A 288,358-nucleotide genomic window follows, 5' to 3' on the forward strand; every position below is an offset into this window, starting at 1 on the left:
CGTCTCCATTGGAGACTTTGTTGTTACTGTGTCTGGCATATCGAATACTCTCGGTCGCTTGCCGGGCTCTCCGAGAGGGACGGAGGAATCGAACTCGGGTCGGCCATGTTGGCTGCTTGTAAGGCAAACGCCCTACCCGCTGTGCTATCGCTCCAGCCCAAGGTAAAGGCCCTCCCGTTGATCATCGATTTGCTTGAGCGGGCCCAGTAACGTCTCCATTGGAGACTTTGTTGTTACTGTGTCTGGCATATCGAATACTCTCGGTCGCTTGCCGGGCTCTCCGAGAGGGGCAGAGGAATCGAACTCGGGTTGGCCATGTTGGCCGCGTGTAAGGCGAACGCCCTACCCGCTGTGCTATCGCTCCAGCCTTACACAACAACAAACTTATAAGGTTCACAATATCTTTCACACTAAAAGTTTTCAATTAAAATTAGCATACAGAAAATTCTCCTTTGATGTACAGTTCTATGAATGTTTATATTAGTATTGTCACTGTTATTATTTTTAATTACCCTCCTAGTTATTTATAGAGAATTGGTGCAGGGGTCCTTTTGGGTTTGGTGTGTCTCCTACCACTGCAGTGACAGGTTGTGCTACCCAGGTAGGGAAACTTAATAAAGAACTGTAAAACTCTGACCGAAACTTAATAAAGAACTGTAAAACTCTGACCTTTTCTCCCTCCTCCTATGGAAGCGGGTAGAGAACTAAACAGAATTTTGAATCCTAATTGTCTCCCTAGCTGTGCTTCTAAAGATAGTGCACCAAAGTGAGATCCCATGTCACACCTGTATAAAGCATAGAACTTTTATAATTATAAACGTCAACTATAGACTTGCCCTTTGGAGAAACCTACCTTGCCACCATCATGATTTGCTTTGGTTTTCTCCCACTTGAGTGGTTATTTCTCTCTTAACATAAAAAATAAGCTATATGGTATTGTCATATCTGATATATAACATTATATAACATTATATGATATATAACATTTAAGACTAGAATATTTTCCTTCAAGAATTATCCAAATTTGGGTGCTGAGATGATAGTACAGCTGAGTAGGGTGCTTGCCTTGCATACAGCTAATCAGGGTTTGATTCCCAGAGCCCTATATGGTCCCCTGAGTCCACTAGTAGTGGTCTGTGAACACAGAATCAAGAGTTAACACTGAGCATCAAATGGTATAGCCAACCACCCAACCCAAAGCAGTCAACTAGCACATAAAAATGTTTAGCATCACCGATTGTGAGGGGGAAATGTAAATTAAAATGGCAATGAGATAGATATTAACTCATACAAAATGATAGATACAGGTTGTTAAGGGAAAGTAGGTGTGAAGTTACCCAAAGAACAGCTCTAATGGCCTCATACTCTTTTGTTAGTGGGGATGTGGCAGAGAAGAAATCTCCCATCAGTGTCAGTGGGAATGCTATCTGGTTCAACCTCTAAAGAAAACAGAATGGGTTACACTCGGTGATGCATAGGAGTTACTCCTGGCTTTGCACTTAGGAATTATTATTGGTGGTGCTCAGGGATGCTGGGAATTGAACCCGGGTCAGTGCATGCAAGGCAAATGTCCTACCAGCTGTACTATTGCTCCAGCCCCCTGAAAGATCAATTTAATACAAATTACAATTACATCTATAAGAAATAAAGGTATACACAAAGAAATGAAAACATTCATTCTTCATGGATGAATGAATCAAATTATTGAAATGAACATCTTATCTGATATAATTTGCAGATGAAATGAAAATCTCATAATAATCCCCCAGGAATTTATCAAGGACATGGAACCTTTAAAACTTTCATGGAACCATAAATATCCCAGAATAGCCAAAGAAATCCTAATAAAAAGAAGATGGGAGACACTGTATTCCCAGACTTTAATCTTAACTTCAAAGCTATATTAATAAAGATGCATAGCACTGGAACTAGACAGACACTCAGATAAATGGAACAGAATTGAAAGTAGAGAATAACTCTGATGCATGGACAACTAATCTTTAAGAAGGACTAGGTGCATGAAGTAGAGCAAGGAGAGCAAACCAGTGGAGCTGGGAAAAGTGGATAGGTACACGTAGAAAAAGTGAAATGAGAGCCCCATTTTACACCACACACAAAGGTTAATTCATAATGGATTCAAAACCTCACCATCAAACTTTTTTTCAATGACTACATTGAGAAAATCATAGGCAGGACTCTACATGATTTTGACTTCAAAGCAGTTTTCAATAATATAACTCCATTGGCAAATAAAACAAAAGCAGAAATAAATAGGACTACATCAAGCTAAAATGTTTCTGCAATATCAAAGAAGTGAGTCCTAGTTTCTTTATCTGGCTGTCTGTTCTTGGGCACTCAGGTTGTTTTCAGATTATGGCTATTGTGAATAGTGATGAAATGAACACAGAAGTGCAGATAGTGTTTCTGCTGTGTGTTTTGGGATCTCTGGTGTATATTCCCAGAAGTGGTATCTCTGGGTGAAATGGGAGCTCAATTTCTTTCTTTTTTTTTTTTTAGGAATGTCCATATTGTTTGCCAAAAAGGCTGGGCCAGTTAGCATTCCCACCAACAGTGAAGGAGAGTCCCTATCTCCCCACATCCACGACAGTACTGGTTTTTCTTGTTCATCTGGATATGTGCCAATCTCTGTGGTGTGAGATGATATCTCATTATTGTTTTCATTTGCATCTCCCTGATGATTAGTGATGTACAGCATTTTTTATCATGTGCCTTTTGGCCATTCTAATTTCTTCTTTGAGGAAGTTTCTACACAATGGAATACTACACAGATGCTAGGAAAAATGAGGTCATGAAATCTGCCTATAAATGTATGGACTTGGAGAGTATCATGCTGAGTGAATTAAGTCAGAAGGAGAGGGAAAGATAGAATGACTGCACTCATTTGTGAGATATAAAAATAAAGCCCCCCAAACAGTATGAAACTAATATCCAAGCCAGGAAAAATCGGCCAGGAGGACTAGCTCATGGTTGGATATTAGCACATGGGTGTGGGGGACAGAGGGTAGTTAAAATAGAGAAGGGTCCATTATGACAAAATTAGTTGGAAATGATCACTCTGGATAAGAACTGAGTGTTGAAAGTAGGTAAAGGGATACACATGATAACCTTTCAGCATCTGTACTGCAAACCCTAATGCTTAAAATGAGAGAGAGAGAGAAAGAGAGAGAGAGAGAGAGAGAGAGAGAGAGAGAGAGAGAGAGAGAGAGAGAGAGAGAGAGAGAAGAGAGGTATCTGACATAAACACAGGCAGGGGTGGTTTTTTTTTGGGAGGTGGGAGGGAAATTGGGGACATTAGTGCTGAGAAATTACACTGGTGGAAGGATAGGTGTTGGAACATTGTATGATTGAAACCCAATCATGAACAGCTTTGTAATGCTCTATGTCAGAGTGATTCAATAAAATAAAAAAGAATGCTAAAATAATAAATAATAATAAGATAATAATAAAAATAATAATAACAATAAAAATCCATGGATTTGGGAATAAATATTCACATATACACACTAGAAAAAGGGCTGATCCTCAGGATGTCACTAGTTGTCGCTTGTCATCCCGTTGTTCATCGATTTGCTAGAGCAGGTGCCAGTAACGTCTCCATTCTTCCCTGTCGCATGATAGTGTAGCCCAATGGCATACTGGGGGCTCTTTCAGGGTCAGGAAAATGAGGCCCATTCTATTACTGGTTTTCGCATATTGAATACACCACGGGCAGCTTTCCAGGCTCTGCCGTGTGGGCAGGATACTCTCAGTAGCTTGTCAGGCTCTCCAAGAGGGTCAGGAAATACTGCTGATACTCAGAATAAATAAAACAAAAAATCTCCAAGCTCAGCAGCAAAAATATTTCATATTAAAAATGGGGAGATGAAATGGACAGTTCCTCGAAGATGACAAAATAGGTCAATAGGTATATAACTACTCACCATTACTAAGAATCAGGAAAAAAGAAATGGCAATGACAATGTGATCTCATCTTACATCAGCTAGATGATCTATATCCAAAAGTTCAAAACAATAAGTACTGGCAAGGATGTGGTGAAAAGGGCACTCCCAGTCACTGCTGGTTGGACTGCAACTTGGTCAGTTTCTTTGTAAAATGATTTGGGGGCTTCTCAAAAACCTAAGATTAGAGCCTCCTATACACCTCTGTGATTCTACTCCTGGTCTTCTACTCCCCAAACACAAAAAATTAGTTTGAAAGGACATATGCATACCTACATTCATCAGTAAGTTATAGCCAAGGAGAAATGCCCAACATCAGGAAAGTGGTTAAAAAACTGTGGTGTATATACTTAATGGAATAATACTCAGCTATGAGAATTGATGAAATCTTGCAGTTAGTTGCAACTTGGATGGTATTGGAAGAAGTCATGCTTTGTTAAGTGAGTTAGAAAAGAAAAGACAAGCACCAAATGATCTCAGTCATATTAGGAGTGTAGAAAAACAAAGCCAGGGATTAGACAACTCTCAGTGGAAAAAAATACTGAGATACGTGATGTGAGGGTTCTGAGGTGGAGTGGGAGTGACTCCTGGAAAAAAGTGGAGGGGATCTGGCATTATATTGGTGGGTCTGGTGCAGCATCACTGCAAGTACAAAACACTACTGGTATTATTGTAAAATAAATAAATAATAAAAATGCAGCTGAATATTTGGAATAAAGATGTAAATGGATTAAAGTTGTAAACCTTCGGGGGCTGGAGCGATAGCACAGCGGGTAGGGCGTTTGCCTTGCACACGGTCGACCTGGGTTCGATTCCCAGCATCCCATATGATCCCCTGAACACCGCCAGGAGTAATTCCTAAGTGCAGAGCCAGGAGTAACCCCTGTGCATCGCCGGGTGTGACCGAAAAGCAAAAAATAAAAAATAAAGTTGTAAACCCGAGTCTCTAAAACTTATAGAAGAAAATATAGGACAAATGGCTTTGGTTTTATGTAGCAAGATAGCATTTATAGACTGAAACTTGCAAAGAAAGATACGAGGAGAGTAAGAGAGAAAATACATGTTTAGGAGAGAACACGGGCTTCTCCAGAGTCAAAAAAAATACAAAAAAGATACATAAAGATAAACAAATAAGATATGTTCAAGGGAGAACAGGACTTGAAGAGGAGGGTAGAGAAAAGCTTTTTTGACATTGATTTAATAGTTGCTTTTTGGATGTATTAACAAAAGACCGAGCCCAGTAAATTATATCATCTTAAAGCTTTTCTGTATCAGAATGGAAATAATAAACAAAATGTAAAAGCAACCCACAGAATGGGAAAAACATTTGCAAACATATATCTGATAAGAGGTTACTATTCAAAGTGTATAATGTATACAATCACTAACCAAAAAAAAAGTCCTGACAAAGGAGCAGTTTTCCATGGAAGACATACAATTGATCAGCAGTCATTTAAAAAGGTGTTCAATACTACTAATCATCAAAAATGCAAATCAAAACCTAAGTGAGTTTATCATCTCATATCTTTTAGGAGTCCACGCCAGGCTGTTTTCACTCGGGGAACCCCAGAGTGGGGCAGGTGAGAGCCCTCCCAACCCCAAGGGATCCAGCCCCAGCAGCTGACCTCCACTACCCAACAGCCGCCATGCTCCAGGCCGCTTTCCAGACTGTGCAGCCGTGAAGAGACACATTATAAGACATTCCTATCCATTTTCCATAATTTACACAGCATATTTGATGGGGTTCAGACAGAAGGCAACAAATCATAGAGAGAAATATATAATTATATGCCTCTCAGAGAGCCTGGCAAGTTAGTAACCTGCCCGCACAGGAAGAGCCTGGCAAGCTCCCCGTTGGCGTATTTGATATGCCAAAAACAGTAACAACAGGTCTCCTTCCCTTGGTCCTGAAAGAGCCTCCAATAGTTGGGAAAAGATGAATAAGAAGAGAGTGCTAAAATCTCAGGGCTGGGAGGAATAGAGACGTTACTGGCGCTCGCTCGAGTAAATCAAGTAACAATGGGATGACAGTGATACAGTGATCTTTTAGGATGGCTAATGACAAAAGTAAAAAATATGACAAGCATTGGCAATTATGTAGAGAAAATAATTATCACATACTTTGATGAGTTACAAATTATTTGGTAGAGCCACTTTGGAAAAAAGTCTGGTGCTTCCCCTAAACAATTGTAAACATACATATTGAAACAAATATATGTTCTGAACTAGAATATATCTATTTATTGCAATAACATGGTTTAACATGGTTTTACATGTACGAAGAAATACAATAATGTATAATCTCTCTTGCATGTGAATTATAAAATTATAACATTCAGAGGTGCACAGAATAGAAAAGTGACTAGCATGGGTGAGGGTGTGGTGGGAAGAAAAATATAGAGATTCTGGTGAAATGATATAAATTTAATGTTTTACAATAAATATTTTATGAGTACTTGATAAAAATATGATGCTGATTATAGATAATAATGTAATATAAACCGGGAATTTGCTAAGAAAGTATGACGAAATTATCACCTCATACCTAAAACATGGAAATAAGACAAGGGAAAACAAATGTTATTTAGAATGCAGATTAAAAAACAGAGCCCTGGGCTGGAGCAATAGCACAGCGGGTAGGGCATTTGCCTTGTATGTGGCCAACCCAGGTTTGATTCCCAGCATCCCATATGATCCCCCGAGCACTACCAGGAGTAATTCCTGAATGCCTGAGGCAGGAGTAACTCCTGTGCAACGCTGGGTGTGACCCAAAAAGAAAAAACAAACAAACAAACAAACAAACCAAAACTGGAGCCATTTCTCACTGCATTTGAAGACCAGTGTGGAGATTCCACAAACAATTGCATCAATGAAACAGTAATATTATCCAACAATCTCACTTTAGAATATATGTATATACATATATATAAAGGAAATTGAAACAGTTTACTGAATAGAGAAATGCAGTTCTATGTTTACTGCATATTTGTTCACATAAGACAAAGAAACAGGGGCTGGAGCCACAGTACAGAGGGCAGGGTATTTGCCTTGCACGTGGCCAACCCAGGTTCAATTCCCAGCATCCCATATGGTCCCCCACCACCACCAGGAGTAATTCCTAAGTTCAAAGCCAGGAGTAACCCCTGTGCATCACTGGGTGTGACCCAAAAAGAACAACAACATCAAAAAAGACAAAGAAACAGGGTTGGGTAGATTGCTCAAAGAACTGGTTTGTATGCTTGCATGTTGAAGCCCCAAGTTTGTTTTCTTTGTGGGGTACATCTGGCATTGTTCAGGGGGTAAATATTCGTTCGGCACTCAGGAATTACTTCTGGTGGGGCTCTGGGGATCATATGGGATACCAGATATCAAACACAGGTTGGCTGTGTGCAAAGCAAGTTCTCTATCTGCTGTACTATCTCTCCAGCACTGAAGTCCCAAGTTTGACCCCTGAGCACTTAGCAAGGAGTAATCCCTAAGAATTGTTGCGCATAACCCAAAAAAACAGCAGAAAGTTATTGAAACAACTTATATGCACAATAACATTCGAGTGGATAAAGGTTATATCTGCATATAAACTTATATATGTGCTCATATGGGCATACATATATACACACACACATACACATATCTTCAGCCAGGAGCAAAGGGGAAATTCTTCCATTTGCAATAGCGTGAATGAACCTTGAGGACATTAAGTGAGATTTCATAAAGAGAAAGGCAAATATTATATCATATGTATAATGTGGAATCTAAAAAAATTTGAAATTCTAAAACCAGATGTAAAATGTAGGTTATCAAGGAATGAGTTCTACGGGAATTAGAAAGATATTGTCTAAGGGAACATACTTGCAACAATTAGATAAATAAGTCCTAGAGACCTAATACATAGTACACTGTTTATAATCAACAAAAGTGTATCATAAAAATTAAATTTGTTGAGACTAAATCTTACTTGTTCCCCAAATTAGAAGAAATCATAATTATATACCCTAATAGCTAACATGATAATGGCAATCATATTAAAATACAAATGTAAATATAAATGTATCAAATTGGTATACTATAAAACTTAAATGTACAAAATGTATGTTAAATATACCTCAAAACTATCAAATTAGTAATTATATGAAGTGATGAATGTGTTAATTAACTTGACTTTTGTAATCATTTTAGAAAAAAGTCACATCATACACCATAAGTTTATACGTATTTTGTCTGTTGTCAATAAACCTGGATGAAAAGAATACTTATGTATACAAGTCAGACCCTTAGTGATCGAATACTTAATCAGGATATTGATATAAATACTGCAGTAGCTTAAATGTTTTCATTTCACTGCATTATCAATTTAACTATCTGACATGAAGTATTTTCATCTGAAACGAAACAAGTTCTTATGGAAGTTTACTGCATGTAACCGTGTTAAAAGAACAGAGAGCATCATTCTTAACACTTTTCCTCCCAAAATGCAATAACAGAGAAAGTGAATTAAATATTGACCTCAGTAAAACCACACTTTTCTTCATGTTACAGATCTTTTAAACACTTAAAACTAAATATTATCAAATCTGCAAATGCTAGAAGCCTACTATACTTCCATTATTTTATTTGAATCATTGAATATCTATTGCTATGATAACATTAGTTTCTTGGGAACAGGCCCCTGTTTCAACATCCTCTTTATACCAAATTGATCTAACACAAAGTAACCTCTTCAAAACATGGTTGAATTAAATAACCCCCTAACTCATCTACTTCTAGATCATTTTTTCTCCCTAAATCCTGCCAGTAATTTTACAAAAGTACATCTAATATAATGTCATTCCATTGCCCCCAAACCTTTCATAAATATACTTTAGAGGATTATCTCCGCACACCACAGCAGGGCATATAAGGACCTTCACACCCTGTCCTCAATCTATAGTGCCAGTCACTCCCAGTCTCTTGTCTTCACAAATCCATCCTGAAGTCAAACTAGGCAGGTGTCCTAGAAAAGTTGGGATTTCTCATTTTTATATGCCTTTGCAAATACTGTTTCTTTTGTCCGAAAATCCCTACCCTCTCATCTGTCTGGCACTCTTATTTATACTTTCGTAGCTCCTCACAGAATTGTTTTCCCAACATGTTAATTTCTGCAGAAAATGTACAAAGCTGATGAAGGGGGAAGGGAAGAAAAAAGGAAGGGAGAGTGCTGTCAATAGATATGGTCAAGCAGTTATTGTGGCTCTACCAGTTAAAAAAATCTTATTCAAACAGCAGTGGGAGAATGGGGTTGAGTGACCTTTAAGTGGGATGTTTGGATTTTCACCTTTCATGCATGTATGAATGATCAAGGGGCAAGGGTGTGAGGGAGTGAGAGAGAAATGGACACGGAGAGAAAGCGATCAGCGAGAAAACGAGGGAGGACGCAGTACAGTAAAAGCAGATGGGCGGGCTCAAATTTCTTTACAGTTTTGCTGAGTCCACCGAAGCCCTCTAGAAAGTGGGTGGGAGAGAAGGAAAGAGGACGGGCCTACACTCTCTTAGAGAGTGCCCAGCCTCTCTTGCCAGAGGGATTACCTTCCGCTCCGACATGACCAGTTCCTCCACGCCATGACTCATACCTATTGTGGTAGGTCACTGTGTTCTGCCGCCCCACAGGTGGTATCGCCTCGGTGAGAAGGTTCCCGCCAGGCTGGCCAGTGGAGTGCCGCTCAGCGCGCCAACCCGCCTCCCAACTGCAGCACCAGCAGTTCCTACCCAGAACCAGCAGGCCTGCTCGGTCGATCTTCGAGTAGAGGATGCGGCGGGGCTGGAAGATGGCTCTGTCCGGGGGTCTAAGGTGCTGCCGCCGAGTACTTTCCTGGGTGCCGGTAATTGTTATCGTTCTGGTGGTGCTCTGGTCGTACTATGCCTACGTCTTTGAACTCTGCTTGGGTAAGTGAAACTGGGCACTTAAAGTGGGGAAATTAGACTCCAGCCTAATCATCTGCCCCACCCTTTCACATGGGTGTCCCTTGTGTTCCCAGTCCTCACAATGCAATCCGCATTGTATTTCCTTTATCTTCCTGGATCTGTAGGCCTCTAGATACTGATTTACTGAGATCTTTCTGTGCCGGCTCATGGAGGGTGGGGGCTGTCCTACCACCGCACCGTCGCTTCCTAGTTACGATTTCATACACTGTTCCCTGGGCTTACCCATAAGAATTAACTGGCTCTTTCCTCTAAGGCACCCTTTTCTCATGCTGGACAAACAACTTGTGCCTTGTGTTCTTTCTGGAGGCTCCCACTATATCCAGTTGAGGAAACAACATATCTTGTCCCCTTGAACTATCTTCTTCATAGTGTGTTAATAATGTGGACATATGCATTCCACTAAAAGACCCATAACTTCCCAATCTCTTCTATGAGGAAACCCCCCAATTTTCCTGTATTCTTCTTTTTCTAACATTGGAATCCATTCTTTCCTCCTTATCTTCTTCACTGGCTGGAGTGCTTCAACCTACAATGCACCTTGTTTAAAAAGGTTCATCCACTTTCCTTCTTTCCCACCCACTTTCTAGAGGGATAGATGCTGCAGTGGACCTCTGGGGTCTTTATTTTTCATAAAATGGTAAGTTGTCCATAGTCGTTACCTGTGAGTTGCATCATTTTCTTATCTTCTCCAATAGAATGGGAGATCCGAAATATATCCTGGCCTATCCCATTACTCTAGAGGCCATAATTTTATCACACTGGGATTCCCATAGTAACTTCTTACTGCTTTAGCGTGCATTTACTCTTTTCCAACAGAGATGCCACACAAGAGTGCCCACAATTTCTTTATTACCATTCCAAAAGCCACCACTTACCTGTTTATGACTTCCTTTGTATTTTTTTAAAACCTATACCCTACGTCCTGCAGTCCCCCTGAACTGTTAGACCACATTTTCTCATCTTCCTTGGGATTCTTGTTATTTTATTTTCCTTTTCCCTGTTTCTGTACATGGCTAGTCTTCTCAAACGGAGGAAACACCATATTTTTCACTGATTTCTAAATGAGATCTCCACTGAAGAGATCTCCAATGAGAGCCTCATTCCTTGCACCTTGTCATTATACCACCTTTTAATATATTTGGTTTATCTCTCATACCTTGTTCTAACACTGAGAAGCATTCTATCCCTTCCTAACTGTAAAATGATTCCTAGAACTATGCTATGTTTTCAAAATCTCAAACTTAGAGTTGCACAGTAATTCCTAATTCAAACCCCAAGACCCTATTTTTAAAAAGTTTCTCATTTGGGTATTTGGGTTGATGGGATTAAATATGGACCACATCGTAATTACTTTATGATTACTTTATTACTTTACTTCATTACCTTATGATATTCTTTTAATTCACAACGAAGTTTTCCCAATATTGCCCTTTCTCTTTATAGCAGAGTCTCTGCTATTCTCACAATGAGATTTCTGCTTGGCATTATCTTCTCACCTTGAAGAATCTCTCATTTCAGTGGGATCCTAATAATATGTATTGCCATTTCTATAATAGAATTCTACTTCTAGTACACTTAAACTCATACTCTTTATCATCATATTTAGTAATTTTTTATTAGTGAAACACCGTGAGGTGCAGTTGTAGACTTACAAACTTTCATGCTTGGGTTTCAATTATATAATGATTGAGTACCCATCCCTCCACCAGTGCCCATTCCCCACCACCAATGGTCCCAGTAGCCCTCCCACCCCTCCACCCCATCCCCTCACCCCACCCCGCTCTCTTTGCTCTCTTTTTCCTTTAGGGTGTTGCAGTTTGCAATAGAAGTATTGAGTAGCCATCCTGTTTGGTCTGTAGTCTACTTTCAGCATGCATCTCGCATCCCGAGCGAGTCATCTAAACGTCCTTTACTTGGTGTTCCCTTCTCTATCTGAGCAGCCTTTTCCCCAGCATGTGCTGCTGGATTACAAGCCATGGAGCAGATCTCCTGGTGCTTATCTCAACTATTCTTGGGAGTTCGATTCCCATTCTTTTACTTTATATTCCCCAGGTGAAGTGTAGTCTCTATGTCAGTCCCTCTCTTTCTGGCTCATTTCACTTAGCATGATACTTTCCATGTAGAACAACTTATATGTAAATTTCATGACTTCATCTTTTCTAACAACTGCATAGTCTTCCATTGTGTAGATGTACCAAAGTTTCTTTAACAAGTCATCTGTTCTCGGGCACTTGGATTTTTTCCAAATTTTGGCTATTGTGAGCAGTGCAGCAAAGAACATAGAAGTGTAGATGTCATTTCAACTGTACTTTTTTTGCCTCTCTGGGATATATTCCCAGGAGTGATACTGCTGAGTCAAATGGGAGCTCAATTTCTAATTTTTTGAGAATCGTCCATACTGTTTTCCAAAAGGGCTGAGCCAGTCGGTATTCCCACCCAAGGAGGATCCCTTTCTCGCCACATCCGCGCCAAACTGGTTGCTTTTGTTCTTTTGGATGTGGGCCAGTCTCTGTGGTGTGAGATGATATCTCATTGTTGTTTTGATCTGCATCTCCCTGATGGTTAGTGATGTAGAGAATCTTCTCATGTGCCTTTTTGCCATTCGGATTTCTTCTTTGCGAAAGTTTCTGTTCATATCCTCGCCCCATTTTTTGATGGGGTTGGATGTTTTCTTCTTGTGGAGTTCAACCAGTGCTTTGTATAACCTTGATATCAACCCTTTGTCGGATGTGTATTGGGTGAATATCTTTTCCCATTCTGTTGACTGTCTTTGTATTTTGGTCACTGTTTCTTTTGAGGTGCAGAAGCTTCTTAGTTTAATTAGTCCCATTTGTCTATCTCTGTTTTCACTTGCTTGGCCTGTGGTGTGACATCTTTGAAGATACCGTTCGCTTCAGTGTTGTAGAGGGTTTTGCCAACCTTGTCGTCAATGTGCCTTATGGGTTCTGGTCTGATGTTGAGATCTTTAATCCATTTTGATTTTAGTTTTATACATGGTGTTAGGCAGAGATCTGAGCCCATTTTTTTGTATGTAGTTGTTCAGTTTTGCCAGCACAATTTATAAAAGAGGTTCTCCTTGCTCCACTTCACTTCTCTTGCTCCCTTATCAAAGATTAGATGATCATATATTTGGGGGTAGGTGTCAGCATATTCAACCTTGTTCTATTGGTCTGCAGTTGTGCCTTTGTTCCAGTACCATGATTTTTTTAAATTATTACTGCTTTGTAGTAGAGTTTGATGTTAGGGAGGTTGATTCCTCCCATTTTATTTTTCACAAGAATTGCTTTAGGTATTCGTGGGGGCTTATTGTTCCATATGAATTTCAGGAGTGTTAGCTCCATTTCTTTGAAGAATGTCATGGGTATTGCTATAGGGATTGCATTGAATTTGTACAATGCTTTGGGAAGTATTGCCATTTTGATGATGTTAATTCCCCTGATCCATGAGCAGGGGATATCTTTCCATTTTCTCGTGTCCTCTTTTATTTCCTGAAGTAGCATTTTGTAGTTTTCCTTGTACAAGTCCTTTATTTCCTTAGTTAAGCTAATCCTAGATAGTTGATTTTCTGGGGCACAATTGTGAATGGTTTTTTTTTAATGTCACTTTCTTCTCTCTCACTATTTGTGTATAGGAAAGCCATGGACTTTAGGGTATTGATTTTACATCCTGCAACTTTACTATACAAGTCTTTTGTTTCTAGGAGTTTCTTGGTAGAGGTTTTAGGGTTCTCTAAGTATAGTATCATATCATCTGCGAATAGTGGGAGCTTTATTTCTTCCTTTTCTACCTGAATGCCCTTAATATTTTTTTCTTGCCTAACCGTTGTTGCAAGTACTTTCAGTACTATGTGGAACAGCAGTGGAGAGAGTGGGCATCCTTGTCTCATCCCTGATCTTAGAGGGAAGGCTCTCAGTTTTTCCCCATTGAGGATGATGCTTGCTATAGGCTTGTGGTAGTTGGCTTTAACTATATTGAGGAAAGTCCCTTGTATTCCCATTTGGCGAGGGTTTTCATCATAAACGGGTGCTGGTTCTTGTCAAATGCTTTCTCGGCATCTATTGATATGATCATATGGTTTTTATCTTTTCTTTTGTTGATATGGTGGATTATGTTGATTGATTTCTGAATATTAAACTATCCTTGAATTCCCGAGATTAATCCCACTTGACCATGGTGTATGATATTTTTGATGAGTTGTTGAATTCTATTTGCTAGTATTCTGTTCAGAGTCTTCACATCCATTTTCATCAGGGATATCGGCCTGTAGTTTTCTTTTCTTGTGGTGTCTTTGTTTCCTTTTGGTATTAGAGAGATATGAGCTTTATAGAAACTGGGAGAATTTCTTTTTCTTCAGTTTCCTGGAACAGCTTGAGAATAACTGGCAATAGGTCCTCTTTAAATATTTGGAAAAATTCGATAGTGAATCCATCTGTACCTTGGCTTTTGTTTTTGGGAAGACTTTTGATTACAGTTTCAATTTCCTTGATATTAATAGGACTATTACAGTATTCCAGATCCTCTTGATTCAGCCTTTGGAGATTATAGGAATCCAGGAATTTATTCATTTCTTCTAGGGTCTCTTGTTTTGTGGCATACAGACTTTCAAAGTAGTCTCTGATGATCTTTTGAATTTTTTGGTTTCTGTTGTGATATCTCATTTCTGATTTGGTTTATTAGGGTTCTCTCTCTCTCTTTTTCTTTGTGAGTCTTGTTAGTGGTTTATCTATCTTGTTTATTTTCTCAAAGAATCAGCTCTTGGTTTCATTGATCTTTCGGATTGTTTTTTGGGTTTCCATGTTGTTGATTTCTGCTCTAAGTTTTATGATCTATTTCTTTCTGCTTGGTTTGTGGTTCTTTTGCCGGTCCTTTTCTAAGATTTTGATCTGTTAAGTCAAGTTATTTATTTATGTCTCTTCCTTCCTAAGAAATGCATACAGAGCTTTGAATTTTCCACTTAATATGGCTTTAGCTGAGTCCCACAGATTCTGGTAGCTCGTGTCTTCATTCTCATTTGTTTCCAGGTATCTTTTGATTTCTTCCTTGATTTCTTTCCTTATCCACTCGTTAAATATTGAGTTGTTTAATTTCTAGGTGTTTGATTTGGTTTTCTGCATCTGTACATGATTAACTTCTATCTTCAGTGCATCGTTTTCTGAGAAGATAGTTGATACAATGTCTATCTTCCTGATTCTGTTGAGGTATGCTTTGTGGCCCAGCGCATGGTCTATTCTGGAAAATGTTCCATGTGCACTGGAAAAGAATGTGTGTTCTTTTTAAGGGGGGTATAAATTCCTGTATAGATCTATTAGTCCTCTGTCTTCTATTTTTCCTTCAGAGCCATTATTTCCTTGCTGAGTTTTAATCTTCTTGATCTATCCAGGGGTAATAAGGCGATGTTGAAGTAACCCACTACTATTGTGTTGCTTGTAATGTCCTTCTTAAAGTCTGTTAACAGATGTTGTAGATATTTGGCTGGTCCCTCATTACGTGCACATACGTTTAAGAGTGTGATTTCTTCCTGCTGTGCATTTCCCTTTATTAATAAAAAATGGCATCCACTGTCTCTTCTAATCGTTTTCAACCTGAAATCTCTGTTGCTCGATACTCATAAGGCCAATCCAGCTTTTTTTGAGGGGATTGTTTGCTTGCAGGGTTGTTTTCCATCCTTTAACTTTGAGTCTGTGTTTGTTCTGATTGTTCAGATGTGTTTCTTGAGGCAGCAGTATGTTGGGTTCTGTTAGTGAATCTATTTTGCCACTCTGTCTCTTAATTGGTGAATTTAGACCATTCACATTGAGACAGATTATTGTTATGGGGTTTTGTGTCATCTTTCTGTAAGGTTTTGTTGTTCTAGTAGTTTGTCTCGTCTTATGGTAGTCCCTTTAACCCTTTTTTTAGGTTTGGTTTTGAGTCTATGAAGTTTCTGATCTGGTGTTTATCCAGAAAATAGTGTACTGTTACCTTCGAATTTGAGAGAGTTTAGCCGGATAAAGTGTTCTTGGTGAAGCATTCATTTCAGTGAGTTTTTTCACTATATCCCACCACTGCCTTCAGGCTTGGAGGGTTTCGTCTGATAGGTCTGTTGTGAATCTAAGGGGTGCTCCTTTGTACGTGATTTCATTCTTTGACCTTGCTGCTTGCAGTATTGTGTCTCTATCCATGGCATCCATCATTCTAACTATGATATGTCTCAGAGTGTTTTTGTTAGGTTCTCTTTTAGCTGGCACCCTTGGGCTCCTTGAATCTAGATGCCTGCATTGTCCAGCTCTGGGAACTTTTCAGCAATGATTTGTTTAACCGTGGCTTTTTCAATGGGATTGTTTACCTGACCTTCTAGTACTCAATGATTCTAATGTTGTTCCCTTGGAATCACCCACTAGGACTCTGATTCACTCTAGAGCTATTTTGAGGTCTCTTGCCATTGTTTGTTGTTTCCTGTCGGCTTCGTGCAGCTGATCTTACAGCTCACTGATTCTGTCTTGAGCTGTAGCCATTCTACTGTTGAGGGCACAGACTGAGTTTTGTATTTCATCTATCAAATCCTTTATTCATGACATTTCTTTGCATTGCTTCCAATTTCTGCTCTCAATTCTTCCTTTATTTTCTCCATTGTTCCTTTCATGTCTTACTTTAACATACTGGATATCTGTCTGACTGTTTCATTGAGTTTATTGAACATCTTCATTACTTCATATCTGAATTCTTTATCAGAGAGCTCCCTTATGTGAGTAACACCTACTGATGGTCTGGACTCTTTTCATCATCCTCTCCTTGTGGTGGGGATTTGCGTTGTTTCTATATGTTTGTGTGGTGGTATGAAGACTGAGATATTACAGAGGATTGCTTGGTATGGATAATTTACCTGTAGCTGCTTGAGCACCAGCCAGCCCAATAATAGGCCACATCCACTTCTAAAGAGGACACGCCTACTTCTGCAGAGGCCACGCCCTCTATGGCTACCTGGTGTGTTGTGGGGCTATAGACCTAGGAAAGTGAGAAAACCGGGCGCTGCTTTGGGACGAGCAGGAAGGGGCTCAGGGATGGTGGGTGTCCCAGTGTCCCAGAGCATAGTAAATATTTGGACTTTCATTTTTCCTGTTGGGTATCCCCAACTCTAAATTCCTTCTAGACTCTTTTATTTGTGCATACCAGTTTTTGCATATTAAAAATTATCGATGGGGTCCTGCTTTTCTTGATCTTGTGTCTTCACTTACATACTGTCCTTCTATTACACATTTAATAAAGCAATCATTTCCAGGTAGATTTGAATTAACCAGGAAGCAGGAGATAATCCTCTTGTTAGTATTAATTTATTTAAATTTTAATCACAGCAGTAGGGCGTTTGTTTTGCATGGCCAGCCTTGCCGATCTGGGTTCGATTCCTTCACCCCTCTCATAGAGCCCGGCAAGCTACCTAGAGTATCTTGCCCAGCAAAGCCTGGCAAGCTCCCCGTGATTTATTTGAAATGCCAAACACAGTAACAACAAGTCTCACAGTGGAGACGTTTCTGAGCCCGCTCGAGCAAATTGATGAACAATGGGAGGACAGTGCTATAGTTCTTCTTAAGTTTATTATGTGAAATATAGAACGTATTTTTATTTATTTTATTATTTTTTAATATTTTATTGAATCACCGTGAGATAGTTACAAGCTTTCATGTTTAGGTTATAAACACCCATCCCTCCACCAGTTCGCATTCCCCACCACCAATATCCCTAGTATACGCCCCCTTTCGCACCTCCCCCTGCCTCCATGGCAGACATGATTCCCCATAGTCTCTCTCTACTTTTGGGCATTATGGTTTGCAATATAATGACCCTGAGATATTATCATGTTTGGTCCTTTATCTACTTTCTGTGCACATCTCCCATCTCGACTGATTCCTCCAGCCATCTTTTCCTTATTGATCCCTTCTCTATTCCAGCTGCCTTATCCCCTTTGTGCATGAGGCAGGCTTCCAGCTATGGAGCAATCTATCTGTCCCATGTATCTATTATCCTTAGGTGTCAGACTCATGTCGTGTTATTTTATATTCTACAAATGAGTGCAGTTTTTCTATGTCTGTCACTCTCTTAGAAAGTATTTTTTAAAATACATGTAAATGGGGCTGGAGCACAGCGGGTAGGGTGTTTGGCTTGCATGTGGCTGACCCAGGTTCAATTTCTCCTACCCTCTCGGAGAGCCCAGCAAGCTACTGAGAGTATCCCACCCACATAACAAAACCTTGCAAACTCCCCGTGATGTATTCGATATGCCAAAAACAGTAACAAGTCTCACAATGGAGATGTTACTGGTGCCCGCTTGAGCAAATTGATGAAAAATGGGAAGCCAGTGCTACAGTGCTACATGCAAGTATCTGCCTTTATAGACACAACTTTATGCCGCTTTACTTTTCTGAGGGTTGGGTGCCATTTCTGCCAGTGCTGAGGACAAACCTGGGGGTTCCTTCATTCAAAGGGTGTACTCTACTCCTTTCAGTCATCTCCTCTGCTCTGTTTTTGTTTATTTATTTTGTCTCAGTCTTGTATTGAGGTATATTACATGGGCTGTGCAATAAGTGGGATTTTTTTTCAATTCTCAGATGTCAGCACCTTGCTTATTTATTGAAGCTAAATTTGTAACATATAGGCTTGAGGGTATATAGTTTTATGAGTTATCATCCATATATACTGCATTCTTTTTGTCACCAGAACTCTAGTTTCCATGTACATATAATAGAATGACACTCACCTATTAAAAGAAAAACTTTGCCACTTTCCAACAACACGAATGGCCTAGGGGGTATTATACTAAGTGAAATAAGACGAAAAACTAACACTTTTTGAGTTTACTCACATGTAATACATGGACAAAATAAATGAACAAAATTTCAAATAGCCATTAGTCTATACAACCAAAATTACAGTGATCAAAGAAAAAGGAGACTGCCTGCTTCATATTCAGTTCTAGATTTCATCACCTTAAATCATTAAGGGGAAAATGGGTGAAAGTCCATCTGAGCTTCCTTACAATGACAAAAGGATTAGAGGGGTGAAGCCTCATGCTACTTTAATTTTCATGGAGTCCGGGCAGTGCTTCATTGGATTTTACAGTTGCCAATCTGAAAATAGAGAAGAACATAATTAGAACTGGAAAAGTTAAAGGCCTTTCTTCAGTCCTTGGTAGGGCATCATGGTTTACTGTTTTAGAAAGCACTCTAGGATAATGAAACAGAAGTTAAAACAACAAAAACCGAAGCAATATGGCACTGTCCCCATTCTTATGACTGACCCTGTCACTGTCCACTGTCACTGTCCTCCCATTGTTCATATATTTGCTCGAGCGGACCCAGTAACGTCTCCATTGGAGACTTTGTTGTTACTGTGTTTGGCATATAGAATACATCACAGGTAGCTTTCCAGGCTCTGCTGTGCGGGCGAGATACTCTCGGTAGCTTGCCGGGCTCTCCGAGAGGGGTGGAGGAATCGAACTCGGGTCGGGCATGTTGGCTGCATGCAAGGCAAACGCCCTACCGCTATGCTATCTCTCCAGCCCATTCTTATGACTATAAGAACAAAATAATAAGTTTCTTAAAGAAAAGGACTTATGTACACATTCTTTTATGGACATCCAAACATCAGGCCTTTCACTTACATTGGACCTAGTAATAAAGACATTTAAAGAAAGGAAATAGTTATTTATAAAGATTTATGAGCTCCTGAAGAGCTTACCAATCTGTTCCTTGAAATGGGTTATGTGCCTGGGCAACTTTGATGTGCTAGATAGGGCCATGAGCCCACATACACAGCATGCACTTTGATTACTTTCTTTTGCATACTGGTGAGCCCCCCTGAGATACATGCTAGACCTGATTTTTGTCTACTGCATACCAATAATTATTATTAGGAGCAGTTTATGGTGAAGTAGTAAAACCAGTAGCCTTAAAGCCACTAAAAATCTCAGGTTTACTTGGTGCCAGCACAGACCCAGAGAAGGATAGACCCCACTTGGAGAGAAGTTCCAACAGGAACAGAGGTCAGGGAAGGAATATCAGAGAGAATGTTCAACTACTACCAACTCTTCCACTTGGCAACTACCCTAGAAAAGGACTCTTACCTAGGTAGAAAGCCCTAGGTGAGGCATCTTGGGAGAAACCATATAAAAGCCAACTTAAACAAAGGAAGAGTGAGCAGATGCTGCCAGAGTGTATTGCTGCTGACTGTATGTGGTGATGTGCTGCTTTAGCACATCTATCATCCACATCTCCCCTGTTGAAATATGTACCTTCAGACTTTCACACTTTTTTTAAATTGTCACACCTTTATTTTATTTTATTTTATTTTATTTTTTTTATTAGTGAAACACCTGAGGTACAGTTATAGACTTCTAAATTTTTGTGCTTGGGTTTCAGTTATACAATGATCAAGTACCCATCCCTCCACCACTGACCATCCTCCCCCACCACGGGTCCCAGCATCGCTCCCACCCCCCATCTCCCCGTCCCACCCTGCCTCTGTGGCAGGGCATTCCCCCTTGTTCTCTCTCTCTTATTTTGGGTACTGTGTTTTGCAAGAGAGGCATTGAGTGGCAATCATGTTTGGTCTATAGACTACTTTTAGTATGTCTACCCCACCCTGGGAGGGTCCTCACAACACCCTTTATTTGGTGCTCTCTTCTCTATCTGAGCTTCCTTTTCACCTAGCACATGTGGCTGGCCTTCAAGTCATGGAGCAAAATTCCTGGTACTAATCTCAGCCATTCCTGGGTGTTAGTCTCCCGTTTTGTTGCTTTATGTTCCCCAGATGAATGCAATCTTTCTGTGTCTATCCTGCTCTTTCTGACTTATTTCGCTTAACATGATACTTTCCATGTAGTACCACTTGTATGTAAATTTCATAACTTCATCTTTTCTAACAGCTACATAGTACTCCATTGTGTAAATGTACCAAAGTTTCTTTAACCAGTCATCTGTTCTCGGGCACTTGGATTTTTTCCAAATTTTGGCTATTGTGAGCAGTGCAGCAAAGAACATGGAAGTGTAGATGTCATTTCAACTGTACTTTTTTTGCCTCTCTGGGATATATTCCCAGGAGTGATACTGCTGAGTGAAATGGGAGCTCAATTTCTAATTTTTTGAGAATCGTCCATACTGTTTTCCAAAAGGGCTGAACCAGTCGGTAATCCCACCCAAGGAGGATCCCTTTCTCGCCACATCCGCGCCAAACTGGTTGCTTTTGTTCTTTTGGATGTGGGCCAGTCTCTGTGGTGTGAGATGATATCTCATTGTTGTTTTGATCTGCATCTCCCTGATGGTTAGTGATGTAGAGAATCTTCTCATGTGCCTTTTTGCCATTCGGATTTCTTCTTTGCGAAAGTTTCTGTTCATATCCTCGCCCCATTTTTTGATGGGGTTGGGTGATTTCTTCTTGTGGAGTTTAACCAGCACCTTGTATATCCTTGATATCAACCCCTTGTCGGATGTGTATTTGGTGAATATTCTTTCCCATTCTGTAGGCTGTCTTTGTATTTTGGTCACTGTTTCTTTTGAGGTGCAGAAGCTTCTTAGTTTAAGATAGTCCCATTTGTCTATCTCTGTTTTCACTTGCTCGGCCAGTGGCGTGACATCTTTGAAGATACCATTAGCTTCAATATCATGGATAGTTTTGCCAACTTTGTCTTCAATAAACATTATGGATTCCGGTCTGATGTTGAGGTCATAAATCCATTTCGATCTTACTTTTGTGCATGGTGTTAGGCAGAGATCTGAGCCCACTTTTTTGCATGTAGCCATCCAGTTTTGCCAGCACAATTTATTAAAGAGGCTTTCCCTGCTCCATTTCACTTTTCTTGCCCCCTTATCGAAGATTAGATGATTATATGTTTGGGAGGAGATGTCAGTACATTCAACTCTGTTCCATTGGTCTGCAGCTCTGCCTTTGTTCCAGTACCATGCTGTTTTGATTATTACTGCTTTGTAGTAGAGCTTGAGGTTAGGTAGGTTGATTCCTCCCATTTTCTTTTTCCCAAGAATTGCTTTAGCTATTCGTGGGGGCTTATTGTTCCATATAAATTTCAGGAGTGTTTGCTCCATTTCTTTGAAGAATGTCATGGGTATCCTTATAGGGATTGCATTGAATTTGTACAGTGCCTTGGGAAGTATTGCCATTTTCACAATGTTGATTCTCCCCATCCATGAACAGGGGATATTTTTCCATTTCCTCGTGTCCTCTTTTATTTCCTGAAGTAGCGTTTTGTAGTTTTCTTTGTACAGGTCCTTTACTTCCTTAGTTAAGCTGATTCCCAGGTACATGATTTTCTGGGGCACAATTTTGAATGGGATTGTTTTCTTCATGTCACTTTCTTCTCTTTCACTGTTTGCATATAGGAACGTCATGGATTTTTGGGTATTGATTTTATAGCCTGCCACTTTACTATACAAGCCTATTGTTTCTAGGAGTTTCTTGGTAGAGGTTTTAGGGTTCTCTAAGTATAGTATCATGTCATCTGCGAATAGTGAGAGCTTGATTTCTTCCTTTCCTACCTGGATGCCCTTAATATCTTTTTCTTCCCTAATCGCTATTGCAAGTACTTCCAGTACTATATTGAACAGCAGTGGAGAGAGTGGGCATCCTTGTCTCGTCCCTGATCTTAGGGGGAAGGCTCTCAGTATTTCCCCATTGAGGTTGATGTTTGCTGTAGGTTTGTGGTAGATGGCTTTTTAACTCTAAGATGTGTACCCAGGGCTCTCTCTCCACTCTGAAGAAGCCCATGTTCTCCCTTGACTGTGATATTCTCTCTGCCTCTTTGTCTCTGTATTTATCTCTTTCTCCTTCCTCGAATCTTCCAAATAAAATCTATTATACTGTAAAAAGAGAAAGAGACCATGTGGCAGATGTTTGGTAAATCAGATAAAGGCTGTTGATTTTATGATGTGGAATAGAAACTACTTTGCTGTTTTAAAAAGAAATTTTAGAAATTCAGTTCCATTATTAAGGTATGGACTTTGCTACAATGTCATTACCATATTACCAATGCTATTAAATATATTTTGAAGTTTTAATACTGATCTCTATGAACTACAGCAATAAATCTTTCTTAAAATTATTAAGTTAATGGTTAACACTTACATTGAGCTTACTCTGTGCCAGACAGTGTTCTTATTGCTATAGATATATTAATTACTTACCACCTATCTACCTATTAAGTCCTTTGAGCTTCACAGTAAATATGCGCTGCAGTTACAATTTCTGTCCCCATTGTACATATGTACAAATTTAGGCAGATACCAAGTTATAATCTATGCAAACAATCATAATTCTATAAACACTATACTGTCATGTAATATTCAGTTTTGAAAGAAAGCTTTGAGCTTATTTATTTTGTCTTATGTTTTTATGTCACTTATTACTTCCTGTTTAGAATGATGATACTCACATATGCACTTAATCCCCATAATAATCTTATAAGGTGATGCTATCATTATGCCTATTTTGAAGACAAGAAAACAAAAGCAAAGTTATATTAAGAAGCTTGGTTAAGGGCATAGAGTTAATATATAGCCAAGCTTGTATGGCAGCCCAGAGAGAAAGGCCTCACATTCTAGGCTTTAGCCATCATAACATCCTAAAAAAATTGGGGATCACACCCAGCAGTGCTCAAAGACCACTTCGGGATCAGGTGTCATTTCTTGCTTGTGGTCAAGGAACTGTATGCAGGACCAGGATTTGAACAAGTGTTGTGGTTGCAGCCGAATGCTAGGCAAGCACCTTAACTTTTTTCCAAGGCATTTTTATTGAACCACTATGAGATAGACCCTTACAAAGTTGTTCATGATTAGGTTTTCAGTCACAGTGTTCCAAAACCCATCCCTCCACCAATGTATATTTCCCAGCCCCAGTGTCTCCCATTTCTCTCCCATCATACTTCACCCCCAGCTTGCCTCCATGGCAGGCACTTCTCTCTCTTTTTTTCTTTCTCTCTCTCACTCTCTCTCCATTTGGGCATTGTGGTTTGTAATATAGATACTAAAAGATTGTCATGTATACCCCTTTACTTTTATTTTTATTTTTTACTTTTTAATATTCAGTCTTTGTCCCGCGTGATTATTTCCAATGATTATTGTCATACTAGTCCCTTATCTTTTTTATGTACTCTCCTCCCCACACACACTTGTGGTAGATCCCAAGCATTAGCCAGTCCTGTTAGCTCTTGTTTTCTCTGAACTTCGATATTACTCTTTTACCATATATATTTTTTATATACCACAAATGAATGCAGCCATTCTCTCCTTCTTACTCATTTTATTCAGCATGGTACTTGCTATGTCCATCCATTTATAAGCAAGTTTTATTTTTCCTTAAAGATGCATAGTATTTCATTGTGTAGATATACCATAGCTTCTTTATCCATTCTTCTGTGCTCAGGCGCTCAGGTGCTATAATGAATATATATGGATATATATGATGAATATATAATATATAATGAATATAGAAGTGAAGATGGTGTTTCTGCTGTGTGTTTTTTGGGCTCCCAGGGTATATTACCAGAAGTGGTATTGCTGGGCCAAATAGGAGCTCAATTTCTAGTTTTTTGAGGAATGTCCATATTGTTTGCCAAAAAGGTGGACCAGTGCGCATTCCCACCAACAGTGAAGGAGAGTCCCTTTCTCCCTGCATCCATGCTAGCACTGGTTGCTATTATGCTATTATTCTTTTGGATGTGTGCCAGTCTCTGGTATAAGATGATATCTCATTGTTGTTTTATGTTCATCTCCCTGATGATTAGTGATGAAGAGTATTTTTTCATGATCCTTTTGGCCTTTCAAATTTCTTCTTTGAGGAAGTTTCTGTTCATCTCTCCATTTTATGATGGGGTTGGATGCTTTTTCTTGTAAAGTTCTACCAGTGCTTGTATATCTTTGATATTAACCCCTTATCAGAGGGATATTGTTGGATAACTTTTCCCATTCCATAAACTGTCCCTGTATCTTGGTCACTTTTTCTTTTGACGTGAAGAAGCTTTAGTGTTGTCCCATTTGTTTGTCTTTGTTCTTGCTTGTTTAGTCAGTGGAATTTGATGTTTGATGACGACTTTAGATTCAACATCATGGAATATTTTGCCTACATTTTCTTCCATGTATCTTACAGATTCTGTTCTGATGGTGAGGTATTTAATCCATTTTTATCTGGCTTTTGTGCATGAGGTCAAAATAGAGGTCAGAGTTAAATAGAGGTCAGAGTTCATTTTTTTATGTAGCTGTCTAATTTTCCGAGTACCACTTGTTGAAGAGGCTTTCCGTGCTTCACTTCACAGTCTTTTTCCTTTATCAACTATTAAATGATCATAAATGTGAAGGTGTGTGTCAGGATTTTCAACTCTGTTCCACTAGTCTGCAGAGTCACATCTATCCCAGTATCATTTGGTTTTAATTACTACTGCTTTGTATTACAGTTTGACATTGGGGAGAGTGATGCCTCCCATCTTTTTTCCCAAGAACTGCTTTAGCTACTCGTGGGGGTTTATTGTTCCATATAAAGTTCAGTAGTGTTTGATAAATTTCTTTGAAAAATTTCATGGGTATCCTTAAACGGACTGCTTTGAGTCTGTATAATGCTTAGGGGATTTTTCCATTTTGACAATGTTAATCCTTCTGATCCATGAGGGATTGTGTCTCCATTTCCTAGTGTCCTCTTTTATTTCTTGAAATAGTGTTTTGTAATTTTCTTTGTATAGGTCTTTCACCTATTTAGTTTAGCTGATTCCAAGTACTTGATATTCCGAGGCGCTATTGTGAACAGGATAGTTTTTAAAAAATATCTCTTTCTTCTCTTTCATGATTAGTATATAGGAAAGTCATGGACTTTTGGGTGTTGATTTTGTAGCCTGCCACTTTACTATACAAACCTATTGTTTCTAGGAGCTTTTTTGTTGAGTCTTAAGTATTTTCTTAGTATCATGTCATCCGCAAACTAGTGATAGCTTGACCTTTTCCTTTCCTATCTGGATGCCTAACTGCTATGGCTAGAACTTCCAGTACTATATTGAATAGAAGTGGTGAGAGTGGGAAACTTTGTCTTGTCCCTTATCTTAGAGGGAAGTTTTTTAGTTTCTCCCTATTGAGAATAATACTTGTTGTGGGCTTGTGGTAGATGGCTTCAATTATATTGAAAGCTCCTTTAACTCTCATTTTGTTGAAAGTTTATTTTAAATCATGAACGGGTGATGGATCTTGTCAAGTGCTTTCTCTGCATCTATTGATATGATTATATATTTTTTATCTTTTATTTTACTGCTCGAGCGGGCCCAGTAACGTCTCCATTGGAGACTTTGTTGTTACTGTGTCTGGCATATCGAATACTCTCGGTAGCTTGCCGGGGTTTATTCGGAGAGCCCGGCAAGCTACCGAGAGTATTCGATATGCCAGACACAGTAACAACAAAGTCTCCAATGGAGACGTTACTGGGCCCGCTCGAGCAAATCGACGATCAACGGGAGGGCCTTTACCTTTACCTTTACCTTATTTTATTGATATGTTGTATTATGCTGATTGACTTGTGAGTGTTGAACCATCCTTGCATCTCTGGGATGACTCCTACTTAGTCAAGTTGCATGATCTTTTTGATGAATCGTTGAATTCGGTTTGCTAGGATTTTGTTGAGGATCTTTGCATCTGTGTTCACCAGGGATACTGGCCTCTAAGTCTCTTTCTTTGTTGTATCTCTGTCTGTTTTTGGTATCAGGGTGATATTTGGCTCATAGGAACTATTTGGAAGTGTGTTTGATTCTTCAGTTTCCTGGAAAATCTTGAAAAGCATTGGGAGTAAGTCCTCTTTAAAGATTTGGAAAAATTCACTAGTGAATCCATCTGGACCAGGACTTTTGTTTTTGGGGAGACTTTTTATTATCGTTTCAATTTCCTTGATAGTGATAGGTCTGTTCAGGTACTACAAGTCCACTTGGTTCAGCCTTTGAAAGCTATAGGAATCAAGGAATCAATTATCTCTTTCCTCAAGGTTTTCTTGTTTCATGACAAAGATTCTCAAAGTAATCTCTGATGATCCTTTGAATTTCTGTAGTTCCTGTTGTGATTGTCCCCTTTATATTTCCAATTTTGTTTGTTTCCCCCGTCTTTCTTTGTGAGTCTTGCTAGAGGTTTAACAGTCTTTTTTATTTCCGCAAAGAACCAGCTCTTTGTTTCATTGATCGATAAGATTGTTTTCTGGGCTTTCATCTTGTTAATTTCTGCTCTAAATTTGATTATTTCCTTCCTCCTGCTTGGTTTGTGCTCCTTTTGTTGGTTATTTCCCAAGCTCTTAAGCTGTGAGGTTAGATTACTTATGTGGGCTCACTCTTCCTTCCTGAGGAATGCTTGTAGAGCTATAAACTTTCCTCTTAACACTGCTTTTGCCATGTCCCATAAGTTCTGGTAACTCGTGTCTTCATTCTCATTTGTTTCCAGGAGTCTTTTGATTTCCTCTTTGATTTCCTTTTTAAGCCACTTGTTGCTCAACAGTTATCTGTTTAATTTACAGGTGTTTGATTTAATTTTCTGTTTCTGTGTTTGATTCACTTCTATTTTCAGTGCATCATGGTCTGAAAAGATCATTGATACAATCTTTATCTTCTTAATTTTATGGAGATAGGTTTTGTGGCACAGTTTGTGATCTATCTTGGAGAATGTCCCATGTGCACTTGAGAAGAATGTGTATTCAGCTTTTGTGGGATGATATGTCATATATATATATACACATATATATATATAGATATTGGGCTGGAGCAATAGCTCAGCAGTGCATTTGCCTTGCAAGCGTCCAACATGGCCGACCCAAGTTAGATTCCTCCGCCCCTCTCGGAGGGTCCGGCAAGCTATTGAGAGTATCTCACCCGCACGGCAAAGCCTGGCAAGCTACCTGTGATGTATTCAATATGCCAAACACAGCAACAATTGTCACAATGGAGACGTTACTGGGCCCACTCGAGCAAATCGATGAACAACGGGAGGACAGTGACAGTGACAGTGATATATATATATATATATATATAGAGAGAGAGAGAGAGAGAGAGAGAGAGAGAGAGAGCCTCTTTTTTCAATTTCTTCCCTTAGATAAAGTCTGTCCTTGCTGAGCCTGAGTCTGGTTGATCTGTGGAGATGTGATAAAGTGGTATTGAAATCTCCAGCTAGTATTGTGTTGCTATTGATATCTTTCTTCAAGTCTATGAGTAGTTGTTTTAAGTATTTTTCTGGTCCCTCATTAGTTGCATACACATTTAGGAGTGTGATATTTCCTGATGTACAGATATCTTGATCATTAAGAAATGACCTTCACTGTCTCTTGTGACCTTCAGTCTGAAATCAGTGTGGTCTGATACCAGTATGGCCACCCCAGCTGTTCTGAGGGAGTTGTTTGCCTGTAGGATTGTTTTCCAGCCTTTGACTTTCAGTCTATGTTTGCTCTGACTGTTCAGATGTGTTTTTGCAGGCAGCAAAATGTTGGGTTCAATTTTATGATCCATCCTGTCATTCTGTGTCTTTTAATTGGTGCGTTTAGCCCATTGACATTGAGAGAGATTATTGTTATGGGGTTCTGTCCCATATTTCTGCCGAAGTTTGGTGTATTTGAGGGACTTGTCTGTCATCTTTTATTTTTAATGCTTTTTCCGTCACACCTGGTGAATCACTGGGGTTACTCCTGGCTCATGCACACAGGAATTACTCTTGTTAGTGCTTGGGGGAATACATGGGATGCTGGGAATTGGACCCGGGTCAGCTGCGTGCAAGGCAAACTCCATACCTACTGTGCTCCAGCCTGGGCTTGTCATCTTAAAGTAACCTGTTTAGTTTATCTTGTAAACATAGTTTTGAGTCTATGAAGTTCCTGAGTTGTATGTCTGTGAAGCTGTGTATTGTTCCTTCTAATATGAATGAGTCTAGCTGGGTAAAGTATTCCTGGTGAGGTGTTTATTTCTCTGAGTTTTTTCACTATATCCCACCACTGTCTTCGGGCCCTGCCTGAAGTTTTAATCAGATAAGTCTGCTGTGAATCTTTTTTTTTTTCTGTGAATCTTAAGGATGGTTTTTTATAAGCAATTTCTTTCTTTGATTTTACTGCTTTCAGAATTTTCTCTGTCTGTGGTTTGCGTCATTCTGATATGGATGTGTCTTGGAGTATTTTTATTTGGATTTCTTTTAGCTGGTACCCTTGGGGCCTCTTGAATCTGCTTGCATGTGCTCTTCAGCTTTCAGAATGTCTCAGCAATTATGTCTTTGACAGTTTCTTCTTTACAGGGTTTTCTTCCTGTCCCTTTGCTACTCCAGTGATTTTTATGTTTTTCCTCTTGACTTTGTCCTGATTTTCTCTTGATATCTGTTGGTTTATTTTGAGGCTCTTTCCCATTTTCTGTTGTTGTCTGTAGATTCTCTGCACCTCATCTTGGAGCTCATTGTCTTCAGGTAATTTTTATTCCTATTTGATTTTTCACTATATTTATTTTCACTAAAATTTTTGTTTGTTGATTTCCTCTTGTTTCATATCATTGTTATTGAAAATTGTATTTGATTTGATGTTAACCTTCCACACTTGTTGTATTTTGTGCTCTATCATAAGATTTGTTCTTTAGAAATTCCATGTGTATTTGAAAAAGATGTATTAATTTCTGTTGAGATGAAAGACTCTATAGACATCAATTAAGCCTCTTGTATGCCACAAAAGCAAGTGGAGGGATGTCTTTGGCACTTTTGTGGTAGTGATAAAGGTGCAGTAACTTTGTACACTAAAAGCATAAACATTAACTGTATTGTATCCAATTTTCTAAGGAATGTTCCCAGTTCATAAGGGATGCTGAGGATTGAATCTGCGTCAGTTACATGCAAAGCCTTTCCCTCTGTATTATCTCTCCTGCTCCTTGGCAGTGGATTTCTGATTGTATATTAGTGGGAGAACTTTTCTTCGTTTTTCCTCCCAATGTTTCAGTAGCTCATATCTTTTAATTCTTTCAATATATCATTAACACAAATTTATTTATAAGAGTAAATATTTATGTTTGAGGGTACAATGTTGCCATATTGTGCCCACCACCACAATGCCAATATGCTTCCACCATCTACTGCAACTTTTCTGCTCATTCCCTCCTCCCAAAAAAATAGTTCTTTAAGGATTTTGTTGGCACTGTTTGTTTTTCCCTTGTGCGGTTTCTTTACACATAACATGAGTGTGATCATCTATTCTCTTTCTTCTGACTTGTTAACTTAATATAATACCCCTTAGATTGATCCAGGTCGCAGCAAAACAAAATCGTATCTTTTTGTATAGCGGTGTAGTGTTCCATTGTGCATATATTTGACATCTTTTTTACCCAGCTACCTATTACTGACATATTCGATATGCCAAACACAGTAACAACAAGTCTCACAATGGAGACAATAATGGGCTTGCTCGAGCAAATAGATGAACAATGGGAGGACAGTGACAGTGACAGTGACCTATTACTTAACATCTTGGATTATTTATAGATCTTAGCTATTTTACACACTGCTATAATCTATATAGGTATCATATAGTTTTTAAATTAGTGCCATTATATTCTTGAAATCTATACCTAGGAGTTGGATTTCTAGATCATCTTGTAATTCCATTTTTAATTTTTCAGTCTTCCACATAGGGGAGCTACTTTACATTCCAACTAATAGTCACTGCAGATTACTTTATCTCCATACATTTGTTAGTTCTTGTAGTTACTGTTATTTTCTTATAAAGGATATGCTATTTGATTGATAGCTAATTTTCAGTTTGATTTTCAGTTTCTGTGCTAAAAATGATGATTGTTTCTAATGTGACTATAGGCTATTTCATGAAGTATCTATCATTTCTTTACATTTATTGGGCTTCATTTTTTGTTGTTAAGTTTTGATAATTCTCTGCAGACCTAAATATTAGCCATTTGTCAGATTTGTTGTCGGCAAATACTTTCTCCATTCATTAGGTTACTTACCATTTTGGTTTGGTGCCAATTTCCTTTGGTGGCTCAGATGCTTTTTAGTTTGATGTAATCCATTTGTGTAATTTTGCTTTTTAATTGCCAGTGGAGTCAAATAAAAGACAACACTGCAAAAGTGAATATAATGCAGTGATTTGCCTATGTGCCATTGATGTATTTTATGTATTCAGGCTCAATATTGAAGTCTTCAGTCCATTTTGATTCACCTTTTCTACATGGTGTGTGATGGCAATTTCCTTCATTTAAGTGTTTTTATAATTTCATTAAGTAGGCTAGTTTTTTTTTGGAGACCAGTTTTATTTTGAATGTTTCTCCTAGTATTGGGTTTGATGTACCCATTACGTTCCGATAGCTTGTTTCTTTACACTCAAATATTTCCAGGAAATTTTAATTTCCTCTTCGATGTCATCATTGACAAATTAGTTATTCAATAGCACAGAGTTTAATCGCCCAATGCTTGAGTGTTTCCCAACTTTCTTTTGATACAACTGTTGTTTGAATTTAACATTGTGATCAGAAAATATAGTTTGGAAAAGACTTCAATATTTTTAATCGTTTTAAATTTTTATTTAGTTTTCAAATTAAATTAGTTACAAATTTGTTCATGATTGGATTTCAGTCATATAATGTTCCAACATCCATCCCTTTGCCAGTGTACATTTTTACCACCAATGTCCCCAGTTTTCCTCCTGTCACCCTAATGTCCCTATGGCAGGCACATTTCTTTTCTCTCGTTCTCTTTCTCTCATTCCTTTTGGACATTATGGTTTTCAACACAGATACTGAAAGCTTATCATGTATTGTTATGAATACACAACGTATATTCTCTTACCTACTTTCAACACACAGTTCTTGTCCAGAATGATTATTTCCAACCATCATTGTCATACTGATCCCTTCTCTATCTATCCTAACTGTCCTCCCCTCTGCCAAACACACTTGCGGCAAGCTTCCAACCATTGACCAGTCCACAAACTGAGTGCCTGAGAACAGATGACTGGACAAAGCAAATATGGTACATCTACACAGTGGAGTTCTATTCTATGGAATTCTATTTTTCCTAATAATGAAAAATGAAGTAATGAAATTTGCTTGTAAATGGATGGACATGCCGAGTGAAATGAGTCAGAGAGGGACAGATGTTGAATGACTGCATTTATTTGGGAGATATTCTAGCTTTTCCGTCCTCTTTAAATTTATTTTTAGGTTTGTTTATTTGGGGGCCACACCCAGTGGTGCTCAGGGATTAGTTCTGGCTCTGTGCTCATGGATCACTTCTGGAGAGGCTTAGAGGACCATAATATTCTTACATTCATTTTTAAATTCATCCATATTGTTTCCTGAAACAACAGTGAATATTTCCACCAACAGTGAATGAGAGTTCCTTATTCATCGTATCCTTGCCAACAAATTGTTTCCAGGCTTTTGGATTGTACCATTTGCACTGGTGTGAAATTATATCTCATTGTTTATTTGCATCCCCCCGGTAATAAGGAAAATGGGCACTGGTGGAGGGATGGGTACTAGAACATTTTATAATTGAAACCCAAGCACAAAAATTTGTAAGTCTACAACTGTACCTCATGGTGTTTCACTAATAAAAATTAAAAAAATAAGTAATGATTTGAAATCTGTGTATGCCTATTGTTTGTACATATGTCCTGTTCAGGTATGTGTCTATTCATATTCTCTTCCCATTTATTGGTGGAGTTTGTGAATTTGTTGTTGAACTTTGTGTTTTATATAACATATATTATCTCCTTACCTCATACACAGTGTGCAAATATAATCTCCCATTCTCTAGGTGTCTTATTATTTTAGACCAGGTTTCTTGTACCATGAAAAACTATTAGTTTTACATAGTTTTATTAATTTGTTTTTTTTAGATTACATTTTCCAATGGATACAAATTACTGTAGACACCCCTGAGGGTCAGTATCCTGGAGTTATGTTTTACTCAGTGTGTTTCATAGATTCTTGTCTAATCTTTACATATTTAATTCACTTTGAATTAATTATGTTTTACTTATGTTTTACTCAGTGTGTTTCATAGATTCTTGTCTAATCTTTACATATTTAATTCACTTTGAATTAATTTTCATGTACATGTGAAATATATATCTGGTTCCATTTTTTGTAAGTGACTATCCAGCCTCCCCAACATTTATAAAATACACTTTCCTTTTTTCCAGGCCATGAATCCAGTTCCTTTGTCATAGATTACCCACCCATAAATATGAGTGTTTATTTCTAGGCTCTCATGGTCTGAAAGTCTGAATTTATCCCTGTACCACATAGTTTTGATTACTTTAGCTTATAGTACAATTTAAAATAGGGAAATACAACACTTCCAATATTGCTTTTTATTCTCAGATTAGCCTTGAATATTTGGGGAGTTTTATGATTCAGTTCAAATTTTAGTAGCATGTTTTCTAAGTTATTGAAGAGTATCATTAGATTTTTTTAATGGGAATTGCGTTGAATCTGTATAATGCTTTGGGTAAAATGGTCAGGACTGGAGCAATAGCACAGCGGGTAGGGCGTTTGCCTTGCATGCGGCCTACCGGGTCGGCCCAGTTCGATTCCTCCACCCCTCTCCGAGAGCCCGGCAAACTACCGAGAGAATCTTGCCCAAAGGGCAAAGCCTGGCAAGCTCCCCGTGACGTATTCGATATGCTTATCATATTTGATATGCCAAACACAGTAACAGCAAGTCTCACAATGGAGACATTACTGGGCCCACTTGATCAAATCAATGAAAAATGGGAGGACAGTGCTACAGTGCTACTACTTCTTCCAATCAGAGAACATAGAATATATTTTTATTATTTGGTTTCCTATTCTATTTCTATCAGTAGTTCCTTATTTTTTTGAAGTACAAGTTTTTCACAGCTCTTGTTAAGTTGATTCCTAGGTGTGTGATATTTTTGGATACTAAATTTATTAACGCACCATGATTTATAGCGTTATTCATAGTGGAGTTTTAGATTCAGTGTTCCAGCACCTATCCTACCACCAGTGTTAACTTCCCTCCTCTTGTATTCACAGGTTTCTTCCCCTGCTCTCAGCCCATCAGCTTGCATCTTGACAGGCACCTTTTAAAGCTTGGTTGTTATAGTTTGGGTCTCATGATTTTCAGTGTTATTGATTATGTGGTTTGTATATTTATTTATACCATTCTATCTTTAATGATGTTATCTTTTTTATTTCTTTCTAGTCTAGTTTGCTCTTTATGTGTAAAAAAGGCAATAGATTTTTGTGTATTGATTTTGTAGCTTGATAATTTGCTGGATTAGTTTACTTTTAAAGAGATTTTTATTAGAGTCTTTAGTGTAGTTTATGTGTATTAATATATATTCTGAAACAGTGAAAATTTAATTTTCCTTTTTCCAGTTTAGATTCCTTTTGTTTTTTTTTATCACCTGAATTCTGTTAGTTCGAAACTATATTGAATAGTGGTGTAGAGTGGACATCCTTGCTTTGTTCCTTTTTCCTTTGTTCCTGATTTTGGAGGGAAGCTTTTTTTTTTTTTTTTGGTTTTTGTAATGTCTTTTTTTTCCCCTTTATTTTATTTTATTTTTTTTTACAGTTGTAAATTTACAATTTTTTGTGCTTTGGTTTCAATTATACAATGATCAGATACCCATCCCTCCACCAGTGCCCATTTTCCACCACCATGGATAATATCCCTCCCACCCCCATCCCCCCATCCCCCCTGTCTCTGTGGCAGGGCAATCCCCTGTGTTCTCTCTCTCCTTTTGGGTGTTGTGGTCTGCAAAAGAGGCATTGAGTGGCAAACATGTTCAGTCCATAGTCTACTTTCGACATGCATCTCCCCTCCTGGGAGAATCCTCCAAACATCCTTTATTTGGTGCTCCCTTCTCTATCTGAACTGCCCTTTCCTCTAGGATACCCGGCTGGCCTCTAAGTTATGGAGTAATCCTCCTGGTGCTGATCTCAGCTATTCTTGGGTATTAATCTCATACTTTGTTACTTTATATCCCGCAGATGAATGCAATCTTTCTATGTCTATCCCTCTCTTTCTGACTCATTTCGCTTAGCGTGATACTTTCCATATTGTACCACTTGTATGTAAATTTCATGACTTCATCTTTTCTAACAGCTACATAGTACTCCATTGTGTAGATGTACCAAAGTTTCTTTAACCAGTCATCTGTTCTTGGGCATTCAGGTTTCTTCCAGTTTCTGGCTATTGTAAAGAGTGCTGCAATGAACAAACAAGTGCAGATGTCACTTCGACTATACATTTTTGCCTCTCTGGGATATATTCCCAGGAGTGGTATTGCTGGGTCAAATGGGAGCTCAATTTCTAATTTTTTGAGAATTGTCCATACTGTTTTCCAGAAGGGCTGAACCAGTGGACATTCCCACCAACAGTAAAGGAGTGTCCCTTTCTCGCCACATCCACGCCAGCATCGGTTGCTTTTGTTCTTTTGAATGTGGGCCAGTCTCTGAGGTGTGAAATGGTATCTCATTGTGGTTTTGATCTGCATCTCCCTGATGATTAATGATGTAGAGCATTTTCTCATGTGCTTTTTTGCCATTCGGATTTCTTCTTTGAGAAAGTTTCTGTTCATTTCATTGCCCCATTTTTGGATGGGGTTGGATGTTTTCTTCTTGTGGAGTTTAACCAGTATTTTGTATATCCTGGATATCAACCCCTAGTCAGACGTGTATTCGGTGAATATCCTTTCCCATTCTGTAGACTGTCTTTGTATTTTGGTCACTGTTTCTTTGGAGGTGCAGAAGCTTCTTAGTTTAAGATAGTCCCATTTATCTATCTCTGTTTTCACTTGCTCGGCCAGTGGCGTGGCATCTTTGAAGATACCATTAGCTTCAATGTCATGGAGGGTTTTGCCAACTTTATCTTCAATGTACCTTATGGTTTCTGGTCTGATGTTGAGGTCTTTAATCCATTTTGATCTTACTTTTGTACATGGTGTTAGGCAGAGTTCTGAGCCTATTTTTTTGCATGTAGCCGTCCAGTGATGCCAACACAATTTATTAAAGAGGTTTTCCTTACTCCACTTCACATTACTTGCACCTTTATCAAAGATTAGATGACCATATGATTGAGGGGAGCTGTCAGTGTATTCAACCCTGTTCCATTGGTCTGCAGTTCTGCCTTTGTTCCAGTACCATGCTGTTTTAATTATTACTGCTTTGTAGTACAGTTTGAAGTTCGGGAGGTTGATTCCTCCCATTTTCTTTTTCCCAAGAATTGCTTTAGCTATCCGTGGGGGCTTATTGTTCCATATAAATTTCAGGAGTGTTTGCTCCATTTCTTTGAAGAATGTCATGGGTATCTTTATAGGCATTGCATTGAATTTATACAATGCTTTCGGTAGTATTGCCATTTTGACAATGTTAAGTCTCCCGACCCATGAGCAGGGGATATCTTTCCATTTCCTCATGTCCTCTTTTATTTCCTGAAGTAGCGTTTTGTAGTTTTCTTCGTACAGGTCCTTTACTTCCTTAGTTAAGCTGATTCCTAGGTACTTGATTTTCTGGGGCACAATTGTGAACGGGATTGTTTTTTTCATGTTGCTTTCTTCTCTCTCACTGTTTGCGTATAGGAAAGCCATGGACTTTTGGGTATTGATTTTATAACCTGCAACTTTACTATATGAGTCTATTGTTTCTAGGAGTTTTTTGGTGGAAGTTATTGGGTTCTCTAAGTAGTGTATCATATCATCTGCGAATAGTGAGAGCTTGATTTCTTCCTTTCCTACCTGAATGCCCTTTATATCTTTTTCATGCCTAATCGCTATTGCAAGTACTTCCAGTACTATATTGAACAGCAGTGGAGAGAGTGGGCATCCCTGTCTCGTCCCTGATCTTAGGGGGAAGGCTCTCAGTTTTTCCCCATTGAGGATGATGCTTGCTGTAGGCTTGTGGTAGATGGCTTTAATTATGTTGAGGAAGGTCCCCTCTATACCCATTTTGGCTAGGGTTTTCATCATAAAGTGGTGCTGGATCTTATCAAATGCTTTCTCTGCATCTATTGATATGATCATATGCTTTTTATCTTTTCTTTTGTTGATATGGTGGATTATGTTGATTGATTTCCGAATGTTAAACCATCCTTGCATCCCTGGGATGAATCCTACTTGGTCATGGTGTATGATCTTTTTGATGAGAAGTTGGATTCTATTTGCTAGTAGTTTGTTGAGGATCTTTGCATCTGTGTTCATCAGGGATATCGGCCTGTAATTCTCTTTCTTTGTGGTATCTCTGTCTGCTTTTGGTATCAGTGTGATATTTGCTTCGTAGAAACTGTTCGGAAGTGTTTTTGATATTTCGATTTCGTGGAAAAGCTTAAAGAGCATTGGGATTAAGTCCTCTTTAAAGATTTGGAAGAATTCACTAGTGAATCCATCCGGGCCAGGACTTTTGTGCTTGGGGAGACTTTTTATTACCATTTCAATTTCCTTGATGGTGATAGGTCTGTTCAGGTATTCCAGGTCTTCTTGGTTCAGCCTTGGGAGTCTGTAGGAGTCTAGGAATTTATCCATTTCCTCGAGGTTTTGATGTTCCATGGCATAAAGTTTCTCAAAGTACTCCCTGAGGATCCTCTGAATTTCTGTGGTTTCTGTTGTAATGACCCCCTTTTCATTTCTGATTCGGTTTATTAGGGTTTTCTCTCTCCCTTTCTTTGTGAGTTTTGCTAGAGGCTTATCGATCTTGTTAATTTTCTCAAAGTACCAGCTTTTGGTTTCATTGATCTTTCGGATTGTTTTTTGGGTTTCCATCTCGTTAATCTCTGCTCTGAGTTTTATTATTTCCTTTCTCCTGTTTGGGTTTTGCTCCTTTTTTTAGTCCTTCTCCAAGCTCTTAAGCTGTGAGGTTAGGTTATTTATGTGTGCTCGCTCCTCCTTCCTGAGGAATGCTTGTAGAGCTATAAACTTTCCTCTTAACACAGCCTTTGCTGTGTCCCATAAGTTTTGGTAACTCGTGTCCTCATTTTCATTCGTTTCTAGGAATCTTTTGATTTCCTCTTTGATTTCCTGTCTAATCCACTCGTTGTTCAATAGTGCACTGTTTAATTTCCAGGTGTTTGATTTAGTTTTCTGTTTTTGTGTGTGATTTACTTCTAATTTCAGCGCATTATGGTCTGAGAAGATTGTTGATACAATCTCTACCTTCTTAATTTTATGGAGGCATGTTTTGTGGCTCAGCATGTGGTCTATCTTGGAGAATGTTCCATGGACGCTTGAGAAGAATGTGTATTCAGCTTTTTGTGGATGAAGTGTCCTGTATATATCTACTAAGTCCCTTTCTTCCATTGTTTCCCTCAAATGAAGTATGTCCTTGCTAAGCTTGAGTCTGGTTGATCTATCAAGTGGTGACAAAGCAGTGTTGAAGTCTCCCACTAGTATTGTGTTGCTATTGATGTCTTTTTCCAAATCTATGAGTAGTTGTTTTAAGTACTTTGCTGGTCTCTCATTAGGTGCATATACATTTATTATTGTAAGTTCTTCCTGTTGTACAGATCCTTTGATCAATAAGAAATGGCATTCACTGTCTCTTATGACCTTCCTCACTCTGAAATCGATGTGGTTTGATATAAGGATGGCTACCCCAGCTTTTTTCTGGGAGCTGTTTGCCTGTAGGATTGTTTTCCAGCCTTTGACTCTGAGTCTTTGTTTCCTTTGACTATTGAGATGCGTTTCTTGCAGGCAGCAGAATGTTGGGTTCAATTTTCTAATCCATCCTGCCACTCTATGTCTTTTAATTGGTGATTTCATCCCATTGACATTGAGAGAGATTATTGTTATTGGATTTTGTCCCATTGTTCTGTTAAAATTTGGTGTATTTGAGGGGCCTTTCTTGTCTTAAAGTAGCCCATTTAGTTGTTCTTGTAACCATGGTTTTGAGTCTATGAAGTTCCTGAGCTGTTGTTTGTCTGTGAAACTGTGTGTTGTTCCTTCTATTATGAATGAGAGTTTTGCTGGGAAAAGTATTTTTGGGGAGGCATTTATTTCATTTTTTTACTATGTCCCACCACTGTTTTCGGGCCGTGAGGGTTTCATCAGAAAAATCAGCTGTGAATTTTAAGGATGCTCCTTTGTAAGAGATTTCTTTCTTCGATCTTGCTGCTTTCAGAATTTTGTCTCTGTCTAAGGTTTTGGTCATTTTGATCAGAATGTGTCTTGGGGTATTTTTATTCGGATTTCTTCTAGCTGGTACCCTTCGGGCCTCCTGAATGTGGTCACAAGTTTTCTTCAGCTCTGGAAATGTTGTAGCAATGATTTCTTTGACAGTTTCTTCTTCATCGAGGTTTTCTTCCTGTCCCTCTGGGACTCCAATAATTCTTATGTTACCCCTCTTGGCTTCATCACGATCTTCTTTTGCCATCTGTTCCCGAATTGTGAGTCTCTTTTCCATTTTCTGCTCTTTTCTGGAGAGTCTCTGAACTTCATCTTCGAGCTCACTGATTCTGTTCTCAGCCGCTCTTACTCTGCTGCTGAGGCCTTCCACTGAGCTTTTCAATTCGCCTACGACATTTTTCAGGTCTGATATTTCTGATTGCATTTTCCTCATTTCTGCCTTCAGATCCTCTTGTCTTCTGTTGGCATTGCTTTCCATTGTTTCTTTTAATTCCCTAAGCATCCTAAGTAGCTCCCTTCTGAATTCCTTGTCAGAGAGGTTGTCTAACACTACAGTACTGTTGGTGTCATCTGGGCTAGACTCTTCAATATGAAAGTTTGGTGAGCTTTTGCATTGCTTTACCATTGTGAGAGGTGTGGTTTAGTCCTTCACGTTCACTGTTACTATTCTGCTTGCTATGCTGTGTGAGTTAAGATAGGCTTATGAGTTATTGGCTACTGTGTTTCTAGTGGCTGAGCTAAAATAGAGAATTTTCCATCTAAGAAAGTAGCTTATGGTTCCTATGGCATACGTAGTGGGAAAATATTTCGCGGCCGCGTGAGCGGCTGCGGCTAGAGGGAAGCTTTTTTTAAAAAAAAACCATTAAGTATAGTGTTGTATATGGGTTTGTTGCATATGGTCATTACTATCTTGAGGTAAATTTCTTATATACCTGTTGTATGGAGGCTTTTTTTGGGTCATGAATGGATTTTGAATCCTTTTTGACACTTTCTGTGCATCTACTGATGTGGCCATATGGTTTTATCTTTCTATTTGCTAGATTACATTAATTAATTTACATTCATTAAATCCTCCTTACATCTGTGAATGGATCCCACTTGATTATGTTATATGATGTTTTTATATATATTTTTTGTGTCCATTTAGTTTTTTTTAGTTTTCATTTTTTGGGCCACACCCAGTGATTTTCAGGGTCTACTCCTGGCTCTGGACTTCATATATCACTCCTGACTGGCTTGGAAAATATATGGAATGCAGAAGACACAACTCAGGTTGGTTGAGTGTAAAGCCAACACCTTCCCTGCTGTACTATTGCTCTGTCCCCTAACTAAATTTTAGAAATATGATCTTTGCATCAAGGTTCAGCAAGAATATCACCAGGGGGGACTGGAGCAATAGCATAGCGGGTAGGGCGTTTGCCTTGCACGTGGCCGACACGGGTTCGATTCCCAGCATTCCATATGGTCCCCTGAGCACCACCAAGAGTAATTCCTGAGTGCTGATCCAGGAGTAACCCTTGTGCATTGCCGGGTGTGACCCAAAAAGCAAAAAAAAAAAAAAGAAGTATATCATCAGGATTTTAAGCTCATTAATGTCCATAATCCAGAGACTCACAAATAAACCTCACAAGAGCAAGAGAGCAACACACCACAGAGATCCTTCCAGACCCCAACATCACCACCCAGTTAGAAATTCAATTCTAGCTGTATCACCCTATTTAAAATCTAGAATTCGAGGAGCGCAGCCTCAAATGCAGTGGTGTGACATCTCCTGCTTTATACAAGGGCTTAATGGACCCAGGGTGATACAACAATCTTCACATGCTTTCCTCTAAGGAAAACTTTTTCTATCACCTTTAATGGATTATTCATAACAAGCAATACAAAATAAATTATTACGTTCTGCATGTGGCAGGCTTGGGGGATCAGGGTGAAATAATTCAAAATATGTTGGTGGGAAGCTGTAATGGTGGTGGGATTGGTGTTGGAATATTTAATATAATCAATTATTGTGAACAACTTTTAAAAAATAAAATAAAATTTTAAAAGAATATCATTTTTTATTATTTGCATAATCTGAAGATCTATGCATCAATTTTATCAGGAATGTCAGTATGTAGTAACGTGTCTGCTTTTAGTATTAGCACGATAAACTGGTGGCTACATAGAGGCTTTTGGTACGGATTCCTTTTTATTTGATATTTTGGAGGCACTTGAGGAATATAGAAAGTAAGACTTCCTTGAAGTTTGGCAAACTCACTAATGAAACTGTTTGGGTCTTGTTCTCTTGTTCGAAGAGTTCATGGGTTCAGGGTTACATCCATTACAGCCACATGCAAGGCAAGCACCTTGCCTTCTGTACTACCTCTCCAGCTTCCCCACCCCCGCCCCGACCCCAATCATCTATTTGAAAACATGCAAGTGCTGATATATTTACTTAAACAAGTTTTGGTATATTAAAATGGATTCAACTTCAATTAACTTATTTAACAAAAAAGATTACTTTGATGGGTAAGGTAAAGGTAAAGGCCCTCCCGTTGATCGTCGATTTGCTCGAGCGGGCCCAGTAACGTCTCCATTGGAGACTTTGTTGTTACTGTGTCTGGCATATCGAATACTCTCGGAAGCTTGCCGGGCTCTCCGAGAGGGGCGGAGGAATCGAACTCGGGTCGGCCATGTTGGCCGCTTGTAAGGCGAACGCCCTACCGCTGTGCTATCGCTCCAGCCCTCTTTAATTTATTAAAATTTTCCCACTTTCACTGCAGTATAAAATAAAACTACATATTTAGGTAGAAAACATGAAATCATCACAAACTAAGAAACATATCACCTCATACAAGGAACCATTTTCTTTTGATGTCCACAGTTAAGATTTACTGTTCCTAGTAAATTTCAAGTATAAAATTTAGTATTATTATAGTCACATGGCTGTATAATAGATCTCCAGAACTGAATCATCTTCTGTCACTGTCCTCCTGTTGTTCATCAATTTGCTCGAGCAGGCCCAGTAACGTCTCCATTGGAGACTTTTGTTGTTACTGTGTTTGGCATATCGAATACATCACGGTTAGCTTGCCAGGCTCTGCCGTGTGGGCGAGATACTCTCGGTAGCTTGCCAGGCTCTCCGAGATGGGCAGAGGAATTGAACTCGGGTCGGCCATGTTGGCTGCATGCAAGGCAAACGCCCTACCGCTGTGCTTTCGCTCCAGCCCTCTTAATCATCTTAATCATCAATAACTGAAACTTCATATACTTTGACTAACATATCCCATTTTCCCCACCCAACAGACCTTAGAAACTGAAATTCTATTTGCTCTTATGAGTTGGACTATTTAAGACTCCACATGAAAGCCAGATCCTTCAATATTTGTCTTTCTGTATAATCCGGATATTTATAAAAATAATTAAAGAGCCATGATTCACAAAGTTACTGACAGTTGAGTTGTAGGATGCAACAATTCAACACCAATTCCTCCACCGGTGTCAACTTCCCTCCACCTGTGTTCCCAGATTCCCTCCCCACCCTAACCCCACTCCATCCCTATCTGTCAATTTGACAGGCACATTACCAAGTTTCAGTGGTTGCTGCTTAGGTGTCGTGTTTTTAGTTCTGTTGAATCTGCCTTTTGGATATATGGTTTTATCCCTCACTGATATCACTGGTATAATTGAAGCCCTGATGCCTGTTCAACCATTACTTTTCATGCTCTTCTCCACCTCTCCCCATCCCTGGCTCCGGCTCCTTGATTTCTTTCCTTATCTATTCTTCTCCTTTCTAAACACTGGTTTCAAGGGTGATATAGACTTCCCCCTTTTACTATAGTAATTTTCCTCATCCAGTTTCTATATTTCACAAATAAAAGAGACCATCCTGTGTTTGTCATTCTTCTTCTGACTTACTTTGCTCAACATGCTCAACGTGATATTTTCCAATTCCAACCATGCTGTAGCAAATTGAATGATTTCATTGTTCCTATCAACTGCATAGTATTCCATTGTGTATACATACCACATATTCATAATCCACTCATCTGTCGTTGGACACCTAGGCTGATTCCATATTTTACCTATTGTACTGAGTTAAGCAATGAACTATGGTGCTCATATGTCCTTTTGAGAGGGTGTTTTTATTTATTGTGTTTAGTTGCCCAAAAGTGAAATTGCTGTGTCATATGATTGTTCAATTCTGTGTTTACTGAGAACTCTCCATGCTGTTTTTCAAAGGGGTTGTACCAGACAACATTCCCACCAACATTGGATGAGACATTCTTTTCCACCACATCCCCACCAAAACAGATTGTTCCTACTATTTTTATATGTGCCATTTTCACTGGTGTGAGATGTCATGTCATCGTTGTCTCGATTTGGATTTCTCTGATGATAAGTGATGCTGAGTATATTTTTCATGGCCATTTACCTGTTTTCTTCTGATAAGTGTCTATTCATTTCCTCTTCCCATTTGTTGATAGTGTTCTTGAATTTTTTTGTTGATAATCTGACTTATTAGCATTATATTCTCTAGGTTTATCCACTTTTTCCTTTTATTTTATTTTTCCTACTTGAAACACCATGATTTACAAAGTGTTTCGTGAAGATTTGTTACAGGCATTCATATTCCAACACCAATTCCACCACCACTGTCACTTTTCCTCCACCATTGTCTCCATTTCTGCAACAATTCCTCAAGCCTGTCCCCATAGTAGGCCCACAATAATTTCTTTGGTATTGCTTATTACCACTAACTGGTTAATGGAATGATTCAAAAATATTTCTGTGAAGAAAATTTGTGAAATTTGTTATATACCACCATGGGGACATTGAATTCTTGTTCAGGCGTTTACTAAATTGTTATCGCAAGTTAATCCTTCTGTGTTAACGTTTTTCAGTCAAGATTGTTTGACTTCAATGTGACATTTCATTCTATCTAACTACTACTGGGATGTAAGTGTTGGTTCCAGAATATTTCACTGGGCAGTCTTTGGGGCTCAATCCTGAGGTGGTAGAATCTGCCCTGAGTCATGGCAGCCACTATAGAGTGTGGGAACAGTTGCTGGGGCTTTGGTAAGGTACGAGAAGCCAGCACCCTCTTGAGATTGTCCCGGACAACTCAGCCAGGAATGGGTGTCCTAGAAATTTTAGCGGCTTGTTGATATCTTTAGATATTTATTTTTGAATCTCTGTAACAAAGCTGGTAGATGAACTTACATGGCTGCGAAGGTAGTTTGTGAGCACGGTTTCTGGGGCTTCTGGAAGTATGGGGAGATGGGGGAAAGCTGCCCATCCCGACTCTTGAGTAGGCCCAGAATTTTCAGCCACAATATCCCATGTACCTGGAGTTTTCAGCATGTTAGATTCTTTGTGAGTCTCAGTCCTGAGGCAGTAGATTGTGGCCAAAGGTCTGGCAGCAGCTTTTGAGTGTAGGAATAGTTGCTGGTGCTTTAGTAGACCTGAAGTTAGCTCCTCCCAAGATTGCCATGGAGATCTCAGCCAGAAATGGGTGTCTGAGAAATTTTAGCCTGGTCTTGGGGAGATTTTACATTACTCATTCAATTTCTTTATTAATGATTGCTTGATTCAGATTTTTAACTGCTTCCTAATTTAATCTTGGCAGAGTGAATGATTCTAAGAATTCACCCATTTCTTCTAGGTTCTCCAGCTTAGTGACATAGAGATGTTCGTGGTAACCTCTTGTAAAAGGTAAAGGTAAAGGCCCTCCCGTTGATCGTCGATTTGCTCGAGCGGGCCCAGTAACGTCTCCATTGGAGACTTTGTTGTTACTGTGTCTGGCATATCGAATACTCTCGGTAGCTTGCCGGTCTTTTATATTTCTTCTTTTTCATGTTTGGTTGGATTTGTTTGGGCTTTCTGTTATTTTTTTCCTCATGAGTCTAGCTTAATGTTTGTCAATCTTGTTTATTCTTTTTAAGAAAACCTCCTGGTTTTATAGTTTTATTTATACTTTATATTGTTTTCTTGACTTGTATATCATTGTTTTCTGCTATAATTTTTATTATTGTCTTCTCTCTACTTACTTTGGAATTTTTTTGTTGTTATTGTTGATTTCTGCTTTATTTTGCTTTTCAAACTCTGCCATTAGGTTATTTATTTGAACTTTTACTTATTGCCTCACAAGAGCCTTTACTACTATAAACTTCTCCCATAGTATTCCTTTTGCTGTGGTCCATGAATTCTGACAGTTTGTGTCTTCATTCTTATTTGTTTCAAGGAATCTGTTTCTTTATTTCTTCCTTGATTTAATCATTGTTTAACACTGTGTAGTTTAGTTTCCAAATGTTGGATCTTTCCCCAATTTTGTTTATGTTAATTTATATCTTCATGCCATCGTGATCTGAAAAGTTACTCATATAATTTAATTTTTGTAACTTATGCACACTAGAATTATGCACCAGCATGTGTTATATGCTGGAGACTGTTCCATGCCCATTGAAAAAGAATGTGTATTTAGGTTTTGAGGGGTGGAGGGTCTGGTATTTGTATATTAATTCCTGTTCTTCCAGTTTCCATTTAGCACTCTTCTTTGCTCTCTGATATTGGTCTTATTGATGTCTGATTCTTCTGTACAATCACAAAGTTTGAGTATTAAAAACTCACCCTACTAGTGTGGTACTGATGATGTGTCTCCTCAGGTCTATTAGTAAATTACATTACTAATCTTGCAGTTTAAAGGAGTTGTGGTTGGACCGTCTTTCAATTAACTACTTTGAATATATAATTTCATTCTTGCTTGTAGAGTTTCATTTGAGAAATAGGATATGAATTTTATTTTCTTTCCATTGTATTTCAGGCTTTGCTTCACTCGTGGTGACAGAAGTATTTTATATCTTTGGTTCTTGTCACTTAATTTTTTTAACTTTGCAAGGGTAAAATAATTGAAAACTGTTTGTTCTAGATAATCCACTCTCAAGTAAACCTTTTTGTGAAAAAATTAAAATGTCTTTGTGAAAAAGGTGTCAAGCTATATTTTTAATCATAGAAGGAAGTAGAATTCATAGAAAAGACAATTAAGAGAAGAACAAAAATAGTTAAGATTTATTTATTGTTTTGTAAATATTATAGTGGGACTCAAACCCAGAGCCTCACACAAGGCAAATGAAACATCACTGAGCTACTCCCAGCCCTGTTGTGCATTTTTCAGAGTATTATGACACCTGTTATTTTTGCTAGATTTATTTTACTTTGCACTTATGTGGTCACCATTTTACTTTATTTTAGTACTTTAGCTACACATGGGGCTGGAGCGATGGCATAGCGGGTGGGGCATTTTCTTTGCACGAGGCCGACCCAGGTTCGATTCATGCACCCCTCTCGGAGAGCCCGGCAAGCTACCAAGAGTATCCCACCACATGGCAGAACTTGGCAAGCTCCCCATGACATATTCGATATGCCAAAAACAGTAAAAACAAATCTGGAGACGTTACTGATGACCGCTTGAGCAAATTGATGAACAACTGGTAAAGGCCCTCCCGTTGATCCTCGATTTGCTCGAGCGGGCCCAGTAACGTCTCCATTGGAGACTTTGTTGTTACTGTGTTTGGCATATCAAATACTCTCGGTAGCTTGCCAGGCTCTCCAAGAGGGGCGGAGGAATCGAACTCGGCTCGACCATGTTGGCCGCTTGTAAGGCGAACACCCTACCGCTGTGCTATCGCTCCAGCCCAATTTCCCGCTTGAGCAAATTGATGAACAACTGGAGGAAAAAAAATCTTTTTAATTTTGGGACCACACCCAGTGGTGCTCAGAGTATACTGAGGGGCTACACCTGTGCTAAGGGGCCTATATGTGGTGCCAGGAATTGAACTTGGGTTGGCCACGTGCAGCGCGAGAAACTTTTTTTTAAAAATTTTGTTGAATCACTGTGAGATAGTTATAAGCTTTCATGTTTGGGTTACAATCACACAATGATCAAACACCCATCCCTGCTCCAGTGCCTGAGTTTATCTTTAATGTTTCCTTTGTGCTTTACCTCTCATTGTCACAATTCTCCAAGTCAGTCTTGGTTACTTATAAGCCCAAACTTCTGGTGATTCTGTGCTTTGTATTTGAAGTGAATTTCTTGCTTTTCTATTTCCTCTATAGCCTTTTCATATTTTACTATAGAGCAGTGTTCTTTGCTTAAACACAAAAAGACTGTTAATGCTGTGCTCCTAATATTTGGGAGTTAATTGACTCAGAAAAATATCTACTCCTGGGCATCTGGCATAAATACTTGACTCAGGCTTCTGTTGCTATAGTTTCTAACACCCCACAAAGGGCAGTCCCACCATGGGACTGGGATGGACCTGGGGCAAGCGACGAATATACCCTGGCATTGAAATGGGACAGTCTAGAAAGCATGGTCTTAGTGCAAGCTGTTATGACTTAAAAGATAGGACCCCCCATTGGGAAGGACAAGATGAACTTGCCTGCAGACTTAGTAAAAGCCTTGCATGTCCTGGGAGCCCAGAGAACTAAGTTTTCGAATCTGTGTCTCTTACTGTGTTTATCCAAATAACTGCAACTCGTAATAAGAAGTAAATTTGATTGTTCAATATGTACAACTAAAAGGAAGAAGAAAATCAATATAGCTGTCCCTGGGAGACAGAGTGTCTCCTTAAGTTAGTCCTCCCAAAAGAATTGCCTCCACAGAAACACTTTATCTCTGTAAATAATCAGTCACACCTACGTGCAGTCCTATACCTCAACCCCCTTCACATGTTCAATAAGTATTCTAACAGCTCTGCATTAAACAGACCATTTTGAACAACAGTCCGTGGTCCCGTCTCTTTGTTCCTCTGATGGGGAGGCCGGGGGGGTAGTTGCACTTATTGCGCCCCCACACTTTTTGAACTCACACACCTTATTTATTTATTTATTTATTTATTTTTAATTTTTATTAGTGGAACACCATGAGGTACACTTGTAAATTTACAAATTTTTGTGCTTGGGTTTCGATTATACAATGATCAAGTACCCATCCCTCCACCAGCGCCCATCCTCCACCACCATGGATCCCAGTATCCCTCCCACACCCATCCCCCCATCCCACCCTGCCTCTGTGGCAGGGCATTTCCTTTTGTTCTCTCTCTCCTTTTGGGTGTTGTGGTCTGCGAAAGAGGCATTGAGTGGCAATCATGTCAGTCCATAGTCTATTTTCAACATGTATCTCCCCTCCTGGGAGGATCCTCCAAATACCCTTTATTTGGTGCTCCCTTCTCTATCTGAGCTGCCCTTTCACCTAGAGTGCCCAGCTGGCCTCTAATCCATGGAGTAATCCTCCTAGTACTGATCGTGGCTATTCTTGGGTATTAATCTCCTGTTTTGTTACTTTATGTCCCCCAGATGAATGCATTCTTTTTATGTCTATCCCTCTCTTTCTGACTCATTTCGCTTAGCATGATACTTTCCATGTGGTACCACTTGTATGTAAAATTCATGACTTCATCTTTTCTGACAGCTACATAGTACTCCATTGTGTAGATGTACCAAAGTTTCTTTAACCAGTCATCTGTTCTCGGGCACTCAGGTTTTTTCCAGATTCTGACTACTGTAAAGAGTGCTGCAATGAACAAACAAGTGCAGATGTCACTTCAACCATACATCTGTGCCTCTCTGGGATATATTCCCAGGAGTGGCATTGCTGGGTCAAATGGGAGCTCAATTTCTAATTTCTTGAGAATGGTCCATACTGTTTTCCAAAAGGGCTGAAGCAGTCGGCATTCCCACCAACAGTGAAGGAGTGTCCCTTTCTCACCACATCCGTGCCAGCATCGGTTGCCTTTGTTCTTTTGGATGTGGGCCAGTCTCTGAGGTCACACACCTCATTTTTATCGATGATGTTGTGTGCCTTGTCTTTGAGGTCTCTGATTCAATTTTCTGTTTCTTTTATTCTGTTCCTGAATCCTGAATATTAATTTTTTACTTCCTTAATTTTTGTTTGAATGACTTCTTAGATTTTTTTCGTTCAAACTTTCTTTGTGCTTTTTGAAACTCTCTTCCACTGGTTTTCTCACTTCAGTGAACAACAAGGGAATTATTTCTCTGAAGTCATTCTCAGATAGCATTGCAAATTCACATGTACTTGAGGACTTTCCTTGGCTTCTATCCCCACTTTTTATTCATGCTGTTGAAATTCTCTTTTTATGTTTTGTTATTCCTGGTGTTTTCTCAGAGCTTAGGGTGGAGTTTTGAGTTCCAGATGGTATGACCAGCATTCCAGTCATCCATTAACAGTATTAAGTCAGTGCCTTTGATCCTTCTGACAGTCATGAATGCCTTGTGAGGTTTCATAAAATACTTATAAGAATGAACTGATGCCTGTGGTTCTGTATTGTGCACATCTGGGTGACAGAGGATTCCCCCCCCACCCCATAATGGCTGTGTTTGCCCTGAGCTCTAACCTAGAATTCACAGTTTCTTGCAAATTGATGTGTTATCACATTCACCAGACTTAGTGATTTGAGACTGTGGTCACTTGTACACAGTAGCATTTGTTTAGCAACCTCACCTTTTTTTTTAAAAATTTTTAATAGTGAGACATCATGAGGTACAGTTGCAGACTTATACATTTTTGTGCTTGGGGTTTCAATTATACAATGATCAAATACCCATCCCTCTACCAGTGCCCATTTCCCACCACCAAGGATCCCAGTATCCCTCCCACCCCCCATTCCCTCCATCCTACCCTGCCTCTGTGGCAGGGCATTCCCTTTTGTTCTTTCTCTCTTATTGGGTGTTGTGGTTTGCAAAAGAGGCAATGGGTGACAATTATGTTTGGTCTATAGTCTACTTTCAGCATGCTTCTCCCATCCTGGGAAGATCCTCCCAACACCTTTATTTGGTGTTCCCTTCTCTATCTGAGCTCCCTTTCCCCCTAGCATGTGTGGTTGGCCTCCAAGCCATGGAGTAAAATTCCTGGTACTAATCTCGGCCATTCTTGGGTGTTAGTATCCTATTTTGTTACTTTATGTTTGCTAGATGAATGCAATCTTTCTATGTCTATTCCTTTCTTTCTGAGTCATTTCGCTTAACACGATACTTTCCATGTAGTACCACTTGTATGTAAATTTTATGACATCATCTTTTCTAACAGCTACATAGTACTCCATTGTGTAAATGTACCAAACTTTCTTTAACCAGTCATCTGTTCTCTGGCACTCAGGTTTTTTCCAGATTCTGGCTACTGTAAAGAGTGCTGCGATGAACAAACAAGTGCAGATGTCACTTCGACTATACTTTTTTGCCTCTCTGGGATATATTCCCAGGAGTGGTGTTGCTGGGAGCTCAATTTCTAATTTTTTGAGAATGGTCCATACTGGTTTCCAAAAGGGCTGAACCAGTCGGCATTCCCACCAACAGTGAAGGAGTGTTCCTTTCTCGCCACATCCGTGCCAGTACCGGTTGCTTTTGTTCTTGTGGATATGGGCCAGTCTCTGTGGTGTGAATGATATCTCATTGTTGTTTTGATCTGCATCTCCCTGATGATTAATGATGTGGAGCATTTTCTCATGTGCCTTCTAGCCATTCGGATTTCTTCTTTGTGAAAGTTTCTATTCATTTCATCTCCCCATTTTTGATGGGGTTGGATATTTTCTTTTTGTGGAGTTCAACCAGTACTTTGTATATCCTTGAAATCAACCCCTTATCGGATGTGTATTTGGCGAATATCTTTTCCTATTCTATAGACTGTCTTTGTATTTTGGTCACTGTTTCTTTTGAGGTGCAGAAGCTTCTTAGTTTAAGACGGTCCCATTTGTGTATCTCTGTTTTTACTTGCCTGGCCAGTGGCGTGACATTTTTGAAGATACCGTTCGCTTCAATATCATGGAGGGTTCTGCCAACTTTGTCTTCAATGAACCTTATGGATTCTGGTCTGATGTTGAGGTCTTTAATCCACTTTAATCTTACTTTTGCACATGGCGTTAGGCCACTTTTTTGAGCCCACTTTTTTGCATGTAGCCGAACAGTTTTGCCAGCACAATTTGTTAAAGAGGCTTTCCCTGCTCCACTTCACTTTTCTTGCCCCCTTATCGAAGATTAGATGCTCGTATGCTTGGGAGGAGATCAGTATATTCAATGCTGTTCCATTGGTCTACAGCTCTGCCTTTGTTCCAGTACCATAGCAACCTCATCTTTATAGCTATTAGTTATTTTTTCTCACCTTTGCCATTACCTGTTTGGGGATAGCTGCTCCAAACTACAGTCTGATTAGTGGGGCTCACCTCTAGGCTGTCCGCTACCTACTATAGCCTTTAAGATGGCAGCACACAGTTGCTTTGTTTTGAATGACTTCTCCTAGCTCTGACTTAGGGCAGCTGCATTTTGTCTGTGCTGAGTATTTCCACTTCCCAGTTTGTGTCTGAGAAAATGGGTCACTGTCACTGTCACTGTCCTCCCATTGTTCATCGATTTGCTCAAGCGGGACCAGTAACATTGCGAGACTTGTTACTGTATTTGGCATATTGAATACATCAGAGGTAGCTTGCCAGGCTTTGCCCTGCAGGCTAGATACTCTTGGTAGCTTGCGGGGCTCTCTGAGAGGGGTGGAGGAATTGAACTCATATCGGCTATGTTGGCTGCGTGCAAACGCCCTACCCTCTGTGCTATCGCTCCAACCCGAGAAAATGGGTACAGGCACAAATTGAACCTGTTGGGGGGATGGTTCTTCTTAGTCCTGAATTAGCTACAAACTTGTCAAATTGCCAGAAGGGAGGAGCCAGTACTATGAAACTGTCAGGGTCAGTGGATTTTTACAACCCCTGGTGGGTGGAGCAGAATTTGCCCCTGCAGAGTGGGACTCATCTCCAGAATGGCTCCTCCACAGCAGAGCCAAATGTAGCAGCAATTCTCAAGACTATGTAATTGATGATTTAAAGTACAAAATTGAATTTTGTGGAAATTCTAAGCGGTCAGCAAGAACTTGTGGAGTTTAGATAAGGAGCCTGTCGGGGCAGAGGTGAGACTGTCTATCTATGGTGTGTTTCCCTTTGGTATGACTGTTACTTTCATAGGAAGAAGTAGCTCATTGTGTTGGATTAATTAAGTCTGTTTTCAACTTAATTAGTGCTGGTAGTAAACTGATGTTCTGTAAGTCAACCCCGCCCCCACCCCTTGCCACCTCATCCTTTTGCATGCGCCAGGCTCCCCAATATTGCATGACTTACTGAGTTTGATCCCTGGCACTGCATGACTTACTGAGCACCTTCAGGTGTGATCCTGTAACACCCAACACTATTGGACCTGTAGCTATGCTCTTTTCGACCTAAGCACCTAGTTGTTAAAACTCTTACAGCTAGGCTGAATAACATTAAGACCTACTTCTGGGCTCTATGAACATTTCTTGTGCATCCTCTAACCCCTAAAGAAAGAGGAGGCTGGGATCTCAATCACAGAGCATTCACAAAATAGGCAAAATAACGGGCACAACATGCAGTTGTGGACCCTTACTCAGTATCTTCAGCTGGTCTATCGGGCACTTTCTGACAGCATGGGACTGCTTGGTAGCAGTCAGATGTAATGTGGGAGGGGCTTACATCTATCTGCTAGGGTAATACAAATGTCACCGAACCCATACTTACCTCAGTTATTAGTTTGCAATGAGCAAAGCTTAATTCAGAAATGTTTTTGAAGGATCTGTTGCAAAGATGAGCGATCCTATATAGTATCACCATTCAGGCTGCAAGAATTCACCCGTATGATGCCTGTTGCTAATTTGTTTCACTTAACATAATATCCTTCAGATCCACCTATGCTGCAGTAAACAGCAAGATTTTTATCTTTTCTTACAGTTTTATAGTATTCTTTTCTGTATATATATCGCATTTAAAAAATCTATTAATCTGTCATTGGATATTTAGGTTGTTTCCACATTCCGGCTATTGTATTAAGCAATGCAATAAACATAATTTATGCATATATCTTTCAAATTAGTGTGGGGTAGTGTGTGTGTGTGTGTGTGTGTGTGTGTGTGTGTGTGTGTGTGTGTGTTTGGGGTTAGAGGCATAGAAGTGAAATTGTTGAGTCATATAAGAATTCTATTCTTCCTGGTGTGAAGTGGTGGATATCTTACAGCTGTTTTGGTTTACATTTTCCCAGTAATAAGTGAGTAAGAATACTTTTTTATATGCCTGCTGGTCATCCTTTTCTGAAAAGTTCATTTCCTCTCCCCATTTTTTAAATGGAGCCATTGGGTTTTGTTGTTGAGTTCTGTAATGATTAATATATCTTAATTAGCCCTTTAGCTGATATATTGTGTCCAAATATTTTCTTCCACTCAGTATGGTTTCTTCTTCATTTAGCCTGAGGATTTTTTGACATGCAAGACCTTTTAAATTTGATGTTGTTTCATTTTATTTTTTACCTATGATATCAAATCACTGAATACACTGCTGAGGTCAATATCCTGGGTGTTTACTTATATTATCCTCAGTATATTTTATGGATTCCGGACTAATCTGAAGTTCTTTAATCCACTTTGAGTTAATTTTGAGAATGGTGAGATACAATTCCAGTTTCAGATTTTTGCATGTGATATCTATTTTTCCAAACAATATTTGTTGAAAATACTTTCATTGCTCCACTTCATACACTTTTTTTCAGGAATATTAATTTTTCACTAATATTTATTTAGACACTGTGATTTATGAAATTATTCATAGTAGTCTTGTTTCATCCATACAACATTCCAACACTTATCCCACCAACAATATCCCCTTCTCCCCACCAATATCCCCGGGTTCTGTCTTATCCCCTAGCATACTCCCTTGAGTAAATAAATATAACAAATTTATTTCATAATACTTGATCCAATAAAACTTAAGGGAATCACAAATAGAATTATCCGAAAATGAATCAATAAAAGTCGTTTTTGATGATGAATTTTTATATATTTTAAAACTTTTTTCTTCACCTAGTAGAGGACAAATGTATGCACCATTAGTGAGTGCCATACTCAATACCACATGATGGAAAGTTTTTTCTGTCTTTTATAAGAACTCTTTTAACATTTCTTGCAAAACTGATTTCAAGGTTACAAATTTCCTTAGCTGTTGCCTGTTCATTAAGCTTCATATAAGTGCCTTCAAATCTGAATAATCTAACTGGATAGAGTAATTTTGGTGGGCGCAGCAGGTAGGGCACACGGCCGACCCAGGTTTGATTCCTTGGAGAGCCCAGTAAGCTACTGAGAGTATTCTGCCTGCATGGCAGAGCCTGGCAAGCTCCCCGTGGCATATTCAATAGGCCAAAAACAGTAACAACAAGCCTCACAATGGAGATGTTACTGGTGCCCGCTTGAGCAAATCAGTGAACAACGGAGGACGGGAGGACAGTTTGGCTGATTGAGTCTCATTGGATAGATCTGCTGTTCATCTAATGAGCTTTATTTTGTATATATGTTCCTTTTCTGATCTTGCTGCATTCAATATTCTGTCTCTATCTTTGGACTTTTGTAATTTTGAATATAGTGTGTCATGGAGTGTTTGAGTCTGTTTTCACTGGGACCCTTTCAGTTTCTTGGATCTCAGTGCTTGTAACCTCAACTCTGGGAAATTATTTTCAATGATTTAACAAATGTTTCTTCATCATATTTGTCTTCCTGTTCTCCAGGGAGTCCAGTGACTCTGATATTGTTACTTTTGAACTCATCCCATAATTCTTTGGTATGCTGTTAATTTTTTTTTCAGGCTATTTTATGCTTTCTGCTAGTGGTTTCCTCCTTGTCTTGAGCTCCTTGATCTATTGCTCCCAGCTTTTGTTCAGAGTTTCTGTTGACTTTTAAAATATCACCTACCATATTTTTCAGTTCTGACTGTCATTTCTGTCTAGTAGTTTTAAATTTTCAACTCTCATACTTTCTTGTGCTGTGCTCACAACTGTGCTATTGTTTCTTTGAACTCATTGAACATCCACATTATAGTTTCACTAAAGGCACTGTCTGAAGACACTGTTTGAAGACTTAAAGATTTACTAGTGTTCCTTTCTCCCCAGATCCACACCAACACCAGTTGCTTTTGTTCTTTTGGATGTGGCCCCATCTTCGTGGTGTGAGATGATATCTCATTTTGTTTTGATCTGCATCTCCCTGATGATTAGTGATGAAGAGCATTTTCTCATGTGCCTTTTGGCCATTCGGATTTCTTCTTTGAGAAAGTTTCAGTTCATTTTATTGCCCCATTTTTTGATGGGATTGGATGTTTCTCATTGTAGAGTTCAACCAGTGCCTTGTATATCCTTGATATCAACCCTTTATCAGATGGGTATTGGGTGAATATTGTTTCCTATTCTGTATACTGTCTTTGTATTCTGGTCACTGTTTCTTTTGAGGTACAGAAGCTTCTTAGTTTAAGATAGTCCTATTTGTTTATCTCTGTTTCCCTTTGCCTGGTCAGTGGTGAGTCATCTTTGAAGATACCTTTAGCTTCCATGTCATGAAGTGTTTTGCCAACTTTGTCTTCAATGTACCTTAGGGATTCTGGTCTGATGTGGAGATCTTAATCCATTTTGATCTGACTTTTGTGCATGGTGTCAGGTCTGAGCCGCCTTTTTTGCATGTAGCTGTCCAGTTTTGCCAGCACCATTTGTTAAAGAGGCTTTCCTTGGTCCACTTCACATTTCTTGCTCCCTTATCAAAGATTAGATGCTCATATATTTAAGGGTGTGTGTAAGGATATTCAACCCTGTTCCATTGGCCTACTGCTCTGTCTTTGTTCCAGTACCATGCTGTTTTAATTATTACCACTTTGTAGTACAGTTTGAGGTTGGGAAAGGTGATGCCTCCCATCTTCTTTTTCCCCAAAATTGCTTTAGCTATTCATGGGGGTTTATTGTTCCATATGAAATTCAGGAGTGTTTGATGCGCTTCTTTGAAAAATTTCATGGATATCCTTATAGGGATCGCATTGAATCTGTATAAGGCTTTGGGGAGTATTGCCATTTTGGAAATGCTGACTGGTTCAGCCCTTTTGTAAAACAGTATGGAAGCTTGTCAAAAAATTAGAAATTGAGCTCCCATTTGACCCAGCAATACCACTTCAGGGACTATATCCTGGAGATGCAAAAAAGTATAATAGAAATGACATGAGCAAGTTTGTAACTGTACCTCACAGTGATTCATTAAAAAATTGTAAAAAAAAGATTTATTAGTGTTGTTTATGCCTTTGGGGATATTTTTTTGCTCACTGGGTTTGTGGGATTCTACATATTTTCTCCATTGTTTTCTAGTGTTCTTGTTGTGTTGGCACTGAGTCTTTGCAATTTTCCCCCCTCCCAGATATTTAGGGATTAAGCTGGACATTGCTCTCTGTCTTCTCTGCTCATCTTCACAAAATGTTAGGAAGTATAACTGTGAGCAGGATGCAATTTGTTGTGTAGAGCTGTCTATGTGACCTTGAGCTTCAGGAACTGTGGTGAGTCCTTAATATGGCATAGGTTGGATGTGTAGGCTGTTGGGGCCCACCAGGGAGGAAGGGGCTCTAATTAATTCTGTTAATTATAATAGAAACAGTGGTATCAGCCAGAGGCAAGTATCACCTGATATGGTGGTGCAGCAAGCTGAAGGTCAGGCAGGAACTGTGGCGTAGGCCTTTAAAATGGCTCAGGCTGGGTGTGGAGGCTACTGGAACTCACCCGGTAGGGAGGGGTTCTACCTCTTATACTGGAATACAGTGATATCAGCTGGAGGCGAGCCTCACCTGGAATGGTGGAGCAGGAAGTAGAGGGTGAGGCAGAGCAGAAGGTCTTATTTCTTTTTTGATCCACTTGTTATGTAACAGTATGATGTTCATACTTTTGAAACCTAAATTTTGGGTTTATGATTAATTTGTAAGTTCATGGTATTGTGGCCTGAAAAAATACTTTATTATTTCAATTTTCACTACTTTATGGATACCCAAATTCTGTCCAAGCACATGATCTATCCTGGATAATGCTCCATGTGCACTAGAGAAGAATATGTATTCTGTTCTTTTAGGGTAAGGGTCCATCCTGCATATATGTGTATTAGACCCAGTTTTTGCAGTTCCACATTGAGGACTCATGTTTCTTTATTGTGGTTTATGGTTAATCTGTCCAAAGATGGAAGTGGGGCATTAATGTCTCCCAGTAATTTTGTGTTGCCATTGATGCATCTCCACAGGTCTCTTTATTAGCACTTGCTTTATGAACATTGCTGGTCCTTCATTTGATATATATATATATATATATATATATATATATATGAGTTAAGTCCCTTAGCTAGTATGTGATGACTATCCCTAACCCTTATTATTTTGTTTAGCTGAAATGCTATTGCCATCTCTGCTTTTTAAAAGTTTTCATTAGCCTGTATGATTATTTTCCATATTTTTATTCTGAACCTGTGCTTATTGTGACAATTCAAGTATGTTATTTGTTTGTATTTCTTTTGTATGTTTTGTTTTGGGGGGTCACACTTGGCCGATTCTGAGCTCAGAAATCACTTGCAGGGCTCAGGGTGCCAGGAATATATGTGGTGCCATATGTGGTGCCAGGAATCAAAACAGGGCTGGCTGACTGTAAGGCAAGTACCTTATCCACTGTATATTTCCCCAGCCCCCAAATGTGTCTCTTGTAAGCAACAGAAGGTTGAATTTTGTTTCCTTATCCATCTAGTCACTGTGTTTTTAAATGGAAGAGTTCCACTTGATAATATTTAGATAAATTACTGATTGAAGGAATATTTTGCCATGTGACTATGAGAATTTTCATTGCTTTTGCTTCTTGAACTTTACTTTTTATTATTTTTTATTTTTTTCTAACTTTATTTTTTATATAAGGCCTTTCTGTTTCTCTAATAGCTGATTTGATGCTACAAATGATTTCAACTGCTGCTTGGCTGAGAATGTTTTTTCCTGTTTTTTTTTCCAGCTCTAATAACCTTTCAGGGTAGAGAATTCTTGAATGAAGGTTATTTTCATTCAATACTTTGTAATATGTAATTTAATTTTGTTTCTGTTTATAGAGTTTAGTTAGAAAAAATTGTGAATCTTATCTTTTCCCCTTGTATATGAGATTTTGCTTTTTCACTGCTTTAAGAAGTTTTTCTCTTTCTTTGGTTTTCACTGTTTTGAACAGCGTGCCTTAGTGTTCTGTTTAGATTTACTTTGATTGGCACTCTTTCTGCCTTTTTCCATTAGTGTTCCCAGGTATTTCTTCAAAACTGAGAAATTTGCTTCCTAGTATTTTAATTAATCATTCTTACTCACTCCTTTCCTCTCCTACTGGAATTCCTATGGTTCTGAGGTTGTTCCTCTCAACTATCATTTACCAATAATACTTATATTCTTGTTTTATCATTCTATTATCTGTTGACTTTATTCATGGAGCTGTGCACCATATTTTTGTGACCAATGATTCAGTTTTTAGATTTCTTTTTTGTTTCATGGCTGAGATCTGCAGTTGTATGCTTCAGCCTTTTATTTGTATTTGAATGAGTTCTTTCATTTTTTTCCATTAGGCTTTCCTCATATTTATTGATTCTCTTTGAGAATGTCTTTTTCAAATCATCAAAGCATCCATATGATTATGTTCTAAAATCTTCTTCTAGCAGATTTAAAAGGTTTGTTATATCCTGAATATACCCAAAGAGTCCAAAACCACATTGCAGAAAAGACATTTGCACTCATATGTTCATTGCAGCACTACTCACAATAGCCAAAATCTCGAACCAATCCAAGTTGGAAACTTCCCCATAAGGATTCTGCTGATGAAGCTGCTTGTTTATTCTGTGCCCGAGCTTCAGAAACTCACCTTGTGGCTCCTGCTGGGCTGGGCAAAATGATGTTAGTGGTGCGACAATTTAATCCATGGACAGCTGTGTGGTAGTCTTGGCCAAGAAGGTAAAAAATCATCCTGCGACCAATGTTGGGCTTAGCAGCTATCTGGATCGGGACTATGGGATCTCATCCTGAAGTTAGTGTTGTGTTCAACGGGCATCTAGCAGCACCGAGGGCTGTGATCAGGTCTTTCATCTTTGTATTTGCTTTCATAAGTTGATGTGCTTGACATTTGATATAAAATACAATTTGAGAAGAAAATTCAACCTTTTCATTTCTTTGGACTAAGAAGCTTTAAGTAGTTTTCTGCTGGCCATTCTCTGGCACATAGACACATATGCAGGATTTCGGAAGAAATAACCTTATTACATTTTATTTGATTTAACTTTGTTTTAGGGGCCACACCTGACTGTGCTAAGGCTGTATTCCTGGCTCTGTACTTAGAGTTCACTCCTGGCAGACCCAAGCAAACTGTGGGGTCAGCTGTATGCTATGCAAGCACCTTTGCTAATTTACAATCTCTCTGGTCTTATTTTTTAAATATCAAATTATATCTGTGTTTGCTATTTACTACTCATAGTTTAAAATAAAGGAAAATATTGAAAGTAGAATTGAATCTTTCTTACTTTTATTCATGCTAGCTGGCAAGTAGTTTCCTAACTAACTATTGACTACATTTCTCAAAATGATGCTGTAGAAAAGTGGATCACAGATAGGGTCAGAGAGATAGTACAGAGAGTAAGGCCTAGCAGCCAGTCTCAGTTCCATACCCAGCACCATATAGTCACCGAAACACAACTAGGAGTGATCCCTGTGCACAGAATCCTGAGGACTGTTGAGTGTGTCCCCTATAACCTCACAACAAATTTATTGCAAATATATTTTAAAATATGACTAATTTTCATCTTTGTCTTTTCACAGTGACTATTTTGAGCCCAGCAGAAAAAGGTAAGAAAATAACAATAATTAAATTGATGAGAACTGTATAATTTTATCTGCCTTTTTTCAGAGGAGAAGGGGGATTCTGCCATATTGAACTCACATCTTCTGCATAAATGCATATATTTTATCTCTAAGTCACATCCCCAACACTCAAAATGAATTATATTAAACTTTATACATTGAACTGCTATTCCAGAAATATAATAATATGAGTGGAAAGTTTACGAAAGCATTTTCCAGAACACTTATACAGAGTATAGCCAAACCTGGTTTTGCTGACCCATTTGTCTGTTGGACAGAGATTGTAAAATGGGCGGGGTTTTTATGGAGAAGGGAATAGTCAACAACTCTGCCCATTACACTATACTTGGTTTCTTTCTTTCTTTCTTTCTTTCTTTCTTTCTTTCTTTCTTTCTTTCTTTCTTTCTTTCTTTCTTTCTTTTGTCAGACCCGGCTTTGCACAGGGGTTACTCCTGGCTCATGCACTCAGGAATTACTCCTGGCGGTGCTCAGGGGACCATATGGGATGCTGGGAATCAAACCGGGTCAGCAGCGTGCAAGGCAAACACCCTACCTGCTGTGCTATCGCTCCAGCCCCTCTACTTGGTTTCTTATTGTTGTCCTAGATATTGTCGCTTTCTGTCCAATTCTTCCTCTCTTTGAGGTAGCAAGTAAGGGCCCTATAGATTACTGCTAAATGAAAATTGTTGTAACAGAATTGTTAAGTGCTAGGATACCCCAGAGTTTTCAACTGTCAGGACCAGTGTTTCCATGAATTTTCACTGCTTGGTGTTTTTCTTCTGGGAGATTTAGTTGGTAATAGATAAAGCAGGACCAGGGGGTGAGTCAACATGTCCGTGGCTATGGGAGGTGGGTCAGTTTCTGTCTTTCATGGAACTGTAGCACTGTAGCACTGTCCTCCCGTTGTTCATCGCTTTGCTCAAGTGGGTCCAGTAACATCTCCATCGTGAGACTTGTTGTTACTGTGTTTGGCATATTGAATACAACACGGGTAGCTTGCTTGGCTTTGCTGTGCGGGCAAGATACTTTCGGTATCTTGCCAGGCTCTTCAAGAGGGGCGGAGGAATCGAACTGGGCTCGGTTAGCCAGCCACGTGCAAGGCAAATGCCCTACTGCTGTGCTATCACTCCAGCCCATGGAACTGAATCTAAGAAATTTTCAATGACTTAAAACCATTAGCCAAAAAACAAATGCAGAAATAAACAAATGGGACCACATCAAATCAAGAAGCTCTATACTGCAAAAGAAACAATGACTAGAATAAAAAGAAACCCACAGAATAGGAATAAATGTTTGTCCACAGTTCATCTAAAATCCAATATATATATACACACATATATATAAAGTATATGTAAAATGTTTAGGCAAAAACCAGAAAAACAAGCCCATAAAAATGGTAAGAACAGATGAAGAGAAACTTCCTTAAAGAAGACATTCTTCACATGAGAAAGTACTCTACATCATTAATCAACAGGGAGATGCAGATCAAAACAACAATGAGATATCATTTCACACCACAGAGACTGGCCCACATCCAAAAGACCAAAAGCAACTGGTGTTGGTGCGGATGTGGCGAGAAAGGGACCCTCCTTCACTGCTGATGGGAATGCCAACTGGTTCAGCCCTTTTGGAAAACAGTATGGACGATTGTCAAAAAATTAAAAATTGAGCTCCCATTTGACCCAGCAATACCACTGCTGGGAATATTTCCCAGAGAGGCAAAAAAGTATAGTCAAAGTGACATCCACACTTGTTTGTTCATTGCAGCACTCTTTACAATAGCTAGAATCTGGAGAAAACCTGTGTGCTCAAGAACAGATGACTGGTTAAAGAAACTTTGGTACATCTACACAATGGAGTACTATGCAGCTGTTAGAAAAGATGAAGTCATGAAATTCATATACAAGTGATACTACATGGAAAGTATCATGCTAAGCGAAATGAGTCAGAAAGAAAGGGACAGACAGAAAAATTTCATTCATCTGGCAAACATAAAGTAACAAAATAGGAGACTAACACCCAAGAATAGCCGAGATAAGTACCAGGAGGATTACTCCATGACTTTGAGCACACGCTAGGGGAAAAGGCAGCTCAGATAGAGAAGGGAGCACCAAATAAAGGGTGTTGGGAGGTTCCTCTCAGGATGGGAAATGCGTGATGAGAGTAGACTATAGACCAAACAAGATTGCCACTCAATGTCTCTTTTGCAAACCACAGCACTCAAAAGGAGAGAGATAACAAAAGGGAATGCCCTGCCACAGAGGTAGGGTGGGATGGGGGGGGGTGGAGGGGATACTGGGACTGGTGGTGGTGGAGAATGGGCACTGGTGGAGGGATGGGTATTTGATCATTGTATAACTGAATTCCAAGCACAAAAATTTGTAAGTCTACAACTGTACCTCAAGGTGTTTCACTAATAAAAATTTTAGAAAAAAAAGATTCTTATGGGGCTTGAGAGATGGTACGTACAGTGGGTAAGGTGTTCCCCTTGCATGTAACTGACCCAGGCTTCATCTTCTTGCCCCCTCCCCATATGGTCCCCTGAATCCCACCAGTATTGATCTCTGAGCCCAGTGCCAGGAGTATGCTTTGAACATCTCAGCCACTGTTGGTGGGAATGTCACTTATTTCAACTTATTGTAAAACAGTGTAAAAATATAAGTATTGAACTTCCATACAATCCAGCAGTTCCAATACTCAACATCTATCCCAAGGGCCCAAATACATTATTTCAAGAAGATGTTTGTGCCCTTATGCTCATTCCAGAACTTTTCCAGTCAATATCTGGAAAGAACTTAAGTGCCCAGCAACAGATCACTAAGGAAATTGTGGTACAGAATGCAATGCTACCAGCTACAAGAAAACATGAGATAATGCAATTTACCGCCAATTGGATGGAACTGAAGGGTATCATGCTTAGTGAAGTCAGTCATAAGGAGAGGACAAAAACAGAATAATTTTTCTCATTTGTGGGATATAAAGAAACACAGCAAGGGAGCAACAGGTAGCCAAAGACAACACAACAGGAGAGTTAGGCTACAGAACTCAGTTTATATGGGGGAAATAGGCTAATTAGGAAGGGTTCTTAGAAAATTAGTGGAGGAAAGCAGGTTCTCTGGTGGAGGGTGCTGTGTTATAATAATATATGCGTGAAACTATCACTAACAATATTGTAAATGAAGGCACCTCAATAAAAGGGCGGGAGGAAATTTATGAGTTATGGAACTAGATTATTCAAATTTAAATCCAGATACTGTTATTTGCTGGAAAATTGTGTGGAATCTTTGTGCCCATTTTATTCATTTATAGAAGAGATGGGCTGGAGTGATAGCACAGCAGTAGGGCATTTGCCTTGCATGCGGCTGATCCAACCGACCCGGATTCAATTCCTCCGTCCCTCTCGGAGAGCCCAGCAAGCTACCGAGAGTATCTCGCCCTCACGGCAAACCCTGGCAAGGTACCTGTGACATATTCGATATGCCAAACATAGTAACAACAAGTCTCAAAATGGAGACATTACTGAGCAAATAGATGAACAGCGGTAGGACAGTGACAGTGATAGAAGAGATTTATTTCACAGACTTGTGAAAAGTAGGTTAGTAAGTAAGTAAAGTAAAGGCCCTCCCGTTGATCATCGATTTGCTCGAGCGGGCCCAGTAATGTCTCCATTGGAGACTTTGTTGTTACTGTGTCTGGCATATCGAATATGTCACAAGGAACTTGCCAGTCTCTTTTTGAACTGGTAACATTGTTTATTTGATTGAAATATATGACTGTATAATGTCAGTGAAGTATGTTTGTTGTATCCATTTACTTCAATATGGAGAGTGTGTTCAGTAATAATCTCACTGTATGCTAACACAGTTTCAGGTTTGAGAAATTGAGTTGATGTTAGATGGTGGAACTTCTTGATCTAGGGGTGGGTTCAGCGAGAAGGGAGACCTCAGGGTCCCAAGTCTATTCCTGGCTTGGTGATGCTGACTTTAAGGAACTTTCGATTATGATCACAGTTAATATATCTGTTGATCAACATGTCTATTTCTTGCTGACACAGCTTGAAAGGTTGCAGGATTATAGATATTTTTGCATGTTTTCTAGGTTGTTAAAGGTTTTTGCAGATAGCTGATAATGGTGGTTATTTATGATCCTTGCATTTTCTGTAGCATCATTTATAACTGCTTTATTTCTGGTGATTTTTGTTGGACATTGGCTCACACTCATCAGGACTATTCACTAATTAACTTATGCTTAAAGATCTTCCCATTGGCCATTTGTTTGTCTGTTGAGCCATGTCTATTCAGATATTCTCTCTGTGTTTTTTGTTTGTTTGTTTGTTTTTGGTGGGGGAAGACAACCAATTTTGCTCAGGGCTTACTCCTGGCTCTGCATTCATGGATCACTTGGTGCTTGGGGGGCCATATGGGATGCTGAGGATTGAACCCGGGTTGACCACATGTAAGGCATCTCCCCATTTTAATGGGAACGCTTTTATGTTATTGTTGTTTTCTGAGGGCTTTATAATATCTTGGATAGTAGGCATTTGTCAGATGGATGGTGGGAAGATATTTTCTCCTTTAAGTGGGATATGGTTTTAAAATTAACTTTGATTAAATTATCGTGAATTACAATGTTGCAAAGTAATATATGTTTATTTTCTGTCATACAATGTTCCAACACCAGACCCTTCACCATTGTTTACTTCCTTTAACCAATATGTTCATTTTCCCCCATATCCTTTGCATGCCTCTGTGGCAGGCACTTTTTTCAGGCACTTTGTTTTACAATGGGAGTGATAGCACAGCGGTAGGGCGATAGCAGTATGGGAGTGATAGCACAGCGGTAGGGCGTTTGCCTTGCGCGCAGCCAGCCCAGCCGAGCTGGGTTCGATTCCTCCGCCACTCTCAGAGAGCCTGGCAAGCTACTGAGAGTATTCAATATGCCAAACACAGTAACAAGAAGTCTCACAATGGAGACGTTACTGGGCCCGCTCGAGCAAATAGATGAACAACGGGAGGACAGTGTTTTACAATACTGTTACTGATAGGGTATCATACATAGCTCTTTACCTCCTTTTAGCACCCTGTCCTCCTTCAGTGTATCCTCTTCACTCTACCATTGTCATAGTATTTCCTTCCCTGTCCTATCTACCCATTCCCCAGTCTTGAGCTTTCTACTGAAGATCAGTTCTCATGTTCTTCACTTCTGTAACCTTTTAGCATTTTTAAATACCTGAATATATTGCCTTATATCCCACATATGAAAGAGATCATTTTGTTTCTGTTCCTCTCACTCTCTCTTCGATATTCTCCAGATTAGGCCGCATAGTGTCAAATTGCATCACTTCATTTTTGTTGTTACTTTTTGTGCCACACCTTGCTACAATGCTCAGGGGTTACTCCTGGTGGTACTTTGGGGATCATATGGAATTCTAAGGATTTAGCCAGGGTGGGCCACGTGCAATGCAAGTACCCTACCTGCTGTTCTATCATTCTGGTCTCAATTTCATTGTTTCTTAGGGCCAAATAGTTTTCCATTGTATGTGTACTAGTATCTTTATCCAGTACCTATTTTTGGAAACTTGGGATGTTTACAAACTTGGGCTATTGTGAATAGTGATGAAATGATCAAAGGACTGCATGCTTTTCCTCCTGCATTTGTATTTTTTGACCCTTGGTGTATATTCCAAGGGTTGGCATTGGTGGGTGTCATCAAAGCTCAATTCCTAGTTTTTTGAGGACTACTGGAAACCTATCTGAAGAGTCGACATTCCTGCCAGCACAAATTGAAGGTCCATTTCCTCCCCTCTCCACATCTACACCAACACTAGTTGTTGTTGTTCTTTTTGATGTGTTCCTGTCTTTCTGGTGTGAATTGATACCTCATTGTTTTGATTTAAATTTCCCTGATGGTTATTGGTGCAGAGCGTTTTTCCCCCATATGCCTTTTGGCCATTTGTATTTCTTCTTTGAAGAAATATCTGTTTATCTCTTCTCCCCATTTTTTATTGTGTTGGATTTTTGGGTAAAGTTTGACCACTGCCTTATATATTGGGTATTAAGGCTTTATAAGATGAATGGTACAAAAACAATTTCTGTCTGTGGGGTGACTTTGTATTATGGTCATCTTTTCCTTTGATGTGCAGAAGTTTCTTAATTTAATGTAGTCTCATTTGTTTATTTTTCTTTCAGGTGCTTGGCCAATGACATTGTATACTTAAAGATATCTTTAGCATAAATGTCATTGAGAGTTCTATGGTTTTCTCTGTGTACCTTAGAGATTCTCACAATGGAGACTTTACTAGTGCCTGCTCAATCAAATCAATGGACAACGGGAGGACAGTGCTACAGTGCTACCTTAGAGATTCAGTTTTGATTGAGAGCTTTAATCCATTTTGATTTGACTGATGTACATGGCATTAGGAAGGGGTTTGAGTTCACTTTTTTTCATGTGGCTGACCTGTCTTCAATCACTTGTTTAAGAGGTTGCCTTACTGTTCTTCAGTTTTTGCTCCTTTATCAAGGGTTTACTGGCTAGATACCCGACGTTGTATATCTGAATTTTCAGTTCTGTTGAACTGATTGGAGTCTCTGTCTTTGTTCCACTATGACACGGTTTTAATTACTAACACCTTTTAGTACAGTTTGAAGTTGGCATAATTGATGCCTCCCATTTAATTTTTTTCCTAACATTGCATTGGCTATTCCATGGGATTAATTGTTCGATACATATTTAAGGAATGTTGGATATATTTCTTTGAATAATATCTTAAATATCCTTATAAGGACTGTATTGAATCTGTATAATGCTTTTAGGTACTATTACCATTTTTTAATATTGATCCTCCTAATACATGACCAGGCAATGTGTTTCCATTTTCTTGTTCCTTTTAAATTTATTTTACTAAAATTAGAAATTGAGCTCCCATTTGACTCAGCAATACCATTTCTGGGAATGTATCCCGGAGAGACAAAAAAGTATAGTATAAATGACATCTGTACTTGTATGTTCATTGATGCACTATTTACAATAGCCAAAATCTGGAAAAAAAAACCTGAGTGCCTGAGAACAGATGACTGGTTAAGGAAACTTTGGTAATCTACACAATGGAATACTATGCAGCTTTTAGAAAAGATGAAGTCATGAAATTTGCATATAAGTGGATCAACATGGAAAGTATCATGTTACCCTGGAAGCCTGTCTCATGAGCAAAGGGGAGAAGGCAGCTGGAATAATGAAGGGATCACTAAGAAAATGATGGCTGGAGGAACCGGTCGGGATGGGAGATCTGTGCTGAAAGTAGATAATAGACCAAGCATGATAACTTCTCAGTATCTGCATTGCAAACCATAATGCCCAAAAGTAGAGAGAGAGTATGGGGAATATTATCTGCCATAGAGGCAGGGGGAAGGTAGGAAAGGGGGGTATATCGGGGATATTGGTGGTGGGGTATGTGCACTGGTGGAGAGATAGGTGTTTGATCATTGTGTGGTTGTAACTCAAACATTAAAGCTTCTAACTATCTCACAGTGATTCAGTAAAATTTTAAAAAAGAAAGTATCATGTTATGTGAAATGAGTCAGAAAGAAAGGGAAATGCATAGAAAGATTGCACTCATCTGTGGAATATAAAGTAACAGAATGGGAGATAACACTCAAGAGTAGTAGACATAAGGACCAGGAGGTCTGCTCCATGGCTTGGAAACCAGCCTCACATGCTAGGGGAAAAAGCAGTTCAGGTAGAGAAGGGAACACCAAGTAAAGGATGTTTGGTGTTCGGATTGAAAGATGACTGCCAAAGTAGACTATAGAGTGAACACGAAGGCCACTCAATACCTCTATTGCAAACCACAGCACTCAAAAGGAGAGAGAATAAAAGGGAATGCCCTGCCAGAGAGGGGGAGGGGGATGAGGTAGGGGAGGTGGGAGGGATACTGGGATCATTGGTGGTGGAGAATGGGCACTGGTGGAGGGATGGATACTTGATCATTGTTTGACTGAAACGCAAGCACGAAAGTTTGTAGGTCTGTAACTGTACCTCATGGTGATTCACTAATAAAACATTTAAAAAATTTTATTTTAGTAATGCTTTGTATTTTTGTTGGCATACGTCTTTCACCTCTTTTGTTAAACTGATTCCTAAATATTGATTTTCTGTGGCACAATTGTGAATGGGATTGTTTTTAAAATCTCTCTCTCATCTATTTAATTATTTTCACACAGTAAGGCCATGTACTTTGGTTTGATGATTTTGTAGACTTTTGCTTTATTATACAAGTCTATTGATTCTAAGAGGCTTTTATGGAGATTTTAGAGTTTCTAAAATATAGTATCATATATCTACCAATATGGGCTGGAGCGATAGCACAGTGGTAGGGTGTTTGCCCAGCCAGCCCGGCCGAGCCTGGTTCGATTCCTCTGCCCCTCTCGGAAAGCCTGGTAAGCTACTGAGAGTATTCTGCCTGCACGGCAAAGCCTGGCAAGCTACCCGTGACATATTCAATATGCCAAACACAGTAACAACAAGTCTCATGATGGAAACATTACTGGGCCCGCTCGAGCAAATTGATGAACAACGGGAAGACAGTGACAGTGACATCTGCCAATAGTGAGAGAGCCTAACTTCTTTTCCTAGCTGGCTGCCTTTAATATCTCTTTTTTGCCAATTGTTATGAAAAGTACTTCCAATACCATACTGAACAGATGTGGTCAAAGTGGACAACCTTGTGTTCTGCCTGCTCTTAGAGTGAAGGCTTTCAGTTTTCTACCATTGAGCATAATATTTGTTGTGGAGTTTTGGTAGATGGCTTTGACTATATAGATAACAGTTCCTTCAACTCCCATGTTTTTGAGTCTTTATCACAAATAGGTGTTGGATCTTGTCAAATGCTTTTTCTGCATCTATTGATATAATCATATGACTTACTTTTTTTTGTACGGATATGATGTATTATGTTGACTGACTTGCATATGTTAAATCATCCTTACATACACAGGATGAATTCCACTTCTTGATGGTGTCTAACCCTTTTGATGTGGATTCTATTTGCTAGTATTTTTTGAGGATCTTTGCATCTGTGTTCATCAAGGATATGGATCTGTAGTTATTCTTTATTTAGGTGCTATATCTCTCTGCTTTTGGGATCAGTGTGATGTTTGCTTCATAGAAACTGCTTGGGGGTCTTTGTGTTTCCTTAATTTCCTGAACGAGTCAGAAAAGGATCAGCAGTAGCTCTTTAAATGTTGGGAAGAACTCACTACTGAACTGTCTGCGCCCAGGCTTTTGTTCATTTAGTTTTTTTTTTTTTTTTTGGTTTAGGGGCTACACCTGGAAGTGCTCAGGAATTATTCCTGGCTCTGTGCTCAAACATAATTGCTGGCGGTGCTCAGAGGACCATAGAGATTTCTGGGTATTGAACCCACATCTTCTGCATGCAGTGTGAGCACCTTACCTGCTGTACCTTACTTTGGCTTCTGTACTTACTGTACCTTACCTGCTTTGTCCCCAAAGGCTTTTATTTTAGGGGGGACTTTTTTTGGCTTTTTGAGTCACACCCGGTGATGCACAGGGATTACTCCTGGCTTTGCACTCAGAAATCACCCGTAGCGATACTTGGGGAACCATATGGGATGCTGGATATCCAACACCAGTTGGCCGCATACAAGGCAAACGCCCTACTCGCTATACGATAGCTCCGATCCCAAGAGGAGATTTTTGATTACCATTTTGATTTCCTCTATAGTAATTGGTCTGTTCAGATGTTTCATATCTTCTTGATTTAGCCTTGGGAGGATATAGGAATCTGAGAATGTATCAATTTCTTTTAGGTTCTCTTGCTTCATCACATAATTATTTTCAAAGTAATCCCTGATAATTCTTTGAATTTTTTAGTGTATCTGTTGTGACGGGCTGGAGCAATAGTGCAGTGGGTAGGGCATTTGCCTTGCAGGCGGCTGACCCGGATTCTATTCCTCCGTCCCTCTTGGAGAGCCCAGCAAGTTACCAAGAGTATTCCGCCCGCACAGCAGTGCCTGGCAAGCTCCTTGTGGTGCATTCAATATGCCAAAAACAGTAACAAGTCTCGTAATGGAGACATTACGGGTGCTTGCTCGAGCAAATTGATGAACAACGAGAGGACAGTGCCACAGTGCAGTCTGTTGTGACATCACTCCTTTCATTTTTAATTATGTTTATTAAGATTCTCTCTCTTTCTTTGTTTATTTTTTCAAAGAATCAACTCTTGGTTTCATTAATCCTCTGGCAGTGCTCCGGGGACCATATGGGATGCTGGTAATTGGCCTCGTGCAAGGCAAACACCCTACCCACTGTGCCCAACATCACTGTTATAACTGAAGCCCTGGTGCATGTTCACCCATCACTTCTCGTTCTCTTCTTCCCCTCCACCTCCTTGATTTCTTTCCATCTCCATCCTTGTCTCCTCTAAACACTGGGTCAATAGTGATCTACGTTACTTTTCTAGGAATCTTTTTATTTCCTCTCTGACCTACTGGTTGTTCAGTAATGAGCTGTTTGATTTCCTGAGGTCTGAGTAATTTCTCTGTTACTGCTGAGAATATAAGTTAATATGATTTATTACTATACTCTTGACTTTATGGAGATAGGTTTTGTAGGCCAGCATAGGATCTATCTTGGAGAATTTCCCATGTGCATTAAAGAATGTATATTGGGCTCTTTGGGAATGCAATGATATATATGCTATAATATATTATATTAATATATTATACTAAATATGTATAATATATATTATATTAATATATTATATATTGTTATATATAATGTATATTATTATATTAATAATATACTATATTATATTAGTATATTATACTAAATATGTATTATATTTAGCTCCTATCTTCCATTTCTTCCTTTATAATTAGTATTTCCTTGCTGAGTTTTGGTCTAATTGATCTATCAAGAGTTGGTAGAGTTGTGTTAAAATCTCCAACTATTATTATATTATTGTCAATATCTTCTAGTTTGTTAGTAGATGTTTTAAGTATTTTGCTGGATCCTCACTAGGTATAAATGTGTTTAGAAGTGTGAGTTATTCCTGATGTACATATCCCTTAATCATTAAGAAATGTTCATCTCTGTCTCATAACATTTTAAGTCTCAAATCTATGTTGTCTGGAATAGTATGACCACCCCTCCTTTTTTGTAGGATTTCTTTTCTTGAAGACTCGTCTTCTAATATTTGACTTTGAGTCTGTGGTTATTCTGGCAGTTCAAATATGCTTCTTGAAGGTAGAAGAATGTTGAATACAATTTTCTATACCATTCGGCCACTATGTGTCTCTTAATTGGTGCTTTTCAAGCATTAACATTGAGAAAGACTATCCTTATGGAGGTTTTTGGTGTCTTTCTGTAGAAGTTTGGGGTGAAATAACCCTCTCCAGTTCTTGCAAAGTTTATCTTGAGTCTGTGAAGTTCCTAAGATGTTTATTTATTTATTTATTTATTTATTTATTTATATTTGTGAAACTCTGTACTGTTCCATTGAATCTTAATGATAGCCTGACTGGGCACAGTATTCCTGGTGTGGTGCTGATTTAATTTCATTGAGCTTTATTTTATTTTATTTTTTTCTATATCTCACCATGGTCTTCAGATTCACAGGATTTCGTTTGATAAATCTGTTGTGGATCTTTTTTTCAGTTTTGGGCTACAACCAGCGGTGCTCACTGAAACTATATAGGATGCCAGGAATTGAAGCCAGGTTGGCCCAGTACAAGGCAAATACCTATCCAACTGTACTCTCTCTTCAGCCCCTGCTGTGAATCTTAAGGATGATCCTTAGTATTTAATTTCTTTGCTTGATATTACTGCTTTAAGTATTCTAGCTTTATATTTGGGTTTTGTCATACTGATTAGAATATTTTTGTTTGGGTGCCCTTTAGCTGGTACAATACCTTTGGGCTTTTTAAATCTGAATGCATGCTCTCTTAAACTCTGGAAAGTTTTAAGTTATGATTTCTTTGATTAATAATTCTTCATAAGGAGTGCCTTCCTGCTCCTCCAGGACACCAATAATTCTTATGTTGTTCCTCTTGAATTCATCCCAAATCTCTGCCATATGTTGTTCATTTATTCTAACGCTTTTGCCCACCTTCTGTTGTTTATTAGAGTTTTTCTGCATCTCTTCCTGGAGCTCACTGCTGCTATTGTATTGCTAAGTCTTCCATTGAGTTTTTTTCATTTTACCTACGACATTTTTTAGTTATGTCACCTCTGATTCTATTTTTCTCATTTTATTGTGTTTTACTTGCTATATGTACTATGGTTTCTTTGATATCATTGAACATCTTAAAAGTTTCTTCTCTATAGTTCTTTTCTGAAGGTTATATAGCTGTTTAGTATTGGTCCAGACTTCATAGCTACTGTCTTTGATCACTAAATGTGCTGGGGTGCTATGCTGTTTTCCCACTGTTTTCCCCCATTGTAGCCTGGGGATAAGTCTTTTCATTTCACAGTCAGCATCATCCTCACTGCCATGGAGGTCTTTGGGTGAAGTTGGTGAGTGCTGGTCTCTAACTTCCCTGTAGAAGTTTATTCCATTCCAATATGGTGTTACCATGTACTTGTGTAGAGTTTCTCAAGCTCATTCCAAGAATATGTTCTATGGTCTGAAACTGCTGCTACTCTGGAATTAGGATTCTAATATTTCTTGCTACTGCAGCCACTTTTGTGAGTTTGAGAGGGAATGGTGATTGGAGCTAGAGCATGGTATATTTGGAAGTAGCCAAGTAGCCACAGTGTGAGTTCAGTACAAGAGACCAAGGTGTGGTTATTATTTGATATGGAGAGGGAGATTCTTTTCCACCTATCTGCTTCAGAGAAATGCGGCTTCTTTGACCTGTGTGTGGCGCCAGGAGTTTTCTCCATCACCTCTTGTCATTGGATGTACTTATCTTTGAGTGAAAGTTTCTCCTGCAGTGCAGATGCTTTTTACTGGAAATCCTTTTGCATATTTTGTATACACAAATATAATAACATACAAATAATTCTTATACAAGTATAGTATTAATACAGTGTAATAATAAAAATATATAAATGTAATTCCATTTGTATGTTGTTTCTTGTTTTCCTTGCCAGTGAAACCAAATCACTGAAAACATCACAGAAACTAATATAATGAAATGTTTCGTCTATATTTTTCAATCTATTTTATGCATTTGTGTTAGCATATGTGTTTAGTCCATTGAGTTAACTTTTGGTATGGTGTGAGATGGTTTCATTTCTTGTTCTTTCTATACTTCCTCAAGATATAAGGTTAAATTATTTATTTTAGACTTTTTTTTATTTCCTGTTATAATCTAGATTTTGTTACAAATCCCTCCTCCAGTACTCCTTTTGTTGTGTTCCATATATTATGATAACTTCTGTTTGTATGCTTGTAGTATTCTAGGAATTTTTATTTCTTCTTTTATGCCTTCTTTGACTCAATAATTATCCAGTAGATGTTGCTTATTCTCCTAATGTTTTATCATTTCTGAGCTTTCTTTTAAAAAATGTATTTATTTATTTGGGGTACTCTCCCAGTAAGTGACCAGGAGGTCTTGTGGCAGGGAACCTCCTGGTGATTCTCAACAACCAGGCTAGCAGTTCAATGTAAGGGCCCCCAAAGATGCAGTACTGTTGGGCCCCATGGTGCTTGGGATTACCTGGGCTACCCTAGCAATGCCCAGTGTACTCCAGTACTTCATCTGGCAATGCTCAGGGGACCCAACCTGGGGTCAGCTGCTTGCAAATCATGTGCTAAACCCTTATATTACCTATAAAACCTCTCATATTTCATTTATGGTTTATTTAAACTATTATTTGAATTCAACACAGGTAAAGGTAAAGGTAAAGGCCCTCCCGTTGATCGTCGATTTGCTCGAGCGGGCCCAGTAACGTCTCCATTGGAGACTTTGTTGTTACTGTGTCTGGCATATCGAATACTCTCGGTAGCTTGCCGGGCTCTCCGAGAGGGGCGGAGGAATTGAACTCGGGTCGGCCATGTTGGCCGCTTGTAAGGCGAACGCCCTACCCGCTGTGCTATCGCTCTCTGAAAATATAGTTGAAATGTTTTCACACTTCATCACTATAATAACAATAGTTTGGTGACCAAGCATTTGGTTTTATTCTTGAAAAATATTCTATGTGTGTGAAAGAATTTTTTTGAAGTAGAAAGCTCTTTAAATATCTATAAATCCTAGTTTTCCCAGTGCCTCACTTAAGGCTATAGTTTTTCATGTTAATTTTCTGTCTGGTGATCTGTCCAATGGTGATTTTGGGTTAATGTCTTTCTGCTGTTGTTGTGTTGATTTCTATCCTCAAGCTATTAGCATATTGTCTTATATATTTTGATGCCCCATTATTTGATGCATCAATACTAACAAGTATTAATCCTTAAACTGTATTGCTCCCTTAATCACTATATAATGTCCACCCTTGTCTCTTATTACCTTTTATAGTCTGAATTCTATTTTGTCTGATATATGTCTGGCTGTCTCTCCCCCTTTTTAGGCTACTATTTCCTGTAAGATTGTTTTCCAAACTTTTACATTGAGACCATGTTTATCAGTGAAGTTCAAGTGGATCTCCTACGACAAGCAAAAGGGTAGGTTTGGTTTCCTAATCTTTCTGGTCACTGCCTTTTTTCATTGGTGTGTTCCATTGAAGTTAGTGAAAATACTTATATAAAAGAATTTATTTCCTTTTTTCTATACCGATTTAGCATTTTTCCAGTTTGTCATTGTCTCTTTGATCTTTTATTTTATTCCCTTGTACACTGATATCTGATGATTGCATAGTTATCAGGTTCCATATGTCAACTTTTATTTCTTCTAAATATTTTTTAATTGAACTTACCATCGTGCTTGTATTCAGAGTTCTAACTTATAACCCACTTACTGTTTAAACAAGCAAATATCAAGTTCATTCTGAGTCCCCAATATTGCTTTCCCATTTTATTTTTATGTATCTTACTAATTTTTCATTTTAAAAGCAGAGCTGACTTTAGTGGATGTGACTTTCTTTAACTATGGTTTATTGAATTTTTTTTCTGAAAAAGCATTTTTATTCCTCTTCAGTATCTTAATAATAACTTGGCTACAAATATTATTTATTCAAGTTTTTTTTCATTAAGCCCTTTGGACATGTGCCTTCCTCTGTAGCCTGTATAATTATACTTTAGAAGTAGGCTGTAATTCTTTATGTTACCCTTCACATCTCTTACTGCTTTTGAGATTTTTTGGTCTATCTCTGACTTTTGCTATTTTCGTGATAATTCTGTTCAGGATTTATTTTGTTGGAACTTATTCAACTCCATGAGTATTTTTCTTCTCAGTTTTTGGAAGGTCTGAGCTATTATTTTTCAACTTAATTCTGATCCTTAACTCCTTCTTTTCTTCTGGAATACATATGTTGAAAACATAGTTCCTCTTGATGCTTTTCAGTAAATCTCATATTTATTCAATTTTTAAGTCTCTTGTTCATGTTCTTTTTTATGGCTTATTCAACCATATACTTGACATCATTGATTGATATTCAGCTTCTGTTATGTTGCTTTTGAGCCCTTCTGTTATGTTGCTTTTGAGCCGGTTTTTAATTCAGCTATATTGTTCTTTAACTTAATTACTTCTGCTTGTATTTTTCATACTTTTTATACCCTTTTTTACATTGTCTTCCATTGCTGTCCTCAATTCAGAGAGCATTATTAGGATTGTTACTTTGTAATCTTCCTTAGAGAATTCAGAAAGTTCTTTCTGATCTGCAATCCCTTTTCTCCATGTCAATGTTGTGTACTTTAGAAATCTCTTCCAGTTACAGCTCTTTTTTCAAGAGGATATTAAATTGTTTATTGATTATCCATGACAATTGATGATACGCAAGCTTTTCCACCATTTTTAAGTTTTATATGGTTTCATAATTTCACTTAGATATATTGCACAGGATGTGCCAACAATCCTGAGCATCCTCCACCCAGATCCCCCATATTCCAGTAGGCAGGGTTCACACCCACCAACTGGCCCACTGGTGTCATGTAATCCGGATCCCGGAAGAGAACAGCACAGAGTCTCCTGCCCCCGCACCTGGCTGTCCTCGCCGGGGCCCCTTGGAGGGAAGCGGGTTGAGTTTCCCTCCCCACCCCGACCGGCAGCCAAAGACCTCCAGAACCAGCAACCACCATGCTGAGACCACTCTCCACTCGCATGAAGGTACCAGCAGAGGAACAAAGGCATGCGGGTCCCGGGGCTGAGATCTCCAAGCCTGCTCGGATCGGGTCTGAGCATCCACCACCCAGATCCCCCACCTTCCAGTAGGCAGGGGTCACACTCACCAACTGGCCCCCTGGCGCCGTGTAATCCCATCAATGGCCAAGACCCAGAGACTATAAAACCCAGATCCCAGAAACAAGACATCTTATTATCTCATTCTTACTTTGGACAAATTGGCAGGCTACCGAATGTAACCTGCTCACCCGGCAGAATCTGGCAAACTCCCTGTGGCGTACCCAATATGCCAAATACCAGTACCAATGATGGGTCTCATTCTCCTAACCCTGAAAGAGCCTTGAATATGGCACATTTTAAAAAATCTCAGGGCTAGGACGAAGGAGACGTTACTGGGGCCTGCTCGAGGCAATAGACGAACAACAGGATGGTCGTGATCGTGATCGTGCCAACAATCATTATAACCAAATCAATTCCTCTGACTCTGCTTGGGTGAAATTTTTACTGGTGAACTTCAAGCCATAACATAGTAACTATCAATTAAGCAACACAAAGATTTCTGAAAGCTAGTTGCTTGTCCTAGCAGGGTACAAATAAAGTTCAAATGGAATCTGGCATCACCCTGAAGAATTTTAACTGCATGCTGTTGAGATAAGTATACCAAGATGGAGCCAGTTTAAACTAACTTTATACAACACATTTTAAAAAGACACATTTATCCAGTGTTATAATCAGACTATTACATTTAGCAATTAATAGCAGGTGTTATTAGCCAAGTGGCACAAATGCTGGCCAACTTCGACTGTGAGTGTGGAAAGGAGGGACTACAGCTGAATCTTACGAAGACAATGTTTATGAGAAACGGCCTCGTTCCTGATGCCCATTCGCTCTCAACGGAATGACCATCTCCAAATGCAACAGCTATGTGTACCTAGGTCGAAAAGTCAACATGACAAATGACCAGGCACCCGAGCTGCGCAGGAGGAAGAGAGCGGCTTGGAATGCCTTCAAGAGCCTCGAGCAAATAGCCAAGAGGATGAAGAACCTCCGGCTCCGGGCACATCTCTTTGATTCCACTGTTCTTCCTGCATTAACATATGCCTCAGAGACCTGGGCCCTACGCAAACAGGATGAGAATGCTATTCGGGTCTCCCAAAGAGGAATTGAAAGAGCTATGCTTGGAATATCATGTTTCACTCAAATGAACGAAGGAATCCGGAGTTCAGACCTCCTTCGACGATCAAGAATCAGGGACGCTGTCTCCTTTGCCAAGGTGTCAAAAATCAGATGGGCTCGTCACGTAATGAGATTTAAAGACGACCGCTGGACTAGAGCTGTTACCGACTGGATTCCATGGGATGTCAAAAGACCGCGCGGTCGACCACCTACCAGATGGTCAGACTTCTTCATCAAGATCATGAATGGTCGGTTTGAGGCTCTTCGTGTTCCTAGAGCGAACAGACGCCATTGGGCTACACTAGCATGTGACAGGGACAAATGGAGACATTACTGGCGCCCGCTCGAGCAAATTGATGATTAATGGGAAGTCAAGTGATCAAGTGAATTAATAGCAGGGGTGCTAAAAAGGACATTAAAACCTTCTGTTGTATTGCTTTACACTTGCCACAGAATAGAAACTAAAACAACCTGTTATGCAATTACTCACAAACACCATCCTCAAGTCTTTTGCCTATACACATGAGAAGAGGGGTATCTCAAGAGAAGTTTTTCAAAGACCTAGCATCCATACAGCTGTGAAAAATATTTTTGTTGGTAGAATGAGAGAAGACACTTAAGGGGACAGGGAGATAGAACGTGTGTTAAGACACTTGCTTTGCTCATGGCTAACCCTGGTTTTATCTCTGGAACTGGATATGGTCTTCTGAGCACCATCAAAATTGATCACTGAGGACAGAGCTGGTAATAATCCCTGAGGTCTTCAAATGTGACCCAAAAGCCCAAAAGCAAAAGAAAAAACAGCACTGAAGAGCATTACCTAACAGATTATTTTGAATAATATGGAAAAACTGAAATGAATGAAATCATGACTGATCAAAACAGTGGCAAGAAGAAAGACTTTGCTTTTGTGACCTTTGATCACCATGATTCCATAGTCAAGATTGTAATTCAGAAATACTATCCTCTGAATGGCCCCAACTATGAAGTAAGAGAAACCCTTTTAAGGGCTGGAGAATAGTACACAGGTAAGGCACTTACCTTGCATGCCCCTGACCTGGGTTCAATCTTCCACATCCCATATGGTCCCCTGAACACAGTCAGAAGTAATTCCTGAGTGCAGAGTCAGTAGTAACCTTGAACTTTGCCTGGTGCCCCCTATCATCAAACAAATTCAAATCCCTATTTAAGCAAGAAATGGCTAGTGCTTTATCCAACAAAAGAGGTCAAAGTGGTTCTGGAACCTTTGGTGATGGTCATGAAGGTAATTTGGGTAAGAATGATGCATTGGTTCAGAGGAAACTTGTGGGTGAGAAAACTTTGGTGGTATATGGGGTGGTGATGGATATGGGGGCAGGGAGATGGCTATCATGGGTTTGACAGTGATGGAACAAATTTTGTAGGTGGTGGAATTTATCATGATTCGGGCAATTACATCAATCTATCATAAAATTTTGGATCCAAGACAGAAGGAAGCTTTGAAGCCTCATCACATTGTTAGAGGCCAATATTTTTGCTGAACCACAAAACCAAGGCGTAACTATGGAAGTGATAGTGTTTTGTTTGCCAGGAAATAAAACTTAGCAGGAAAGGAGAGCCAGAGATGTGACAAGGAAATTACAGGTCACAACAGATTAGTGAACTCAGCTAAGCTCAGAGGTGGCAGAGCCTAGTGGCTACAAGAAAACGTTGCAGGTTTTTGCTCCACTACGGCTCTTCTTTTTTGTGAGATTGTCTATAGCACCAACTCATCTAGAATTTTTCCTTATGCTTCCTGTTTTGGGGAGTTTTAGGTGTATTTCTTTGATGAATTTTAGGGTTTTTTTTTTGTTTTAGTTTTGTTATAGATTTTTCAGTAGTCCCAGGAGAATATAGACTCATTGTTCTGCTATTTGACTATCTAAGTACAACAGTTCCCTCAGTTACTTTTTTTGTTTTTTGTTTTTGTTTGTGGGTTACACCTGGCTGTGCCAAAGGCTCACTCATGGATCTCCTCAGGGATCACTCCTGGTGGACTCTGGAGACCATACAGGTTGCTGGGGATCTAATCCAAGTCATCTGCATGCAAGGCAAGCCTTCTACTCTCTTACTATAGTTTCAGCCATCAGTTACTTTATCTGTCTCATGTTTTTTACGTCTATTTGATATAGCTATAAGCTATACTCTAGTATTTACTGTTTCCTTTTTATCTTGTAACATTTGGTTTATTCATGTTTACTATTTCAGTTTTTAGTTTAGATCATTGATTCGTGATTTCTTAGTTATTAATATTGACCCATATATAGATGAACTTCCTTCTCAGTTCTTTTTCCAGATTCCTTGGGGTCTGAGAGCTCATTTCTTTGTTTACTCTGTTCTATCAGGTAACTTCTTAATTTACCCTTTGATGTTTTCATCGATCCAACAGTTTATCAATAGCATGTTATTAATTTCACTTTTTGGACTTTTCCCCCTCTTTTCTCTTTGTTGTTGGTTTGTAGTTATACTATTGTTATGTGAAAAGATGCTAGGAATGATTTCTATTTCCACATATTTATTAAGAATTCTTTTGCATCCCGTTATGTGAACTGGCCTTTACAGTGTTCTGTTACACTGGAGAAGAATATTCAATCACGTCTTTTGGGATAGAAATTTTGTATGTGTGTAATATTTTATTTCATCAATGAATTAATTTAATGCCATATTTCCTTATCAGTTGTTTGATGTTATGTCCATTGCTGTAAGTGGTATGTTGAGATTCCCTATTATAATTGCATTGGTATCAGTGAATTTTTTCTGTATTTTGAATCCTCTCATTTTAGATTCATATATATTGATAATAGTTTTCTTTTTGGTAATGTATACATGTATACATACATATTTTTCAATTGGGGTCATACTTGGCTGTGCTCAGGAGTTATTCCTAACTGTGCACTCAGAATTACTCCTGACAATGTTTGAAAGACCATATGGGATTCCAGGATTGAACCTGGATCAACCATTTGCAAAGCAAGTGCCCTACCTACTGTACTATTTCTTCAGCCCAAGTATGCATACTTTTATATTAGTCTCTTATTGCTTTTATAGTTGATAGTCGACTTTATCACTTATCAGAAAAATTCATTTTTGCATATAGATAATGCAGCAGGTTTCTGTGTTTAGATTTTGCCTCTTATACTATGTCTCCAGCTCCAGCCCCTCCAGTTAATTTTTCAGGGCCTTAACAGTGCCTGTTTTATATTAGACAGTTAGAAACGCTGTGGGAGAAGAAAATGCATGTGTAGATATCAAACAAAGGCGATGGTTCTGGGTCACACAATGGTGCTTAGGAACCACGCCTGTAATTCTCAGGACAATATATGTATTGTTCATCAATTTGCTCAAGCGGGCCCAGTAATGTCTCCATTGTGAGACTTGTTACTGTGTTTGGCATATCGAATATGTCACGAGTAGCTAGCCAGGCTTTGCTGTGTGGGAGAGATACTCTCAGTAGCTTGCCGGGCTCTCCGAGAGGGGCAGAGGAATCGAACCTGGGTCAGCCGCATGCAAGGCAAATGCTCTACCCGCTGTGCTATCGCTCCAGCCCATATACATACACACATATACATGTGTGTGTATATAAGCATATATACATTCATGTTATCTGTATATTGTGATGCATTAATTTCTTTTCCAATAATGATACCATTAATTTCTATTTCTTACCTGATTGCTATGACAAGGACTTCCAGGACCATGTTGAATAATAGTTGGGTGGAAAACTTTGCTTTGTACCTGATCTTAGAGTAAAACTTGTCATTTTTCAGAACTGAGTGTGGTGGTTTCTGTGTGTTGGTTTAATATGTTCTTTACTGTCTTGAGATAGGTTTTATATTCCGATTTCATTGAGTTATTTATCACTATTCAGTGTTGAACATTGTTTAAAATTTTCTCTGGCTCCTTTAATATGATTATATGATATTTATCTTTCCTCTCTTTGATACAGTGTCTCAAAATTCATTGTTTTCCATATACTGAGCCATCTTTATGTCCACTGTATCATGATGTATGATACTTTTGATATATTGTTGGATTCAGTTTGCTAAGGTTTTTTTTTGGTATATTTGCATTAATGTTCATTAGGGATATCTATATGAAATTTCCTTTTCTAGCTATAGTTATGCTTACTTTTGGCTTTAGTGTAATGTTGGCTTCATACAAACTGGTCTTTAGTACTTTGTAAGTATTTGAGTTGTATATTCAATAAATCTTTGAAGATCTGGCAAAACTCACTTTAAGCCCATATGGACATAAAGTTTTGATTTTAATGAAATTTTAAATTACTGTTTTAATTTTCTAACTTAAGATCAGTCTGTTTAGGTTTTCTACTTTTACTTTATTCAATCTAGGAAGGGTATATGATTCTAAAAGTTCATCCATTTCTCATAGGCTCTCCACCTTCGTGGGAACAGTTGTTCATGGTAAATTTTTTTGATCTTTTGTCTTACTAATGCATCTGTTATAAATTCTTCCCTTTTATTTTCTGGTTCATTAAGTTACTCTTTTTTTGATGTCCACATCCTGTGGCATTTACTCATGACTTTGAGTAATTTCTGTTACTCATTTTGAGATGACCACACCTGGTATGTTCAGGGCTTACTTCTGACTCTGCACTCAGGAATCATCCTTGGCATGTTTGGGGAACCATACAGAGTGCCGCAGGTCAAATCCAGGTCAGTTACAGCCAATACAAGTGCCCCACCTGCTGTACTAGTGCTCATACCCCTAGATTGCTATCCCCCAACCTTTTTAGTATAGCTAACTTTTTGGTTTTGGGCCACACAATGTGATGCTCAGGGATTATTCCTGATTCTGAACTCAGGAATCACTTCTGCTTGGCTTGGGGGATCATAGGAGATGTCTGGGTTCAAACTTGGGTTGGCTGCATGCAAGGAAAGTACCTAACCCCCTGACTCCTATAATTAATTTTTAAAATCTTATTCAGTCTTCATTTTCCTTAAAAAAAAGCTCCTGGTTCTTTTATGATTTGTATTATTTTCTTGATTTCTGCAACAATTTTAATTGTTTCTTTCCTTTTACATTGGGATTCATTTGTTACTACTTTTCTGTTTCTTCAGACTGTGAACTTGGATAACTTATTTGAGTTTTTTCTTGGCTGGAGCGATAGCACAGTGGTAGGGCGTTTGCCTTGCACGCAGCCAACATGACCGACCCGAGTTCGATTCCTCCACCCCTCTCAGAGAGCCCAGCAAGCTACCGAGAGTATCTTGCCCGCACGGCAGAGCCTGGCAAGCTCCCCGTGACGTATTCAATATGCCAAACACAGTAACAACAAAGTCTCCAATGGAGACATTACTGGGCCCGCTTGAGCAAATCGATGATCAATGGGAGGGCCTTTACCTTTACCTTGTATCTTGATATAAGGCAATATTACTATGAAATCCCTCCATTGTTCCTGATTTTGCTGTGTCACATTAAGTTATTTGGTGGGAGGGGGGTCACACCCAATGCTTAGGCCTTAATCCTGGCTCAGCACTCAGGAATCACTCCTGGTCATGCTCTGGGACCATATGGGATGCTGAAGATCAAACTCTGGTAAGCCACATACAGGACAAGCGCCCTACCAGCTGTATGGTCTCTCCAACCACATGGAAAGAGAAGTCATTTTTGTTAGTTTTTGGGTCACAACTGAAAATTCTCAGGGGTACTCCTGATTCTGCACTTAGTAATTATTCTTGGTGGTGTTATGATGACCATATGGTATGCCAGGAGTCGGACCCAGGTCAGCCTGTGTGGAAGGCAAGCGCCCCACCTATTGTTATATCTCTCCAGTCCCCCATATTAAGTTTTATTTTAATTTTTAAAGAATATCTTATTTCTTTAAGTTCCTCTTTCACCCAATGGTTACTTATAGTATGTTGTTTAGTTTTCAAATGTTGGATCTTTCCCCAACTTTTCATTTATGGTTTATCTCAACTTTCATGACATTGTTATCTGAAAAGATCACTGTCACTGTCACTGTCACTGTCCTCCCATTGTTCATCGATTTGCTCCAGCTGGCCCAGTAATGTCTCCATTGTGACACTTATTTCTGTGTTTGGCATATCGAATACATCATAGGTATCTGAAAAGATACTGGCAATTATTGTGCATATCACCACTTAGATATCTTTGACAAGTTCATCCCATTTACAGTTAGTTCTGCTATGCATAGTTAACATATACATGGTGATCTCTCTGGCCAACAAGGCTGTGAGAAGATAAATCTTTTCTTGTTATATGTGGTTGCTTTCTGACTGTACTTTACCAAGAATTTTTGCTTGTCAAATATCAGATAGGAAGGTAAGGTAATACTAGATAGGTAAATAACAGACTGAGATTAACAAGCCTTCCAAGAAATAGTTTTATAGTTTTATAGGGACAGAGTTAAAGCTCTAACCATTTGATTCAACTTTGTTGCATTTTCCATGATACCTCAGTTCCAAAGTAGACTAAAACCCCAATAAGCAGTGAACAGAAAGGCAGCTGGAGGTGGCAAAATTACCAAGTCTGCCCAGAAGGCTAAGTGAATATTATCCCCAATACCTGCCATCCCAGTCAGCAGTGGAAGAATGGTCTCAGAACTATTTGTCTTAATTGGCCATTTAAATTAAGAGTAAAACCTTCAAGGGGAAAAGAAAATGTTTTTGGACCATTTTGGATTTTCTTTTGTGTGGAAGTTTAAATTATTAGCTTTAAAATCTGTATTTATTTGTACTTTTATTGAATCACCATGAGATAAACAGATACAAAGTTGTTCATGATTGAGTTTCAATCATGCAATGTTCCAACATCCATCCCTTCAGCAGTGCACATTTCATTTCCTGTCACCAGTGTCCCCAGTTTCCCTCTGGCCTAAATCCACCTCACCACCCCCACAACTTACCTCAATGGCAGACACTTTCTCTTTCTCTTTCTCTGTCTTTTTTCCTTTTAGGCACTGTAGTTTGCAGTACTGCTGCTGAAAGGGCATCATGCTTTCAGTTCTTGTCCAGAGCGATCATTTCCAGCTATCATTGTCATAGTTGTCCCTTCTCTGTTGTAATTGCACTCCCTTTCCACTTTGTGGGAAACTTCCTATCATGGAACAGTCCTCCGAGCCCTTGTTTCTATTTTTTGGGGGTATTACTCACATACAGAGGGTTTTTTTTTATCCTGCAAGGAGTGCAATCATTCTATGTTTGTCCCTCTCCTCTGACTGATTTCATTTATCATGCTGCTCTCTAAGTTCATCCATGTATAAGCAAATTTCATGGCTTCATTTTTATTAACAGCTGCATAGTGTTCTATTGTATAGAGGTACCATAGTTTCTTTAACCTCTCATCTGTTCTCCAAAACTTGTATGGGTTCCAGCTTCTGAATGTTGTGAACAGTGCTGTAATGAACTTAAAAGTGCAGATAGCTTTTCTGCAGTGTTCTTTTTTGGGGGGAGGGGGGTCACACCCGGCGATGCAGAGGGATTACTACTGGCTCTTCACTCAGGAATTACTCCTGGTGGTGCTTGGGGGACCATATGGGATCCTGGGTCGGCCGCCTGCAAGGCAAATGCCCTACCCACTGTGCTATCACTCCAGCCCTGCAGTGTGGTTTTTTGGTCACTAGGATATATTCCCGGGACCGATATTGCTGAGTTGTATGAAAGAACAATTTCTTTTTGCTTATGGAATGTCCATGTTGTTTTCCAGAAGTAGCAAAACAATCAGCATTCCCACCAGCAGTGAATAAGAGTCCCTTTCTTTCTGCATCCACACCAGCGCTGGTTGTTATTTTTGATATGTACTAGTGTCTTTGGTATGAGACAGTATCTCATTTTTGTTTTTGATTTACATCTCCTCAATTAGTGATATGGAACACTTTTTCATGTGCCTTTGATCCATTTGTATTTCTTCTTTGAGGAAGTTTCTGTTCATCCCTTCTCCCCATTTTTGATGGGGTTGTTTGTTTTTGTTCTTGGAGGGTTCCACCAGTGCCTTACATATCTTGCATATTAACCCCATGACATGAATATTGGGTAAATACATTTTCCCATTCTTTTGACTGTCTCTGTATTGTCATTATCATTTCCTTTGAATTGCAGAAGTTTCTGAGTTTAATGTAGTCCCATTTTTTTAATCTTTGTTTCCATTTGCTTAATGAGTGGTGTTTCATCCTTGAAAATGCCTTTAGCTTCAATGTTGCGGAGAGTTCTGCCTACATTTCCCTCTATGTACCTCATAGATTCAGGTCTGATATCAAGGTCTTTAATACATTTTAATTTTATTCTTGTGCATGGCACTAGAAAGAGGCATGAGTTTATTGTTTTGCATGTAGCTGACCAGTTTTCCCAGCACCACTTGTTGAAAAGGCTTTACTTGCTTCACTTCATTGGTTTTGCTCCTTTATTTTATTTTATCTTAATTAATATTATCCCCAAGGGTATGTTTTTATTCCAATACCATGAAATTTTTTAAAAAAATGTTATTGAATCACTGTGAGATAGTTACAAGCTTTCATGTTTGGGTTACAATCACACAATGATCAAACACCCGTACCTCCACCAGTGCACATTCCCCACCACCAATATCCTGGGTATACCCCCCCCCCTTACCCACCCTCTCCCTGCCTCGATGGCAGACAATATTCCATATACTCTCTCTCTACTTTTGGGGATTATGGTTTTCAATAAAGACACTGAAAGGTTATCATGTTTGGTCCATTATCTACTTTCAGCACACATCTCCCATCCAGACCGGTTCCTTGAGTCATCATTTTCTTAGTTATCCCTTCTCTATTCCAGCTGCCTTCTCCCCTTTGCTCATGAGGCAGGCTTCCAGCTATGGAGAAATCTATCTGTCCTGTGTATATACTATCCTTAGGTGTCAGCCTCATGTTATGTTGTTTTATACTCCACAAGCACAGCGGGTAGGGCGTTCGCCTTACACGTGGCCAACATGGCCGACCCGAGTTCGAGTCCTCCGCCCCTCTCGGAGAGCCCGGCAAGCTACTGAGAGTATTCGATATGCCAGACACAGTAACAACAAAGTCTCCAATGGAGACGTTACTGGGCCCGCTCGAGCAAATCGACGATCAATGGGAGGGCCTTTACCTTACCTATACTCCACAAATGAGTGCAGTCCTTCTATGTCTGTCCCTCTCTTTCTGACTCATTTCACTTAGCATGATACTCTCCATGTCTATCCATTTATAAGTAAAGTTCATGACTTCATCTCTCCTGACAGCTGCATAGTATTCCATTGTGTAAATGTACCAAAGTTTCTTTAACCAGTCATCTGTTCTAGGGCACTTTGGTTGTTTCCAGATTTTGGCTACTGTGAACAGTGCTTCAATACCATGCTATTTTTAATTACTACTGCTTTGTAGTGCAGTTTGAATTTGGGAAAGGTATGCTTCCCATCTTCTTTTGTCCTGGAACTGCTTTAGCTATTTGGGGGTGTGAATCGTGGTGGTGGAATTTTTTTCCATATGAAATTCAGGAGCATTTGATTTATTTGTTTAAAAAATGGGATAGGTATCCTTATAGGGACTGCATTGAATCTAACTAATGCTTTGGGAAATATTGCCATTTTGATGACAATAATACTCGCAATCCATGAGCAGAGGATGTATTTTCACTTACTTGTGTCCTCTTTTTCTCTTGTAATAGTATTTTGTAATTTTCTTTGTATAGATCTTTCACCTTATAAGTTAAGCTGATTCTTAGGTACACTGATTTCCTGAGGCATAATTGCTAATGGAATTGTTTTTCTCTAATACCTCATTCTTATCTTTTATTACTTGTATATAAAAACCACGAGACTCTTGCATATTAATTTTGTAGACTGCCACTTTCAAAAGCCATACTTTTTTTGCCTTTTTGGGTCACACCCAGCGATGCTCAGGGGTCACTCCTGGCTTTGCACTCAGGAATTACTGCTGGGGGACCATATGGGATGATGGGGATCGAATCCGGGTCGGTTGCGTGCAAGGCAAAACCCTATCTGCTGCGCTATCGCTCTGGCCCCTAAAGCAGTACTTTCTTTTTGCTTTTTTGGGGGTCATACCTGGCAATGCACAGGGGTTACTCCTGGCTCTGCACTCAGGAGTTACTCCTGACTGTTCTTAGGGGACCATATGGGATGCTGGGAATTGAACCCGGGTCGTCCGCGTGCAAGGCCAACGCCCTACCCGCTGTGATATCTCTTCAGCCCCCAAAAGCAGTACTTTTTAATGGGAACAATTTGACCAAAAATCTGTCACAGAATTTTTAGACCCATTAAAACAATTTTAATGTCGAAAAATATCCTGCCAACAATTGTATTGTAAATTACAGTGCTTAAAATAAAATATAAATAGAAAGAAGAAATATGAAAAGAAATATAAGAAAAAGAAATATAAAATGTGGCGGGACGGGCACGGAGGCCCAGCTCTGGGCCACAAAGCTGAACGGCTCCAATTTCAAACAGGTACATCCCGCCTCCAAGGGCCTGGGACCCTTCCTGGGCATGCGCACGTAGATCCAGCCCCTAGACAGCCGGTTTTCAACCCCTGAGCTGCGCGGGACGGGCACGGAGGCCCAGCTCTGGGCCACAAAGCTGAACGGCTCCAATTCCAAACAGGAGACGTTCCCAACTCCTCGCCAGTGCCAGGGACTGTTTCCGGAGCCGCGGCCGCTAATGCGGCCGCGAAATATTTTGTCACTACATATGCCTTAGGAACCATAAGCTACCTTCTTAGATGGAAACTTCTCTATTTTAGCTCAGTCACTAGAAACACAGTAGCCAATAACTCATAAGCCTATCTTCACTCACACTGCATATCAAGCAGAATAGTAACAGTGAACGTGAACGACTAAACCACACCTCTCACAATGGTAAAGCAACGCAAAAGCCCACCAAACTTTCATATTGAAGAGTCTAGCCCAGATGACATCAACAGTACTGTAGTATTAGACAACCTCTCTGACAAGGAATTCAGGAGGGAGCTACTTAGGATGCTTAGGGAATTAAAAGAAACAATGGAAAGCAATGCCAATAGAAGACAAGAGGATCTGAAGGCAGAAATGAGGAAAATGCAATCAGAAATATCAGACCTGAAAAATCTCGTAGGCGAATTGAAAAGCTCAGTGGAAGGCCTCAGCAGCAGAGTAACAGCTGCTGAGAACAGAATCAGTGAACTCGAAGATGAAGTTCAGAGACTCTCCAGAAAGGAGCAGAAAATGGAAAAGAGACTCACAATTCGGGAACAGATGGCAAGAGAAGATCGTGATGAAGCCAAGAGGGGTAACATAAGAATCATTGGAGTCCCAGAGGTACAGGAAGAAAACCTCGATGAAGAAGAAACTGTCAAAGAAATCATTGCTACAACATTTTCAGAGCTGAAGAAAACTTGTGACCACATTCAGGAGGCCCGAAGGGTAGCAGCTAGAAGAAATCCGAATAAAAATACCCCAAGACACATTCTGATCAAAATGACCAAAACCTTAGACAGAGACAAAATTCTGAAAGCAGCAAGATCGAAGAAAGAAATCTCTTACAAAGGAGCATCCTTAAAATTCACAGCTGATTTTTCTGATGAAACCCTCATAGCCCGAAAACAGTGGTGGGACATAGTGAAAAAACTCAATGAAATAAATGCCTCTCCAAAAATACTTTACCCAGCGAGACTCTCATTCATAATAGAAGGAACAACACACAGTTTCACAGACAAACAACAGCTCAGGAACTTCATAGACTCAAAACCATGGTTACAAGAACAACTAAATGGGCTACTTTAAGGCAAGAAAGGCCCCTCAAATACACCAAATTTTAACAGAACCATGGGACAAAATCCCATAACAATAATCTCTCTCAATGTCAATGGGCTAAATGCACCAATTAAAAGACATAGAGTGGCAGGATGGATTAGAAAATTGAACCCAACATTCTGCTGCCTGCAAGAAACGCATCTCAATAGTCAAAGCAAACACAGACTCAGAGTCAAAGGCTGGAAAACAATCCTACAGGCAAACAGCTTCCATAAAAAAGCTGGGGTAGCCATCCTTATATCAGACCACATCGATTTCAGAGTGAGGAAGGTCATAAGAGACAGTGAAGGCCATTTCTTATTGATCAAAGGATCTGTACAACAGGAAGAACTTACAATAATAAATGTATATGCACCTAATGAGAGACCAGCAAAGTACTTAAAACAACTACTCATAGATTTGGAAAAAGACATCAATGGCAACACAATACTAGTGGGAGACTTCAACGCTGCTTTGTCACCTCTTGATAGATCAACCAGACTCAAGCTTAGCAAGGACATACTTCATTTGAGAGAAACAATGGAAGAAAGGGACTTAGTAGATATATATAGGACACTTCATCCACAAAAAGCTGAATACACATTCTTCTTAAGCGTCCATGGAACATTCTCCAAGATAGACCACATGCTGAGCCACAGAACATGCCTCCATAAAATTAAGAAGATAGAGATTGTATCAACAATCTTCTCAGACCATAATGCGCTGAAATTAGAAGTAAATCACACACAAAAACAGAAAACTAAATCAAACACCTGGAAATTAAACAGTGCACTATTGAACAACGAGTGAATTAGACAGGAAATCAAAGAGGAAATCAAAAGTTTCCTAGAAACGAATGAAAATGAGAACACGAGTTACCAAAACTGATGGGACACAGCAAAGGCTGTGTTAAGAGGAAAGTTTATAGCTCTACAAGCATTCCTCAGGAAGGAGCAGCGAACACACATAAGTAACCTAACCTCACAGCTTAAGAGCTTGGAGAAGGACCAAAAAAAGGACCACAACCCGAACAGGAGAAAGGAAATAATAAAACTCAGAGCAGAGATTAATGAGATGGAAACCCCAAAAACAATCCAAAAGATCAATGAAACCAAAAGCTGGTTCTTTGAGAAAATTAACAAGATCGATAAGCCGCTAGCAAAACTCACAAAGAAAGGGAGAGAGAAAACCCTAATAAACCGAATCAGAAATGAAAAGGGGGTCATTACAACAGAAACTACAGAAATTCAGAGGATCCTCAGGAAGTACTTTGAGAAGCTTTATGCCATGGAACATCAAAACCTCGAGGAAATGGATAAATTCCTAGACTCCTACAGACTCCCAAGGCTGAACCAAGAAGACCTGGATTACCTGAACAGACCTATCACCATCAAGGAAATTGAAATGGTAATAAAAAGTCTACCCAAGGACAAAAGTCCTGGCCCGGATGGATTCACTAGTGAATTCTTCCAAATCTTTAAAGAGGACTTACTCCCAATGCTCTTTAAGCTTTTCCACGAAATTGAAATATCAAAAACACTTCCGAACAGTTTCTACGAAGCAAATATCACACTGATACCAAAAGCAGACAGAGATACCACAAAGAAAGAGAATTACAGGCCGATATCCCTGATGAACACAGATGCAAAGATCCTCAACAAACTACTAGCAAATAGAATCCAACTACTCATCAAAAAGATCATACACCATGACCAAGTAGGATTCATCCCAGGGATGCAAGGATGGTTTAACATTCGGAAATCAATCAACATAATCCACCATATCAACAAAAGAAAAGATAAAAAGCATATGATTATATCAATAGATGCAGAGAAAGCATTTGACAAGGTCCAGCACCCCTTTATGATGAAAACCCTAGCCAAAATGGGTATAGAGGGGACCTTCCTCAACATAATTAAAGCCATCTACCACAAGCCTACAGCAAGCATCATCCTCAATGGGGAAAAACTGAGAGCCTTCCCTCTAAAATCAGGGACGAGACAGGGATGCCCACTCTCTCCACTTCTGTTCAATATAGTACTGGAAGTACTTGCAATAGCGATTAGGCAAGAAAAAGATATTAAGGGCATTCAGGTAGGAAAGGAAGAAATCAAGCTCTCACTATTCGCAGATGATATGATACTCTACTTAGAGAACCCAATAACCTCCACCAAAAAGCTCCTAGAAACAATAGACTCATATAGTAAAGTTGCGGGTTATAAAATCAATACCCAAAAGTCCATGGCTTTCCTATACGCAAACAGTGAGAGAGAAGAAAGCAACATGAAAAAAACAATCCCGTTCACAATTGTGCCCCAGAAAATCAAGTACCTAGGAATCAGCTTAACTAAGGAAGTAAAGGACCTGTACAAAGAAAACTACAAAACGCTACTTCAGGAAATAAAAGAGGACATGAGGAAATGGAAAGATATCCCCTGCTCATGGGTTGGAAGACTTAACATTGTCAAAATGGCAATACTACCGAAAGCATTGTATAAATTCAATGCAATCCCTATAAGGATACCCATGACATTCTTCAAAGAAATGGAGCAAACACTCCTGAAATTTATATGGAACAATAAGCCCCCACGAATAGCTAAAGCAATTCTTGGGAAAAAGAAAATGGGGGGAATCAACCTCCCGAACTTCAAACTGTACTACAAAGCAGTAATAATTAAAACAGCATGGTACTGGAACAAAGGCAGAACTGCAGACCAATGGAACAGGGTTGAATACACTGACATCTCCCCTCAATCATATGATCATCTAATCTTTGATAAAGGTGCAAGTAATGTGAAGTGGAGTAAGGAAAGCCTCTTTAATAAATTATGTTGGCATCATTGGACAGCTACATGCAAAAAAATAGGCTCAGAACTCTGCCTAACACCATGTACAAAAGTAAGATCAAAATGGATTAAAGACCTCAACATCAGACCAGAAACCATAAGGTACATTGAAAATAAAGTTGGCAAAACCCTCCATGATATTGAAGCTAATGGTATCTTCAAAGATGCCACGCCACTGGCCAAGCAAGTGAAAACAGAGATAGATAAATGGGACTATCTTAAACTAAGAAGCTTCTGCACCTCCAAAGAAACAGTGACCAAAATACAAAGACAGTCTACAGAATGGGAAAGGATATTCGCCGAATACACATCTGACAAGGGGTTGATATCCAGGATATACAAAATACTGGTTGAACTCCACAAGAAGAAAACATCCAACCCCATCCAAAAATGGGGCAATGAAATGAACAGAAACTTTCTCAAAGAAGAAATCCGAATGGCAAAAAAGCACATGAGAAAATGCTCTACATCATTAATCATCAGAGAGATGCAGATCAAAACCACAATGAGATACCATCTCACACCTCTGAGACTGGCCCACATTCAAAAGAACAAAAGCAACCAATGCTGGCGTGGATGTGGCGAGAAAGGGACACTCCTTCACTGTTGGTGGGAATGTCCACTGGTTCAGCCCTTCTGGACAACAGTATGGACGATTCTCAAAAAATTAGAAATTGAGCTCCCATTTGACCCAGCAATACCACTCCTGGGAATATATCCCAGAGAGGCAAAAATGTATAGTCGAAGTGACATCTGCACTTGTTTGTTCATTGCAGCACTCTTTACAATAGCCAGAAACTGGAAGAAACCTGAATGCCCAAGAACAGATGACTGGTTAAAGAAACTTTGGTACATCTACACAATGGAGTACTATGTAGCTGTTAGAAAAGATGAAGTCATGAAATTTACATACAAGTGGTACAATATGGAAAGTATCATGCTAAGCGAAATGAGTCAGAAAGAGAGGGATAGACATAGAAAGATTGCATTCATCTGGGGGATATAAAGTAACTAAGTATGAGATTAATACCCAAGAATAGCTGAGATCAGCACCAGGAGGATTACTCCATAACTTAGAGGCCAGCCGGGTATCCTAGAGGAATGGGCAGTTTAGATAGAGAAGGGAGCACCAAATAAAGGATGTTTGGAGGATCCTCCCAGGAGGGGAGATGCATGTCGAAAGTAGACTATGGACTGAACATGTTTGCCACTCAATGCCTCTTTTGCAGACCACAACACCCAAACGGAGAGAGAGAACACAGGGGATTGTCCTGCCACAGAGGCAGGGGGGGATGGGGGGATGGGGGTGGGAGGGATATTATCCATGGTGGTGAAAAACGGGCACTGGTGGAGGGATAAGTATCTGATCATTGTATAATTGAAACCCAAGCACAAAAAAAATTGTAAATCTACAACTGTAAATAAAAAAAAAAGAAATATAAAATGAAAGAAAGGTATGAAAATACAAAAAGTAATACAATGTTCTTCTTTTCTTATGAACTTTTCTTATATACTTGGTGACAGCTTACTGGCTTCTTCTCCTGTGCTCTCCAACATTCATTTAAATAGCTGAGAAAATCTGTTTCTTTGTTGGTGCTTTTGAGGTAGTGAAAAATAAACTAACATGGTGAATTCAAATGTAAAAATAATCACTTAATTGCTGGAGTTGTATTCAAAGCAGGGAGTGACTAGATGACAAGTAATTTTGAATTGGTGTCTTGAGCCAAAACTGATTTTTAATGAAGATACTTTCTACAATTGCTGTTCCTATTTGAATTAAAGTATGTAGTTAAAAGTTACTTTTTTCAGGTCACAACAAAAGTAAAAGTAGAGTGTGTGCCTTACATGCGGTCAACATAGGTTCAATTTCAAACAACCCATATGGTCCTCAAGCCCCACGAGGAATAATCCCTGAGCACAAAGCCAGAAGTGAGTCCTGAGCACTGTCAGGTGTCCCCCCCAAATATTACTTGTTTCTTTCCATTTCCCATTCTACCACTTCTAATTCTTTTTGTCATCAATTGTTATGAAAAATAGTGTCTTTTTAATGGAACCTTGTTTCTAGCAAGAAGTTATAAAGAGCAAAGGCATTTTATTTTATTTCATTTTATTTATTAAGCCTAGCTGTGCTCAGGGCTCAGTACTGGCTCTACACTGAGGGATCATTCCTGGCAGTTCTTGGGTGACTATATGTGGTACAGGGGATTGAAACCCGGTCACTTAATGCACAGGCAAGCACCTTTCCCATCTTACTCTCTCTCCAGTAACAAAAGAATTAGTTATTTTAGATAACTACTACAGTAACAGTATTAGTATTTAAATGTTTGTATAATATATACAGTAGCATTTTAGTTTTTTTCTATTTTGGCGCTCATCTTGCATTTAGAGTTTTATATGTTGCCTACACTCTTTTTCATGCCTGTATATACACACAAAATCACTCACTTTAATCCCTTGGAGAATATTTAGAAAAGTGTTGTGCTTGCCAGAGATGTTGTGACTAACATAATTCTACTTGAAGTGTGTAGTTTCAAATTCCACGTTTTTTAGTGCATTCGCGGATCATTAATTCAATAAAAATGCTTAACTAGTTATTCTCATCTAATTTTAATATTTATTCATGAATTTCTTTATTATTTTATTGTAGTAGTGGTAACATGGGCGGCAGAAATGTTAATATTTATGCTTTGGTTGAAAAAATATTAATATTAACACTAGGTGCCCCAACCCCTCCACCACTGTCCTTATGCCATTTTTAATTTTGAATGATTTATTATTATTGTTTTATGATTGTCATTCTCATTTCAAAAGCTAGTTCTATTAAAAAAATGCAGGTTTTCCCCACTACCTGAAACCAGAACATTCCTATTTTGTATGATTTGGTATCTTATTTGTGGGATCTGGGAATTATATTGCCATTAGTTATGTGGAAAAAAATTAGTGTTCCCAGACCTAAAAATATAAGCCACCAATTAACATTATGTAGAAACATTTTATTTTCGTGTAGCAAGGAAAACATATATTGAAAATTCAACAGTATTACTAAATTAAGGAAAATGCATGCTTAACTGAATTTTTCTTTGAAGTCATGTACCTTATGGGTAATTTCTACTTGAAATGTGTAGCTTCAAAAAAACATTATAACTTCTTGGGCTGGAGCGATACCACAGCAGGTAGGTCTTTTGCCTTGCATGCTGCCGACCCTGGTTTGATTCCCAGCATTTCATATGGTCCCCTGAGCACCGCCAGGGGTAATTCCTGAGTGCAGAGCCCTTTGCATCACTGGATGTGACCCAAAAAGCAAACAAACAAACAAACAAACAAACAAAAAAATTATAACTTCTTGTGGCCGCCACCTCAGTCCCTATTGGACAGCCAGGTATAAGCTGGGAGTGACGGAGCAACTGTGGCCTCATGAGATGGGGGGCAGAACTGGCATGTCCTTCCTGCCCCGCCGAGACCACGAGTTGCCCCCCCCACACACACACACACAAGCAGCTCCCCGGCACGGCCATGGACCCAGAGGAACACAAACCAATCTCAGAACTATGTGGCTTTTGGCAGAAATCCCTCCAGACTTAATTAGTAAAATATCAGAAGTCCAAAATTGCACGCAACATCATATGGTCTTCATAACCAGCAATAGAAAACAAATTATTTCACGATGCCTTTTCAGCAGGTCTGATTGTTGGGGGAAAATTCCAAATAACAATGGTGCATCTTTTGTCGAAATAATGAACGTAATCAAAGCAGAGAGTTAGTTCAGTGGAAATCATCTGTCTCACAGGCAGGGAGAGGGGTGGGATGAGGGATATATTGGGGTTCTTGGTGGTTGAAAATATGCACTGGTGAAGGGATGGGTCTTTGATCATTGTATGACTGAGACTTAAACCTGAAAGCTTTGTAACTGTTCTCATGGTGATTTAATAAATAAATTTTAAAAAACCATAACATTCAATATGAACTCCAATTTTAAACAGAACAAGTTTGTACTTTTCATTTAAAAAATTATTGAATCACCGTGAGATAGTTACAAGCTTTCATGTTTGGGTTACAATTATACAATGATCAAACTCCCATCCCTCCACCAGTGCACATTCCCCACCACCAATATCTCTGGTATACCCCCTTTTACCACCCTCCCCCTGCCTCCATGGCTGCCAATATTCCCCATAATCTCTCTCAATTTTTAGACAAAAAACATTATAGCTTCTAGAAAGAAAAACATATTTGAAAGATTCTTGGTCTAATGATAATTAGATCTCTAGAACCTCCTGACATTCATGACTACAAATACTACTAGATAAGTAAAGGGATCTACAACATCTGTTTACTTAAGAGTTGTTTTTCCTGTAACTCTAATGGCAGCAATTTGGTGCAGTTCGGAAATATGTTTCATAAACTGTTTGACTTATCTTGTGATCTGAGTGCTCATGGAGAGTTCATACGAAAAGAAAAACTTGTGTCTTTGTAGTGTATAAGGATGATTACTCTAGGACTGAAAGAACCAATTGTAAAGAAATGTGTTGTTCATTTTATGGCATAAGAAGATTTTATTTCCACACACTTGAAACTTTAGTGTAAGACTAAACTGTGTTCCAGGCTTACTCCTAACTCTGTACTCAGGGATTAGGACCTGGATCTCTAAAATTCCTTTGTACTATTCCTTTTGGCAGTATCTGTGTTTATTTCCACTGGAAATTGCCTGATCCCTTGCTTTATTTCTCTATATCTTTATTCTCCATATATGAGTGACATAATGTGGGATTTGTCTTTTCTGACTTATGTCAGTCAGCATAATATCCCCCAGTTTCATCCAGGTATCAGAGAACTGCATGTCTTCAGCGATTCTCATAGCTGAGTAGTATTGCATTGTGAATATGCCACAGTTTCTTTATTCACTCAATTGTTGGGCACTTTCATTGTTTCCAGATGTTTGCTATTATGAATAATTCTGTGGTAAGCATAGGTGTACATATATGCTTGCATATTTTAAATAGCTTTTCAGGGATAGGTGCTCAGGAAAGGACTCTAAGTCAGAGGGAAATTCTATTCTTACTTTCAGAAGAGTCTCCTTGTATTCCAAAAAATCTGAACCAGAAAGCAATACTACCAATAGTGAACGAGGCCTTCTTTTTCACTGCAACACTGCCAACACTGGTGGTTTCCATTCTTTTTTATGTATGCTATTCTCACTGTTGTGAGATCATATCTTATTATTGTCTTAATTTACATTTCCCTGGTAATCAGTGATGGTGAACACCTTTTCATATATCAATTGGCCATTTTTATGTATTTGAGGAAGTGTCTGTTAAACTCCTTTCTCCATTTTTAAAGGTTTATATTTTTGATTTTACATTGAACCGTCTAAGTGCTTTTTATATCTTGGAAATTAGCCCTTTGATATATGATGTACAAATGTTTTCTCCCATTTATTCGGGTGTCTTTTTATTTGGAGCATTGTTTCTTTCATGATATAGAAGATTTTAGAATTGCTGTAGTTTCATTTGTTTATATCTGCTTTTAAAATACTATTTTAGGCACCATATGGTTTCTCCAAACTGCTATATGATAGGGTTTCATTCATAAAACCTTCCAACATCACACTCTGCGTCAGAGTGTCCTCTTCCCTCCACCATTTCACTACTGTCACCACCCTTCCCATCCCCATAATCACATCTTTGGTAAGCTTCTGTCTGAAGACGAGTTTTCAGTATTTGTTGCCTTTGGACATTTGTTATTCTCCTACTATGTTTATATACTACGTACGAGAGAGAACACTCTGGTTCTGTCCCTCTCATCAATAACTTCATTCAGCATTACTCTACAGACGTAAAAGTAATGCACATGATTTTACCTCTTCTTAAACCTGAGTGATATTCCGTTGTGTGTATGCACCATAGTTTCTTTATCCAGTCATCTGTTTTTGGACACTTTGGTTGGGCAAGATTTGTAAATATTGTTTTTCGATTCTTCCTAAGTTCTTTGCATAGTTTATTCAGAGCAATGCCCTTTTTGTATGAACACAAGAAGACATGCTTTTGTAATGTGACTCTCAGTAACATTTCCCTCCTGGGCATCTGTTCTCTCACCTAAGCCTCAGCTGCCTTTATTTCCTAGTGCCCCCCAAAGCAAGGTCCCGATAAGGGACTGGATGGAACCAGGGCAAACAGTAAGCTGTGTGCTACCCTGGCATCGAGATGGACCTGGCCAAAATGCCATGATGCTTAACTATAAGTTAAGAGCTTGGTCATGGACAAATGCAGTCATGATCCAAAAGTAATAACTAGATTTGGAGCCTGCTAGGGTTAGAAATGATTAATTTTGCCTGAGCACTGTAGTCTGAGTCTGTGGCAAGATGTTCCCAGGAGACCTGCCCTACAAGTCTCAATGTTATCTCTTACTGTTCTGTATAAAAATAACTAGTATTGATATGTTGATAGTTATTGGAATGAGGAAAAGAGAAAAACACCTTAAGGGGTATTTTACCCTTGGGTAGTCAGGAAGGGCTTTGTAATATCCTTAGATGGTGTTCCATTTGAACTTGGTGGGCCCTCAGAAAGGGCTTTCTTTTTTTAATTATTTTTTAGTAAGGACTTTCTTATGTTGATTTGGCTACCTGCTGGGAGCAGTGTCAGCCTGGAGAGATAGGAGAGTTGGAGGCAAGAGAGCTGGAGAGAGGAGAGAGCACAGGGCTGCAAGGTGAACCTAGGAGAGACTAACAAGGAGAACAGAGAGAGAAGAATGTAGAAGAATACAAGAGCAAGGACATGAAGAGAGAGTGCCCAGGCTGCGAGATGGAGCACGGAGAGATGAGCAGGAGAGACAGGAGACTGGAATGAGGAGCAGTATAAGACCAGAATGGTAGGCTCAGAGAGACTGGGGCAGGCACGTGGAGAGAATGGAATAAACGGCATCTGATCAATCAACTGGCTTGGCCCTCGTCTCCTCCGCCGTCTGCCCCAGGACCCGGGCCGCCCAGGCTGGGTGAGTGGCCCGGGCCCACCCCGAATGTGGGCGGCTAGGGGGAGAACCATCGAGGTCCCGCTGGCCGCCCTCAAAGATTTTTTTACAGGCAATTGTCAATAGTGCTACAGCAAACTTAGCAGTGCAAATGACTTTTCTGGATATGGGTTTTGGGACCTTCGTGTAGATACCAAGAAATGTAATTGCTGTGTTATATGGAAACACAATTCCTAGTTTTTGAGAAGTGTTCATATTATTTTCCAAAAATGCTGGATGAGTAGGCATTCCCACCAGCCGTAAATGTGGATTCCTTTATCCCATATTCACACCAACACCGGTTGTTTCTGTTCTTTGTGATATGTTTTGCTTTTTGTCCAATGGGGTTATTTTATTTTTAAGACTCCTTTGATGATAACATCATGGACTGTACTATCTGTGTTTTACCCAATTAATTTATTGGATATAAGTCTGATATCAAGATCTTTAGTCCATTTTGAGTTAACCTTGTATATGATAGGAGATAGGGAGATAGGGGTCTAGATTCTCTTTCTTTCTTTCTTTCTTTCTTTCTTTCTTTCTTTCTTTCTCTTTCTTTCTTTCTTTCTTTCTTTCTTTCTTTCTTTCTTTCTTTCTTTCTTTCTTTCTTTCCTTTTTGGAGCACAAAGTTTAAGAAACACTACTTTAAACAAAGAAGTCTGTACCAGCAGTAAGACTATATGGATTTTAGTTCCTTTGCCTTATTATCTTTGCTGTCTAACCTTGACCAAAACACTTTGCCTCTGGGTCTATTAGCTATAAAAAGAGAAGATTTAGTTAAGTGGGCTGGAGCAATAGCACAGTGGTAGGGCGTTTGCCTTGCTCACAGCCAGCCCGGCTGAGCCAGGTTAGATTCCTCCACCTCTCTCGGAGAGCCCGGCAAGCTACTGAGAGTAACTCTCCCGCACAGGAAAGCCTGGAAAGCTACCCATGACATATTCCATATGCCAAACACAGTAGCAACAAGTCTCAAAATGGAGATGTTACTGGGCCCTCTCGAGCAAATCGATGAACAATGGGAGGACAGTGTTTGTTTTTGTTTTAGTTAAATATCTTTGTTCTCATTCAACTCTAATACTTTTACAAAATTCATGGTAAGTGCTTAATTTCCCATTCACTTGCATGTTTTTTTCAATCATTAAATCCAAGGATCCCTGGTTTTCCACCCATCTATAAAATAATACCCATAATTTCTGTGAAGTTCTCAGTACAGGAGAAGTCAGTTGTTTCTAGTTTCATGATTAAGCTAGTTGGTGATTTTTAATATGACTTGTAAAGATTAAATTCTCACATTTTCCATCTCAATCATCAAAACATGGTCACGGTCCTCCCGTTGTTCATCAATTTGCTCGAGCGGTCCCAGTAACGTCTCCATCATGAGACTTGTTGTTACTGTGTTTGGCATATCGAGTACGTCACGGGGAGCTTGCCAGGCTCTGCCGTGTGGGTGAGATACTCTCGGTAGCTTGCCGGGCTCTCCGAGAGGGGCGGGGGAATCGAACTCGAGTCGGCCATGTTGGCTGCGTGCAAGGCAAACGCCCTACCGCTGTGCTATCGCTACGGACCATCATCAAAACAAAAATTAAACATCCTTAATGTGCTACTGAGTGTAAGAATGTAGTTCCCTTCACTGAGTTACTTTAAATTACTGAACTTTATTACATTTGACATACACAATGGCACGATAAACATGTAATTATTTTCTTCTAATTTCTTTGCATTAGAAATTTGGTAATAGAATTTTACTTATTGTAATTCCATACTGATGTAATAGGGGTTAGCACATATTTATTCTATCTTTGAAAATCCTGAAATCCTTACTATATAAATCTCATAGAATTAAAGGAATAAAAACAGGCAAAGACAACACATAAATAAAGATTAAAAATCCTTTCTACGATAGAAATATGAGTTTCTATCATTTATTGTTGCTACGAATGCAAAATAAGTATAACTGTAGTAGAAGTTCTCTGGGAAATATATAAATACATTTTAACATCCTTTTTATTTGATATTTTTAGTGGATGCCACAATGACATATATAGTCATGCATTGTAGCAGCATCATTTGTTTTAGTAAGAGAAAGATGAATATTAGACAGTTTTATCAGAGATGGACTTTATAAAAGTCCATCTTTATAAAATGATTGATTTTATAAATCAATCCCAATACACATGCAGTGGAATCCCATGCAACTTTTTAAAGGAGAGTGAAGATGCTCGCTTCCATTTATATTAAGTGGAATGATCCCCAACTGATAGAAAGTGAAAAATAAAATGAAAACCAGTATGTATAGAATACTCCATTTTGTGTGAAAAAAATCACGCAAGTATAGTGTTTTCATAGGTACAAAATTTGAAAAGATAAAGACGGTGTCATGACATTGATAATTGCTTCCTGTAGGGAGGGGAACTATTAGTACTTTTAGAAGAATTTTCAGTGTACTATTTTGAACCTTTAAATATGACATGGCCACGGTCCTCCCATTGTTCATCGATTTGCTCGAGCGGGCCCTGTAACGTCTCCATCGCGAGACTTGTTGTTACTGTGTTTGGCATATTGAATACGTCACGTGTAGCTTGCCAGACTTTGCTGTGCGGGCAAGACTTGCAAATATAAAATCTTTCAAAAGAAATAGAACATATAAAGTAAAATATTGCAAAATTTCTTATGTTATTATGAATATTTTGTCAGAACATGTGACATAAGAGGCATCGGTGGTGTCAGTGTCCTTGTTAATATGAACTTGGCCATAAACATTGATTCATTCGAATACCTAACAACCTGAATCAGATGATTACACTTGAATAGATTGGTTCACTGCCGGCAGTTTCTATCTTCGTTGTCTACGCACCAAAATCCAATAATGATGAAGGAGAAATTGAGAAGTTCTACATGGAGCTGGAAAAGTTCTATAAAGAAGACCACACCTTCTACAAGATCATTGTTGGTGATTTTAACGCCAAGATAGGATCAAGAAGATCAGCCGAAGAACTCCACATCGGGACCCATGGCCTAGAATGGAATGAACAGGGTGAGAGACTGTCTGAGTTCATCATGTCGACAAAGATCATCCATGGTAACTCACAATTCCAGAAAGCCAAATCTAAACTTTGGACATGGGAGCCTCCCAGTGGACGGTTCCACAACGAAATCGACCACATCATATTCAATCGATGGTCTTGCCTGACTCATGTCGCTGTTGTCCCAAAATTCCAAAATTCCAAAATTTTTCCAAAAATGGGATCAAACTACCGTCTCCTTCATAAAAAATTCTACTTCATAGAGCGGGGAGAAAGGGATGCAAAGTTTAAGAAGAAGACTCCCTTAATGGAAAATGGGCACTGGTAGAGGGATGGGCATTTGATCATTGTATAATCAAATCCAAGCACAAAAAATTGTAAGTCTACAACTGTACCTCATGGTGTTTCACTAATAAAAATTTTAAATAAATAAATAAATAAAAAAAGAAGAGATCTCCCAAAACGACCACCAACTGGGAGCTCTTCTGCACTATTGCGGCAACATGGCAAGATGCCATCACTGACAACATTGAAGAGGATACGATCGACTGCTTCAGCATCTCCATGATTGTGTGAAGAATGCCGAGAGAGAAATAGCCACAAAAAGACGTCTCTCTTCGAAAACTCTCAAGCTCATTCTCCAGCATGGCTTGGCGCAAGCCTCAGGCAACTGCAAGCAAACGTCTGAGCTTGCAAAGCAGTGCAGAGAAGTGATAAAGGAAGACCTCAAAGCGAGAAGAGCAGCAGTGCTGGCAGATGTGGCAGAAGCTGGGAAAAGCATTCTCCGATGTCTTGATGGATCCACCAAGTCATCGAGTCATCCTGAATAGGATTGGTAGAACACTAGATGAAGGACAACCATGCGAGCAAGCCAGTTTCCAAAAAGGGTTCAGCACCATATCCACACGATAACCAAGCTCTTTGAGGTTTCTTAGGAGTTCAAGATGCTGCTCTGTCTAACGTTCATTGATTTAAAGAAAGAAAGCCTTTGATTCTGTTGGGACTGAAGCCCTAGCCAAACAAGGCATTCAAATTCAATACATCAGGATCCTCCGTGAGCTGGATTGCGGATTCACTACCAGGATCTCACCATTCTACGGGGAGGTGATCATTGACATTAAGACAGGGGTTCTCCAAAATGGATTAAATACCTCAACGTAAGACCGGAATCCATAAGGTATATTGAAGACAAAGTTGGCAAAACCCTCCATGACATTGAAGCTAATGGTATCTTCAAAGATGTCACGCCACTGGCAAAGCAAGTGAAAACAGAGATAGACAAATGGGACTATCTTGAACTAAGAAGCTTCTGCACCTCCAAAGAAACAGTGACCAAAATACAAAGACAGTATAGAGAATGGGAAAGGATATTCTCCAGATACACATCTGACAAGGGGTTTATATCAAGGATATACAAAATACTGGTTGAACTCCACAAGAAGAAAACAACCAACCCATCAAAAAATGGGGCGACAAAATGAACAGAAACTTTCTCAAAGAAGAAATCCGAATGGCTAAAAGGCATATGAGAAAATGCTCTACATCATTAATCATCCGGGAGATGCATATCAAAACAACAATGAGATATCATTTCACACCACAGAGACTGGCCCACATCCAAAAGAACAAAAGTAACTGGTGTTGGCATGGATGTGGCGAGAAAGTGACTCTCCTTCACTGTTGGTGGGAATGCCGACTGGTTCAGCCCTTTTGGAAAACAGTATGGACGATCCTCAAAATATTAGAAATTGAGCTCCCATTTGACCCAGCAATACCACTCCTGGGAATATATCCCACAGAGGCAAAAAAGTATAGTCGAAGTGACATCTGCACTTGTTTGTTCATTGCAGCACTCTTTACAATAGCTAGAATCTGGAAAAAACCTGAATGCCTGAGAACAGATGACTGGTTAAAGAATTTTTGGTACATCTACACGATGGAGTACTATGCAGCTGTTAGAAAAGATGAAGTCATGAAATTCATATACAAGTGGTACTACATGGAAAGTATCATGCTAAGCGAAATGAGTCAGAAAGAAAGGGACAGACATAGAAAGATTGTATTCATCTGGGGAACATAAAGTAACAAAATAAGAGACTAACACCCTAGAATAGCCGAGATATGTACCAGGAGGATTACTCTATGGCTTTGAGGACAGCCCCACATGCTAGGGGAAAAGGCAGCTCAGATAGAGAAGGGAGCAACAAATAAAGGGTGTTGGGACGCTCCTCTAAGGATGAGAAATGCATGATGAGAGTAGACTATAGATAGAACAAGATTGCCACTCAATGTGTCTTTTGCAAACCACAGCACTCAAAATGAGAAAGATAACAAAAGGGAATGCCCTGCCACAGAGGTAGGGTGGGATGGGGGGATGGGGAGAGGGAGGGATACTGGGACTGGTGGTGGTGGAGAATGGGCACTGGTGGAGGGATGGGTATTCGATCTTTGTATAACTGAAACCCAAGCACAAACATTTGTAAGTCTACAACTGTAGCTCATGGTGTTTCACTCATAAAAATTTAAGAAGGAAAAAAAAGAGGGGTTCTCAGGGTGATACCATTTCTCTGAAACTCTTCAGTGCCACCCTCGAGAACGTCATGTGATGACTGGAATTGGAAGGAATCGAGTGAAGGAATGGTCGGTAGCTACATCACCTCCGCTTTGCTGATGACATCGTTCTAATAACACCAAACATCAGTCAAGCAGCACGAATGCTGGCTGACTTTGACTGTGAGTGTGGAAAGGTCTGACTACAGCTAAATCTCACAAAGACAATGTTCATGAGAAATGGTCTTGTTCCTGACATTCCATTCGCTCTCAAAAGAACGACCATCTCTGATTGCAACATTTATGTGTACCTAGGTCGAGAAGTCAACATGACAAATGACCTGGCACCCGAGCTGCACAGGAGGAAGAGAGCAGCTTGGAACGCCTTCAAGAGCATTGAAGAAATAGCAAAGAGGACGAAGAACCTCCAGCTCTGGGCATATCTCTCCGATTCCACTGTTCTTCCTGCATTAACATACACCTCAGAGACCTGGGCCCTACGAAAATGTGATGAGAACGCTATTCGGGTCTCCCAAAGAGGAATTGAAAGAGCTATTTTTGGAATATCACGCTTCACTCAAATGAGAGAAAAAATCCAGAGTTCCAACCTCTGCCAACAATCATGAATCAGAGACACTGTGTTGTTTGCTACGGCATCAAAAATCACATTGGTTGGACACGTAATGAGATTTCAAGACGACCACTGAACTAGAGCCATTACAGACTGGATTCCACGGGACGTCAAAAGATCGCATGGCCGCCCACCTACGAGATGGTCAGACTATTCTTCAAGACCCTGAATGATCAGTTTGAGGCTGTTCGTGTTCCTAGAATGAGCAGATGCCATTTGGCTACACTGGTACGCGACAGGAACGAATTACATTACTGGCACCCACTCGAGCAAATCTTTGAGTAACGTGATGTCAAGTGATCAAGTTATAAAGTGACTAATATAAATTAATATGAATGTTTTACTGTAAAAACTCCACAATGACACAGACCAAGTTGGTGTTTTGTCTTAGGCTTGGAAGGTGGAGACCAGATATATGTAAGAAGTGAACAATTTACTTATTAATTTTTATTTCTTGAATTTAAAAATGTGATTCCATAATACACAAATGAAGCACACAAAAAGGTTTTTATATCATAAAAATGGGAAAACTGTGTCAGGAGATTGGGCTTTTTTCAGCTAAGACATAAATTTATGAAAGCCTTGGTTATGTGAATGTGAACTTGAGTCACCTCTTTCCCTTGGGTCTTCTGATGAAGTGAATTAATAACAGCCCACTATATAAAAACTCACAGTGAAGCAGTGATCTTTATAGACAACACTAAATTTTTTCTTATTAGAAGAGATCTTTTGGGGAGACGGGTTGTGGTCAAATATATAAATAGGGAATCAGTAACAAGTCACATTTATTACCCTCTCAATGATACAGTGTTACTAGGGGGCAAGCAATATAGGCTATAGAGAAGAGTTTGGATTTTAAAGTTAGAACTCCTATATTTAAAACCTGGTTTCTTTGTGCTTTTCTTGTGAATGGACAATCAATAGTTATTTTTGATAGCAGATCAACTATCCCTGTATTGTTCTCTATCTCCCAAAGTTATTGAAAGGTCTCAGGATGGTTAAAAAAAAGTACCAGCGAAAAAACAGAAGACCATAAATAGATCCCTGGTGCAACCTTCATGTGACAAGTATTGTCTCTGAAGTCCTTCTGTTCGGGACGCCCAGTGCCACATCAGAATGTGTAATTTCCAGAGTACTATAAACAGATATGTGTGTGTGAGCACCACAAATGAAGTGTGCAACTTCCACCAGCAATCATCACAACTAAAGTTGTGTGACCACTATGGCCGGTTTCTGACAGCTAGTGATCACTACAACCAGAATGTTTGTGAGCTCCGTAACAAAGGAGTGAAACTCTGGGCCAACTCGTATGCAAGAACAAGGTTTTCAATCCATGTTGTTCACTTTTATCAGATGAACAACTACAATCAAGTATGCATGTAACCCTAAGCCAGCACAGCAAAGGGATATAAAAGGAAATAAAAGATAAAAAATAAAAGATATATATGAATATTTGCTATAAACTAACTCTACTGCTTTGGAATTACTTAGCCATAGCAGTACTCATAGTGGCAGAGGTAATGACAACTGGCCATAGCAGCTTCTTTCATTGTCATAAAGAAAATTTCACTTTTACCCCCAGTTTCTTGTGGTAACTTTGAGAAAATTCAACTTTTAATAGAAGTCTCTGATTCAAAACCTGTCGAGAGAGAGAGAAGGAGGAGGAGGGGAGGGGGAAGGAGGAGGAGGGCGGGGAGGAGGAGGAAAGAAGGAGAAGGAGAAACAGAGGCAGAAGAAGAAGAAGAAGAAGAAGAAGAAGAAGAAGAAGAAGAAGAAGAAGAAGAAGAAGAAGAAGAAGAAGAAGAAGAAGAAGGAGGAGGAGGAGAAGAAGAAGAAGAAGAAGAAGAAGAAGAAGAAGAAGAAGAGGAGGAGGAGGAGGAGGAGGGGGAGGAGCAGGAGGAGGTGGAGGAGGAGAAAGAAGAAGAAAGGAGGAGGAGGAAGAAGAAGAGGAAGAGGAAGAAGAAGAAGAGAAGAAAGGGAGAAAAAGAAGAACAAAGAAGAAGAAAAAGAAGAACAAAGAAGAAGAAGAAGAAGAAGAAGAAGAAGAAGAAGAAGAAGAAGAAGAAGAAGAAGAAGGGAAGGAAGAAGAAGAAGAAGAAGAAGAAGAAGGGAAGGAAGAAGAAGAAGAAGAAGAAGAAGGGAAGGAAGAAGAAGAAGAAGAAGAAGAAGAAGGGAAGGAAGAAGAAGAAGAAGAAGAAAGGAGGAGGAGGAGAAAGAAGAAGAAGAAGAGGAGGGGGAGGAGGAGGAGGAGAACAAGAAGAGAAGAAAGAAGAAAAGTGCCTGCTATAGAAGCAGGTGACTATAAAGAGGTTGGGGAGAGGCAGGGCAGGTGACTGTGGGATTCGCCGAGTAAACTGGGGACATTGGTGGTGGGAATGTACACTGGTGAAGGGACAGGAATTGGAACATTGTATGACTGAAACTCAATCATGAACAACTGTGAAATTTTGTACCTCAGTGATTCAATTAAAAATAAATTTAAAAATAAAATTAAAAATAAATTTTAAAAATGCAAAATGAGTTTGCTAAAGCAACATACTGATTCACTACAATCTCTGTTGAATTTATTTTGTATTTCTTTATACCAGAAATCGAAAAAGAAAACCCATGTCATTAAAATTTTTAATTTTGCTTCATTAGAAATGGTAAGAATGAACCTCTATTTATTTTATTTTATTTTATTTTATTTTATTTTATTTTTGGGTCACACCTGGCAATACACAGGGGTTACTCCTGGCTCTGCACTGAGGAATTACCCCTGGCAGTGCTCAGGGGACCATATGCTGTGAATCAAACCTGGGTCAGCCACGTGCAAGGCAAATGCCCTACCTACTATGCTATTGCTCCAACCCCAAACCTTTATTAAGAATATTAGAAAATACTTGATAGTTGAAAAACAAAATATAATGCTATTGTTAAATATAATGTTTTTTGTGAACTCTTAGAAATTGACCAAATATAATTTTCAAAAGATAATTTAAACATTAATATTTTTCTTAAATTTCAGTTATCTACCTCATATTCTACCATGTGATCTTTGTGTTCTTTACCTGGTCCTACTGGAAGTCTATTTTTACGCTCCCACAACAGCCAAACCAGAAGGTAAGAATATTTTGTTGCTTCACAATAGTTCAAGCAAAAAAGGGAGAAATTCCACTCAGGCAAGATGAGGCAAAATACTCTCACATTTAAAATGGAGTAGTATTTTGAAATAGTTCTTAGGCATGTAAGGTAAATTATGGATAAGATAGTTTATTGAATGCGTTACTGAAATCATCAGACATGGATACCTTTATGGTGAAATAACCAATAATTATATTAGTGATACAATTGGAATAGAAATAATTGAGTTAGATTCTGGAAACATATCTAATTCGGTTGATTGAATTTATTATTTGACTGGCTGTGATAACTCTGAAAGAAAGCTTGTAGAGAAAGAAATGATCATTAACTTGATCATTTCCAAACTGTTAGAATTAAAGTGTATCTGCGGTACTTGGAAAAGTTCTTGAAAAAAATCTAGAAATGTATCATTTATATTATGTGACTACATTATATAAGGTTAGGGTACAAATAATAAAAAAAAGAAAGCAGTGAACGTGATTTTAACAATATCCAAGAATTAGGGAAAACATGGGATAATAGTTTCCCTTTATGGAATTAGAGGAAAATTCCACAAAAATACAGTAATGCAAAACTTGATGAAGATCATAGATATGTGATATATGGAAAATAATTAGCACAATGGCAGAAGTCATTTCTTATAAGTAATTACTTTAAACATAAATGTATTAGATCATCCTATTGAAAATTCAGACATTGACATGATGGATGAAGTCATATATTTTATCTTGTCTACAAAACACCTATTTTACAATCAAAAATATAAGTAAGTCAAAAAATGGAGTGTATTTCAACAGTAATAACAGAGAATAAGAGTGACATCACAACATAGAGCAATAGCTGACTTCATAACAGCTCTCCCCTAGCACAACCAGAAAACTGTTACCCAACCAAACTACAAACAGCTCATTGCCTTCTCTACTAAAGCAAGCTACGTGTTTTTCCTGTGGTACATGATTATTTGTTCACAAAGGTGATGGAACAGATAATGAAAGAGAATTGTAGTCTTGGCCAGTGGTCATTTCCAACAGTGGAACAAGCTGAGGGAGTGCATATGTTTTTAATTACCCAGACTGGCATGTATGATCTTCACAGTTACAGTGAATTACTATGCTGCTTTCTAAATAAGACTTGAAACTATATCCAGAGCCCTGGAGAGATCTTTGTTATCCTTTACATCAGAGTTTCTTGGCCCCAGCCTTCAGGAAGTAAGAGATTCAGCAACTATGTTGAACACCCTTTCCCCCGTATAACTGATAGAAACCCACAACATTGTGCAAAGACCCAGAAAGCAACTCTGAACATGAATTGTTTTCTGGTCTGGTCCTAAAGATGGAAATGTTAGCATAGGCTTCTCAGCATAAATTGTCTTTCTTGTCCCCAACACTCTATTTGTGGTATCTGAACTCTCAAATCCCTTCGCTCCTTCCCAATGTCTTGATAAATAAGATGACCCAAAACTAAGGCCACAGTGCCAACTACTGAGAGAAAAAAGAAAACGGAATGTCTAAAAAATGATCCCAGAAAACACAGAATGGAAACACTGAAAGAAAAGCGTGGGGTTGCATGGGCTCTGGGCTTCTCTTGCTAACTCTGCTGCTCTGGAGGATTCTTCCTGATTAATAAATAGTTACGGCGAAACCATGACCAGGTGGGCACGAGTTACTATGACCCAAAACAAGAGCACTTTCTCTGCCACATAGTGGGAAGATTTGAAGAAAAGAGCCTTTGAGGGGAAATGTCAAAACCTACCAAAGCATTAACATGAAGTGTCCCTTTAAAAGAATGCACCCCAAGCAAAACACAAACATAACAAGTAAAAGGAGTATTTAAATGAAGTTATGAATGGATTCATGGACAAAACTAAGAGAAAACACAGATATCTCACAACATGGAGATAATAGCAACAAACAGGTAGTAAGGGAAGAAATAGCAGTTGCTTTAAAAAACATAATCATGAAGAAGGAAGACAATTAAAAAGGCAAGCAGCAAAGAAAAATGCAATGGTATGCTTCCATTGTAGAAAACCTGGCCATGGGGTTGCAGATTGCCCAGCTGCCCTTGAGAATCAAGATATGGGCACGGGAATATGTTAACAGTGTGGGTCCACAGAGTATGAAATAACCAAGTGCAAAGCAAAAGTGGACTTAACTCTAGGTGAATTTCCTTTTGCAAAATGTTTTTTTTTTTTTTGGTGGGGAAATGGGGCACCTGTCTATGTCTTGTCCCGATAATCGATGATCCCAGAAGACTTTATTTTGATGGTGATGGCTGCAAATTTTGTGGCTCTGTGGAATGTTTTAAGAAAGATTGTCTTGAAAGTAAGAATTTACAGATGGTCGCTGGGCAAAGAGAATGAGTGTAGACTATGAAGAAGTTTTGGATGTGCCCAAAGTACAGAAATATAAAACAACGATACCTGAAGCTGTTAACTTTTGATAGACATTATCTCTATTGTCAGTCATTGCCTCACAGTTCCATTCTCTACTAGATCAAGTTTACTGGTTGGAGCTGGTTTCCTGAGGAAGCCTGTAATTGAGTTACCTGTGTGGTGTGGGGTTTGGGGGTGGTCAGTTTTCTGACTCTGCCCATCAAGGACTGTAGTCTAAGGTAGGTAGAAGATTTTTCAATTGGAGTCTCTAAAATAATATATTTCAGCAACAAGAACTTAGGTTAAACCAAATGGTTATATACAGAATTGTAACAATAAACTATTTTTATATAAAGAACAAATTTAGGCATCTGTATGAACCACCTGTAAGCTAATGGTAACTCCTTTGCAGTTGGCAACGTTTGAGAAAATTAATTTTTGCCTATATTTTTCTGGTTCAAAGTATTAGTTTATTATACCAAATTTATTTATAAATTATCACAAAAATCTGTATTTTAAAATATTGAATAAAAAGCTCATTTACAAAAAAAGGAAAGCATGAATATATTGACACCAAACTAATGACACATATTTGGAGGAACAATAGAAGAATTTAGAATAGGTGTCATGAATTCAGTGAAGTTTGAGAATCTCAACCACAAAAATGCAGGACAGTGTATCAGAAAATGTCTTCATAAACAATATGAGTTCCTCTTCAAAGCAACTGAAACTGTAAACCAAACCGAACAAAAATGCTGAACAGGAGAAATACAATGAAAAAACTGAAGAGGGATCATGGAAAGCATAGTTAATTAGTTTAAACTTTAAGAGCAAAGAATCATTGTAACAAAGGATAAAAATGTAAAATAGAATCAAATTGTTGCAAGTAGGTATTTGGGGGAGGGGGAGTGGGGAGGTTGGCTCTGTTAATATACTTTGGGGAAAACAAGATCTGAAACGTATGGACGCCTTTGACATGAATGAGATAGAAAGACACTAAGATGCGTAATTCCAGGCAAAGCTTAGGAGACTTCTGGAGAAGAGAGGTTGTTGGACATCCACTGCCCCCAGGGAGAAGAGACTCCACCTCTGGAACAAATGCCAGGTGAAGAATATTAAATGACCATCAACTGTTCTAAAAATCCCTCTGGCAACCACCTTAGCAATGGACAGGACAGTATAAGAAAAGTGTATTAAAACTAATTTGGGAATCCAGAGAGTAGTACTATGGGGAGGGCACTGGATTCAATGTCCCCCACACCCGCTACCCAATATCCCATATGGTGAGTGACCCGAGCGTTTCTTGAGTGCAGAGCCAGGAGTAACCCCTTAATCTGGTGTGGCCCCAAAATAAAAACAAAAGTACTGTTTTGGACAAAGGATGTGTGCACATGTTGCCAGCCCATGCTGCTCACACTCTTGCTGCTGGGTGCATGCCACCTGCATCTCTCTTCTTGAGATGTGTACCCTCAGCTATCTCCACCCTGGAGAGGTCCACGTTCTCTCTTTTATTTTAATTAATTAAATATTTTTTAACAAAAGAGCTTGATTTTACAAAATTATTGATAGTTGAGTTTTAGGCGTATAGTATTTCAACACGAACCCCTCCATCATTGTCAACTTCTCTCCATCAGTGTGCTGGTATCCCCTCCCCCTCGCAGCCCCCACTCCATCTCCCTGCCTGTCAACTTGACAGCATGTTACAAGGTTTCATTGGTTGCAGCTTGTTCTCATGTTTTCAGTTTTGTTGAGTCTGTGCTTTGGATATAAGGCTATACCACTCACCCATATCTCTTAATCATGTATCCTAACTTACCTCCCTTTATTTTCCAGTAACCTTATTAGACATTACTGTTCGTCTTCTGGAATTCTTTTCTATGAGGGCAAGACGATGACCCAACCGACTTTCCTTTCCTGCTTCAGTCTGAGTTTATAGGTCCCTGGGAAATCAGGTGATAGTCATCATCTCCTACGCCAAGCAGAACACAAGGGACTGGGAGGATATGATGGTGGAGTTTGTGTCACGTGGGGGCTCTTTGTAGAAAATCCTCAGTCCTATATCACCCCAGTGTTAACACTGGTAACAGAAGTGGAGAGAGAAAAAGCTGTAGATTTCCTTTCCAAGGCCACTGCCTCTCTCCCCATTTTGCATAAGCCACCCAGGGAAACTCCACCAGCAACAAAATGAAAGAGACAAATGAAATTTAGAAAAATGCAGGAACTCCAAGAAATATCAGACTTCATTAGAAGAGAGAACACAAGGTGTTGTTGATTCTGTAGTTCGAGTATTTACCTTTATTATTCCTTAACACCACCAATGTACCTGGATCCCCTTGACCTGTACCCCCTGTTCAAATTTCTTTTAAAAATTTTTCTTTGGTTTAGACACTGATTTACATAGTTGTTTACAATGTGATTGGTTTACACAGTTGTTTATAATAGTTGTTTACAATGGTGTTTACATAGTTGTTTACATATTCATTTCTACTTCCAATGCCACCACCCATGTCCTCATCCCTCCACTGCTCACTCCAAATTCCCTCCCACCTCCCAACTTGAATCCTTGACAATTATATCTTTAAGTTTAATTTTTGTAGTTGGTGCCCATGCTTATTGTTGGATCTACTTCTGCCACTGTGAGTGATTTAGATATATACAGATATTATACCTTTACACAATGAAAGGTCCAGTGACCACTGACCCTTGCCCGTATGTTACTTCCAGACCTCCTATTTTTGCTCCCACCTACTATGTCTCTTTTATTGGGAATTTTTATCTCTGTAATCTAGAGCCATTTTTAAAATTTTTATTTTATTTTTATAAAGTTATTCATGATAATTTTTTACATTTAATATTCCAACTGGTCCGGAGCAATAGCACAGCAGTTAGGGCGTTTGCCTTGCATGCGGCCGACCCAGGTTCGATTCCTCCATCCCTCTCGGAGAGTCCGGCAAGCTACCGGGAGTATCCCACCCTCATGGCAGAGCCTGGCAAGCTACCTGTGGCGAATTTTATATGCCAGAAGCAGTAACAACAAGTCTTACAATGGAGATGCTACTGGTGCCTGCTCGAGCACATAGATGAACAACCGGAGTACAGTGCTACAGTGCTAATATTCCAACACCAATCCCACCACCATTACACCTTCGTACCACCATATTTTGAATGTCTCCACCCTGATCCTCAAATCTTGCCCCCCATGCAGGACATAAATAATTTATTTTGTATTGCTTGTTATGAATAACCCACTAAAAATGGTCCAAAAAAGTTTCCTCAGAGGAAAGTGTGTGAAGATTGTTGTATTTCACCCTGTATTTCAAATGTGGTATGCTACTTTTGGTACATCAGTGATGTAGAATGTGAAAGCCATCTTTAACCAACCTTTGCAACCTACCATTCCTTAGACATGCTATTCTATATGCAACAGATTAGTGAGAACACCTGGTACTTGATCTTGTCCTTTTGTCTTTACTTAACATAAAACCTCCAGTTCCATCCATGTTGTAGCAAATTGTGTGATTTCATAATTTCTGTTGCTGAGTAATATTCCATTGTGTATCTATATACCATAGCTTCATTATCCACTTTTCTGTCCTTGGACACCTCGGTTTCTTCCATAACCTTGCTATTGTACTATATGCTGCAATGAATATAGGTGTCCACGTATTTTTTTGAATGAATGTTTTTGTATCATGTGGTTAGATACCAAGTAGTGGATTTGCCAGCTCATATAGTAGTTCTATTCTTAGGGTTCTTTTTCTTTTGGTTTTGGGACCACAGCTGGCAGTGCTCAGGGCTTACTCCTGGCTCCATCCTTGGGGAGCACTTCTGGTGGTCTTGGGATACCATATAAACTTCTAGGGATAGAACCAGGGTTGACCACATGTAAAGTAAATGCCCTACCCACTGCAACAAAAGCCAGTTGTTGAATAACTGCAGCAGTAATTTCCCTGCCTGTGCCTCCACACAGGTATAATGTAACACAATAAAACTGTATCCCAAAGGAACATACCAAAAATAAAAATCTATATTCCACAAAAGAAAATAATAGGGATTCTGTTTTGTTTTTGGACCATGCCCAGCAGTGTTCAGTGCTAAATCCTGTGTTTAGGGATCACTCCAGGACGGGATCAGGGGACCAAATGGGGTTCTGGGCTTTGAACCTGGGCCAGCCACGTACAAGACAAGTGCCCTACCTGCTGTACCATCTTGCCAGCTTCTATTCTAGTTATTTTCATATCAAGTCATATTACTTATTACAGTTATATAACATTGAACTGCAGCCTTTTGATTGGGTAAAATTCTTAGTTTTCTTAGATGAACTGTACATCTGTTCAGTTCATCACTCTGGGTTCCTACCCATCAAATGCACATACTTCACCATATTTATTAGAATGGCCCAAAACAACTGTGCATATTTCATTTATCTCCAAGCAGGTATTCAGTTCTACTCTGAGAATGACATGATAACATAAAAGCACACTAATTGGTAAATTTCTTGAATAGATGATTTGGTTTTATATATTTTCAATTTTTTAGTTAGGGGCTAGGAATTTAGCTCAGAGGTAAAACACTTTCCTTTTATGTTTGAGGCCCTGAGACTGCAAATAAATAACAAATTTTAAAAATATATGCATGTAAATTATATGAAATATTTATTTGTTGCATTACTAATTTGTAAAGAGTTTGGTTTTATTAATTTTACCTATATGTTCACCATATACTCACCATGCAGTTTAAGATCTTGAATATTTCTGAAATATTCAGAATATCCTTCATGACCCTTCCAATAAATTTCCACTCAGAGGTAATAACTAATATGACATCCATTAACATGTATTAAATCTACCTATTTATGAACCTTACATAAAAGATAGGTATGCTATTTTGTCTAGATCTTTTACTCATGCTTTCTAGATTTATTCATGTTGATGCATCTTTCAGTTATTCCTTTTCACTGCTTTTAGTTATTTATACATAGTTGGTTTATTCAGTCATTGAAGGATACTTGGCTCATTGCTATTTTTCCTGTTACACTAAAAGATGCAAAAGATGCTGTGAAAAATCTTGAATATATTATTTTTCTGGCATACACAAATTTTTATCATAGACATATAACAAGGAGTGTTGTTACTATGTCACAGGGTCGGTATATATTAGCTTAAGTATATAATACCTTGGGCTGGAGCCATAGCACAACGGGTAGGTTCAATTCCTCTGTCCCTCTCAGAGAGCCCGGCAAGCTACCGAGATTATCCCGCCCACACGGCAGAGCCTGGCAGGATCCCCATGGCGTATCCGATATGCCAAACACAGTAACAACAAGTCTCACAATGGAGACGTTACTGGTTCCCGCTCTAGCAAATTGATGAACAATGGGAGGACAGTGCTACAGTGCAGTGCATATAATGCCAAATAGTTTCTTTATAAATTTATACTTCCAGCAAGATTTTCTCTCCAGAAAAATGTCCCATAAGTACAAATGAGAGCTACTGACTGGTAAAAAATATTCAACACATTACAATTAACATAACAATATAGCAAGATTCCTGTAAGTGAATAAAAATAGAGATTGACCTTATTCCATTTAATTGGACAAAATTCCTTGAATTGGCACTTCGCAGAAAGGTACCAAAACGGCAGTAAACTCGTCTTGAAAAGTTGTTTCACCAGTATCATCAGAATCAGGAACATATAAATTAAGATAGCAGCAAAGATTAATTAGAACAGGTAAAATGGAAGGGATGATAATATCAAATATTTTAAATGATTTATGAAATTTGACTTTAAAGAGATTTTTAATTATTGTCCAGTACGCAAATCTCATAAAGCAGTATTACTTCACCTATTTTTATAGATGAAGACACTAAGAGTGATTTTCCATAGTAATTGTTGACTATTTGTAGCAGTGATGTTATATAAACCCAGAAAATTTGGTACAAGATCCTTCTCTTCTTTCTTTTGTATTTGTTTTTGTTTTCAGAAGCATTTTATTTTAATTTTATAAATTTTATTTTATCAAAGCACTGCAAATTACAAAAGTTCTCATAGTTGGGCTTTTGACATGAATTGTTTGATCTCTGCTCCTACCACCAGAGTCAACTTCCCTCCACCAGTGTTCCCAGGTTCCTTCCAAAAATGGGAAAAGTAAGTGAACAAGAACTTCTCTGAGAAAGTTCAACAGATGATCAACAGACACATAAAAAATGTTCAACATGATTTATTATTAGCAAAATCCAAATCAATATGACAGTGAGATATTGTAGGTTAACATTGCTTTGTCCTTTCTGCCTTGCCGCAGGGAGCTTAGGTTTATTGGGTTACTCACATCACAGTGCTCCCATTTCTCTGTGTTTATTTGTAACTTCTTTCTTTGTGTTCTGTTAACTTGCAAATATTGTTTTTCTCTTCTCCTTAAGTTCTTTGTGTAGTTAATTCAGAGCAATGTCTTTTTTGTATGGACACAAGAAGACAGTAAGTGCTATGCTTTTGTAACCTGGGAGTTAATTGACTTTGAAAGATATTTACCTCCTGGACATCTGTTCTTTCGACTTAAGCCTCAGCTGCCCTTACTTCCTAGCACCCCAAAAGCAGGGTCCCAACGAGGGACTGGATGGACCCAGGGCAAGTGGTGAGCTGTGTGCTACCCTGGCATCACAATGGGCCTAGCCAAAGTGCCATAATGCTTAACTATAAGTTAAGAGCATGGTCATGGACAAATTCTGTCATGATCCAAAAAGTAATAATTAGATTTGGACTCAGCTAGGGTTAGGAAAGATTAATCTGACCTGAGCACTGCAGTCTGAGTCCGTGGCAAGATGTTCCCAGGAGAACTGCCCTACAAGCCTCAGTGTATCTCTCTTTTTTTTTTAAAGTTTTTTGGTGAGGCATTTATTTCATTGAGTTTTTTCACTATATTCCACCACTGTCTTCTGACCCTGAGGGCTACGTCAGATTAGTTGGCTGTAAATCTTTTTTTTTTTTTTATTAGTGAAACACCATGAGGTACAGTTGTAGATTTACAAATTTTTGTGCTTGGATCTCGGTCATACCACGATCAAATACCCATCCCTCCACCAGTGCCCATTTTCCACCACCAGGATAATATCCCTCCCCCCTATCCTCCCATCCCCCCATCCCCCCCTGCCACTGTGGCAGGGCATCCCAGGAGGAGAGAGAAATCAGTGTATCTCTTACTGTATCCATACAAAAATAACTAATATTAAGAAGTAGAATTAAGATGTTACTTAAGATGTTAATTAAGTTATTGGACTAAGGAGAAGAGGAACACCCCTAGGTGGTGTTTCTGCCCTTGAGCCTGATGGGCTGTCAGGAAGGCCTTTCTTATGTTGATTTTGCTACCTGACTGGGTGTAGCATGAGCCCAGAGTACTGGGGGTGGAGAGAAGAGAGAGTTGGAGGGAGAGATGAGAGACCAGGGCAGCAAGATGGGGCATGGGGAGACTAAAAAGGAGGACAGAAAGAGAAGACTGTAGAAGAATGAGGAGCAGGCACATGGAGAGAGATAGCCCAGGCTGCGAGATGGAGCACAGAGAGATGAGCGGGAGAGACAGAAGGAGACTGGAATGAGGAGCAGTGTGAGACTAGAATGGGAGGCTCAGAGAGACTGGAACAGGCACGTGGGGAAAATGGAATAAACGGCAACTGATCAATCAAACGGCTTGGCCCTCGTTTCCTCCTGTCTTCCCCATGGCTCAGGCCGTCCTGGCTGGCGGAGCAGCCCTAGGCCACGAAAACCAGGCTGTGAGGGGATGAGCCTTCTGGGCCTCCTCTGGCCGCCTGGAGATTATACAGTTGGCATCCCTGGAGCGAGCACGAGCTGCCAACTAAGGGTAAGAATAGCATTTGGTGCACCCTCACTCTAAAAAGTGAGTGGGAGAACAGGGTTTTTTAGTGTGCTTGGAGTTAGACTCTTAGCAGCAATCCTCCACTAAGATGGGGCTGACTCTGGGCCTTCCAAGCGTCTTCATAGTTTCTTGAGCCAGACTGAGCAGGTCAAGCCATTTATGGATTTGATTCAGTATCTCTCCCGAAGAACAGGGAACCCAGAACACTGCATTTCCAGAGACCAGCTCTGGTCCTGCTTTAAAGTAGTTAATGAGGTAAACCCATGGTCCTGGATGAAGGAATTCTAGATACCAAGATTTGTAAAGAAATTTAAAAAAGTGTCTATAAGGCATCTAAGGAAGGGACTTGTTAGGGCATGACTTTGGATCTCCGACTGCAAGCAAGAACCACTCAGGAATGCAATTAGCAAGCAGGTAGTTTATTAGCTGGCTAGCCAGGGTCAAGCCATCAGGCAAGACCCTGAACTTCTTCAAAGGGGATCTTATATAGGCCTTCACTGGCTGTTACAGCAAAGCTCGCGCATTTCATAGCCAATAGATTTGTAACAACATATACTTTCTTAACCAATCCATTTAAAAGTACATCACTCCTTAGCCTATAGATTCAAAGATCAGCATTTACGTACATAGGCATTGTGGCTAGTGAGCATCTGGTAACTCGGACATTTGGTTATCACCTGGCCCCCTTTGATTCTCAGCTCATGGCTCCTGCATTTCGGTGGAGGCAGATAAGGGAAAAGTTCCTAACAGAGGTAACAGATAAGGAAGGGCCATCCCAACCGCGAAGAGTCTACAAATGGTATTAGAATTTACATCCCAGCAAGGAAGAGTCATCAAATGGTTTCAGAATTTACATCCCAATAAGGAATGGTTTCACTCTAAAGCTCTACTAGGGAGGGGACAGGAAAGGGAGAGTTACTAATTAGTATAGTTTTAACTCTGGAATCTCCCTCAGGGTCCTTAGGGACCTTAAAGGACTAAGATCCCCATGGAATTCTGGGTTATATGGGAGATTGTTAATTCCGTTCTTCTATTTTGGAAAAATATAGTTGAGGAGGAGGAGAATATTGGGGATATTAAGGCCTCAGCTCCTCTCATATCTAAGTCTCAAAAGGATTTTCATAGTAAAAATATTTCTGAGATTGGTGAATATAGCTTCATTTCCAGTGCATCAGATGAAAGTGATGCGGATTATGAGTCTGCTACTACTTCCTCAGATTCTGAGTTTGAGAGTGAGAAGGCTTAGAGAAGTAGATAGAGAAGGCTTCGTGCTTCTCAGCCAAGCCGCCTCCAGACTGCTTGGGACGTGCTCTCAATTGCCCAACCCAGATGGAGAAGAAGCAGCCTCGATTTTATCAAGGGTTAAGAATGGATTCTTTCAGTCATTTCAAAAAGGCCTGTGCCTTGTACAGACCCATATGTCCGTACTGTAGGGAATATCTTACAGACTGGAGTAAAAAGTCTCATTGGGTACTTCAAGATTTTCATGTGGTTGCTAAGATGTGCTTAAGCCCTTCTCTGTACATGCAGTGGAGGATGTGGTTCAGTGTTGAAGCTTCAGGGCCTAGGCCATGCTGGACAAAAATTTTCAGGGATTAAATTGATTTATGGTATGTTAATAGGTGAAGGGAAATGGTGCAACCCAAAAAGGCAAGTCACCTTGCCACGTGCTGTTTTTGCTCATGTCCGTGAGGCAGCCCTGTGTGCTTGGGAGAAGATTGATGCAGATGTGGAATTAAAGGGAAGTTTTACAAAGATTGTACAGAGGGCTTCAGAGCCTTATGCAGACTTCATAGCAAGGTTGATGGAAGCCATTGAAATGCTGGTTAAGGGTAAGGAAATTCAGGAGCATTTGACTAAACAATTGGCCTTTGAAAATGCAGGAGACAACATAATGGGGTATTTGAAAGTGTATCAGAATGTTGGTTCTGATAAAGGTGCAGATGAAGGCTGTTGAGCCTATACAGTACAGAGACAAACTCAGAAAAGATGATTTCATTGTGGAAAATCAGGCCCACTGAACGCAGGCAGAGGCTCTCCCCCTAGCCTGGAGCCCTGGGAGCTCTCCCACTAGCCGCCCATAGATTATACAAGATACCGTTTCACACCAGTGAGAATGGCACATATCAAAATAATGGGAAAACTGTGTTGGTGGGAATGTGGTGAAAAAGGAACTCTTATCTACTACTGGTGGGGATGTTGAGTGGTTAAACTCCAGTGAAAAACAGTACTGAGGATTCTCATTGAAATTAAAATTGAGCTACCTTACAGCCCAGCAATTCTACTTTTGGGTTCCTACTCACAGCAAAGAAAACCATTCATTCAAAAGGATGTATGCACACTCATATTCATTGCAGTATTCATACAATAATTAAGATTTGGAATCTTCTTAGATGTTCAACAATGTTAGGGCGCGGATCGTGATCTCCCTTTAACAACAAAGAGACTCCAGAGACTGCAAACAGCAAGCAAGGTTTATTGTAAGACTGGCTAGCCAGGGTCAAGCCGCCTACACAGACACGCAGGTCAGTTAGGTGAGGCAAGACCCCAAACTTCTTCAAAGGGGATCTTATATAGGCCTTCACTGGCCGTTACAGCAAAGCCCGCGCATTTCATAGCCAATAGATTTATAACAACATATGCTTTCTTAACCAATCCATTTAACAGTACATCACTCCTTAGCCTATAGATTCAAAGATCAGCATTTACGTACATAGGCATTGTGACTAGTGGGCATCATGTAACTGGGACATTTGGTTATCACCTGGCTTCCTTTGATTCTCAGCCCTGCATTCCGGAGGTGGATAAGGGAAGAGTTCCTAAGGGAGGTAACAGATAAGGAGGGCCCAACAAATGGTTCCCGACTTTACGTTCCAACAGGGAAGAGTTTCATTCTAAAGCTCTGCTAGGGAGGGGGCAGGAAAAGGAGAGTTACTAATTTATAGAGTTTTAACTCTGGAATCTCCCTCAGGGTCCCTAGGGACCTAACAAACAACAGATCAGTTCATCATGAAGATGTGGAATACATACACAATGAAATAATATGCAGCTGTAAAGAATAATGAAATCATAAAATTTGGATGGAACTGGAAGATACCATGGTAAATGAAATAAGCAAGAAGGACAAATCCAGAATGATATCATTTCTATGTGGTATTTAGAGTAAGTGGAAGAGGAAATGCAATGGTTTAAAGAGGGGAATGCCTAGATTACCTTTGCCCCCAGAGTACAGGGAAGAGAAGTAAAGAAATACTGTGGAGGAGAAAGGTAAAAAGAGATAGATGAGAATCAGTGGTTTCAGGGATCAAAAGTTCTCAGGTACATCAGTGAACCTTCTCTTTTTCACCTCTAAATGCCATTTCACGCAAATAGAAGAAAGTTTTCAGGTCTTCATAACTTTGCATATCTTCTACAGATTAGCAAAGTCTGTAGTACAAGCAGATCCATACAGAATAAAAAATTCTGAATTAGTGAGAATATTCAGATTTCTACTCATTTGCAAGCTTAGCATATGCAACGTCAAAAACAGTATCATCTAGTTTCTATAAGAGTGCCACCTGTAAGAATGCATTCAACTTAATAAGAAGAATAATTAATGAATATGTTCTGATAGCAAGGTGTTACACACCTAGACGCAATATTATACAGTACAATGGATTTAAAGGACCATTAAGTCTATATAACCATGAAAAAGTATTTGATCTCTGGAGTCTTATTTTCTTCATTTATAAAGCAAATCTACCTATCTCACAGAGTTATGAAAGTAAAACATGAATATTAAAACAAGTATCCAGAGACATGTTAAATTTGTACCTGGGTGGGGCTGGAATGATAGCACAGCAGATAGGGCGTTTGCCTTGCTTATGGCCAACATGGGTTCAATTCCCAGCATCCCATATGGTCCCCTGAGCACCGCGAGAAATAATTCCTGAGTGAAGAGCCAGGAGTAAGTCCTGTGCATCACCGGGTGTGACCCAATAAGCAAAAATATGTACCTGGGTTGTAAGAGTAAGTTACATCTATTTGTTATTTTTTAATGGTTTTTTTTTTGTGTGTGTGTAGTTTGGAATATAAAGTATTGTCTCTCATGTCTGCTTTCCAGTTCCATTTGTCCTATACAGACAAGGAACGCTATGAAAATGAAGAGAGGCCGGAGGTCCAGAAGCAGATCCTTGTTGATATGGCCAAGAAGTTACCAGTTTACACAAGAACTGGAAGCGGAGGTCAGTTCATCCAAAGTCAACTAGCAAGGCTGAATAGCAAGGACCTCAGAGAGGTTAAGTCTCAGGATAGCTCCTTTATCTTGTCTCATCAGTTAAATACTATAGATTTTTTTAAACATTTCATTATTAAATTTTCTAAACATACACGTGACATGAAGAAATAGATAATAAACATCTATATACCCATCTCTAGAGTCTACCATTTTCTACCATTAATCTTTTGCTCTATTGTTTTATCCACATATCTGTACTTTCATACATCATTCATCAAGCCATTGGGGTTTTTTGTTTTTGTTTTTTGGGGGATGGAGGGTGTCACACCAGCAGTGTTCAGGATCTATCTCATCTCCGTACTCAAGGATCACTTCTGGTACTGCTCCAGGGATGACTCAGATCTCTTGTTTTGAATGCACTCAGAACATCGAGCTATATCTTCACAAGTTATATTTTAAAATACATTTCAAAGTCAGTAGCAGACATCAGTATATGTCCACGTAAATGTTTCATTATTATTTTGAGGAGGCGTAAAATTTCCATACAAATACATGCACAAATTTTAAGTGTACATTCAGTTTTTTTGACAAATGTGTATGCCTTTGTAACAAGGCACGTATAACATTGTAAACATTATCACAGTCTATAGCCATTATATTAACATTCTATAAACATTATCATACTTTAGAAATCTCTTCTGCTCCTTCTTATTGATGACAGTCAATATTAACTATCATCAAAGAGACCACTATTGTGATAGTTTTCCATCATAGCTTAGTTTTACTGTATACTCTAATATTTTATATGAATGGAATCATATGGTATTTACTGTTAGGTTTGAATTATTTTACTTAGCAAAGTGTTTCGATATTCAATTATATTGTTGGATGATTCATTCCTTTTATTGCTGGGTAGTATTTCAGTGTATGAATATTACGGTTAACCCATTCAACCAATAAGTAAATATTTGAATTTTTCCAGTTCTTAACTCTTACAAATAAATCTGATATGAATATTCTCATACAAGTATTTGAATTAATATGTTTTGATTTTTTTGGAAAATATATTTACTCTTAGCTTTTGTGTACATGGTTAAAGCTGATTAAATTATTCTCTTAAAATTTGAAAATCAAACCAGAGGGATGTTCAATGGACTGGAACACATGCTTTGTATATAGGAGACTTGGGTTCAGTCCCCAGAACTCCCTGAGCATCGTCAATAGTGATTCCTGATGTAACTCAAAAAACAAAATAAATATTTGAAAACTCTAGATGGGAAAAATAAGTCCTAGAACATAAATGCTGTGTAATGACTAATAAAAATAAAATTGCTCTAATCAAGTCATTCTATTTGACAAGTCATCCTATTTTTTTTATTTTTATTAGTGAAACACCAAGGGGTACAGTTGTAGACTTAAACATTTTTGTGCTTTCCATTGCAGTTAGGCAAGAGAAAGGCATCAAGGGAATACAGATAGGAAAGGAAGAGGTCAAACTATCACTATTTGCAGACGATATGATACTATACTTAGAAAACCCTAAAGATTCTACAGAAAAGCTCCTAGAAACAATATGTCAGTTTAGTAAAGTGGCAGGCTACAAAATCAACATCCAAAAGTCCATGGCTTTCTTATATAAAAATAACAAAAGAGAAGAAATAGACATTAAAAAAATCCCGTTAACAATAGTACCTCAGAAAATCAAGTACCTCGGAATCAGCTTAACCAAAGAGGTGAAGGACCTATACAAGGCACATTACAAAACACAACTTCAAGAAATAAAAGAGGACACTAAAAATGGAGACAAATCCCCTGCTCATGGATAGGGAGGATTAACATTATCAAAATGACAATACTGCCCAAAGCACTATACAAATTCAATGTGACCCCTATCAGGATACCCATGATATTTTTCAAAGAAATAGACAAAAAATCCTGAAATTCATATGGAACAATAACCCCCTATGAATAGCTGAAACAATCCTGAAATTCATATGGAACAATAACCCCCTATGAATAGCTAAAACAATCCTTGGGAAAAAGAAGATGGGTGGCATCACCCTCCTCAACTTCAAACTGTACTACAAATGAGTAGTAATTAAGAAAGCATGTTACTGGGCTAGAAACAGACCTGCAGATCAATGGAACAGAGTTGAATATCCTTTCACAGACCCCCAAATATATGACCACTTAATCTTTGACAAAGGAGCAAGAAATATGAAGTGGAACAAGGAAAGTCTCTTCAACAAGTGGTGCTGGGAAAACTGGAGAGCTACGTGCAAAAAATGAACGGTGACCTCTGTCTAATGCCAGGTACAAAACTCATATAAAGTGGATTAAAGACCTCAATATCAGACATGAATCCATAAGGTACATAGAGGAAAATGTAGGAAGAACTCACCACGACATTGAAGCAAAAAGCATCTTTAAGGATGAAACAGCACTGACCATGCAAGTGGAAGCAAACATAAACAAATGGGACTACATCAAACCAAGAAGCTTCTGCACTTCAAAAGAAACAGTGACCAAAATACAGAAAGAGACCACAGAATGGCAAAGAATATTTACCCAATACCCATCTGATAAGGGATTAATATCCAGGATATATAAGACACTAGTAGAATTTTAAAAGGTAAAGGTAAAGGCCCTCCCGTTGATCGTCGATTTGCTCGAGCGGGCCCAGTAACGTCTCCATTGGAGACTTTGTTGTTACTGTGTTTGGCATATCGAATACTCTCGGTAGCTTGCCGGGCTCTCCGAAATAAATGGTAGTCAAGGAAGGTCACGGTCCTCCCGTTATTCATCGATTTGCTCGAGCAGGCCCAGTAACATCTCCTTCGTGAGACTTGTTGTTACTGTGTTTGGCATATTGAATACGTCATGGGGAGCTTGCCAGGCTCTGCCGTGTGGGCAAGATACTCTCGGTAGCTTGCCGGGCTCTCTGAGAGGGGCGGAGGAATCGAACTCGGGTCGGCCATATTGGCCACTTGCAAGGCAAATGCCTTATCCGCTGTGCTATCGCTCCAGCCCAGTAGAATTTTACAAGAAAAAAAGCCTCAACCACATCAAAAAATGGGGAAAAGCAATGAACAGAAGTTCCCTCAAAAAAGAAATACAAATGGCCAAAAGGTATATGAAAAAGCTGCTCCACATCGCTAGCCATCAGGGAGATACAAATCAAAACAACATTGAGATCATCGCACACCACAGAGACTGGCACACATTCAAAAGAACAAAAGCAACCAGTGCTGGCGTGGATGTGGGGAAAAAGGGACACTCTTAAACTGTTGGTGGGAATGCCCACTAGTCCAGGCTTTCTGGAAAACAATATGGACAGTTCTTCAAAAACTAGAAATTGAGCTTCCATATGACCCCACAATACAACTTCTGGGAATATATCCCGAGGATGCAAAAAAGCAGAGTAGAAATGACATCTGTACATATATGTTCATTGCAGCACTGTTCATAATAGCCAAAATCTGGAAACAACCTAAGTGCAGATGACTGGTTAAAGAAACTTTGGTATATTTACACAATGGAACACTATGCAGTTGTCAGGAGAGATGAAGTCATGAACTTTGCTTATAAATGGATAGCCATGGAGAGTATCATGCTAAGTGAAATGAGTCAGAAAGAGAGGGACAGACATAGAAGGACTGCACTCATTTGTGGAGTATAAAACAACATAACATGAGGCTGACACCTAAGCATAGTATATACACGGGACAGATAGATTGCTCCATAGCTGGAAGCCTACCTCATGAGCAAAGGGGAGAAGGCAGCTGAAATAGAGAAGGGATCGCTATGAAAAAGATGGCTGGAGGAATCGGTCGGGATGAGAGATGTGTGTAGAAAGTGGATAAAGGACCAAACATGATAAGCTCTCAGTGTCTGTATTGCAAAACATAATGCCCAAAAGTAGAAAGAGATTATAGGGAATCATGTTTGCCATGGAGGCAGGGGGAAGAAAGGGGTGGTATACCGTTGATATTGGTGGTGGGGAATGTGCACTGGTGGAGGTATGGGTGTTTGATCATTGTGTGACTGTAACCCAAACATGAAATCTTGTAACTATTTCACGGTGATTCAATAAAATAAAAAAAACAAACAAAAAAACCCAAATTTTTGTGCTTGGGTTTCAGTTATACAATGATCGAGTATCCATCCCTCCACCAGTGCCCATTCTCCACCACCAATGATCCCAGTATCTCTCCCTATCCCCCCCCCCCCCCATCCCACCGCGCCTCTCTGGCAGGATATTCCCTTTTGTTCTCTCTCTTCTTTTGGTTGCTGTGGTTTGCAAAAGAGGCATTGAGTGCCAATCATGTTCGGTCTATAGTCTACGTTCAGCATGTATCTTCCATCCTGGGAGGATCCTCCCAACACCCTTTACTTGGTGCTTCCTTCTCTATCTGAGCTGCCTTTTTCTCTAGCATGTCATCTCCAAGCCATGTAGTGAACCTGCTAGTACTTTTCTTGGCTATTCTTGGGTGTTAGTCTCCTTTGTTTACTTTATGTTCCCCAGATGAATGCAATCTTTCTATGTCTGTCCCTCTGTTTCTGACTCATTTCACTTAGCATGATACTATCCGTGTAGTACTACTTGTATGTAAATTTCATGACTTCATCTTTTCTAACAGATGCATAGTACTCTATTGTGTAGATGTACCAAAATTTCTTTAACCAGTCATCTCTGCTCGGGCACTTGAGTTTTTTCCAGCTATTTTGAGCAGTGCAGCAATGAACATAGAAGTGCAGATGTCATTTCGACTACACTTTTTTGTCTCTCCGGGATATATTCCGAGAATTGGTACTTCTGGGTAAAATGGGAGCTCAATATCTAATTTTTTGAAAATCATCCATACTGGTTTCCAAAAGGGTTGAACCAGTCGCCATTCCCACCAGCAGTGAAGGAGGGTCCCTTTCTCACCACATCCACGCCAACACCGGTTGCTTTTGTTCATTTGGATTTGGGTCGGAGCTGGAGCGATAGCACAGCGGCAGGGCATTTGCCTTGCACGCATCCAACATGGTCAACCCGAGCTACCGAGAGTATCTCGCCCGCACGGCAGAGCCTGGCAAGCTAACTGTGATGTATTCGATATGCCAAACACAGTAACAACAAGTCTCACAATGGAGATGTTACTGGGCCCCCTCGAGAAAATCGATGAACAACGGGAGGATGGTGGATGGTGTGTGGATGCGATTTAGGTCAGTCTCTGTGGTGTGAGATATCTCATTGTTGTTTTGATCTGCATCTTTCTGATGATTAATGATTAGAGCATTTTCTCATGTGCCTTTTTCCCATTCAAATTTCTTCTTTGAGAAAGTTTCTGTTCATTTTGTCGCCCCATTTTTTGATGGGGTTGGATGTTTTATTCTTGTGGAGTTCAACCAGTATTTTGTATGTCCTTGATATCAACCCCTTGTAAGTTGGGTATTGGGATAATATCCTTTCCCATTCTGTAGACTGTCTTTGTTTCTTGGTCACTGTATCTTTTGAGGTGCAGAAGCTTATTAGATTAAGAGTCTCATTTGTCTATCTCTGTTTTCAATTGCTTGGCCAGTGGCATGTCATCTTTGAAGATACTGTTAGCTTCAATGTCGTGGAGAGTTTTGCCAACCTTGTCTTCAATGTACCTTATTGATTCTGGTCTGATGTTGAGATCTTTAATCCATTTTGATCTTAGTTTTGTACCTGATGTTAGGCAGAGATCTAAGCCCATTTTTTGCATGTAGCTTTACAGCTTTGCCAGCACAATTTGTTAAAGAGGGTTTCTTTGCTCCACTTCACATTTCTTCCTCCCTTATCAAAAATTAGATGATCATATATTTGGGGGGATATGTCAGTATATTAAGCCCTGTTCCATTGGTCTGCAGCTCTGCCTTTGTTCTAGTACCATGCTGTTTTAATATTATTGATTTGTAGTACAGTTTGAAGTTAGGGAGGTTGATTCATCTCAGTTTCTTTTTCCCAAAAAATCCTGTAGCTATTCATAGGAGCTTATTGTTCCCTATGAATTTCAGGAGTTTTTTGCTCCATTTTTTTTTTGAAGAATATCATGGGTATCGTTATAGGGATCGCATTGAATTTGTACAATGTTTTGGGAAGAATTTCCATTTTGACAATGTTAATCCTCCCGATCTATGAGCAGGGGATATCTTTCCATTTTCTCGTGTCCTCTTTTATTTCCTGAAGTAGCATTTTGTAGATTTCTTTGTACAGGTCTTTTACTTCCTTAGTTAAGCTGATTCCTAAGTACTTGATTTTCTGGGGCACAATTGTGAACGGGATTGTTTTTTTCATGTCACTTTCTTCTCTCTCACTATTTGTGTATAGGAAAGCCATGGACTTTAGGGTATTGATTTTATAGCCTGCAACTTTACTATACAAGTCTATTGTTTCTAGGAGCTTCTTGGTAGCGTTTTTAGGGTTCTTTAAGTATAGTATCATATCCTCTGCGATAGTGAGAGCTTGATTTCTTCCTTTCCTACCTGTAAAAAGGTAAAGGTAAAGGCCCTCCTGTTGATCGTCGATTTGCTCGAGCGGGCCCAGTAACGTCTCCATTGGAGACTTTGTTGTTACTGTGTTTGGCATATCGAATACTCTCGGTAGCTTGCCGGGCTCTCTGAGAGGGGCGGAGGAATCGAACTCGGGTCGGCCATGTTGGCCGCTTGTAAGGCGAACGCCCTACCTCTGTGCTATGCCCTTAATATTTTTTCTTGCCTAATCGCTATTGCAAGTACTTCCAGTACTATATTGTACAGCAGTGGAGAGAGTGGGCATCCTTGTCTCCTCTCTGATCCTAGAGAGGAGGCTGTCGTTTTTTCCCCAGTGAGGATGATGCTTGCTGTGTAGCCTTGTGTTAGATGGCTTTAATTATATTGAGGAAAGTTCCTTCTGTGCCCATTTTGGTGAGGGTTTTCATCATAATCGGGTGCTGGATCTTGTCACATGCTTTCTCTGCATCTATTGATATGATCATATGGTTTTTATCTTTTCTTTTGTTGATATGATGGATTATGTTGATTGATTTCTGCATGTTAAACCATCCTTGCATCCCTGGGATTAATCCCACTTGCCCATGGTGTATGATCTTTTAGATGAGTTGTTGAATTCTATTTTCTGGTATTCTGTTGAGAATCTTTGCATCCATATTTTAGGGATATCAGCCTGTAGTTTTCTTTTCTTGTGATGTCTTCGTTTGCTTTTAGTATTAGAGATATGAGCTTCATAGAAACTGTTCGGAGAGTTTCTGTTTCTTCAGTTTCCCGGAAAAGCTTGAGAAGAACTGGCAATACCTTCTCTTCAAATGTTTGAAAAAAATTCGATAGTGAATCCATCTGGACCTAGGCTTTTGTTTTTGGGAAGACTTTTGATTACAGTTTCAATTTCCTTGATGTTAATAGGACTATTCAGGTACTCTAGTTCTTCTTGATTCAGCCCTGGTAGATTATAGGAATCCAGGAATTTATCTGTTTCTTCTAGGTTCTCTTGTTTCATGGCATACAGACTTTCACGGTATTCTCTGATGATATTTTGAATTTCTTTGGTTTCTGTTGTGATATCCCATTTTCATTTCTGATTCGGTTTATTAGGGTTCTCTCTTTCTCTCTTTCTTTGTGGGTCTTGCTTGTGGTTTATCTATCTTGTTTATTTTCTCACAGAACCAGCTCTTGGTTTCATTAATTGTTCGGATTGTTTTTTTTTGGTTTCCATGTCGTTGATTTCTGTTCTAACTTTAATGAGCTCTTTCTTTTTCTTGGTTTGGGCTGTTGTTTTTGATCCTTTTCTAAGATCATGAGCTGTGAAGTCAAGTTATTTAAGTTGGCACTTTCTTCCTTCCTGAGAAATGCTTGCATAACTTTAAATTTTCCCCTTAACAGGACTATTGCTGCATCCCACAGTTATGGTAGCTCGTTTATTCATTCTCATTTGTTTCCAGGTATCTTTTGATTTTGTCCTTGATTTCCTTCTTGACCCACTCTTTTTTCATCATTGAGTTGTTTAGTTTCCAGGTCTTTGATTTGGTTCACCGTGTCTGTGTGTGATTCACTTCTATCTTCAGTGCATCGTGGTCTGAAAAGTTTGTTGATACAATTTCTATCTTCCTGATTCTAATGAGGTATGTTTTGTGGCCTAGGACATGGTCTATTTTGGAAAATGTTCCCTGTGCACTGGAGAAGAATGTGTATTCTTTCTTTTGGTGGTGTAAAGCCCTGTTTAGGTCTCTAAGCCCTCTCTCTTCTATTTCTTCCTTCAAAGCCAATGTTTCCTTGCTGAGTTTTGTTCTTGTTGATCTATCCAGAGGAGATAACACGATCTTGAAGTCTCCAGCTACTAGTTTGTTGCTAGCAATGTCCTCCTTAATATCTGTTAGCAGTTGTTTTATATATTTAGTTGTTCCCTCATTTGGTGCATATACATTTACGAATGTGATTTATTTCTGTTGTACGTATCCCTTGATAAATAGAAAATGGCCTTTGCTGTCCCTTCTAATCTTTTTCAACCTGAAATTTATGCTGTAGGATACTAGTATGGCCACTCCATCTTTCTTGAGGGAGCTGTTTGCTTGCAGGATTGTTTTCCATCCTTTAACTTTGAGTCTGTGTTTGCTCTGACTGTGGAGATGAGTTTCTTTTAGGCAGTAGAATGTTGGGTTCTGTCTCTTAATCCATTTTGCCACTCTTTGTCTCTTTTTTTTAATTTATTTTTTATTAGTGAAACACCATGAGGTACAGTTGTAGATTTACAAATTTTTGTGCTTGGGTTTCGGTCATACCATGATCAAATTCCCATCCCTCCGCCAGTGCCCATTTTCTACCACCATGGATAATATTCCTCCCCACCCCAATCCCACCCATCCCCCCTGCCACTGTGGCAGGGCATTCCCTTTTGTTCTCTCTCCTTTTGGGGCCACTCTTTGTCTCTTAATTGGTGAATTTAGACCATTGATGTTGAGAGAGATTATTGTTATGGGGGTTAGTGTCATCTTTCTGTAAGGGTGTGTTTTGCTTGTAGGATTTGTCTTTTCTTATAGTAGCCCCTTTAGCCTTTCTTTTAGGTTTGGTTTTGAGTCTATGACTTTCCTAAGCTGATGTTTATCCAGAAAATAGTGTACCGTTTTCAAGTTTGAATGAGAATTTAGCCGGATAGAGTATTCTTGGTGCAGCATTCATTTCAGTGAGTTTTTTTCCCCCCACTATATCCACCATTGCTTTCGGGCTTGGAGGGTTTCCTCTGATAGGTCTGCTGTGAATCTAAGGGGTGCTCCTTTGTATGTGATTTCATTCTTTGACCTTGGTGCCTGCAGTATTGTATCTCTATTGGCAGCATCGATCATTCTAACTCTGATATGTCTTGGAGTGTTTTTGTTAGGGTCTCTTTTAGCTGGCACCCTTTGGGCTCCTTGATTCTGAACGTCTGCATAGTCCAGCTCTGTGAATTTTTCAGCAATGATTTGTTTTTCCATGGCTTTTTCAATGGGATTGTTTCCCTGACCTTCTGGTTCTCCAATGATTCTAATGTTGTTCCTCTTGGAATCATCTCCTACGACTCTGATTCGCTCTAGAGCTATTTTGAGGTCCTTTGCCATTGTTTGTTGTTGCCTGTTGCCTTGTTGCAGCTGATCTTCCAGCTCACTGATTCTTTCTTCAGCTGTGGCCATTCTACTTTTGAGGGCACAGACTGAGTTTTTTATTTCATCTACCGAATCTTCTATTTGTGACGTTTCTGTGTGCAGCTTTCCCATTTCTGCTCTCATTTCTACCTGTATTTTCTTGATTGTTTCTCTTATGTCCTCCTTTAATTTACTGGATATCTGTCTCACTTTTTCATTGAGTTCATTGAACATCTTCATTACTTCATATCTGAATTCTTACTTAGAGAGTTCCCTTAGATGAGTAGCACATACTGAGGCTTCTGGACTCTTTTCATTGTCCACCCGTCGTGGTGGGGATTTGCATTGTTTCCTCATGTTGGTGTGGAGGTATGGAGACTGATATGTTACACAGATTACTGGGTAGGAGTAAATTACCTCCAGCCCTGTGAGCGCCTGCCAGCCCAACATTAGTCCACGCCCACTTCTACAGAGGCCACGCCCACTTTTAAAAAGTCCACCCCGCTTATGGGTACCTGGTGTGTGTGTGTGGGGTCCAACCTGGGGGATGAAGAAGACCAAAGACCGGGCACAGTATTAGGGACGAACAGCAACAGATGGTGGAAGAGGCTCAGGGATGGTGAGCCTCTCAGTGTCCTCGAGGGCGACTGGGGCACGTGCACAGAGAAAGTCAAGTCCTGGGTTCTAGTAATCACTGACATGGATGAGGAAGAAGACCAGGCACAGCGTTGGGGACAAACAGGAAGAGGCTCAGGGATTGTGAGCGTCACAAATTTCCTGAGGACTCCTGGGGCATATGCGCAGTGAAAGCCAAGTCCTGGGTTCAAGTAATTATTGACGTGGGGGAGGAAGAAGACCAGGCACAGCGTTGGGGACGAACAGGAAGAGGTTCAGGGATGGTGAGTGTCCCAGGGTCCTTGAGGACGCCTGGGGCGCATGTGCGGAGAAAGCCAAGTTCCAGGTTCTAATAATGACTGACCTGGGGGAGGAAGATGACCAGGCACCCTAATTGTTTTAATGAGTATTATCATGTTTCAAGTCATTTGGAATATCCCCATTAGATATTTTTGTCCATCAGTTTATAATTTTTTTGTTCCAGCGAATTTTATTATTAATATCCCATATGACAGTTGAAGAAATTTAAAATATCTGCATATCACATTTATTTCAAGACTCATTGCTAATTTTATTTAATAATGATTTATGTAGTAATGATTGTTTTATTTTATTTTTATTTTAATGAATCACTGTGAGATACAGTTACAGACTTAAAAACTTTTGTGTTTACATTCCAGTCATATAATGATCGAGTACCCATCCTACCACCAGTGCCCATTCTCCACCACCAATGTTCCCAGTATCCCCCAGCCCCCGCCACTGTGGCAGGCAGATTCCCTGTTTACTCTCTCTCTACTTTAGAGTGTTTGGTAGTAATGATGTAGTAATGAGTATTTTAAATTTTAGATTTATATTTAACAACCGTGATTCACAATGCTGTTAATAATAAAGTTTCAGTTTGGGGCACATGTACACAATAGCATTGGCTCTTTTTATATGAATAATTAATTCACCTTTAGACCACCAAACTAACCACCCTGGTCAGTGCCCCTATCTTATCACCAGTTTGCCTTCTCTTTCTTTCTACCCATTTCCCTTTTCCTTTGACATTTTCAGTTTTATAACTCAAGGCCAAGTTTTGCTGTCATTGATACATTACATTTCCTTATCTTGCTGCTCTGTATAACCACAGATAAGTGAAAAATCAAGTATTTGTTGTTTTACCTCTAACATGACACCCTCCCGTTCCATTTGAGTGGAAGCAAATTTTATGATTTTATTTTTACTTGTAGCTGCTTAGTATTACTTTGTGTAAATATACCACAGCTTTTTTTTATTAGTGAAACACCACGAGGTACAGTTGTAGACTTACCAACTTTTGTGCTTGGGTTTCAGTTATACAATGATCAAGTACCCATCCCTCCCCAGTGCCCATTCTCCACCACCATTGAACCCAGTATCCCTCCCATCCCCCATCCACCCACCCCTCTCCACCTCTGTGGCAGGGTATTACCTTTGGCTCTCTCTTTCATTTAGGATTTGCTCGAGCGGGCCCAGTAACGTCTCCATTGGAGACTTTGTTGTTACTGTGTCTGGCATATCGAATACTCTCGGTAGCTTGCCGGGCTCTCTGAGAGGGGCGGAGGAATCGAACTCGGGTCGGCCATGTTGGCCGCTTGTAAGGCGAATGCCCTACCTCTGTGCTATGCCCTTAATATTTTTTCTTGCCTAATCGCTATTGCAAGTACTTCCAGTACTATATTGTACAGCAGTGGAGAGAGTGGGCATCCTTGTCTCCTCTCTGATCCTAGAGAGGAGGCTGTCGTTTTTTCCCCAGTGAGAAATACCTTTCTCTCCAGCATTTCATCCTCAGCCTATTTTGTCATCTTAACTGATGTGAAACTTTTGTTTGCATAGTATGTATGAGGCTGGAGCAATAGCACAGCGGGTAGGGCGTTTGCTTTACAAGTGGCCAACACGGCCGACCCGAGTTCGATTCCTCCGCCCCTCTCGGAGAGCCCGGCAAGCTACCGAGAGTATTCGATATGCCAGACACAGTAACAACAAAATCTCCAATGGAGACGTTACTGGGCCCGCTCGAGCAAATCAACGATCAACGGGAGGGCCTTTACCTTTTTTTCGTTTAGGATATTGTACCACAACTTTTTTTATCCACTTACCTATCACTGGATATTTTTTTTTCTGTTTTCTGACTATTTTGCTAAATACTACAGTGAATAAAAGTGTGCATATATCTTTCTGAGGTTGTGTGTGTATTTTGTGTGTGTGCATGTGTGTGTGTGTATGAGAGAGAGAGATTTCAGGGATAAATACCAAGATGAGGAATAGTTGAGCCAAATAGGTACTATACTCTTACTTTCTTAAGGAATTTCCCCACTATTTTCCTAGAGGCTGAACCATGTAGTGATCTCACCAGCAGTTAATGAAAGTTTCTTTTTTCACCACATCTCTGCCAATAGTGGTTATTTCTAGTCTTTTGATAAATGTCATTGTCATGGGTATCAGATGGTACCTCAATGTAATTTTTTATTTGGATTTTTTTGATAGGAAGTGATGATGAACATCTATTCATATACTTATTTGTCATTAGTATGTCCTCTTTATGGAAGTGTCTGTTCATTTCTTCTTCCTTTGATGGAATTTTGATTTATATTCTATTAAGCACTGTAAGAATTTTACATATCCTAGATTTTACCTCTCTAGCTCATGTATTGTTTGCAAATATCTTCTCCCATTCATTAGGGTATTTTCAAATTTTAGTGTGAGTTTCTTCAGTCATGCTAAAATTTAATTTGGTTTCGTGCCATTTGCTTATTTTTTGTCACCTTCACCAGTGAAATTATATCATTGAAAACACCTTTGATGTCTAGTTCACTGAAGGTTCTACAAACATTTTCCTCAATTTATTTTATAGACTCAGATCTAATGTTGAGATTGTTGATCAACTTTGAATTAAAATTTTTGTATTGTCTGAGATAAAGATCCAGTTTCAGTTTTATCATGTATCAGAGGGTTCTACCAATATTTTCTTCTATGTATTGTATAGAGTCCGGTCTAATGTTGTGATCTATTCAACTTTGAATTAAATTATATGTACTTTCTGAGATATGGATCAGTTTCAGTTTTTGCATATGGTTATCTCTCTATGTTTTTCGTAGTACCATTTGTTGTATAGGTTTCCTTGATCCACTTCATGGACGCTTTTATCATTGATTAAGTACCCATAGATCTGAGGGTTTATCTTTAGCCTCTTAATTTGAATCTACTCATCACAAATTCTATATTTATCTCAGTTCCATGTTCTCTTTATTCATATAGTTTTATAGTAGGGCTTAAATGTGATTCCTACCAACTTCTTTACTCTAGGAATGGTTTTAGCTATTTGGGTATTTTGTTATTTCAAACGAATTTTATTGTAGTTGTTCTAAGTTATTGAAGAATGTAACCAGGATTTTGATGGGTATTTTATTGAATCTGTACAATACTAATAGTAGGATGGTCATTTTGACAATGCTAATTCTTCTAATGTATGATCATGAGGTATTTTTCCATTTCTTAGTGTCCTTTTACAGTTCTTTCATGAGCGATTTACTGTTTTCAGTGTCTTTCATATATTTTGTTAAGGTAACTACTAAGTGCTAGATGTTTTGGAACACTATTTTAAATGGAGTAATCTTTTTAATCTCTTTCTAGTCTAGTTAATTATTTGAATATTGTAATGCAACAGATTTTTCTGTATTTAGAGTCTTCTGTATTTATTAAGAGTCAAACTGTGATAGTTTTAGAATCTTTTCCGTTTTAGAATCCTTCAATTTATTGCCTAAATGCTGTGGCTAAGATATATAATACACTATTTAATAATAAGTAGACACACTGGGATCCTCATATTATGCCTGATCACAGGTGGAAAGCTTGAAGTTTTACACCATTGAGAATGATAACTTGCTTTGGGTTTTTTTTTTTAGTCAGCCTTTTATTTACTAATTTATTTTCCTGAAATTGTACTTTATTAAAACTTGAGACTTTAATAAAATAAAATATAATAAAATAAAATATTTTGGGACCATGAATTACAAAGTTACTTATAGTTGGTTTATTTATTTACTTATTTATTTTTAAAATTTTTATTAGTGAAACACCATGAGGTACAGTTGTAGACTTACAAATTTTTGTGCTTGGACTTCAGTTATACAATGATCAAGTATACAATATTCCATCACCAATCCTGCCACCAGTGTCAACTTCCCTCCACCAGTGTTGCCAGATGCCAACTCTTAGCCCCCACCCTCACCTCAAGCCTGCCATCTTGACAGACAGATTTTAAGTTTGGTTACTAAGGTTTGAGTCTTGTGATTTCAATGTTGTTGACTCTGTGGTTTGGATATTTTGCTCTATAATTCCTTAGTACCACCAACATACCCGGGTTCCCTTAACCCTACTTCTCATTGCTTCTCATCTATTTTTTCTCCCCTTCATCTTCACTCTATTTCTTTCCTTAGGTTAGCTTTTTGAGAAAATTATTTTCTTCCTTTAAAAATTTTATTTTTTTATTAATTTTTTAGACTTATAAATTTTTGTGCTTGGGTTTCAGTTATACAATGATCAAGTACCCATCCCTCCACCAGTGCCCATCCTGCACCACCATGGGTCCCAGCATCCCTCCCACCCCCCATCTCCCCCGTCTCACCCTTCGTCTATGGCAGGGCATTCCCCCTTGTTCTCTTTCTCTTCTTTTGGGTACTGTGTTTTGCAAGAGAGGCATTGAGTAGCAATCATGTTTGGTCTATAGTCTACTTTCAGCATGCTTCTCCCGCCCTGGGAAGATCCTCACAACACCCTTTATTTGGTGCTCTCTTCTCTATCTGACCTGTCTTTTTCCCTAGCACGTGTGGCTGGTCTCCAAGTCATGGAGCAAAATTCCTGGTACTAATCTCAGCCATTCCTGGGTGTTAGTCTCCCATTTTTTTGCTTTATGTTCCCGAGATGAATGCAATCTTTCTGTGTCTATCCTGCTCTTTCCGACTCATTTCGCTTACCATGATACTTTCCATGTAGTACCACTTGTATGTAAATTTAATAACTTCATCTTTTCTAACAGCTACATAGTAATCCATTGTGTAAATGTACCAAAGTGTCTTTAACCAGTCATCTGTTCTTGGGCACTCAAGATTTTTCCAGATTCTGGCTATTGTAAAGAGTGCTGCAATGAACAAACAAGTGCAGATGTCACTTCGACTATACTTTTTTGCCTCTCTGGGATATATTCCCAGGAGTGGTATTGCTGGGTCAAATGGGAGATCAAATTCTAATTTTTTGAGAATCGTCTATACTGTTTTCCAAAAGGGTTGGACCAGCCGGCATTCCCACCAGCAGTGAAGGAGGGTCCCTTTCTCGCCATATCCGTGCCAGCACTGGTTGCTTTTGTTCTTGTGGATGTGGGCCAGTCTCTGTGGTGTGAAATGATATCTCATTGTTGTTTTGATCTGTATCTCTCTGATGATTAGTGATGTAGAGCATTTTCTCATGTGCCTTTTTTGCCATTTGGATTTCTTCTTTGCGAAAGTTTCTGTTCATTTCCTCGCCCCATTTTTGATGGGGTTGGGTGATTTCTTCTTGTGGAGTTCAACCAGTACCTTGTATATCCTTGATATCAACCTCTTGTCGGATGTGTCTTTGGTGAATATCCTTTCCCATTCTGTAGGCTGTCTTTGTATTTTGGTCACTGTTTCTTTTGAGGTGCAGAAGCTTCTTAGTTTAAGATAGTCCCATTTGTCTATCTCTGTTTTCACTTGCTTGGCCAGTGGTGTGACATATTTGAAGATACCATTAGGTTCAATATCATGGAGAGTTTTGCCAACTTTGTCTTCAATAAACATTATGGATTCCGGTCTAATGTTGAGGTCATAAATCCATTTCGATCTTACTTTTGTGCATGGAGTTAGGCAGATATCTGAGCCCACTTTTTTGCATGTAGCCGTCCAGTTTTGCCAGCACAATTTATTAAAGAGGCTTTCCCTGCTCCATTTCACTTTTCTTGCCCCCTTATCAAAGTTTAGATGACTATATCTCGCCACTGCCTTCGGGCTTGGAGGGTTTCCTCTGATAGGTCTGCTGTGAATCTAAGGGGTGCTCCTTTGTATGTGATTTCCTTCTTTGCCCTTGGTGATTGCAGTATTGTGTCTCTATTGGCAGCATCGATCATTCTAACTATGATATATCTTGCAGTGTTTTTGTTCCGGTGTCTTTTAGCTGGCACCCTTAGGGCTTCTTGTACCTGAATGGCTGCATTGTGGAGCTCTGGGAATTTTTCAGCAATGATTTGTTTGACGGTGTTTTTTTAGTTGGGATTGTTTCCCTGAGCTTCAGGTAGTCCCATGATTCTAATGTTGTTCCTCTTGGAATCATCTGCTAGGACTCTGATTCTCTGTAGAGCTATTTTGAGGTCCCTTGCCACTGTTTGTTGTTGCCTGTTGACTTGGTGCAGCTGATATTCCAGCTCACTGATTCTCTCTTCAGCTGCGGTCATTCTATTGTTAAGAGAAGAGACTGAGTTTCTCATGTCATCTACGTAATCTTTTAATCGTGACATTTCAGCTCTCATTTCTTCGCATAATTTGTCGATTTTTGTTGTAGTGTTACTGGCTGTCTGTCTGACTGTTTCATTGAGTTGATTGAACATCTTCATGACTTTGTATTTTAATTCTATGTCAAAGAGGTCCCTTAGGTGAGCAGTATAGACAGAATCTTCTAGATTGTTTTCGTTGTCCTCCCCTTGTGGTGGGGATTTGTGTTGTTTCTTCATATTGCTGTTTAGGTAGGGGACTAGATTCCTTGGGGACTAGGTTCCTTAGTATGGGTAAACTACCTGCGGCCGCGTGAGCATTGGCCCGCCGAAAAATTGGCCACGCTCACTTCTGAAGAAACCCACTCATGAAGAGGCCACGCCTCTACAGAAACCTGGGTTTGGGATGAGATGGGCGCATCGTGACGAGTGAAGAGGGGAGGGCAGATGATCAGAACTGCTTTTCTCCAGGCGTCTGGGGGGGATGCCTGGGGTCTTGAAGGGAGAGATGGAAGTCCCGGGTTCAAGACCTGGTGACTGAACTGACCTGGGTTTGGAACAAGATGGGTGCAATGAGAGGAGTGAAGAGGGGCGGGCAGACACTCAGAACTGCTTTTCTCCAGGCATCTGGGGGGACCTGCTTTGGGTTTGTTGTAGATGACCATTACTATCTTCAGGAAGATTCATTTGATCTCTATTTTTTTGTTGATCTTATCATGAATAGATGGGCTGGAGTGATAGCACAGCGGTAAGGCATTTGCCTTGCACGCAGCCAACATGGCCGACCCGAGTTTGATTCCTCTGCCCTTCTCGGAGAGCCTGGCAAGCTACCGAGAGTATCTCGCCCGCACGGCAGAGCCTGGCAAGCTACGTGTGATGTATTCGATATGCCAAACACAGTAACAACAAAGTCTCCAATGGAAATGTTACTGGGCCCGCTCGAGCAAATTGATGAACAACGGGAGGACAGTGACTGTGACAGATCATGAATAGATGTTAAATTTTGTCAAAAGCTTTGTATGTGTTGGTTTACATGATCTGTCATTTTTATATTTCTTTTATTTATATCATGTGGGCTGGGGTGATAGTATAGCGGTAGGGCATTTGCCTTGCGTGCAGCCAGCCTGGCGGAGCCGGGTTCAATTCCTCCACCCCTCTCAGAGAGCCTGCCAAGCTACCGAGAGTATCTCGCCCTCGCAGCCAAGCCTGGCAAGCTACCTGTGATGTATTCAATATGCCAAACACAGTAACAAGAAGTCTCAAAATGCAAGGGGTTGATATCGAGGATATACAAAGTACTGGTTGAACTACACAAGAAGAAAATATCAACCCCATAAAAAAATGGGGCGATGAAATGAATAGAAATTCTCAAAGATGAAATCTGAATGGCTAAAAGGCACATGAGAAAATGCTCCACATCATTAATTAACAGGGAGATGCAGATCAAAACCACAATGAGATATCATTTCACACCACAATGACTGGCCCATATCCACAAGAACAAAAGCAACCGGTGCTGGCACGGATGTGGTGAGAAAGGGACCCTCCTTCACTGCTGGTGGGAATGCCAACTGGTTCAGCCCTTTTGGAAAACAGTATGGATGATTCTCAAAAAATTAGAAATTGAGCTCCCATTTGACCTAGCAATACCACTCCTGGGAATATATCCCAGAGAGGCAAAAAAGTATAGTCGAATTGACATCTGCACTTGTTTGTTCATTGCAGCACTCTATCATTGCAGCCAGAAACTGGAAGAAACCTGAATGCCCAAGAACAGATGACTGGTTAAAGAAACTTTGGTACATTTACACAATGGAGTACTATGTAGCTGTTAGAAAAGATGAAGTCATGAAATTTACATACAAGTGGTACTACATGGAAAGTATCATGTTAAGCGAAATGACTCAGAAAGAAATGGACAAACATGAAAGATTGCATTCATCTGGGGAACATAAAGTAACCAAATAGGAGACTAACACCCAAGAATGCCTGCGATTAGTACCAGGAATTTTACTCAATGGCTTGGACGCCAGTCAAACATGCCAGGGGGAAAGGCAGGTCATATAGAGAAGGGAGCACCAAATAAAGGGTGTTGGGAGGATCCTCTCAGGATGGGAGAAGCATGCTGAAAGTAGACTATAGACTAAACATGATTGTCACCCATTGCCTCTTTTGAAAACCACAACACCCAAAAGGAGAGAGAAAGAACAAAAGGTAATGCCCTGCCACAGAGGAAGGGTGGGATGTGGGAGATATTGGTGGGACGGATACTGGGATCCGTGGTGGTGGGAAATGGGCACTGGTGGAGGGATGAGTATTTGATCATTGTATAATTGAAACCCAAGCACAAACATTTGTAAGTCTACAACTGTACCTCATGATGTCTCACTAATAAAAATTAAAAAGCAAAATAAAACAAAACAAAAAAAAAGCAGTCTCAAAATGGAGATGTTACTGGGCCCACTGGAGCAAATCGATGATCAATGGGAGGACAGTGTTTGTTTTTGTTTTGTTATATTATCACTTAATCACTTAACTTCCCGTTAGTTGTTGATTTGCTCAATCGGGCGCCAGTAACGTCTCCATTTGTCCCTATCGCGTGCTAGTGTAGCCCAATGGCATCTGTTCGCTCTGGGAACATGAAGAGCCTCAAACTGATCATTCATGATCTTGATGAAGAAGTCTGACCATCTGGTAGGTGGGCGGCCACCCGGTCTTTTGACATCCCGTGGAATCCAGTCGGTAACAACTCTAGTCCAGCTGTCGTCTTTAAATCTCATTACGTGACCAGCCCATCTGATTTTCGACACCTTGGCAAACGAGACAGTGTCCCTGATTCTTGATTGTTGATGGATGTCGGAACTCCGGGTTCTTTCTCTCATTTGAGTGAAACGTGATATTCCAAGCATGGCTCTTTCAATTCCTCTTGGGGAGACCCGAGTAGCGTTCTCATCCTGTTTGCGTAGGGCCCAGGTCTCTGAGGCATATGTTAATGCAGGAAGAACAGTGGAATCAAAGAGATGTGCCCGGAGCCGGAGGTTCTTCGTCCTCTTAGTTATTTCTTCGACGTTCTTGAAGGCGTTCCAAGCCGCTGTCTTCCTCCTGCGCAGCTCGGGTGCCAGGTCATTTGTCATGTTGACTTCTCGACCTAGGTACACATAGCTGTTGCATTCAGAGATGGTCGTTCCGTTGAGAGCGAATGGGGCGTGAGGAACGAGGCTGTTTCTCATAAACATTGTCTTCGTAAGATTCAGCTGTAGTCCTACCTTTCCACACTCACGGTCAAAGTCGGCCAGCATTTGTGCCGCTTGGGTGATGTTTGGTGTTATTAAAACAATGTCATCAGCAAAGCGGAGGTGGTGTAGTTGCCGACTATTTATCTTCACTCCCATTCCTTCCCATTCCAGTCGTCGCATGATGTTCTCGAGGGTGGCACTGAAGAGTTTCGGTGAAATGGTATCACCCTGCCGAACCCCTCTCTTGACATCAATGATTACTTCTTTGTAGAATGGTGAGATCCTGGTAGTGAATCCACAATACAGCTCACGGAGGATCTTGATGTATTGGGCTTGAATGCCCTGATTGGGTAGGGCTTCAATGACCACTTCCATCTCAACAGAATCAAAGGCCTTCTTTAAATCAATGAACGTTAGACAGAGCGGGATCTTGAACTCCCGAGAAACCTCAATGAGCTTGGTTATTGTGTGGATATGGTCGATGGTGCTGAATCCTTTGCGGAACCCGGCTTTCTCGCATGGTTATCCTTCATCTAGTGTTCTGCCAATCCTATTTAGGATGACTCCAGTGAACAACTTGCATATGACAGACAATAGGCAGATCGGGCGATAGTTGCCAATGTCATGGATATCTCCCTTCTTGAACAGTAGTATGGTCCTGCTGGTTTTCCATTGGGATGGAATCTTGCATTCAGACAGGTAGCGTGTGAAGAGCCAAGCCAGTGTATTGATGAGTACTGACGGCAGGTTCTTCAGGTGTTCAGGTCTGACCTTGTCTGGGCCAGGTGCTGTTCGTTTCTTTACCAACGAAATGGCGTGTCGGATTTCGGAAGGGAGAACGTTGGGAACGACATATCCATCCTGTGGAATTTGCTATGTCAGCAAGTGGACATGGCTATCGAAGAGATTTGAGTAGAAGTCATGGATAATCTTCTCCATTGCCGTTCTGGTGCATGTGATGGATCCATCAGGACGTCGGAGGGCAGTCATCTTTGTCTTGTAGTTGGCGAAGGACAGATGGGCGTTACGAATACTTTTCCCGGCTTCTGCCACATCTACCAGCACTTCTGCTCTCCTGTCTTTAAGGTCTTCATTGATCACATCTCTGCACTGCTTTTCGAGCTCGGACGTTAGTTTACGGTTGCCTGAGGCATGCGCCAAACCACACTGGCGAATAAGCTCAAGAGTTTTCGAAGACAGGCGTTTTTTTGTGGCTATCTCGCTCTTGGCATTCCTCGCACATTCATGGAGGTGCTGTAGCAGTCGATTGTATTCCTCATAAATGTTGTCAACAATGGCATCTTCCCATGTTGCCGCAATAGTGCCAAAGGGCTCCCAGTTGGTGGTCATTCTGGGAGTTCTCTTTTTAAACTTTGCAGCCCTTTCTCCCCGCTGTGTGAAGTAGAATTTTGCACGAAGGAGACGGTGGTCTGATCCCATTCGTAATTTTGGGACAGCAGCGACATCAGTCAGGCAAAACCGTCGATTGAATATGATGTGGTCAATTTCGTTGTGGAATCGTCCACCGGGAGACTCCCATGTCCTACGTTTAGATTCGGCCTTCTGGAACTGTGAGTTACCATGGATGGTCTTGGTCGACATGATGAACTCAGACAGTCTCTCACCCTGTTCATTCCATTCTAGGCCATGGGTCCCGATGTGAAGTTCTTCAGCTGATCTTCTCGGTCCTATCTTGGCATTAAAATCACCCACAATGATCTTGTAGAAGGTGTGATCTTCTTTATAGAACTTCTCCAGCTCCATGTAGAACTTCTCGATTTCTCTTTCATCATTATGAGACGTTGGTGCGTATACAACGAAGATAGAAACTGCTGGCAGTGAGCCAAATCTATTCAAATGTAAACGTCCGATTTGGGTTGTTAAGCATTCGAATGAATCAATGCTCATGGCCAAGTTTGTGTTACAAGGACACCGACGCCTCCGACACCTCTTTTATTGCATGTTCCAAGGAATAATTCTTCTTCAGTGTCAGAAACGGCATGGTGAGATTCGTGCCTTCTTGTCTCGGTCAGACCAATGATGTCGTACTTGATCATTCGTGCTTGTACCATCAGGTCCTCGATGGATGCATCTGATGCTAGAGTACGTGCATTGAAAGTACAGATGATCATTTTTGTCTTCCTTCGTTGTGGCAGCCTAGTTCGGCCTTGAGATTTTATCGGCCTCTCCTTTCTCATCCTTCTCAGTGCTGCCATGTCGGTGAAGCCTTCAGGGTCAGGTGAATGAGACCAGTTGTAGTTACTGGTTTTGTCATATTGAATACACAACGGATAGCTTGCCAGTCTCTTCTGTGCAGGCGGAATACTCTCGGTAGCTTGCCAGTCTTTCCGAGAGGGATCGAGGCTCTTGGGGTGACCTCTAATCGCCCTCGTAGGTGTTACCATATTTGAACCCTATCCAATATGGTACAACCATTCCGGAAAATGGGTATTTAGTGGGTATTTAGTGCTTTATGATGTGTCGCGTGGCCGCAAACGGCCACGCGGGTCCGGAAAGCATCCTGGAGTGTGGTGACGGCTGGGTAGTGGAGGTAGTGTCTGCCAGTGGGGTATTTATCTGGTCCCGGTAGGGGTAGGGTGGGTCTTCTGTGCGAACTCCGATCCCTGGGTGGTTGGTGGAAGCAGACAGGGCAGGGTAGGGTGGGGCTCCTGATTAGAATCCCTTTGTCACCTGTGGTTGGTGGAAGCAAGCAGAGGATCTCTGTCCCTTGGTCCTGGAGCCTGGAGTCCAAGGTCACAGAGAGTTCCACTTATCTTGTTCTGTGGGTCTTCAGTCGTCCGTGAGTCTCAGCCGGAGCTGCCACGCGGGTCCGGAAAGCATCCTGGGGTGTGGTGGCAGCTGTGTAGTGGAGGTACTTTGTTATTATGTATTACATTAATTGATTACATTAATTGATTTGCCTATGCTGAGCTATCCTTGCATCCTTAGAATGAATCCCACTTGATTATGATGTAAGATCTTTTTGATATATTGAATTCAGTTTACTAAAATTTTTTGAGGATTTTTACATCGATATTCATCAGTTAATTTGTTCGGAAGGTTTCTATTTTAGTAATGCCTATATGAGTTTGTAATTAGTGCAATGTTGCTTAATTGAATCTGTTCGGAAAGTTTCCCATTTCTTTGATAGTTGTGAACATCTTGAGGAGTATAGGTATTAAGTCTTTGAAGGTTTGATATAATCCGCCAGCGAGCCCACCTGGAATAGGGCTTTGTTTTTGAGGATTTTTTAAATTGCTCTTTTAGTTTCTTCTTGTAATCAGTACGTTGGGGTTTTCTACTTCTTATTCGGTTTTAGGAGGTCCTAATATGGTAAGATTATTGAAATGTTTCTCCAGGTTCTTCAGTTTAACTCAAGGAGTTGGTTGTAGTAACCTCTTAAAATCTGTTGTATTTTAGAGGGGTTTATGGTAATTTCTCCCCTTTCATCTCTGATCTAATTTAATTGTTTTTTTTTTCTTGTGAGTCAAGTTAAGGGTTTTTCTATTTTTTTTTTCTTTTGAAAAACTAGCTCCTGGTGTCATTGACTCTAGTTTTATTCATTTCTGCATCATTGATTTCTGCTTAAGCTTTGTAACATCCTTTGTTCTACTAATTTTGATATTCATTTCTTATTTCTTTTCTAAGTTCTCGAGGTATGTTTAGGTTATAGATTTGAAATTTTGATCTTTCCTAATGTAGATCTGTATCGTTATTAATTTCTCCCTTTGATGCTGCTTTTGCTGTGTACCACAGATTTTTTTGTAGGAGTACTGCTATTTATTCAGCCACTTATTAGCTGATTGAATTGTGCACGAACTCCATCTTACTTTTCTTTTATTTTTTATAATTTTATTTATTGAATTACCGTGAGAACAGTTACAAAGCTTTTGGGTCTAAGTCTCAGTCATACAATGAAACACCCGTACCTTCACCAGTGCCCATTCTCTACCACCTAAAACCCAGTATACACCCATCCCACACCCTCCCCCTACCTGTGGGACAGATGATTATCACATTACTCTCTCTCTACTTTGATCACATTCAATATTTCGACACCAGACCCACCAGTATTATTTGAGATTTTACCCCAACACTCAGATATGCTGAAAAGGCAACAATAGAAAATTTGTGTTCTATTGTTGGTTATGAATAATATATGATGTCGCGTGGCTGCAGTAGGGCCATGTGATTTTGAAATTCCAAAATTTTAACACTTAAATCTGGAGGGATTTCTGCCAAAAGCCACTGGGTTTCTTTTTTTTTTTTTAATTTATTTATTTATTGAATCACTGTGGGAAAGGTTACAAAGCTTTCAGGTTTAGGTCTCAGTCATGCAAATATCAAACACATTTCCCTTTACCAATACTTATTTTTTACCATGAAGAACACCAATAAGACCCTACCCCCCACCCCTCCCAGTCCCTGTGAGGCAGATGAATTCTAGTTTACACTCTATCTGCTTTGATTAGATTCATTGTTTCATTAAAAGATTCACCACTATTATTTAGAGATCCCCCCCCCCTCCAAATCAGACATGCTGAAAAAGCATTGTGAAGTGATTTGCTTTCTACAGCTGGGTTCAAGAATTAAATGTTGGTTTTGGATTTCTGCTATTTTACTTATTGACCCTGGAAGTATTTCTACTGAAAGTCAGATAGTTAAGAAATTGGTTTTTGTGCTCTGGAGTTGTGGCCGTGCTGGAGAGCCGCTCGTGGGGGGCAACTGGTGGCCTCGGTAGGGCGTGAAGGGCGGACCGAAACGCCCCCCTTCCCATGAGGTTTTAGTCGCCCCCACACCCCCGGCTCATACCTGCTGTCCACAAGGCTCCCATGCGGCCGCCATCCTTCTATCCAGGGAGGAAAGGGCGAATGGGGCAACACCCTTTCCCTTCCGGGCAGACATGATGGCCTGGATTAACGCATAGTCCTTTCACTTTTCTGCTCCAAGCTGCTGGGTTCTGCATTAAGTCCTTGTGCTTCTGGGGCTGTAGCCATGCTGGGGAGCCGCTCGTGGGGGGCAACTGGTGGCCTCGGTAGGGCGTGAAGGGCGGACCGGAATGCCCCCCTTCCCATGAGGTTTTAGTCGCCCCCACACCCCCGGCTTATACCTGCTGTCCACAAGGCTCCCATGCGGCCGCCATCCTTCTTTCCAGGGAGGAAAGGGCAAATGGGGCAACACCCTTTCCCTTCCGGGCAGACATGATGGCCTGGATTAACGCATAGTCCTTTCACTTTTCTGCTCCAAGCTGCTGGGTTCTGCATTAAGTCCTTGTGCTTCTGGGGCTGTGGCCGTGCTGGAGAGCCGCTTGTGGGGGGCAACTGGTGACCTCGGTAGGGCGTGAAGGGCGGACCAGAACGCCCCCCTTCCCATGAGGTTTTAGTCGCCCCCACACCCCCGGCTCATACCTGCTGTCCACAAGGCTCCCATTCGGCCGCCATCCTTCTTTCCAGGGAGGAAAGGGCGAATGGGGCAACACCCTTTCCCTTCCGGGCAGACATAATTGCCTGGATTAACGCATAGTCCGTTCACTTTTCTGCTCCAAGCTGCTGGGTTCTGCATTAAGTCCTTGTGCTTCTGGGGCTGAAAAGCCACTGGGTTTCGAGATTTGCTCCTGAGTCTCTGGGATCATGGCCATTGAGCAGCTTGATCAGGAGCCACAGAGGCCTTCGTGGGCGATGACTTGTGGTCTCGTTAGGGTGGGGAGGACAGGCCCGCCCCGACGCCCCTATCCCGTGAGGCCCAACAAGTTTCGTTACTGCGGGCCCAAGCTTGACTGTCCAAAAACCTCTGGAGGATGACGGCCACCGAGCCGCCAGAGGGAAACAGGCGGAGGGACAGCACCCTTTCTCCCCTGGGGTGACCCAGTGACAGTAACCTACTGCAGGGTCCTGACACACTTCCACCAAAAGCCTCTGGGTTTCGAGATTTGTTTCTGAGTTTCTGGTATCAAGGCCGGTAAGCCGCTTGATCAGGAGCCAGAGAGGCCGTTCGTGGGCGATGACTTTGGGTCTCGTTGGGGTGGGGAGGACAGGCCCGGCTCCCCCCTCATCCTGTGAGGCCCAACATGTTTCGTCACTGCAGGTCCAAAACTGACTGTCCAACGGCCTCTGGAGGATAACGGCCAACGAGCCGCCAAGAGGGAGCAGGCGGAGTGACAACACCCTTTCCTCCCTGGGGTGGCCCGGCGACAGTAACATACTGTGGGGTCTGGACGCATTTCTCACTTAAGCCAATGGGTTTTGCGATTTGTTTCTGCGTCTCTGGGATCATGGCCGTCAAGCAGCTGGATCAGGAGCCAGATAGGCCGTTGGTGGGCGATGACTTGGGGTCTCGTTGGGGTGGGGAGGACAAGCCCGGCTCCACCCCTATCCTGTGAGGCCCTGTGTGTCTCGTCACTGCGGGTCCAAACCTGACTATCCAGTGGAATCTGAAGGATGGCGGCCACTGGGCCGCCAGGGGGAACAGGCCAAGGCACGAAACCTATTCCCGCCTGGGTTGGCCCAGTACCGGTAACCTACTGCAGGGTCCAGACGCATCTCTGCCAAAAGCTGCTGGGTTTTGAGATTTGTTTCTGAGTCTCTGGGATCATGGCCATTAAGCAGTTCAATCAGGAACCAGAGAGGCCTTGCCTCCAATTATATAGCTGAGCCGGAGGTGGTTTGTGGGTGTTTCCCACATACCTAACTTTTGGCTGTTTACTTTCTTGGTAAACTTTGCCCCAAGTTTTTGGGGTCTGGCCAAAGGCACAGTAGCAATTTTGGGTATCTGGAAGTCTGAAGGCACCATCAGGCTGCTGATGCACTCGCCTCACAGGTACAGATTGACTTGCTGGCGGCACCATACCCCCGTACCATAGATTTTTAGAGTTTATATATTTATTATCATTTATTTCTAGGTATCTTTTAACTTGTCGTTTTATTTTCTCTTTGATTCCATTGTTTGTTGGCAGCATTTTCTTCATTTTCCAAGTGTTGTTGCTTTTCCACATATTCTTTATATGGTTAATTTCTACCTTCATAGTGTTGTGATTTACACTTAATATAATTTCTATTTTGCAACTTTACATATGTTAAATATTATTTCAGGGGGCTGGAGGAGCAATAGCACAGCTGGTAGGGCTTTTGCCTCGCACGCAGTCAACCCTGGTTTGTTTCCCAGCATCCCATATAGTGCCCTGAGCACCGCCAAGAGTAATTCCTTATTGCATGAGCCAGGAGTAACCGCTGTACATCACCGGGTGTAACTCAAAAAAAACAAAAAAATTATTTTTTTCATCATACTGAAATATGATGAAAAGAAATGAACGTGAAATTATCTTCTGTTGCATTCTTTATAACTCTACATTTTTACTAATTTTTACATTTTATTTCCACACGAAAATCTTTATTTCTTCCTTGTTCTGAAAATTCAGGCAACATTCTAGCTGTATTTCTATATGTCAAAAATTAGAGCCAAATAGCAACTACTTTATTTAAACGAAGCATAATGTCCCAGGTTTCCCCACCATTTTCAATTATCTGTTTTACTCACAACTCAATATTCTCTGGACCCTATAAGCATTTTAATAGCATCCCTTATATAGACTAGTAGAGAAGCCATGCTGAATCCTGAATTGTAGAATGCAACTAGCTTTACAGTGGTCAGGGGGACTAGCATCCAGATGGAAGGAACCATAACTACAGAAGACTCTGAGATAGTAGCAAGAGTGTAATATTATAAGAGTAGATAGACATCCATTGTGACTGGAATATAGCAGGTGGACAGTCATAAACCTTAAATTTGAGGAGGTAGGCAGGGGAGAAATGATTCAGGTCAAGGTAAGGAGTTTGGATTTCTTTCAAAGAGTTAGAAATCCACTGAAAATTTTAAGTAGTGAGAACTATGGTCTGACTTACATTTTTTTAAAAAAATGTTATTAGTGAAACACCACGAGGTACAGTTGTAGACTTACAGATTTTTGTGCTTGGGTTTCAATTATACAATGATCAAATACTCATCCCTCCACCAGTGCCCATTTTCCACCACCACGGATCCCAGTATCCCTCCCACCCCCCAACATATCAGTGGATGATCTCTAAGAAATGCATTTGGGGAGTGGAGGAAAAATTAACAACAGAGTGGACAACAATAGCAGTTGTCTAAGAGATAATGTTGGCTTAAATTTGGCAAGGATATTGACTGTGTCTTTAAAAATATTCTTAAGGAACCAAAACTGCGTGTTACAATCCCCTTCTCTTTGCCTCAATTATAATCATATTTTAGCTACCTCATCCCACTCAGAGAGTGTATATTCTGGAAATGAACACAAATGTTGATGAACTAGCTGTTCATTATTTTGAATCAATTGTATGTGCTTATTGTACACTTTAGATGGAATTATTCAATTGCTACATTTTACAATCATCAAATTAATACAGAATTCCTTTATTAGTAAACACAAAGAAAATGAGACAGAAAAGACAGTGTCTTTTGGGGCCAGAGCAATAGTACAGCAGGCAGGGTTCTTGCCTTGCAATCAGTTGACCTGGTTTCGATCTTGGCATTCTGCATGATCCCCCGAGCCTCACCAGGAGTGATCCCTGAGTGTAGAGACAGGATTAAGTCCTGAACATCGCGGGGTGTGACATACCAAAAAAACTTTTTTTTTCTTTTTGGGTCACGCCTTGCAATGCTCAGTAGTTAATAATGGCTCTGCACTCAGGAATTACTTCTGGCAATGCTCTGTGGATCATATGGGATGCTGAGGTTCCAACACAGGTTGGCCTCATGTAAGGCAAACACCCTATCTGCTATACAATCACCATGGCACCAAAAAAAAACTTTAAAAGAAAGGAAAATTACTTTAATTTAAAAAAAAGGAAGAAGGTGAAGGTGGGGAGATGAGGAAGAATACAGAGAAAGAGAGAGGGACCTAGAGTGATTTTTATTTTTGATTTTCTAAGTGACTAGAACTCTGACTAAGGTTAGGAAAAAATGATCCATTGCAGTGTTTCCATTTGCTTGCTGTGGGACCATGTGCAAGTCTCACTATATTCTTCCTTATCTCCCCACCCCACCTTACTTCTGTCATCTATGATCTTATTGTTCTACATATCTTGTCTACTCTCTAAATTGTTATTTTAAGAACCATTCTGACTACCATGTCTTGGGTGTTCTATCTCCATTGTATAATCCAATCTCTAGAAACAGAAGATAAATTTTAATTTTTTTGTTTCCAAATAGGAAACTTCAAGCAAAGCAGGCAAAGATGATTTTACCAAGATTACTCAAGCAGTTTGCAGGTGTCTTCTAGGATAAAACCTTATCACCATATATCCATATATGAAGAAAATGCCTCTCTCTTTTATACCCCCCTAAATATATATCAAGATTCAGCCACAAAGAAAAAAATCAGCATAAATCTTTTATATGATCTATCTTTTTTTCTTGGTAGATGAGTTTGATTATAATAATCTGTGTACAGCAAGGCTTCCACTAGTGAAATATTTAATAGTATATTAATCGCTGACTGAAGCTAATCACCTTCTTTTTCCCATAGCTGTACGGTTTTGTGACCGGTGTCATTTGATCAAGCCAGATCGCTGCCACCACTGCTCTGTTTGTGCTATGTAAGTGAGAACAATATTTCATCTGGGATGAGTTTGACCATTACTGTGTTTTTAGATAACAAAATGATGTATCTAACATGTAACTATGCCTAGATAAAAGCATTTTCTTTTGCCCATAAAAAGCATGTGCCAAAAAAACCCTCATAGGGATGATAATTCAAAGTATTCTACTTAAATTTATTTTTATTTATTTGGATTCTATGGATTCCAATACTATTAATAATAGCTTTCATTTACATAATTCCTATAACACATCCATCACCAGTGTACCCACCTACCTCTCCCAAGGACTTCAACACCACTCCCTCTCAATCCTTCTACCCAACCTTAATTGTGTGTATCAGTTTTCCCACTATGTTGTCTTTGGACATTTTGTGCTACCTTGCTGTGTAACATTAAGTCATGTGAGAGAGATTGTTCTGTATCTATCCCTTTCCTTCTGACTGACTTCTCTCTGCACGTTATCTCTAGATCCATCCATGTTACCTCAAATTGTATTATTTTGTCCTTTTTTAGACTGGCATAGTATTGCATTGTGTATATGTAACACTACTTCTTGATTGATTTATTTTTAGGTGGGAATTTGTGTTCAAAACCCACTTTTAAAGTAAATATTTTGCTTTAGAACAGCGTGAGATTTGTAGGGCTTTGTGAAAAAACATTATATCTCTTAGCCATTTCTTCTATTTTTTAATATCATACCTTAACATGGTACATTTGCTACAATTAATGAACTATGTTGATAAATTATTTTAATTGAAGTACACACTTTACAAAATTTCCCAACTGTTTTATTTTTCTGTTTCCAGAATTCCATCCAAGATACCACAAGTCTTACCTTCTTAGGCTACTTTTAGATATGACAATTTCTCAGACTGTACTTGTTATTGATAATCTTTAACATTTTTTTTGGTTTTTTGTTTGTTTGTTTGGGGACCACACTCGATGGTGCTCAGGGTTTTCTCCTCACGGGGCTCAGGGGACCATATTGCGGTGCTGGAGATCGAGCCTGGGTCAGCTGGGTCAGCTGTATGCAAGGCAAGTGCCTTACTTGCTGTACTATCTTTTTGGCCCAGTTTTTAATATTAATGATCAGATATTTTGTATAATATCCCTCAATTGAATTTGTCTGACATTTTTATCATTATTAGACTTGGGTTATGTATTTTGAGGAGGAAGTCCATAGATATATACTACAAATAGGGTATCACTGCAATGTTAAAATTGATTGTTTGATTAATAAGTTCTTATTATATTTATCCACTAAAAATACCCTTTGCCCTTTAAAACTATGATTTTTAGGAAAAGTTACTGTACATAGCCTTTAAAGAATCAAGAGCTATTCTCTTCCTTGATATTAGTATATTTGGAATTTTTCTTTCTGGGATATTTATCTCATACCTCACTTATTTATGTATTAAACATTTATTTGTATCAGTATAAATATATGGATGTTTATTTTGTATTTTTTGTCATAAATCAATGTCACTATATATATTTCATTAATCAAATTCTATTAGCTTTATAAAACCTAATAGATTTATTTATAAATAAATTTTTATGGCTTTCTTCTTCAGTTCCTCCATATTTCTTTTTTCTTGACCTTTAATCTATTGCTGATTATAGTAACATATTTATTTCCGTACTTCCATTAATTAATAATAAATTGAAAGGATTTATTTTAGATATTTCTTTATTTCAATATACTAGACTTCCTAATCCCTTTTAAAACTTGTACTTTTAGACATATGATTGCTGTCAACATGATCCTATATAGTATTGCTATTGTCTCATCTATAACTGAAACTACAATAGCTTTGTAATTGCTGGAGTAGAAACTTAGGTTTACTGATAGCATGTAAAAGTGCTGTTAAGAGTTTGATATGAATGAAAAGCTGCTATTTCATTTCCATAGCCTAATTTATCACTTTGTTTTCTGTTCCTTATTTTATAGGTGTGTATTAAAAATGGACCACCACTGCCCTTGGTATGTCCTTTTGATTGATTTCTCTCCTCTAAACTGGTTGAAGTTGGTTAATATGCCCAGTTTTCTAAACATGGTTGTAACATGCTTATTTTTGATGTCATAATTCACTGGGATTTGTCTTGGGGACTCAGGGTGAAGGAAGCACAACAATTTAGAGCAAGAATTTACTACCAACGTTAAGGTAGTGAATATTGAGGATCATAATGTTAATGATCTCCAAGACCTTATTTTTAGTAATTGGACATACTAAAAAATAGAACCTAAGTAATTCTCCAATTTGTCAGTATAAAAATCAATTTTTACCTGTAAAAACATTAAAAATCTTGGGGCCAGAGCGATAGTACAGTGAATAAGGTGCTTGTCATGCATGCAGCTAATTCAGGCTCAATTCTCATCATCCCATATAGTCTCCGGAGCACCGCCAGGAGTGTAGAGCCAAAAGTAACCCCTAAACATCGCCAGATATGGCCCCCCAAAATAAAAAATAATTCATAGTACTAATGTCAGCAGTTCTCCGAATTTGTTATGGCTTAGAGAACCATTCTGACCTAGAAGACTAGAGTCTGAAATACTCTAACAAGAAAGAGAGTATGTCACATTATAATTATGTGTGACTGTACAAATATAATAGGGCACCCACATTCAAGAAAACAACTTGTATATGTCAGGAACCAATTCAAAATTAATGGGTGAGTCAATTCTCCCTGTGCCTAGAAGAAAGAAGGAACAAGTGGTTCTGGAAATTTTTCTTGATGTTCCAACTAAGAAAAATTTTATTTTTATTGAATTTCAATACAACACATAATGAAGTATTTGTTTTATATGAGAGTCTGTATTCTAAGTTATCTTTTTTCATTTTTAGGGTCAATAACTGCATTGGATTTTCCAACTACAAATTCTTCCTTCAGTTTCTAGCTTATTCTGTTCTCTACTGCCTGTACATTGCTACTACAGTTTTTGGGTATTTCATCAAATACTGGAAAGTAAGTTTAAAAAACTACAAAGGTTCATATCTACTGATAAACATATACAGTACAATATGTGACATTGTTTATCATATGTTTTTTTAATTGAGATAAGTTGGAGACCTTAAAACATTCTCAACATTGTGTAGATGAACCAGATAGAAAACAACTAAGCAAATAAAAGATTAGAATTAGTTCAATGTAGAAGGCAGAAATTAACCAATGGACAGATTTTAGTTTAATAATCCTAGCTATTGAAGTTAATGCTGCAGATGTATTTTTGTGTGTTGCTATATGAAGACTGAAAAAGAGAATATACTATTAAAAACTATCAGAGGCCACAGTGATAAGGCAATTGCCTTGCATATGACTGACCTTGTCTCATTATGTTTCCACTTGGTTACCAGATAATTACCAATGCAACTTTGAGACCCTTAAGTGCTGCTGAGATCTCTTGAGGTCCCTGAGAACTGCCAGGGTGATCCAGGTAATACATGGTACCACAGGACCATAGCAGCACTGTATCCTTGGGCCCTTGCATTGAACCTCCAGTTGGCCTAGATTGCTTAGAGGAGCCCAGCCTCCTGAGTACTTCCTGGCGAGCTCCTCCCAAATCAGGATTGGTTGATACTAACTGACTGAGCTAACTGATCAGGATTGAAGTAATGTAGGAGCCAGTAGTCAATATATAAATAAATGCCTTATATTTGAGAAGAGAAAGTATGGTATGTCGGGACTTCAAGTGTGCTACATATAAAGAAATGGATGGAACAACAAAACTCTAATATAAAGAAACATTTCTCTTCTGAAATTATTGATGATTGATGTAGAAGTGGGTTGAATCAATATTTGTTGAATTCAATTTTTTTTATAAAAGGCGAGGCCACATTCATCTTTGTGCTCAGGGTACTATGTGGTGCTAGAGAGAGAACTGAGCTTTCTGCAAGAGTGATAGTCCATCCAGTAGGGCACTTGCCTTGCATATGGTCCACCCAGGTTCTATCCTCAACATCCCATACGGTCTTCCAAACCCGTCAGTAGTGATCCCTGAGCATATAGCCAGAAGTAAGCTCTGAGTACCACTGGCTATGACCCCAAAATAAAAACAAACAACAAAAAGCAAAGAACCATTCACAGTAGTTCTTTGAGCTATCCCCGCCGATCTACAATTCTCTTTTTTTACTGTTAAATTACATGTACTTTTAACAAGAATAAATGGTTCAAAGTGTCTCTGTCACCGCTTGTGGTTTAAAATTTTTTTTTCTTTAAAAAACAAGACTCCATGGGGGCTGGAGCAATAGAACAGCAGATAGGGCATTTGCCTTGCACGCGACCGACCCGGGTTCGATTCCCAGCATTCCATATGGTCCCCTGAGAACTGCCAGAGCGCAGAGCCAGGAGTAACCCTTGTGCATTGCCGGGTGTGACCCAAAAAGCAAAAAGTAAATAAATAAATCACTGTCACTGTCCTCCCGTTGTTCATCGATTTGCTCGAGCGGGCCCAGTAACACTGTGAGACTTGTTACTGTGTTTGGCATATCAAATACGTCATGGAGATCTTGCCAGGCTTTGCCGTGTGGGCAAGATACTCTCGGTAGCTTGCCGGGCTCTCCAAGAGGGGCGGAAGAATCGAACTCGGGTCAGCCATGTTGACTGCGTGCAAGGCAGACGCCCTACCCGCTGTGCTATTGCTCCAGCCCAAATAAATAAATAAATAAATAAATAAAAATAAAAAAATACAAGACTCCAAAAATAGTGATTATTAAATTGGTCCTACTATTGCTCTCGTCTGCTGGTGCTTCCAGGTCTAGAAAGGATGGCACAGAGAGACCAATACTGTGGCTAAAGTTCCATCAGAAACTTAAATCTCCATCAGATTCAGTTACTTTTATTTTATGGAAATCTGCGAATGCAATTACTTATGTGAGAAATACTGCCAACTTGAAACATTTTTATTATCTAAAAAGTGTACAAGACGCAGCACACTGCCTTTATTTATTTTTTATATATAATCCACTGCGACTTCTCTTTCTTTTGATTGGGAAATTCAATTGAGGTACTTATAAATTAAATATTACTATTTTTTTGGAGACACAGATGAATAGACTCTAGAAGCCAATGATTGCATTCAAGCACAACCAGATATCAACTACAATTTTCAGAAAAATTTCACCAGTTCTCAGTCTGATAGCCATAGAGAGCAACTCTCAGTCTAATTTGCTTCAGGGACCCATTTCTGTGTACCTGAAGGATAGTGACTGCAGTGCATGGACTTGTAGAAGTGGGAATAAGAAAAGGACTTTGTGGCATGGCTGCTGTACCATGCAACACTGCTGTTATCTACCGAAGTTTGTTATGGAAGAACAGAGTCTGTGACATTACATTTCCTAACATCAGTGAACTTCCTGATCAAAGTAAAAGGCATAAATCCTTTGCATCATTTCTTTATGTAACTAATAAGCTAGAGGAAATGGAAATTAAGAAAATGTTCCCAAATGCAGTTGCACAAAAAATGTACAATTTCTCTGGGATAAGCCTAACAAAGAACTGTAAGACCTATACAGTAAAACTATAAGATTTGTTAAAAAAATACACAAAAAGGAAAAATCCCAATATTCATGAATAATAATAAACACTGTTAAAATGGCCATTTAACCTAAACTAATTTGCACATTCAACACTATTTCCTTTTTTTGCATCTCATTCCTTAGATTTTATTTTATTTTAAAAATTTTTTATTTTATTTTTTAAAATTTTATTTTCAAGCAGTTGTTCACAGTAAATGATTACATTCTATATTCCAAGATCAATCCCACCATCATTATACCTTCCCACCACCATTATTTTGAGTTTTACCACCACCACCGAAGCCTACCCCAAAGGCAGATTCTAATTAACTTATTTTGTATTGCATTGACTAAAAATGATCAAGAAGTTTCCTTAGAGGAAAGTGTGTGAACACTGTATCTCATCTTGGAGCAATTAAGCCCCTGTATTAGATACCATTAATATGTTGTTAGAGTTTGAGTCTTGTGTGCTATATTACATATATATGTATATATGTATGTATTATATCACTTCACTTAATCACTTAATCCCCGTTATTCATCGATTTATTCGAGCGGGTGCCAGTAACGTCTCCATTCATCCCGGTTGCGTGCTAGCGTAGCCCAATGGTATCTGTTTGTTTTAGGAACATGTAGAGCCTCAAACCGATCACTTAGGGTCTTGACGAAGAAGTCTGACCATCTTATAGGTGGGCGTCCACGTGATCTTTTGATGTCTCGTGGAATCCAATCAGTAATGGCTCTAGTCCAGCGGTTGTCTGTAAACCTTATTACATGTCCAGCCCATCTGATTTTTGATGTCTTGGCAAATGAGACAGCGTCCCTGATTCTTGAGCGTTGACGAAGATCAGAACTCCGGATTCTATCTCTCATTTGAGTGAATCGTGATATTCCAAGCATAGTTATTTCGATTCCTCTTTGAGAGACCCGAATAGTGTTCTCATCCTGTTTTCGTAGGGTCCAGGTCTCTGAGGCATATGTTAATGCAGGAAGAATAGTGGAATCAAAGAGATGTGCTCGTAGCTGGAGGTTCTTTGTCCTTTTAGTTATTTCTTCAATGCTCTTGAAGGCATTCCAAGCCGCTCTCTTCCTCCTGCGTAACTCAGGTGCCAGGTCATTCATCATGTTGATTTCTCGACCTAAGTATATATAACTGTTGCATTCGGAGATGGTGGTTCCGTTGAGAGCGAATGGAGCGTCAGGAACAAGGCTGTTTCTCATAAACATTGTCTTCGTAAGATTCAGCTGTAGTCCGACCTTTCCACACTCACGGTCAAAGTCCGCAAGCATTTGTGCCGCTTGGCTGATGTTTGGTGTTATTAGAACGATGTCATCAGCAAAGCGGAGGTGGTGTAGTTGCCGACCATCTATCTTCACTCCCATGTTTTCCCATTCTAGTCGTCGCATGATGTTCTCGAGGGTGGCACTGAAGAGTTTTGGTGAAATGGTATCACCCTGCCGAACCCCTCTCTTGATATGAATGATTACTTCTTTGTAGAATGGTGAGATCTTGGTAGTGAATCCGCAATAGAGCTCACGAAGGATCCTGATGTATTGAGTTTGTACGCCCTGATTGGCTAGGGCTTCCATGACCGCTTCCGTCTCAACAGAATCAAAGGCCTTCTTTAAATCAATGAACGTTAGACAGAGCAGCATCTTGAACTCCCGAGATACCTCAATGAGCTTGGTTATTTTGTGGATATGGTCAATGGTACTGAATCCTTTTCGGAATCCAGCTTGTTCACATGGTTGTCCTTCATCTAGTGTTCTGCTAATCCTATTCAGGATGACTCGAGTGAATAGTTTGTAGATGACAGACAATAGGCAGATTGAGCGATAGTTGCCAATGTCGTGGATGTCTCCTTTCTTGTATAGTAGTACAGTCTTGCTGGTTTTCCATTGGGATGGATCCTTGCATTCAGACAGGTAGCGTGTGAAGAGTCGAGCTAATGTATTGATGAGTACTGATGGTAAGTTCTTCAGGTGTTCAGGTCTGTTCTTGTCTGGGCCAGGTTCTTTTTGTTTCTTTACCGACGAGATGGCATGTTGGATTTTGGAAGGGAGAACATTGGGAACGACATATCCATCATGTGGTATGTGGTATGTGGGCAAGTGGATGTGGCTATTAAAGAGATCTGAGTAGAAGTCATGAATAATCTTCTCCATTGCCCTTCTGGAAGATGTGATAGATCCATCATGATGTCGGAGGGCAGTCATCTTGGTTTTGTAGTTGGTGAAGGACAGGCGGGCATTACGAATGTTTTTCCCAGCTTCTGCTGCATCTACCAGTACTGCTGCTCTCCTGTTTTTGAGGTCATCCTTGATGGCTTTTCTGCACTGTTTTGCCAGTTCGGACGTTTGCTTGTGGTTGCCTGAGGCACGTGCCATGCCACGTTGGCGAATAAGTTCAAGAGTGTTCGAAGAAAGACTGTTTTTTGTGGTTATCTCTCTCTTGGCATTCCTTGCACAATCATGGAGGTGCTGAATCATTCGATCGTATTCCTCATCAATGTTGTCAATGACGGCATCTTCCCATGTTGCTGCAACAGAGCCAAAGAGTTCCCAGTTGGTGGTTGTTCTGGGAGTCTTCTTCTTAAACCTTGCATTCTTTTCTCCTCGTTCTGTGAGGTAGAATTTTGCACGAAGAAGACGGTGGTCTGATCCCGTTTGGAATTTTGGGACAACAGCAATATCGGTTAGGCAAAACCGTCGATTGAATATGATGTGGTCTATTTCATTGTGGAACCGTCCATCGGGAGACTCCCATGTCCAACGTTTAGATTCAGCCTTTTGGAATTGTGAGTTACCATGGAAGGTTTTGGTTGACATGATGAACTCAGACAGTCTGTCACCCTGTTCGTTCCATTCCAGGCCATGGGTTCCGATGTGGAGTTCATCGACTGATCTTCTTGGTCCTATCTTGGCATTAAAATCACCGACAATGATCTTGTAGAAGGTGTGATCTTCTTTATAGAATTTCTCCAGCTCCATGTAGAATTTCTCAGTTTCTTTTTCACCATAACTGGATGTTGGTGCATAGACAACAAAGATAGAAACTGCCGGTAGTGAGCCACATTTATTCAAGTGTAATCGTCCGATTCGGGTTGTTAGGCATTCAAATGAATCAATGCTTGTGACTAAGTTTGTGTTGACAAGGATACCGACACCACCGACGCCTCTTTTATCACATGTTCCAAGGAACAGTTCTTCTCCAGTGTCGAAAACAGCATGATGGGATTGATGACTTCTCGTTTCGGTCAGACCAATGATGTCGTACTTGATCTTTCGTGCTTGTACCATAAGGTCTTCAATGGATGCAGCAGATGCCAGCGTACGAGCATTAAAAGTACAGACAATCATTTTTGTTTTTCTGCGTTTTGGCAGCCCATGTCTGCCTTGGTGTTTTATCAGCTTCTCCTTCCATATCCTTCTCGACTCTGCATAATCAGGATTAGGGAAATGAGATCCATTTATTACTGGATTTGGCATATCAATTTGGTCTATTTGGCATAGACCACGGATAGCTTGCCAGGCTCTGCCGTGTGGGTTGGATATTTAAGGATATTTAAGGTATCCTGAAAATTTAGAGAAAATTAAATAAATAGTCGTGCGGCCGCAAATGCGGCCGCGCGCTCCCGGGAGCTTGTTGTGATAATCTTTGGATCCTGGCCTTTGTTGGGGTTACACGGCAGTTGGAGGGTGTAACTGTCTAGCTACTGACAGGTCCAGTCCCAAACCGTGCAGGCTTAGAGATCTCAGTCCCGGGTCCCACACACCTGGGTTCCTCTGCCAGTTCGGTTATGTCTGAGGCTTATCCAAGTGTGTGGAGAGTGGCTCCAGTAAGGCCTTGGTTGGGGCCTGGAAGTCTTCAGCTGTTGGGCCCTGGCGAGGATAGTCAGACACAGGGTAGGAGACTCTGCCTTGTGCTCTCCCGGGAGCTTGTTGTGATAATCTTTGGATCCTGGCCTTTGTTGGGGTTACACAGCAGTTGGAGGGTGTAACTGTCTAGCTACTGACAGGTCCAGTCCCAAACCGTGCAGGCTTAGAGATCTCAGTCCCGGGTCCCACACACCTGGGTTCCTCTGCCAGTTCGGTTATGTCTGAGGCTTATCCAAGTGTGTGGAGAGTGGCTCCAGTAAGGCCTTGGTTGGGGCCTGGAAGTCTTCAGCTGTTGGGCCCTGGCGAGGATAGTCAGACACAGGGTAGGAGACTCTGCCTTGTGCTCTCCCGGGAGCTTGTTGTGATAATCTTTGGATCCTGGCCTTTGTTGGGGTTACACGGCAGTTGGAGGGTGTAACTGTCTAGCTACTGACAGGTCCAGTCCCAAACCGTGCAGGCTTAGAGATCTCAGTCCCGGGTCCCACACACCTGGGTTCCTCTGCCAGTTCGGTTATGTCTGAGGCTTATCCATGTGTGTGGAGAGTGGCTCCAGTAAGGCCTTGGTTGGGGCCTGGAAGTCTTCAGCTGTTGGGCCCTGGCGAGGATAGTCAGACACAGGGTAGGAGACTCTGCCTTGTGCTCTCCCGGGAGCTTGTTGTGATAATCTTTGGATCCTGGCCTTTGTTGGGGTTACACGGCAGTTGGAGGGTGTAACTGTCTAGCTACTGACAGGTCCAGTCCCAAACTGGATCTTTGGATCTTTGGATCCTGGCCTATGTATTATATATATTTAATAAAGATTGGCTGACTTCAACCATATACGCCATCAAATGTGATTTGATACTCTTGTTATATCAGTGACATCATTGCATGAAGTGCTCCTGGAATTCTAAAATTTTTTCATAGGGTGCTAGACTTGGAGTTAATTTTTTTTAACTGGATGGTGATTTTAGGATCCGGAGGCATCTCTGCAGCATGTTGCTCTCTTCGGAGATTCATTTGTGCATCTGGATCTTAGCCATTAATGCGCTTAAATGGCACCCAGAGGCAGTTTGTGGGCGTGACTGCGGAAAAGCAGAAGCTCAGGGAAGTGGGTAGAGGGGGCCCATTCCCGACTCTAGAAGCCTGTATTTCAGTCACAAGTCCTGCATACCTGGGTTTTTCAGAGGATTCAATCTCATGCATGGGGGGAATCGGGAAGCCTCTGAGGGTCGGCTGTGAGCATGACTGCCTTTATTTTATGCCTGCAGTGTCTACCTTATTCTAGGAGGGAGTTATGTATCTGTTGTTAGATATAAAAGGAAAAAGTGAAATTTTCAAAATTTTTCCCTTCCAAGAACTCAGTGGTCTTTAAGGATGTGCTTGTGAATTTCACCTCAGAATTATGGGCTTTGTTAGAATCATGCCTAGGCTGTCCTCTGGAAATGTCTTAGGTGGATTGTTGCACTAAATTTAAAAACAGTGCATAAGGCCCCTAGGAATGTTGTTCAGTGATAGAGTATCTGCATTTCAAAAATGAAACCACGAATTAGCTTCTCAGTCTCTCTCTCTATATAAATTTCATTTTTAGCAGCACTGCCATTTGTGATCCACTGTCCACAAAAACTTGTGAAATCTATAGCACACCAAAACCATATGCTTATGATTACCAAAACTAAGTTGTATGACCCATTGAAAGCAACACAGTGGTGTAAAGTGCCAAACCTAAGTGTAAATCCTGTTAAGCATTCCAGCCAAAGAGTGTGAGCACCACAACTGAAATTTGTGATCTGCCTGCTAATATAAGTAAGTGTATTTGCATCACAACAATAGCAACACTAACAAAGAAGTGAAGGGGGAAAACAGAGCTAAAAATAAAGACAATGGAGCAAATCCTGACTGGGATATATGGGGAATGAAATATCCAATGGAGAGAAACTAGTGAGTTTTATAAGAAATGATTACTGTTTATTCTTTTTAGAAAACCAGACATTTAATAACAGTGGAGATCAACATCAAACCCAGGAGAGGTTTCTGAGATGTCATTTGAAGGAGAAATTTTGTGAAATAATACAGTGAATGTGCAGAAACCTCAAACCATATTACAGATTTTCTTGTGCATGAGAGTTTTACTACTGGAATAAAACTGTATGAATATAGTAAGCTTAATAAGTTTTCCCCAATTGTTTTTAACATAAGAACCAGCAAAGACTTCAAACCTTATCAATGTGAGGAAAGTACACAAGCATGTCTTATGTCTAAATTCTAATATGGAAATAAAAATAGAAAAACTGTATCTATCATGATGCTGCAAGAGCATCTAAGACATGTGGGAAGAATATTTTTAGTGTAAGAAATTTGAAAAAAACTTGAAGTTGCCTTGATAGATCAATATGTACAGAAAATTCATGCATGTAAAGTATATGGAGAGATCTTTGTGCATTAATCTTGCCTTCCACACGTTATAAAACATCACACTGACAAGAAACACTGTGAATATTAGGATTGTGGGAAGACTTTGAAATATTGCTCACATTTTCAAGAACATAGCAAGAACATGGTGGAGAAAAACCCTACAAATATTTCAACGTGAAAGCTTTCATTTTCCAGTTCCCTGCAAGAATAAGTGAGAATGCACAGTGGAGCCTGTGAATGTAAGGAATGTGGGAAAGCTTTCAGTTACCCCTGATACCTTTGAGAACATGTCAGAATGCACAGTAAGAGAAGACCCTAAGAATATTAGCAATAAGAGAAAGCTTTAAAATGTCATTTATCTCTTTATGGACACATGAAAGAGCAACGTGTTTTGTGAAATTCTCTGAACATGAGAAAGCTTTTACTTTTCATATTCTCCATTAACAGAACATAATAGCACAGATATTGGGGAAACCTTATGGATGTGAGCAGTGTAGCATAATCTACAGTGATTCTTCAACTGCTGCAAGCCTGTGTGAGGACACACACTGGATAGAAATTGAACATAAGATCCATATGAAACCCTTAATTCTCTCTTCAGACATGTCATAAAATGCAAGCAAGCACATTGGAATTTTGGAAATTCTTCCCTGTGTGACTCTTCACTTATTTTGTATATATAGACTAGACAAGCCAACATATTTTATCATGATAAATGCAAGTTTGTCTTTGTCAGATACTCATCCTTAATATGTATCCCTAGAATATTCATTTACATTCTTGCTGATATGTAATATATAATAAATAGTCCTCTTATCCCCTTCATTTGTAACAATACATTTTCTTATTTTGGACTTTAAGTTGTACACTTGTATAATTTTTTTCTCATTTTCACAGGAAAGGAAGAAATATAAAAAGTTGGAATTAGCCCAACTGTTCATTCCAAAGTTGAAAATATTTTTTAAGATTATGTTCAGAAGACAAAATGTTGCATGCTGTTCATGAAATAGAATTTCAAACAGTTATTTTTGGTCTAGAGCAGCATGTAAGAAAACAGCTGGTGTAACATGGAAACTAAGATGTTCCAGCTATTTATGAAAACCATTAACTACATATTTTTATAATTACCTATTAAATACTACTTACTTTTGCTGTAAAATTGTTTAATGGGATGCAATCAGAATGTTCTACTTCAGTTGTAAATATCAACCATATAAAATTTTCAATAGTTTTAAAATCAGGTAATGGCTTGTAGGTATAACATTAAAGAATCTGCCTATATATTTTAACATCCTATATCACATTTTCAGTACACATGTTTAAGAAAATGACATATAAATTATTCTAGAACAACCTCCCTTGAGATGAGCATAAGCCATATGCCCTAAAGATTACCTTAAATGATTCACAATTTTCTAGAAATAAATAGATACAAATATTAAGAGATTGCATAACAGTTATGGACAGTGCATACACTTTTTATGGTACCTATTTCTAATTGATACATTGTATACTCTATTTTACACTGACCTTCACTTACGCAAAGGTTCATTTTAGGCAATGTGGGTGAAAAGCATATCCATTATGAGGTGTGTCCATCAACCGAAAGACTGTCTTATTAAAATTTTTAAAGCAATTTTATTTTACTTTTTAAAAATTTAATTTAATTTTTTTAGATTTTATTTTATTTTTTTATAAAGTTGTGCACAATAATTTATTGCACTCAAAATTCCAACACCAATCCCACCACCATTACACCTTCCCACCAGCATTATTTCAAATTTTCCCAACTACCACCCAAAGCCTACCCCAATAGCAGGCCCTAAGTAATTTATTTTATATTACTTGTTAATGAATAATCCACTAAAGAGGATCAATAAATTTCCTTAGAAAAAGTGTGTGGAGATTTTTTTATCTCACCTGGGAGCTATGGAGCCCTTGTCTAAGAGATTACTAACATGTTACAGGTTGAGCTTTTTGTGCTAATTTTTTTTTCTTTTGATCGAGATTGGTTGCAGTCTACTTTACACCCCATCCAATGTGGTGTGCTACTCCTGGTATATCAGTGGCATAGAATATGAGATGTCACACTAAAAACAATTTTAATATAGTTTATATGCATAAAAATAATTTTTATCCATATAAAAGTACAACAAAAAGACTACCTCTTAATATTTTCTATTTGCTTTTTTTTTCAGGGAGAATTGCCAAGTGTTCGCTCTAAGTTCCATGTTCTTTTTCTCCTCTTCGTGGCCTGCATGTTTTTTGTCAGCCTTGTGATTCTCTTTGGTTACCATTGTTGGCTTCTCAGCAGGAATAAAACCACCTTAGGTAAGATTCAGCATTAAGATTAAGAAAGTAGTAAAGTAAAAGTAAAGGCCCTCCCGTTGATAGTCGATTTGCTCGAGCGGGCCCAGTAACGTCTCTATTGAAGACTTTTGTTGTTACTGTGTCTGGCATATCGAATACTCTCGGTAGCTTGCCGGGCTCTCCGAGAGGGGTGGAGGAATCGAACTCGGGTTGGCCATGTTGGCTACGTGCAAGGCAGACGCCCTACCCGCTGTGCTGGTGGTTCAGTGGTGGTTCAGTGGTAGAAGATTAAGAAAGAAATAAAAATATATTACAGTGGCATATAGATTGTTCTGAGGAAGAGAAACATCAGTTTATATGTATTTTTTTAAAAAATCAAATGCACACAAACATAATTATTAGCCACAAAAACATCCCTTTCCTTGTGAATTGTGACAGATGTGCACAATTTTTTTCAAGACTAGAAAATCATAGTGAATGAAAGTTACAGACTAAAGAAAGCAGTAATGAATAAAACCTTGCCCCAAAGCAAAAATTACCATTGCTCTTTTTCTTTGAAATTGGGCAATAGCATTCTCCTACCTTAGATTTACACTTCAAAAAATTTCTAAATGTGTTTGTACAAGTAAGTAAAGAAACTGTACCAAATGGAATATCAAATACAGGAGATTGAGATGAACAGAAATAGAATACTCTAATTTATTGAACACATGGAGAATCCTCAGAATTAATAAAGGAATTAATAATTTAATATCTATAATAACCAAGTAATTATGTGGGGAATATAGTAATGAGATAAGCACTGAACTGGTAAGTCTCTAGAAGTTCACTGTAAGAAGTGATTAATTTTTGTCTGCTATTCTTTACTTTGAACTGCTATTTATATAGGTGTCTATATATATTGGATGGATCTGAATATAGTAATTTTTCATCTAAGGTGAAATGAATATTTACATTTTGTATAAACCACTGCATGAACAATGAAAAGATAGTGTCTAAATGTTGAATGTTTAGCTGGAATACAGTTAGCTAAGTTTAGTGTAAAAGCCACGATATCTGAAACTCATTTGCTAGTAATGCTAACAGCTGGCTGGAGCTATAGCACAGCAGGTAGGGCATCTGCCTTTCACCCGGCCCATGCAGCTGACCTGAGTTCGATTCCTCCGCCCCTCTCAGAGAGCCTGCCAAGCTACTGAGAATAGCTCGCTCAGCAAAGCCTGGCAAGCTACCCTTGATGTATTTGATATGCCAAACACAGTAGCAACAAGTCTCACGATGGACATGTTACTGGGCTCACTTGAGCAAATTGATGAAGAATGGGAGGACAGTGCTACAGTGCTTAATCACTTAATCACTTAACTTCCCGTTAGTCATTGATTTGCTCGAGTGGGCGCCAGTAACGTCTCCATTTGTCCCTGTCGCATGCTAGTGTAGCCCAATGGCATCTGTTCGCTCTGGGAACATGAAGAGCCTCAAACCGATCGTTCATGATCTTGATGAAGAAGTCTGACCATCTGGTAGGTGGGCGGCCACGCGGTCTTTTAACATCTCGTGGAATCCAGTCAGTAACAGCTCTAGTCCAGCGGTCGTCTTTAAATCTCATTACGTGACCAGCCCATCTGATTTTCGACAGCTTGGCAAACGAGACAGCGTCCCTGATTCTTGATCGTCAACAGATGTCGGAACTCCGGATTCTTTCTCTCATTTGACTGAAACGTGATATTCCAAGCATGGTTTGTTCAATTTCTCTTTGGGAGACCCGAATAGCGTTCTCATCCTGTTTGTGTAGGGCCCAGGTCTCTGAGGCATATGTTAATGCAGGAAGAACAGTGGAATCAAAGAGATGTGCCCGGAGCCGGAGGTTCTTCGTCCTCTTAGCTATTTCTTCGACGCTCTTGAAGGTGTTCCAAGCCGCTGTCTTCCTCCTGCGCAGCTCGGGTGCCAGGTCATTTGTCATGTTGACTTCTCAACCTAGGTACACATAGCTGTTGCATTCAGAGATGGTCGTTCCGTTGAGAGCGAATGGGGCGTGAGGAACGAGGCTGTTTCTCATAAACATTGTCTTCGTAAGATTCAGCTGTAGTCCTACCTTTCCACACTCACGGTCAAAGTCGGCCAGCATTTGTGCCGCTTGGGTGATGTTTGGTGTTATTAAAACAATGTCATCAGCAAAGCGGAGGTGGTGTAGTTGCCGACCATCTATCTTCACTCCCATTCCTTCCCATTCCAGTCGTCGCATGATGTTCTCGAGGGTGCCACTGAAGAGTTTCGGTGAAATGGTATCACCCTGCCGAACCCCTCTCTTGACATCAATGATTACTTCTTTGTAGAATGGTGAGATCCTGGTAGTGAATCTGCAATACAGCTCACGGAGGATCTTGATGTATTGGGCTTGAATGCCCTGATTGGGTAGGGCTTCAATGACCGCTTCCATCTCAACAGAATCAAAGGCCTTCTTTAAATCAATGAATGTTAAACAGAGCGGCATCTTGAACTCCCGAGAAACCTCAATAAGCTTGGTTATCGTGTGGATATGGTCTATGGTGCTGAATCCTTTGCGGAACCCGGCTTGCTCGCATGGTTGTCCTTCATCTAGTGTTCTGCCAATCCTATTTAGGACGACTCGAGTGAACAACTTGTAGATGACAGACAGTAGGCAGATCGAGCGATAGTTGCCAATGTCATGGATGTCTCCCTTCTTGAACAGTAGTACGGTCCTGCTGGTTTTCCATTGGGACGGACCCTTGAATTCAGGCAGGTAGCATGTGAAGAGCCGAGCCAGCTCAGCTTGGCTACAGTGCTAACAGCTAAGAATTCATTTGCACAATTTTATTTAGGTGAGGGCCACTCAGTAATCTGGGAATGCTACTGGCTCTGTACACATGGCCATTCCTGGTAGTGCTTGGTTTGTATATGTCATGTCGGGTATTGAACCGGGTTGGGTGTATGCAAGGAAAGTGCCTTCACTGTTGTGCTATCTCTCAGTAACCTGCACTCATTTTCTAAACCGAATACACAAACACACACAAGTTGCTAGGGTGATTATTAACAGATTTGACTTACAGATCATCAGAAACAGAAAAATATTAAAAGCTTATATAGCAGAGTCTGCAAACAGGAAACAGATAGGAATTGCTCCTATGAAGCCAAGGCCCAACTGTGAAACTGTGTATAATTGTGTATATGGAAATAACATACACTATAATTGTGTGTATAGAAACAATTGGATAATTGTGTATGTAGAAATAACATGCACTAACATAGTCCAATTCCTCATAGTTTTAAAGGTGGTTGTGATTTACACATTGACATTTTATGGGTATAAAACTCAATTTTTCACATGTAAAGCATTGAAAAGTTAAAGGCTTCAGTGTAAAATATTTATTTCTGAAATGTATTAAAACTAGACCAGTTGCATTACTATCTCTTTGTTTCATTACTTTCCTCCCAGCTGTAAAGATGGAGATCATTTGACTGTTGTTGCAACTTAAATTCTAATACAGTGCTGTTAATCTAGTCCTTCATTCCTTGCAACCAAGAGTATAAAATGCATATTACACTGCATATTACACTGGAAAACTACTTAATTATTTATATCATCATGTGTTTGGGGCTGGAGCAATAGCCACAGTGGTAGGGCGTTTGCCTTGCACGCAGCCAACATGGGCTACCCGAGTTCAATTCCTCTGCCCCTCTCGGAGAGCCCGGCAAGCTACTGAGAGTATCTTGCCCGCATGGCAGAGCCTGGCAAGCTACCTGTGATGTATTCGATATGCCAAACACAGTAACAACAAGTCTCACATGGAGACATTACTGGGCTCGCTCGAGCAAATCGATGAACAACGGGAGGACTGTGACCGTGATCATGTGTTTATTCTGTCTTAAAGACTACACCAATTCTTTTTTTTTTTTGCTTTTTGGGTCACACCCAGAGATGCACAGGGGTTACTTCTGCCTCTGCACTCAGGAATCACCCCTGGCGGCGCTCAGGGCACCATATGGGATGCTGGGAATCAAACCCGGGTCGGCCGCATGCAAGGCAAACGCCCTACCCGCTGTGCTATTGCTCCAGCCCCTACACCAATTCTTAAGCTAGCCATAAATGTGTTTGGGAGTGTGCAGTTAGGGCAGAGAAGAGATCATTATGACAATAATAACTGGAAATGAACACTCTGGACAAGAACTGAGTGCTGAAAGGAGATAAAGGGCTATACTTTAAAACCTTTCAGCACCTGTATTGCAAACCATAAGACCCAAAAGGAAAGAGCGAAAGAGAGAGAAAGAGAGGGAGAAGAAAAGTGTCTGCCACAGAGGTAGGCTGGGTGGGTCGGTAGGGGGAGCTTTCAGGAGGGAAACCAGCAACAATGGTGGTGGTAAATGTACACTGGTGAAAGGGTGGGTGTTGGAACATTGTAAAACTGAAGCCCAATTAGAAACATCTTTGTAACTGTGTATCTTAAGATGTTTCAATAAAAAGTAAAAAAGAGTACCAATTATTTGCTGGAGCAGGCCAATAATGAGATTACTCTGTTTTAAGTGGCTAATCATTTTTCACTTAGTAGTTTTCAGTAGCATTCAAACTCCTATGATACCACAGTAAAAATATATCTTAGAACAAAGTCACATTCATGGAGGATTCTAAAATATGTTGGTTCTGAAATTTGTTTTTTTTTTTTTACTTCAACTCCTCTTACTCTTTCCTAGAGGCCTTCTGTACTCCAGTGTTTACAAGTGGCCCAGAGAAAAATGGGTTCAATCTTGGCTTTATCAAAAATATCCAGCAAGTGTTTGGAGATAATAAGAAGTTCTGGTTGATACCTATTGGCTCCAGGTATGTTGTTATTACCACTGAAAGGCATTGATGCTTAACCATGAAAGCTATTTTTTTCATTGTTTACTTAAAGTATCCTTTTTATTTATTTTTTTTATTAGTGAAACACCATGAGGTACATTTATAGACTTACAAATTTTTGTGCTTGGGTTTCAACAATGATCAAGTACCCTTCCCTCCACCAGTGCCCATTTTCCACCACCACGGGTCCCAGTATCCCTCCCATCCCCTTCCCCCCCCCCCCCATCCCACCATGCTTCTGTGGCAGGGAATTACCTTTTGTTCTCTCTCCTTTTGGGTGTTGTGGTTTTCAAGAGAGGCATTGAGTGGCAATCATGTCTGGTCTATAGTCTACTTTCAGCATGCTTCTCCCGTCCTGGGAGGATCCTCCCAATACCCTTTACTTGGTGCTCCATTCTCTATCTGAGCTCCCTTTTCTCCTAGCACGTGTGGCTGGCCTCCAAGCCATGGAGCAAAATTCCTAGTACTTATCTCGGCCACTCTTGGGTGTTAGTCTCCTATTTTGTTACTTTATGTTCCCCAGATGAATGCAATCTTTCTGTGTCTATCCCGCTCTTTCTGACTCATTTCGCTTAACATGATACTTTCCAAGTAGTACCACTTGTATGTAAATTTCATAACTTCATGAATGCAGTATGTCTCAGTCCAGTGTGAAACTATTCCCCATATTTTTCATTTCTAGGTTAAGAAACAATTAGTCAGGAGACCAGAGTAAAATAGACATTCTTATGTTTTGTGGAGTTTTCATGTTTGCATGTTTTATAAACTGCTACCACTCTTCTATAAATGAGTGTGATAAGATCTATCAAAAAATCAAAACCTACATTCTTATTGTATCAGATTTCCAGTTCTGAGGTTCTCATATCTTAAGTATAGGTAAAACTCGAAATAAGACTATTTATTGTGGCATTAGATACAATATTATGTAGTTAAAAGTGTTAGTTATTAGGGCTGGAACGATAGCACAGCTGGTAGGGCATTTGCCTTGCACGTGGCCAACCCAGGTTCGATTCCCAGCATCCCATATGGTCCCCCGAGCACCACAGGAGTAATTCCTGATTGCAGAGCCAGGAGTAACCCCTGTGCTTCTCCAGGTGTGACCCAAAAAGCAAAAAAAGTGATAATTATTAAAACTATCTCATGTCAAGGAGAAATATTGCATTTAAAATTAAAATTGTAGAATTCAATATGATCTCCACACCATGATTTTAAATATATACTTATAGAGACAGAAAGAATACAATAAAGGGGAAATGTACTCCACAAAAAAAACTATAAGTAGTAATAATAGTAGTCTCAGAAATTGTTTCTCTTTCCTCCATTTTAATAATCTAGGGTGGAATGCATATATTACTTTTATGAAGTAAACAATAAAACAAGACAACACAATTGACATGGAGATTGTAGGAAATTCTCAGAGTTGAAATAGGAATAAAGGGAAATAGTGAAGTAGAGATGAACTTGTTACCTGAGCAACTTTGTGAACCAGACAAAACCACCATCAACTAAGTTATCTCTGAAACAAAGCATAATTTTTTAAAATTCATTTACCGTGAGGTACAGTAACAAAGCTTTCATGTTTGAGTTTCGATCATACAGTTCTCCAACACCCATCCCTTCACCAGTGCACATTGTCCACCACCAAAATCCCCAGTAACCCACCTCCTCCAATTTCACACCTCCCCCTGCCTGTGTGGTAGACAACTTGCACAATACTCTTTCTCTAGTTATCTTCGGTATTTTGAGACCAAATCCACCACCACTCATACCTGCCGAAAAGGCAATGCTAGACAATGTGATTTGTGTTGTTTGTTATCGATGCAATATAATGTTGCACATCTGTGAGAGCATCCGCGCGCTGTAGAAGTTTTAAAATTTTAATAATTAGGATCTGAAGACTCATTTATTTTTTAAAAATGTTCTGAGTAAACTACACAAAATTCCAGGTATATTTAATTTGAGTTAGCTTAAAAATTATACCAAAATAATTGCACTAATTTAAACAAGGCACAGTTTTTTTAAATCACAATAGTTTTTTTAAAATTTTTTTATTGAATCACCTTGAGATACAGTTACAAGCTTTCATGTTTGAGTTTCAGTCATACGATGATCAAACACCCATCCCTCCACCCGTGCACATTCTCCACCACCAATGTCCCGAGTATACCCCCCCCCGTTCAAACCCTCCCCTGCCTCCGTGACAATTTCCCCCATACTCTACTTTGGGGCTGATATTATGGTTTGCAATGCAGATACTGAGAGGCTATCACATTTGGTTCTTTATCTACTTTCAGCACACATTTCCCATTGCGAACGATTCCTCCAACCATCATTGTCTTAGTGATCCCTTCTCTATTTCATCTGTCTTCTCCCCCAGCTCATGATATAGGCTTCCAAATACAGGGCAATATTCCTGGCCCTTGTGTCTACTGTACTTGGGTGTCAGTCTCATATTATGTTATTCTATATTCCACAAATGAGTGCAGTCCTTCTATGTCTGACCCTCTCTTTCCAACTCATTTAACTTAGCCTGATACTCTCCCTGACATCCATGCTCTGATGATTTTCTTTTTCTTTTTTATATGAATTTATTTATTGAATCACCATGAGAGCAGTTATAAAGCTTTCGGGTTTATGTCTCGGTAATACAATGATGAAACACCCATCCCTTCACCAGTGCACATTTACCACCACCAAAAACACCAGTGTACCCCCCAGCCCACACCCTCCCCCTACCTGTGTGGCAGATGTTTTCTACATTATTCTCTCTCTACTTTGATTACATTCAATATTTCGACACCAGACCCACCATTATTATTTGGGATTTTACCTCAATACTTACATCTGCCAAAAAAGGCAACATTAGACAATTTGTTTTCTATTGATGATAATGAATAGCATATGATTTTGTAATTCTGAAATCTTAGTAATTAAATTTGATTCCACTGCCCCTCTCGGAGAATCTGGCAAGCTACCAAGCGTATCTTGCCAGCATGGCAAGGCCTGGCAAGCTACCCATGGTGTATTCGGTATGCCAAACACAGCAATAACAATTCTCTCAATGGAGACATTACTGGGCCCACTTGAGCAAATCAATGAACAACGGGAGGACAGTGCTACAGTGCAGTGCTGATAATTAAATCTGGAGGGATTTCTGCCAAAAGCTGCTAGGTTCTGAGATTTGTTTCTGAGTCTCTGGGATCATGGCTGAAGCAACTTGTTGAGTAGCCTGTTCATGGGCAGTGACTGGAGTCTCTTTGGGGCGGGGGAGGGAAGATCCAGCCCCATCCCCATCCCATGAGGCCCCACGTGTCTCGTCACTGCCCCCACCTGGCTGTCCATAGACCTCTGGAAGATGGCGGACCCTGAGCTGCCAAGGGAAACAGGCCAAGGCATGAAACCTATTCCCACCTGTGGTGGCCCAGTGCTGGTAACCTAATGCTGAGTCCAAACACATTTCTTCCAAAAGCCACTGGGTTCTGAGAATTGTTTCTGAGTCTCTGGGATCATGGCTGAAGCAGCTTGTTGAGTAGCCAGAGGGCCATCACAATAGTTTTTAATGATGTTAAACAACACACTGAAGGAAAAAGGTTTGAGTAGAGGAGTAGAATATAACTAAAATGATGTACTTGATCATTGTATAATTTTGTTTTACTAGCTAATATTTTAATAAATATATGCGTATCAGCCACACAAAGTGTCATGATATTGATTGATTGGTTTGGTTTTGGGACCACACCCACCTGTGCTTGGGGCTTACTCCTGGCTGGCTCCATGTAAGACAAACCTTACTTGCTAAACTGACTTTTCAACACCACCTTGATTTTTTTTGCAAGTACTTTAAACTTAGAACTACTACTCTGTCAAAATATTGAATCCAATAGAAATAATGCCTTAATGATATTATTAATTTTGAATTTCTAATTTGTTGAAAGTGCATTTTATGCAATATACAGTGGGTAGGGCATTTGCCTTGCATGTGGTCAACCCGGGTTTGATTCCTCAGTCCCTCTCGGAGAGCCTGGCAAGCTACTGAGAGTATCCTGCCTGCACAGCGGAGCCTGGCAAGCTATCTGTGGCATATTCAATATGCCAAAAACAGTAACAAGTCTCACAATGGAGACATTACTAGTGCCTACTCAAGCAAATCAATGAACAAGAAGAGGACAGTGAGTGCTACAGTGCTACAGGGTCTGAAGAGGTCGCTGCAGCAAGTTGCTCAGGACCTATGTTCATTTGTGTGTCTCTGCATCCTGGCCATGTGGAAGCTTAAATAGATGGTGGCCAGGTGTGGCATCATCTCAGAATAGTGGGGCAGGGGGATGGAGGAGTGCCCACTCCTCCCCCACGTGAGGAATGGCATTTGGCGCCACCATCATTTGTACCTGGAGCTTTTCGCTGGCTTCTAGAAAATGGCATCCACTGGAGTTCCTAGGTGGTAGGTGGAGGGACAGCACCTACCACCGTCTGGAGCAGCCCAGCGGAAACGGCCAAAAGCATAATTATTTATAGTTATCTTGCAGCCCATTTTAGAACCACCCTTAGAGCTGCAACCGTTTTTTCATTTATATGAAGAAATGTAATTGGAATAGAAGAATTTTTTTTTATGTAGGAGTACTGCTATTTATTCAGCCACTGATTAGCTGATTGATTTGGGCATGAACTCCACCTTACTTTTTTTCATAGTTTTATTTATTTATTTGTCTTCTTATATTTATTTATTGAATCACAGCCTCTCAGTATCTATATTGCAGGGCTGGAGCTATAGCACAGCGGTAGAGCATTTGCCTTACAAGCGGCCAACATGGCCGACCTGAGTTCAATTCCTCCACCCGTCTCGGAGAGCCCGGCAAGCTACCGAGAGTATCTCGCCCGCATGGCAGGGCCTGGCAAGCTACCCGTGATGTATTCGATATGCCAAACACAGTAACAACAAGTCTCATGATGGAGACGTTACTGGGCCCGCTCGAGCAAATCGATGAACAACGGGAGGACCGTGAATCACCGTGAATCTATATTGCAAACCATAATGCCCCAAATTAGAGAGTATGGGGGAAATTGTCTGCCATAGAGGCAGAGAAGGGGTTTGATGGGGGAGTATACTGGGGACATTGGGGGTGGAAAATGTGCACTGGTGGAGAGATGGGTGTTCGACTATTGTGTGACTGAAACTCAAACATGAAACTTTGCAACTATATCATGGTAATTTAATAATAATAAAAAAGAAATCAAGGGGAAAGAAGAGAATGGGATGTAATGGGTGAACAGGGGTCAGAACTTCAGTTATAATTGTGATATGGTTGAGTGGTATAGCCAAATCTGCAGAACACAGAGTCAGCAACACTGAAAACATGGGTTCTAAACTACAACCACGAAACTTTGTAATATGCTTGTGAAGTTGACAGGCGGGGAATGGGGTGGAATTGTGGGTGGAAAGTGAATATGGAAACATTGGTGAAGCGAAGTTGACACTGGTGGTAGGATTGATGTTGAAGTATTATATGTCTAAAACTCAATTATCAAAAAAATGAGCTGTGGAATATCCCACTATCCTAGCTATAAACCACCAAATAAAACTGTGCCAGTGGGTAATGTTGACTAATAATTGTACCTCTCCCTTTTTCTCTCTCTTTCACACACACACACTCATGTCAAAGGTCTAAGATGAGTCTTGTATTATAAAGAACAATGAAAAACTCAAAACCTTTTACATTATAATTACTATACCTATATCCTCTGTAAAAGATCTATAATAAGATCAGTCAACTTTCAATTAGCACTTTTACAAACAAGACGAAACCATAAGTAATATCAATAAATAATCTGAAAGTCATTCAGACATAGTTTAATGTATTCAAATATATATACTTATTACTCAAATAATAACTTTTCTAGCCAAGACTAGTTAAATCTCATATAATTCCCATCTGTTAAGGACAGACTAAACAGTGAGGTCGCCCTGTAAACATAGGTGTCCACAAAGTAAATCCTATGCATAGATAATTGCTCCAGAATCTACACTTTAGAGATTTATCATTTTAGTCCTTTCTCTGAAAACTTCAGAAACTTTCTGTTATATATGCCAAATAGCAGGACACTCAGACTTTACTGTCTGTCACCAATTAACCAGACAAATCGCTCCACCAACTAAGAACGGCCATGCACCACCACCCACGGAATCGAGAAAGAGCTATCAATCTGTCAATCCTGTCCGTGTCCGGGTCGGGTGAGGTTTCCCGTGTTGAGTCAAATTAAGCCGCAGGCTCCACTCCTGGTGGTGCCCTTCCGTCAATTCCTTTAAGTTTCAGCTTTGCAACCATACTCCCCCCGGAACCCAAAGACTTTGGTTTCCCGGAAGCTGCCCGGCGGGTCATGGGAATAACGCCACCGCATCGCCAGTCGGCATCGTTTATGGTCGGAACTACGACGGTATCTGATCGTCTTCGAACCTCCGACTTTCGTTCTTGATTAATGAAAACATTCTTGGCAAATGCTTTCGCTCTGGTCCATCTTGGGCTGGAGCGATAGCACAGCGGGTAGGGCGTTCGCCTTACAAGCGGCCAACATGGCCGACCCGAGTTCGATTCCTCCGCCCCTCTCGGAGAGCCCGGCAAGCTACCGAGAGTATTCAATATGCCAGACACAGTAACAACAAAGTCTCCAATGGAGACGTTACTGGGCCCGCTCGAGCAAATCGACGATCAACGGGAGGGCCTTTACCTTTACCTTTACCACCAATTAACAGCAATTTATCTTCACTGTATTCAATAATTTTGAAAGTGCTAGATTTTCCCCACTTTATTTAAACACTGTGGTTTACAAAGTTGTTCATGATGACTTGTTACAGGAATTCATTATTCCAATACCAATTCCACTACTACTGTCACCTTCCTTCCACCACTGTCTACACTTTCCCAACATCCCCTCATGCCTGTCCCCATAGCAGGCCCATAATAATTTATTTTATGTTGCTTGTTACAACTACATGGCTAACAAGATGATAAAATATTTCTCTAGAAAAAAATTGTGAAAATTGTTGATTCTCAACATGGTGACATTAAGTCCTTGTATGAGAGTGTACTAAGCTGTTGTAAGTTAAGCCTTCTTTGTTAATGTTTTTGTTAGTGGAGATTGGTTGTCTTCTGTGTTACATCCCATCCAATCTGGTGTGCTACTATTGGGATATCAATGTTGTAGAGTTTGGAAATGTCTTCAGAAAATCCAGAATATTTTATTGGACAGTTTGGCTAGAGGCAAAATGGTGGCTTTGGCGTGTGGAAGTGGCTGTCGGGCCTTTGTTAGGGAGGAAGCTGGCCTGCTTCTTCCCTTCTGAGATTGTCCTGGCGGTCTCAGCCAGAAACGGGTCTCTGAAAAATTTTTGCAACTTGTGATCTCTTTCAAGATTTATTTATGAGTCTCTGGAACAAGGCCAGTAGATGAGCTTATGTGGCAGTAATGGTGGTTCATGGGTGTACTGGATGTTCCAGAGGTATGGGGAGGTCACCCATCCTGATGCCAAGAAAACCTGGAGTTTTCAGTCAAAAGGACTTATGTATCTTAAGTTTTTGACAGATTAGGTTCTATATGAGGATCAGTCCTGATGTGGAGTCATGCTGGAGGCATGGCAGTGGCTTTGGGGTGTGATAATGGCTGCCAGGGCTTTGTGAGAGCTGGCCCCCACATCCGAGATCACCCCCAAAGTTCTCATCCATGCAAGAATGGGTGTCTGAGAAATTTTTGCAGCTAGTTGATCTCTTTCAATATTTATTTATGATTTTTTGAACAAGGCCAATAAATGAGCTTACATTTATGATTTTCTTGAACAATGCCAAGAGTTGAGCTTACAGAAGTGGTGGGATGTGGGTGTTATGCCGGGTCTTCCAGAAGTTTGGGGAGGTGGGGGAAGGGATGTCACCAATCTTGACTCCAAGAAGGCCTGGAATTTTCTGAATGTGCTGGTTTTTATTAAAAAAAATGAGAATCAAAACAGAAAAGAATATAAATTGGTGTCATCATGGATCATTCAGTATTTATAAAGCTTGTTGTTTGTGCATAGTGCCATATCAGAGATTTTGGGAAAAAAACTAAAGGAGTTGTTTACAAACAAAAACATTCAACACTAAGACAGAAACATCTAAGTTCTAGAAACTGAAAGCAGTGCAGTAACTGGTGCTAATGGCAAAATTTACTCCACCATCCACCATAGCTTTTGCTAATAGCTGCATAGTTTAAATTTTTCAAAGAGCTCCAACTCTAACTATAAAACTTATAAATCAGTGTTTAATTTTTTTAGGGTTCAGAGTGTTAATACAGCAGTTAAGGTGTTTGCTTTCCATGTGACCGATCCAGGTTTGGTCCCTTGCACCCATATGGTTTCATGAGCACCACCAGGAGTATCCCTTAAGTGCAGAGCCAGGAGTAACCCCTCAACATAGCCGAGTGTGGCCCAAAATCAAAATAAATAAATATGACTTTATTAGTTGCAGGAGCTCACTCTTTCTTTTCTCCTCCAGCCCTGGTGATGGACACTCCTTCCCTATCAGGTCTGTAAATGAGTCACAGAACCCACTGCTAGCAAATGAAGAACCCTGGGAAGACAATGAGGATGACAACCAAGGTAAGAAGGCTTGAGAGTAAGTAATTTCTCCAATAGGCCAAGTATTGATTGTATTAGACAGGCTAAATAATGTAGTGTTGTGAGGAAACTGTCCAGAAACATAATATATGCATGTCAAACTCATAAGTTACCTTTAGTTGCAAACGGAAAAATGTGACCAAATCTTTTTAGAAAATAAGGTGGCTTAGGTAAAATTAGATAGCATCTTGGATTGTTTGTTAACAACTTTGTGGAAACATGAATAGTAACCAATCAGATGTATCAGGAAACAATAATTGTTGCTGTGCATGTTTTTTAAAATTTCCTATGGCTTGGTCATGCTTCTCAAAATTTAATATCAGTCACTTAATATGATCAATAGACAGCTCACCTTTATCTATCATATTTCTTCATATTAATTATTTCATTTAAATATTATAATCAGTATGCTAATTTATCTTTTAGAATAGTTTAAATACACAAAACAATAACAAATAGTGGCAAACCTACACATGCATACAGAGGGGTAAAGGAAAAATAAGGAAGCAGAATGTGACCCTTGTACATTTCTCTCACCAGAGTATTTGGATGAACTTGAAAATTTTTGAGAAGATCTTTTGTGTGCCCCCATTGCCACCTATTCTTTGTCTCCACATAATGTTGTGGTCAGTACTGTGCCTCAAACATCTATTTATGTTGCTGATATCAGCTCTCAGAGAATAAGTTTTAGTGTCTGATAATAGTAACATAATAGCTCATAGATATTTTGAGTGGAAGATTTAGTAGTTATTACAAACTGTATTTGAAATGAGTGAGGCTTAATAAAGGCATGGATGCTACGGACATAGGAAGTAGAGATGGGGAACAGACTTTCTTAATATTCTCACAAGTTCTGTATGCAGAAATCCAACTTTAGGGCAATGAATGATACTAGTGCTAAAAAAACAGCAAAATAGTCCAAAATTCATTTTTGTAAAAGACGAATTCTGGGACAGAGAGACAACCAACTAAGCTGAGTGCATGCTTTGTATGCAGGAGGCTACTTTCAATCCCTAGCACCACATGGTTCTGCCAGCACTGCCAGGAATGACACCTGATCATAGAGCCAGGAGTAACCCTCTAAGTATCACCAGATGTGGCTGGCCTGAAAAAAAAACCCGAAGAGTCTATTCCCATCTGAAACAACTTTAAAAACATAAGTAACTTCCTAACTTCATTTTGCTGATTTTATTGAAAAAGATACTGTCTTTTGTCCTACATTCCTTCAGCTACCAATTTTCTGAAAAGGCTTAATTACAGAAGTTCCAGGGAATGATATTTTAATTTTGGTATTAAGAAGTGTAAACTCTTAAAAAATAAGAAATATATAGGATCATGAGCTGGTTTTAAATGCTTCCATAATAAAAAATTCTATTCAAACCTGAGACTAGTGTAGCAAGGCAACACTTCAAATATATATTTAGAATTAGAGTTTTTTAAATTAGTGTTAAGGCAGTCTCAAACGGAAAACATTTTTAAAAAATCAAAATAATGAAAGTTTATATTTTGCATTTTTATATATTTTTGTTATTATTGCAGTTTAACCTGTTTATAATAGTAATGATTTTTCTGATTTTAATGTAGAGTTACTATACCTCACCACCAAAAAATTACCCATTTAAATTTCACCAAGATCCTTATGTTACTTCTGGTCTGCCTCTTCATTCATCCCCATTGATCCAGTACCTTACTTGGTACACATTTTCTTTAATACAAAGCCAATCATATATCATAGTATGATACTGTGTATTCCCTTGTTTAGTTTCTCTGTATATCACAAATGAGTGAGTTCATCAGGAATGTTTCATTCTCCCTGACTTATTTTGCTTAATATGATACCCTGAAGTTCCATCTACATTAAACTGCAATATATAACCTTTTCATATAGCTGAATAATATTCTGTTATGTATACAATATACAATTTTTTTACCTATTCATCTGTCGTTGAACATTTGGGTTGTTCCCGTATCCTCGTTTTTATACTAAGTGCTATAATGAAAAGGTGTGCATATATTGTTCTTCAATTAATGTGTTTAATTTTGGGTGGGTATATGCCAAGTAATGGAATCACTGGGTCATATCGAATTTCCATTTTTATTTTCTAAAAGAAATCTCCATATTGTTTCTCATAGATGTTCAACCAGATGACATTCCTACAGAATGTGGAATAGGGTTCTTTCTCACTCCATATTTACTGACACTAGTTGTTTCCAACCTTTAGTATCTAAGCCATTCTTACTGGTATATGATGATACTTCATACTTGCTTTTATTTACAGTTTTTCCGATAATAAGTGACAATAAACACTTTTTCATATGCCTACTAGCTGTTTATATATCCTCTTTTAGGAAGTGCATTTTCATCTCCTATTCCCATTTTTTGATGGGGATCTTTAGAGTTTTGTTGTTAAGCTATAGAATACTTTATCTCTCTTGCATATTAGTTCCTTATCTTATATGTAGGTTGTGAATATTTTCTCCCTTTCACTAGATGACTTATTACTTAGTCCTGAGTTTATTTTTTATGCAAAATCTTTATTTGTTGTAATCCCATTAGTTTATTTTTATGTTATCCTTGCTAGTGGAGTTAAATTATTGAAAACACCTCTGTGCTTCATACCCAGGAGAGTTAAGCTATGTTTTTTAAATGTGTTTTACGGACTCTTGTCTTATCTCTAGGTCTTTTTAAAAATTTTTTTATTTTATAAGATCATTCACAATATTTTATTACTGTTAATATTCAAACACCAATCCCACCACCATTACACCTTCCCACCACCAAATTTGGGATGTTTCCATCCCAAGCCCCAATCCCTGTCAACCGAAATCATATATTTTGTATTGCCTGTTATGGAAAACCGCTGAAAATGCTATAAAAAGTATCCATTAGAGGAGACAATGTGATGATTGTTCTATTTTGGCAGGGGCTATTAACACATTCTTTAGAATATCACTAACATGTTGCTAACGGTTGAGTGATATGAGTTTTCATGTATATGTCTATATGAAACTATGTATATAAGCATACATATGTGTATATTTTTCCCTCTATGATTTGTTGCCTACTATGTGAACCCCATCAAATGTGGTGTGGTACTTACGGAGAATGGGTAGAGAGTGTCTTATGATGTGCGTATGGTCCAGGAATACATTCACTCATACTTGAGACTTGGCCAAGCGTGTGGGGAATGGCCTTGAGCATGGCAGGTGGTTGGATTATGGAGGTTTTGGCTGCCAGAGCTGTGTCCCTTTGGCAGGGAAGGCTCTCACCCGCCCCCCCACCCCCACCCCGGGGCGCCCCAGGTGAAACAGCTTGGCTATGGTGGGTGTCATGTTACTCCCTTCTGGGAGAAAAAGCCATGTGATCTGGATGGTGCCCAAGGAGGAGATTCTCTGCCACCCACAGGAGGTGGCTTCTGGGTGTGACCACTGGGTCGCCAGAGACTGGGGGAAATGAGCAGAGGATCTCCTCTCCTGGTCCGGTTGTAAGCTCTAGGTATTTAATCCATTTTTATTAGAGTTTATCCTAAGTCTTTTCAGAATGTCATTGGGACTTTGATTGTTATTGTATTAATTCTGTATAATGCTTTGTATAATATGGCAATTTTAGCAATGTTAGTTCTTGCAACTTATGAACATGGAATAGTTTTCCATTTCCTTGCATCCTATTTTCATTTCTTTAAATAGTGACTTGTAGCTCTCTGTGTATAAGTCTTCACATTCTTTGTTAAGTTGATTCCTCGGTATTTAATTTCAGGGACATGTATTAATAATTTTAATTAATTTTAAGCACCATGACTTAAAATACTGTTAATAACAGAGTTCTATGCATGTGATGTTTCAACACCACTCCTTCTACCACAGTGCAAAGCCCCTCAACCTAATCCTGTTTTCCCTACCCTGCTATGCTCAGCTTTGTAGACCAGTTCTCAGATTTTTTGCCTTTGACAATTTATTATTCCTTATTCCCTTCACTTCCCTTTCCTTTCCTTCCCTTCCCTTCCCTTCCCTTCTCTTCCCTGCCCTGCCCTCTGATACCTTTCCCTACCCTACCATACCCTTCCCTTCCCTCCCCTCTCCTTCTCTCCCTTCCTTCCATTCCTTTCCCCTTACCCTCCTCTCTCCTCTTCTCTCCTCCCCTCTCTTTTATTTCCACTCCCCTCCCCTTCCTTTCTCTTCCTTTCCACTCATCTCTCCTCTCCTTTCCCTCCTCTCCCCTCCTCTATTTTTCCATTCATTTCCTTCCCTTCTCCCCTCCCCTTCCATTCCTCTTCCCCTCCCTTCTCTTCCTTTCATTTCCCTTCCTTTCTCTTCCTTTCCTTTCCCCTCCCTTCACTGCCACTTCCCTCCGCTTCCTTTCCCCATTTCCCTCCCTCCCTTTCCTTTCCCTTGTTTTCCTTTCCCCTCCTCATTCCTCCCCTTTCTCTCCCCTCCTTTCTCTTTTCCTTCCTTCCCTTCCCATCTTCTTCCCTCCCCTTCCACTTTCCTTCCCTTCCCTTCTCTTTCATTCCTTTTCCTTCTCTACCCTACCCTTCTCCAACTTTTCTCTTCCTTTCTCTTTCCCTCCCCTCCCCTTCCCTTCCCCTTCCTTTCCATTCTTTTCTCCAACTTTTCCTCTCTGCTCCCCTACCCTTCCCATTTCCCTTCTCTTCACACCCATTTCCTATTCCCTCCTCTCGTCTCTCCTCCCCTTTCCTTCCTTTTACCTTTCATTCCTTTCCCCTCCTTTACCTTTCCATCTTTTGTTTTTGTTTTTGGGCCACACTCACTCTGCATTCAGATTATTCTGGTAGGCTCACAGGATCATATGGGGTGCTGAGGAATAAACCCATGTCTGCCACATGCAATGGAAATGCACTATCCATTGTATTATAGCTCCAACCCTCACTTATTATGTTTCTTTATATTACACATATGAAGAGCTATTATTCTGTATCCATCCCTTTCCTTCTCACTTAGTTCTCTCAACATGATACAATGAGATATTTCTTCACACCTGTGAGACCAGTACACACCAGAAAGAACAAAAACATTCTGTTAATCTGGATCATCCACTGTGGTAGGAATGTCAACTGGTTAAATCTTTTGAGAAAACAATATGGACACTTCTCAAAAATACAAATTGAGCTTCTATGTGATTCAGCAATTCAACTTCTTGGTATATATTCCCAAGGGCCCAAAAATCTGTTTTGAAAAGACTGTACTCCTATGTTTGTTGAAGCACTATTCACAATAGGCAGAACCTGGAAACTACCCAACTGTTCAAAAACCATTGACTGGGCAGAACCAGCACGTCCTTCCCACCCTGCCAAGGCCACGAGTTGCCCCTCCATGAGCAACTCTCCGGCACAGCCATGGCACAGAGGTAAAGCAACCTAATTTGGAACCCAGCAGCTTTGGGCAGAAATGTGAATGGACTATACGTTAGACTATGGCACCATGCCCCCCACCCCCCCTCCTGGGAGGGAAAGGGTGCCTGTCTCTTCCACTTTTCCCTCCCCTCTCCCGGCAGCACAGTGGCTGCTGCCTCAGAGCTTATTGGACAGCCAGGTAGGAGCCGGTGGTGACGAGGCAACTGCAGCCTCATGGGATGGGGGGCGGAACCGGCACGTCCTTCCTGCCCTGCCGAGGCCACAAGTTGACCTCCACGAGAGGCTCTCAGGCACATCCATGGCTCCAGGGGCACACAAACCAATCTCAGAACTATGCGGCTTTTGGCAGAAATCCCTTCATACTTAATTAGTAAAATATCAGAAATCCAAAATTGCGTGCAACATCATATGGTCTTCATAACCAGCAATGTAAAACAAATTATTTCACAATGCCTTTTCAGCAGTTCTGATTGTTGGGGGAAAATTCCAAACAATAATGGTGCATTTTTTGTCGAAATAATGAATGTAATCAAAATAGAGAGAGTTAAGTAGAAATCATCTGCCTCACAGGCATCAGGAAGGGTGGGAAGGGGTTTTTGGTGGTGAAAAATATGCACTGGTGAAGGAATGGGTGTTTGATCATTGAATGACCAAGACTTAAACCTGAAAGCTTTGTAACTTTTCTCACGGTGATTCAATAAATAAATTTTGAAAAACTATTGACTGGATAAAGAAACTATAGTATATGGTATATATACACAATAGAATACTACTCTTCTATAAGTAAAGACAAATCATGAAATTTGTTGCTATATAGAAGGATCTGGAGTGTATTATCCAGAGTGAAGTCAATCAGGAGTAGTATTGTAAATCGTGATGTCTAAATTGAAAAAAAAATATAAGATTTGGTTGCTGACCAAAAAAAAAAAAAGAAGAAGTGCAGAGAAGGTAAAAGGAAAATCATAAGTGATGCATGAAACCCCAAGCTCAATGAAGAAGACAGTAACTGATGCCAAGAATGATTTTGAATATTTAGGGACTAGAAAGGGCTGAAGCGATAGCGTGGTGGGTAGGGCATTTGCCTTGTACACGGCCGATCTGGCTGACCCACTTTCGATTCCTCCACTCCTCTTGGAGAGCCCGGTAAGCTACCGAGAGTATCTTGCCCATACGGCAAAGCCTGGCAAGCTACCCGTAACATAGCTTGCCAAACACAGTAACAAGTGTCACAATGGAGACGTTACTGGGCCTTCTAGAGCAAATTGATGAACAACGGGAGTGACAGTGACAGTGACAGGGACTAGCAAGAACTCACAGCAGAGCCTAGCAAGCTATCCATGGCATATTTGATATGCCAAAAACAGTAACAAAACAGGTCTCAATATTCACCAAATACACATCCGACAAGGGGTTGATATCAAGGATATACAAGGTACTGGTTAAACTACACAAGAAGAAATCACCCAACCCCATCAAAAAATGGGGCGAGGAGATGAACAGAAACTTTCGCAAAGAAGAAATCCGAATGGCAAAAAGGCACATGAGAAAATGCTCTACATCACTAATCATCAGAGAGATGCAGATCAAAACAACAATGAGATATCATTTCACACCACAGAGACTGGCCCACATCCACAAGAACAAAAGCAACAGGTGCTGGCGCGGATGTGACGAGAAAGGGACCCTCCTTCACTGCTGGTGGGAATGCTGGCTGGTCCAACCCTTTTGGAAAACAGTATGGACGATTCCAAAAAATTAGAATTTGATCTCCCATTTGACCAAGCTATAGCACTCCTGGGAATATATCCCAGAGAGGCAAAAAGGTATAGTCGAAGTGACATCTGCAATTGTTTGTTCATTGCAGCACTCTTTACAATAGCCAGAATCTGGAAAAAACCTGAGTGCCCGAGAACAGATGACTGGTTAAAGAAACTTTGGTACATTTACACAATGGATTACTATGTAGCTGTTAGAAAAGATGAAGTTATGAAATTTACATACAAGTGGTACTACATGGAAAGTATCATGTTAAGCGAAATGAGTCAGAAAGAAAGGGATAGACACAGAAAGATTGCATTCATCTGGGGAACATAAAGCAACAAAACGGGAGACTAACACCCAGGAATGGCTCAGATTAGTACCAGGAATTTTGCTCCATGACTTGAAGGCCAGCCACATGTGCTAGTTGAAAAGGAAGCTTAGATATAGAAGAGAGCACCAAATAAAGGGTGTTGTGAAGACCCTCCCAGGGTGGGAGAGACATGCTAAAAGTAGTCTATAGACCAAACATGATTGCCACTCAATGCCCCTCTGGCAAAACACAGTACCCAAAAGAGAGAGAGAGAACAAGGGGGAATGCCCTGCCACAGCGGCAGGGTGGGACGGGGGGGGGGGGTGGTGGGAGGGATGCTAGGACCCGTGGTGGGGGAGGATGGGCACTGGTGGAGGGATGGGTACTTTATCATTGTATAACTGAAACCCAAGCACAAAAATTTATAAGTCTATAAATGTACTTCATGGTGTTTCACTAATAAAAAAAATGATAAATAAATAAATAAAAATAAAACAAACAAACAAACAAAAAAAGGTCTCATTTCCCTGAACCTAAAAGAGCCTCCAATAAGGCAGCGTTGGGAAAGACGAGTAAGGAGAGGGTGCTAAAATCTCAGGGCTCGGATGAATGGAGACGTTACTGGCACCCACTCGAATAAATCGATGAACAGCGGAATGACAGTGATACAAAAAGAACTACTATGTAATTCACTACTCCCTGCAATCCTAACTAAATATTGTTTTACATATAGGAATGTTAGATTGATTCCAACTAATATTTATTGAGTTACTATTATATTCAGGTTGTTTACAGATATTGTTACATGTAAAATCATAATGACTTGATAAGAAATATAAATAACCATATTTTATAAGTGAGAAAATTCAAACACAAAGAAGCCCAAAGTCACATGGCTAGTAAATGTAGTAATTCAGTCTCTAAAATTCAAAACCTTAAATACAACCCAATGACTCTTTGCTCTTATTTAATTTTTTTATGTAGGAGTACTGCTATTTATTCAGCCACTGATTAGCTGATTGAATTGGGCATGAACTCCACCTTACTTTTTTTTCATAATTTTATTTATTTTTTTAATTTTCTTCTTAAATTTATTTATTGAATCACTGTGGGAAAAGTTACAAAGCTTTCAGGTTTAAGTCTCGGTCATACAATGATCAAACACCTCTCCCTTCACAAGTACTCATTTTTCACCACCAAGAACCCCAATATACCCCCCTACCCCTCCCAATGCCTGTGAGGCAGATGATTTCTACTTAACTCTTCTCTACATTGATTACATTCATTATTTTGACAAAAGATGCACCATTATTGTTTAGAATTTCTCCCCCAACAATCAGAATTGCTGAAACGGCATTGTGAAATACTTTGTTTTCTATAGCTGGTTATGAGAATCGTATAATCTCGCATGGCTGCAATAGCGGCCTTGCGGTTTTGGATTTCTGCAAAGAGCCAGATAATTACGAGACTGGTATCTATCTGTGGGTCTGGTTTTATGGCTGTGCCGGAGAGCCACTCGAGGGGGGCAACTCGTGACCTTGGTAGGGTGTGAAGGATGAGTCGGTACCACACCCTTCCCAAGAGACTGCAGTTGCCCCATCACCGCCGGCTCATACCTGGCTTTCCTCTAAGCTTTGAGGTGTCGGTGACCTTGCTGCCGGGTGGGGCGGGGGGGGGGGGGGAGAAAGGCAGAAAGGAGCAACACCCTTCCTCTCCTGGAGAGGCATGACACCAGAGTTTAACTCATGGTCCATTCACTTTTCTGCTGCAAGCTGCCAGGCTCAGGACTAAGTCCTTTTGCCTCTGGAGCCATGGCCGTGCCGGAGAACCGCTCGTGGGGGGCAACTCGTGACCTCGGTAGGGCATAAAGTACGAGCTGGTACCGCCCCCCCTTCCCATGGACTGCAGTTGCCCCGTCACTGCCGGCCCATTCCTGGCTTTCCAATAAGCTCTGAGGCGGCAGCCACCTTGTATGTGGTCCAGATGCATTTCTGCCCAAAGCCGCCTGGTTTCAAGATTTGTTTCTGAGTCTCTGGGATTATGGACATTAATTAGCTTGATCAGGAGCCAGAGAGGCTTTTGTAGGCGGCAAGTGGGGTTCTCGCTGGGATGGGGAGGAAAGGGCCGATTCCCTCCATCTTGTGAGGCCCTACGTGTCTCGTCACTGCAGGCCCAAACCTGACTGTCCAGTGGCCTCTGGAGCATGGTGGTCACCGGGCTGCCAAAGGTATCAGGCCAAGGTACGAAACCTATTCTCACCTGGAGTGGCCCAGCGCCAGTAACCTACTGCAGGAACAGGATGCATTTCTGCAAAAGCCTTTGGGTTCCGAGATTTGTTTCTGAGTCTCTGGGATCATGGCTGTTAAGCAGTTTGATCAGAAAACAGAGAGGCCATGCCTTCAATTATATAACTGAACTGGAGGTGGTATGTGGGTGTGTTTCCAACATACCTAACTTTTGGCCGTTTACTTTCTTGGTAAACTTTGCCCCAAGTTTTTGGAGTCTGGCCAAAGGCACAGCAGCAATTTTGGGGTATCTGAAAGTCTGATGGTGCCATCAGGCTGCTGATGCACTCGCCTCGCAGGTACAGATTGACCTGCTGACAGCACCATACCCCCTCTTATTTAATTTTTAAAGTAAATTTATTATTTTTGGCTTGCAATTCTATTAATAATGGTAATTTCAACAACACACACATGACCAGGTTAACTGTCTCTTTCCTCCAAGAACTCCCCCCCTTCCCTCTCATTTGCTCCCCAGCTCAATTGTGTGGGTCAGTTTCCCTATAATGTTGACTTTAGTATTTTTGTTGCTACCTTGCTGTGTATCTTTAAGTCCCACATGTGAGAGATCGTTCTGTATCTGTTCCTTTTGTTCTGATTGGCATCACTCAGCATGACATCCTCTCTTGTTTAAATCTTTTAGTGTTTTTAAATGTCCATTTAAAAAATTATTTCAGTTTCTATGCCTCTTTCATGAGAAGTAGAATTATGGAAACATATGGATAAAGCTGTAGCATAGGAATCATTTTCATGTTCTGCCACTAGCTTTAGTGTATAACTTTTGTGAAATCCTTTTCCTCTCTGGACCTCAGCCTCAATTTCATGGTCTCTAAGTTATCTTCACCTGTAAGGTTCAAAGTTCCATGATCTTATCTGGTAATGATGGGTCAAAAGTCAGACCACAGGAAACAAACAGCTCCTTTCATTTAATTTGAAGCAATTTTAAATACTAGAAGCCACTTATCAAAGTATTGATAATATACTTTCTATATTAGGCAGCCATATTTTTTCATCAAGCATTCTAACTATATTGACTCCTGCCTCATTAGGTATTGTATCTCCCTCTTTTTACCTCCATTAAGCATTTTGACTAATGAATTTTAAATAACCTGTTCTTAAAGTTGTAGTTTGCCCTTACTCTGAGTAGCAATCTTGGGCCAGAGAGATAAGGTTCAGGTTAAGGTCCCCAATACCATTTATGGTCCCCCAAATTCATCAGAAGTGAACCCTGACTACCACTGGGTGTGGCTGAAAAGAAAACAAAAAACAATAGTAATCCTAGGTCTCATCCCACGCAACATCAAACACAATACACACTTTTAGAGAGGAGCTACTTTCTTTGTGGTAGTTAATCATTTTCCAAGTGACTTTCCACCCATGTTTCTAAAGAAGGGAGTGACCATGATCTCAGCTCCTGAAAGACTTACTCATACAGAACTATAATGAATGTTTATTTTACTATTTTAGCTGCATTGTCCAATCCTGATCTTTGAACTGTTATCTATCTTTGAAAGATTGCAAGTTTACAATCAATCATTTTATTTTATAGTGCATTTCTTTTTTATATGTGTGGGAGCATGCCCTATCAAAAACTTTGGTACCTAATTAAGGTACATAATTAAGTTGATCTCTATGTGAAGTTTTGTGCAGCATAAATAGTGTGGTGTTTACAGTAGTAGATACAAAGAGTATATCAATAAAGGGAAAAAGTATATCAGCTACAGTAGTGAAATTTTTAATTACTGGTGATAGTACTTAACTACATATTATAAGGATGAAGAATATCTGTATATATTCTAGTGAAGAGGCTATAATATTCCAACTAAGAAGTTTGACATAAAAATATAGCACTGAAACCATCCATTCTGAAGCACAGGAGGGAATTTGGAATTGAGGGAAGTAATCTCAGAGAATAAAATATAGCCTGATGGTAGAAGTCATAGTGGACTTGATACAGTAATAAAAGTTCATTATTTTATGGTCTTGAGTGATATTAATATAAGTAAAGGTAATTTTTTAAATGATTACCCAAACTTTAGTATACAGAATGAACTTTGTAACAACATGAACCAGAAGGAACAATAGATTGTCAGATTTGTGTAACAATGGCTTTGTGAGTGGTGATTAATATTATAAATGGAGAACAAAGACAAAAACAAGGGAAGGATACATTTTTAAAAACTGGGAATGATCCCAGTTATCAAAGAGATCTGAAAGTCATTTATATAAAAGTGGAAGCTAAATCCATGAGAGCTGTAAGAGATAAATAGGGGGATAGAATAAAGGTAAAGCAAGTAAATACAGTGTTAAATAACAATACCAGCATACACCTATGCGAACAAAGGAAGAAATGGAGAAATACAAAATCCTGGGTAAAAGCTAGAATTCCAAAAGGAAATCATAAATCCAGGAGAAGTAACATAAAAAATACATTATTGTGAGCATTACCCTGGTGTGTAGATGAAAAAATCTGAGTCTAGGTGTATAAATGTACTTGTATAACACCTTGAAGCAGTTTCAACTCAACCTACTCTTACATATTCCACAGTATATCCTATTTTTACCAATCTCTGAAAACTAATGATATACATAGCAGAAAGTATCCATATCATATGTGAAATATAAAGAGATATAATAAGGGAGCAACAAATGGCCAAAGCCAACAGAACCTGAGGACTGGTCTACAGAACTGGGCTTGCCATGCTGGTGGATCAGATGAGATTGTGGTGAGATTGAGGTTGAGGTTGAGGTTGAGAGGGACATATGGGCAGAAGTTGTGTTACTGGGAAATTGTATGCATGAAACCCTATCATTAGCACTATTGTAAATCCTATTGACATTTTCTTAATTTAAGAAGAAAATTGTTCCCACTGTGGAACTATGATCACAAAGATAGATATTCTCAGATGCACTTTTGCTTTCTCACTCTTCCTGAAATAAAGCAGCCTTATTTCTGGAAGTGCCTTGTAAATTAGTTTACTGACCTTCTGTGACAAGCCACCCTGGCTGGAATGTAACATTTATGGGGATATTATAAATAGACTTTGATTTCATAAAAGAGTATGTTCTAATTAAACAACTGTAAGAGATGACCACCATTCACATTATTTCAAATTTCAAAGTATCAAGCACATTATTATGCAGATAGCACAAAATGATTATACATTAAACAAGCCAATTCAGAGTATGCTTTCCTTTAGCAAAGGGCTGGATATTTTTTAAAAATTCATTTGTACTACAAACAGTGTTGCTTTTTAATTCCAAAGCCTCTTATTTTCTAAATGACTCATTACTTTTTTAGAAGAACAACAACATTATCCAGTGTAATAGAAAGTTAGGGCAATTTTTGTGAGTGGTAAGATCAAAAACATTCCATTAAAACCAAATGATGTTGATCTATCATCATATCTATTTTATTTGAATACCACCCGATATTATAGCGCATATAGTTCTTTTTATTTTGGTTTGTTTGGGGGCCACACCTGGTGGTGCATAGGGTTACTCCTGTCTCTCTGCTCCTGGATGACTCCTGGGGGTGCTTGTAGGATCATATGTGGTGGTGCAGATTTATAACCTGGGTCATTCGCATGCAAGGCAGACACTCTACTCCCTGTACTATCACTCTGGCTAGGAAAATTTTGATAAATAAAATTATCATGGCTCATAGCACAGAAAATTGACTATTCTTAGAATGTGAACGAGCTACTAATAAATGCTTCAGTACAATGCACCAGTCCTTATATTTACAAATGTCTGCCTCCTCCAGGGATTATAGAATGAAGCAATATACCCGTGAATAAATAGTTATCCATATAAGAAAAATGGACATTTAACCACCCTCATTTTTTATCCTTACAGATTATCCAGAAAGTTCATCATCTGTTGTCATGGAAACAGAAGCATAGCTGTTTTCACATATCCAGTATCTTTCAGACAGGTCAGTATTTTGAAGGAGACATAGAATGCCACATGAACTGCCAAGTGGCAGTGTTGGAAATAGAGTCAGAAAATCAGTGCATTTCACCCTAGTGAATATGAATAACAAATATTAAATTTGCCATTCTTACATTGTTTATATTAACAAAATCTCTGTACATAATTTCCTTGTGTAACAAACTGAAAACAACTCTCTTACTACTTACAAAATCATACTTGAACTAAAAGACTCTGGTATCCAAAAACAAATAAATATCCTGTATAGCTTATTTTCTTATACTCTGAATTACGAACCTTGGCCTGATGCAGTTTCAGTCTCAGAAATAACATAGATTAAAAATAGATTCTTTTTGCCTGACTCCATTATGTCAGTAAATAACCTACTCTTACCCATTCACAGACAAAGAGCATTATCCTTACACTACAATTCTTCACAATATGCTACCAATTTGTTCATCAGTGACAGGCAGTCTTACTAGATTAGCCTAGTGAAAAGTTAATCTTTCCCTGTGCAACATTCATAAGTAAATAAGCCCAATGTAATTCAGTATTAAAAGGATAATTTTGTGACAGAATTACCACAGAGATTGAAGCTCTGATCTAATAAGGCCTTCCAATTCCAGAAAAGCTGCCATTATTTAGAAAAAAAATCAGTTTATGAGTTCTCAGGTATTCACTTTTCTCCCTTACAGAACTCCGCCCTATGCCAGTACTGCTACTGTATTCACGATCACAATCATCCTGTTATTCGTCAATTGCCTCAAGCAGGCACCAGTAACGTCTCATTCTTCCTAGCCCTGAGATTTTTTTTTTTTTTTTTTTACTATTATTATTATTTTTTTATTAGTGAAACACCATGAGGTACAGTTGTAGATTTACTATTTTTTGTGCTTGGGTTTCGATTATACAATGATCAGATACCCATCCCTCCACCAGTGCCCATTTTCCACCCCCATGGATAATATCCCCCCCCACCCCCATCCCCCATCCCCCCTGCCTCTGTGGCAGGGCAATCCCCTGTGTTCTCTCTCTCCTTTTGGGTGTTGTGGTCTGCAAAAGAGGCATTGAGTGGCAAACATGTTCAGTCCATAGTCTACTTTCGACATGCATCTCCCCTCCTGGGAGGATCCTCCAAACACCCTTTATTTGGTGCTCTCTTCTCTATCTGAGCTGCTCTTTCCTCTAGAATGCCTGGCTGGCCACTAAGCTATGGAGTAATCCTCCTGGTGCTGATCTCAGCTATTCTTGGGTATTAATCTCATATTTTGTTGCTTTATATCCCCCAGATGAATGCAATCTTTTTATGTCTATCCCTCTCTTTCTGACTCATTTCGCTTAGCATGATACTTTCCATGTTGTACCACTTGTATGTAAATTTCATGACCTCATCCTTTCTTTTTTTTTTTTTTTCCCCTTTATTTTATTTTATTTTTTTTAAAGTTGTAGATTTACAATTTTTTGTGCTTTGGTTTCAATTATACAATGATCAGATACCCATCCCTCCACCAGTGCCCATTTTCCACCACCATGGATAATATCCCTCCCACCCCCATCCCCCCATCCCCCCGTCTCTGTGGCAGGGCAATCCCCTGTGTTCTCTCTCTCCTTTTGGGTGTTGTGGTCTGCAAAAGAGGCATTGAGTGGCAAACATGTTCAGTCCATAGTCTACTTTCGACATGCATCTCCCCTCCTGGGAGGATCCGCCCTGAGATTTTAAAAGAGCCATATTCAATGCTCTTTCAGGGTTAGGAGAATGAGACCCATCATTGTTACTGGTATTTGGCATATTGAGTATGACACGAGGAGTTTGCCAGACTCTGCAGGCAGGATACTTTCGGTATTACTACTGTATTAAGCCATTATATTCCAGACACTCTGCAGTTTTCTTGATACGTTATATAATTCAGCTTAATTATGCATTGAGTGTTCCTATTCTTGTTTTGTCTATGAGAAAACTCTATTCAGCTAGTAAAAGGATATTGCATTACATAATCTTAGAGCATGCTCTTTCTGCTATGGAATTCCATTTAAAGTCTGACATAGACTATTTTTGTTGTATATTTACTTATTAAAAATAACAAAGATTAAAATGAGCAAAGAAATAAATCTTAAATCTAAAATCCTAAGCTTTCATGTTCATGTAAAGCAAACTGTATGATAGCATTACCTAGATTTCAGTTATCCCTGATGTTTATCTCTATTGTTTTCTGATTTTAGCATTTTATTTGTAGGCATTCTATAGAGCACCAATACAACCTGTTAACAGATTAAAGAGGGGAAAATATCTGAGTAGATAAATTTAGGAAACCCCATACTAGCAAACTTAGAGCATTATCTTTTTTTTAAAATAAATAGATTTTATTTGGAAGGTTTTTTTAAGGTTTGGAGAGAGAGAGAGAGAGAGAGAGAGAGAGAGAGAGAGAGAGAGAGACAGAGAGACAGAGAGAGAGAGAGAGGAGAGAGAGAGTAATGTACTCAAGAGAGAACACGGGCTTCTCCAAGGGTGGAGAGAGCCTCTATACACATACCAGCACTAGAGACAAAAGTATGAAAGTACACATCTCAAGAGGAGAGATGCAGGTGACACATGTGCTCAGCCACCACATGTGCTCGGCCAGAGGGCGCAAGCAGCACATGGGCTCAGGCAGCATATGCGCCAGAGCATTATCTTTAGCATAAGAATTCTCAAATATTTTACTGTGTTGACATGTATTGTGCTATAAGCTATGGTTATTTTATTTATTAGAATTATCTGACCTATTTTATGATAGAGAAGGGAGCACCAAATAAAGGGTGTTGGGAGGATCTGCCCAGGATGGGAGATGCATGCTGAAAGTAGACTATAGACCGAACATGATTGCCACTCAATGCCTCTTTTGCAAACCACAGCACCCAAAGGGAGGGAGATAAGAAAATGGAATGCCCTGCCACAGAGGCAGGTTGTGATTGGGGGGATGGGGGTGGGGGAGGTACTGGGATCCGTGGTGGTGGAGAATGGGCATTGGTGAAGGGATGGGTACTCGATCATTGTATAACTGAAACCCAAGCACAAAGTATTGTAAGTCTACAACTGTACCTCATGGTGTTTCACTAATAAAACTTTTAAAAAAAAGAATTATCTGACCTAGCCAGAAGGGAATATTGTAGCCTTCTGAAATTATTTTCAGGTTAGATCATTGAACTGTCTTTAAAACACCCTAAATTAATGCTAATAGGAAGCAGTTGTTTCCCATTCTCCCACTCCCAGGGTTGAACAACTACAGTTCTGCTGCCTGTCTCTTTAGATTTGCCTATTTTTGACCATCTCGGTTCTACAGTACAAATCTAAGAGTTGATTTTGTTTGGTTTTCTATAATGCACTTGTTTTGTTTCTTTATATCTTCACATGAAAGAGATAATCCAGCATTTGTCTTTCTCTGTATGACTTACTTTATAACTCACCTTTAAACTTCTTCCATGTTGTCAGAAATAGCAGAATTTTCCTTATAGCTGATTCTTATCTTAGCTACTATTCTATGTGCTGCAATGAATAATGATGTGAATATGTCTTTGAATGATTTTTGCATGTGTTCTGGGGGTAGAAACACAGAAATTGAGTTGCTGGGTCATATGGCAGCTCAATTCTTTGTTTACTGAGCCATCTCCATGCTGTTTAATATAAAAGTTGAAATAAGAAATACTTCCATCACCAGTGGATGAGAGTTTCTTTATCATCACATCCCTATCAGCACAGTGTTCCAGTCTTTTTGATATGCCATTCTTACTGATGTAAGATAATATCTCATTGTCATCTTGATTTGTATTTCCATGATAATAAGTGATGATAAGAACTTTTTTCTGTGTCCGTTGGTTATCCATCTGTCTTCTTCAGAGAAGTGTCTATTTTCTCTCCTCATTTTTATAGGGTTTGTGGATTTTTTGTTGTTGATCACCATGATTTTTTGTTTGCTTTTTGGGTCACACCCGGCGAAACACAGGGGTTACTACTTGCTCTGCACTCAGGAATTACCCCTGGCGGTGCTCAGAGGACCATATAGGATGCTAGGAATCGAACCTAGGTCGGTCGCGTGCAAGGCAAACGCCCTACCCGTTGTGCTATTGCTCCAGCCCCCATCATGAGTTTTTAATATGTCACAGACATTAATTCTTTGTCCGATGTACTGAGTGCAAATGCTTTTTCACGGTTAGTTGAGTATCACTTAATTTTAGCCTGTACTTCTTTGGCCATGTAGAAATGTAGAAACTTTTTAGTTTGATTTTTTCCCCATTTGTTTATTTTCGTTTCTATTGCCTTTGCCAATGGAAATATATCATTAAAGATCTTTAAGAATCAAAGCTTGGAGAGTTCTTCCTATATTTTCCTAAATGTATTTTATAGAGTCTCCTGCCCCCGCGCCTGGCTGTCCTCACCGGGGCCCCTTGGAGGGGGGAGGGTTGAGTTTCTCTCCCCCGCCTCCACCCCAAGCAGAGCCCCAGCAGCTGAGGACCTCCGGAGCCAACCACGGCCATGCTGGGACCACTCTCCACATGTCCGGACGGGCTTCATGTATAAAAGAACTGGCAGAGGAACCCAGGCATGCAGGTCCCAGGGCTGAGGTCTCCAAGCCTACTCGGATTGGGACTGGGCCTTCTCCAACCAGACCCCCCATGTTCCAGTAGGTAGGCGTCACACCCACCAGCTGCTGCCAGTGCCAGGTTGGTTCCATCAATGGCCAAGAAGCAGAGACTATAAAACCCAGCTCCCTGAAGTGCATGGCCGCTTTTGCGGCCACGCAACATCTTATTTTTTTCCCCTTTTTAGAACCTGGCAGGCTACCAAAAGTATCCTGCCTTCACGGCAGAGTCTGGCAAACTTCCAGTGTTGTACTCAGTATTCCAAATACCAGTAACAATGATGGGTCTCATTCTCCTAATTCTGAAAGAGCATTGAAATGGCTCTTTTAAAATATCAGGGCTAGGAAGAAGGAGACGTTACTGGTGTCTGCTCAAGGAAATCGACAAACAACAGGATGATCGTGATCGTATTTTATAGATTCTGTACTGATCTCAAGGTTTTAGATCCAATTTTAACTGACTTTTTTGTAAGGTGTGAGATATGGATTCAGCTTTATTTTATTATGTGTTTTTTACATGTTTCCCAGGTGTCCTAGAACCACTTTTTGAAGAGGCTATCATTACTTCACCTCATACTTAGCTACTTTAAAAATCAGTTGGCCATAGAAATGGGACTTTTCTTTGGTTATTCAATTCTAAATCCATTGCGCAGAAAGTCTATCCTTATTCCAGTATAATGTTAGCTTTGATCACTGTAACTTTATAACATAGTTGCAAGTTATGTAATAAGATACCTTCTAATTTCTTATTTCTCAGCCTGGCTAATGATTTTTGGGATGTTTTATGGTTCTATACAAACCTTTTACTGCCTTTCTAAATCACTGAGGAATTTCATTGGAAACTGGATTGGGACTGCATTGATCACGATCATGATCATCCTGTTGTTCGTCGATTGCCTCGAGCAGGCACCAGTAACATCTCCTTCTTTCTAGCCCTGAGATTTAAAAGAGCCATATTCAGTGCTCTTTCAGGATTAGGAGAATGAGACCCATCATTGTTACTGGTATTTGGCATATTGAGTATGACACAGGAAGTTTGACAGACTCTGCCGTGCAGGCAGGACACCCTCGGTAGCATGCTGGATTCTCCAAAGTAAGAACGAGATAATAAGATGTTGCATGGCTGCACATGCGGCCGCACTTCTGGTATCTGGTTTTATAGTCATTGGGTCTTGGCCGTTGATGGAACCACCTGGTGCTGGTGGCAACTTGTGGGTGTGTCGCCTACCTACTGGAAGATGGGGGGTCTGGGTGGAGGAGGCCCAGTTCCAATCCGAGCAGGCTTCGAGATCTCAGCCCCGGGACCTGCATGCTTGGGTTCCTCTACCAGTTCCTTCATGCATGAGGCTTGACCGGACGTGTGGAGAGTGGGACTGAATTGAATGTATAGTAATTTAAATTAAATGGTCATTTTGAACAATACTGATTATTTCAATCCAGGGACATGGGATATTTTTTCATTTCCTAAGGTCTTCTCACTCTTTCTTATGCATTATTATAGTTAGTTTACATGGTATAGTTATCTCACATCTTTTGTCAAATTTATTCCTAGGTCCTTGATGTCTTTCTATTTTTGTTAGTCTGTTTTATTTTTTGTTTGATTCTTGATTTGGGGAATACACCTGGTACACACTATTTTGAATTAAGTATACTCCTTTGTCTCTTTCTTTTTCTAGTTCATGATTTGCATATCGTAATGCAACAGAAAATTTTTATATGTTGAATTTGTATCTGGTTACTTTGCTGTATTGATCTGGTATTTCTATGAGCCTTACAGTATAATAGGACACTTATGCATATTGTCATGCCATCTGTAAATTGTGACAATTTGACTTCTTTTACAGTTTGAATCCCACTGATTATTTGGTTTTGCCTGATCTTTTTTGCTAGGACTTCTACTACTATTGAATATTTTTTATATTTTGCTTTTTGAGTACCCTCTGGAGATGCACAGAGGGTACTCCTGGTTCATACACTCAGGAATTACTCCTGGCGGTGCTTGGGGGATCATATGGGATGCTGGGAATCCAAACCGGGTCAGCTGCCTGCAAGGCAAATGCCCTACCTCCTATGCTATTTCTCCACCCCCTTGAATATTTTTAATAATATTGAATAACAGTGGAGAATGTGGCCATCCTTGCCTTGTGCTTGATCTCAGATGGAATGCTTTCAGTTTTTCACCAGTGAGAATGATACTGAATGTGGATTTGTTATAAACAGCCATTACTGTTTTAAGGATGAGTCCCTCCACCCCTATTTATTGAGACTTTTTATGATGAATGGATGTTGGATCTTGTAGAAAGCTTTCTTTTTCATCAATTTATAAGATTATATGATTTTCTCTTTTCTTTTACTAATGGTTGTATTGGGCTGGAGCGATAGCACAGCAGGTAGGGTATTTGCCTTGCACACGGCTGACCCAAGTTCTATTCCTCCATACTTCTCGGAGAGCACAGCAAGCTACCGAGAGTATCCCGCCCGCATGGCAAAGCCTGGGAAGCTCCCCGTGGCGTGTGCAATATGCCAAAAACAGTAACAACAAGTCTCACAATGGAGACATTACTGGTGCCCGCTCAAGCATATCAGTGAACAACAGGAGGACAGTGCTACAGTGCTAAATTGTTGTATTACACAAATTGATTTGCATATGTTGAATAATACTTGAATCGCTGAAATAAATGCTTCTTGATTGTGGTATGATTTTTTGAGATGCTCTTGGAATTGGTCCCTAAGATTTTGCTAGGATTTTTGCATCAGTGTTTATAAGGGAATTTTGTGTAAAATTTTCTTTGTTAGTAATAAATCTATCTGCTTTGAATATTATTGTAATGTTGACTTCATAGACAATGTTAGGAAGTATTCTTGTTTCTTCAGTATTTTAGAAGAGCTTGACAACAAAGATTCTAACTTTTCCTTAAAAGTTTGATAAAATTCACCAATGAACCTATCTGAACCAGGATTTTAATTTTTGAGAATATTCTCTTTTTTTTCTTTTTGGGTCACACCTGGCGATACACAGGAGTTACTTCTGTCTCTGCACTCAAAAATTACCCCTAGCGATGCTAAGGGGACCATATGGGATTTTGGGAATCAAACCCGGGTCGGACGCATGCAAGGTAAATGCCCTTCCCGTTGTGCTATTGCTCCAGCCCCCAAGAATATTCTTAATTACTGTTTCAATTTATTCATGAATGACCTGCTCAGGTTTTATATTTTTTTCTGATTCATTTTTGGAAGGTTACATAATTCTAAGAACCTGTTCATTTTTTTAGGTTCTTCAGTTTAATATCATAAATCATTCATAGTAACTCTCAAGATGGACTGGAGCGATAGCACAGCGGGTAGGGCGTTTGCCTTCCAAGTGGCCAACATGGCCAGCCCAAGTTCGATTCCTCCGCCTCTCTCGAAGAGCCCGCAAGCTACCAAGAGTATCTCGCCTGCACGGCAAAGCCTGGCAAGCTACCCGTGACATACTCGATATGCGAAACACAGTAACAATTGTCACAATGGAGATGTTACTGGGCCCGCTCAAACAAATCGATGAACAATGGGAGGACAGTGAGAGTGACAGTAACTCTCAAGATATTGTGGATTCCTGAAAGGACTGTTGGTAACTTTCCCCCTTCAGATTCTGATCTGATTTGTCTGGGAATTTTCTCTTTTTTTCCTTCATGAGTCTAGCCAACATCTATCATTTTATTCTTTTGAAGAACCAGTTTCTGGTTTCATTGATTGTATTGCTCTCTTCATTTCTTTGCATTGATTCCTTCTCTAATTTTTACTATTTCCTTCCTTGTGCTATTTTGGGGATTCGTTTGTTTTTCTTTCTCCAACTAAGTGTTTAAGACGTGTGTTTCAGCTGTTGATTTGAGTTTTTTCTTTCCCAGTTTAGGCATATTTTGATATGAATTTCCCTTTTAGTACAGCTTTTTCTGTATCCCACAGATTCTGATAGTTTATTCGTTCTTGTTTTCAAGAATATTTTTATTTCGTCCTTGTTTTAATTTTGATCCAGTTATCATTTAACAGTGTTTTGTTCAGCTTCCTCTTGTTGGGGTTTCCCCCATCTTATTCTTATGGTTGATTTCTGCTGTGGTTGATTTTTGTCACTGTGGTCTTAGAGGATACTTAGCATGATTTCTTTCTTTGTAAATTTATGGATGTTTGAGTTTTGTCCTAGTATGTCAACAATCTTGGAGAATGTTCCATGTATATACAAGAAGAATGTGTATTAGACTTTTTGAGAATGGAGGACCCTCTATATGTTAATTAATCCCTGTTTTTCTAACTCTTTATTTAGGGCTCTTATACCTTTATATGATATTCTGTCAGGGTGATCTGTCTAATGACGAGAGTGGAATATTGAAGTCTCACTATTGCTGTGTTTTAATCAGTGTTTTTTTATTAGTGAATCACCATGGGGTACAGTTACAGACTCACAAACTTTCGTGCTTGTGTTTCAGTCATACAAGATCGAATACCTAGCCCTCTACCAGTGCCCATTCTCTGCCACCAATGATCCCAGTATCCATTCCACCACCACCACCCCATCCCCCTCACACCATGCCTCAGAGGCAGGGCATTCTCTTTTGTTCTCTTTCCTTTTGGGTGTTGTAGTCATAAGTGTGTATTTTAGGTCTGTGACAGAGGTTTTATAAGCTTTGCTGATCCTTAGTTTGTTGCATATGTGTGGATAAGAGTTAGTACTTTGGGGGGCTGGAGGGATAGTACAGCAGGTAGGGTATTTGCGTTGCCTCAGTCAACTGTGATTGGATCCCCTGCACCCTCTATATGGTCCTCCAAACCCCGACAGGAGTGATCCCTGAACACAGAACCATGAATCTGGTGATTCATGCTCTCTCTCTCTCTCTCTCTCTCTCTCTCTCTCTCTCTCTCTCTCGTCTGTAGGGTTGCACATCATCCCTCAGTCAGGAAAGAGTGGAAACCCTTGAGAATGATGCCATTTTTCGAGTGTGACTGTAGCTTCTGGTGTTTCTGTAGGTGTTTTTACCTCACAACTTTTCTCATCAACCTTTGTGGTTTCCAAGTAAATTAGGCAGTTGATCGAGGTGGTCTGTTGGTACTTTTTGCTCTGCGACTGGCAGAGAACTCAGCTATCTGAGTTAGTGGTGTAGCAAGTCTAAGTTGGTAGAGATGAAGGGTAAAATCTCTTGTAGCTGCTTCCAGTGGCATGACCAATGGATGATTTGGATTCTGAGATGGTAGGGACAGTGGACCCACCTTGGCGGGAGGTACTTCAGGAGGTGGATTCTTTTGACTCCTCCTCACATGACAGAAACCAGAAAATTCAGTTTTCCTGGCAAGTCTTGGTGATAGACCTTTTGGGGCAGGAAATAGCTCATGGGGCAGATTCTGTTGCCTGCTCCTTGCAGAATTCCCAGCAGGGAATTTGTGTCCCAAATTGGTGGTTAAATGCAATCCAAATTGAAGTTACGATTTTTGTAGATATAGACATGCTGATCCTAAAATTTAAATGGAAATGTAAAGGCACTAACTAATCGAAACAATTCTGTAAAAGTGAAAAAAAAACCAGCCAGTCTTTTATTTAAAACAAACTGTAATGCCACAATAGTGACGATATTGTGGTGTTTGTGAAAGGATGGGCTCATAAACCCATGTACAGAATAAAAATAATATAGAAATAAACATAAAGATGGTTTGCTTTTTTTATCCAATGATATGATTCTTCCATGTAAAAATTTAGTCTTTTCAGTTAATTTTTATCACCATTGAACATCTCTACATAAGGTTCAACTCATAACATAAACAAACACAAGTATTATTAACTCAAAGTTTATCATGGACCTAAATGTAAAATGATAAAACTCTTAGAAGAAAATACGGAAGATGATATCTTTAATGTAGGCAAATGGTTCTTTGATATAAAATCTAAAGTAAATTATGTAAAAACATTTACATATTGCACTTGAACAAAATTTAAAATAATTTAGTCTGAGAAAGCTTCCACGAGAACAGAAAAAGACCAGACTCTAATAAAATACATTCACAAATTATGTTAGCATATTTTTATCTAAAATTTGTAAACTGTTCTAAAACCTCAAAATGAATTAAAAAAAAACAACACAGTGTAAAACGGAGTGGGCTGAAGCAATAATACAGAGAGTAAGGAGCTTGCATTGCATGTGGCTGACCTGGGTTTGATCCCCAGCATCTCATATTGTACTTCCAACCTTCCAGGAGTTATTCTTGACTTCACAGCCAGGAGTAACTCCTGATCATCACTGGTTATGACCCCCAAACGAAAACATGGTAAAAGACTTGTGACAACTTGGATAGATCTTGAGGGGAAGTATAATAAGTTAAATAAGTCAAATGGAAAATGACAAATGCCATATGACTTCACTTATATTTGAAAGATATAAAACATGAATGAGGAAAACAAAACAAAAACAAACTATTAAACTATAAAAGCAAAATGGAAAGGGGGACGTATATATGGTTTATCAAGTATGAGAGGGAAACTGGTGGTAGAAGATGGAAAATGGACTTTTGTTGTTCACAATGTTGTATACTGAAACCTATGTGTTGTTATAATTTACCTTAGTAAAAAAAATTTTAAAATGTATGAATAGACACTTCACCAGGATGTGGAAATAAAAGCAAAAAAAATTCTCAGCCTCACTAACCATTAGGAAAGGGAAAATTAAAACCATTAGGATATTCCTTTATGTGTGTATTTCAATGGATAAATTGCTAATTGCAAATGGTTTCAAGGACCCAGAACAATTAGAATTCTCAAACATTTCTAATGAGAAAGTGAAAAATTAAAAGTACTCTTAAGAATGGTAGTTCCCTATAATTTTTTCTAAAGTTAACATTACCATAAAAACTTCATCTTAAAACCCAGTAATATCACTACTGTATATTTCCTCTACAAAAATTAAAACTTCATTATCAAAAATTGATATATTATTGATTAAAATAACTGTTATGTTATTTTCCCAAACTAGGAAGCAAATATTCTTCAGTGGGTGAAAAGGTAAACAAACTACTACTCAATAATAAAATTACATAAAAATTTGTAGTCATTAGCAACACATAACAATTTAAAATAAATTATACTAAATGAAAAAATCGCCATCAAGGCTTACATCCATGTTCTCTTTTTAATATGTATCTCTGACATTTTTTTATGCTCTAGAGAAACCATTATTTACCTTTGAATACATATTCCTCTCTCTCTCCACTCACACTTCTTTAACTAAATTTCTTTCGAAAAAACTATTTTGCTTCAATCAAAGCAACAGTGAGGAGGCTGCAGTGATAGTACAACGGGGAAGATGTTTGCCTTCTATGCGGCCAACCCGGGTTCGATCCCAGCATCCCATATGGTCTCCTGAGCACCATCAGGAGTGATCCCTGAATGCAGAGTCAGGAATAACCCCTAAAAACAACAACAATGTGATATCTCCTCACATCACAGATACTGACATCCATCACAAACCAGTGTTGACATGGATGTGAGGAAAAGGGAACCCTCATTCAATGCTGGTGGGAATGTCAACTGGTCCAGCCTTTTTGGAAGACAGTATGGCCATTACTCAAAAAATTAGGAGTTGAACTTCTAAAATATTCAGCAATTCCTAAAAATTGTACCCCACAGGTCCAAAACAATGCAGAAAAACATCTACATTCCTATGTTCATTGCAGCACTATTCATACTAGCTCAAATCTGGAAACAACACAAGAGCCCAAGAATAGATGACTGGATGAAGAAGCTATGGTACATATTCACAGTGTAATACTACTTGACCATAGGAAAAATAGTCATGCAATTTGCTGATGCATTTTTGGAAAGTATCATGCTGAGTGAAATGAGTCAGGGGGACAGAGACGGACACAGAATGGTCTCATTCTTGTGCAGGACATAAAGAAATATAGTTTGGGATAACTAATGCCCAAAGACAATAGAAACAAGAAGCAGGAGAATTGGTCCTTAGTAGGAAACTTGCCACTTGGACTCAGGGAGCCAGATATGTCAGGAAAGGGGCCACTATGACAATGATAGAAGAAAGTGGTCACTTTAGACCAGGACTAGGTACTGAAAGGAGGTAAAGTGACATACATAAAACCCTATCAGTAATAGTAGGGTAATCCACAAATGCCTAAAAGGGAGAAAAAAGAAAATGGAGCCTGCCATAGAGGCAGGCCAGGGGACAGGAAAGAAACTGGGGATATTTGTGAAGGAAAGTGGATACTGGTTGAAGGACTGTGTTGAAATACTGTATGCCTGAAACTTGCATGCCTTGACAGAAGACGAAATGAGGTAGGGCTCATGGACCTGGACAAATGGCAAATTGTGGGAGGATAACAGGAATCTCACACATGTGCCATGTGCAGGTGACCATGGGCAAAGACTAAGGAAATTAAGATGTCAGGGGAATGTTTGAGTGTGGTCTGAAGAGAAGCCCAGTAGTAAGATTTCAGATTTGGAAAGTATATACTGGATAAAGAATGGGGTGTGGATAAGATCAGGCCATTATACACTGGAGGCCAATAGATGGTGAGGACAGTACTTAGGAAATTTTACACTGCACCAGGCACCGAGGAGCAAGACTAGTGATGTCTCTACTGGTAAAAAGGAGAGGCCTGGGCACTGGGGAGAGACCTAGATGCATCTACTTAAACGGTACAATAAACTGTAACTAAACCTTATACAAAACTATTTGGTTTCACTAGAAATAAAAAGGAAAAAAAACAGTGTCAAAATGATATGTACTCCTCCACTTCCATACACATCTCAGACAACCTGCTTGCTCTTCCACCCTTGCAGGAGAGATTGACCTCCCAGCTGACATCCCCAGGCCCTCTTTGGAACCAGACGTGGATTTCCCTCTCAGCCAGAAGGGTCTCAACATCTCTTTGCTCAACCTCCGCCATCTTCACAAATCAAACTCCACATATCAGACCTCCTGCTTATTCCTTCAGACAGTTGCTTGTATCCATACATAACGTACACAGCAATACAAAAGCTCTATTTAACAAACCTCACACTTATACACCCTGTCTCCAGTTGAAGACAGGCAGAGAAGGAAAAAGAGCATCACCCAGTATAATCTGTGAGACATTCCTAATAGGATTAACTGCAATAATTCATCCTCAGCATTGCAGGAGCATAGCAAACACAATGGGGTAGATGCATAAAATTTCACCAAGCTCAATGAGTAAGAAAAATGAATATATTTTATTGGCCAACTAATGTGTGTGCCTTTTACTTTACAACAGGTTGTGTGTACTCAAGGCTTATTCTAGGCTCTTTGCTCAAATATAACTCCTGATCCTACTCAGGGTTTCTTATGTGGTGCCAGAATTGAATCTGGTTCAGCAACATATCAAGCAAGCATCTTAATGAAATACTATCTCTCCAGCCCTATAGGAATACATTTTTTTTATTAGTGAAGCACCATGAGGTACAGTTGTAGATTTACAAATCTTTGTGCTTGAGTTTCGGTCATACAATGATCAAATACCCATCCCTCCACCAGTGCGCATTTCCCCCCACCCCCCCTCCCACCCTGCCTCTGTGGCAGGGCATTCCCCTTTGTTCTCTCTCTCCTTTTGGGTGTTGTGGTCTGCAAAAGAGGCTTTGAGTGGCAATCATGTTCTGTCCATAGTCTACTTTCAACATGCATTTCCCCTCCTGGGAGGATCCTCCAAACACCTTTCATTTGGTGTTCCCTTCTCTATCTGAACTGCCCTTTCCCCTAGAATATCCGGCTAGCCTCTAAGTTATGGAGTAATCCTCCTGGTGTTGATCTCAGCTATTCTTAGGTATTGATCTCATATTTTGTTGCTTTATATCCCCCAGATGAATGCAATTTTTCTATGTCTATCCCTCTCTTTCTGACTCATTTCGCTTAGCATGATACTTTCCATATTGTACCACTTGTATGTAAATTTCATGACTTCATCTTTTCTAAGAGCTACATAGTACTCCATTGTGTAGATGTACCAGAGTTTCTTTAACCAGTCATCTGTTCTTGGGCACTCAGGTTTCTTCCAGATTCTGACTACTGTAAAGAGTGCTGCAATGAACAAACAAGTGCAGATGTCACTTCGACTACACATTTTTGCCTCTCTGGGGTATATACCCAGGAGTGGTATCGCTGGGTCAAATGGGAGCTCAATTTCTAATTTTTTGAGAAACGTCCATACTGTTTTCCAAAAGGGCTGAACTAGTCGGCATTCCCACCAACAGTGAAGGGGTGTCCCTTTCTCGCCACATCCGCGCCAGCATCGGTTGCTTTTGTTCTTTGAATGTGGGCCAGTCTCTGAGGTGTGAGATGGTATCTCATTGTGGTTTTGATCTGCATCTCCCTGATGATTAATGATGTAGAGCATTTTCTCATTTGCTTTTTTGCCATTCGGATTTCTTCTTTGAGAAAGTTTCTGTTCATTTCATTGCCCCATTTTTGGATGGGGTTGGATGTTTTCTTCTTGTGGAGTTTAACCAGTATTTTGTATATCCTGGATATCAACCCCTAGTCAGATGTGTATTCGGTGATTATCCTTTCCCATTCTGTAGACTGTCTTTGTATTTTGGTCACTGTTTCTTTGGAGGTGCAGAAGCTTCTTAGTTTAAGATAGTCCCATTTATCTATCTCTGTTTTCACTTGCTCGGCCAGTAGTGTGGCATCTTTGAAAGTACCATTAGCCTCAATGTCATGGAGGGTTTTGCCAACTTTGTCTTCAATGTACCTTATGGTGTCTGGTCTGATGTTGAGCTCTTTAATCCATTTTGATCTTATTTTTGTAACATGGTGTTAGGCAGAGTTCTGAGCCCATTTTTTTGCATGTAGCCATCCAGTGATGCCAGCACAATTTGTTAAAGAGGCTTTCCTTACTCCACTTCACAGTTCTTGCACCTTTATCAAAGATTAGATGATCATATGATTGAGGGGGAGATGTCAGTGTATTCAACCCTGTTCCATTGGTCTGCAGTTCTGCTTTTGTTCCAGTACCACGCTGTTTTAATTATTACTGCTTTGTAGTAGAGTTTGAAGTTAGGGAGGTTGATTTCTCCCATTTTCTTTTTCCCAAGAATTGCTTTAGCTATTCGTGGGGGCTTATTGTTCCGTATAAATTTCAGGAGTGTTTGCTCTATTTCTTTGAAGAATGTCATGGGTATCCTTATAGGGATTGCATTGAATTTATACAATGCTTTCGGTAGTATTGCCATTTTGACAATGTTAAGTCTCCCGACCCATGAGCAGGGGATATCTTTCCATTTCCTCATGTCCTCTTTTATTTCCTGAAGTAGCATTTTCTAGTTTTCCTTGTACAGGTCCTTTACTTCCTTAGTTAAGCTGATTCTTAGGTACTTGATTTTCTGGGGCACAATTGTGAACGGGATTGTTTTTTTCATGTTGCTTTCTTCTCTCTCACTGTTTGCGTATAGGAAAGCCATGGACTTTTGGGTATTGATTTTATAGCCTGCAACATTACTATACGAGTCTATTGTTTCTAGGAGTTTTTTGGTGGAGGTTATTGGGTTCTCTAAGTATAGTAACATATCATGTGCGAATAGTGAGAGCTTGATTTCTTCCTTTCCTACCTGAATGCCCTTAATATCTTTTTCTTGCCTAATCGCTATTGCAAGTACTTCCAGTACTATATTGAACAGCAGTGGAGAGAGTGGGCATCCTTGTCTCGTCCCTGATCTTAGAGGGAAGGCTCTCAGTTTTTCCCCATTGAGGATGATGCTTGCTGTAGGCTTGTGGTAGATGGCTTTAACTATGTTGAGGAAAGTCCCCTCTATACCCATTTTGGCTAGGGTTTTCATCATAAAGGGGTGCTGGACCTTGTCAAATGCTTTCTCTGCATCTATTGATATGATCATATGCTTTTTATCTTTTCTTTTGTTGATATGGTGGATTATGTTGATTGATTTCCGAATGTTAAACCATCCTTGCATCCCTGGGATGAATCCTACTTGGTCATGGTGTATGATCTTTTTGATGAGTAGTTGGATTCTGTTTGCTAGTAGTTTGTTGAGGATCTTTGCATCTGTGTTCATCAGGGATATCGGCCTGTAATTCTCTTTCTTTGTGGTATCTCTGTCTGCTTTTGGTATCGGTGTGATATTCGCTTCATAGAAACTATTCGGAAGTGTTTTTGATATTTCAATTTCGTGGAAAAGCTTAAAGAGGATTGGGAGTAAGTCCTCTTTAAAGATTTGGAAGAATTCACTAGTGAATCCATCCGGGCCAGGGCTTTTGTGCTTGGGGAGACGTTTTATTACCATTTCAATTTCCTTGATGGTGATAGGTCTGTTCAGGTATTCCAGGTCTTCTTGGTTCAGCCTTGGGAGTCTGTAGGAGTCTAGGAATTTATTCATTTCCTCGAGGTTTTGATGTTCCATGGCATAAAGCTTCTCAAAGTACTCCCTGAGGATCCTTTGAATTTCTGTAGTTTCTGTTGTGATGACCCCCTTTTCATTTCTGATTCGGTTTATTAGGGTTTTCTCTCTCCCTTTCTTTGTGAGTTTTGCTAGAGGCTTATCGATCTTGTTAATTTTCTCAAAGAACTAGCTCTTGGTTTCATTGATCTTTCGGATTGTCTTTTGGGTTTCCATCTCGTTAATCTCTGCTCTGAGTTTTATTATTTCCTTCCTCCTGTTCGGGTTGTGCTCCTTTTGTTGGTCCTTCTCCAAGCTCTTAAGCTGTGAGGTTAGTTTATTTATGTGGGCTCGCTCCTCCTTTCTGAGGAATGCTTGTTGAGCTATAAACTTTCCTCTTAACACAGCTTTTGCTGTGTCCCATAAGTTTTGGTAACTCGTGTCCTCATTTTCATTCGTTTCTAGGAATCTTTTGATTTCCTCTTTGATTTCCATTCTAAGCCACTCGTTGTTCAATAGCGCACTGTTTAATTTCCAGGTGTTTGATTTAGTTTTCTGTTTTTGTGTGTGATTTACTTCTAATTTAAGCGCATTGTGGTCTGAGAAGATTGTTGATACAATCTCTATCTTCTTAATTTTATGGAGATATGCTTTGTTGCTCAGCATGTGGTCTATCTTGGAGAATGTTCCATGTACACTTGAGAAGAATGTGTATTCAGCCTTTTGAGGATGAAGTGTCCTGTATATATCTACTAAGTCCCTTTCTTCCATTGTTTCCCTCAGATTAAGTATGTCTTTGCTAAGTTTGAGTCTGGTTGATCTATCCAGAGGTGACAAAGCGGTGTTGAAGTCTCCCACTAGTAATGTGTTGCTATTGATGTCTTTTTCCAAATCTATGAGTGGTTGTTTTAAGTACTTTGCTGGTCTCTCATTAGGTGCATATACATTTATTGTTGTAAGTTCTTCCTGTTGTACAGATCCTTTGATCACTAAGAAATGGCCTTCACTGTCTCTTATGACCTTCTTCACTCTGAAATCGATGTGGTCTGATATTAAGGTGGCTACCCCAGCTTTTTATGGGAGCTGTTTGCCTGTAGGATTGTTTTCCAGCCTTTGACTCTGAGTCTGTGTTTGCTTTGACTATTAAGGTGTGTTTCTTGCAGGCAGCAGAATGTTGGGTTCAATTTTCTAATCCATCCTGCCACTCTGTGTCTTTTAATTGGTGCGTTTAGCCCATTGACATTGAGAGAGATTATTGTTATGTCCCATTGTTCTGTTGAAATTAGGTGTATTTGAGGGGCCTGTCCTGTCTTAAAGTAGCCCATTTAGTTGTATTTGTAACCATGGTCTTGAGTCTATGAAGTTCCTGAGCTGTTGTTTGTCTGTGAAACTGTGTGTTGTTCCTTCTATTATGAATGAGAGTCTCGCTGGGTAAAGTATTTTTGGAGAGGCATTTATTTCATTGAGTTTTCTCACTATGTCCCACCACTGTTTTCGGGCCTTGAGGGTTTCATCAGAAAAATCAGCTGTGAATTTTAAGGATGCTCCTTTGTAAGAGATTTCTTTCTTCGATCTTGCTGCTTTCAGAATTTTGTCTCTGTCTAAAGTTTTGGTCATTTTGATCAGGATGTGTCTTGGGGTATTTTTGTTCGTATTTCTCCTAGCTGGTACCCTTCGGGCCTCCTGAATGTGGTCACAAGTTTTCTTCAGCTCTGGAAATGTTGTAGCAATGATGTCTTTGACAGTTTCTTCTTCATCAGGGTTTTCTTCCTGTCCCTCTGGGACTCCAATAATTCTTATGTTACCCCTCTTGGCTTCATCACGATCTTCTCTTGCCATCTGTTCCCGAACTGTGAGTCTCTTTTCCATTTTCTGCTCTTTTCTGGAGAGTCTCTGAACTTCATCTTCAAGCTCACTGATTCTGTTCTCAGCAGCTGTTACTCTGCTTCTGAGGCCTTCCACTGAGGTTTTCAATTCGCCTACCAGGGTTTTCAGGTCCGACATTTCCGATTGCATTTTTCTCATTTCTGCCTTCAAATCCTCTTGTCTTTTATTGGCATTGCTTTCCATTGTTTCTTTTAGTTCCCTAAGCATCCTAAGTAGCTCCCTTCTGAATTCCTTGTCAGAGAGGTTGTCTAATACTACAATATTGTTGGTGTCTTCTGGGCTAGCGTCTTCAATAAGAAAGTTTGGTGGGCTTTTCCGTTGCTTTACCATTGTGACCAGTGTGTTTTAGTCCTTCACCTTTTACTGTTACTATTCTGGTTGAGTGAGGAGAGAGTTCCCGGATCCCTTCAGCTTTGTTGCCGCGGGATGTGATGTTGTCTTAGTTCCCGTCCTGTGCAGGTCAAGGGAGAAAACTGGCAATTCTAGGGGATCAAGCTAGCTGCGCATTCCCTGGGGGAGTCTCAAGCCGTGGGGCAGGCTGTACCTGGTTGAATGACGAGAGACTGCCAGGAGCCGTTCAGTTTTGTTGCCAAACAATGGGCCTCGGTTCCGTCCAGCACAGATTATACTATTCCCTCTTATAGTGGGAAGGGATTATGGATAAGTTTTTGTCCATGGTAGGCACCCTTCTACGTTTCTGAGTTTGACTTTCTTCTCAGTCAGGCGTTATTCTTTGTTTTATAACAGACATTGAGTGAAACTTTTGGAGGAGGTGCTATTTGGAAATGAACTTATACAGCTGTTTTCAAACAGGTCTTTGTTGGAACTGGAGGGGAGGAGCCGACGGACTGGTGGTCGGTCCCCCGGAGATGGACGGGCGCTTTCCCCACTGGGCTTCAGGCAGGAATCTGAGGCGTGACTGGGGGGGCAGGAGCACTTCCCGGCTGGACGCCCCCGACCCACCTGGAGGGGAGGAGCCGACGGACTGGTGATGGGTCCCTCGGAGATGGACGGGCGCTTTCCCCACTGGGCTTCAGGCGGGAATCTGAGGCGCGGCTGGGGGGGCAGGAGCACTTCCCGGCTGGACGCCCCCGACCCCTATAGGAATACATTTTAGCTTGATTTTGTCTTTGAATTTTCTTGAAAATAAAAAATCATGTGTTTGTTTTAATGTCTTGCACTAATTCATCTTAAACTCTGTGCAAGATCATGGAAGAAGCTAAAATGTATCTTCACAGTGTATTCTGTATTAGACATATTTTTCCTCTTAGGAACACCCATGTATCTTTGAAATTCGTTAGTGTTGTTTTATTATGTTTCTTGTTAATTACCGTGTGTTTGAAGTTCATACAATTGACTTATGATTCATTGTTTAACTGAAATATTTTTGAGCATAAGAATTTACAAGTGTGAACTAGCTCTGTAAATTCTCAGAAATGACCTTAGTGGTAACATCTTGTGGATGCTTAAGGAGCTCAAAAAACAATGGAACAATTAGTCAACTAAATGCAAGAAATTATGGAAGCTGAAATGAGAAAATTATCTCAGACAGACAGCAGGATAGCAGGTGCACATGACCATGACCAAAGACTAAGGAAAACTGAGATGTCATTTCTGTCACTTCTGAGAAAAATGAAAAGTATGGTAGGTTTTTAAAAATGCAGTAGAAGGCCTCAGAAGAAGATTAACAGTAGCTGAGAAAAACATTAAGGAGCTTCAAGATGAGATGAAGGAAATCTCAAGAAAACAACAGAAAATGGGGGAAAGTCTAACAAGAAGTGGGCAGCATACTTAAGTACTATGGAATGAGTTCAAAGGGTAAAATATAAGGATCACCAGAGTCCCTGAAGAAAAAGAATGCAAATTCAACATAGAGCCACTAGTTAAAAAGTCACAGATAAGAATTTTCTAGAGTTGAGAAGTGCAGACACTAAGATCCAAGAGGCCAGGATGGCCCCAGGAAAAAATAGACCAGAATAGAAAACCTCTGATACATTATAATCAGAATGACAAAAGTCAAAGATAGAGAAAGAATATTGAAAGCAGCAAGATCAAAAGGGGACTTATATATAAAGGAAATTCTATTTCTAACATATCTATAAAATGGCACACTACATACAAGCCAGAAGAGAATGATGGTATATAATTTTAAAAATTCAATGAAATGAACACTTCACCAAGAACGCTTTCTCTAGCTAATTCATTCATCTGAAGGAACGATACAGAACTTCATGGTCAGGGAGAAACTTAGGGAATTCAAAGCATTGAAACCAGTTTAACAAAAAGAATTAAAGGAGATTTCTTTTAATTTCAACATGAAATTTAAAATTTATTCATCATTGGCTTTCATACTGCTAAAGAACAATTTGGTCAAATTGGAAATCAAAGAAGAATTCAGGATTCCTCGAAACATGAGAATGAAGACACCAACTACCAGAATCCACAGAACAAAGCAAAAGCTGTACTAAGATGAAATTTTATAGCTATCACGAGCACACTAGGGAGAAAGAAAGGGCTCAAATCAGCAATCTAATCTGTCTGCTAGAGAAATGAGAAAAATAACAACAAATGAATCTCAGAGGAAATAGAAGACAGAATTTAATAAAATTAGAGTGAAATTCAATGATATATAAAACAGAAAACAGTACAAGGAAACCAGAACTTTGTTCTTTGAAAGAATAAGCAAGACTGACAAAACCTTAGCTAGACGCACTAAAAGAAGAGAAAAAACAAATAAATAGGATTACCAATGGCAGGGGATAAATCACAACAGTCACCTGAAAAATAAAATCATCAGTGGTTACCATGAACAATTTTATGCCACTAACCTTGAGAACCTAAAGGAAATGGATAAATTATTAGAATCATACGAACTCCCAATTTTTAACAATTAGGAAATGGAAAATTTCAATATACTAATCTTGAGTAAAGAAATTAAAACAATAGTTAAAAATCTGCTCCAAAATAAAACCAAGGTTGAGGTGGTTTTACTAGTAAGTTCCACTACCAAAACTTACTCTTCAAGAGTACCCATACTCCCTAAGCTCTTCAAAATGTTGAGGAAACACCAATTCTCTGTAACAGCTTCTATCAGGCCAATACCACACTGATTCCAAACACAGAGACACTTCTAAAAAATTATAAACCAGTATCCGTGATGAACATTGATGCACAGATCTTCAAAATAATCCTAGCAAACTTAATCCAGCAATCCATCAAAAGGATTATATAACATGATTAATCCCAGAGATGCAATACCAGTTCAATATATGTCAGTTAATGTACTATACATATTAGCAAAAAAGATAAACCATATGTACATATCAATTGATGCAGATTAGGTTTTTTTCGAGAGACAAAAAAATGAATTGAAAATCCTGACCTCAGGTTTATGGCCAGATAATCTGTGACAATGGAAGGAACTAAATATATGAAGTGGAACAAAGAAAGTATCTTCAACAAATGGTGTTGGAAAAACTGAACACATGTAACAAAAGCTAAATTAGAAATGTACCTAATATGTACCCCAAATGTACCTCATATGGAGTGAAAAAACAGCAGGTAGGGCATTTGCCCTGCACGCGGCTGACCCAGGTTCGATTCCTAGCATCCCGTATGGTCCCCTGAGCACCGTCAGGAATAATTCCTGAGTGCATGAGCCAGGAATAACCCCTGTGCATCGCCAGGTGTGACCCCAAAAAAGCAAAATAAATAAATAAATGTACCTCATACTTTTAATAAATGTAAACTCAGAGCGGATTAAAGATCTTGAGGTTCTGGGGCTACATTGTATGACTGAAACCCAATCAAGGACAACTTTGTAACTGTTAATCTCACAATGATTTAATAAAAATAATTTTTAAGTAAGACCTTGAGATTTTACCAGAATCCATAAAATACATTTTACAGAACATAGGAAGAAATCTCTAGGAACTTAATAACAGAGAATTCTTTAATGAGATGGCCACAGTGGCAAAGACAACAAAAAATATGAACAAATGAACAATGGTACTATATAAAATTTAAAAGTTTATGCAAGAAAAAGAAACTCGAGCTTTACTACAAAGATCCCCTACTGAATGAAAGGGAATATTTGCACACAATACATCAGATATAGTTGAGTTAATACAGTTGATATTCAAGATCAATAAAGCATTCACAAAACTCTATAAAATATCCAATGACTCCATCAACAAATGCGGTGAGATGGACAGACCCTCCCCCAAGAAGATATATGGCCAAACAGCATATGAAAAAATTCTCATCAGTCATGTTTATGGAAATGCAAATCAAAACAACAATGAGATATCATCTCACTTTTATGAGAATGACACACAGTAAAAAGTTTGGAAGCAGCCAGTGTTGGCGGGATCATTGTGATAAGTAAACCCTCATTCATTGTTGGTGGGAATATCACCTGGTAAAACTTTCATGGAAAGCATTATGGATATCCAAAATTAGGAATAGAACTCCTATACAACCTAGTAATAGGATGCTGGGGATTGAACCCAGTTTAGCTACATGCAAGGCAAGCTCTCTACCCACCCCTGAGTTGGGAAATGTAAAGGAGGGGGTTGACTTCTTAGGGGAGAGAGATTGTACATTAGTGATTGGTATGATGTTGGAATTATTTGCATGAGAAACCATTATTAATAGTTTTATTAACCATAATATCTCAATAAGAAATAAACATAAGGATTTCCCGTGTGCACCCCAACCTGGGATCCAGACGGCAACAACTCCCAACATCCCGTGGACTTGCAGTCCGCTTCCAACACCCCTGGCTCCCTCCACCAAGTGTGCGTACCTCCCCGGCCAGTGACCCATTCCCCGCACGTGCCCCAGCCCAGAACCTGGAGGCCAACACCTCACAGCATCCCTCAGGACCTAAAGTACGGCAGGGGGCATGGCGTCCGGAGGTGGCGGCCGCTCATGAGGCCACAGTTATTTTCCCATTTCCCAGCACTCTGCACTCACATTTCAATCTCCATTACCTAATTCTGTGGAGAACATCCTAGCTATCTCAAATATATTAGGCTAATATTCCACTAGCCTATTCCAATCTCACCAAAATACCGGTGAACACAAAAAGCTGTACTAGTCTAATATAAAAGAATACACCCTCTGAAGTTTTAGTAGAGGGCTCGCATAAATCGCAGAGGAGCACCAAAGAGGAAGGTAGTGTTGTAGAAGGGGAAAAGGCAGCCACCATCAACTGAGCTCATTCAGAATCCTTCCTCACAGGGAGAGGGGAATACTGATAGTGAACTGGAAGGCTCCACCTCCATACTACCATAACAACATGAAGAAACAGCAAAAATACCCACCATGAGGAGAGGATGAAAAAGAGTCCAGAAGCCTCAACAGGGGTTCCCCACAAGGAAGATCTCTCTGGTAAATAATGCAGAAATGAAACGTTGAAAATGTTCAATGAACTCAAAAAAACGGTGGAACGGGCATCCAGTAAATTAAAGGAGGGCATCAAAGAAACAGTGGATCGGACAGCCAAGAAAATGCAGGAAGAAATGAGAGCAGATATAAGAAAGCTACTATTTCATGGATAAACAACAGCTCAGGATCTTCATAGACTCAAAACCAACCTCAAAATAAGGACTAAAGGGGCCACTGGAAGACAAGAAAAAACCCTACAAGCACCACAAACCTCTACAGAAAAATGGTACATACCCTATGATAATAATCTCTCTCAATGTCAGTGGTCTAAATGCACCAATTAAGAGACACAGAGTGGCAAAATGGATTCAAAAATTGAACCCAACATTCTGCTTCCTACAATAAACACATCTGAACAGTCAGAGCAAACAGACTCAAAGTCAAAGGATGGAAAACAGTCCTGCAAGCAAACAAATCCCTCAAAAAAGCCAGGGTGGCCATATTAGTATCCAACAATGTAGATTTCAGGTTGAAAAAGATTAGAAGATTAGAAGGAACAGATAAGGCCATTTTTTTAACAATCAAGGGATATATACAGCTGGAAGAAATCACACTCCTAAACAGTCCTGCAAGCAAACAACATCCTTTGTAGAATCAGGAAGATAGAAATTGTATCAAATATTTTTTTCAGACCACGGTGCAGAGAAGATAGAAGTTAATCACACACAGACTCGGCAAACCAAATCAAACACCTGGAAATTAAACAACTGAATGTTGAACAATAAGTGGGTCAGGGAGAAAATCAAGGAAGAAATTAAAAGATACCTGGAAACAGATAAGAATAAAGACACGAGCTACCAGAACCCGTGGGACGCAGATAAACCCATGTTAAGGGGAAAATTTATAGCTCTGCAAGCATTTCTCAGGAAGGAAGAAATGGCCCACATAAATAACTTGACTTCACGGATCAAGATCTTAGAAAAGGACCAACAAAAGGAGTCCAAACCAGGCAAAATTAAAGAAACAATAAAACTTAGAGCAGAAATTAATGACATGGAAACCAAGAAAACTATCCGAAAGATCAATGAAACCAAGAGCTGGTTCTTTGAAAAAAAAAAAGATTGATAAACCACTAGCAAGACTCACAAAGAAAGAGAACCCTAATAAACCTAATCAGAAATGAAAATGGGACATCACAACAGAAACCAAAGAAATTCAAAAGATCATCAGAGACTTCTTTGAAAGTCTGCATGCCACAAAAAAGAGAACCTAGAAGATATGGATAAATTCCTGGATTTCTATAATCTCCCAAGGCTGAACCAAGAAGATTTGTAATACCTGAATAGACCTATTACTATCAAGGAAATTGAAACTGTAATCAAAAGTATTCCCATAAACAAAAGCCCAGTTCCAGATGGATTCACTAACAAATTCTTCCAAACATTTAAAAAGGGCCTATTGCCAGTTCTTCTCAAGCTTTTCCAGGAAATTTAAGAAACAGAAACTATCCCAAATACTTTCTATGAGGCACATATCTCACTAATACCAAAAGAAAACAGGGACACCCCAAAAATAAAACTACAGACCAAAATCCCTGATGAACATGAATGTGAAGATCCTCAACAAAATATTAGCAAATAAAATCCAACAACTCATCAAAATGATTAAACACCATGACCAAGTGGGATTCACCCTGGTGATGCAAGGATGGCTTAACATTTGGAAATCAATCAACATAATCCATCATATCAACAAAAGAAAAGATAAAAACCATAAAATACCTATGAAATTCTTCAAATAATGCATCAATCACTCCTGAAATTCATATGGAACAACAAACCCCCCCATGAATAACTAAAGCATTTCTTGAGAAAAAATATGGGAGGCATCACCTTTCCCAACTTCAAACTCTAATACAGAGCAGTAATAATTAAAACAACATTGTACTGGAACAAAGGCAGAGCCGCAGACCAGTGGAACAGAGTTGAATATCCTTACTCACACCCTCAAATATATGATCATCTATTATTTGATAAGGAAATAAGAAAAGTGAAGTGGAGCAAGGAAAGCCTCTTTTACAAATGGTGCTGGCAAAACTGGACAGTAACATGCAAAAAAATAAATGACTCATACCTCTATGTAACACCATGCACAAAAGTCAGATCAAAATGGATTAAAGACCTCAACATCAAACAAGAATCCATAAGGTACAGTGAAAAAAAAGGTCAGCAAAAGCCTCCACGACATTGAAACTAAAGGTTTCTTCAAAGATGTCACACGACTGACCAAGTGGAAACAGAGATAAATAAATGGGACTATCTTAAACTAAGAAGCTTCTGCTTTTCTGTGGGCTTGTATGTGGCCAGCCCGGGTTTGATCACTTGCATCCCATGTTGTCCTCAGCACCACCAGGAGTAATTTCTGTGTGCACAGCCAGAAATTACCTCTGAGCATCAATGAGTGTGTTCCAAAAGAACAAAAACAAATCTTTTTCAATGTGTGATTTTGTAATCTTAGATCATTTTTAAGTTCATGTGGTACAGTAATAGAATTGCATATATTTAACAATCTTTGCATTGCTGGGTTGACTTCCTCTTGTGAGTAGTGATTCTATTTATGTGTTATTGTATTCAATTTGCAAATATTTTATTAATTATTTTTGCAACTGTTTTATCTTAGCCGCCTATGGTTTTCTTTTTTTTTTTCTGTATTAGGGAATTAGAGTGTTATTGGGAGCTCCACTTTGAATTTTAATTTAAAAGATTTTGGCATGGTGGTTCTTCTTGAAAATTTTGTAGAATTCACTGGTGAAACCAGATGGTCTGAGCTTTTACTCTTAGGCAGACTTTTGGTTACTATTTCATTTCTGTGCTTGTGGTTTGTCTATTTAAGCCTTCTATTTCTTCCTGGCTCAGTCTTGAAAGGAGTTATTCTAAACATTTTTCACATTTCTTATAGGTTGTCCAAGTTGTTTGCACATAAATATTTGTACTAGTCTGTAGAATAACATTGCCACAGGGAGCTTAGGTTTATTGGGTTACACCCATCACAGTGCTCCCTAGTCACTCCCATTCCTCTTTTTATCTGTAAACTCTTCTCTGTGCTCTCCTCCCCATCCAGTTAATCACCTTTTCTCCCTAATCAGAGTCTATTAACTTGTAATATCAGATCCTTCCAAGGACACTGAACTTGTATTGTAATTTATGTCCTTTGCATAGTTTACCTTAAAGCAATGTCCTTTCTGTATGAACACAGGAAGACAGTTAATATTATGCTTTGTAACTTGGATGTTGATTGACTCCGAATAATATGTACTCCTCGGCATCTACTTTCTAGACTCAGTTGCCCTTATTTAGTTCCTAGCACCCCAAAAGCAGGGTCCCGACAAGGGACTGAATGGACCAGGGCAAGCTGTGAGCTACCCTGGTCGAAATGGGCCAGGCCAAAGAGCCATGATACTCAACTATAAGTTGAGGGCACTATCATGGACAAATGCTGTCATGATCCAAAAGTAAATAACGATGAGACTAGGACCCTGCTGGGGTTAGGAAGACTAACCTGGCCTGAGGACTGTAATATATATATATACACATATATGATTTGCTCGAGCGGGCCCAGTAACGTCTCCATTGGAGACTTTGTTGTTACTGTGTCTGGCATATCGAATACTCTCGGTAGCTTGCCGGGCTCTCCGAGAGGGGCGGAGGAATCGAACTCGGGTCGGCCATGTTGGCCGCTTGTAAGGCGAACGCCCTACCCGCTGTGCTATCGCTCCAGCCCTATGATATATTATATATATATATATATATATATATATATATATATATATCTGATGCTAGCATACATGCATTGAAAGTACAGACGATCATTTTTGTCTTCCTTCGTTTTGGCAGCCTAGTTCGGCCTTGAGATTTTATCGGCCTCTCCTTTCTCATCCTTCTCAGTGCTGCCATGTCTGTGAAGCCTTCAGGGTCAGGTGAATGAGACCAGTTGTAATTACTGGTTTTGGCATATCAAGTATACAACGGATAGCTTGCCAGGCTCTGCCATGCGGGCAGAATACTCTCAGTAGCTTGCCAGTCTTTCAGAGAGGGATAGAGGCTTTTGGGGCGACCTCTAAACACCCTCGTAGGTGTTACCATATTTGAACTCTATCAAATATGGTAAGGCAATTCCGGAAGATGGGTATTTAGTGTCTTATGATGTGTCGCACGGCCGCAAAGCGGCCACACAGGTCCAGAAAGCGTCCTGGAGTGTGGCGGCAGCTGGGTAGTGGAGGTAGTGTTGGTAGTGGAGGTCTGCCAGTGGGGTATTTATCTGGTCCCGGTAGGGGTAGGGTGGGTCTTCTGTGCGCAATCTGATCCCTGGGTCTCTGATGGTTGGTGGAAGCAGACAGAGCAGGGTAGGGTGGGGCCCTGATTATAATCGCTTTGTCACCTGTGGTTGGTGGGAGCAAGCAAAGAATCTCTGTCCCTGGGTCCGTTGAGCCTGGAGTCCAAGGTCTCAGAGAGTTTCGTTTATCTTGTTCTGTGGGTCTTCAGTCATGCTTGAGTCTCAGCCAGAGCTGCCACACGGGTCTGGAAAGCGTCCTGGAGTGTGGTGGAGGCTGGGTAGTGGAGGTAGTGTCATATATAGCAGAATATATAGTGAGATGTCCTCAGGAAGAACCAAACTGTAAGTTTATCTCTTACTGTGCTCATACAGATGACATTGCTAGAAATATTGGAAGTAGACTTACTAAACTATTTAAGTAGATTATTAGCTGAGGAAAGAATACACCCTTGTTGGGACCCCATCCTTGAGTAGATCTCCTAGTAATCTAGAATAATCTCTTTAGATGAGATTTTATCCTTGAGTTAATCTCCTCGAGGAGTGGTCTTACCTCTCTTTGCTGATTTGTTAATGTTCAACCCACCTTTATGTCACCACCCTACGTGATTGCTATATAAACTAAGACTGTAAGCTCGAAGGGGGCTGGGGCTCGAGAGAGCGAAGGGAGAAGGCTCAGGCTGAGGAGGAGGCTGAGGCTCAGACTCAGGCTCAAGTTCGGGCTCAGGCTTGGGCTCAAGAGAGCAGAGACTGAGGCTCAGGCAGAGGCTCAAGCTGAGGTACGGGCTCCAGAGGACAGAGTCAAAGGTGAGAGTGAAGATTCGTCGATTGCCTCGAGCAGGCCCCAGTAACGTCTCTTTCATCCTAGCCCTGAGATTTTTAAGAAAGTGCCATATTCAAGTCTCTTTAGGAGAATGAGACCCATCATTGTTACTGGTATTTGGCATATTGGGTACGCCACGGGGAGTTTGCCAGACTCTGCTGTGTGGGCAGGTTACATTCGGTAGCCTGCCAGTATGTCCAAAGTAGGAATGAGATAATAAAATGTCACGTGGCCGCAAATGAGGCCGCACGCTTCCGGGAGCTGAGTTTTATAGTCTCTGAGTCTTGGCCGTTGATGGGATTACACGGCGCTAGGGGGCCAGTTGGTGGGTGTGACCCCCGCCTACTGGAATTCGGGGGATCTGGGTGGAGGATGCTCAGTCCCGATCCGAGTAGGCTTGGAGATCTCAGCCCCGGGATCCGCGTGCCTTTGTTCCTCTGCAGGTACCTTCATGTGTGCGGAGAGTGGTCTCAGCATGGTGGTAGCTGGTTCTGGAGGTCTTCGGCTGCCAGAGCCCTGGTCAGGGCAGGGAGGAAAACTCAACCCGCTCCCCTCCAAGGGGCCCAGGCGAGGACAGCCAGGCACGGGTGCAGAAGATTGGAATAAACTACAATTGATACTGACTAGCATGGCCCTCGTTTCCTTTCTTCGCCTCACCATCGCCATCGACCTCCCCGGGGTAGGGGAAGTGATATGAGGCCACCGAACGCAAGCAGCAGGAGAGATAGAGCGCCACTGGACTTTTGAAACACACACTAGTCTCGTGATCTTTAGTACTTCTGCAGAATCAGTTGTAACCTGGATTTTTCACTTCTGATTAATTTTATCAAAGTTTTCTCTCATCTTGGTGAGCCAAATGAGAAGGCTTATAAATTTTATTGACTCTTAAAAGAGTCACACCTTAGTTTTATTGATTTTTATAGCAGATTTTTGTATCTGTTTCATTTATTTTTCACTTTCCTAACTTTCCTATTGTTTCCTACCTTCTGCGGACTGTTAGTTTTGTCTGTTCTTCCTTTATAGATCCTTCAGACATTTGAAACGTTCTTGTTTGCATGGCTCTGTATAGCAATGAAATACTTTTGCCATATACTATAAGATGTAATAGCTCATGTATTTGTTTCATTATTCTCCAGGTAAATTTTTATTTCCCCTTTGATTTTTTAATTAACTCAGTTATTCAAAGCATGTTGTTCGGTCTCCACATTTTTGACATTTTTCCTATTTTCTTTTCATTGTTGATTTCTAATCTCATGCCATTCCATTGTGATCAGAAAAGGTGCTTGATGTTATTTCAGTACTTACATGAACAGATGCTCACTGTCACTTATTTTTAGCTAAATGAAAACAAAAAAAAACACAATGATATGTCACCTCACACCTGTGAGAATTGACTGTCAAAAATATTAAAAGTGGTAAGTATTAAAGAATGTCGATTAAAAGGAACTATTATATATTGTATGAGGATGTACCGTTGATGTGAAAAACAGCTTGGAGGTTTCTTTTAAAAAAGCAAGTTCCATATTGCACAACAATACCACACCTATGAATTTATCTGAATGATATACAAATAATGGCAGAGTCTCCTGCCCCCGCGCCTGGCTGTCCTCGATGGGGCCCTTGGAGAGGGTCGGGTTGAGTTTCCCTTCCCACCCTGAGCAGAGCTCCGGCAGCTGAAGACCTTCAGAACCATCCACAGCCATGCTGAGACTACTCTCCACACGCATGAAGGTACCGGCAGAGGAACACAGACACGTGGATCCCGAGGCTGAGATCTCCAAGCCTGCTCTGATTGGGGCTGAGCATCCTCCACCCAGATTCTTCATCTTCCAGTAGGCGGGGGTCACACCCACCAACTGTCCCCCCTCCCCCCCGCCCCCACGCTGTGTAATCCCATTAACGGCCAAGACCCAGACACTATAAAACCCAGCTCCCAGAAGTGCGGCCGTATTCCCAGCGCTGTGATATCTTATTATCTCATTCTTGCTTTGGACAACCTGGCAGGCTACCGAATGTAACCTGCCCACACAGCAGAGTCTGGCAAACTCCCCGTGGTGTACCCAATATGCCAAATACCAGTAACAATGATGGGTCTCATTCTCCTAACCCTGAAAGAGCCTTGAATGTGGCACTTTTTAGAATCTCAGGGCTAGGACGAAGGAGACATTATTGGTGCCTGCTCGAGGCAATCAACGAAAAACGGAATGATCGTGATCGTGATACAAATAATAATTGAAATGTATATTTATACCAATAAGCTATAAATATATGCTACAGACAGTGCTATTTTCTGTATCATATTATAGATTTAACCATTTCTGGGTTATAGATTTAACCATTTAACCATTTCTGGGTTAAAAATAATAATAACATTGTGTACACAAATATGTAGCCCTGTCCTCCCGTTGTTCATCAATTTGCTCAAGCGGGCAGCAGTAATGTCTCCATTGTGAGATTTGTTGTTACTGTGTTTGGCATATAGAATATGCTAGGCTCTGCCATGCGGGTGGGATACTCTCAGTAGCTTGCCGGGCTCTCTGAGAGGGAGGGAGGAATTGAACCCAAGTCGGCCACGTGCTAGGCAAACGCCCTACCCGCTGTGCTGTCGCTCCAGACACAAATTTGTATTGTTCTTTTTTAATATGACCCCCGACATGACATCAGTAATTGTGGGCCATCAGGGCTATTTCTGCAAGTTCTCATAAACCACCAGGAGCTCAGGAATACAATGAAGGGCCTTGCATATGCTAGACATGGAGTTGGAGTTATCCACTAACATGGAGTTAGTTACTAGCTAACATCATGATTTTTTTTGTTTTCCAATGCTAATACATGTCATAAACATAATGTTAATGATTCCATAATATTCTCAATGGATGTTGTCATGTGCATAGTTCAGTTGCTTTACTCAATTGTGAATTTCTTTTTTTCATTCCTAGGACACTACATGTCCCATGATTCTTACCAAGTTTCTGTTAAGAACTATTTCAGTCATCAAAAGAAGTCACAATGTTGGATTGAACCATTTACAATTTAAGAGTATTCCATTAAATTCTTTCTGTACAGATAGATATTTCAGGACTTTACAACTTATTTCATTTAGTGACTGAAATTAGTCTCTTGATTCAAACCTTATATATTTTTTTTCTTTCTTAATTTCTGCTCCCCAACCTGTGAAACTCTAAATGTAATATATACCTTGCCAGAGATTCATTTCATTTATCTTTTCAAATAAAGCAGAGTTCAAAATACTTCTTGGAGTCTTTAATTCCACTGAAGATTATAAATCATATCTATAGGATCTTTGTGATAATAAAGGGAATCAGACTCTTTGCTGCTTATCTATATATGTATTTATAAATTTGCACATGAGGTGTATTTACACAAAATTCTGACTGCGCTGAAAATTAAGGTTAGATAAGTTTCAGGTTTAAATCGTATTTTCCCCTAAATAGTAATACAAATATTTATTGAGCTTTGAAATTCATCTCTATACCAAGACCTAAAATTCAAGAAGGATGTCCAGTACACCATGACCAAGGATGAATAGGGAATTCAACAATGTGAAACCCATTCTCTCTTATAGATCTGGTTGTTGCTAAAAGCACCATAGCTAATTGAAATGATCTGATTAGACCATATTTTCACCTTATTAACATAATGATTGTTTTAAGATTAATAGTATTAATTTGTACAATCTTCTGATTGCTGTTCTTCTTTTCATTGCTACCTACATTATTTTTGTAGTTATAAATTACTATTACAATAAGAGAAATTGTAAGCCTTAATTATGGACCATAGATTTCATTAAATGTAGAAATGATTTTTAGGTTTGATATAATTGGTGTTCATATGGCAGAATAGACCCAGCAAGCAACACTTCCATTCAAATCACAAAAAGGAAGGGGGTTATAGACAAGGAAATTTTAAGCACTTTCATAATGAAAATTAATGACGCTAGAGAATCACAGAAAAGCATCTTCAGTATATCAAAAAGAGCTGTAAGAGCACAAGGATTTCTCACCCAAGACATTAAAATTATAGCCAGCAAATACATGCTCACAGAGGAAAAAATACCTGTAATTGGAGATAAATTTCTGATAAGATCAAATCTTTAGAAGATAAAATGGCATGAATTCAACAATTCAAATGGACAAAAAGAAATAAGATTTAGGAATAATTTCTATCTCATCTCTAAACACTAGGGTCAAGGGTGATTGAGGCATCCCCCTTTTACTACAATACATTTCCTTATCCAATATTCTATATTCCATAGTTGGCAGGCAGGGTTGAAATGGGGGTTCGGATGGGGAGGAAAAACTGGTGGAGGAAAGTTGACACTGGTAGAGGGATTGATGTTGAATTATTATATGCCTAAAACTCAACTATTAAGTTTGTAAATTGTGATTATTTAATAATTTTTTTAATTTAGGGAAAATGGAAAAACTCTGAGAGGGGCCAGTGAGATACTACAGCAAGTAAGGCACATGCCTTGCAAATTGCTGACCCAGGTTTGAATCTGACACCACATATGGTCTCCTAAGCACCATCAGGAATCACTTCTGAGCACAGAGCCAGGAGGAAGATTTGAACAATGCCAGGTGTGTCCCCAAAACAAAACAAAAAAATAAAACCATATGATAGATAGCTGACTTCATTAGAAGAGAAAATATCAGAAATGGGCATTTCAAGAAGAGCACAAACTATATTCAATAATTGAGATGTTTCCCAAACTAAGAAAATAACTAACTATAGATGCCCATGAAACTGAAAGAGCACCCAAATACAAATCATTATTAAAATATATGTATAGTCAAATGACAGCAAGTTGATACCAACACAAAAAGGGATATTTTAATTATATATAGTTTGTTGTAATCATCAGGGTAACCATAAAACAAAATCCAGGTGCAAGAGACTTGTTCCTGAAAAATGAAGAAATTTGGAGAATAATCAAGGAAAACAATCCATGTGAAGAGACAGAGTGAAACAAATGAAATAGATATATTTTAGAAACAGAAAATAAGAGATTCCAATAAGTATGCCCCATATGTCAATAATTACCCTAAATATGCATGTTCTGAACTTACCAATGAAAATGCAGTGACTGGGTGGATATAAATGCAACATTTTCTATATTATGCTTACAAGAGGAAGCATATCTTTCTTCAGATAAAAGAGAGATTCCGGATTAAAACTTGTAGCAAAGAGTTCCTTGTCAGTAATAGAAACATATAAAAATAAGTTTGGCGGGCCGGAGCGATAGTAAAGCGAGTAGGGCGTTTGCTTTGCATGGGGCCAACCCTGGTTCAATTCCTGGCATCCCATATGGGCCCCCAAGCACTGACAGAAGTAATTCCTGAGCACAGAGCCAGGAGCATTGCTGGGTGTGACCTAAAAAGCCAAAAATTAAAAAATAATAAATTGTTACTGTCTTCTGTCATAAAATAGACTTTCAGAGGAATAAGATTATCAGACACAAAGACAGATACTGTTGGGGAACAGTTTTCCCCCAATAGTGCCCGGACACTTTGCGCACTGGGTCCGGGAAGATGTGGGGCAAAGGATGATGGGTGCATGGAGGAACACCCTCCAGGAGCAACTGATAGCTGTTCACCTTATTACCAAATACACACAAATTTTATAGAGGGTCTTGGCTTACAAGAAACTCCAATCACATGAAGTTCAGCATTATTGGCCTATCATCTCTCCAACTCTGCTTTGCCCCAGTCCAATCCCAATCAATGCTAGATGCTGCAGTTAAGATGACTTGCTAAGCATACGTGACGGTTTATGTGTCTAGGAGGTTGAGTGAGACTCAAAGCCGAACACCTGGTGGTGGTGGCTGACACACTGTTCTTGCCAACTTTGCCTAGATACTCCTTCTTGTGAGGCTTCGCTTCTGGGCCACTTTGCAAGGTTGGGTCTTATCTGCTCCAGTGCCTGTTACCATGATCCACAAGATACTATATAATTATTGAAGCATCAATCCATCAAGATCAAGACTATATAATGGTTATCAATATTTATGAACCTACCAGAGGTACATACAAATATACAGTGCAATTATTAAAAGACCTTCAGGGATACATTTACAGAAACACAATCATAGTAAGTGATGTCCACACACCTTACAGCAAATGGGCAGATTACCCTAAGAATTAAAAATAAAGTAGCACTGTAGCACTGTCCTCTAGATGTTCATCAATTTGCTCGAGCAGGCAGCAGTAACATCTCCATTGTGAGACTTTTTTTTTTTTTTTGCTTTTTGGGTCACACCCGGCAATGCCCAGGGCTTACTCCTGGCTCATGCACTCAGGAATCACTCCTGGCGGTGCTCGGGGGACCATATGGGATGCTGGGAATCGAACCTGTGTCGGCTATGTTGGCTGCGTGCAAGGCAAACGCCCTACCCGCTGTGCTATCGTTCCAGCCCCGAGACTTGTTTTTAATGTGTTTGGCATATTGAATATGCCACGGGGAGCTTGCCAGTCTCTGACATGCAGGCGGGATACTCTCGGTAGCTTGCCAGGCTCTCTGAGAGGGACGGAGGAATCGAACCCGGGTCGAATTAAGTAATTGAAGAGACAATCATATTAGCTACATATAGAAAATTCTATCCCCAAATAAATGAATATATATGCTTCTTAAGGTCACCTGGGACATTCTCAAGTATAGCTACCTTGTTGGGACACAGATAAGTATTAATAAATTATTAAGCAATTATTAATAAATACATGAAGAATGAAATAATAAAATATGCATCTTTTTATTATTAGCCAATAAAATTTTATTTGTAAAGAAAATTTTCTTTATTATGAGTTAAATAAAAAACGAAGGAAATGAGAAAATCAAACATGCAGAAACAAAAACATGCTTCCGAATAACTTTAATCAATAAGCAGGAAATAAAGAAAATACAAATTACACAGAAAAAAAAGAAAAGATACAAGTTCTCAGATCTTTTTGGACACAGCAAAAGCTACTTCAGGGGTATGTTTTTACATGCCACCTTATATCTTAAGGACCTAGAAAAAGAGGAAGAAATTGAACTAAAGGTGGAAAAAGGAAGGAAATAATTAAAAATTAGAGCGTAAATCCATAAAATAGAAACCAAAAAGATAATACAAAAGAGCAATGACACTAAGAGCTGTTTCTCTGAATGAAGGGTTTTTTTTAGTTTTAGGAATATAATATTTCATCACCAATCCCACCACCAATGTCAACTTTGCTCCACCACTGTACCATATTCCATCCCTACCACCATCCCCTCCATGCTCCACCCCTCACCTTTAACTTTGACAGGCACATCGCAAAGTTCCAGTGGTTGCAGCTTAGATCTTGTGTTTTTATTGTTGTTGAGTCTAGATATATAGCTATACTATTTTGGATATATATCAATACCATTCTCCCACATCACCAGTATAACTAAAAACCCTACCAGTCTTCGCCAATTATTCCCACTTTTCTTCTTTCCCCTTTGATTTCTTTTATTTCTCCTTCCTTCTTCTATCTAAACTCTGCAGTCAAGGATGATCTAGGCATCCCCGCTTTACTGACAGTACACTTCCTCATCCAGTTATTCTATATACAGCAGATAAGTGAGATCATCCTGTATTTTTCTTTCTTCTGGCTTCACTTACATATCTTCCAGTTCTAACCAGGTTGCAGCAAAATGATTTCGTTGTTCAAAGCAAATTTATTACATCGTTCTATGTAGCTGCCAGGAATTATTTCATCACTCCTGGCAGCTACATACTATTCCATTGTGTTTATATACCACAGCCTCATAATACATTCCTCTGTCTTTGGACACATAAATTGATTCCATATCTTAGCCATTGTACTGAGTGCAGCAATAAAAATGCTGTTCATGTGTCTTCTCAAATGAGTGTTTTTATGTCCTGGGGGTAGACCCAAAAAGTAGAATTGCTGAGTCATATGGCAATTTAATTCTATGTTTAATGAGGAGTCTTCATACTGTTCTCCACAGGACTTGAACCAAACAACATTCCCCCCAGCAGTGGATAAGAGTTTCTTTTTCACCACATCCACACAAACACAAATTGTTCCTACAATTTTTTTATTTTTTATTTGCACTGTTCTCAGTAGTAAGAGATGGAAACTCACTGTTGTCTTGATTTGGATTTCACTAATTAATGATGATTGATGCAGAGTGTTTTATATATTCTTCATGTGTCTGCTGGACATCTGTTCGTTTCCCTCTGACAATATCTTGAATGAAGGTGTTTTTAAAGGATTAAAAAATGACAAAAACCTCATTAGACTCACCAAGAACAAAGGAGATAAATTCTTAATAAAAAAGAATCAGAAATGGTGCTGGAGGGATAGCAGAGCAAATAGGGCGTTTGCCTTGCAAGCGGTCGACCCGGGTTCAATTCCCAGCATCCCATATGGTCCCCCGAGCATCGCCAGGAGTAATTCCTGATTGCAGAGCTAGGATTAACCCCTGAGCCTCACCGGGTGTGAACCAAAAAGCAAAAAAAAAAAAAAGAATCAGAAATAATGGAGGTGAGGGCCAGAGCAAGAGTACAGCAGGTAGGGCATTTGTCTTGTATGAGCCAACTATAGCTCTTTCCCCAGCATCCCATTTGGTCCTCTGAACCAACTAGACGTGATCCTTGAGTGCAGAGCCAGGAGTAAGCCCCAAGCACAACAGGAACACCCCCCAAAATAAAGGAGTTGATATTACAATTTATATTTCTGTAATATAAAGAATTAGAAGAGACTGTTCTGAACATATATCTGCAAACAAATCCTATAACGTAGAAGACATGAACAAATTTTTAGAATCATAGTAACTTTCAGCACTAAACCTAAAATAGACTTAAGTAAACTAATTAAAAGTACAGAAATCAAAACAGTAATCAAGTCTCCCTAAGAACAAAAATTTAAGACCAGGTGGATTCTCTAGTGAGTTGTTCCACAGTAAAGTACACATCGTCCTCCTATTTCTAAAACAAACAGGGGTAGGGGGTGGGAGATAGGAATCACTCCAAACACATTCTATAACACAAATAGTGCATTTTACCCAACCCAGAAAAGGATAGCAAAAAATACCCTATAGAATGTTATCTCTAATGAATATGAATACAAAATTCCTTAGCAAAATCTTGGCACACCAAATCCAGCAATACATCAGGAGAATAATTTATGATGAACAAGTGAGATCCTAGGTCTTTGATAAAATTCAAGTACATTTGTCATTTTTAAAATGCTCAAAGCATTCTAAATAGATGGACTATAATTTCATATATAATAAGCCTATAGTTAATATAATCAATCATTAAAAAACCTGAATCCGCAATACAGCTCACGGAGGATCCTGATGTATTGGGCTTGAATGCCCTGATTGGCTAGGGCTTCAATGACCGCTTCCGTCTCAACAGAATCAAAGGCCTTCTTTACATCAATGAACGTTAAGCAGAGCGGCATCTTAAACTCCCGAGAAACCTCAATGAGCTTGGTTACCGTGTGGATATGGTCGATGGTGCTGAATCCTTTGCGGAACCCTGCTTGCTCGCATGGTTGTCCTTCATCTAGTGTTCTGCCTATCCTATTCAGGATGACTCTAGTGAACAGCTTGTAGATGACAGACAATAGGCAGATCGGGCGATAGTTGCCAATGTCATGGATGTCTCCCTTCTTGAACAGTAGTACGGTCCTGCTGGTTTTCCATTGGGACGGAACCTTGCATTCAGACAGGTAGCGAGTGAAGAGCCGAGCCAGTGTATTGATGAGTACTGACGGCAGGTTCTTCAGGTGTTCAGGTCTGACCTTGTCTGGGCCGGGTGCTGTTTGCTTCTTTACCAACGAAATGGCGTGTCGGATTTCGGAAGGGAGAACGTTAGGAACGACATACCCATCCTGTGGAATTTGGTATGTCAGCAAGTGGACATGGCTATCGAAGAGATTTGAGTAGAAGTCATGGATAATCTTCTCCATTGCCGTTCTGGAGGATGTGATGGATCCATCAGGACGTCGGAGGGCAGTCATCTTGGTCTTATAGTTGGCGAAGGACAGGCGGGCGTTACGAATACTTTTCCCGGCTTCTGCCGCATCTATCAGTACTTCTGCTCTTCTCTCTTTGAGGTCTTCCTTGATCGCATCTCTGCACTGCTTTGCAAGCTCGGACGTTAGCTTGCGGTTGCCTGAGGCATGCGCCAAACCACGCTGGCGAATTAGCTCAAGAGTTTTCGAAGATAGGCGACTTTTTGTGGCTATCTCTCTCTTGGCGTTCCTCGCACATTCATGGAGGTGCTGAACCAGTCGATCGTATTCCTCGTCAATGTTGTCAACAATGGCATCTTCCCATGTTGCCGCAATAGTACCAAAGAGTTCCCAGTTGGTGGTCATTCTGGGAGTTCTCTTTTTGAACTTTGCAGCCCTTTCTCCCCGCTCTGTGAAGTAGAATTTTGCACGAAGGAGACGGTGGTCCGATCCCGTTCGAAATTTTGGGACAACAGCGACATCAGTCAGGCAAAACCGTCGATTGAATATGATGTGGTCTATTTCGTTGTGGAATCGTCCACCGGGAGACTCCCATGTCCATCGTTTAGATTCTGCCTTCTGGAACTGTGAGTTACCATGAATGGTCTTGGTCGACATGATGAACTCAGACAGTCTCTCACCCTGTTCGTTCCATTCTAGGCCATGGGTCCCGATGTGAAGTTCTTCAGCTGATCTTCTCGGTCCTATCTTGGCATTAAAATCACCCACAATGATCTTGTAGAAGGTGTGGTCTTCTTTATAGAACTTCTCTAGCTCCATGTAGAACTTCTCGATTTCTCTTTCATCATAATGAGATGTTGGTGCGTAGACAACGAAGATAGAAACTGCAGGCAGTGAGCCACATCTATTCAAATGTAAACGTCCGATTCGGGTTGTTAGGCATTCGAATGAATCAATGCTCTTGGCCAAGTTTGTGTTGACAAGGACACCGACGCCTCCAACACCTCTTTTATCGCATGTTCCGAGGAACAATTCTTCTCCGGTGTCGAAAACAGCATGGTGAGATTCGTGCCTTCTTGTCTCGGTCAGACCAATGATGTCGTACTTGATCATTCGTGCTTGTACCATCAGGTCCTCGATGGATGCATCTGATGCTAGCGTACGTGCATTGAAAGTACAGACGATCATTTTTGTCTTCCTTCGTTGTGGCAGCCTAGGTCGGCCTTGAGATTTTGTCGGCCTCTCCTTTCTCATCCTTCTCAGTGCTGCCATGTCGGTGAAGCCTTCAGGGTCAGGTGAATGAGACCAGTTGTAGTTACTGGTTTTGGCATATCGAATACACAGCAGATAGCTTGCCAGGCTCTTCCGTGCGGGCGGAATACTCTCGGTAGCTTGCCAGTCTTTCCGAGAGGTATAGAGGCTTTTGGGGTGGCCTCTAATCACCCTTGTAGGTGTTACCATATTTGAACCCTATCAAATATGGTACGACAATTCCAGAAGATGGGTATTTAGAGCTGTATTGCGGATTCACTACCAGGATCTCACCATTCTACAAAGAAGTGATTGTTGATGTCAAGAGAGGGGTGCGGCAGGGTGATACCATTTCACCGAAACTCTTCAGTGCCACCCTCGAGAACATCATGCGACGACTGGAATGGGAAGGAATGGGAGTGAAGATAGATGGTCGGCAACTACACCACCTCCGCTTTGCTGATGACATTGTTTTAATAACACCAAACATCAGCCAAGCGGCACAAATGCTGGCCGACTTTGACCGTGAGTGTGGAAAGGTAGGACTACAGCTGAATCTTACGAAGACAATGTTTATGAGAAACAGTCTTGTTCCTGACGCCCCATTCGCTCTCAATGGAACGACCATCTCCGAATGCAACAGCTATGTGTACCTAGGTCGAGAGGTCAACATGAGAAATGACCTGGCACCCGAGCTGCGCAGGAGGAAGAGAGCGGCTTGGAACGCCTTCAAGAACGTCGAAGAAATAGCTAAGAGGACGAAGAACCTCCGGCTCCGGGCACATCTCTTTGATTCCACTGTTCTTCCTGCATTAACATATGCCTCAGAGACCTGGGCCCTACGCAAACAAGATGAGAACGCCATTCAGGTCTCCCAAAGAAGAATAGAAAGAGCTATGCTTGGAATAACACGTTTCACTCAAATGAGAGAACGAATCCGGAGTTCTGACATCCGTCGACGATCAAGGATCAGGGACGCTGTCTCATATGCCAAGGTGTCGAAAATCAGATGGGCTGGTCACGTAATGAGATTTAAAGACGACCGTTGGACTAGAGCTGTTACTGATTGGATTCCACGGGATGTCAAGAGACCGCGTGGCCGCCCACCTACCAGATGGTCAGACTTCTTTGTCAAGATCATGAACGATCGGTTTGAGGCCCTCCATGTTCCCGGAGCGAAGAGATGCCATTGGGCTACACTAGCACGCGACAGGGACAAATGGAGACGTTACTGGCGCCCGCTCGAGCAAATCGACGACTAACGGGAAGTTAAGTGATTAAGTGAAGTGATTAAAAAACCTGAAAGTTTTTTCCCTAAAGATATGGAACAAGTCCATTTTCACTACTACCATTTAACATATTTTTTGAAGTTTTCACCAGAGCAATTAGACAAGAAAATAATAAAAATAATAAATAAAAATAATCTAAATTTAAAAAGAAAAAAATTATCACTGCTTGCAGATGATAAGATTCTAAATATTCTACAAAAAAAACTACTGTATAAAGTGGCAGGATACAAAATCACTATATGAAATATAAATTGCATTTCTGTACACATCAACCACATCATGCCGTTTTTGACACTGGAGAGGAACTGTACCTAGGAACATGTGACAAAAAAGGCGTCGGTGGTGTCGGTGTCCTTGTCAACCCAAACTTGGCCATAAGCATTGATTCATTCGAATGCCTAACAACCCGAATCGGACGATTACACTTGAATAGATGTGCTTCACTGCCAGCAGTTTCTATCTTCGTTGTCTATTCATCAACAGCCAATTATGATGAAGGAGAAATTAAGAAGTTCTACATGGAGTTGGAGAAGTTCTATAAAGAAGACCACACCTTCTACAAGATCATTGTGGTTGATTTTAATGCTTAGATAGGACCGAGAAGATCAGCTGAAGAACTCCACATCAGGAACCATGGCCTAGAATGGAACAAACAGGGTGAGAGACTGTCTGAGTTCATCATGTCGACCAAGACCATCCATGGCAACTCACAATTCCAGAAGGCTGAATCTAAACTTTGGACATGGGAGCCTCCCAGTGGACGGTTCCACAACAAAATTGACCACATCATATTCAATCAACAGTTTTGCCACAGCTATGTCGATGTTGTCCCAAAATTCCAAACGGGATTGAACCACCATCTCCTTCGTGCAAAATTCTACTTCACGGAGTGGGGAAAAAGGGCTGCAAAGTTTAAGAAGAGAACTCCCAGAATGACCACCAACTGGGAGCTCTTTGGCACTATTGCTACAACATGGGAAGATGCCATTGTTGACAACATTGATAAGGAATACGATCCACTGGTTCAGCACCTCCATGATAGCCATGATAGTGCGAGGAATAGCAAGAGAGAGATGGCCAAAAAAGATGCCTGTCTTCGAAAACTCTCAAGCTCATTCACCAACGTGGCTTGGTGCAAGCCTCAGGCAACCACACGTGAACGTCCAAGCTCACAAAGCAGTGCAGAGAAGTGATAAAGGAAGACCTCAAAGAGTGTAGAGCAGCAGTGCTGCAAGATTCGGCAGAAGCCGGGAAAAGCATTTGCAATGCCTGCCTGTCCTTCGCCACTACAAGACCAAGATGACTGCCCTCCGACATCCTGATGGATCTATCACATCTTCCAGAAGGGAAATGGAGAAGATTATCCATGACTTCTACTCGGATCCCTTTGATAGCCACGTCCACCTGCCCACCTATCAAATTCCGCAGGATGAATATGTCATTCTCAATGTTCTCCCTTCTGAAATCCGACACGCTATTTTGTCAGTAAAGAAGCAAACAGCACCCGGTCCAGACAAGGTCAGACCCGAACACCTGAAGAACCTGCCGTCAGTACTCATCAATACACTGGCTCGGCTCTTCACACGCTACCTGTCTGAATGCAAGTTATCGTCCCAATGGAAAACCAGCAGGACTGTACTACTGTACAAGAAGGGAGATATCCACGACATTGGCAACTATTGCCCGATCTGCCTATTGTCTGTCGTCTACAAGCTGTTAACTTGAGTCATCCTGAATAGGATTGGCTGAACACTAGATGAAGGACAACCATGCGAGCAAGCTGAGTTTCACAAAGGATTCAGCACAATCAACCATATTCACACGATAATCAAGCTTATTGAGGTTTCTCGGGAGTTCAAGATGCCACTCTGTCTAACGTTCACTGATTCTGTTGAGACGGAAGTGGTCATCAAAGCCCTAGCAAAACAGGGCATTCAAACTCAATACATCAGGATCCTCCATGAGCTGTGTTACAGATTCACTACCAGGATCACACCATTTTACAAGGAAGTGATCATCGATGTCAAGAGAGGGGTTTGGCAGGGTGATACCATTTCACCGAATCTCTTCAGTGCCACCCTTGAGAATGTCATGCAACAACTGGAATGGGAAGGAATGAGAGTGGAGATAGACGGTCAGCAACTACAGCACCTCCGCTTCGCTGATGACATTGGTTCTAATAACACCAAACATTAGCCACAAGGCACAAATGCTAGCCAACTTCTACCGTGAGTGTGGAAAGGTCGGACTACAGCTGAATCTCACAAAGACAATGTTTATGAGAAATGGTCTTGTTCCTGATGTTCCTTTCACTCTCAATGGAATGAACATCTTTGAATGCAATAGTTATGTGTACCTAGGTCGAGAAGTCAACATGATGAATGACCTAGCACCTGAGTTGTGCAGGGGGTAGAGAGTGGCTTGGAATGCTTTCAAGCATCGAAGAAATAGCTAAGAGGACCAAGAATCTCCAGCTCCAGGCACATCTCTTCGATTCCACTCTTCTTCCTGCATTAACATACGCCTCAGAGACCTGGGCCCTATGAAAACAGGATGAGAACGCTATTCGGGTCTCCCAAAGAGAAATTGAACGAACCATGCTTGGAGTATCACACTTTACTCAAATGAGAGAAAGAAATCGGGTGTTCTGACCTCCCTCAACAGTCAAGAATCAGGGATGCTGTCTCATTTGCCAAGGCATCAAAAATCAGATGGGCTGGACAGACTTCTTCATCAAGTCCCTGAATGATTGGTTTGAGGCTCTTCACCATTGGCCTACACTAGCACGTGACAGGGATGAATGGAGACGTTATTGGCAATCACTCGAGCAAATCAATGAATAACGGGATGTCAAGTGATCCTGTGATCAAGTGATTTCTGTACACAAATTAGAGGAATAAAAATTAATTAAAATTAGAATTCATTAAAATATCTGAATAAACATAAAGAAAGGAAATTACCTATACAATGAAAACTTTACCACATTTTAAAAATAGCAGAAGAAAGAACTAATAAAGTGGAATTATAGAAATAACAGCAGAAGAAAGAAATAATAATAATAGAAATACAAAGAAATATAAAGACACCCTGTGTTGATGGATTGATGTGTTGGAAGTATAAACACTGTTAAATGTATACCTAATGCAATTTATAGATTCAGTACAATCACTATCAAAACACTGATATAATTTTTCAAGGAAATAAAACAATTATAACAGCTTGGAACCATATATGGAACAAAAGAGCACAATAGGCAAAGGAATTATGAGAAAAATGAAAATTAAATAGAGATAGAAGTATTGTAAGGATAAATTTTCATGGGCCTGAGAGACAGTACAGGAAGCATGGAGCTTGCCTTGTGTATCTGCTCCAGGTTTGATACCCAGCACCCCATATGTTCCCTCAAGTGTCTTCAGGATTGATCCCTGAGCACCACCAGGTGTGTCCCTCAAACAATAAAAAAGTAGTGACAAGTTTTATAATTGACATTAACTTGAGGCTTAGCACTACATAATGTTTTCACAGCATGGGTTAATGATAATAATAAAGCAATTTTGCATTTTATGCTGAGTGGTAACTCAGCCATTAACATAGTTTACAACCATTTTAGCTTTCTATATGTCTTATGTTCCCAGTCTGTGAGTATGGAGACTAATGGTACTATTTTAAATAATAATTCTTCAAGGCACCGAAATTTTTCTTGTTTTTAGCCAATACCCTAGTATTCAGTTACTTGACAATGTCCCAACTTTTACAGAGACAAGAGGAATAAGAATCATTTTATAGCTATTAAGGAACTGATTTCCAAAAAAGGGGGGAACTGTAGAGATAGCACAGCAGGTAGGGCATTTGCCTTGCACGCGGTTGACCCGGGTTCGATTCCCAGCATCCCATATGATCCCCTGAGCACCGCCAGGAGTAACTCCTGAGTGTAGAGCCAGGAGTAACCCCTGTGCATTGCCAGGTTTGACCCAAAAAGAAAAAAAAGGAACTAATTTCCTAAAGAGGTATTAAGTTTGTTATATTAATTTTCCTAAATATTTTTTAATTAAAAAGTATTATTTGTCATAATAAGTTCAGTGTTTAGATTCCTATAGACGTGTGAAAGTGAGCAATACTATTGCTTAATGAAACAAAAATCTCATTCATTTGAACCATGTAGGTAGCACTGTCCTCCTGTTGTTCATCAATTTGCTTGAGCGGGCACCAGTAACGTCTCGATTGCGAGACTTGTTGTTACTGGTTTTGGCATATCCAATACGTCACGGGGCTCTGCTGTGTGCGCGATACTCTCGGTAGCTTGCCAGGTTCTCCAAGAGGAATGGAGGAATCGAACCTGGGTCGGCCGCGTGCAAGGCAAACGCCCTACCTGTAATTTTAATAAATAATTACTCTGGGGAAGCCAGAGCAATAGAATAGCAGGTAAGTCACTTGCATTGCAGGCTGCTCATTCCCTGGAATCACTTTTTGTTCCTTGAGAGTCGCCAAGGATGATGTCTGAGTGCAGAGCCAGATGTAAGCCCAGACCACTGCCAGGTGTGGCCCCCAAAACTATACACAGACACACACACACACACACACACACACACACACACTTGCACCATTATACCATGGGTCCCTACTTTTAATAAAGGTTCCGTGTATGCAACTTTCCAACACCACACTCACCACCAGAGGGCTACTTCCCTCTTCCAATTCCCTTAGAACCTCTCCTATCCACCTCCTACTGAAGTAAGCTTAATTATGTAGACCAACTCTCCAATTCCTTTGTTGTTACCTTTGGTCATTTGATTTTCCCTTAGAAACAAGTCCCAGGAGGACTGGTTCTTCTTATTTTTCATTATTTCTCATTTATAAGGGCGATCATTCTGTATCTGTACCTCTCCTTCTGCTGTCTTTTAACCAAGGTAAGACCTTCAATGTAAATTTAATAGGCTATAGTCAGCGTTTCACTTGAGAAAATACTAGATTTAACTAAATTTATTAGGGTCAGGCATTGTTTATCAAACTCATATGCTTAAACTATATTCACAAACAAAATTGTGTATGCAGATGGGAACTTTTTTCCCCTTCCTCTTGTGAAAAAACACATTCCTATTTCTCTCTTGATAGCATGTATGACCATCCACCAATCTTTGTTGTTGGTTTGTTTGGGGGGAGGGCTCATATGTATGTTATCAGGATTTATTCCTAGCTCTGCAATCAAGGATCACTCCTGGCCGTGCTCAAGAAGCTCATGTAATACTGGAGATGGAACTTGGTTCGGCTGCATGCAAGTCAAGCTCCTTACCCTCTGTACTATATCTCCAGTCCCATTCACATAATCTTAATGTTTCACCCTTTATCTATATAGAAACACATGTTTCTTTAAAGGTAGAGTCACTACTTACTCCACAGCCAACTAAACTTCAAATATATCATCTACCAGGGGGTTGGTCAGAGTAGCTGCTAATTATAATCCAAAGTCAAGAAAGGATTAATAATGTCTTTATTGTATAGAGTATATCAACTCTCACAGGAATAAGATTACAAAATACAGTGTCAGGAAAGTAAAAGGGTAAAGGGGACAGTAGAAATCTCGGAAAAGGTACAATGAAAATCTAATTGTTTAATATAATACAGACTTTCACGGTCTAAAAGGCAAAATAAAGCAAGGTTCTACATAAGGCTTTAGAGAAATAAAGAAACCTTTTTCTTTTGGGGAAGGGCCACAGAGTTTCTCAGAGACTACTTTGGCTTTATCCTCAGGGTCCAAACCTGGTGTTGTTCCAGGGAATCATAAGCAGTGCTGAAGATCTGAACCAGATTCACGGCTGCAGCCATACACAAAGCCAGCATCTTAATCTCTGAACTATCTCTCCAGCCCCCTATTATTTTCATTCAAGCTGATTTTTGTTGAATTACATCATAAAGAAAGAAATGACCACACCTTTATATAAACAGATCAATGGATTTTCTCAAAGTAAACATTCCTGTTGGCAATACCTCAATCCACAATGAAAGTTCTATATTCACCCAATTCCACCTAAATGCGCCCAGCCTTTATTACTCCCCTCAGAGAAATTGCTAGTTTGACCACTAATTCCAGAGGTCAGTTTATTCTAGTTTTCAATTTTATAAATAGAAACTCATTTTAAAAAATGAATAAAGGGCTGGAGCAATAAGTCAGTGGGTAGGGAGTTTGCCTTGCACACAGCTGACCCGGGTTCAATCCCCAGCATCTCATATGGTCCCCCAAGCACCGCCAGAAGTAATTCCTGAGTCCAGAACCAGGAGTAACCCCTGAGTAACACAACACTGGGTGTGATCCAAAAAATTTTTAAAAAAGAATAAAACTATTAAATCTCTGGGCAGGCATCAAATTTAAAAGAAAGACAAGTACAAAAGTAACCAATATCAAGAATGAGAAAAGCAACACCATTATACACACAAAATAAATATAATAAAATAATATTATATGAAATAAACTTAAGTTGAGATAAACAGTAATATTTTAAGAATATTTTATCTCATAACCATTGAAATTCAGGTAATACCTACTCTATTTCCCCTAAAGGCATAGAATCCAGAAAGTCAGAATAAAATAAAGTATCTGCAATAAAATACATAATTACCCAACAGAATATTTAGGACATCATGATACATTATCAGAAGAAAGGGAAACAAAATAGATCAACCCTGACTTGCACCAAATGTTGAATTGCAGGAAAATATATCAAACATTATAACTACACTAAATGGTCACATGGAAAATATACTAGTACTAAATGGATGTACGATTCAACAAAAATAAGATTTAAAGGAAACCAAACGAATTTAAGAACTAAAAATACAATATCTGCAAATTTTAATTTTCTAAACAGAATGGACATAACAAGAATCAGTAAAGTTGAGAGTAATGTGTCCCCATTACTTTTACCTTTCTTAGATCTCTTACAACTTCCAAGTGTCAAAGAAGCCCTAGATCTATCTCTATACCTTGATCCAACTAATTTATAGACCCTGATAATATCAGTTTGCTGACTGTTGAAAAAAAGTGGATGGATAATTAGAGTACTCTGATAATTAAAGTACCCGACTCCTTTCTGTGCTTTTCTTTAATGCACTCACTGTTCAATAATAGTTATGAAATCTCATTGTTAGGATCTCACATTTGTAATATGCTAGGTAACTATATAGTGCTATTTTTAAATGCCTTTCATTCATTTCATTTCATTTCATCATCCTGTTAATCGTCGATTGCCTCGAGCAGGCCCCAGTAACGTCTCTTTCATCCTAGCCCTGAGATTATATTCAGGGCTCTTTAGGAGAATGAGACCCATCATTGTTACTGGTATTTGGCATATTTGGTAGGCCACGGGGAGTTTGCCAGACTCTGCCCTGTGGGCAGGCTACATTCGACAGCCTGCAAGTTTGTCCAAAGTAGGAATGAGATAATAAGATGTCGCGCGGCCGCGAATGCGGCCGCGCGGTTCCGGGATCTGGATTTTATAGTCTCTGAGTCTTGGCCGCTGATGGGATTACACGGCGCCAGGGGGCCAGGTGGTGGGTGTGACCCCCGCCTACTGGAATTTGGAGGATCTGGGTGGAAGATGCTCCACTCCAATTCGAGTAGGCTTGGAGGTCTCGGCCCCGGAACCCGCGTGGCTTTGTCCCTCTGCCAGTACCTTCAGGTGTGCGGAGAGTGGTCTCAGCATGGTGGTGGCTGGTCCTGGAGGTCTCCGGCTGCCGTAGCCCTGGCCGGGGCGGGGAGGAAAGCTCAACCCGCTCCCCTCCAAGGGACTCCGGGAAGGAACACCGAAGCGCGGGGGCAGAGACTGCACTGCTCTCGTCCGGGATCTGGATTTTATAGTCTCTGAGTCTTGGCCGCTGATGGGATTACACGGCGCCAGGGGGCCAGGTGGTGGGTGTGACCCCCGCCTACTGGAATTTGGAGGATCTGGGTGGAAGATGCTCCACTCCAATTCGAGTAGGCTTGGAGGTCTCGGCCCCGGAACCCGCGTGGCTTTGTCCCTCTGCCAGTACCTTCAGGTGTGCGGAGAGTGGTCTCAGCATGGTGGTGGCTGGTCCTGGAGGTCTCCGGCTGCCGTAGCCCTGGCCGGGGCGGGGAGGAAAGCTCAACCCGCTCCCCTCCAAGGGACTCCGGGAAGGAACACCGAAGCGCGGGGGCAGAGACTGCACTGCTCTCGTCCGGGATCTGGATTTTATAGTCTCTGAGTCTTGGCCGCTGATGGGATTACACGGCGCCAGGGGGCCAGGTGGTGGGTGTGACCCCCGCCTACTGGAATTTGGAGGATCTGGGTGGAAGATGCTCCACTCCAATTCGAGTAGGCTTGGAGGTCTCGGCCCCGGAACCCGCGTGGCTTTGTCCCTCTGCCAGTACCTTCAGGTGTGCGGAGAGTGGTCTCAGCATGGTGGTGGCTGGTCCTGGAGGTCTCCGGCTGCCGTAGCCCTGGCCGGGGCGGGGAGGAAAGCTCAACCCGCTCCCCTCCAAGGGACTCCGGGAAGGAACACCGAAGCGCGGGGGCAGAGACTGCACTGCTCTCGTCCGGGATCTGGATTTTATAGTCTCTGAGTCTTGGCCGCTGATGGGATTACACGGCGCCAGGGGGCCAGGTGGTGGGTGTGACCCCCGCCTACTGGAATTTGGAGGATCTGGGTGGAAGATGCTCCACTCCAATTCGAGTAGGCTTGGAGGTCTCGGCCCCGGAACCCGCGTGGCTTTGTCCCTCTGCCAGTACCTTCAGGTGTGCGGAGAGTGGTCTCAGCATGGTGGTGGCTGGTCCTGGAGGTCTCCGGCTGCCGTAGCCCTGGCCGGGGCGGGGAGGAAAGCTCAACCCGCTCCCCTCCAAGGGACTCCGGGAAGGAACACCGAAGCGCGGGGGCAGAGACTGCACTGCTCTCGTCCGGGATCTGGATTTTATAGTCTCTGAGTCTTGGCCGCTGATGGGATTACACGGCGCCAGGGGGCCAGGTGGTGGGTGTGACCCCCGCCTACTGGAATTTGGAGGATCTGGGTGGAAGATGCTCCACTCCAATTCGAGTAGGCTTGGAGGTCTCGGCCCCGGAAGCCTTTCATTAAGTTTAATATAACAGTATTTGCACTAAAAAAGCACTTTCATTTTTTATGCTATCATTGCTGATTTGTTCTTGCAGAATTTAGAATATTTCGTTAGTATTCTTCTACTCATTCCAACAATATCCTTGGAAAAAGATAGAATAGAAATTATAGCTGGAAGTTAAGGACGAAAACGTGAAAAAGGGGGCTAGTATAGTGGATTAGAATTTTGCCTTGCTTGCAGGTAACCCAGGTTCTATCTTTGGAACTGTATATAATCCACTAAGCACCACCAGGAGTGGTCCCTGAACACAGAGCTGAAAGTGAGCCCTGAGCACAGCTGGGTGTAACCCACAAGAGAAAAAATAGGGGAATAAGAAGAAGAACATGATTGTGTCATGTAAAACTTGATATTACCACATGGAATCAGGACAGAGCAGATTAGCATATTAAGAACAATTAGGGCAAGGCCACATTTTGGGAGAAAAATAAAATTACATACATTATTTTAGTTTCAGATTTTGAAACGAAAATAATGTATGTAATTCTCATTTACTATGTGATATAAATGTAATATGTTTTTATTTTACCTTCTCACTCTATGTCTCATACTAAATGACATCAACCATTGCCATTGGCACCCCGAAAGCCCAATCCCAGGGGCCCCCATTTGACAAGGAAAATAATGCTTTCCATGCACATCCCAAATTGTTCAATGCTGAAATTTAAAGTACAACCACATAACTATAGTACAGTGTGGAAGAAACTTGTCTTGTATACAGCTGACCTGGATTTGATTCCTGGCACCCTATATGTCCCTGAGCCTTCCAGGAGTGATCCCTGAGTTCAGAGCTAGAAGTAAGCCCTGAACACTGCTGAATGTGGCCCTAAAAATCAAGATAAATAAATAAAGCATAATCCCAACAGGTATGCTTTAAGGGATGGGGCGGGCATGGCGGGAAGGATACTGAGAACATTGGTGGTGGAGAATGGGCACTGGTGGAGGGATGGGTACACGACCATTGTTTGACTGAAATGTAATAACAAAAATGTGTAAGTCTGTAATTGTATCTCATTCTGTTTCATTAAAAATTTTAAAAAGAATAATGAATATGCAGTACATTTTCTCACCCAGTGTTCTATATACCACAGATAAATGAGATCATCCATTTTTTGTCTTTCTTCCTCTGGCTTGCTTCTCTCAACATGATAACATCCAGGTCCAAACACATAGCAGAAAATTGCATGATTTTATCTTTCCTTTCAGCTGTATTCTATTGGGGTGAGAGGTGCCTCGATTATGATTGACCCCAGTGTTTAGAGGCGAGAAAGAAACCTAGTGGGGAAGAAGAGAACCAGAAAGTAATGGGTGAAGAGTCATCAGGTCTTTAGTTATACTAGTGATAGGGGTGAGTGGTATAATCATATACCCAAAACACAAACTCAATAAAACTGAAAACATGAGATCTAAAGCTGCAACCACTGAAACTTTGTAATGCTGCTGTAAAATTGACATGTGCGGGGGAGGGGTGGCGGAGGTGAGGAGAGGGAGTGGGGAGGAAATATTGGAACACTAGTTGAGGGAAGTTGACACTGGCGGTGGGATTGGTGTTGAAATCTTATGTGCCTAAAGCTCAACTATCAATAATTTTGTAAACCACAATTCTTTCATTTAAAAATGAAGAAAATAATAATGAATGTGCATTAATTATTGAAACCTGCATCTGAAATCTAAGATTAACCAAATTCACAGGAATGTAACAGACATGAAAAGCTTATTTCTCTCACTTCTTATGGCATACATATCTTTATGTGTGCATATACATACAAATACAAAACAGTGTGACTGATATTCAAGAGCAAGTATTTTATTTTAGGTTTGTAGCTATACCATGTGGCACTCAGGGGCTACTCTCTGCTCCGTGCTTGGAGGTGACTCCTGGCAGTGCTTGGGGGACCACGTGGTGCTGGGGATCAAAGCAGGCCTACTTTTTGCCTACATAAAAAGCATCTGTTCATCTCACTGAGCTATCTCTGTAGCCCCAGGAATCACACTTAATCACTTAACTTCCCGTTAATCATCGATTTGCTCGAGTGGGAGCCAGTAGCGTCTCCATTTGTCCCTGTCGCATTCTAGTGTAGCCCAACAGCCTCTGTTCGCTCTAGGAACATGAAGAGATTCAAACCGATCATTCATGATCTTGATGAAGAAGTCTGACCATCTGGTAGGTGGGCGGCCACGCAGTCTTTTGACATCCCGTGGAATCCAGTCGGTAACAGCTCTAGTTCAGCGGTCGTCTTTAAATCTCATTACGTGACCAGCCTATCTGATTTTTGACAGCTTGGCAAACGAGACAGCGTCCCTGATTCTTGATCATCGACGGATGTCGGAACTCCGGATTCTTTCTCTCATTTGAGTGAAACGTGATATTCCAAGCATGGTTCATTCAATTTCTCTTTGGGAGACCCGAGTAGCGTTCTCATCCTGTTTGCGTAGGGCCCAGGTCTCTGAGGCATATGTTAATGCAGGAAGAACAGTGGAATCAAAGAGATGTGCCCGGAGCCGGAGGTTCTTCGTCCTCTTAGCTATTTATTCGAAGCTCTTGAAGGTGTTCCAAGCCGCTCTCTTCCTCCTGCACAGCTCGGGTGCCAGGTCATTTGTGATGTTGACTTCTCAACCTAGGTACACATAGCTGTTGCATTCGGAGATGGTCATTCTGTTGAGAGCGAATGGGGCGTGAGGAACGAGGCTGTTTCTCATAAACATTGTCTTCGTAAGATTCAGCTGTAGTCCTACCTTTCCACACTCACGGTCAAAGTCGGCCAGCATTTGTGCCGCTTGGCTGATGTTTGGTGTTATTAAAACAATGTCATCAGCAAAGCGGAGGTGGTGTAGTTGCCGACCATCTATCTTCACTCCCATTCCTTCCCATTCCAGTCGTCGCATGATGTTCTCGAGGGTGGCACTGAAGAGTTTCGGTGAAATGGTATCACCCTGCCTAACCCCTCTTTTGACATCAATGATCACCTCCTTGTAGAATGGCGAGATCCTGGTAGTGAATCCGCAATACAGCTCACGGGGGATCCTGATGTATTGGGCTTGAATGCCCTGATTGACTAGGGCTTCAATGACCGCTTCCATCTCAACAGAATTGAAGGCCTTCTTTAAATCAATGAACGTTAAACAGAGCGGCATCTTGAACTCCCAAGAAACCTCAATGAGCTTGGTTATCGTGTGGATATGGTCGATGGTGCTGAATCCTTTGCGGAACCCAGCTTTCTTGCATGGTTGTCCTTCATCTAGTGTTCTGCCAATCCTATTTAGGATGACTCCAGTGAACAACTTGTAGATGACAGACAATAGGCAGATCGGGCGATAGTTGCCAATGTCATGGATGTCTCCCTTCTTGAACAGTAGTACGGTCCTGCTGGTTTTCCATTGGGACGGAAACTTGCATTCAGACAGGTAGCGTGTGAAGAGCTGAGCCAGTGTATTGATGAGTACTAACGGCAGGTTCTTCAGGTGTTCAGGTCTGACCTTGTATGGGCCGGGTGCTGTTCGTATCTTTACCGATGAAATGGAAGGGAGAACATTGGGAACGACATATCCATCCTGTGGAATTTGGTATTTCGGCAAGTGGACATGGCTATCTAAGAGATTTGAGTAGAAGTCATGGATAATCTTCTCCATTGCCGTTCTGGAGGATGTGATAGATCCATCAGGACGTCGGAGGGCAGTCTTCTTGGTCTTGTAGTTGGCGAAAGACAGGCGGGCATTACGAATACTTTTCCCAGCTTCTGCCTCATCTACCAGCACTTCTGCTCTTTTCTCTTTGAGGTCTTCCTTGATCGCATCTCTGCACTGCTTTGCGAGCTCGGACGTTCGCTTGCGGTTGCCTGAGGCATGCACCAAACCACGTTGGCAAATAATTTCAAGAGTTTTCCAAGACAGGCTTTTTTTTTGTGGCTATCTCTCTCTAGGCGTTCCTTGCACAATCATGGAGGTGCTGAAGCAGTCGATCGTATTCCTCGTCAATGTTGTCAACAATGGCATCTTCCCATGTTGCCGCAATGGTGCCAAAGAACTCCCAGTTGGTGGTCATTCTGGGACTTCCCTTTTTAAACTTTTCAGCCCTTTCTTCCCTGCTCTGTGAAGTAGAATTTTGCACGAAGGAGACGGTGGTCCTATCCCGTTTGGATTTTTGGGACAACAGCGCAATATCGGTAAGGCAAAACGGTCGATTGAATATGATGTGGTCTATTTCGTTGTGGAATCGTCCACCGGGAGACTCCCATGTCCAACGTTTAGATTCTGCCTTCTGGAATTGTGAGTTACCATGGATGGTCTTGGTCGACATGATGAACTCAGTCTCTCACCCTGTTCGTTCCATTCTAGGACATGTGTCCCGATGTGAAGTTCTTCAGCTGATCTTCTCGGTTCTATCTTGGCATTAAAATCAACCACAATGATCTTGTATCCCCCCCCGCCCCAGGAATAAATGTTTTAAAGAAATGAATAATTATTTAACCTCTCCTTTTAGAATGTCCAATAACTGTTGGACTGCAGGTGAAGAACGTCTCATTTGTTCATTTTCAAACTTCTATAACTAGAGAGACTAAAATTCTTAATGCAACATACAGGTTCTGTGCCTGTCAGAAGCACATAGACAAATAAAATGACTGTCAGACTCTGAAGTTCCATGTTCATAGAAAATTCATGAGCTACATAAAATTAATAGGAAATGGTTTTTGAAATATGGTATATCTGTATTTTAAAATCATTGGCCTAATGTGTCATATGTAGTCTCCATGCACTTTCTATATAACACAATAATTGTTCAATTCTAATAGCATGTAGATCATAGCTGTTTATTTAACTAAAAAGGTTAGAGTACAGTGTTTAAAACTATTAGTGTGTTCTCAGTAGCCACTTGTTATCTACCCATCAGCTGAACGAGCTAAAACAGACAAACACAGTATATAGGCCAAGCCAGGTTCGATTCCTCCCCCCCTCTTGGATAACCTGGCAAGCTCCCGAGAGTATCTCGCCCTCATGGCAAAGCCTGGCAAGTTCAATATGCCAAACACAGTAACAACAAGTCTCAAAATAGAGACATTACTGGGTCCGCTTGAGCAAATCGATATAGGTAATACTTCTGGGAAAATGGTGGTTAAGATTGCGAAAAGGTAATATAATTAGACTCATTTAGTGAATAATTGCTGTCTCCCTACTGGCTTAATCAGCAAAAAGACACAGTAGAAAAGCTTGCACTGGGTTATGGTAATCACTTGTAATCACTTGTCATCCAATTGTTCATCGATTTGCTCGAGCAGGCGCCAATAATGTCTCCATTCAAACTTTTCACATGCTAATGTAGCCCAATGGTGTCTGCTCACTCCAGGAACATGAAGAGTATCAAACCGTTTGTTCAGGGTCTGGCCTTTCCTGGGCCGGGGGCTGTTTGAAAACCCTGTTTGGCTAGAGCTTCGATGACCACTTCAGTCTCAGCAGAATCAAAGGCCTTTTTTAAATAGATGAACATTAGGCAGTGCAGCATCTTGAACTGAAACTTCAATAAGCTTGGTCACCATGTAGCTATGGTTGATCATGCTGAAACCTTTTTGGAACCCGGCTTGCTTGCATGGTTGTCCTTTGTCTAGTGTTCTGTCGATTTGATTTAGGATGACTCGAGTGAACAACTTGTAGATGACAGACAACAGGCAGATCAGGCGATAGTTGTTCAGGGTCTTGACAAAAAAGTCCGACCGTCTCGTAGGTGGGCGGCCAGGTGTTCTTTTTATGTCCCATAGAATCCAGTTGGTAACGGCTCTAGTCCAGCGGTCATCTCCAAATCGCATTACGTGTCCAGCCCATCTGATTTTCGACACCTTGGCAAATGAGGGAGTGTCCCTGATCTTCAATCATCGACAGTAGTCAGAACTCTGGATTCCTTCTCTCACTTCAATACAGCGTGATACTCTAAGCATAGCTCTTCCGCTTCCTCTTCGGGTGATCCAAATAGTGTTCTTGTCCTGTTTTCGTAGGGCCCAGGTCTCTGAGGTTTATGTTAGTGCATGAAGAATGGTGGAGTCGAAAAGATGTGCCTGAAGCCGGAGGTTCTTTGTCCTCTTAACAACTTCTTCGATGCTCTTGAAGGTGTTCCAAGCCACTCTTCCTCCTGTGCAGTTCTGGTGCCAAATCGTTCCTCATGTTGAGTTCTCGACCCAGGTACACAAAGCTGCTGCACTCGAAGATGTTTGTTCCATTGAGAGCATATGGAACTTCAGGGACTAGGTCATTTTTTTTCATGAACATTGTCTTTGTGAGATTCAGCTGCATTCTGACCTTTCCACACTCACGGTCGAAGTTGGCCAGCATTTGTGCCACTTGGCTAATGTTTGGTGTTATTAGAACGATTTCGTCTGCAAAGTGGAGGTGGTGTACTTGCTGACCGTCTATCTTCCCTCCAATTTCTTCCCATTCCAGTCATCTCAAGACGTTCTCAAGGAGTTTTGGGAAAATGGTATCAAACTCAAGAAGTGTTTTATTGAATTATGGGCCTCCAACATGTTAGGTGTGTACTCTATCACTTGAGCCATATTCCTAGAACTGTGTGTTCCCACCATGCAGCACCACTGGATGTAGTTCTGATGGAATCTGGTGGAATATGGGCATTGCTAGGCCCAAAGCACTGGGCATGATCTAGGTAAATATCATAGTAGTGAACCCAGCCCCCAGGTCTCGGTAGGTGCAGACCCCAGATAAATAATTTTTATTTCAGCTATGCTTATTAATAGCATTTGCTTTGTTATATGTGAATAATTCAAACAGCTTAGCTAAAAATCTCATTTCACTTATTCAGTTCATAAGTTACAAACATCTTGAATTCACACAATAAATACAGTGTAAAATAGTACAAACACTGTATGACTGAAATCTAATCATAAACAGCTTTGTAAGGGTCTATGTCATAGTAATTTGATTTAAGAAATCTTAAAAAATGAAAATTCGAAAAATGAAAAAGAAAAGAAATAAAAACGAAAATGCAAAAAATAGTACAAATACTGGAAATAATGTGCTACATTTAGGAATGAATCATGGTTTGATTTTTTATGCTGTCGTTCATCACAAAAGCATGGAGAGAGGAAAAGTTGATTGTTTCTTATTTGGTGGTTTTAATAGTATCTGGATTCAATGAGGATGATTTTCCGGGGAAGGTTGCTGGATCAGAGTAAGAGTCATCCCTAGTTTCCTACACCGTTATAACTGGTTCAGATTCAAAGTCAGGAGTGAGGAACACTGTCTATGCTAATTAAACCAGAGTATGAGATTGAAGAGAATCAATTTTGTTGTTTAAAGTTTCTTCATGATTGTCTCAGAAAGTTTTGATATCAAATTGAATTTGGAATTCGGGAAGGTGATTCTTGGAAGCACATGCCAGAGCCCAGCTCTGTTTTTTTGGGGGGAGGGGTCACACCCAATGATGCCCAGGGGTTACTCCTGGCAGTGCTCAGGGGACCATATGGGATGCTGGGAATCACACCCGGGTCGGCCGCATGCAAGGCAAACACTCTACCCACTGTGCTATTACTCTGGCCCCTGGAGCCCAGCTCTGGATTCTGATCAGTGCCTGGCCACCAGTGTTCACCTCAAAATGCCACTTTCATCTTTTTTTCTGAGCACTAACCCTGCTGAAGAGGAAAACTCAAGATTACTAGTGGAAAATGATTTTTGAAAGAATATCTGTTGCCAGTACTGATGATAAGAAGGGCGATTGAAGAGGTTTAAAAGAGTGATCGTTCTTAGGATAAATACTAGGATAAAGAGGAAGTTGTATGTTGTGTCTGTGTTCTTGACTGGAGAGATTTTCTTGCAGTGTCAGCTCTACACTTAGAGCTGAGCTGCTTTGTGTTAATGCATGCTGTACAAACTTGTGTTGAATCTGTGACTTAAAAATATAAAGCTAGTTTAATTTATTGTATGTGGGTTCTTTTTTTGTTTGGGGCCATACTGGGTGATGCTCAGGGCTTCCTCCTGGCTCTTTGACAATATGAGTGCTCTTGACCACATGAGGTCCCAGAGATTGAACCTGGCTTAGCTGTATACTATCTCTTAATTTTGTTTTTCGATGCTTACTTTGGAATTTAGGTAATTTATTAAAATTTAAATATAATGCCCCATACCATGTCCCCCTCTGTGTATGTGTGTGTATGTGTATGTGTGTATGTGTTTGGGTATGTGTTTGCGTGTGCCTAAAAGTAAGATAAAGGGCCATGGTGAAACTTAGAGTCAGGTGAGCATGGTTTGATCTCTAGTCTGACCCATCTTTCCGTGAACTACAGCACTTCTAAACCTGAGCTATACTAATCCTTGGGCCCTGGTCTTAAACCATATGGTCAAGTGTTGCCAGGGAGTGGCCCCTGAGTACTGCTGGGAGGTCCTCCTTCCCCTACTACCCCACCCTACTGAATACGATATGAAAATCAGTGATCGAAACGAATATTTTTGTTACCTGATTTGGCCTAGTTTACTGAGATTTCCATTAAGTTAAAATTACTTGAAATTTATTCTGACACCTTCTGGTAGGGGAAATTACAATCCATTTTTAGCTGGATGGAGCAGGGCTCACACTCCTGACTCAGAGGTACAGTGCCTGGGGCATGTGGTTTGAGGGTCAGATCCAGGGCGGGCTTCAGCTCGCAAAACATTATACTCCATCTCTTGGAGCCATTTTCCTAGCCTTCAGGTTATAATCTTGTTTGAAGCAAGTGAGATATGTATTGCGTGTGGGGAGTTTAGGCACCCTTGGTAGTGCTCAGGAGCTAGTCTTCACTCTGTGATCAGGAGTGATCCCTGATGGTGTTCCAAGGAATCATATGGGCACCACGGACTTTACCTGGGGTTGGCCATATGCAAGGAAAGTAACATCTTTTTTTCCTTATCTTTGGCCACATCCAACAGTGTTCAGTGCTTACTCCTGGCTCTGCACTCAGGAATTACTTCTGATGGTGCTCAGGAGAGCAAATGTCATGCCAGGGATCAAACCCAGGGACTGAACCTGGATTGGCCACATGCCGACAAACATAGGCAAACATCCTATTGCCGTACTATCACTGCAGTCAGTCCCAAGAGGATTCACCACATCCAATGATATTTTTCTTCTTTTTTCTATTTGATTTTATTACATTGAAGAACTTAGACATTACTGGTTAATGTCTGTAAAGCCATCTTACCTGAGAGTCGATAGAGAATTAAAGCTTACTTTTATTTTAGTTTTAGGTTTTGGGGCACACCAGTGATGCTCCAGGGTTACTCCTGGCTCCACAGTCAGGATTCACTCCTGGCTGTGCTCAGAGGACCATATGGGATGCCAGGGATTGAGCCGAGGTAGGTCTACTGCATGAAAGGGAGCTGTCCCGTCCCACCGTACTATCACCCAGGCCTCTAGTGCTTGCTTTTGAGGTATGGACAAGGGAACAGGAGATAGCTCAAAGAAGTTTCCTGTTCACAGCTATGAGTTTGATCCTTAGCACCTCAGCTCTATCCCCCTCCTGCTCTGCTGAGGGTAGCCCCAGTGGTCCCTAAGAACCCTCTGGATGTGCCTCTGGTGACCTCCCCCACCCCACCCCACTCTGCAACATTAAATGAAGGGTGCTGCATTGCTAGGCTGAATATCACTGGGTGTGTTCCCCAACTCTGCTGAAGAGTGCCCCTCCTCCCCCAATGGATTTAAAAATATTTAGGGTTGATTGTCCACTTCCTCACATGGTTATTCAAATTAAAAAATTCTTTTTCTTCTGAAAAAGGGCTGGAGCGATAGCACAGCGGGTAGGGCATTTGCCTTGCATGCAGCCGACCCAGGTTCAATTCCTCCACCCCTCTTGGAGAGCCTGGCAAGCTACCTGTGACGTATTCGATATGCCAAACACAGTAACAACAAGTCTCACAATGGAAACGTTACTGGGCCTGCTCAAGCAAATTGATGAAAAGCGGGAGGACAGTGCTACAGTGCTACTGGAAAAAATATGTCTAATATTATTTATAGACTTTAAAAAATTCAACAATCTTTAGGAAAAAGAAGATGGGTGGCATCAACTCCCCCGCTACAAAAAATACTAAAAAGCAGTAGTAATTAACCAGCATGGTATTGGAATTGTAACAGACCTACATACCAATGAAATAGAGTTGAATATTCTGACACAGACTCCTGAGTATATGATCAGTTAATCTTTGATAAAGGAACAAGAAATGTAAAGTGGAGCAAGGAAAGCCTCTTCAACAAGAGGTGCCAGCAAAGCTGGACAGCTTCATGCAAAAAAAAAAAAAAAAGAAAAAAAAGAATTCAGACCGCTGTCTAACACCAAGCACAAAAGTCAGACCAAACTGGATTAAATATATAAATATCAGATCTGAATCTATTAGGTACATGGATGAAAATGTAAACAGAACCCTCCATGGGTTGAAGCTAAAGGCATATTTAAGGATGAAATACCATTGACCAAGCAAGTGGAAACAAAGATAAACAAATAGGATTATGTCAAACTAAGAAGCTTCTGTACCTCAAAAGAAACAGTGACCAAAATACAGAGAGAGCTCATGGAATGTGAAAAATTATTTTCCCAATATCCATCAGATAAGAGGTTAATAGCTAGAATATACAAGACACTGGTAGAACTTTACAAGAAAAAAAAGCCAAACCCATCAAAAATGAGCAAAAGAAATGACACAAACTTCCTCAAAGAATAAATATAAATGGCCAAAAGGCACATGAAAAATGCTCTACATCACTAATCATCAGGAAGATGCAAATCAAGTTATCAATGAGGTATCATTTTACACCACAGAGACTGGCACACATAAAAAAGAACAGGAACAACCAGTGTTGGCACGGATGCAGGGAGAAAGGAACTCTCATTCATTGTTGATGGGAATGCTTAACGGTACAGCCTTTTGGGAAAACAACATAATCGTTCTTCAGAAAACTAGAAATTGAGCTCCCATATGACCCAGCAATACCTCTTTTGGGAGTATATCCTGCAGGTGCAAAAAAGCACAGTAGAAATGACATCTGAACTTGTATGTTTATTGCAGCACTGTTCACAATAGCCAGAATCTGGAAACATCCCGAGTGCCCAAAAAACAAATTACTGGTTAAAGAAACTATGATACATCTACACAACGGAATACTATGCACCTATTAGGAAAGATGAAGTCATGAAATTTGCTTATAAGTGGATGGCCATGGAGAGTATCATGCTAAGTGAAATCAGTCAGAAAGAGAGGGGCAGACACAGGACTGCACCCATTTGTGAAATATAAAAAACATAATATGAGACTAACACCTAAGGACAGTAGAGTCAAGGGACAGGAGGATCACTCTATGGTTTGGAAGCTTGCCTCATGTGCTGAGGGAAAAGGCAGTTGGGATGAAGCAGGGACCATTGAGTCAGTGATGGTTGGAGGGATCGCTCAGGATGGGAGACATGTGCTGAATGTAGACTAAGGACAAACCATGATGGCTTCATTGTATCTGTATTGCAAATCATAATGCCTCAAAGTAGAGAGAGAATAAGAAGGAAGGTGCCTGCCAAAGAGGCAGGGTTTGGGATGGGATGGGATGGCAGGAGGGATACTGGGAACATTGGTGGTGGAGAATGTGCACTGGTGGAGGGATGAGTGTTGTACCATTGCATGACTGAAACTCAATAATGAAAGCTTTGTAACTATCTCACGTGATTCAATAAAAATAAATGAATAATTCATAAAATAGAGACCTATTATTTCAGGATCCATAGAGATAGCATGATGGAAAATGAGATTGCCTTGCATACGGCTGGCTCAGGTTCTATTCCTGCGGCTCCATATGGTAGCCCAAGCCCTCCAGAAGTGATTCCTGAATAAAGAGGAAAGAATAAGTCCTGAGCACAACAGGGTATGGTTCCAAAAGACAAACAAAAAGGAACATCATTTGAATAGAAGTTAATAGGAAAATTCAAGGTATACACTAAAAGGGAACCTTAATGTACAGGTATAAAAATATATGTATTGCTGGGGGAAAAGGCAGCTGGGCTAGAGAAGGGAGCACCAAGTAAATGACTGGAGGGCTCGCTCGGGATGGGAGATGTGTGATGAAAGTAGACTGTGGACTGAACATATGGCCACTTAGTAACTGTACTACAAGCCATAACACCCAAAAGGAGAGAGAGTTACAGGAAATGTTCCTGCCACAGAGGCAGTGGGAGGGTTTGGGTGGGGTGGGGCTCAAGGGATACTGAGAACATTGGTGGTGGAGAATGGGCAATAGTGGAGGGATGGGTACTCGATCATTGTATGACTGAAAATCACAAAAGTTTGCAAGTTTATAAAAAATTTAAAAAATAAAAAAATTAAAAATAAAAATATATGTAGGATTATTTATACAGGGATGTGTCAAAATATTGACTTGTACTTTCTTCATTTAAACAACAAAAATATCCAGTTAATTTTTCACCATATACTTGGGCTTTTCAACATAGCTTATCTTTGAATATTAAAATATTTTCTCAGTAGCATTATGTTTCAATGTTTATACTTCCAAGTCTGCAGTGGTAAAATTTTACCATAGTAAAAAAGCACAATTCTAAGCAAAAGAAAGCATGTTAAATATTAACTAAGTATTCAAATAAGCTGGAGCGATAGCACAGCGGGTAGGGCGTTTGCCTTACAAGCGGCCAACATGGCCGACCCGAGTTCGATTCCTCCGCCCCTCTCGGAGAGCCTGGCAAGCTACCGAGAGTATTCGATATGCCAAACCAGTAACAACAACGTCTCCAATGGAGACGTTACTGGGCCCGCTCGAGCAAATCGACGATCAACGGGAGGGCCTTTACCTTTACCTTATTCAAATAAATTTTTCTTTTTTTTTTGTTTCAAATAAATTTTTCAGATGAACACAATACGAGATCCAAATCCTGACAATGTTGGCAAATATTAAAATAATCCTGATTGCAGCATATTGTGATTTCAATGAAAATAGGATACAATTCACTTTACAGAAAAAAAATTTTTCATTAGAACACTGAAGAATGTACATTACAAATTAGTCAAAAATTATTATAAAGTTCTGCTTGCCACTTCACTGCCATGCCATATATGAATTACCCCAGAACAATTGGAAAGTACTTATTAGAGCAATGTGGTTCAGAGGAACCCAATGCAAATCTGAAGTAGCAGGGCTAGTGGATGATGAGGGATGAGTGTTATTTAAAATGTAAAAAAAACCCACAAACGTAAATGCTAAATTTAATAAGATGAGATGAGAACATTAATATTTTAACCAGTTTGAACTTGATTATAATTTCCCTTAAACTTTCAAGCCTTCTACTTTTGATCATATTTTTAAAAAATTATTTATTGAATCACTGTGAGAACAGGTACAAAGCTTTCAGGTTTAAGTCTCAGTCATACAATATCAAACACCCATCCCTTCACCAGTGCATGTTTTCCACCACAAAGAACCCCAATATACCCCCATCCCACCTTTCCCCATTCCAGTGAAGCAGATGATTTCCACTTAACTCTCGCTCTACTTTGATTACCTTCATTATTTCGACAAAGGATGCACCATTATTATTTGGAATTTTACCCCAACAATCAGACCTGCTGAAAAGGCATCGTGAAATAATTTGTTTTCTATTGCTGCTTATGAAGAGCATATAATGACGTGCGGCCATGATAGCGGCCGTGCGATTTTGGATTCGTGATATTTTGCTAATTAAGTCTGGAGGGATTTCTGACAAAAGCCGCATAGTTTTGAGATTTGTTTGTGTGCCTCTGGGTCCATGGCCGTGCCGGAGAGCCGCTCATGGTGGGGGGCAACTTATGGTCTCGGCGGGGCAGGAAGGACATGTGGGTTCTGCCCTCCCATCCCATGAGGCGGCAGTTGCCCTGTCACCACCGGCTCATACTTGGCTGTCCAATAAGCTCTGAGGTCACGGCCACTGTGCCACCAGGGGGGGAAAAGGCGGAAGAGACAAATAGCATTTCCCTCCTGGGGGCGGGGCACAGCACCAAAGCTTAATGCATAGTCCATTCACATTTCTGTCAAAAGCTGCTGGGTTCTGAATTAGGTCCGTGTGCCTCTGGGGCAATGGCCGTGCTGGAGAGCCACTCGTGGGGGTCAATCTTTTGATCATATTTTAATCTATTACATTTATCATTTTGAAAGTAAAATTAATTTACCTCTTCTATGTCTGTTCTGTTATTTCACTGATGCAGTCAACTTTATATTTGCATTTCTATTATTGCCTTTGTCTAAATACTTTAATAGAACCACCTGAAACACCTGTCTCTAAAGTTAATGTCATGAATTTATAGTTTTCTACCTGAAGGTTTTGTCCATTTTCAGTTTACAACCTCAGCTATAGTCATCAGAAACAACTTTACCATTATATGAATATTTTCCTAATATAAATACCACTATTGTACATGGTAAATAAAACAATACGTGTTAAGTAGTGTTTCTAATTCTACGTATTTAGCCTTTGAAATCTTTTTTAATGTAGGAGTACTGCTATTTATTCAGCCATTGATTAAGCTGATTGAATTGGGCATTAACTCCACATTACTTTTTTTAAATTTTGACATCTTTTTTAAAATTTTTATTAGTGAACCACCATGAGGTACAGTTTTTATTTTTTTTTAATTTTTTAAAAAAAATTTAAGGGTCTGGAGCAGTAGTACAGTGGGTAGGGCTTTGCCTTGCTCATGGCTGTCCTGGGTTCAATTCCCAGCATCTCATATGGTCCCTCGAGCACTGCCAGGTGTAATTCCTGAGTTCAAAGGCAGGAGTAACCCCTGTGCATCTCCAGGTGTGACACTAAAAGTAAAAAAAATTTTTTAAATTGAATATCCATGAGATAGACCATTACAAAGCTATTCATAGTTGGGTTTCAGTAATACAATGAATCAGCACCCATCTCTGAACCAGTGTACATTTCCCACCAACAATGTCCCCTGTTTCCCTACCACAATCCCCCAACACCCCGCTGCCAACATCCAGTCTCCCTCTATGGGAGGCAGTTTCCTTCTTTCTCTCTCTCCTTTTCCTTTTGTGCATTATGGTTTTCAGTACAGGTGCTAAAGAGTCATGATATTTGTTCAGGACATTCAGTATTTTTATCGGGATATTAAGGCTGGAGTAGCTTTTCAAGTGGGTGGTTGCTTTGGGGTGTGGATGTGACTGCTGATGCTTCTGGAAGTACAGGGGGTAGGGGAAGGTAGCCCATCCTGACCCAAAGAATGCTTGGAGATTTTAGTCACAAAACCAGCATACCTGACCCTTCCCCCTGCCTTGTCGAGACCCCAAGTTGCCACCCACGAATGGCTCCTCCAACTCCTGAATGGCCATGATCCCAGAGGCACACAAACCAATCTCAGAACCCAGCAGCTTCTGGCAGAAATCCCTCCGGACTTAATTATTAAAATATCAGAAACCAAAAATTGTGCAGTGGTGGGACATCATATGCTCTTCATTATCAGCAATAGAGAGCAAATTATCTCATGATGCCTTCTTGGCAGGTCTGAATGTTGGGGGGAAATTCCAAATAATAATGGTAGGTCTTCTGTTGAAAAATTGAATGTAATCAAAGTAGAGAGAGAGTAAAGTGGAAATCATCTGCCATAGTGGCAGGGGATGGGTGGGATGGGGAGTGTACTGGGGTTATTGGTGGTGGAAAATGTGCACTGGTGAAAAGATGGGTGTTTGATCATTGTATGACCAAGACTTAAATCTGAAAACTTTGTAACTGTTCTCACGGTGATTCAATATAAAATAAATTTTTTAAAAATCTGCATACCTGAATTTTCAGATTTTATCTTGGTGAGGTCCATCCTGAGATGGTGGAGTCAGGTCAGGAGTATGGTGGTGGTTTTAGATTGTGGAAACAAGCGGTTGCTGGGGTTCTGTTTGGGCGGGCACCAGGCCAACCAACCACCCTCTCATTTATTCCGGTTTGTTCAGCTGTGCGTGGGTCTAAGATTAACTGCGGCTTTTGATCTCTTTCGAGACTTATTTATGGGTCTCTAAAGTAAGGTCAGTTGTAGATCTTACATGGTGGTGCTGGAGTTGGTTTGTGGGGGTGACTTCCAGTGCTTCCAGGAGTGTTGGGAAGTGGGGGGAGGTAGGCCATCCCAACTCTGAGAAAGCTTGGAAATTTCAGTCACAAAACCTGCATATCCAAATTTTCAGCAGATTATATCTTGAGGTCTGTCATGAGAATGTGGTCAGGCCAGGGGTATGGTGGTGAATATGGATTATGGAAGTGACTGCGGGGACTCTGCTTGGGCGGGCACATGGCTAACCTGCCCCCTATGATTTACCCCAGTATGTTTAGCTATGGGCTGGAGAGATAGCACAGTGGGTAAGGCGTTTGCCTTGCACGTAGCCAACATGGTCGACGCAAGTTTGATTCCTCCACCCCTCTCGGAGAGCCAGGAAAGCTACCGAGAGTATCTCGCCCGCACGGCAAAAGTCTGGCAAGCTACCCGTGACGTATTCAATATGCCAAAACACAGTAACAACAAAGTCTCACGATGGAGATGTTACTGGGTCTACTCAAGAAAATCTATGAACAACAGGAGGACACTGACAGTGAGAGTGATGTTTAGTTATGTGCGAGTATGATATTAACTGCATTTTAATATCTTTTGAGGTTTATTTATGAATCTCTGAAATAAGGTCAATAAATGAGCTTGTATAGATGAGTTGGTGGTGGTTTGTGGGCATAGCTCCCACATACCTAAATTTTGACCATTTAATTTCTTGGTAAACTTGGCCACAAGTTGATGAGGTTGGGCCAAAGGCACAGCAGCAATTTGGGGGTATCAGGAAGCCTGAAGGCACCATCAGGCTGCTAAGGAACTTGTCCCACAATACAGGTTGACCTGCTGCCAGCATCATACCCCTTTCCCCCCACTTTTTATTGATTCACCATGAGGTACAGTAACAATGCTTTCATGCTTCAGCTTCCATCGTACAATCATTAAACACCCATCCCTTCACCAGTGCATTTTCCACCACCATAATCCCTAGTATCCCCGCCTCCCCATTCCACACCAACCCCTGCCTGCATGGCTGACAATTTGCACAATTTGCACTCTCTTTCTCTACTTTGGTTACCTTCGATATTTCTTTTTTTCTTTTTCTTTTTTTAACATAATCAGACCACATTTTATTTGTCATTAATTGAATGATTTTTTTACATTCTTTTTTTTTTCCCTTTATTGTATTTTATTTTTTTTTAAAGTTGTAGATTTACAATTTTTTGTGCTTTGGTTTCAATTATACAATGATCAGATACCCATCCCTCCACCAGTGCCCATTTTCCACCACCATGGATAATATCCCTCCCACCCCCATCCCCCCATCCCCCCTGTCTCTGTGGCAGGGCAATCCCCTGTGTTCTCTCTCTCCTTTTGGGTGTTGTGGTCTGCAAAAGAGGCATTGAGTGGCAAACATGTTCAGTCCATAGTCTACTTTCGACATGCATCTCCCCTCCTGGGAGGATCCTCCAAACATCCTTTATTTGGTGCTCCCTTCTCTATCTGAACTGCCCTTTCCTCTAGGATACCCGGCTGGCCTCTAAGTTATGGAGTAATCCTCCTGGTGCTGATCTCAGCTATTCTTGGGTATTAATCTCATACTTTGTTACTTTATATCCCCCAGATGAATGCAATCTTTCTATGTCTATCCCTCTCTTTCTGACTCATTTCGCTTAGCATGATACTTTCCATATTGTACCACTTGTATGTAAATTTCATGACTTCATCTTTTCTAAGAGCTACATAGTACTCCATTGTGTAGATGTACCAAAGTTTCTTTAACCAGTCATCTGTTCTTGGACACTCAGGTTTCTTCCAGTTTCTGGCTATTGTAAAGAGTGCTGCAATGAACAAACAAGTGCAGATGTCACTTCGACTATACATTTTTGCCTCTCTGGGATATATTCCCAGGAGTGGTATTGCTGGGTCAAATGGGAGCTCAATTTCTAATTTTTTGAGAATCGTCCATACTGTTTTCCAGAAGGGCTGAACCAGTGGACATTACCAACAACAGTGAAGGAGTGTCCCTTTCTCGCCACATCCACGCCAGCATCGGTTGCTTTTGTTCTTTTGAATGTGGGCTAGTCTCTGAGGTGTGAGATGGTATCTCATTGTGGTTTTGATCTGCATCTCCCTGATGATTAATGATGTAGAGCATTTTCTCATGTGCTTTTTTGCCATTCGGATTTCTTCTTTGAGAAAGTTTCTGTTCATTTCATTGCCCCATTTTTGGATGGGGTTGGATGTTTTCTTCTTGTGGAGTTTAACCAGTATTTTGTATATCCTGGATATCAACCCCTTGTCAGATGTGTATTCGGTGAATATCCTTTCCCATTCTGTAGACTGTCTTTGTATTTTGGTCACTGTTTCTTTGGAGGTGCAGAAGCTTCTTAGTTTAAGATAGTCCCATTTATCTATCTCTGTTTTCACTTGCTCGGCCAGTGGCGTGGCATCTTTGAAGATACCATTAGCTTCAATGTCATGGAGGGTTTTGCCAATTTTTCTTCAATGTACCTTATGGTTTCTGGTCTGATGTTGAGGTCTTTAATCCATTTTGATCTTACTTTTGTACATGGTGTTAGGCAGAGTTCTGAGCCTATTTTTTTGCATGTAGCCGTCCAGTGATGCCAACACAATTTATTAAAGAGGCTTTCCTTACTCCACTTCACATTACTTGCACCTTTATCAAAGATTAGATGAGCATATGATTGAGGAGAGATGTCAGTGTATTCAACCCTCTTCCATTGGTCTGCAGTTCTGCCTTTGTTCCAGTACCATGCTGTTTTAATTATTACTGCTTTGTAGTATAGTTTGAAGTTCGGGAGGTTGATTCCTCCCATTTTCTTTTTCCCAAGAATTGCTTTAGCTATTCGTGGGGGCTTATTGTTCCATATAAATTTCAGGAGTGTTTGCTCCATTTCTTTGAAGAATGTCATGGGTATCCTTATAGGGATTGCATTGAATTTATACAATGCTTTTGGTAGTATTGCCATTTTGACAATGTTAAGTCTCCCGACCCATGAGCAGGGGATATCTTTCAATTTCCTCATGTCCTCTTTTATTTCCTGAAGTAGCGTTTTGTAGTTTTCTTTGTACAGGTCCTTTACTTCCTTAGTTAAGCTGATTCCTAGGTACTTGATTTTCTGGGGCACAATTGTGAACGGGATTGTTTTTTTCATGTTGCTTTCTTCTCTCTCACTGTTTGCGTATAGGAAAGCCATGGACTTTTGGGTATTGATTTTATAACCTGCAACTTTACTATACGAGTCTATTGTTTCTAGGAGTTTTTTGGTGGAAGTTATTGGGTTCTCTAAGTAGAGTATCATATCATCTGCGAATAGTGAGAGCTTGATTTCTTCCTTTCCTACCTGAATGCCCTTAATATCTTTTTCCTGCCTAATCGCTATTGCAAGTACTTCCAGTACTATATTGAACAGCAGTGGAGAGAGTGGGCATCCCTGTCTCGTCCCTGATCTTAGAGGGAAGGTTCTCAGTTTTTCCCCATTGAGGATGATGCTTGCTGTAGGCTTGTGGTAGATGGCTTTAATTATGTTGAGGAAGGTCCCCTCTATACCCATTTTGGCTAGGGTTTTCATCATAAAGGGGTGCTGGATCTTATCAAATGCTTTCTCTGCATCTATTGATATGATCATATGCTTTTTATCTTTTCTTTTGTTGATATGGTGGATTATGTTGATTGATTTCCGAATGTTAAACCATCCTTGCATCCCTGGGATGAATCCTACTTGGTCATGGTGTATGATCTTTTTGATGAGTAGTTGGATTCTATTTGCTAGTAGTTTGTTGAGGATCTTTGCATCTGTGTTCATCAGGGATATCGGCCTGTAATTCTCTTTCTTTGTGGTATCTCTGTCTGCTTTTGGTATCAGTGTGATATTTGCTTCGTAGAAACTGTTCGGAAGTGTTTTTGATATTTCAATTTCGTGGAAAAGCTTAAAGAGGATTGGGAGTAAGTCCTCTTTAAAGATTTGGAAGAATTCACTAGTGAATCCATCCGGGCCAGGACTTTTGTGCTTGGGGAGACTTTTTATTACCATTTCAATTTCCTTGATGGTGATAGGTCTGTTCAGGTATTCCAGGTCTTCTTGGTTCAGCCTTGGGAGTCTGTAGGAGTCTAGGAATTTATCCATTTCCTCGAGGTTTTGATGTTCCGTGGCATAAAGCTTCTCAAAGTACTCCCTGAGGATCCTCTGAATTTCTGTGGTTTCTGTTGTAATGACCCCCTTTTCATTTCTGATTCGGTTTATTAGGGTTTTCTCTCTCCCTTTCTTTGTGAGTTTTGCTAGAGGCTTATCGATCTTGTTAATTTTCTCGAAGAACCAGCTCTTGGTTTCATTGATCTTTCGGATTGTTTTTTGGGTTTCCATCTCATTAATCTCTGCTCTGAGTTTTATTATTTCCTTTCTCCTGTTCGGGTTGTGCTCCTTTTTTTGGTCCTTCTCCAAGCTCTTAAGCTGTGAGGTTAGGTTACTTATGTGTGCTCGCTCCTCCTTCCTGAGGAATGCTTGTAGAGCTATAAACTTTCCTCTTAACACAGCCTTTGCTGTGTCCCATAAGTTTTGGTAACTCGTGTTCTCATGTTCATTCGTTTCTAGGAATCTTTTGATTTCCTCTTTGATTTCCTGTCTAATCCACTCGTTGTTCAATAGTGCACTGTTTAATTTCCAGGTGTTTGATTTCGTTTTATGTTTTTGTGTGTGATTTACTTCTAATTTCAGCGCATTATGGTCTGAGAAGATTGTTGATACAATCTCTACCTTCTTCATTTTATGGAGGCATGTTTTGTGGCTCAGCATGTGGTCTATCTTGGAGAATGTTCCATGGACGCTTGAGAAGAATGTGTATTCAGCTTTTTGTGGATGAAGTGTCCTGTATATATCTACTAAGTCCCTTTCTTCCATTGTTTCCCTCAAATGAAGTATGTCCTTGCTAAGCTTGAGTCTGGTTGATCTATCAAGAGGTGACAAAGCAGTGTTGAAGTCTCCCACTAGTATTGTGTTGCTATTGATGTCTTTTTCCAAATCTATGAGTAGTTGTTTTAAGTACTTTGCTGGTCTCTCATTAGGTGCATATACATTTATTATTGTAAGTTCTTCCTGTTGTACAGATCCTCTGATCAATAAGAAATGGCCTTCACTCTCTCTTATGACCTTCCTCACTCTGAAATCGATGTGGTCTGATATAAGGATGGCTACCCCAGCTTTTTTATGGGAGCTGTTTGCCTGTAGGATTGTTTTCCAGCCTTTGACTCTGAGTCTGTGTTTGCTTTGACTATTGAGATGCGTTTCTTGCAGGCAGCAGAATGTTGGGTTCAATTTTCTAATCCATCCTGCCACTCTATGTCTTTTAATTGGTGCGTTTAGCCCATTGACATTGAGAGAGATTATTGTTATGGGATTTTGTCCCATTGTTCTGTTAAAATTTGGTGTATTTGAGGGGCCTTTCTTGCCTTAAAGTAGCCCATTTAGTTGTTCTTGTAACCATGGTTTTGAGTCTATGAAGTTCCTGAGCTGTTGTTTGTCTGTGAAACTGTGTGTTGTTCCTTCTATTATGAATGAGAGTCTTGCTGGGAAAAGTATTTTGGGGGAGGCATTTATTTCATTGAGTTTTTTTACTATGTCCCACCACTGTTTTCGGGCCATGAGGGTTTCATCAGAAAAATCAGCTGTGAATTTTAAGGATGCTCCTTTGTAAGAGATTTCTTTCTTCGATCTTGCTGCTTTCAGAATTTTGTCTCTGTCTAAGGTTTTGGTCATTTTGATCAGAATGTGTCTTGGGGTATTTTTATTCGGATTTCTTCTAGCTGGTACCCTTCGGGCCTCCTGAATGTGGTCACAAGTTTTCTTCAGCTCTGGAAATGTTGTAGCAATGATGTCTTTGACAGTTTCTTCTTCATCGAGGTTTTCTTCCTGTCCCTCTGGGACTCCAATAATTCTTATGTTACCCCTCTTGGCTTCATCCCGATCTTCTCTTGCCATCTGTTCGCGAATTGTGAGTCTCTTTTCCATTTTCTGCTCTTTTCTGGAGAGTCTCTGAACTTCATCTTCGAGCTCACTGATTCTGTTCTCAGCCGCTCTTACTCTGCTGCTGAGGCCTTCCACTGAGCTTTTCAATTCGCCTACGAGATTTTTCAGGTCTGACATTTCTGATTGCATTTTCCTCATTTCTGCCTTCAGATCCTCTTGTCTTCTATTGGCATTGCTTTCCATTGTTTCTTTTAATTCCCTAAGCATCCTAAGTAGCTCCCTTCTGAATTCCTTGTCAGAGAGGTTGTCTAACACTACAGTACTGTTGGTGTCATCTGGGCTAGACTCTTCAATATGAATGTTTGGTGGGCTTTTGCGTTGCTTTACCATTGTGAGAGGCGTGGTTTAGTCCTTCACGTTCAGTGTTACTATTCTGCTTGATATGCAGTGTGAGTTAAGATAGGCTTATGAGTTATTGGCAACTGTGTTTCTAGTGGCTGAGCTAAAATAGAGAAGTTTCCATCTAAGAAGTTAGCTTATGGTTCCTATGGCATATGTAGTGAGAAAATATTTCGCGGCCGCGTTAGCGGCCGCGGCTCCGGATAAAGTCCCTGGCACTGGGCGAGGAGTTGGGAATGTCTCCTGTTTGGAATTGGAGCCGTTCAGCTTTGTTGCCCAGAGCTGGGCCTCTGTGCCCGTCCCACGCAGATCAGGGGTTGAAAACCGGCTGTCTAGGGGCTGTTTCTAGCTGCGCTTGCCCAGAGAGGAACCCAGGCCCTTGGGGGCGGGCTGTACCTGTTGGAATTGGAGCCGTTCAGCTTTGTTGCCCAGAGCTGGGCCTCTGTGCCCGTCCCACGCGGATCAGGGGTTGAAAACCGGCTGTCTAGGGGCTGTTTCTAGCTGCGCGTGCCCAGAGAGGAACCCAGGCCCTTGGGGGTGGGCTGTACCTGTTGGAATTGGAGCCCTTCAGCATAGTTGCCCAGAGCTGGGCCTCTGTGCCCATCCCACGCAGATCAGGGGTTGAAAACCGGCTGTCTAGGGGCTGTTTCTAGCTGCGCATGCCCAGAGAGGAACCCAGGCCCTTGGGGGCGGGCTGTACCTGTTGGAATTGGAGCCGTTCAGCTTTGTTGCCCAGAGCTGGGCCTCTGTGCCCGTCCCACCACCTTCGATATTTCAAGACCAGTCCCACCACCACTCAGACATGCTGAAAATACAATGCTAGACAATGTGTTTTGTATTGTTTGTTATAAATACAGTATAATGTCATGGAGTCATGAGAGGAGCTGCGCACTCTAGAATTCTAAAATTAGTATCTGGAGAGATCACTGCAGCAAGTTGCTTGGGTCGGAGATTTGTTTGTGTGTCTCTGGATCATGGCCGTGTGGGAGCTTAAGTAGACTGTGGCCGTATGTAGGCATCATCTCATAGTCCCACTGTGGTTGGGGGAAGGACAGGGACGACTCCTCCCCTGCCCTTTGAGGCCTAGCATTAGTCACCACTGCCACCCTCTACCTGGAGATTTTTGCTTAGTTCTAGAAGATGGCGGCTGCTGGGATTCCTAGGGATCAGGTGGAGGGACAGCACCTGTCCTCCATCTGAAGTGTCCCGGAAAAAGTGGCCTGTTGCAAAGTCCAAAACCATCTCTGTAGCAAGTTGCTCGCTTGGGTCCGAGATTCATTTGTGTTCTCTGGATCGTGGCCATGTAGGAGCTTTTAAGTAGATGGTGACTGTATGTCGGTGTGATCTCAGAGTCCCATCACGGTGGAGGGAAAGAGAAACCATACCCCTTTCTACAAATTTTTATTCATGTAATGGTTCTAGAGGCCTTCCACTATTTCATCTGTGAGAACGTTGTTATGAAAAAGAGGTAGTAGACAAAGGTCAGAGGGTAATTGTTTGAACTCATTTGAGATAGCCTTTAACCAATTACCTTAAGTGTTATTTGGTCTTGCAGTCAGTCCTTTGATAACCTAAAGAGACTCTCCACATATACATCTAGACAGGCTACTGTCTCTCTCTTTCTCTCTCTGAGATACAAACAGGAACACACAACAGACACACAAATACAACACTTCACCATTAAATTTCTAATTCCACAGGGTTTTCAAAGACTAAAATAAATTCATATTAAGAATCTCTATCCTTGGAGGTATGGTGCCACTAGTAAGTCAATCTGTACTTGTGAGGCGAGTGCATCAGCAGCCTGATGGCACCATCAGACTTTCAGAAACCCCAAAATTGCTGCTGTGCCTTTGGCCAGACCCCAAAAACTTGGGGCAAAGTTTAGCAAGAAAGCAAATGGCCAAAAGTTAGGTATGTGGGAGACACACCCACAAACCACATCAGGCTTGGCTATATAATTGGAAGCATGGCCTCTTTGGTTCCTGATCAAACTGCTTAATGGCCATGATCTCAGAGACTCAGAAACGAATCTCAGAACCCAAAGGCTTTTACAGAAATGCATCCTGTTCCTGCAGTAGGTTACTGGCGCTGGACCACTCCAGGTGGGAATAGGTTTCGTGCCTTGGCCTGTTCCCCCTGGTAGCCCAGTGACCGCCATCCTCCAGAGGCTAATGGATAGTCAAGTTTGGGCCTGCAGTGACGAGACACGTGGGGCCTCACCAGATGGGGGTGGAACCGGCCCTTTCCTCCCCATCCCAACGAGACCCCGAGCTGCCGTCTACAAATGGCCTCTCTAGCTCCTGATCAAGCCGATTAACGGCCATGATAGCAGAGACTCAGAAACAAATCTCGAAACCCAGCGGCTTTTTGCAGAAATGCATCTGGAACGCATACAAGGTGGCCGCCTCCTCAGAACTTATTGGAAAGCCAGGTATGAGCCGGCAGTGATGGGGCAACTGCAGTCTCATGGGAAAGGGGCAGTACTGGCTCGTCTTTCACACCCTACTGAAGTCACAAGTTGCCCCCATAAGCAGCTCTTCTGGAAGCAAAAGGACTTAGTCCAGAGCCCAGAAGCTTGAGGCAGAAAAGGGAACTATCCATGCGTTAAACTACAGCTCCATGCCTCCCCGGGAGGGAAAGGGTGTTGCTCCTTTCTGCCTCCCCCGCCCCCCCCCCCACCGCCCAGCAGCAATGTGACCGCTGCCTCAGAGCTTATAGGAAAGCCAGGTATGAGTCGGTGGTGACAGGGCAACTGCAGTCTCATGGGAAGGGGGGCAGTACCGGTTCGTCCTTCAGGCCCTACCAAGGTCACGAGTTGCCCCTAACAAGTGGCTCTCCAGCACAGCCATAACACCAGGCACACAGAAACCAATCTCGTAATTATCTGGCTCTCTGCAGAAATCCAAAATCGCACAGCCGTGAAAGCCACAAAAGACATTATATTATTCTCATACCAGCTACAGAAAACAAAGTATTTCACAGTGCCTTTTCAGCAATTCTGATTGTTGGGGCGGAAATTCTAAACAATAATGGTGTATCTTTTGTCGAAATAATGAATGTAATCAATGTAGAGAAGAGTTAAGTGGAAATCATCTGCTTCACAGGCATTGGGAGGGATGGTGGGTATATTGGGGTTATTGGTGGTGAAAAATGAGTATTGGTGAAGGGAAAGGTGTTTGATCATTGTATGACCAAGACTTAAAACTGAAAGCTTTGTAGCTTTTCCCACAGTGATTCAATAAATAAATATAAGAAGAAGAAGGGGAAAAAAGAATCTCTATCTTGAAGGTGTCCCATTTTCATAGAAACATCTAACCAAGTAAAGTGAACTGCAAATAGTACTGTGTAATATGTTAAGATTATCTGGCACCAGCAGGAGGTAGCTTATGGGTGTGACCCCCGGGTCACCGGAGATTGGGGGAAGCATACAGAGGATCTCTGTTCACGGGACACTTTATGCCCAGAGTCCAACGTCACAAAGTTCTGCATTTCCTGGGTTACCTGCAGGCGCCAGATAATTTTCTCATTGGCTACCCTCCAGAACTCACTGCTGCTTCTCCTGGTAGGGAGCATAAAATGAGGCCCCCATAACCATGCCACCAGACTTCGCACCAGGTTGTTTTCACTCAGGGTGCCCCAGAGGGGGGTGAATGAGAGCCCTCCCCACCCTAAGGGACCCAGCCCTGGCAACCGACCTCCACTACCTAACCGCTGCCACACTCCAGGCCACTTTCCACACATTTGGGCTGAGCCTCACATTTGAGTGAACATATTCCTGGACACATCATAAGACACTCCCTACCCATGTTCCATAATTACCACACCATATTTGATGGGGTTCAGACAGTAGGCAATAAATCATAGAGGGATATAGATATAGATATAGATATAGATATAGATATAGATATAGATATATAGATATATGTGCTACCGAGAGTATGCTGCCCGCATGGCAGACCCTGGCAAGCTCCCTTGTGGTGTATTCAATATGCCCAAAGCAGTAACAATAAAAGGTCTCATTCCCCAGACCCTGAACGAGTCTATAATACGGTCATTGGGAAAGACGAGTAAGGAGAGGCTGCTAAAATCTCAGGGCTGGGACAAATGGAGAGTAACCGGTGCCTGTTCAAGTAAATCGATGAACAACAGGATGACAGTGATACAGTGATACAGTGAATATGCTAAGACTGTGTTACAAATTATTGTAATATCATTATTGATTTAATTATCTTTGATTTTGCTACTTCAATTATTCTCCATCTGATTAAAAAACATTTTGTTGCCCCCACGAATAACTAAAGCAATTCTTGGGAAAAAGAAAATGGGAGGAATCAAGCTCCCTAACTTTCAAACTGTACTACAAAGCAGTAATAATTAAAACAGCATGGTACTGGAACAAAAGCAGAACAGCAGACCAATGGAACAGAGTTGAACAGACTGACATCTCCCCCCAAACATATGATCACCTAATCTTTGATAAAGGAGCAAGAAATGTGAAGTGGAGTAAGGAAAGCCTTTTTAACAAATAGTGCTGGAAAAACTGGACGGCTATATGCAAAAAAAATGGGCTCAGATCTCTGCCTAACACCATGTACAAAAGCAGGATCAAAATGGAATAAAGACCTCAACATCAGACCTGAATCCTTAAGGTACATTGAAGACAAAGTCGGCAAAACCCTCCATGACATTGAAGCTAATGGTGTCTTCAATGATGTTATGCCACTGGCTAAGCAAGTGAAAACAGAGATAGACAAATAGAACTATCTTAAACTAAGAAGCTTCTGCACCTCAAAAGAAATAGTGACCAAAATACAAAGACAGTCCACAGAATGGGAAAGGATATTCGCCGAATACACATCCAACAAGGGGTTGATATCAAGGATATACAAAGTACTGGTTGAACTCCACAAGAAGAAAACATCCAACCCCATCAGAAAATAGGGCGACGAAATGAACAGAAACTTCCTCAAAGATGAAATCTGAATGGCTAAAAGGCACATGAGAAAATGCTCTACATCATTAATCATCAGGGAGATGCAGATCAAAACAACAATGAGATATCATTTCACACCACAGAGACTGGCCCATATCCAAAAGAACAAAAGCAACCAGTGTTGGTGCAGATGTGGCGAGAAAGGGACCCTCCTTCACTGCTGGTGGGAATGCCAACTGGTTCAGCCCTTCTGGAAAACAGTATGGAAGATTTTCTAAAAACAAGAAATTGAGCTCCCATTTGACCCAGCAATAACACTCCTTGGAATATACCCCTGAGACGCAAAAAAGTGTAGTCAAAGCGACATCTGCAGTTTTCTGTTCATTGCAGCACTGTTTACAATAGCTAGAATCTGGAAAAAACCTGAGTGCCCAAAAACAGATGACTTGTTAAAGAAACTTTGGTACATATACACAATGGAATTCTATGTAGCTGTCAGAAAAGATGAAGTCATGAAATTTACATACAAGTGGTACTACATGGAAAGTATCATGCTAAGCGAAATGAGTCAGAAAGAGAGGGATAGACATAGAAAGATCACATTCATCTGGGGAACATGAAGTAACAAAATAGGAGACCAACACCCAAGAATAGCTGAGATAAATACCAGGAGATTTACTCCATGGCTTGGATGCCAGCTTCACACTCTAGGGGTAAAGGCAGCCCAGATGTAGAAGGGAGCACCAAATGGGGGGTATTGGGAGGATCCTCCCAGGATGGGAGAAACATGCTGAAAGTAGACTCTAGGCCGAACATGATTGCCACTCGATGCCTCTTTTGCAGGCCACAGCACCCAAAAGGAGATAGAGAACAAAAGGGAATGCCCTGCCACATAGGCAGGGTGGGATTTGGGGGATGAGGGGGGTGGGAGGGATACTGGGATTAGTGGAGGTAGATAATGGGCACTGGTGGAGGAATGGGCACTCAATCATTGTACAACGGAAACCCAACCACAAAAATTTGTAAGTCTACAACTGTACCTAATGGTGTTTCAGTAATAAAAAAAATAGAAGAAAAGATTTAGATATTATAAAGTCTTTGGCAATTAATAAAGACAAGTATTCACAAAAAACATTTTGTTGAGTCATCATAAGATACATCATAAGATAGACAGTTACACCCACCAACTGCCGTGTAACTCCAACAACGGCCAGGATCCAGAGATCTTATCATCTCATTCCTAATTTGGTCAAACTGGCAGGCTACCAAATGTAACATGCCCACACGGCAGAGTCTGGCAAACTCCCCGTGGTATACCCAATATGCCAAATACCAGTAACAATGATGGGTCTCATTCTCCTAACCCTGAAAAAGCCTTGAATATGGCACTTAAAAAAAAAATCTCAGGGCTAGGACGAAGAAGACGTTACTGGCACCTGCTCGAGGCAATCGACGAACAACAGGGTAGTCGTGATCGTGATCGTGATCATAAGATACACAGTTAAAAAGTTGCTCATGATTGGGTTTCAGTCATACAATGTTCCAACACCCATCCCTTCACCAGTCCCCAGTTTCTCTCACACCAATCCCCTCCCCTGCCCCATTATGCCTCTCCTCTGCTCTGCACTGCTCTGCTCTGCTATGCTCTCCTCTTTTCTCTTATTTTGGGCATTATGCCTTGCAATATAGTTCCTGAAAGATTATTGTATTTATCTCGTTACCTATTTTTTTTGCTTTTTGGGTCACACCCGGCAATGCACAGGGGTTATTCCTGGCTCTGCACTCAGGAGTTACTCCTGGCGGTGATCAGGGGACCATATGAGATGCTGGGAATCGAACCCGGGTCATAGCGTACAAGGCAAAATCCCTACCCACTGTGCTATCTCTCCAGCCCCTCATTACCTGTTTTTAACACTCATTTATTGTTCAGAGAAATCATTGCAACTAACCTTGTCACAGTGATCCCTTCTCTACTCTAACTTCCCTTCCCGGACCACCAAGGCTTTTTTTCTGCTGACCCCTGAATTATTTATTTAATATCCTGAACTCATCTGGTTTGTAGGTTGATACTGAGCTCCTCAGCATATTATATCAGAACATTCACTGTCTCTAATTATGACCTTTTTTGGTTTTTGGGTCACACCCGATGTTGCAAGAGGTTACTCCTGGCTCATGCACCCAGGAATTACTCCTGGAAGTGCTCAGGGAACCATATGGGATGCTGAGAATTGAACCCGGGTCAGCTGCGTGCAAAGCAAAGCACCTGCTGTGCTATCACTCCAGCCCTCATTATGACTTCTATGCCCTGAAGTTATTCAAACAAACTACTTATTTTTACAACACACATTGATATAATGATATTTCTCTCTACATGTATATTCACATATATGCACACATATACACATATATTAAATATATTATCTACAACAACACCAAAGAGGTGTGAAACCCCAGAAATTTCTCTTTAAAATCTTTATCTTTCATTTAAATATGCCTGAAATATTTCATTCTCTCATGATCATTATCATTCTCATTTGTATGATTTATCATGGACGTATTTAGTAGCTTTCTTCAGATATAAGCCAACAATAATAGCACATGTTTACTTGAGGTTCACTTTCCTCAAAGTAACTCATTTTAATCAAACTGACACATCCATTTTCATCTTCATATTTCTTGGTCCCTTAATAAAAGATTAAGTGATTATAAATTTAAGGGTTTATGTCAGGATATTTCTATTCCATTGGTGTGGCTCTGTCTTTATTCCAATATCATGTTGTTTTAATTACTACTGCTTTTTATTACAGTTTGAAGTTGGGGAAAGTGATGTCTTCAATCTTTTTATCACAGGATTGCTTTTGCTATTCATGGGGTTTATTGTTCCATATGAATTTCAAGAGTGTTTAATTTATTTGAAAAATGTCTCAGGTATTCTTAGAGACTGCACTGAATCTGTATAATGTTTTGGAGAGTATTGCCATTTTCACAATGATAATCCTCCTGATCCATGAGCAAGGGGATGCCTCCCCATTTCCTCCTGTTTCTTTAATTTCTTGAAGTAGTGTTTTGTAATTTTCTTTGTATAGGTTCCTTGGCACTTCAGTTAAGCTGATTTTGAGGTACTGATTTTCTGAGGCACAATTGTGAACAAAATTGTTTTTCTAATATTTCTTTTCTTCTCTTTCATTATTTGTATATAGGAAAGGCATGAACTTTGGGGGTATTGATTCTGTAACCTGCCACTTTACTAAACAAGTCTATTGTTTCTAGGAGCATTTGTGTACATCCTTTAGGATTTTCTAAGTATAGTATCATGTCATCTGCAAATAGTGAAAGCTTGATTCTTCCTTTCCTATCTGGATGTTATTGATATGTTTTTCTTTCCTAACTGTTAATGGCAAGTACTTCCAGTTCTATATTGAGTAGGAGTGGTGAGAGTGGGCACCCTTGTCTTGTGCCTAATCTTAGGGGGAAAGCCCCATTTAGAATAATCTGTGCTGTGGGCTCTTGGTAGATGGCTTTGACTATATTGAGAAAAGTTCCTTTAACTTCCATTTTGTTGAGAGTTTTTATTGTGATTGGTGCTTCTTCTTGTAAAATACTTTCTCTGCACCTACTGCTATTATTATATGGCTTTTATATTTTCTTTTTATTTATATGATGAATTATTTTGATTCACTTGTGAATATTAAACCAAACTTGCATCCCTGGGATGAATCTTATTTGGTCATGGTGTATGATCATTTTGATGAGTTGTATTCTATTTGCTAGTATTTTATTGAAGATCTTTGCATCTGTATTCATCAGGGTTATCAACCTTTAATTATCTTTTTTCGTGGTGTCTCTGCTTTTTTATATCAACGTAATGTTCGTCTCATAGAAACTGTTTGAAATTGTTTCTGTTTATTTAATTTCCTGGAAGAGCCTGCAAAGTATAGGCAGCAGGTCCTCTTTAAAGGTTTGAAAGAATTCACTAGTGAATTCATCTGGACCTGAGCTTTTATTTGGGGGAAGAATTTTGATTACCATTTCAATTTCCTCAGTAATGATCGGTCTATTCAAGTTTTTCAAGTGTTCTTGGTTCAGTTTTAGGAGATTCTAGGAATCCAGGGATTTATTCATTTCTTCAAGGTTTTATTTCTTCATGGCATAATGATCCTTAGAATTTTTGTGGTTTCTGTTGTGATGTCCCCCTTTTCATTTCTGATTTAGCTTAGTAAGGTTTTATCTTTGTGAGTTTTGCTAATGGTTTATCAATCTTGTTTATGGAAATTTTCTGCACCTTGTCTTAGAACTCACTGATTCCTCTGTACCTGTTACCTTGCTGCTGAGGCCTGTTAGTGAGTTTTTAATTTCACCACCGGCTTTTTCATATCTACCATTTCTTTTTGTATTTTAATTTATATTTTCCTTATTTCTTTTTTTTTGCGTCACACCTGGCGATGCACAGGGGTTACTTCTGGTTCATGCACTCAGAAATTACTCCTGGCAGTGCGCAGGGGACCATATGGGATGCTGGGAATCGAACTCGGGTCAGCTGAGCGCAAGGCAAATGCCCTACCCCCTGTGCTATCGCTCCAGCCCCTATTTTCCTCATTTCTATTCTCATATTCTCTTATGATTATTGACTGTGTGTTCCATTGTTTCTTAGAGTTCTTTATTCATCCTCAACCATTCTATTCTAAGTTCCTTATCAGAGATGTTACATAGCTCATTATTACTGGTTGGGTCATCCTGGTTAGTGTCTTCACTCACTAAGCCTGGTGTATTTCTGTGTTGCTTTACCATTATAACTTTTGCAGTTTGGAGTTTTTCCTTGTGTGTTTTTGTGTGGTTATGAACCTACAGTTAGGATGTCTTTGTATGCTTACTATAAGTTATGGAGTGGTGAAGAAACGAGCAGCTGTGGAGTGAAGCAGAGGGGCCATGCTCTTTATGGGCCTGGTTTATTTAGTCCTGACCTGGTATTAGAATGGCTCCTGAGTTCAATCAGTGCTCCTGATGCCTGTCTGGCCCTCCTTTAAGTTTTCAAGGACCATAGCTAGTTAGATACAAACATGGATGGCTAGCAGCCCTCCCCTCTTTGTGGCCAGGGTTCAGCCCTTACCTGTGGAACATAATGGCTCTCCTGAGTTCAATCCAGAGCATTGATGCCTCAATTCTCCATCTTATTACACAAGATTTTGGAACAACTGAGTGAGCAGTAGAATAGTTATTGAATTACAGATTCTTAGGCTGTGTTATATAACCTGTTATATAACAGGTGTTATGCAAAATCCTCTATTCAAACAGGAAAACAAAATTATTTTTTACAAATCAAAGAGTGTTGGGTCTTGAAGAAACTGGAGCATATGTTTTGCAAGCAGGAAGCCTGGGATTTGTCCTCAGTTCCACAAGTTCCCCCAGGCACTGCATTGCCCCTTCAGACCTCCATGGGTGATCCTGAAATCTATGCTGGGAGTAACAGATGGCTGTGTCCTAAAAGCAAAAAAAAAAAAAATAACTAAATGAGTCTTAAGATAATAACTATTTAAATGTTCACTTTTTTCAACATTATTTTTGTGATCAAGGTTTTTAAATGTCAAAACAAGTTTAAAAGAAATTATATTTTTTGCACATTATATTCTTTTTGTTTGCTTTTGTTCTTTTTGTTTTATTAACAGTGATATAATTTTATTTTTATTTTTATAAAGTTGTTCACAATAACTTATTACATTCAATATTCAAACACAATCTCATCACCATTACACCTTCCCACCATCATTATTTCGATTTTTACCACCACCACACAGGCCTGCCCCAAAGGCCGATGCTAAACAATTTATTTTTTATTGCTTGTTATGAATAATCCTCTAAGAATTATCCGGAAAAATTTTCTTAAAGTGTGTGAAGATTGTTGTATCTCACCCTGGAGGCATTAAGGCAATGTATAAGAGCTCAATAACATGTTGTTACAGGTTGAGCTTTTTGTGCTAATATGTAGCACCATAGCACTGTCTTCCCGTTGTTCATCAATTTGCTTGAGCGGACACCAGTAACATCTCCATTGTGAGACTTGTTGTTATTGGTTTTGGCGTATGGAATACACCACTGGTAGGAACTTGCCAGGCTGCGGGAAGGGGAGGTGGCGGGGGGCGGGGGGGAGTATACTCTCAGTAAGGTTGCTAGGCTCTCCAAGAGGAACAGAGGAATAGAACCTGGGTTGGCCGTGTGCAAGGCAAACACCCTACCCGCTGTGCTATCTCTCCAGCCCAAAACATATATGTATGTATTGATCAAGAGCTGTTGCCTTCTACTTTATATCCCAACAAATGTAGTGTGCTACTCTTGGTATACCAGTGGCATAATGTATGAGATGTTGCACAGCAACAAATGCGGTGGTCCACTTCAAGAATTCTAAAATTTAAAATAGGGGGATAGACCTGTAGTTAAATTTTTAACTGGATGGTGATTTGGGGGACCTGAGGCATCTCTGTAGTGTTTTGCTCTTTTCCAAGATTTATTTTTGAGTCTCTGGATAATAGCCACTAATGAGTTTATATGGCGTCCAGAGGCAGTTTGTGGGCATGACTGCAAGGCAGCCAGACACACGGGGAGGTAGAGGTAGGGCACCCATTCCTGACTCCGTGCAAGCCTGGGAATTTCAGTCATAAAACCCGCATACTTGGGTTCTTCAGTGGATTCATTTTCATGTGTGGGGGCTCCTCTTGAGCCTGTGGAGACTGGCCATGAGTATGACAGCGATTGGGTTCTGAAGGTTTTCTGCTGGGGCTGTTCTGAAACAGGTGGTAGGCTCACCCATCCCCCTCCAAGGTTCTCTGGATGAAGTCAGCTTGGCATGAGGTAAGAAGGCATTTCTGTGTCATGTTGCTCTTTCTCATCCGAGATTTATTCGTGGGTCTCTGACACATTATATTCTTTTCACTCTGAAATCTCTTGTCATTTGTTCATTGTTTTCATTGCATGTCTAACATTTAATGATTCAATTATGGATAAATAAATGCTGCAAAACACTGTCCTTGAAGTGGAGACTCTAAATAATCTTCCAAAATCAACATAAGAAACAATCTCTACAGGTCATACGGGGGCAAGCTTTGTTTTGTCTCCAGACAAAGAGAAAAAAAATACAACTGGTATCTCATGGACCACAAAATAGAGTGCTCAAAAGGATTTTATCTAGTGGACAGGGATTTAAAAAATTCCACCTAAATAAAGGCTTTTCAGGGCCTGCTCAACAATATGAAAAAATAGCACTGTAGCACTGTCCTCCCATTGTTCATCGATTTGCTCAAGCGGGCACCAGTAACGTCTCCATTGTGAGACTTGTTGCTACTGTTTTTGGCATATTGAATACGCCACAGGGAGCTTTCCAGGCTCTGCCTTGTGGGTGGGATACTCTCGGTAGCTTGCCAGGCTCTCTGAGAGGGGATGAGGAATCAAATCTGGGTTGGCCACGTGCAAGGTGAACACCCTGAAAAAATAAGCTTTTTGAAAATAAAATTGTTCATAACTAACTTTCCTGTGTTTTAGATCAAGACCCAAGAATTTACAAAACTATAAACAGCCAATATAATTAATGTCATAATGTCTTGCGTCCAATAAAAAAAATTACCAAGCATTCAAAAAAGAAACAAAATGAATTTAAAAGAAAAATGAGTGGGGCAAACAGACCCAAAATTCATAGATAATAGAATTTGTAGCAAATGTTTAAACAATTATATACTCAATGCACTGTAGCACTGTCCTCCCGTTGTTCATTAATTTGCTCGAGTGGGCACCAGTAAATTCTCCATTGTGAGACTTGCTGTTACTGTTTTTGGGATGCTATCAGTAGCTTGCTTGGCTCTCCGAGAGGGACTGAGGAATTGAACCCAGGTCAGACACTTGCCAGGCAAATGCCCTACCCACTGTGCTATCGCTCCACCCACATACTTAATATTTTAAAATTTTAAAGTAAAAGACATATTAAAGAAAAACATGAAAGATATCAAAAAAGTGAAATTGTAGAATTTTATAAGATGGCAGAAGTCAAAATGAGCTGCATGATATTGATGCATGATTATTAATAGATTGAAAAATAATAAATTTTATCACAAAACAAATTTTGTTTAGAAACTATTTATATTAAATAGAAATAGAAGGAGACAAAATGAAGGAATAATCGGTAAGCAGTGGGATACTTTTTATGTATAAGTGCATTTGTTAAAAGAGAGGGCAGAGAGCGTTTTTAAAATCACTTAATCACTTAATCCCCGTTATTCATCGATTTATTCGAGCGGGTGCCAGTAACGTCTCCATTCATCCCGGTTGCGTGCTAGCGTAGCCCAATGGTATCTGTTCGTTTTAGGAACATGTAGAGCCTCAAACCGATCATTTAGGGTCTTGACGAAGAAGTCTAACCATCTTATAGGTGGGCGTCCACGTGATCTTTTGATGTCTCGTGGAATCCAATCAGTAATGGCTCTAGTCCAGCGGTTGTCTGTAAACCTCATTACATGTCCAGCCCATCTGATTTTTGATGTCTTGGCAAATGAGACAGCATCCCTGATTCTTGAGCGTTGACGAAGATCAGAACTCCGGATTCTATCTCTCATTTGAGTGAATCGTGATATTCCAAGCATAGTTCTTTCGATTCCTCTTTGAGAGACCCGAATAGTGTTCTCATCCTGTTTTCGTAGGGTCCAGGTCTCTGAGGCATATGTTAATGCAGGAAGAATAGTGGAATCAAAGAGATGTGCTCGTAGCTGGAGGTTCTTTGTCCTTTTAGTTATTTCTTCAATGCTCTTGAAGGCATTCCAAGCCGCTCTCTTCCTCCTGCGTAACTCAGGTGCCAGGTCATTCATCATGTTGATTTCTCGACCTAAGTATATATAACTGTTGCATTCGGAGATGGTGGTTCCGTTGAGAGCGAATGGAGCGTCAGGAACAAGGCTGTTTCTCATAAACATTGTCTTCGTAAGATTCAGCTGTAGTCCGACCTTTCCACACTCACGGTCAAAGTCCGCAAGCATTTGTGCCGCTTGGCTGATGTTTGGTGTTATTAGAACGATGTCATCAGCAAAGCGGAGGTGGTGTAGTTGCCGACCATCTATCTTCACTCCCATGTTTTCCTATTCTAGTCGTCGCATGATGTTCTCGAGGGTGGCACTGAAGAGTTTTGGTGAAATGGTATCACCCTGCCGAACCCCTCTCTTGATATGGATGATTACTTCTTTGTAGAATGGTGAGATCTTGGTAGTGAATCCGCAATAGAGCTCACGAAGGATCCTGATGTATTGAGTTTGTACACCCTGATTGGCTAGGGCTTCCATGACCGCTTCCGTCTCAACAGAATCAAAGGCCTTCTTTAAATCAATGAACGTTAGACAGAGCGGCATCTTGAACTCCCGAGATACCTCAATGAGCTTGGTTATTGTGTGGATATGGTCGATGGTACTGAATCCTTTTCGGAATCCAGCTTGTTCACATGGTTGTCCTTCATCTAGTGTTCTGCTAATCCTATTCAGGATGACTCGAGTGAATAGTTTGTAGATGACAGACAATAGGCAGATTGGGCGATAGTTGCCAATGTCGTGGATGTCTCCTTTCTTGTATAGTAGTACAGTCTTGCTGGTTTTCCATTGGGATGGAACCTTGCATTCAGACAGGTAGCGTGTGAAGAGTCGAGCTAATGTATTGATGAGTACTGATGGTAAGTTCTTCAGGTGTTCAGGTCTGATCTTGTCTGGGCCAGGTGCTTTTTGTTTCTTTACCGACGAGATGGCATGTTGGATTTCGGAAGGGAGAACATTGGGAACGACATATCCATCATGTGGTATGTGGTATGTGGGCAAGTGGATGTGGCTATTAAAGAGATCTGAGTAGAAGTCATGAATAATCTTCTCCATTGCCCTTCTGGAAGATGTGATAGATCCATCATGATGTCGGAGGGCAGTCATCTTGGTTTTGTAGTTGGTGAAGGACAGGCGGGCATTACGAATGTTTTTCCCAGCTTCTGCTGCATCTACCAGTACTGCTGCTCTCCTGTTTTTGAGGTCATCCTTGATGGCTTTTCTGCACTGTTTTGCCAGTTCGGACGTTTGCTTGTGGTTGCCTGAGGCACGTGCCACGCCACGTTGGTGAATAAGTTCAAGAGTGTTCGAAGAAAGACGGTTTTTTGTGGTTATCTCTCTCTTGGCATTCCTTGCACAATCATGGAGGTGCTGAATCATTCGATCGTATTCCTCATCAATGTTGTCAATGACGGCATCTTCCCATGTTGCTGCAACAGAGCCAAAGAGTTCCCAGTTGGTGGTTGTTCTGGGAGTCTTCTTCTTAAACCTTGCATTCTTTTCTCCTCGTTCTGTGAGGTAGAATTTTGCACGAAGAAGACGGTGGTCTGATCCCGTTTGGAATTTTGGGACAACAGCAACATCGGTTAGGCAAAACCGCCGATTGAATATGATGTGGTCTATTTCATTGTGGAACCGTCCATCGGGAGACTCCCATGTCCAACGTTTAGATTCAGCCTTTTGGAATTGTGAGTTACCATGGAAGGTTTTGGTTGACATGATGAACTCAGACAGTCTGTCACCTTGTTCGTTCCATTCCAGGCCATGGGTTCCGATGTGGAGTTCATCGACTGATCTTCTTGGTCCTATCTTGGCATTAAAATCACCGACAATGATCTTGTAGAAGGTGTGATCTTCTTTATAGAATTTCTCCAGCTCCATGTAGAACTTCTCAATTTAAACACAGGATGATATCACCATCTGTGTTATATAGAGAAACAAATCAAGGGTACAGACAATGTCAATTATTAATAAAATTGAGACCTAGAATACAAACCTGAGAGTGTCAGAGGGAGATGGTTAGGGTAATGAATAGATTAACTGGAAGTAATGGGGGAAATTAAGCAAAGGGTCTCAAGAACATGGGTGGTGCTTAGGAAGGTAACACTATGCACCAAAATAATAACAGTCAATCAATAAATAATGGCAAGAGGGATGGGACGAAAGGAATATTAGGCTGGAGGAGACAAAGGGATGAGGGAGTAGGTCATGGGCACTTTGTTGACAGAAATGTGCAGTTGCCTTGTACATTAATACCAGAAACTTTAATGCTATTTGCCTTGCACACAGCCAACTCGGGTTTGATTCTTCTGTCCCTCATGGAGAGCCTGGTAAGTTACCGAGAGTATCTCGCTTGCCTGGCAAAGCCTGGGAAGCTACCTGTGATGTATTCAATAAGCCAAAACAGTAACAACAAGTCTCACAATGGAGACGTTACTGGTGCTCGTTCGACGTTGGACATGGGAGTCTCCCGGTGGACGATTCCACAACGAAATAGACCACATCATATTCAATCGACCGTTTTGCCTTACCGATGTCGCTGTTGTCCCAAAATTCCAAACGGGATAAGACCACCATCTGCTTCGTGCAAAATTCTACTTCACAGAGCAGGGGAGAAAGGGCTGAAAAGTTTAAAAAGGGAAGTCCCAGAACGACCACCAACTGGGAGCTCTTTGGCACTATTTAAGCAACATGGGAAGATGCCATTGTTGACAACATTGATGAGGAATACGATCGACTGCTTCAGCACCTCCATGATTGTGCAAGGAATGCCAAGAGAGAGATAGCCAGAAAAAAAAGCCCGTCTTCGAAAACTCTTGAGCTTATTCACCAACGTGGTTTGGCGCATGCCTCAGGCAACCGCAAGCGAACGTCTGAGCTCGCAAAGCAGTACAGAGATGCGATCAAGGAAGACCTCAAAGAGAGAAGAGCAGAAGTGCTGGTAGATGCGGCAGAATCCGGGAAAAGTATTCGTAATGCCCGCCTGTCCTTTGCCAACTACAAGACCAAGATGACTGCCCTCCGACGTCCTGATGGATCTATCACATACTCCAGAACGGCAGTGGAGAAGATCATCCAATATTTCTACTCAAATCTCTTCGATAGCCATGTCCACTTGCCAACATACCAAATTCCACAGGATGGATATGTTGTTCCCAATGTTCTCCCTTCCAAAATCTGATACGCCATTTCATCAGTAAAGAAATGAACAGCACCTGGCCCAGACAAGGTCAGACCTGAACACCTGAAGAACCTGCCGTCAGTACTCATCAATACACTGGCTTGGCTCTTCACACACTACCTGTCTGAATGCAAGGTTCTGTCCCAAAGGAAAACCAGCAAGACTGTATTACTGTTCAAGAAGGGAGATATCCATGACATTGGCAACTATCGCCCAGTCTGCCTATTGTCTGTCATCTACAAGTTGTTCACTCGAATCATCCTAAATAGGATTGGCAGAACACTAGATGAAGGACAACCATGTGAGCAAGCTGGGTTCTGCAAAGGATTCAGCACCATCGACCATATCCACACGATAACCAAGCTCATTGAGCTTTCTCGGGAGTTCAAGATGCCGCTCTGTCTAACGTTCATTGATTTAAAGAAGGCCTTAGATTCTGTTGAGACGGAAGCGGTCATTGAAGCCCTAGCCAATCAGGGCATTCAAGCCCAATACATCAAGATCCTCCGTGAGCTATATTACGGATTCACTACCAGGATCTCACCATTCTACAAAGAAGTAATCATTGATGTCAAGAGAGGGGTTCGGCAGGGTGATACCATTTCACTGAAACTCTTCAGTGCCACCCTCGAGAACATCATGCGACGACTGGAATGGGAAGGAGTGGGAGTGAAGATAGATGGTCGGCAATTACACCACCTCCGCTTTGCTGATGATATTGTTTTAATAACACCAAACATCAGCCAAGCGGCACAAATGCTGGCCGACTTCGAACATGAGTATGGAAAGGTCGGACTACAGTTGAATCTTACAAATACAATGTTTATGAGAAACAGTCTCGTTCCTGACACCCCATTCGCTCTCAACAGAACGACCATCTCCGAATGCAACAGCTATGTGTACCTAGGTCGAGAAGTCAACATGACAAATAACCTGGCACCCGAGCTGCGCAGGAGGAAGAGAGCGGCTTGGAATGCCTTCAAGAGCATCGGAGAAATAGCTAAGAGGACGAAGAACCTCCGGCTCCGGGCACATCTCTTTGATTCCACTGTTCTTCCTGCATTAACATATGCCTCAGAGTCCTGGGCCCTACATAAACAGGATGAGAACACTATTCAGGTCTCCCAAAGAGGAATTGAAAGAGCTATGCATGGAGTATCATGTTTCACTCAAATGAGAGAAAGAATCCGGAGTTCCGACCTCTGTCGACGATCAAGAATTGGGGATGCTGTCTCATTTGCCAAGGTGTCAAAAATCAGATGGGCTGGTCACGTAATGAGATTTAAAGACGACTGCTGGACTAGAGCTGTTACCGACTGGATTCTATGGGATGTCAAAAGACAGCATGGCTGCCCACCTACCAGATGGTCAGACTTCTTCATAGCGATCATGAACGATCGGTTTGAGGCTCTTCATGTTCCTAGAGCGAACAGACGCCATTGTGCTACACTAGCACGCGACAACGACAGATGGAGACGTTACTGGCGCCCGCTGGAGCAAATTGCCAATTAACGGGAAGTCAAGTGATCAAGTGATTGTCTATACCCTTGATTTGTTTCTCTATATAACTCAGATGGTGATATCATCCTGTGTTTATCCTTCTGTCTCTGGCTTAACTCACTATGATACCCTCCAGTTCCATTGAAGGTATCATAAATTACATGACTTAATTTTTTCTATTGGTTGCATAATATTCTATTGTGTAACTATACAAAAACCTCTTTTGTCATTTATCTGTTGCTGGGCTCTTGGGCTACTTCCATATACTATTACGAAGAGCTGGAATGAACATAGATGTGCATGTATTTTTTTTTAAATTTATGGCTTTTTGTGTGTTTTAGTGGTGGATACCTAGAAATGGCAGCATCTGGGTTAAATGTGAGCGCTATTCCATTTTTGAAAAATCTCCATATTTTTTGCCATAGAAGCTGGACTACGTAACATTCCACTAGCAATGAGTGAAGACCCCCTTTCACCACATCTCTGCCATTTTCTTGTATTTTCAGATTTTTGCGTGTATACCATTCTCACTGGTGTGAGTTGGTACTTCATTGTTGCTGTAATTTGTGTTTCCCTGATTCTGATAGAAAGATCTTAGTTTTTTTCATATTGTTAAATTTTATATTTTGCCTTATTAGTTAAAAAATAATAATTAGGAGGCTGGAGACTTATCACTGTGCTTAAGGTGCCTGCCTTGCACACAGCACCCCATATGGTACCCTGAGTGCTTCCAGGAGTTATTCCTGAGCATAGAACCAGGAATCAGCCCTGACCACTGCCAGGTGTGACCCCAAAATTATTAATGATTAATAATAATAATAGAGAAAACATATGTTAAGAAAAAGTGCAAAAGTGCACAGTGAAGTTCAGTACTGATATACAAAAATTCTGTGAATATGTGTAACCAATTTCTGAGGAATATTAAGCTACAAAGGTAGGTAAAAAGCTTGGACAAATAGGAAGCAGGAAGAAATGTGATCATAACCTATTTCCAGAGCTGCTGTATGTCTCTCTGGGACTCTGAATTACCAATCACGTGCACAAAATTACTATATAATTTTCTTTTCATTTTGAGAATAAAAGAATCAATTCTTCCCTATCTTAAAGAAAGCTCATATGGGGGAGAAAGGACAATTGACAGTGGTGGAGATTTATTGACTTTCTGATGATGGGGGTGGTGAAATAACATTGGAAGCAAGAAGCAATAACAAGGGACCTATTTTAAACCACATTTCCTCAGTACAAAGAGGGAAAAGGGATTTCGACTGCTAGAATGTGTATTCTAAAACTAAAAAGGGTACTTAATTTTTTGGTTAGAATATATATAGATGTTGGTTGATAATGATGCATACCTGAAAATTATTGTTGTAATGCAATGTTGTTTCAATGAAAATATTTGTATTGACTTTTATTAGTAACACGGTGATTTGCAAAGTTGTTTATTGTACAGTTGTTTCAAGCATTTAGTGCTACAACAACACCAGTATGATCTTCTCTCTACTAATAACACCTGTTTCTCTCCCAATCCCAATCTGCTCCCTTTGACACATAACAAATTTACTTTATAATGCTTATTCCAACAAAACTTTAAGAACCGGTTAATAAAAAAACAGCAAGGTTAATTAGTAATTACTATGTGACTTTGACCTATGTAGCACTGTAGCACTGTCCTCCCGTTGTTCATTGATTTGCTCCAGCAGGCCCGGTAATGTCTCCATTGTGAGACTTGTTGTTACTGTGTTTGCATATCAAATAGGTCATGGGTAGCTTGCCAGGTTTTGCCATGCGGGCAAGATGCTCTCGGTAGCTTGCCAGACTCTCTGAGAGGGGCAGAGGAATCAAACTCGGGTTGGCCGCGTGGGCCGTGTGCAAGGCAAACGCCCTACCTGCTGTGCTATATCTCCAGCCCTTGACCTATGTAAATAAGAAAATTAATAGCATCTGAAAATATAAAAATGGTTACTCTTGGGGCTGGAGAGATAGCACAGCGGGTAGGGCATTCGCCTTGCATGCAGCCTACCCAGGTTCGATTCCCAGCATCCCATATGGTCCCCTGAGCACCGCCAGGAGTGATTTCGGAGTGCAGAGCCACGAGTAACCCCTGTGCATCGCCGGGTTTGACCCAAAAAGCAAAAAAAAAAAAGGTTACTCTTATTTAGGAATATACATTTTCAACTATGAAATCTAAAGTATATTACATTAAATTTTATTTTATACTTGGATCTTGTTATGGTAATAATCATGTCTCACCTGTCAATAATAACACTTTTAAAGCAATTCTGTGTTAATATGTTTTGGAGTTTACATGGAATAGGTAAGGTCTACGTATATAAATTTTCTCCCTTAAACTTTATATAAACACTGTGGTTTACAAAGTTTTTCGAGATGATTTGTTACAAGTATTCAATATTTCAACACCACCCCCACCACTATTACACCTTCCCTCCACCATTGTCTCCAACTTTCATACCCACCCTTTAAGCCTGTCCCATATCAGGCCCACAATAATTTATTTTATATTGCCTATTATCAGTAATTTGCTAACAGAATACCAAAATTTGTTTCCTTAGAAGAAAGTGAGGGAAAATTTTTGTATCTTACCATAAAGTCCTTGTATAAGAGATTACTAAGATGTTGTAACAGGTTAAGCCTTTTGTGTTTATGTTTTGTTAATCAAAATTAGTTGCCTTCTACATTATATTCCATCCAACCTGGTGTACTACTACTGAGTTATCAGTGTTGTAGTGTTTGAGGTCTCTTGAAGCCACAAATGCAGATGTGCAATCCAGGAAATCTGGAATGTTTAAAGGAGGTAAATTTTTAACTGGGTGGCAGTTTTGAGGTTGTGTGTGAGACTGCCGGGGTTTCTGGAAGTACAGAAAAATGGGGCAATATAGCCCATCCCAGCTCCATGAAAGCCTGGAGTTTTGTCACAAAACTTGCATACCTGAATTTTTCAGCAGATTAATTTCTGGGTGAGACTTGACCTGAAGTAATGGA

The 288,358-nt window shown here is 40.2% G+C and overlaps 1 protein-coding gene and 1 pseudogene across 2 annotated transcripts; both read left to right on the forward strand.

Annotated features, from left to right (window-relative positions):
- The first annotated feature begins 9,674 nt into the window (after window positions 1–9,674).
- On the forward strand, window positions 9,675–226,000 carry ZDHHC15 (zinc finger DHHC-type palmitoyltransferase 15). Of its 2 annotated transcripts, XM_056130115.1 has the most exons (12): window positions 9,675–9,879; window positions 59,733–59,759; window positions 108,025–108,119; window positions 122,481–122,601; window positions 152,133–152,202; window positions 154,157–154,189; window positions 155,052–155,172; window positions 166,193–166,325; window positions 171,009–171,135; window positions 179,670–179,773; window positions 193,375–193,453; window positions 225,814–226,000. In XM_056130115.1, exons 1-11 carry the CDS (start codon window positions 9,744–9,746, stop codon window positions 193,419–193,421), a joined length of 1,014 nt encoding a protein of 337 aa, XP_055986090.1. In that variant the 5' UTR covers window positions 9,675–9,743; the 3' UTR covers window positions 193,422–193,453; window positions 225,814–226,000. The 2 variants fall into 2 exon arrangements, with proteins under 2 accessions (XP_055986090.1, XP_055986091.1); XM_056130116.1 differs by lacking the exon at window positions 59,733–59,759.
- LOC130038179 (zinc finger CCHC domain-containing protein 9-like) lies at window positions 109,784–110,579 on the forward strand (annotated as a pseudogene).
- Window positions 226,001–288,358: the final 62,358 nt, after the last annotated feature.

This window comes from Sorex fumeus, unplaced genomic scaffold, assembly GCF_029834395.1.
Source record: "Sorex fumeus unplaced genomic scaffold, SorFum_2.1 ptg000073l, whole genome shotgun sequence".
In the NCBI taxonomy this organism is placed as follows: domain Eukaryota; kingdom Metazoa; phylum Chordata; class Mammalia; order Eulipotyphla; family Soricidae; genus Sorex; species Sorex fumeus.

What these genes read in the sequence shown, in the direction of transcription:
- ZDHHC15 (XM_056130115.1), top strand. Translation starts at nt 9,744, where the DNA reads ATGCGGCGGGGCTGGAAGATGGCTCTGTCCGGGGGTCTAAGGTGCTGC. An exon ending in CACAACAGCCAAACCAGAAG is followed by an intron (nt 108,120 to 122,480) that starts GTAAGAATATTT and finishes TCTGCTTTCCAG; the next exon opens with TTCCATTTGTCCTATACAGA. An exon ending in CAGGAATAAAACCACCTTAG is followed by an intron (nt 166,326 to 171,008) that starts GTAAGATTCAGC and finishes ACTCTTTCCTAG; the next exon opens with AGGCCTTCTGTACTCCAGTG.